The 288358-nt window shown below is 44.4% G+C and overlaps 3 protein-coding genes across 7 annotated transcripts in view; 2 read left to right on the top strand and 1 right to left on the bottom strand.

Annotated features, from left to right (window-relative positions):
• Positions 1–85304, top strand: part of CYFIP2 (cytoplasmic FMR1 interacting protein 2) — a 110086-nt gene extending 24782 nt beyond the window's left edge. For 2 of the 4 annotated variants that reach the window (XM_053293952.1, XM_053293953.1), the window contains exons 3-31: positions 215–304; positions 413–490; positions 4153–4254; positions 5880–6061; positions 6375–6471; positions 7457–7585; positions 9240–9344; positions 15890–15981; positions 20753–20870; positions 24466–24585; positions 25773–25898; positions 27412–27578; positions 27974–28121; positions 29113–29266; positions 29587–29743; positions 31110–31206; positions 31322–31398; positions 32927–33035; positions 34073–34192; positions 35529–35728; positions 42563–42650; positions 54257–54400; positions 56170–56260; positions 58278–58408; positions 62233–62305; positions 62723–62817; positions 75700–75938; positions 76399–76546; positions 78307–85304. In XM_053293952.1, coding sequence (XP_053149927.1) covers positions 215–304; positions 413–490; positions 4153–4254; positions 5880–6061; positions 6375–6471; positions 7457–7585; positions 9240–9344; positions 15890–15981; positions 20753–20870; positions 24466–24585; positions 25773–25898; positions 27412–27578; positions 27974–28121; positions 29113–29266; positions 29587–29743; positions 31110–31206; positions 31322–31398; positions 32927–33035; positions 34073–34192; positions 35529–35728; positions 42563–42650; positions 54257–54400; positions 56170–56260; positions 58278–58408; positions 62233–62305; positions 62723–62817; positions 75700–75938; positions 76399–76546; positions 78307–78474 — 3645 coding nt within the window. In that variant the 3' untranslated portion in view covers positions 78475–85304. The remainder of the gene's footprint in view (positions 1–214; positions 305–412; positions 491–4152; positions 4255–5879; positions 6062–6374; positions 6472–7456; positions 7586–9239; positions 9345–15889; positions 15982–20752; positions 20871–24465; positions 24586–25772; positions 25899–27411; positions 27579–27973; positions 28122–29112; positions 29267–29586; positions 29744–31109; positions 31207–31321; positions 31399–32926; positions 33036–34072; positions 34193–35528; positions 35729–42562; positions 42651–54256; positions 54401–56169; positions 56261–58277; positions 58409–62232; positions 62306–62722; positions 62818–75699; positions 75939–76398; positions 76547–78306) is intronic. The other 2 variants (XM_053293954.1, XM_053293955.1) reach the window with 2 other exon arrangements.
• A 27432-nt stretch (positions 85305–112736) lies between these two features.
• NIPAL4 (NIPA like domain containing 4) lies at positions 112737–135259 on the top strand. Its single transcript, XM_053289219.1, has 6 exons — positions 112737–113309; positions 123825–124073; positions 128556–128612; positions 132283–132373; positions 132927–133087; positions 134092–135259. Exons 1-6 carry the CDS (start codon positions 113264–113266, stop codon positions 134694–134696), a joined length of 1209 nt encoding a protein of 402 aa, XP_053145194.1. The 5' UTR covers positions 112737–113263; the 3' UTR covers positions 134697–135259.
• Positions 135260–140944: 5685 nt separating this feature from the next.
• Positions 140945–233308, bottom strand: ADAM19 (ADAM metallopeptidase domain 19). Of its 2 annotated transcripts, XM_053299085.1 has the most exons (23): positions 233054–233308; positions 230641–230726; positions 223174–223244; positions 202655–202733; positions 199215–199291; positions 193520–193715; positions 192720–192785; positions 187826–187897; positions 186549–186715; positions 180631–180715; positions 176770–176909; positions 175922–176099; positions 173917–174006; positions 166753–166948; positions 164808–164916; positions 162557–162758; positions 159633–159710; positions 158113–158221; positions 157671–157809; positions 157112–157193; positions 156080–156292; positions 146486–146623; positions 140945–146077 (listed from the first exon to the last, which is right to left on the bottom strand). In XM_053299085.1, the coding sequence occupies exons 1-23, from the start codon at positions 233142–233144 to the stop codon at positions 146039–146041; spliced, it is 2703 nt and encodes a 900-aa protein (XP_053155060.1). In that variant the 5' UTR covers positions 233145–233308; the 3' UTR covers positions 140945–146038. The 2 variants fall into 2 exon arrangements, 1 of the variants encoding a protein (XP_053155060.1); XR_008316798.1 differs by lacking the exons at positions 140945–146077; positions 146486–146623; positions 156080–156292; positions 158113–158221 and having other exon boundaries at positions 157113–157193.
• Positions 233309–288358: the final 55050 nt, after the last annotated feature.

Raw genomic sequence — 288358 nt, 5'->3', positions numbered from 1 at the left:
TCAGTGTTGTCTACAATGGCAGTCCAAAGTTTCAGGCATCCGTCTTTCCCAGTCCTTCCGGGAGATGTCAGGGAGTGAATCTGGGACCTTCCGCAAGCCGAGTAGATGCTATGCCATGGCCCCATCCCCAAGCTATCAAATGATTTCCATGTGTGAAATTGCTCTAGTTCTGAATGGCACCACTGTTAACTTTTGTCTATTTATTTGTCCTCAGGCCAACTTTGACACCAATTTTGAAGACAGAAATGCCTTTGTTACTGGCATTGCCAGATATATTGAACAAGCCACTGTACACTCAAGCATGGTAAGTGTTGTAGGTGATGCAAAACCACCTTCATGGAAGGGGACTCAGTGTACTGTTTTCTGTGCTGACCAGCACTGTCATTCTTCCACCAATGTGTCTGTCTTTCAGAATGAAATGCTAGAAGAAGGACATGAATATGCAGTGATGCTTTACACCTGGAGGAGTTGTTCCAGGGCCATTCCCCAGGTAAGATGTTCGGCTGGATTCTACCCTAGCCCCCCTGACAGAAAATTCAGCCTGGTAAGAAAAAGAGATGGAAATACCTAATAGGATCAAAATGAGCTAAGGCCTTGCAATTGGTACTGTGACTTGGGTTCTGCTGGGGATTGGGAACTGCTGGGGATGCTACAGACGTCTGTTTGTTGAGTCTGCATGGAGCTTTTGTTGAGTCTGCATGGAGAAGGTGTTGGCAACAATCCTTGGTTTGTGTATGTCAGAGTTGACGTGATATAGGGCTGTGTTATTGATCTTGAGTTTATGACCATGTCTTCCTTGGAATCTAAAATGCATCTCAAGGTGTCTAGTGTTGTTATAACAAAATTACTGATACTAAATATGAGTCAGGAATATGAGACTGTTCAACATAAGGCTGTCATTCAGAAGCATCCAAGCAGCGTACAGGTTCAGGGAATAGAGTTGGCATTCATTCAGCAGTATGTAGACCTCTTCTGGGCTCTTTGTGACTCACTTTCAATGACCAGTTGTTTAAAAGGAACAATTGTCAAATGAGGAGCAACAAGGATGATAAAAGACTTGCCATGTACATTGCATGTATGAATATGTTTATTCAAGTGAAACAGAAAATTCACTGGTGCCTTCAAGTATATGAAAAGCAGCCTCAGTTATGAGACAATTGAGAGAGGACAAGAAGCAATGAGGTTGAGTTATAGTAGCATAAGTATATGTTGACTTGCAGCAGAATCTCCTTAAGCAAAATTGTGATGGTGGGAGAAACAAGACGTTTAGAGAAGTTGTGGAATCTCCATTACTGGAACAAGCAGGGGAGGGCCTATAATGAGATGGGATGAGACAGTCATCTCAAGTGGTGCATTTCTAGCGGGGTGATGAGAACAGGCACCTTGCCCTCTCCATTGTTATGGGTCCAACTCCCAACTGCCTTCTGCCAGACCATTGCCACTGCCCCCATCTCTCTGCTGCGGACGCCTCTCTTCCCTGCTCTTTCCTCTCTCCTCCCTCTCACAAGGCTTCTCACTTCACCAGCACCCCTGAATTTACTCTGGCCCAGAGCCTCTTCCCCCTCTCCCATGCTTTCTACTCTCTTCCCAGGGAACTCTGCCCACCTCACCTCACTTCTATTGTCTATTGTCACACTTCATCAGAGATAGCTGATCTGCCCACCGTTCCTTGCCACCACTGCTGCTCCTGTAGCAGCAACAGGTGACATTCATGGTCTTACCTCAAATGGTCACATACCTTGTGCTGCCACTGAAACAAGTTTACAGTAATGGCAGAATGCTGTATAGGAGATAGGGGGACAGTAGTGATTTTCACCGATCTTCCCTTCCCTCTAATGCCCACTCAGGGGCGGAGCCACCTGAAATCAGCCCGCTCTGCATTGGGGTGACTCTCCCTGCCTTTTAAAGGGGCCGTGAGGCCCTGTTTGGGAGGCAGATTGGACCGTGCTGCGTTGGCAGCGCAGCCAGAGAGGCTCTGCCTGCCTTTAAAGGAGGGAGACCACACCCCAGTGTCTTCCCATGTTTGGGAGGGAGACCACGCCCCCACATCTAACATTAGATGCAGGGGGATGACCTTCTGACTCCTGCATCTGACATCAGACATGGGGGCGTGGCCAGGGGGCTGCGGCGGCAGCCAAACATGGGCCACTGACAGCCTCCCTCTGCCACTGTGCCCACTATGCCTCCTGAAAATATGTCCCTGAGGGTTTTGCATAGTTTTGGGAGCCACATGGGCTTCAGAGGGAAGAGGAGATAAACAAAACTGCCTCTCCCCTTAGTGCCAGTGCCATGTTATTCTGGATGTCAGTCAATGTATATATCTTCCTAAATGGTCAGAGCTCTTCACATACTTTGTTTTACTAATTTTTGCATCGGTCCTGTAAAGACGACCAGTAATATTATCATCATACTGCAGTTGGGATATTGAGACTGAGTGATAGTGCCCTAAGGCAACCCAGTGAGTTGATGGTTGAGCTGAGATTTGGATCATGGATTTCCTGGCTTCCGGTTCATGCTCTTAAGCTCTATAGCAACCTTACATCCAAAAGCCCCAGTGTTCAGTTCCAGCTCTTTGTTTCTGTTGATTCAGCAGAGTATTGATTCCACAAGAATTACCAATTCCTCCATAGCCCTTCTGACATCCAGTATATATTATTCATTCTATATTTTATGTTTTCTACTCAAATGATCCTTCTGCTCTGACTTTTGCTGCCTTGATTTGTTGGTTATAGATAAATCTCCCAGAATTATTTTTAAAGAACGCAGACTTTTCCACACATAGGCAATGCCTCATTTTAATAGAAGGCACGGAATCCTTGTGCCTCTTTTGAGTGAATGAAATATGATTTAATATTGACACCAAGTTTTTTCTCTGTGCAGTCACAGAAACTTTGTAATCCAACAGACAGTGCTGATATTAGTGCCTTTATAGACTCAATACTTGCTCAAACTGCAGTTCCCCTTGGGTTATATTTTGCTATTAGTTTCATGTCTCTCTAGCTTCTTGGCCTTTATACTCCCAGCTGAATATTTGCTTGTTTCCCATGAATTTTTGATCTTGTGCTCTAGTTTCTTCCTTTGATCACTGAAGCATGCTGCAGGGAAATTTTAATGGGAGACCCAAGTAAAATACTGCTGCAATATGCTATGACACAAAAGTTTTTGTTGTGCACAGATTCTTGAGCTCCTAGAATATGGTTTTGTTCATCTTTCTAACTAGCATATGTTAATCTTCCAAATCTACTTTGTTGGAATGCACATGTGTATGTAGTTGAATTTGCATAATATACTGGAAAATCCATCTATTCATCTATTTGTATAGTATATGCAAACCGGTAGAAAATACTCCTTTGCCTAGGGTTTTTTTTTTAAACTTGGTATTTTCTTCTTCTTTTAAGAGGAAAATAATTATGAAACAATACTACTCTTTCATATAACTTGCAAGAGAAGGAGGCTCTCCACACGAGCAGCGTGGAGAGCTGAGGAGGGTTTGGTGGGGAGAGTGGGCTCCCCACACACAAGCACCCTGCCCTCCCTGGGCAGCCGGATCGGCTGCCCACACGATTACCAGCTCCGTCACAGAGTCAATTGGGGCGATGGGGATCAGGGGCCGCTTGCCCCGCAGAAGTCCCAGCATGCCCCACGCAAGTGCATGAGGCATTCTGGGGGGACCCCTGACACCGGGAGGCTTATTGTAGGGGGTCTACTTGTGTGTTGCCATGGCGCGAAGCTGTGCTGCAGCAGCACATGAGCACCAAAATGGGGTTAGCAGAGCACTCAGTCTGCTAACATAGTTTTAGGAGAGGGGTATTTAGGTGGGCTAGCCGCTGCTGAATCATCAGGCTCGCCCATGAGCCCAGTGGTTCTCATGACTGCTGAAAGGTCCCTTTCCAGCAGTTGTGAGAATAGCCTCAAGGTGTTAATGCAGGGGCAATAGGATATGTTTGTATACTCAAATAAGAAACAAAAAATGAAGCAAAAATAAACGTGTTGTATCTACCAGCAGCATAGATCTGAAGATGAATTGTCTAGAAAATAACCACAAATATATCTGGCTGTGACCCTCTTTATCATGGATCTTCTTGATCATATTAATCTTTAAACAAATGTCTGACCATTAGAAGCTAACAAACATGGGTTCACATTCTTCAGGTAAAGTGCAATGAACAGCCAAATCGAGTTGAGATATATGAGAAGACTGTGGAAGTGTTGGAGCCAGAGGTCACCAAACTCATGAAGTTCATGTATTTTCAGGTAGGCACTGGACACTCACTGCCTAGAGATTTATATATCAGGCTGTTTAAAAATATGATAGACAGATCGATAGACAGATTGATAGACAGATCGATAGATGAAATAAGCAAACAAATTTCCTGTGTTTCATTAAGATCCTCATTTTGGCCAAACTTGATGCTTCAGAGTAAAGTTGAAAATGCCTCTGGTAATGTAGATTATTTCACTTTATCTTGGTTTTTTGCTAATGTATGTTCATTCTTTTAGTTGTCCTATTTTAGTTTTGCTTAGATTCTTAACTGACCTCATTTAACTTTAGTGGCAGACGCAAACATAATATCGTGAACGTTATTATGGGCAGACTTTTCTATCCCTCACCCTATCTCAAGTTTATTTTTAGCGTCTGTGTGTTTTCAAGGATACTTATCTGCAGAGTAAAACATAGTGCAAACCAGCAAGCCAGAGGACATGACCTCAGATGATGAGAGCCTTCTGAGGCAGAAGATACTCCCCTTCCAGTATGATTGAAAGTGACTAAGCTCAGTGTGACAATAGAAAGACTTTAAATTTAACAGACATCGTATCTATGTTCTGACCAAAGTACATAAACAACCGTTTAAAGAATCTCAAACAGAGCAGTTATACTGTGGTTAACTTGGACAGGTTTTTTGAGTTCTAAGTAGTTCATATGTAACCTTGGGCACCAAGAATCAGATTTATTAGTTTTTCCCCTAACTTGAGACTCCTAATATTTCAGCATTTCTGAAAATTTGTTTGAAGATTGTAAATTCTGCCAATAAAGTTGCAAGGCTTAATAACAGAAGAGAATACTGATTTTAAACAGTACCTTGACATTCTGTTTTCTTGTAAAGCACAACCCTCTCCTCTGAAACACAGTTTTAGCAACTGAAAGCACAGCTGTGCCTTCTAAATAGACAGACACAGACTCTGTTAATCAGGTTTTACTACAAGAGTTTCCCAAAGGGAGAAACCAGAAATATCGTTTGAGATACATCTTTTAATCTCCACTGACTATTGTGTAGGCTAGAAACATGGTAATGTGGAAGGCTGAGACTAGTCAGTGAAGCCCTTCTCACGATCAGTGAAAAGGGCTACCCTGTTTTGTGGGGAGGGAGCCCAAAAGTGCTTACTTCCCCGCAGACAATCACAGGGACGTCACTGGGCAGGCAGATCATTGTCCCAGCCCCTAGACAGCCCCTAGACAGCCCTCTCCTGTGGACTGCCCGTGCCTTGCTTGGCCGCTCCGGGGGTCGGGCACAGGAAAGCACCACTGTGCGGAGTCCCGCCCCCTAGAGCCACGTGAGTGTGCAGTGCATTATTGGGTGCCCCCTGCCCCAAGTGTGCCAGCCGCAGCTGACACATGATCAAAAAATGAGGGTAATGGAGCGCTCGCTCCCTGAATCTCGTTTAAGAGGGTGGCTATTTAGGTGGGCTTGCTGCCGTGGAGCCACTTGGCTCGCCCTCGTGCAAAACCGGGCTGGTCTCCCTAAGCCCGGTTTTGCACGCTTGTGAGAATAGCCTCCTTATAATCTAAAGACCCTAATAAGAATTGTTTCCAGAAACTGCTTGCTAAATTCCCCCCTGTTACCTCTCTTCTGAATTACCAATCTGTTGCTATATTTCAGCGAAAGGCCATTGAACGATTCTGTAGTGAGGTTAAGCGTTTATGCCATGCAGAGAGAAGGAAAGACTTTGTTTCTGAAGCATATCTTCTGACCCTGGGCAAGTTCATCAACATGTTTGCTGTCCTGGATGAACTAAAGAACATGAAATGCAGTGTCAAAAATGACCACTCTGCTTACAAAAGGTGAGATTGGTAAATGTCAGCATACTTTCAGTTCTGTCATTATGAGGAACAGTATTACAGTGATACGTAGAATTGCAGCTTGTGTGTTTCATGGAATCCATAGTTAGCAATGGAACAGAAATGTTTGAATATCTGAGAATAGAAATGTTTCTATTCTCTATAAACCTATTAACAACAAAGCAAAGATAGTAAAAATTGCATTTTTGTGTTAGTTTTGTAAGACAGACTCCTTATATAGGCCTGGATTACCTAGCCACAAACAAACATAATGCAGAGAGCTTCCTTTGACAAGAAAGCTTCTGTTGTCTTTCAGAGCAGCACAGTTTTTGCGGAAAATGGCTGACCCCCAGTCTATTCAGGAATCACAGAACCTCTCCATGTTCCTAGCAAACCATAATAGGATCACACAGGTAGGTTTCCCCCATCTCTTCACTGTTACTGTTTCCCCCGCTTTTTGCTGTAGTAAAGTTACTACCAATTTGCTGTGCTCTGTTGTATAACTTCCAATGGCTGCTTTTAGATGTAAACCTCTGCACATCATTAGAACTGTGTAGCAGTTCTGTTTTGATGCCTTGAGGCCTCTGGTCTTCCTGAAATACAAGCTGAGGTCATACTCACAACCAGGTGGTTGGGGGTGGGGGGGAAGGCTGCAGAAGCCTATCTTCCCCGCAGACGATCACCAAGGACTGTCTGGGCATGCATACCCAGATGGTCCCCCGCTGCCCCAGGGAGCATGCAGGCCGGGACACATTGTCCCAGCCCCCAGAAATCCCACAATGCACAGTGCAAGTACATGGTATATTGTGGGGATCCCCCCAGTGACAGATGGGCACCCGTCGGTGCTTCAGCACTGGCTGCAAGCAGCTGCACTGGCAGATGTTCAGGGGAATGTTGTTAAGGAAGTGCTCACTGCCTTAATTTTGTTTATAAACAGGCTCCCTAGGCAGGTTTTACCACCGAGGCACCAGCTGGAGCTTTTCAGCTCCCAGCGGTTCTTACGGGCAGTCAAGCCCGGGCTAGGCTTCCTTAGCCTGGTCTTGGCTGCTCGTGAGAACAGCCTCACTGTCTTATCTCGGATTGTTGCCAGCTTGACAGTTCATAGTGCTATGAAATTGGTGCCTCACACAACTACCTTCCACACAGCCAATGAACATGTCAATACCAATGAACATGTTAGGTTAGGAATCACGTTTTCCCAGCAACTAATGTGACTTGACTGGGAAATTACAATATCTTTGCAAATTACTTCAGAAGTAAAAGAGTGATGTTTCAGTTATGTGCAGCAATAGATGAGTTAACAACTACATGTACTGGCTACTGGAAAAGACCCTAAGCAATTTAATCTAAATTTGAGGGTCTTTGTGTGTGTTTCTGTTTCTGTTTTTGTTTTTTAAGTGCCTGCATCAGCAGCTGGAAGTCATACCTGGATATGAGGAGCTGTTGGCAGATATTGTCAATATCTGTGTGGATTACTATGAAAACAAAATGTACTTGACACCCAGTGAGAAGCACATGCTCTTAAAGGTAATATTCCAATTTCTCCATGACTACATGTTGAGGCTATTCCCATATGTATGCAAAACCAAGCTAAGGGAGCCCAGCCTGGTTTTTCACGTGCGTGTGAACCTCTGGGATCCAGCCCAATCTTGGCTTCACTGCAGCAGCAAACCTGCTTGTGCAGCCTTCCTCCAAAACGAGGTTAGGAGAGCGAGCGCTCTCTTAATCCAGTTTTTGTGATTGTCTGTCAGCTGTGGCTACAAGCAACCGCAGCTAGCAGAATCAGGCGGGAGGGATCTCCAATTGCCTGGTGCATGATTGGGACTCCGGGGGGTGGGCCGATGCGGTGTGACATGTCCCAACACCCCAACCCTTGGAGCAACTGGTAGCAGCCACTGATTGTCTGGCTGGGCATCCCGCCCGCCCAGAGGCAAGGACCTGCTCATCTGTGGGGAGGGAAGCTTTTCAAAGCTTCCTCCCCTCGCCCTGTCAGAGCCCTTTCTCTGCTCACGAGAAAGGACTCTATTTCAGTCTTCCCCTCTCTGACTGTGATTCCTTTCTTGGTAACTTCTGAATGGGTTTTCCTTTCCGGGTTAATGTTTTTTGTTTGTACCTTTTATCTTTAAATCATTTAAAATTCATTGTATTGGATTTATGCTCTATTCAGTGGTGCTCTTAGCCCTGGACTTTCAGGGCCGAAGTCCAGGGCCTCCACATCCCCTGGGGGCCTCCAAATCTTCTTTGGTCTGGCCTGGGTGGTGTGGTTGTCCCTGGCCCACACTGAGCCTGGCAGCCAAGTGTGCTTTAGAGACAGAGCAGGGGAGTAGGGCAAGAAATATGTGTGATGAAAATAGGATGATAATGCTTAACTTGCAGTGGAAGCGGAGGGGCTCCAACAAGGGTGGGCCCAAAGCCTTTAGGTCCTGGCTCCAAAATTACCTTGGTGCACCTCTGGCTCTACTTCTCCATGAAGAGAGAGTTACTTATTTGCAAAAAGGGCTTCCAAAAGGAAAATGTGGCAAAAGGTCTGCAGAGTCAGCTTGATCTATTATCATTCCACATATCCTCTGAATATTTTATGCCACTGCAAAAAGGAAGGTTCCTTCTTCATATTCTCCATCTGCCTGAGTTCCGTCTCCATCTTTTCAGCTGAGCAGGAGTGGTTACCCTTTCTTTGGCTGTTAGACACCAGGTTTAGAGACTGACCCTGTTGAGGATGTTCTCCTTTTCCTTATGGGAAAAATACTTAGATGTGACTGTCTTATTTATTTTGGAAAATAAAATATAATAATCATCAATAAATCTATTCACATGTGTTTATCCTGTGTTTATAGTGAATATGTTATAACTCAATGAATGGAATCACCAAGATGGGGTAATTGCAGCATTTTGCTGCAGACCCTTATTTCTTGCAGACCCTCATTTCTTGCTGGTAATTTGTGGTTCAGAGAACTGTCTGAACACCACCATAAACTGCCTCTGAGAAATAGTCTTCATAACAGACACCAGACCTAACTTTAAGGAAACAAAAAAAGATGTGAATTGATGCCATAAAGTAAACATAGCCCTGGCTATGATGTTTGAATCTAATAGTTTCTTCTTGTAATATTCCTAGAAATATTTATATTGTATTTTTTTTAAACCCTCTGCAACCTCTTTGTTCATCTCATTTTTCTTCTAGGTGATGGGTTTTGGTCTGTATCTGATGGATGGAAATGTCAGTAACATTTACAAACTAGATGCCAAGAAGAGAATCAATCTCAGTAAAATTGATAAATTCTTCAAGGTCAGTGTCTGGTGTTGCTTTGGCTTGGGATTATTTCTAAAAGAATCTTTGACCACTGTGCTTGGGTGTCTACATAGAGATGAAGCAAAGTCGGTATCTGAAGAATTGGTATGTTGGAATCAAAATTGTAAAGGAAATCCTCAGTATTTGACATTGCAGTAAGCTGAATAGCTGTGTGTTTGTGTGGGTAATATTTTTTTGATATTGATAAACACTTGCTAAAGTTACAGTCTTTTCCTGCCATTTCCATCTCTTTTCATTTAGCAACATGATAATTATACTGGTATTCTAATGTCTGTTTGTAGCGGCCTTTCTGAATGTTTGTGGACATGCTTGATTTTTACGGTATGACTATAGCATAAAAGTAGGGCCATGCCTTTCCTGTGTTATAATACAGGTAGTCCGTCGTGGCACTCTGGTAGATTATTTCTCTAGATTTCATCATTTACCCTCCCAAGGACTCACTGCAGCTTCCTAAAAAGAGACTCCTGAGGGTTGGGGGACTAGGGATGAGCATTAGCCTGTTCTGCACTTCCTTTTTCAAATGCCAGCATTCGGGCCAGCTTGATGGGTGGAGAGAGGTACCTTTTAAGATGCACATAAGGAGCTCCTTAGCCTCTTTTTCCCTGCTGGCGCTCGTTTTGGAAACAGTTGTGCAGGGCTGCAGCACTGCTTCTTGCAGCCCTGTGCAGCGTCATTATGCACATGGCTGGTGCATGTGCGCACCGACCATCTGTGTGCCGACACCGCATGGGGCTTCAGGAATCAGCGCTGCAGCCCTGCACAACTGTTTCCACAATGATTGCTGGTGGTGGGGCAAGGGCAAGCCGCTAAGGAGCTTCTTATTTGCATCTTTGTTATTTCTTATTTGTTACTTATTTGTTATTTTTCTGTGTGAACCGCCCTGAGCCATTTTTGGAAGGGTGGTATAGAAAATCAATCTGTCTATCTATCTTAAAGGTACCCCTTCCCACCCCACAAGGGAGGGCACAAACAGCTCATGTACATACCTTTAGGGGATCATTGGGAACAGTGTAGGGTGTGATGTGGGAAGTTGCATAGGATGGGGGAAATCCCCAGTATCCACCCGTAAGCACCTTCTGCAAGCAGCTTTCTGCTCGTGGAAGTTGCTTCTACCTAGTGTGGGGGAATTCCCCCACCTCCTGCAGCTGCATGTACCACATCCTGCACTGTTCCTGAGAGTCCCCAGACTTTCTCACCATGTAGTATATAGTAATACATTTATTCAAATCTGGTGTCATGCAAGCTGCAGGGTGAATGATCTTGTTTTATTTTGAGATATTTTTCAGTTCAATAAAAATATGCATTTTGAAAATCTTGTAAGCTACTTTGGTGGCAGGCTAAAGCAGGATAACAATATAACAATAAAATGAATAGATTAACCTGTTAGCATGATCCATAGGAAATGCAACTAGCCAGGCCTTTTTTCTTTTTTAAATTGAAACCTGTGCCAACACTGAGGTTGGAACAGTTTCTCTCAAAGTGCTCAAATGTATTCTTTTAGAAACACTTTACTCTTGTAGCACTGTGTAAAATTAGTTAATTCTCTCACCTTGGCTTTAGGTGGAGTAGACTTAATGTAATAGGAGTTAATTCTGTATGAAGTCACAGGTTTTTACCAGGGGCCAGTCCACCAATGTGTTTTTAAAAATACTTTTCTGGTGCTAGAACCACTATATGCTGGTCTGGTGATTCCATTTTGCTACTGATAGACCTGTTCTGTCTACCTCAGAGTTTGCATAAACACTAGCTCTGAATTGTATTATGAATCACTTCACTGGTAGCTCAGCTAAGCTGAAAAGCAATCTGATATAAAGTGATGCTAGTGATACTAGCAATTGCTAATTGCTTTAAGATGAGATAATCAGTTTACACATGTAGCAGAGGCCCCAGATCTCCTACATCTGGACATGCTTGTGCTCACACTTGCTCAAATGTGCATAAAGCATGTAGTGTGCAAATCAAAGGTACATATCTACATCCTACATACAATGCCTGGGCTCTAGGCAGATTAGGATTGGCAATGGTAGCTGTGCTTTCCACAGCAATTTGATCTGCAGCAATTATGTGGTGGTCATGTTTAGCTCCATGCTGTCAAAAGCTTCACCTGCTGATTTCTGGATATTCTCTTTGCTAAGGGCAGGCGCAAACCTGGATGGTTTTTTTCTAGTTGCTTTGCAACCTTCATTGAGCATTGACAAATGAGAGTCCAAGGATTTCCCCAGCTAGGGCACTTAATAGCCCTATTCAGACATTATGTTGTACATGCATTCAGGTGTCTGTACATGTTTTTGTCTGAATGACTGCATACTTGCATTCATTTTAAAAGTAAACTTGGGTACATGTCCCTCAAATAGTACAGATATGAAGTGTACTATTGTACATGTGTTCAACATAATGTGTGAAAAACTTGTATGTGTGTATGGATACGTATATGTGTACACTATACACAGATCCTATGTGTGTTGAACTTAATGTGTGAATGGGGCTAATGGTACTGCCAGATGTGTGCACCGGCTTGTGACCCATTTATTTCTTGCTGCTACTAGCTAATTAAGAAACGTATTTTCCACTATGAAGTGTAATTGAAGAACTACAGTTCATTTTCGCTTCATTGCATCCCTTTGCCAGCATTCCATCTGTTGCTGTTGAGATGTGGCAGTATAACTATCAGCTGGAGGAAGTAACCTGATCTCCTTGTAGTTTCTGCTTCTCAATCTAGCCTCCCTCCCACCAACTGGGTTTTTTCAGATCTTGCCACCCTCCAAAGCTATAGGCTGGTTTATATTTATCAAGCAATAACTTGGGTTATAATCTGCTGGCTTGATTGTGTGTAAAGACCATGCCTCATTAGCTACCAAAACCAGGGCTTTTTAAAAAAAAAATCAGTGGGTGTAAACTGGACAAGTGAAAAGCTATTCACTTCATAACTACTTTGATTGTGAGGATTTACCACTGATAGGAAATATTCAGGACATTTGCTTGATTGTGATAGTCTATTAAAACAGCCATTTCATGTGTTTAAATTAGCTGTATAGCAATTGAGAACATGAAATAGTTAATAATTTATGCACTATTCCTCATGACATTATTTTGTGTTACTTAAAAGAAAAGAAACAACCAGTCAGGAGTTGCTATGAGACTCCAAAATCTCTCAGCAATTTTACCGTTTCTGAGAGCCAGTGGGGACAGATGTCGCAGTCATTGTTGTGTGTTCTGACTAGAAGTCCCCCAGGAGACATGTGCCTCATTTCTTCACCTTTTGTCCCTGAATTACTTGGGAAGGTGGCCCCTGGGGAATTTGTATCTCTGGCACCAGCTTCACGTCCTGAAAGTCTGTCTGGAATAAATGACTATCCAAGTCACATTGGAAAGTCTGGCTGGAATAAACCTGGACCATCGGATATGGATGTTATGACAGATTCTGGCTTATTCTAGCCAGGATTGGAAGTAGAATCATATTTTCTTGCATGCACAAAGGGGTGAGGGAGGGTGTACACTCGCTAGGGAACATTGTATGAAACCATGATTCAGTCCTGGCTCTTTGTGACATTTGAATTGGGCCTTAGAAGACTTCTGCCTCCCTGTTTTATCCTGGCTGGCTCACAGGTGATTTATTCCTTGGCCAAGATCTCACTTTGCCCCTCCCCCCAACCCCCACAGCATGTTGCATCTTTCTCAGACAGAGAAGGACATCCACTAATGGGTGACTCCTTCCATCCTCCAGTTGGAAGCAGATCATGTAGCGACCTCAAATTTCCATTGTGGTGAGTTGTATACCCAGTTTTTGTCCTGTGTTTACTGAATGGGCAGGGCTGCTTGAGTCTCCTGCAATCTTGGAACTAGACAAGTTCAAATTAGAAACAAAAGAAGCTAATCTCTCTTTTCTCTAGCTCCTTCCTCACTGGTTTAGCTAGTCATGGCTGTTTTATTTTTCTGTTATTGGCATAAAATGTGTTCTCTTAGGCTGTGAGCAGAAACAGGGTTCATAGCCTGGTGCTCTCCAGTTGATAGGGAGACAGTTCATCAGTGGAAGAGCCCTGTTTTAGCCAGCAGCCTATTAAATGGATGTGAGCCTTACAGAAGGGGTGGGAGGGCTCATTGCTAGGCGTTCACTGCTCAAGATCAATGGCTGAATGGGAAAGCTTCTCTCATATCAGCTCCTGGAACTGTGACTCTATTAACTGATTGAGCTTACCAACTACAAATTTCCCTCCCCATCTACAGGTATTGTTTCTTTCATTTTCAGAGTTCTGTCTGATAGCAAAAAATGTGATGATGTAACTGCTTAGTGGCTAGTTGATTGGAGATAAAGGTTGCCGGTTCAAGCCCAGCTGCTGTCAGGGTGTGGTGGCTATACCTTTTAAAAAAAGTGGAAAGGGACCATAGTTCAGTGGTGGAGCACCCGATCTGCATGCAGAAGCTCTAGATATTAATTCCAGGCATCTCTGAAGGATCTCTAAAGACCCCTATGTAAAATTCTGGAGTTGTTGCCAGTGAAAGGCAATACTGAGCCAGATGGACCAGAGATCTGATAAGGCAGATTCATATGTTCAAGAAGAAGAAAGCTCCAAACCAAACATTAGGGAAAAAATGACAACAGCAAGCCTCTGCAGGGCATTCACATACATCATCAGTGAGGGGAGCAGGAAGCACAAAGGGAACTTCCATGCTAAAGAAATATTTCCTGCTGCAGAGGTTTAGGGCTATTATGTCTATTTTGGTATGGCACTACTTTATCTCTGGTTGTCATCTTAGTAGTCTACTGGAACATGGTTACTCCCCCACAATATGTGGTTTATGGGTGATTGGCACTGTCATTTAGATTGCTGGTTTCTCCCATGCATTTGGGAGAAGCACCCCAAGAGCGAATTCTTATACTAATTTTTGACTGGTAGTTATCATGACGTTTTACTGATTATCTCTTGTCACATCATGGGCATTTCTTCATTAGCCTGCTCCTGTTAGGTGAGATCTGAGAGTTATCATGTACTGGAATACTTAGTTTTCAGATGTTCCCCAGGCCACAGTAACATTTCCCCACATGCAAACATATTCAGAAGAAATGCTCACTGCACAAATGCCACAGTAGCATTTCCCCACATGGGAACATATTCAGAAGAAATGCTCACTGCACAAAAATGATTATTAAAGTAAACAAGTGGTTATTTTACCATGTCAAGAATTAATATGTGAATGCAGTGGCAGCTGCTGCCATCTGCAACTGAGGGGGCAAGGCTGCTGGTTGCAAAAATCATGTAGTGAATATTACACATGGGTAGGCTCATTATTTGCAGTGGGCATACTCATAGGTAACAGACACTGAGTAATTTGAGCCACTCAAATACAGCAGCAGCCAGTAACCCCCACCCCACCCCCACCCCCACATAAAAGAAAACAGCCCATGGTTGGTAAGAGATACCTTATAGTGTCCATCCAGACAGGGGAGAAAAGAGGTAGCCAGTCTGCTGGAAGGCTGGGAATTTCCTGCTTCCTCCTGTGATGGCTGCAGCTCCCTCCCCTGCTCTGCCACTGGAGAGAATAGCCTGCTAATCAAGACTATTCACTCACTCATCTTGTTGTTTTGGGTGTCCTGCATTGTTACCTCCCCAGATTAGACATAAAAGGGCAAAAGCCCCTTCTAACTGGGCATAGAGGCACCTTTTAAAAGTGTTGGTTCTCTTTATTTAGCAGGAGGAGAGTAACTGGCCCTATCCATGCCCAGCACAATACCTCTCCAGTGACTGTTGTTGGTGTCTCTGTTTCTTTTTTAGATTGTGAGTCCTTTGGGGACAAGGAGGCATCTTACTTACTTATTTATTTATTTATTTATTTTTCTCTATGTAAACCGCTTTGGAAACTTTTGTTGAAAAGTTATAAATATATAACTTATATAAATATTATATATACATACAGAGAGAGAGAGAGAAGTGCATATGTGACTCTTGCCCTTTTTTCCTAATCCGGGGAAGTAGTGATGCGGAGCGCCCAAAACAATGAGTTGAGGGAATAGCCTTGATTAGCAGGCTATTCCCTCCTGTAGCAAAGTGGGGGAGGGAGCTGCAGCAGCCATCGTAGGAGGAAGCAAGAAGCTCCCTGCCTCCCAGCAGATTGATGGCTTCTTTTCTCCCCAGGGCTGGCTGGACACTGTAAGTTGTCTCTTTTTTAAACTATCCACAGTGATTTCTTTTTCAGTTCCCTACTTTTTGGGGTGGTGGTGGTGGTGGTGGTGGTGCACAGCCCACCCTGCCCTTACTGACTGGCCGCCACTGCATGAATGTGGTTTGAGCATCATATTACCTCTTTCTGCATTATCCCCCTTAATTACCCAGCTCATTTTGAAAACTTGCAATATTATTTGCTCTTGTAGGAAGTTGCTCAAATATTTCATTCTCCTCCGGTCAATTAATTCCTTTGGTAAATGAATACCTTAAATGCCCTTTCTCCCCATCTCTTGTATTGCTCTCTCAGACCAAAGGGGGCCTCTCTGCCTTATTTAAACCGTCTTTTGTTTTTTCTTCCAGCAGCTGCAGGTGGTTCCTTTATTCGGCGATATGCAGATAGAACTGGCCAGATACATTAAGACCAGTGCTCACTATGAGGAGAACAAATCCAAGTGAGTGCCTGCCATAATGTCTCTTGGCTTTGGTGTGTCCTGGTCAAGAGGGGAAGTTGCCAAGACACTTGCAACTCTCCTACTCTTGTGTGTGAGGTCTGTGCATGAGTGCCTGTGTGGGAGTGTGGCTAGATGGTTAAGTTATTGGGTGTGACTTCATATGAGTGAGTGCTTAGTTGTGGCTTGTGCGTGGGTTCTCTCTTCTTTTCTTACTGTACTTTTAATGAAAATGGCCAAACTGTTTGATCCTACACAGGGTTAGGTGTGCCTAAGCCCACTGAAATAAATGGACTACAGCACACCTAACTCTTCATGTGACAGGGTTGAAAGTGGTCACAGCTGTTCTCTGCTGTCATTGGTCTCGGCCTTCAATAATCCCAGCAAAATAGGCTGCAGAGAGTCTGTTCACCTCCTCTGGCAGGACACTTCTGGCCTCTGGTTGACCTATGTAAGGAGAAATCTCTATCAACATTCATACCTGGTTATTACTATCATCTTTGAAATCATTTGCTCAACAGAGTGCTCCTTTGCTAGTCTGTTCCTGTTTTTACCCAGACATCCCAGAAACCTCAGACACTGGTTTTGAGATGGAAGAGGCTGCCTCAAAAGCCCCAAGTTATTCAACTTGCCCAAGGAGCAATCCAAGGGAGAATAACTCAGGAGATGCCCTAAAGAGAACATGACTGCCGGGACTACCTGTGGTCAGCAACCCGAAGGTCTCTCAGGCATGACACTTGGGCCCTCTTCCATGCCCACCATTTTAAAGCCTTTCACTTCCTTGCAATGGGTGTTCCTTGCACATACACCTTGCAGGGAATCGCAGAATGTATTCCCTGCAAGCTGCTGCCTCTGAGATGGCTGCTCAGAATGTCAGAGAGTGGGACATCAAGCCCAGGCTCTGCTGCCCCTTTAATCTTTCCACCTGAAAGCTCAGGATCACATCTTAGGCTCAGTGAAGCTCTGGCTGTCATTGGAGTGACATCTGTACTCCCTGGGGCCTCTCCCACATCCAGCTGAGTCTGCCTCCTTGCCTCATGTTTTCTACTTCCTGTTTCCTGCTACCTTTCCCCACATTGCTCAGAATCTCACTCGACCTTTTGTGCAGTTTTCAGGTGCACTGGTACGATACTCTGTTTGCCCCAAGTAAAGATCCCACCCTGCTTGAATCTGCATCCTGTTTTCTAAGCCTGCGCTAGCCTTTTGCCTGGACCCAGTCCTATTGGCTACCTGCCCACACTTAATCCTGCAAAAACCTTTTTAATCAGATAGACTTGCTGATTCTCTTTCTAACAGAATAAACTGTTCATGTTAGCCCTGTTCATATGTTTAGTGCATGTACAGTCTGTGTACAGTATACGTACATCCAGAGCTGTATGTACATAAAGATATTCCCACATTATGTTCAAAGTACATACATGAGTACATTTCTTTTCTGTACCCTGTAACTGAGTGGACCTGTACCCAGGTTCACTTTGAAGATGAACTCATGTACAGTCCTTCACACAAAAACACGTTCATGTTTACAATTCCTGTATGCACATACAGCTTCTGTTGTCTGTCTGATGTTGTACATGCATACATAGGATGTCTGAATAGGGCTGTAGGATAAACCTGAAGATATATGTCTTTCCAGATACAGAGAGATGGCTGCAGGTATAGGTTTACATTATGTAAGTGGTTTGTGCTGAGGAAGCAGATTTATGTATTAATGCCAATATCTGTGAGGATGCATATACTTCTAAGAGTGTATGACTGGCTGGGGGTGTTTGACAGTGGGAGCAAGTGAATGGTTGGGTAGCTGTGAGTGTGTGCATATGGAGTGTACTTATGTGACTGCAAAAAGGTGTTTCAGTGTATATATGTATGATTGCATATGATGTGTATATTTGCGATTGTTACGTCCAGTGTCTATACTCACATGTGCATTGTCTGTCTTGTATGCTATTCTGCTCGGTGGTTATGAATGTAGGTATGAATGTTCATGCTGTGAATGAGGTGTACCTGCTCTGGGTAGTTTTTATCCACATTTTTCATCAGAGGATATAAAATCCTCCAGAGCATGGACACAGTGCTTTCTCTATCCAGTACCCAGGCTGCTTTTTCCAGGGAAGATAGGTAAGGGAGAACATTATAATGCAGACACTTCTAAATGGAGGTGGAGGGCTGGGCTTCAAGTGGGACAGGAGGGACAGAGATCCACTGTTTCTAATTAGAATCTCTTTCATAGAGTTGATAATATGAAAAATAATTTGAACACTGAGTTCCATAGTATCCATGCTACAACATGGCCCTGTCGCCTTAGAGAACTTTGTCAATCACTGCTAGAAAAAAATCTGTTTAAATAGATATTATGTTAAATGTTAAAATAAGGATTCATTTGAAGAATTCTCAGGTTCAGTTCACACATGCAAGCAGACGTGTGGGTAGCTTCTTGAAGCAGAACTACATGGTTTCCATACAGTTGTGTTCCAAGCAGCCATTCATAAAGCTACTTATGTATGTGAATAATAAAAGTTTCTATAAAATATGTTGCAGATATGAGTTTTGATGTTACTCTAAAAATCCCTAAACCTGGTTTATTATAATATTCTCTTAACTAAAACTCTATTAAAATACTGGTCCAGTTCTCTCAGCTGGTATGTATTGGATAGCACCATCAGTTTCCTTTACACTGTGTAAGCTGATGGTGTTTTCATGACTTCTGTGGAGTGACCATGGATTTTTACAGTACAAACCAAGTATGTGGAATTTGTTTTATGCTGCTTCTTGGATTAAAATTAAGACAATGCCTCAGGAAGTCAAAGTCAGAGGGCCATTAGTCTTATGATCATAGAAATTTAGGTTTAGAGATCACAGCAGGAAAAGAGCATACAGTGTCCCTGCAGCGCACATAAACTGAATATTTTAATTTTTGTGATGGGTATAAAGTACTTCATTAATGGTTTCCCTCACCAGCATGTATGTCTGCTTCCTCACTAATCATCCTAACCCTTTCCCTCCATACTGCCAAACTCTGTTGGATTCTAACCTGAGGTAAATCATGGTCTTTATGAAAGCTCTTCTGTTTATGGAAGCTGTCTAACAATTTCTAATATCTCCAATTACATCCAAGTGGGCAACATGTGAAATATTTCTTCCAACTGTTCCTCACTTACTAACAATTCCTTTCTCATTCAGTTTCCAACCAGAGCAACGTGAGCCTTGGGACTCTCTCCTTCCCTGGAGAAGAGATTTTGGACACTAGATGGTTGAACAAGCGTATTCCTGTCTTCCTGCACTTTCATGCCCTTTTATTTTCTCTCCCTTATGTTTTCCACCTTTGTGTAGAAATGCAATTAACTATGTTTTTCTTGCATGGTATTTTAATTCTGCATTATGAATTAGATTATATATGACAGGCTGGGCTAGCGCAGCAAAGTATCTGATCATCCCTGTTAACCTGCCGATTCCTTTGAAGGAAGCAGGACACTGAAAGGGTAAGAGTGAAGTACTGGGATGTGGGACTTCTGAAGATGCTATTGGACATGATCATCCATAGGCCAACATGGTTAAAAGAACTGCATCCACCACAGTGTCAGCAAAGTCCACTTCCAATTCCAGCAAGGGAATAAAAACAATTTATCCTGTGTCTTCATATAGCCAATAAACCAAAACAAATGGCAGATATTTATTTATTTGAATAATGAAAGAGCATGGCAAAAAGCCAGCATAAATGCCAGTGGCTGAAGGTTGATTTTCCTTTTTTTTTAAAAAGTGTGATCATTTCAGCTTTTGAATCTGCGAATAATTCTTAATTTCACTTGGAAGGAAAGGAGGAATGAATGATTCAGTTCAGATATCTCACAAAGCCATAGTTAAGCTTAGTAATGATTTGGTGTGATGTCTGAACTGACAAACCATCTTGTACAGTTAGCCAGAAAACCATAGTTGGAAAACATAGATCAAAGTAGATTTGGGAACCATGTGCTAGCCAAGGTTTGTATGTTCTGAAGTGACTTACCTTAGTTACAGCTATTTACTCTCCTGTGGAGGCCCCTGCACCATAGAATTGTGTGTGCTAAGTAGATGGAAAAAGAATTCAAACAAGTCCCTTTAAATCATAGTTTACTTGTACATTTGAACACTCAGACCATAGTTTGGGTTATGAACTATAGTCAGTACAAAGCCTGGTTTGGTGAGATGTTTAAATTAGTCTGGGTCCTATTTAGAGAGAGATTGCTTATACCACTCTGGCAGGATCTGGTGGGTGTAATAAATGTTTTCTGCAAATTACCTACTTTTAATTTGTAGCATAGGCTTCTTGGGGTTTTTTTGAGCACGTGAGCAAGTACTGAAATAGCATATTAAGGAGACCTTTCCCCCTGCTTTTTGTTCTAGGCACATTTTATTTATATGATAGGCACTGAAGACCAGTCTTCCAGCTTCCTCATGCATTCACTGAGGAGCGATCAGATGACCATATAGTTTACTGCCTAAGGCTTTGCTGGTAGTCCAGTTTTCCCCATGGCTGCAAATTAAGTGCACCTTGAGTAGCTGCATGGAAGTATGAATAATGAAGATGCCAAAGGGCTGCCTTCAATAAATGACTGGCTGTGTAACGCCATGTTCCCAAACACAGTTCCTGGTAGATGTCTGTGACTGGCACAGCAACAGCTAAAGCAAACTGGGTATGGTGATATGCTTGAAGAATGGAAAGATGTCCAAGCAGTAACTGTTGTTTTGCAGTAATAAATATTGCCCCATCACTTAAAGGCAATGATTTTCTGCCCAGGTGGACATGCACTCAGACCAGCATCAGTCCCCAGTACAACATCTGTGAGCAGATGGTACAGATCCGAGATGACCATATCCGTTTTATCTCTGAACTCGCTCGCTACAGCAACAGTGAGGTAAGCTCAGGTGGTAACCATGGAGGAAAGCAGATCCCAGTGCAATACATGGGAGGAAAGAGGATATGCTAGATGTGAACTTGGGAACATCTCAGATTGAACATGAACGCAGTGAGCAACAATGGAGAAATTATTGCCTTGTTGCAGCTTCAGTTCTCCAGCTGTTACACTAGGATGTGAATACTCTTCCCCATCAGAGTTGTTCTGAGGAGTAATGTAATTGCTGTGGCATTTTGGAAATTGAAACCTCGATTTGATACGTTTGCAGCGGCATTAGATGCTTACAGTGTTGCTAGCATGCTATATTTTATGATGCTGCCTTGTGTGACTGTGATTCATTCCATCCTAAGTACTTATCCAAGTTGAACAATATTCATGAATAATAATATTAAAAATTCCAAAGATCTCCATGTCAGATTTCTGCAAAACAGTCCAGAAAAAATGCATTTTAGTTTTCAACAAACCAGAAAAAACTATTAATCACATTCTCATTGGACTTCTGATAGACAGCTCTGAGTAGAGCTTTTTAGAATTGATTGTACCATTTGTAAAAGAGAAATGCTGTGTTCCTAATAATGGTGTTTCTCTTTTAAAAATCCTACCTATGAGTGGTTGTGAAAAGTGTGTAAACTTTAGTTAACAGGGTATCCCATTTTTATTTATTTATTGTGAGATTGATCACGCTAGTGACTTGACTGATAATGTGAAAAACCCTCTCTTCAATATTACTGATTCTTTGCTTTCTTTTCATTTTTTTGAATAGGCTATAGCAAAATCTAATAGATTTTCTATGCATCCGAAAATACCACCTTTTTCTGTTGTCTTCTTCTGCTAAAAGACTTTGATTCTTTCTCACCTTGATTGCCGTAGGCCTAACTTGAAATGATAGTGGCAACATTCCATGTGTTAAAATGATGAAAGTATTATACAGGTATATAATGGAGTGGGACGAAGACAGGGCTGAACTCTTTCCCTGCTGTGCTTTCCCCTTGAAACCACCTTCCCCCAACTACCTTTTGCCTTGCGGGGCTTAATTCTGGTCTCAGACTCCACCTGGGAGAAAAGCAGCTGAAATGAGAAGATTGTGGAGGGAAACTGGCCAGGGGAAGAGTTTAGCAACCACCTGTGCCTCTTCTGTGTAGGAAATCTTTCCCCTGCTCCCCAACATCCACACATACACTGTAAGGAAATTCACATGGTCAAAATTTGTGTAGGACAAGTGCCCTACCCAGCTTCATGAGCTGTGCACATTCTGTTTTCAATCATGTGTGAGCAAACAACTAGGTAGGAAGGGCAGGGTGTGATTGCGTGTGAGAGAGGAGTTTGGCAGAATAGCGCCGCCTTACCCAGCTCTTGTATCCAGCATTTTAACAAGGTGGGAGGAATACAAATACAACGAAATTTATATACTGTTTTACTGCTTTTCAACCAAAGTTCCCAAAGTGGTTTACATAGAAATAAATAAATAGATTGGCTCCCTGTCCCCAAAGGGCTCACAATCTAAAAAAGAAACATAAGATAGATATCAGCAACAGCCACTGGAGGGATGTGGTGCTGGGGATGGATAGGGCCAGTTGCTCTCCCCCTGCTCAATAAAGAGAATCACCACTTTTTAAGTGCCTCTTTGCTCAACAGCAGGGGGAAAGCCATCCTACCCAGCAATTCCTTATATTTACATATAAAATAGCTTTTTGGTGTAAGATGAAAGTTTTCACGTGTACTCCTAAATACATGGGAATTGCTAGTTCAGATGATCATCATAACTTCCAAGTAGTGTAAGGAGTAAAGATTTTGAACAGCTTCATATATTTCAGTGGTATTACAAATTTTAAACATCAGCAGCTGCTGAGGCACCCAGAAAGCATCCTCTGTCTTCTCTTTCTGCATTGGAAGTCAAGGAAATATAATGCAACAGAGGGCCCAAAGCCAGGAAGTGTTGTAACTGATGAGCCTTCTTTCATTTTCCATTCAGGCTGATAGCCAACCAAAGCCTTGCATTGCCCTGTCTGAATGAGGGGGAGGTAGAGAAAGGTTATCTGGAGAAGTGATAGGTGAAGCTGCTGCACATGTTGAATTTCTCTCCACTATATTGGCATTTTTGGGAAAGCATTGTGCCTTGCAGAACTGCATTAGGCAGAAATCCATCAGATGCATCTCTAGCAAGTCATTAGGAAAGCTACCTCGATGCATTCCTTCCCAACCCATTGTCAGGCTGAAAGACCAAGGCAAAGTGTGGAAGCACATGGAGCCTCATTTGTAAAAGACTGTATAATAAGCTTCAAGGCAATGTAGCAGAAATACAATGAGTGGCATTATGCGTAGCCCACTGCCTCCATAATGTTCCACCCAAGGGCTGTTGTAGACTTTAAAGGCAGCCCCGATATTGTTTTGATGCAGTGCTTGCAGAAGCTGTGTTGTCACAAATGGAATTGCAGCTTCTGGAATCTCAGCTTTTGCAGTCACAACTTCAAAACAGCATTAGGGCTGCCACAGAAGCCTGCAACAGCCCCTGGGTGGACTATTACAGAGACAGTATGTAGTGCATCACATCAGCAAATATGTCGCCATTGCACAACAACCTTGATTTTTTAAAAAAAGAATTTGTTTTTAAGTTTCTATGAGATAAGTTTTCAAACTGCTGGATCTCAAAGCATTTCTGCACCCAAGTTGGACTAGTGGTGGAGCTTGTGATCTAGTTTTACTCTAAAACAGATTTCAAGATGATAGGATTGTTTCAATGTTATGACCACTAGAGTATATAGCACTGGCAGCCTCCTCCTCATTTGGCTGGATAGGAGGTATTTTGTTTTTGTTTTGCACAGATTCAATCATAGAATCATCAAGTCCCTCTTCTGCCATTTGCTGCAATTTGTCAGGATATCAGCAACCATCTTTATCCTCAACTGTACAGTAGCGATGTGTGAACCAGCTCAACTTCAAGCCAGTTTGTCATCGAACTGGTCCAGCTCGAGGTTGAGCTGAACCCACCTGGGCCGGCTCGGGGGTTCTACAGTTTAATTTTTTTTTTAAACTGTAGAAGCCCTGATTCAGCTCGAAGCCGAGCTGGGGGTGGTGTCTGATTTTGGGGGGGGGGCGGTGAGGGGGGAACCAAACATGCCCAGTTTGGTTTGAGTATAGTTCGGACTTGAACCTAACCGGGCAAACTGGTTTTGTGCACACCCCTACTATACAGGCTCCCATGCATGAATGATTTGTTCCACAGTGTCCCTTGTTCTAAAGCACCTCCTCCCACAGTCTAAAGTAATACAGTCCATTCTGCTACTTCAGGACTCTACCACCTCGTTGTGTTCCATATGTAGTCTAGACTTTTGGCCTTCCAGTTTCTCATTGCTTATTTCTCTTTGCATCTTACTGATCATTTATTTCAACTATGTATCAGCTCTCCTGGCTCCTCTTCATTGGTTCCCCTTTTCTCAATGCTTCATTTTATTTTTGTCATCATGTTTACATTATTACCTACCTTCCATTTGACTTCCAGTAAAAGGGTATAGTAGCATTAGTTAAGAGATGATTTTACGATATTCAGCTACTACACTAATGCATACGAGGCAGATAGTTGTCTGATGTTCTCCAGGTTGTGACTGGTTCCGGACTAGACAGTCAGAAGTCAGATGAAGAATACAGGGAGCTTTTTGACCTGGCTTTACGGGGACTGCAACTTCTGTCCAAGTGGAGTGCACATGTTATGGAAGTGGTAAGTTCTGGCACATAGCCGTAGGGAACCAAGTTAAGACTGGCTTTCAGCCTGATGGATGGCCATAATCAAAGAGTGTTGTATCAAAAAATGCTTGTGTAAGTATTGATAGACAGGACACAAAAATTAACATAAAGAAAGCAGTGGCTGACATCCACAGTAGCAGTGCACTGTTACAATTGTGCTGACTCCCACACACCTGAGTGGGGAGGGGCAATTCCAGCTGATCTCCCCTTTCCTCGGAAGCTGATCTTATTTATTTATTTATTTATCATATTTTTATACCGCCTGATATAGAAATCTCTAGGCAGTGTACAAATTTTAATATTAAAAATCACAGGTTAAAACACAATAAAAAACATATAAAACAAATTTTTAAAATTCTAATTAAAAACTTGTGAGAACAGGAAAGTCTTGAGGGTCTTCCTGAAAACAAACAGAGAAGGAGATGCTCTTATTTCAGCAGGGAGCATATTCCAAAGCCCTGGGACAGCCACAGAGAAAGCCCAGTCCCAGGTTGCCACCAAACGAGCCGGTGGCAACTGTAACCAGACCTCTCCAGAAGATCATAACAGGCAGCAGGGATTATGACAAAGGAGGCGCTCTCTCAAATAGCCAAGCTGTTAAGGGCTTTGAGCTTCTCTAGAAAATGGAATCTTATCTTCTCTAAGGGCTGTGGGGACAGAAATATATTTTGTGGAGGCACATTGGGCTTCAGAGAGAATGGGAAATCAGTGAAAATTGTCCCTCCTCCCTCAGGTTACGGCACAGCATTAGCATGCAAGTCAGCACTGTTGCACCATCACAATACTACAGGAGAGGAGAGCTGATCTTGTGGTAGCAAGCAGATAGAGCCTCTTTGGGAAGAGCAGAAGGTTCCAAGTTCCCTCCCTGGCATCTCCAGGATAGGGCTGAGATAGAGTCCTGCCTGCAACCTTGGAGAAGCTGCTGCCGGTCTGTGTAGACAATACTGAGCTAGATGGACCAATGGTCTGACTCAGTATATGGTTGGACCAATGGTCTGACTCAGTTTCTTATGTTCCTGTGTGTTTGTCAGCCAGAAACTCTGCATACTATGGATGAATAGTGAGATCTTGAAACGATTCTACAATAGTTTTTCCGAAATAGCAGAACTGGTGGCTGTGTTTTTTTGTACTTCAGATTCTTGCTTTTGTTTTCTCTGTCAGTACTCATGGAAGCTGGTCCATCCCACTGATAAGTTCTGTAACAAAGATTGCCCAGGCACTGCTGAGGAGTATGAGAGAGCCACGCGGTACAATTATACCAGTGAGGAAAAGTTTGCTTTTGTTGAGGTGTGTGGTTGCAATTAACTCATTTTGTTCTGTGCAGCAGGTGTTTCTTTAAATGGTTGGTTGAAGGATATTGATGTGATTTTATTCTCTGATTTATTGCATTTTAATCTCACTCTTCATCAAAGTGCTTAGGGCAAACACATGGATCTATCTCACACACACACACACACACACACACACACACACACACACACACACACCCCATCCCAATTTTATCATCACAGCAACCCAATGAAGTAGGTAAAAATGAGAAATGGGAACTGGTCCAAATGGGGATTCATAATAACCAGATGGAGTTTTGAACCAGGGTTTTTTCAGTCCTAGTTCAGTACACTAGCCACTATCTCACACTGTCTTTCTAAGACCTAGTAAAAGGTAAAACAATAGAACTAGTGCGACTGAACATCAGCATTTGATTGCATATTTTCTCTGTTTATAGTTGCTGTTATCAGTGGTATACCAACAGTAATGCCTGTGATCTGTCAGAAACGCTTTCATCTCTGCATTAAACAGTGTACTGAGAGGAAGGTTCCCTGTACTTCTAGACACTAGGGAGCTAGTGTGTGGTTAGGGTAAAGAAGCAATGTCTCTTTTTCTTCCCAATGTATTTATTCCTTCCGTAATGAAAGGTGAGAATCTAATGAATTCAAAAACTCTGCCGATTTCCTATGGATCTCCAGGCTCAGTATCTAAAGAAATAAGATAAACAAAGCAATCTAAAGAACTGTAAAATTAGTCCCATGAGCCCAAGGGACCTTTAGAATTGTTTTTCTTCAATCAGGAGCCCTCGCTGCATGTGGAAAACCACTTCTAGAACTGAGAGGAGTTTCAAAAGTTTGTGATATGGCATGGGCTTGTCAAAGAAAAACAGTAAAAAAAAAAACTGTGGGACTAGTATAGATTTGGGGCCGCTTAGGGACAGGAACAATTTTTTAAAAAAATTTATTTTGGTACAGAAACCACTTGGAGACTCTGTTGGCAAGTGGTATATAAATGTTCAGAATAATAATACTAAAACTTAATCCCGAAGGACATTGTGGCTGGAGATGATGGGAGTTGTAGCCCAACAACACCTGGATATCCAAGACTGGAAACCCCTGACTTAAACATTTTTGATCTTGCACTACATGTAGAATCGCAAAAAATACGCTATCTTCTTTATAAAACAATATGAAATAACAACAATTTGTTTTCACCAGTTTTACAACAGAAACAATTTTCTGCATTTACCTAATTTGAGAAGCAGGATGTACCAGGCAATTTTGATATGGCTATCATTGTATTATGTGATAGCCATAAAATATAATTATATTATATTAATTTATTATATTAATATAATTATATTAATATAATTATATTATATTAATCTTTCCTCCCTCCAGTGGAATTCTCTTGTGCTGACAAAGCCTGATTAGTGTGATTGTCAGGCAACAGATGGAAAATAAAGAGAAGGTGCTGTCTTCTTTGCTACAGGAAGGCATAGAAATGTCCCTTTTTGTTTTTAATTATTCAGGTGATTGCAATGATCAAAGGTCTGCAAGTGCTCATGGGCCGCATGGAAAGTGTCTTCAACCAGGCCATCAGGAATACTATATATGCAGCTCTGCAGGATTTTGCTCAGGTGACACTAAGAGAACCACTAAGACAGGCTGTCAGGAAGAAGAAGAATGTCCTGATCAGGTGAGGCTGGCCCTTCCAGACCAAATGCCATTGTACAGTCAACACTAGGCTGCTGTCAACAATGGTAGCCCCTTGTCAAGGTCCGTCTCCCCTCCCACACACACACACACCGCCCACAGCACTGCAACTGCTATGCTCACAGTTTAGGCGCAAGTACTGCAGGAACCAATGATGTGGAGCATGTAGGGGAAATGCATTACAGCACAACCCTATCATATTTGTATTGCACCTTTTCACTGAAGAGGTCAGGGCAGCATATGTGGTGTTGTCCTGTTTCAACCTTACAGCAACCCTGTGAGGACAGCTAGGCTGGGAGACAGTGAGTTTCCCTGTTCTGTGCAGAGAGCTTCATGGCAGAGTGGAGATCTGAACCAAATGTGTTTCATCCTTTCCAGTGTCCTTCAGGCAATTAGAAAAACAATTTGTGACTGGGAGGGCGGCCGGGAGCCTCCCAATGACCCCTGTCTGAGAGGAGAGAAGGACCCCAAAGGTGGCTTTGATATCAAGGTCCCACGGCGAGCAGTAGGACCATCAAGCACCCAGGTATGTACGTCGTCTGCCTGGGCAGAGCAGTTTGGGACACACCTTTGTTGCCAGTGGAAGTCTCTGCTCCTGGAACAGCTTTGTATTTTCCTTCATGCCAGTTTTTACTATAAAACAAGCAGAGATAGGACACAGTAATTGACAATAATGTTTGCTGTGCCACATATGCAGGTGGCTTGTGGTTCAGTCCTCAACATATTGGCCCTGATGGAAAGAGCCTCTTCAGTGCAGCAGACTGCTTCCCTAGTGCTACATGTGGTTATCCTTACTCCTGCTGCCACTTCAGATATCAGCACTGTCAGTTCAGACAGTGCTGCTCACATTAGGTGATCTTGGCTGTGTGGCTAGACCTCTTCAGCTAATAGGGGATCAACACTGTTGGAACTGACAGCACTGAACATCTGTAAGGTGGGACAGGTCATGGTAGAGCATTGAATGATATCATGGGGACTAGATCTTTAAAATTCTTTAGAGTTCTTTGTGAGTGGAGGATCAGATCAACTGGACCATAGGTCATGCACAGGATCTTTTGTTCCGTAGGGCTGTTGCTTGGAATTAAATTCCACTGAGAGTTATGCTTGTGCATAATGTCTAGGAATTGGGTATTCACTGCATGACTGGTACTAGGGATCAATCTGGTGGAACACTTGGCTGAAGCACATTGTATCTGACCATGCTATTGTCCCCTGCGAAGGTAGAAAAAGTGCATCCTGGTCACTTATGCTGCTTACCCCTGAATGCTTTGCACTGTCACAAAGGAATCTAGGATTTGATTGGATTTCCATTCCTTTTAGCCAGAGTAAATGGCATCGGGGGAAATATCCCCAAATCCTTTAATTTGGCATTGAGGGGGTAGGGTGGAGTGATGGTAGTGTCCATGCCTTTTGTTTAATAAAGTACAGATTAATTCTCTCTTGAGCAGCTCTAGCCATGAGCTGTAGGAGACGGTGCATTTGTAAAGACTAAACTGACAATCATGGACATCTTGCAGCTTTACATGGTGAGAACCATGCTGGAGTCCCTCATAGCAGACAAGAGTGGCTCAAAGAAGACTCTCAGGAGCAGCCTGGATGGGCCAATAGTTCTAGCCATTGAGGAGTTCCACAAGCAGTCCTTCTTCTTCACCCATCTTCTCAACATTAGTGGTATGTAGCAATGACAGGTTTTGTCATGTTTTATATGCATACTGGTTGCAGGGAAGCAATGCCAGGGTCGCTGGTCTTCATTTCCTGCTTGTGAATTTCGCAGAGGCATCTGGTGGGTCACTATGGGAAACAACATGCTGGACTAAATAGGTCTTCGGTCCTGCAAGGCTTTCTTATGTTCTTATCTTGTGCCTAATCCAGCAAGACTCTTCTTATGTCCTCCAAGAATGGTGGAACCTGCTGTTCTGCACATCAGGCTTCTTCATAAGCAATAAATCTTCCTCCCTCCTCATGCTGGGAATACATTGTATGTTTTCCAGAAGCCCTCCAACAGTGCTGTGACCTCTCCCAGCTTTGGTTCCGAGAGTTTTTTCTGGAGTTGACCATGGGGCGTCGAATTCAGTTCCCTATTGAGATGTCTATGCCTTGGATTCTAACAGATCACATCCTGGAAACCAAAGAACCTTCTATGATGGAGTAAGAAACCAAGGATGATGTGGAGCATATTTGTAGAAATGAATGAGTATGAGTACTTTTCAGAATGAGTATCAGCCTGAGGAAATTTGGTTTTATTTAAAGTCAGCATTCTAGCATTTGAAAGGAAATGATATCTGTGTCCAGGATCAAAGACTACTGCCCTCTCATAAAATACTGCCTCTGTACAAGGTAGCTTGTTCCATTCGGGGTAGATGGTCCACTTGTGCCATCAGATGATATCTGAAGACTGTCTAGAATGGCAAGAGGAATCCTCAGTTGATGATTAGTTCTTGTCTGTCCCTCTAACCTTTTCAGTGCATGTGAAACAAGTGGGTTTTCACGGCACAGTGTGAAGCCTGTTCCATTCTAGTAGCTCCCATTACTCTGTGTCAAATTCCCAGGTCCAGTTTATGTGTAGAAAGATGTAGGTTGTCTAGTTTATGTATAGGAGGAAATTGTTTAATAGAGTTAAAGGTGTAATAAAATGCATTAGTGGTTGTGAGTTAATATTTATTTTTAATGTGCAAATATTTTACAGAGGTGCAAACATGGAGTCTTGGGTATACATGGAGTCTTGGGTATACAGGGCGCTTTCCCGACTAGACCCTACAACGGGTTTGGGATGTATCTTGGAAGTGTGCTTCCACACTTCCTGCATCATGACACTGCAGTCCCTACACGGACAGCAGGGTGCCGTTCACATTTCCAATGCCTTGTTTCGAATTTAATTGCTGTGAAATAGAGCTAGGACGTCGTATATCTGGTGTGAAAAAGTTGCTGTTTTTTCGGGTTGTTAGTTGTGAGGCTGCCCCCCCCCGCCCTGTTTACATTTTGAATTCGATTTGCCCAAATGGAGACATTTTGCTGCTGATGAGCAGCTAGTCTAGAAAGTACCCAGATGCAGGTCATGGGCCGCTTTTCTGTAGTGCATCTTTCAGTTCCCCCATTTCCTGCTGTCACTATCTCCTACTTGTAGCCCTTTCTGCTTTCCTCATTCCTTACCCAGAGTTCACCTGTGCCCTCTCCCTTCTTCCTTGTACATAAATGGTCTTCTGGGACACTCTTTTGCATGCATATGGGGTTGTATCCAAAAAACAAAGGACAATCCTGGTTAATTCAATTGAAATGAATGATACATAAGTTAGTCACAGCTCATTTATATCAGTAGTGCATAGTCAGGATAGACCTCTTTTGGATACAACCATTTAAATGAGAAACAGCAGTAAACTATTCAAAAAACATTTGTGTGGCAAAAAAGTTTCATGGTGATATCCCACCCTGGAAATGGTGTCTTATGCTCACCTCAAAACTGTTGTGAACACTGAAATTGTGTTTGAATGACATTTACCTGTTTCCTTCATTGCAGGTATGTACTCTATCCATTGGACCTCTACAATGACAGTGCATATTATGCTTTGACTAAGTTTAAGAAGCAGTTTCTCTATGATGAAATTGAAGCTGAAGTGAGTATCTTTCCTTCTTTTTCTATTAATACTTGTTTCAAAAAGTTCATAAACAATTATTTATTTTTATGCATATTTGTTTCAAAGTCTGTTTCTTTTACCCTTCTTCTATCAGGTGAACTTGTGTTTTGATCAGTTTGTGTACAAATTGGCAGACCAAATCTTTGCATACTATAAAGCGATGGCTGGCAGGTATGAGACTTCTGTTGGGCTTTGGTAGTGCTGTGAAAACTTGACTCATCAGTCATGCTTAAGGCTCTGATGCATTAAGTGTTGGGTGGTTTTATAAAGAGGAACGAGTTCTTGACCTGAAAATCATGTGGTCCTTGCAGGAGATGAAACCACAACAAGTAGACATTGCTGAAAAACGAGGACAGTGGGTTGAATCCAAGCTTGTTAGAATTGAATGATGGGATCGTTCCTGTAACTCACAAGGGATCTTTCCTGTAACTCCTCACGGTCCATCCTACCCACTTCCAAATTGTCTTCTCTCTCAGGAGGGACTTTTCCTGGGCTTGGGGCTATTGTGGAGAGGAGATGAAAGATCCCTTTTGTAAGTAGCATTCTGCACACTTAAGTCTCAGCCCAAACCATTGTTAGCACTGATTCAAAAGTGACTGCCGTTATTTATAGCAGTTTAAGCACATAGAATTATAATATTATATGTTGATTTCAGGCAGCATTGTAATGACTGCAAATCAATTTCCTTTGTGCAGAGAAAGTCTAGGAAGGGGATTTTTAATGTGGATCTTTAAAGCCTGATTTAGCATGCATTTTGTGGAAGCACTGCGTACGATTGGCTTCCAGTTGTTATTTATTATGGCCCACATTGTCTGCAATGTTCCAAGGGCAAAGCAAGAGCTCTGATCTCACAGGGAGCCAGGACACTAGCTGTACTGAAGGCTTGCCACACAGTTTAGTACTTGGGGAGTGGGGAGCAATTTTTGTTTCTCCCTCTCCCCCATGTTCCATAAAATAAATATATTCCTGAGAGCTGCACAGCCCTTTCTGACAGTGAAAAGGGCTTTTATGGTGTGTTCTTGTTTTGCCCTCATAACAATAAGGAGAATGTGGGCCTCCCTGTGCTTGCAGTGTGTGTGGGTTGAGAGGAAAGGAAGTATATAGAAATCCTTAAACCATTTTTTCCCCTTTGCAAAGCAGTTCACAAAACTTGAGGAGTAGAAGCAGGGATCTACTGCAGTCCATTGCCTCTGTATAGGTTTCTTGAGGAGCCTCTAGTCCTCCTCCTTTTTGCCCTCTTGCTTCTCTTGTTTATCTCCTAGTGCAGGTGCAAACACTTCTGCTCATGCAGGGATGAGGACTTCAGAGGTGCCAGTGTGCAACAGCTGTGCAAATCTGAGAAGCTTAAACGCTGTATTTGTGTAAAGTGCTTGGGGTAGAGAGGAGCACACATGTGACATGCCTCCGTTTCCTAATGCAGCTCAGTTTTCAAAAACAGAGTTGTGACCACTGTTATCTTGGTACTCATAGCCGTCGTAATAGATCACCCTGCTTGATCTACAGTGGAATGCTCTGTTGCTGGTAGATGGGTTAGGGCTGGCTACAGAAAGCAAAAAAAGAAACCAGATAGATTTGTTCACCAGCAACGTTATCTCCTACCTCACAGGTATCCTCTTACATGAAATGCGGTTAATAAAAAAACATGTAAATGGTAAAAATGTATTCAGGGAAATGTACTGACAGTATTTTCTATTTACAGTGTCTTATTGGATAAACGTTTCCGGGCTGAATGTAAGAATTATGGAGTGATTATCCCTTACCCACCATCCAACCGCTATGAGACGCTGCTCAAACAGAGACATGTCCAGGTATAAATCGCAACAGGATGCCCAGTCTTTTATACAGCCTGCCAGTTAGAGTGGATTCTCACACCAGCAGAAAGTATCCTGGCCAGGGGCGTAACAAGGCTGGAGTGGGCCCAGAGACAAAATTTTAAAATGGGCCCCTCGCTGATACACACACACTTCACAATATATAATGCACTCACACTCACATTTCCATTATGCCAGCTTCTCTAGAAAACTCCACTCCCTCGCTTTCACCCCGTCCCTCCACCCTCCCATGGGGAAGAGCGCTCCCGGCTCAGAGTTGCTTCTGCAGACAAGGACTTTGCTGCATGCATGCCGCCTTTGCTCCGAACTTGGGGTTGGCTTTTCCACGGCACCAAAGCTCTGTGGGTGTTGGGGAGTCATGTGACTTGCCTCTGGGGGGCCCCTCGAGGTGTGGGGCCCCCCAGGCAGCCGCCTCCCCTTGCCTAATTGTAGTTACGCCCCTGATCCTGGCAGTTGCTTCTGTGTATAACTCACTCCTTATATGGAGCGAGACCATTGAGCCATCTAAACAGGATGCTCTCTAAACTGACTGGCAGTGGCTCTTCAGGGCTTTAGTCAGGGTTCCCCCCGCCCCCCGCCCCCAGCTGTAGCTTCCTTCATTCACAATGGCTGCCCCGTTTATTACCGTGGAGGAAGCAGATCATCCTGCAAATACCTTTCAAACCATAAATCTGTCCCCTCTTTTGAACTGCCTATATGCACATTGCCTATATGCATTGGGGTGCTTATATGATCAGAATAAAAACTGCCTATTTTTAAAGATATGCAGTTCATAAAATAAGCAGATAATTGAGTCGAGCCAAGTTATCATAACAATGGTTCTGTTCATTTAGGACCTGATATGTAGAGAATGTTAATTTGCATCTGAAATCCTTGTCTTCTTTTCAGTAAAGATAGACTCTAGTTTAAAAAATGGGATCTAGTATATCTCTTCTTCTATATTTTGTCCTTGGGTTTGCACCCACTTTATAATCCTCTTTTCATTTGCTGCCTGTCTCTTGTGTCTTCCTTAGCTGCTCGGCAGGTCAATTGACCTAAATAGGCTTATCACCCAGCGTATCTCAGCAGCAATGTACAAATCATTAGACCAGGCCATTAGCCGCTTTGAGAGCGAGGATCTGACGTCCATTGTGGTAAGTGTGGCCTTAAAGAGGGGAAAACAGGATTGCTTGGACAGAGTGTCACTATCACATCTCTAACCATTTATTTTGTTTTTCCCTATTATCCCTTGAAGATAAGTTATTACCATTGTGCCCATTGATTGTAGATTCAGTTCTGCTCATCTATATATTATAGATAGCCATAAGGGAATGCTGGCAGTCTTGCATATACCAGTTGACAACCACAATTTGGTGATTGTCTACATTCAGTGGCCTTAGAAAGGCTCCAGTCTCTCAGCCTCAGTCCATTTCCCAAATCTGCAATATGGGAATGATAACAAGTGTTAGGATAATTGAGATAATGAGATCATTCACACAATCAAAAACTGTGTTCTCCCAATTTTCGGTTATGTGGAAGCAAGGTAGGAGGAAGCCTGGGTAGCTTTTCCTCCTACCGTGCTTCCACACAATCAAGTCTACCCAGGTTTCCCTCCTACCTTGCTTCCACATAACCAAAAATTGGGAGCACACAGTTTTTGATTGTGTGAATGATCTCATTATCTCAATTATCCTAACACTTGTTATCATTCCCATATTGCAGATTTGGGAGATGGAATGAGGCTGAGAGACTGGAGCCTTTCTAAGGCCACAGTTTCCACACAATCACTTCTGTATTGTGAACTGCTCAGGGACTTTTTTGTATAGGGCAGTATATAATGTATTAAATGAAATAAATAAATAAATAAATAAAAACCCATGTTTTCTTCTTACCTTGCTTCCACACAACCGAAAATTGGGAGCACACAGCTTCCAAACCTAGGTAGAACACAGTTTTTGATTGTGTGGATGACCTCAATGTCTGCAAACACTCTAAAATGCTAAAGAAATGTGAACCATTAAGTTGTTATTATTATTAAATATAATTTGTTGTCTTTCTCATTCCTCCTCTTGCATCTGTTCTTGTATGGTGTGCATAGAAAAAAGTCCTCTGTGTGGTGTACATAGAAACATCAACTTCTTAGGAAGTGTCTGGAATCAAACAGTGTAAAATGTCAAATAACACTTAACTGATATTCTGACGTAAAAGCTTGTATCCTGAAATGGTCATGCTTAGAGGGTAATTTAATTTAATATCTACACCTGAAGATACAGAAATGACAAGCAAAATCCTCCCTCCCAAGTTAATATGCCACTTACCTGGAGTGAAATGGATGTGTAAATAACACTTGTCTGTGTTCTACATGCCACACATCTAATGTACTTGCTAATGTAATGAGATCTTTCTGTTGTGATTTGATATAACAAGGCCTTTTTCTTGTGATCTTGATAACACACACGTTCTGCTTTCTGTTCCTTGCTCTGGGTGCAGGAACTCGAATGGCTTCTGGAGATAAACCGCCTGACCCATAGACTCCTTTGCAAGCATATGACCTTAGACAGTTTCGATGCCATGTTCCGAGAAGCCAATCACAATGTGTCAGCTCCTTATGGGCGCATCACCCTGCATGTCTTCTGGGAGCTCAACTTTGACTTTTTGCCTAATTACTGCTATAACGGATCTACTAACAGGTAAGAAGAAAATGCTAAAGTAGAATGCCTTTTGTTCCATTAAAAATTGGATGTAGCCCACTAATGCCACACAAACGTTGCAGAATCATACCTTTTCGGTTGGTGCTATCAAGGCATCTCATGAAGATGGGTTATCCCTGTCACGTGCTCCTAGGCAGGACTATGCAAATTAGTTTAGAAAGGCAGTCCTATATAGCTCTGACGGGGATAACCCCGCCCCAGTTCTTCTAGTCCTGTTGCTCCTGGCAGGCTGTGTTCCTCGGCTCGTCCAGTTCAGGCCTGTATTGCTTCTGCTTCTTACCTTTTCCCCGTGGTTCCTATTGTTTCGTGTACTTTTTTCACTCCAGATATATATATATATATATATATATATATATATATATATATATATATATATATATATATATATATAAAAAAAAGCCCCGTCAGTACTTTTCGGCGCTTTTCACTCCAATCTTGGTTTGTTGGCTCCCCCGGTTAGCCCCTTCCCCTCCTCCCCCCTCTCCTCTTTCAATTAGACAGCTTTTTATGGGAGATCCCTCCAGGGGCTCAGAAAGTAGGAGGAGGGTATTGCATGTGCTAGTGCCCGCTGGGCGTCCGTCTGAGCGTTTCCCGGGGCACACTAGAAAACTTGGCGATCCAGCATCCCAACCCAGCCCAATCGCCACAGTTCAGTGCACAATTGTCCTCCCTGCCCCGGCCCCGGCTGACTCTGTTCTGTCCGGGCAGGCAGTGGGAGCATTCCTGCGTTCGATCGCCCCTTCGGGAGGCGAGTCCTCAGGAAGAACGGAGGGCGGAGAGAGCTTAAATCGCCCGAGGTGCTTTACGCGTAGCTCGGCCCTCGCAGGCGACTTTAATCTAGTTGAGCCTACGTTCAGCGCATTAAACGAGGCCATCAGGGCGGGAAGGGTTAGACCGATCTCCAACACCCCCCCCCCCACACACAAGCAGAGATCCGCGCCTTGTGCTCTCTACCTAAAATGGCCGCCTCCACTAGCGACGCTCTACAGCCACTAGATGGCGCCGCACTAGAAATGGCGGGAACGGCTTCAGCTGCTCCCTCTACATCCTCAGCTAGTATTACAGCGAGAGTGTCCCGATCGGAGGGGTGGGAGGGTTCCCCCCTATCGGAATCTGTAGCTAATCTGCCAATGCCTTCCCAAATGCCCACGGAATGGCAAAATTGGTTTAAATCAACAATGAAAGAGTTCCTGGGTCTGCTGAGGGATTTAGGCTGGTTTGTATACTTTTCTATCAGGTGTTGTAACACTAATACTTGGTCTATGGTAGAGCGACCATTCCTAAAACCTGCTTGTTCTTCAGCCATTGTATTTTCTTTTTCTAGCCAATCTAGTAGTTTTCCATAAAGATATCTGGCATTCAGTTTGCTTAGCACACTTAGTGAACTGATTGGTCAATAATTAGTGGGATCGTACTTGTTTCCTTTTTTGCATATAAGTATTATTATGGTGTATTCTTTTGGAATACAAGCCGTATTATCAATGTATGGGAAGAGTGAGGCTAGAATTGGGATCCACCAATCCCTGTTCGCCTTAATCATTTCCAGAGGAATAAAATCATAACCTGGGGCTTTGCCCTTTTTGAGCTGATCTATTAAACTGCTTATTTCAGTGACCGATACTACTGGTCATTTTGGCAAATGCTTTGGCATTACTTCAAAAGGGTGTGAAGGAACTTCTTGCGAGGCATAAAGATCCTGAAAGTGGCTCGACTGGTATATGGCATTCAGGTCTAGACATAGTAGAGCGTATGTCTCCCGTGATCATATGCCAGAACAAAGTCAGGTTTTTTTACTTGGCTGCTAGAACCAACTGGTACCATTTCTCTTTTTACATTTCGCTCTTTTTGGCCTTGAGTAGTGACTTCTTTTTTTTTTTTCTTAGTCAGTAAGTCACTCAAGGTGTCAAATGTGGGATATAATTTATATATTATTTATGCCTTATTATGATTAGCGAGATCTATCTTGGCTTCAGTACAGTTATTCTCAAGGCATAGAGAATATTTCTTGCCATAGCCCTCCTCCTCCAGGCTTCTTGGGGTCGCTGTGGTAGTCTCTCTCCGGAGGCCTCCACCACTCACTCTCCAACTGCCCCTCATCACTGGCCAAGCTTCCCTTAAATCCCTCCTGACAACTGATGCATCCCACGCACCCACTAATTGGACCTCTGCCCTGCCATATCAGGCTGCTCTCCCCCATATCCTCCTCAGCTGTGCCTCTGTCTGCTGCTGCCTCCTCCCTCCCTCGACCCTGCCCTTCTCCCAGGCCCTCTAGCCCGGCTCCTTGATCTTGCAGCGTCTCGGCTGGCCTCTTATCAGGCTGTTCAGCCTGGCTGCCCACCCTGCCTGGTGCCTCTCTGGCCTTGTCTGCTGAATGAATGCCAGAGCCGGTAAGGCTGGCACGGGCCCCTGCCGGACACTGCCCTTCTGCTGGACTCAGTTTCAATAAAACAACCATTAGGAAGTGATCGCTTTCGGGGTGGAATTCTATCTCAAACTTATCGACAAGTTTTGCAGTGTCTCAGGAGATTATTGTGTAAGCAACGGTGCTAATCCCACCCCCCAACTCCAATAGCACTCCCCGGGCTGTTCACTTTCTACCGCACCATTTAACAAGCTTAGAACTAAGCAGTTTATCAGTTTGTACCTGGCAAAGGCCTGCAAAATTACACATCTTATCTTTAAAACAGCTCTGTAGTAAAAACATATTCTTAGCCCTATCAGGTGGATAGTCCTGATACCGTCCATAGATATATCTGTCATTAGCGCCTAATCTAGCATCAAGGTCTCCACATTAAATTATGTGGTCCTTAAGATTCCTATCTTAAGGATTTGAGTTATAAATTCCTCCAGTTCCTTCCATGTAGCTCTTATGCAAGTGTGCTGAGGAGGGACATATACATTAAGGCATGTTGTTTAAATTTAATAATTACTGCCAAGGCCAGCTAGCCACAGGATGGCAACTTAATTACCTTGGTCTGTGAAAGGTGCAAATAAAGACCTCAAGCCCCACTTGGTCTGCCCACCACCACCTTGTACTTGGTATCAGCCAACCAGCCACATTCCAAGAGACAAAACTTTTAACGGGCTATCATCAAGTGCATAATGCCAATCATCATTTCTGGGGGGAGTTTCTGGCTTCAGCTGGCCTTGCTCCAACTTGTTGCTGGTGGAACACTGCATATTAGGTTGTGTAAAAAGCCTGTTGTGGGTAAAAAAGCAATCTTGAAACCCCACCTCCTTTGTTGGCAACCCTACTGACAGTTCCTCTGATGGTCATAACCACACACTAAGGCTATTCTCAGAACCAGCTAAAAACGGGCTAGGAGAGCCTAGCCCGATTTTTGCTGCTCGTGTAAACCACTGGGCTCGCAGGCGAGCCCGTTGGTTTACAAGCAGCTAACCCACTTGAGAAGCCCTCCCCTTAGCCCAGGTTAGTGAAGCGAGTGCTCCGCTAACCGGGGTTAATGGATTGTGTGCTGCCATGGCGCAACTCCGCACCGCAGCAACTCACAAGGAGACCCCCGACCAGGAGGCTAAAAAGCAGCCTCCCGGCTTGGGGGTCTCTCCAGCATGGTCTGCACGCTCACTAGGGCATGCTGGAACCTCCAGGGGCCGCGCAGCCCCCAAACTCCCAAGCCCCTGCCGTCTCGGCGGCCAATCCGGCCACCCAGGCAGGGCTTGCTGATCATCTGCGGGGAGAGCTGGCTTAGCCCGCTCTCCCTGAAAACCCTTCCAAACCCTTCCAAAGTGGGTCTCAATTATCGTGAGACCCGTCTCACTATATTCTAGGTTTACTTGGGCAAATTGTGTCATTGTCATGCAGCATTCTTCTTGGGGCCAGCAGCCAGGGTTCTCTATGACAGCAGATAAATTCCAAAGAGAATCAATATTCCTCTGTGCCACATGGGAATCCAAATGGGAGGAGTTTACCACCTGGAGGGTCAGGTAGCAACAACAGGTTTTCCATCTCCATTATCATCTGGGATGTATCCTGAACACAGTCATTTAAATCAGTATTCTCCAACAGTAGGGCTTGGAGTCTTGTAAGGAATCTTGTAGGTGTGGTACTGTTTTAACTTGATGCGTTTCCCCCTGCTTGGTCTCCTTTTGGTATCATTTATAACATTAGTATACCCTGGGAGCTAGGCTGTCAGCAGCTTGGCTGCACCCTGAGCCATTATCAAGGAGTCTTTAATAACCTTGAAAGCTGCTAAAACTTCATGTAAATTTTTCAGATCTTGTATATGAAGGCAGTCATTTACATTTGGTTATTTTATCAGAGAGTCTAAAACCTTCTGCTTAGCTTCTAAAGGCTTGGAGCTGACGCTTTCTTTGGCCACTTGCCCATACAGACAAGTGTCTCCCTTTGTCTCGGGAGACTTATCTTCTCGGGAGACTTATCTTCAAGTTCATAATAGTTTATCTCTTACGTGGTTAGATTGGATCAGTTCCAGTTTGTTACTCCTAAGGATGTGGATAAGCTGATTGGAATGGTGCAGCCCACCACCTGTCCTCTTGCCCCTTGCCCCACATGGCTTATACTATCTGGCAGGGTGGTTATTGTAGAAGGCCTGGTAGAGATTATAAATGCATCTCTGAGGGAAGGTAGGATGCCTTCTAGTCTTAAGGAGGCAATTATTAGACCGCTTCTGAAGAAGCCTACCTTGGATCCCTCAGAGCTAAGTAACTATAGGCCTGTCTCCAATCTTCTGTGGCTTGGCAAGGTAATTGAGAGGGTGGTGGCCTCCTAGCTCCAGACAGTCTTGGAGGAAACTGATTATCTTGACCCATTTCAAACTGAAACAGATGCAATATGGGCAGAAAATAATCGCTTCTTTGCCGCACTTATCGCCTGAGCATAGGTCTTTAAATGAGCTCTATGTTGCAATCTGTCGGATTCAAGCCGAGTCTTTTTCCACCTGCGCTCCAGTTGTCTATCTCACCGCTTCAGCCCCTATAGTTCATAGTTCCCCATACCAAGAGGCCAGTTTTGAAGCGGGTTGGAGAGGACACTTAGGAGTGATCATGTCTACCGCCCCTGTGAGTTTGCTGTTCCAATTCTCCACCAGGGCATCCACAGGATCACTGGCAGAGCCAACACTGAATCCCTCTAAGGCTTCTTGAAATCCTATGGGATCCAAAAACTTTCTCAGGCAGACCATCGTAATAGGTCCCTCGCCCCTGCGAAGGTGGAGTGTGACTGTGTGTCCAACCAGATGGTGTTCCGTCCATGACAATGGAGAAATCACAGGAGTCCCCAACCATGAAACACCACCCTGATCAGAGTGAAAGACCAAATCATGTCAATAAAGAGTGCCACCTCTTTGCTTTGCAGGCTCTGTGAGTTGTATGAGCTCTTCGATCTGTTCCTTTAGCAGGCATTTCTCAGAGTCTCACTTAGTTTGGCTGGCTCTATTTGCTTTACAGGCTTATCTGTATTGAAACCCTTTCCTTGCTGAAAATTCAAAACTCTTTCTTATTGGTTGAAATTAACCACAAAAACATCAAATGTTTTCCTTAGTCCATCCAGTTTCCCCTCAATTTCATGGAGTTTTTGGAACAAATTCAAGACAGTTTCAGCAGTGAGGAGTGTCTGTTCAGCTAGAATCTCCATGGAAAAGGCAGAGGAACCCGCCATTTTCTGCACATCACCCTGAGAGGGAAAAACCTCTTCTTGTTAACAATCAGTTGGCAAGTCTGTTTGTTGCCTCTGTTCTTTAATTGGGAATAGTGATTCAGATTCTAGCACTGAATATCTTTTATTTGTAGGAAATGTTGCAGTAACACTCTCCAATTCTTTTCCCATTAAAAGTTGAACTATTCTTAACTGTTTCCCTGCTTTGGGCCACTCCCTGGTTGTGGGATGTGCACAATCTCTTTTTTGAGCCCATGTTGCCCTTTTATTAATTAATTTACTTATCATTCTAGATGACTTTAAAGCAGGGTTTCTCAACGTGTAGGTCCTCAGATGTTATTGAACTTCAACTCCCATAATCCCCAGCCCCAGTGGCCTTTGGTTGGGAAACATGGGGATTGAAGTCCAATTGCATCTGGGGACCCACACGTTGAGAATCCCTGCTTTAAAGGACTCACAAATCAAGCAGACCAAGTACCACAGACAAAAGTGGCTTCTTTAAAATTGTCTAGAACACTCGATTAATTAGTAAACAGGCAATGGGCTCAAAGGAGATATTATGCACTTCCAGACTTCAGAATTCAAAATACTTCCAAGTTCCAATATTTGTGTGTTCTCACAGTTCAAGCTAAAACAATTTCAGTTAAACATACTATAAAAAAAAACCCACCAAAGAAAACCCTAAAATGTTCCTCAAAAATAGCTTCAGTCTAGAGAACTCTTAATACAAGTTGCTACTGCATTGCCATCTTGGACTCACACACCCCTGTAAATAAACATAGGCAGCCTTGTTAAAGATAGTTTTTTAAGACTATAGGGGAAATCTAGTTGTGACAAAACTATTTTCAATAACATTTGTCAGAGAAAATAATGGAAAAAATAGTAACATTTGATACTGATTATTTGAGAAGTTTATGTTAGCAAGTAAAATGTTTCATTATTCATCAAATCTTGTGACTAGAAATAGTTTTAAAAATTGGAAAATATTGTTTCAGACTGAAAATGTTAGTTATAAACATATCCAGTTTATTTTTTAAATCAAAGAAAGAACTGACCAGCTATTTTAGCTAATTATGTATATGAAGTAGTAACAAGGTTTTTATTCAGAAAGCATACCACAGGTGTTCTAAAATAAAATTATGCTAAATCATTTTCTCTCTCATTTTCATATATTCTAGGTTTGTACGGACAGCAATTCCATTCACACAAGAACCCCAGAGAGACAAACCAGCCAATGTCCAGCCATACTATCTGTATGGCTCTAAGGTAAGTCAAGAAACAGATCTGTTATTCCCATATATAAGCCTGGGAGAAGTTTGTTTAAGAAAGAATGTATGGGGATATCAAGAAAAAAAGAGGGATCATATATCAGAAATGATATGCCTAGTAAAGGAAAGTTATCAAAACAGAATTGGGGGGGGCATGTTCTGCACAGTGAGCAAGTGATGTTAGCAAGCAAATCAGTTCATTAGCTTCCTGTAATATGGAACCTGACAATCCAACTTATGCATGTTTACTTGAGCCGTTCTCATGCATTCATATGAAAGTGTGGGAAAGGGAGCATAATTGCATATGCTGGGCCTGACATGCACATTCAGCTGATGGTCCGAAAGGGGCTTCTGTGTGCATATAACTTTACTCATGTAAGCTCTTCTTGTTATGAGGAACCCTAAACAGTGCCATTTAGCACTATTTAGCTCCAGTTTCCTAGATGTAGATGCCCTGAAAATGGACCATCTGTTTGTTCTTCTGCCTAATTTAGCAAATTTTTCCATGTGTGTACTGAGGAGTGACAGGCATAGCTGAATACGTGAATCTTCATTGCACATGTGGAGCGACCTTCAGTACTGCTGTGAATGAGAGAGTAGGGATGTGCGAACAGATCCGGCAGAATTTAAAGTACCTTTAGCCCCTTCGAGGGGCTTCCTGTATTCCTGTTTATGGCCGCCGCGCATGCACAAATGACCTCTGCGAGGCCCTGGGTTATGCCAGGGCTCACAGGGGTCATTTATGCATACGTGGCGGTGGCCAAAATGGCCTCTGCCATGCACTAGAGGCCCGAATGGGCCGGAAATGATCAATTTCCTGGGCCGCGGTGGTGACTTCAGAGGCCGGCAGCGGGGAGGGGGAACCTTCATGAACCCCTGCCCTGCGGCATACAGGAAGCCCCCCAAAGGGGCTAAAGGTACTTTAAATTCATTTAAAATTTTCTTTTAAAAAAAATCATGAACGTGTCCGGATAGGACTGGGGAGGTGTTCGATGGGGGCTGGACCAGACTTGGCCAGTCAGGTTCGGGTCCGGTCTGGACTCAAACCAAACCGGGCCAGCCAGTTCCGTGCACATCCCTGTGAGAGAGCACTAAAAAGTTACATTAACAGGGTATTTTGTTCTGTATTTTGATGGTGCATGAGACCTGGTCTACACTTGTTAAAAGGAGACAAGCTGAAAAAATATGTAATGTGTAGTGATACCTGCTACATTGATCTAGTGCATGAAAGTCTCAATGCCACATCACACAGCCCTGGCATGGAGATTTTTTTACATAGAATTAGTTCATAAACCATTCTTCATATTATACCTGTAGTATGGAGAAGCTGTCATTTGGGTCCAATTTGCACCTGCTTCAGCATGGGGGACATAGTGAATAAATCATGTCTTAAACCTTCCCATTCTGTACAATGAAGAATTTTGAGTGGCTCAGAAATTTGCATATTCCTCCACCAGCAGGAGCAGATTCAATAAAATATATAGTAAGACTAGACTGCTATCCCTACCCCACCCCCATGAAAGTATGGTTACCTTCTCCTAGTTATTGTTTAGGGTGGGTTAGAAGCTGAAAAATGAATGAATTCCTTTCAGTGTAGGTATGAGCTGCTATCGAGCTGCTATGTGTGGTTTTATAAAATAAAACAAAACCACACAAACAAAAAACACCTTCTAAAAATAAAACCAGTGCCCTATAGAAATCAGTACCAAGAATAACTGCTTTCCATCAGTTTAATTTAATAAGCATTTTTATTACTCAGCTGGCTAGCATATATGCCAGGCTTCATTATAGAGCACATGTTTACATAATAGGTAATGTCAGGCTTGGACTGGCCCACAGGGCAACAGGGTATATTCCCGGTGCGCCCCAGCCACATGGCGCTCCTGCGCCCCAACTCCCACCCTTAATTACCTATTCTGCTCAAAGCTCGGCGCCCTCCCCACATAGATTCCAACACCCTCTCAGTGCCCCCAGTCCGGCCCTGGGTAGCGTATTAATAAGAAGCTAAAGGTGACCTATTAACAGCATATGAACATAATGATTCTAGTATTAAGAAAGTAGCACTGCTAAGACAAATGTAAGTTGTTAAGCATTTCCCCCTTGCTCTACTTGCTCTACTGTTTCAGTTACTTCACCCCATGTTGTTGTAAGATTCCTTTTTGTCATTGCTGCTTTTGGGGATGGGGAGCAGTGAGGAAACCTATATGGACCATACCAGAATTCTTAAATAGAGTATGGATGTCACGGGAACTTCTAGCAGCTCTTCCATTAGCCTGCTACTCAGAGATACCTTGGCTGAGCTGGTTTGTTCCCTTGCTTCTTCCTCTGGGTGTTTTCTTCTTTGCTGTTGGTGGCATTTCTAAGACCAGAACTGAAAGTATTTGTAAACTAAGAAAGCCATAAAGCATAAGAGCAAAAGGCTGCTCACCATCCATATGGAGGAGGAAGATTCCTTCTTTGAACCACTAAAGATGAATGGGGACTTTTCTTGGGTGTGAAATGTTGTGCAGTGGTTACTGGATGAGTGTGAATTTTTGCATGTGACACACAGCATATAGAGAGTGGAAGAAATAAATATGTGGAGGATAAGAGAGCTGAGGGAGTGTGATACCCTCTCTTCATAGTGGACCCTCTCTTCATAGTGGACATTTGATAGTGATACCCATAGTGATACCCTCTCTTCATAGTGGACATTTTGATGCAGGTACCCTGTAAACACACTGTTCCAGTTTTGTCTGTTCATGACATGGTAATAGTTCTCAGGGTAAACGTGGTTAGTGGACCATGAGATGGTAGCACTTGTACGGGAGATTCTGCAAACTTTGATATTCATTGTGCCTCTGAAAAGAGAAACAAGAACATTTTTCATATATATTCTTAAATTGGAGTTAGTTGTAAGCTTACTGGACTATTTGCAAATCCTTCAAACTCCCTCCTTTTCCATATTCTTGTTCTTAGTAATGTACCTATTGTCTAGCAATTATGCAGACATTTGTCTGCATAAATAGTCCTCCTTTATTTAAATATAACATTTAAAAAATTTAAAAACCCAATTTCAAACATTGTGTCATCTCTAAGGTTGAAGCTACACATTATAGGAGACCACTGGAAATGATATCCCTGGGGTGAGTTCTCCCTAACCTCCTCCTTAACAAGCAGTATCACTTAGCCCATCTCATGACATCATGACGATGTTTGTTTCCCAAGCCCCAGCAGAAATATCTAATGATGCCAATGGTGGCAGGGAAAGGCACTATATGATAGTGACCTCATGACATGGAATAAATGGCACTAGGGATGTGCAAAAATTTTGAATGAACTTATTTGAATTCGAATCAAAGTCGAATTGATTCGACTCAAAACTACTTGCACATAATGGGATTCACACAAATCGATTCAAATTTGAGTGAATTCAAATTGAACAAGTGAATTTGATTCAAGTCCAGGCAAATTCAAATTGATTCAAAAGAAACCCATTCTGTGCCAGCGGTTTTGAGTCAAATTGATCAATTCGAATTTGATTCAATTCATTCAAATTTTTTGCACATCCTTAATGAGGACAGGTAGAAAATTTGGCATGGAACTGCTCTGTTTGATGATAGCCCCATATCTTCTATAATATGTACAGTCATCCCTCACCAACCGCAAGGGTTCATTTCCTGGAAATCCTTGCAGTTGGCAAATTCATGGTTGACAAGCAGTAGGAATGGATTGAAAACAGGGGGTTAGGGGAATCATGGTCGCTAAAGGACTGTATATACAATAAATAGTAGGGGGGGAATTATTTTTATTTATTTATTTATTTGATTTGTATACCGCCCTTCCAAAATGGCTCAGGGCTCAATTAAATCAATTTTAAAAATCACCCCCTTGACCCCCAGAAATGGCCCCCTGGCCCCTGAAATCCCACTCCAAATTGCCCTCAAATCTCACCAAACTGCAGATACTCAGTTATCTGGTAAGACCAGTCACAATTTTCCAGTCCTGGATACTCAAATCCATGATTGGAAAACCCGTGGTTGGCGAGGTATGGCTGTACTTCAATCCTAATATTTTTTTATAAAAGAGTAGAGCTGCATGTGTATCACATTAGTGCGTCACTGTATATATTCTGTCATAGGGCCTGAAAATCAAAAGTCTGCCTCTTATAACACAGACCGAATGTTTGCATGAGAGCCATAACAAAACCTAGCTGGATACAATCTTGGCTCTTGAGAAGCTCACAGCCATTGGCTTTGGATCAAGGAAATCAAGTTTGATGCAATCAGATTCAGAATTGTACCCCATGCTCCAAAGGACTTCCTATGCTCAAAGGTCTCCAAAGGATGATAATAAAAAACAAACACCACATAGAAAAGTATTTGTTTATGAAGCTTGAATAACACATCTTGAACCCCTGCTGGGTTCTCCAAAACATTTTTAATTTTAAATATGGTTATATTTATTTTTAAAACAATTCTGAAAATTCGGGGAACTTGGATACCTAATTAAATTTGTTGTAAGAAGAAATTCCAGTCTGTGGTTTTTCAAAGATAGAGATCTGCTTTCCACATATTTTCATTTTTAAACCCTCAATTCATTTTGAATTCTTAATTTGTTTTTTATACCACCCACATTTTAGTCACAGTTGTTCTTATGAGTAAAGCAGTTCCGATGCACAGAGCTCACAGGCCTATGTGGGTTTTGCAGTTTGTTGTGTGTGAAGGCTGGAGGAAGCAGATCTAAGTGTTACCTGGGAGGCCCCCAGTTACCACAAACCAGACGAACAAAGGATGATTGAAGGAAGCAAAATCACCATTTATTGAAAACCAGCGCTGGTGACGCTCCCAGTACCTAACGGTAAAACCTGAGAGATGTGCCCAGCTGCCTGGGTCACAAGTTTTTATAATTTGGCATTACTACACAATTAGGCGTCAACATTCAGCCCCAAAGAACCAATCAGTTCATTACATTCGTACATATGCTTGCATAGAGGCTGGACTTTGCTCTCTAAGTTTCTATTTCACAGCAGAGAGATAATTAATTAATAGAAGAAGCCTTCACATTCCTAGAACAATACAGTTACTATTCAGGGGAGCCTATCTCTCCCCGCTGCTGCAAACCCCCACTTATTCTGCTCTGGGCAGATAGCTGACTTAACACTTCCTTTTGGTCTGTACTTTTCCATCCCACAGAGGCACTGACTTGCAAACACACTTTCTACAAAGCAATTACAAAGCAGCTTTCTGAAAAGGCATTTTCCATTCTACATAAGGGCATATTGCTTTGAACTTCTAGGCTTGGCACCTACATTGAAATAAATTGGATAGCCTATATACACAAGAGCATTTGACATTATATGTGGGTCCCTTGAGTGGGGCAACTGTAAATTTAAGCATTACACTGGAGATTCCTCTTCGCTATATTAGGAATCACTTCTTCAGCTGAATAAATTGTCTAATGTGATGGTTGAATCTTCTCCTTCCTTGGAGATTTCAGGAGAAGACTGAATGGGGGAACTGTTTGATACACTTTAGATATAAATTATGCCTCTTGGGGCTCAGTGTTTAGCTCAGTGCCATCATTCCATTTCTGTACATTTTATAGACCACTAATAAATATACATATATACACTTACAGTGTTCTCCATGTAACTAACATTTTTTTAAATGGACAGAAAAACAGGGAAAAGAGAGGAAAGTGAAGATAGGGGATAAGTGGAATAAACAGGGAGAATACGAACAGAAAAGATGCTTTACCCAGAAAACAAATGATCAAATATCCGTGTAGTTGGAAGGAGAAGGCTTAACGCTTTTCTGATATGTAAACTCAGGAACATAGGAAGCTGCCATATACTGAGTCAGACCATAGGTCCATCTAGCTCAGTATTGTCTACACAGACTGGCAGCAGTTTCTCCAAGGTTACAGGCAGGAATCTCTGTGTGGTTATATGCAAAAAGACAAGTGTATCTCTTCTAAACAGCAATGGGACAAATTATGGAAATGGACGTTGGACGTAAACACCCACCCACCCCCCGATTACCTGAGGTGCCTTGTAATCCCCCATCCCCGAGTTACAGTACTGCCTGCATACACTTTATAACCCTGTTGGTTTCCAAATCCTTGTGTGTAAATCTTTGTAGATATATGATGTACAAACAACCACTTTGTATATAATTGTGCTTTGGCAACATACTGTATGCTTTGGTAGTTTGTTGGTTCAATTTAAAAAAAAAAATCTTGTCCTATCTTGGAGATGTCAGGGAGGGAACTTGGAACCTTCTGCTCTTCCCAGAGCAGCTCCATCCTCTAAGGAGAATACCTTACAGTGCTCACACATCAAGATTCCCATTCATATGCAACCAGGGCAGACCCTGCTTACCTAAGGGTACAAGTCATGCTTGCTACCACAAGACCAGCTCTCCTCTTAATACAGTAAAATTTCTCCCCTTCATGCAATAAGATTATGATTGTGTGTGTGTATACACACAGACACACACACACATTTATATTTATATACAGATATAAATTTACACATTTACACACACACATACACACGCATCTCTCTCTCTCTCTCTCTCTCTCACTTGGCACTTGTCTTGAACTGTGTCTAGTTAATATTCGTATAGGCTGCTGATACGCCTCTTTTCTCTCTGCAGCCAGAGGCTCATTATCTTATTACCTGCTGTTTAAATCAATCCTCACTCCACAGTTATTGTATTATATGTGTCTCTGCTTATGTCACTTGCCTTAGCAACCAATAGGAATCTGTGGTCAAGGATTGTTGAACAAAATAGCAAGTGGTGCCCTTAAAAGCTTTTACTGTGACTTAAAAGCTTTTTACTATTGCTGTATAATTGAAATTAAACAGATATTGTACATTTTGGCTTCTTTGATTCCCCCCCCCTTTTAAATTTAAAAGCTTAATCTAAGAGTTTAATTTCAAAGCAGAACATTTGGAAGAAGAATGAATAAAAGGATGAAATAACTGATTGCCTACAGGAATGCACAATATAGCATCTTTTGCATAGGAGCTATGATAATTACAAGGAAGTCAAAGAAAATGATTAATTTTCTTAGAGATAGGATTAAAACAAGAAATATATGCACATAGGAAAGCAATAGTCACATGCTGTCTGGTTTCATTCATCTGTGTTTTGCTATTAGTATTCACAAAAAATAGTATTATTAGTATTCACGCAAATACACAAAATTCACCATCAGTTCTGTTCTCAACAGTTTTCCAAAATGAGAATAAGGAATGGTTTCCTATACAGTTGGTTTTTGTTTTTTTGTTGTTTTTGTTTTTTAAAATTAAGGACTCTGTGTCTTTTTTTATGCCACTCTCACTTTGCTGTTAGGTTTGGGGCTGATGCCAAGCCTCTCTAGAATTATCCGCGTTCAGGTATTTCAGGGTGGAATATGCTTCAAGATGCAACTATAAAATATCATATCACCATGAGTTAGTAACATATTGTCATTCAATGTTCATTGATGTTACAACCATGGTGTCAAATTCGCTTATAACATCCAAGTGACTCTGAATCTCTAACAATACTGTAAAATGTGATTGAATTGTTTTGGGTCATGGGCACACATCCTTGACCACAGTGCAGAAATGGGGGTTTCCTGCCTTCTCCAATACTGCTTGGAACTTGATAGGAGACAAGCTTTGCTGCTTCTTAGCCATAGCATTCACCAACAATGTGCTTATCTGTGCACCAAATGTGCATCCCAAATAGGAGTTGTCTACAAGTGATGGTGTTCCAACCATTATTAGAATTCCTGTTCATATTAGTTTATGCATTAAAAACATAAAGTGATTACATGTGATTCAGCCAACCAATTAAAAATGGACTTTTAAAAACCCCTCATAATTATTAACCAGTCTTCAAGAGTTGTTCATGTAATGAGGTTATAAAATTGTTGGAAAACATTACACCATCTCCTGTGTTTGAACAAAATCTGAAAAATCTGTTTTCAGAATTTGTATACAGGCAAACCTCGTTACTTGCGGGAGTTCTGTTCCTCGCCTACTACCACAAGTAATGAAACCACAAGTAATGCATTATGTCTATGGAAAAGGAGAGGGTTAGGTTCCAGATGGGAAAAGTGGGGTTATGGGCCTATGGGAAAGGAAGGGGGCTTAGGACCAAAAATGTGGGGGAAAGCATGAAAATCATTGGAAACTGTTTACTAAACTGTGCTCCCATATGCTTAGGAATGCCCCCCCCCCATCTGTGGAATGTCACCTACACTGCAAAAAATCACAGGAAAAATGCTTGTTTTTTTGAGCCCCTGGTGGCACAGTGGTAAAACTGCCGCCCTGTAACCAGAAGGTTACAAGTTCGATCCTGACCAGGGGCTCAAGGTTGACTCAGTCTTCCATCCTTCCGAGTTCGGTAAAATGAGTACCCAGAATGTTGGGGGCAATATGCTAAAATCATTGTAAACTGCTTAGAGAGCTTCCAGCTATAGGGTGGTATATAAATGTAAGTGCTATTGCTATTGCTATATTTTTAAGAAATGACCCACAAAATGGCTCCTTCTGGGCTTCTCCTGACAAAATGATGGCTGGAAGTGACCTCCATGGTCACTTCTGGCCCTCTAGGAACCACAGATACAGTGGTCCCTCGACTTACGAACTTAATCCGTTCCGAATGCACATTCGTAGGTCGAAAAGTTCGTAAGTCGAAAAGCGGTTTCCCATAGGAATGCATTGGAAACGGATTAATTCGTTCCGGAGCCTAGGAAAAAGACCCAGACACCCAGTTTTTTGTGCAAAACTCGAGTAGTTTGTAAGTCAAGGGACCACTCGAGTAGTTTGTAAGTCAAGGGACCACTGTATGTGAGTTTTAACCCTTTTGTATCCACGGATTATGAAGCCGGATGTCAATTAGCTATGTACAAATACATGAAACTGCAGATACAGAGTCTGCAAATAATGTACGTTTGCCTGTACTTCTGTTTGGAATTTAATGGAATTTATATTCTATGGAATTTATCTTCTATGTTCCTTTTAAAAAGAGGACTTCTCCCCCTCCCCATGACTATAACGTAACCATTAGGACTGAATTAGTATTATCTGTTACACTGTTTACACAGATGGATTCAGGCAGAGGCAAGGAGCTGCCAAAACTCCTGCGCAGAACGTGGAGATTTGTAACCATTGTGCTCTTTCTGATCATTAAATACAGCTTGTGTTTGTCTGTGCGGGGGGGTGTGTGTGTGGGAGATTTGAAATTGCTGGGTGGAAAATGCAAAATATGTTTAAAATACTTCTGAAGAGAACACAAAAACATGTAGATGTGTATAGATAACTGTATGCACCTATAGTGTAATGTCTGAATAGTAGTTGTGGGGGTCCCCATTGAGAGTGTATCTAGTGGGGGAGTGTATCCAAGCTGGGTTTCTCCTCCCACCTGCTCCAAGACAGGGCCAATCAGAAAGGAACATAACACAAGCCACATGAGAGAAGCTACCCTCTCGGCCTCCAGTTTTCACCGTGTCTCCATTCCAGAACAGATGTACCTTTTAGGCTCATTGTCTCAGAATTAGTTAATCGTTTCTTCCATTTGCGCCTCTCCTCAAGTAGATTAGTGTGAGTCAGGGGGGAAGGGAGATGGAATTGCAATTGAACAGTGCCTCTCGGCACTGGGAAGCCATGTCCCTATAACATGGCCACACTCTCCTCTCCCACTTGGCCACTCCCCATGGCCACTTGCTCCTCAACAGGTCTCTCCCCCTCTCTCAGAGAACTCCACCATTGCCTCTGTCTGATGGGTGGAGTAGTTGGCAGCAACAGATCCCACCATTGAAGCCCTCCCCAAGAAAACCAAGGAGGTGAGAATGGCCTGCAAGGCCGTCAACAAATCAAAATCCACATGGACACGGTCCCTCAGCCCCAATTCCGCTGATCACACAGACGGCAAATTTGGCCATCAAGGCTGGAAGGGGCCCAGTAGACCAAGAGCAGTGTCTTGGGCAGGAAGCAACATCAGATTTCTCCTCCCCCCCTGCCCCAGCGGGCTAGCCAAGTGTAGCAGTCAGACACCTCTCACTGTGGCAATTGTCATCAGGCAATTCCCCAGTGTGGGAGAAGAGGAGAGTCCAGACATTACTCAGATGGCTGGTGGAAGAACTTTGCAATGGGCTCCCTTCTCTAGTTCCTGCCAGTTCCACCCAGGGCCTATCCAACCTAGCACAGCATCCCTCCAGTGGCTGTTGCTGGTATCTGCCTTATGTTTCTTTTTAGATTGTGACGTGAGCCCTTTGGGGACAGGGGACTATCTTATTTATATATTATTATTTTTTTAATATAAACTGCTTTGAGAACTTTGGTTGAAGAGCAGTATATAAATAGTAGTAGCAGCAGCAGCAGCAGCAGCAGCCGCCGCCGTAGCCACAAGGTCTCGCCATTATTGCCTGGCACCGCAGATCCTGATGTGGTAGGCAATAACAAGCGGAGACACCCTAGCACTAGAACATGTTCTGTCCACTCTTCCAGCAGTTCTGGCTCTCCAGTTACTCGCAATCTGCCCAGCCTTCCCAAGCCAGGAACTGGACCAACTGGACCACCCGCCCTTTCACCTCATGGTTCTTCTACTCCAAAAGGACCAGTTCCTGTGGAGATTCAGAATGCATTTGAAAAAGGGGACCAGTCTGATCCCTCTGTTTCAGATCAAGAGGAAAGTGAACTTTTAGAGGACAAGGCTGGACCTTCCCAGGCCAAGTCCTATCGCCTCTTTCCTCAACTGGATTTTCCAGTCCTCCTACAGGACCTACTTGAAGGGTACCTGGAGGTGCTTTGCTTAGCACAGGTACCCAAAGTAGTTATGCCAGGCCCTAAATTATTTTTGAACATTATTCAGTCTGAATGGGACAACTCTACAGAGAGCAAAGATTCGCCTCAACAAGTGAGGCTCTTTTACACATTGCCTAGTCCAGTCATGGACAAATTCAAAGTTCCCCCAATTGATGCTGAGGTGGGCTCTCTTGTCACAGGAGCAATCTTGGCAAAAGATGGGGATGTTGTGCTAAAGAACCAGAATGACAAAAATGTGCAATGCCACCCTGTATATCCCATGAGGCCACAGGCCTGTCCATGCAGGCATCCATGGCCAATTTCAACTTTGACCAGGTCTCCATTCTATGGGTCAAGGCCCCAGGACTTCCCCAGACTTCACCAGGGGCATATCAAGCTGGGGAAAGCAACAGTTTTCATGGCTGATTCTTCACTGGACACCACACAGCTATCTACTAGGACCCTAGCATCCGATGTGGCAGTTCACTGATTATTATGGTTAAAGAACTGGATGGTGGATCAGAAATCTCGCATTAATTTAGCAAACTTGTCTTTCAAGGGTGGGAAGCTATTCGGTGAGGTCCTGGATCTAGTCGTGATAGAAACCAAAGACAAAAAGAAGGCTCTTCTTTATCTAGGGAGGATCTCAGGGTGAACAGGCCTTCCACTTCTCAGTTCAAGGGGTCCAAACTGGTTTTCATTTTCGTTTTTCTTAAAAATGCTTGAACCTCAGTTCTGGAACATCCCTATCCTCATGATGTTCTTTTTAAAATGACTGACCTTTTATCCCAGTAACCATTTCCCCCCACTGTTTTTCCCAGCCACTCAACATTGCCTACAGCCACATCTATAGCTCCTATCGGAACTTTGTGGGGCCTCCTCATTTCAAGACAATCTGCAGGCTCCTTGGATACCAAGGTATCGCTGTGGTAATGGAGGAATTGCTGAAGATCGTCAAGAGCCTGGTAATGGTGAAATTTAAAGCGGAGACTGTGAGACTCAGGCTAGCAAATCAAACAAATCTGTAGCTGGAATAGGATTTTTTTAAATGTATATTGTTTAAAAACATTTTAGAAGGATTCCTAACTAATTGCTGTTCAGTAGTGGAATAGCCTCCCTCCCTCCAGAGGTTTTCAAATAGAGGCCTAAATGACCATCCATCAGGGATGTAGTAGCAGTGAAGGTCCATTCCAGCTTCTATTTTTGTATAATTCTAACATTTACATTAGATCTGATTTAGAATATGATTTCCATTATATGTGGAATATTTTTGGCTGGAAAGGCATCTCCATTGAAAATATTCCATTCTGGACATAGTTATTGCATTGTCTTGCTCCTGCAAGTAAAGCAAAATCCACGAAGAATCTGAATTCTTAACTTCAAATGTATATCACTTTTATATTAGTTTAACTAACATGATTTCCAAAGAATCTTCAAAATTGTCACTTGGTGAATATGGTGAGAATTCTGTTAGAGATTCCCTAGCTCAGCTCACAGAACTACAGTTCCCAGAATTCCCTGAGACTGTGTTCAGACCCTCAGATTAAGAATCAAATTGTCACTGTTGTAGAGCATTTTATGAGCTCATCTGTTGGTTGTATGTATCCATTTCTTTACAGTAAGAAAGCAAAAATGCTTCCCATTTAAACAGATGCTGTGATTAAGCCATTTAACAGGGCTAGGGGTAGAGATGTGCCCAAACCAGTTCGGTGCCTCCTTAGGGAAGTGGCGAACCAGTTTGGGCACCAGCATTCGAACTGGTTTGGCAAAGTTCTTTTAAAAAGCAGGTAAGCAGCAGGACCTTGCATGCTCCTCCAAGCATAGCACTCGCTCTACCAAAGGCCGCACACAGCTGAGGCACTGTTCCTTGCAGCCTGCATGTCAATGCTGCGCACAGGCTGCTGGGAGCAGCGTTGCAGCCGTGTGTGGCCTTTTGAACAGCGAGTGCCACACCCAGAAAAGTGGGGTGGTGGAGGAGCAGTTAAGGTCCTGCTTACCTGCTTTTTAAAGGAACTGACCCCCGCCCTCAGCTCCACAGGCCGTCTGTGCACATCCCTAGCTAGGGGGTAAGTTTCCAACTCTCTGCTAAACACTATACATCTTATACAGGAAACCCATACACCCCCATGTGCCATACAGACTGTTTTTGAAAGGGGAATTTCAACTGTAGTTTGCAATGGAAGTCTGCTTTTGAAATAATTAAAGATTAACAATCCATTTGGATGTGCTTAAGCCCTTTAGTGAGCTTCAAGTAGTTCTTTAGAGCTTATTTGGAAGGCACCATTTCCAGAGGTCCACAGATACATTCACAGGTGCTTCCAGAGCTTGATGAGCACCTCATACTCAGCTTCAGGATGCCTCCAAGGCTGATTGGAACTGCAGGTATGAGCCCCTGCCCCAGACTCAGCTTCAGAAGGACTCAGAAACAGCAGGGAATCTGAGTGTCTCTAAAAGTCCAGCACAAGGACAAGTCCACACAACCGCCTTCCAAGCCTTGGACATAGAGGAAGAATGGGAAATGACTGCGTCTGTGCCTCCAAAACACAATTTTATACCATAGATAAGATCCAGCTCCTGAGTTCAGGGAAGGTCAGGTTCCATGGCAATCACAGATTTTGGCTGGCTACCAAAGCCAGTCAACATCTGTGGGCTCTTGGCCACTTTGTAAAACTTAATAAGCTTTCAACTATCAGGCTACCTTTTAGAGCTGACTCTCTCCCACTGCTTCTGGTAGTTGCAAGGAACCATCCTTCAGTATGTGAAAACCTTGATAGAGGTGATGCCGAAGATATGCCGCCTGCCTAGGCATGAGTATGGATCTCCAGGTTGGTACCTAGATTATGATGTCTATAAATGTGAATGCTTCACTATGAGCATCTGTATTTGTGTATGAAGTTTGTGTTCTACCATTTCTCCTAAGTGGAGGGTTTACATAGGGTTCATGTGTGGAAAAGACTCCTTAAAAAAGCAAAGACATGGGAGAGCCATTGCTAAGATCACATCATGTAGATATCATGGTTTATACACAGGAAAGCAGTGTAGGCTGAGGAGACTTGATGAACTCATGCCACAGTGCATACACCTGTTCTTGGCTGCCTCTGTGGAGCAGCAGTCAAGGAGGTAAGGAGGGTCTCTGTTCCAGTAGACTTCACTGGGAGGCAAACCAAAGTGTGTAGGTGAGGGGGGCAGATGGGAATGAGCACTAGCACTCCCATTTGACTCAGTAGAGGACTCCAGAAGCATATGCTGGTTGATAAAACCAGACTGCACTGGGCAAATTTTCTGTGTCACTGCCACCATAACCTTGTTAGGAATATAGGAAGCTGCCATATACTGAGTCAGACCATTGGTCTATCTAGCTCAATATTGTCTTCACAGACTGGCAGAGGCTTCTCCAAGGTTGCAGGCAGGAATCTCTCTTTCAGCCCTGTCTTGGAGATGCCAGGGAGGGAACTTGGAACCTTCTGCTCTTCCCAGAGCGGCTCCATCCCCTGAGGGGAATCTCTTACAGTGCTCACACTTCTAGTCTCCCATTCATATGCAACCAGGGTGGACCCTGCTTAGCTAAGGGGAAAAGTCATGCTTGCTACCACAAGACCAGCTCTCCTCTCCAAGTTGAGCCCATTACAGAGTACATAGGAAGCTGCCATCTACTGAATCAGACCCTTGGTCCATCTAGCTCAGTATTGTCTACACAGACTGGCAGCGGCTTATCCAAGGCTGCAGGCAGGAGTCTCTCTCAGCCCTATCCTGGAGATGTTGCCAGGGAGGGAACTTGAGACCTAGATGCTCTTCCCAGAACAGGTTCCATCCCCTGAGGGGAATATCTTATAGCGGTCACACTTCTAGTCTCCCATTCATATGCAACCAGGGCAGACCCTGCTTAGCTAAGGGGACAAGTCATGCTTGCTACCACCAGACCAGCTCTCCTCTCCCTCTCCTCTCCTGTTGTCCTCCTGGTGGTGAGAACACCCCCCTCCCTCACCCTTGTCCAGCTGCTGTAACTAGTGCTGTACAGAGGTGCTCTTACCCCTGTACTTCGGGGCCGAAGTCCAGGGCCTCCACACCCCCTGGGGCCCCCCAAATTATCTTTAGTCTGTCCTGGGTGATGTGGTTTGTGCCCTCAAGAACCTATATGTTAAAAAATTGTGCTTAACTTGTAGCGGAGTGTGTGTGTGTGTCTCCAAACGCTTTTAGGTCCAGGCTCCAAAATTACCTAGGTGCACCTCTGGTGCTGTACAACATCATTCATATGGCCTGATGTTGATCAGATCATTCACTAAAACGTCTTTGCTGACTTTCTAAGAGACTTTCTATTTTAACAGGATTTGGGATAGTAATTTGAAATGTTTCGCACCCCCCACTTGCTGTATGTATTGTAGTTATAAATTGATTTGAAATACTTCTTTTAAAAATGGTTTTGTTCCGGGTTTGTCGTTGCTTAGTGGTGTTTTATTCCTATAGGCTTTCTTGTGGGCCTATTCATGTGGAAGAGACCTTGGTAATAAGTAAATACCAATTTACAGTATGCATTTAATGCATGCACACAGCTGTATCGCAGTTGGTTTTTGAGAACTGGATTAGTGCTCTAGGGATCAGCAAAAATGGTCAGCACTTTCATGCCACATCATTCATGTTTAGCTAAAAGCATTTTTTTGTGCTGAAGCAGGAGTACAATAGCCCAGCAACACACCTAGCAGTAAACTCCAAGGAAGGTTAGAATGAATGCAGTTGCCCAGGATCACAGCTAGTTCCAAAGCATGCCAACTTGCTTTTTATGGTTAGTATCCATTTTTGCTACCTTACCCATCCCTGATATCCCTCTTTCTTGCCTCTCCTAAGGAATCCTGGAGTTTTTCCATCACCAGCTGAAGGACATAATTGAGTATGCAGAACTAAAGACTGATGTGTTCCAGAGTTTGAGGGAAGTGGGTAATGCCATTCTTTTCTGCCTTCTCATAGAGCAGGCCCTGGTGAGTGAACATGAATTCTTTTGAACTGGCAAGCAGAAACGTATTTTAAATAAATAAGCAACAAAATATCTTGGTTCAATAGGGTGTTAATATAATGAGTACCACTGAAATGTGTGATGGAAAGGATTCAACCTGAGCTGTAAAGCCGTGTGAAGAACATAGTTTAGATGGTAACTCACTGAAATCAGAATAAAAACAGCTGTACATTGGAATTGTTTTAATTTAAAAGTAATGTGGATTATGGGTTGGTTCCAAACCAGGTTTGGAAGGAATCACAGCAGTTCATCATGAGGTTTGCTTGAGGACTGAGATGTATTACATACTATATATGGACAGTGTGGAGTTCCTGTAGTGCATGGAGATTTGAGGCTCATTTGCATGCTAGGTTTGATGTAGGATGGATATGCATCCTGTGTGGAGCTGGTCCCAGCAGCCCACGTGTGCCCATGACTTCATCCCTTGCTGTCCCTTCCTTGTCCCTACCCACTTCACTCCAAGTGTGGCAGCAACAGCAGGATCAATGCAGATTGTGTACTGTGCATGACATTGGCATTTGAACCTGCAAAAGCAGTTCCTGGTTTTTCAAGGTACCCACTCTATCCTACTCCCTATACATCTGGTTTAGCAAACAGGCTGAAATCTAATAGTGTGGGAAGCTGCTGTTTGGATATCTCTTTAGTGTTCACTCTGGTCCTCTGGTACTTCCCACCTTTCATTAAGATGAAAGGTATGTTTGCCTAGGATACTAAAGCTTTCATCATTCTTGGAGTAGTGCCTTCTCCCATTGTCGGTTCTTCTGATCTGCGTAATGTCAAACCTGTGCTTGAATGTGCACATCACCATTTTTCCTCTTACTGAAAGCTTAATGCACTTAACCACTTCTCATAATAATGATAAATCATTACAAGTTTAGAGAGCTAATACGATGTTGCCATAGGAACAGGATGCCAATGGCAGCATGGAGGTAAGAACAGCTACATCTGTACAGAAGAAACAAGCAGATAATCCTGTGGTATTCTGGAAAGGATAATAAGCAAAACTCATATTGATTATATGTGTAGAAAGGTTATCTAATTTTTTTGTCAGTTCTAAGTTCTTCAGTGAGAGTTTTGATTCTGCATGCTAAATGATAAATTTCTTTGGACTTTCTGAAGATCATAAAATATGCAATACAAACAAATTTAGTTACTGAATATTATTGTGCTGTGGATTGATTCACTGATTCCACCCCCACCCCCCTTCTATTTCTCTTCTGCTTGAGACTGGAGAACATTTTAACAGAAACTTATTTTTCCTTCTTAACTTCACTGCTTCAAAACAACAAATATTCTCAATCAGAATTTTAGAGCTCTAGTTTTTACCAGTAAAGGTTACCTAAAACCTACTCCTGGCGGGTTGGTCTTTTGACAAAGACCTTTTGAATTCACGATTTCCTGAACATCATAACGTTTCTCAAAATTTTAATATGCTTTTAAAGACACGTGCCTAGTTTCCAAGGACAAACTAATTTGTTAGTTTACTAATCTATTAACTTAATCAGATGCACACATCTGATTCTTACAGAATTGTCCTTTCAGTTGTCATGTGATAAAACACAAAATATGTGGTGTGCACAAGCAAGGCTTCGTCATTGCCCCATATGGAAGGGGAAAGTGCCTCACTAGCTCATAGAGGGCCTCTTGTCATAGCTAGCAACAAAAGCCTCCCCTCTGTGTTGGACATTCTAGGTATGAGATGAGATTGAGCATAATTCCCAAAATATTAGAACACCTTTCTTATAATAAAGTAGGAAGCAGTTTCACCTCATGATACAATTCACTACTTATAAATATCCAAGGAGGCTAAAATGAGTAATCTAGCACCCAACCTTTGAGCTATTCATTAATTTACTTTTTGTAAATATTGATGTTTGGATCAGGGACTGTGCATATATATTTGACACAATAAGGCATGGCTGGAGATTGGAGAATTGATCACAGTGTTCCAAATGTGTCCTAGCACAGAGGTACATTGATCCCTCCTCCTTTTGCAGTGTTTTGCCTCTTTGCATGCAGCCTGCAACCATCGTGGTTTACTTTGTTGCTGTACCGCCCTGTAAACTCATGCAGAATTTGCTGCCAACCATTACTCAAGTCTCCTCCAGCATTATTGCTTCCCAGGTCTCGCCTCTTTGTGTGTCTGCAGTTTGGATTAACTTTGGATATTTGTATGTGTTTTCAAGTTGCTTATCATCCTGTGGTTCCTCTTTAGGCCTCTTCCAACCCAGTCCTAAGCATGGTTGCTTGGAGGTACCTCCCCCTAAGATTAATAGGGCTTATTCCCAAAAAAGTATGCTTAGGATTGAATTTGTGAAACTAATTTCTCTCTCCTCATTGACAGTTGTAGGTCTTCCTTTCTATTAGCATCAAAGAGTAATTTCTTTGCTAGAGTGACATAAACCAAACAGGTATACAGTATTTTGTAAGATTTTTCATTCATACATATATGCCTTACAGCCACAAAGCTATAGAATCTCTCCCAAGAACCTAAACATGATTCTGTTGTGAGCTAGAAACACTTGTAGTGAAGTTGACAGATTGTCCTTGACACCAGTGAGGCTTGCTTCTAAGTAAGTGTATTTAGAAATGTGGTGCCAGACAGATATTTACAATCCTTTTGTTGTCCATATACCATCGAGTGAACCACAAGCCAGCTATATGTGGCCTGCTGAGCCTTTTTTAAAAAAACAAACAAACCTTGGAAGGATATCTAAACTTATTTTAGGTTTAACCTGTAAAGACACATCAGAATTTTCATCCACTGTAAGTGACAAACCATCATATATGTCTGTACCAGCTTTTTTCCTCAGGAAAAGATCAGAAACATAAACACAACTGCTCTGCTTCTTGTTGCTGATTAGGATTCCTCTTTTGCATTTTGCACTGGGGATATCTGAATGCTTTGTCCAGATATGTGAGGGACATTGGGTGCATTTAAGTTTATCATTCCAAGCAGCAAGCAGGAGCATCCTATATAGTCAAGTAGTCACCTCAGCCTGCCATTTAAAAATAAATAAATAAATCTGCACATTAGTCTCTTGTCCTTCATTATTCCCGCACTGATTATTCCACACTTAGTGCATATGAACTGCAAAAGTGCAACAATTTGCATAGCAATTGCCAGAAGCTCAACTCTGGGCAAAGTGAAACAAAATTAAGTGATAGACTCCAGACCTGGTGAATTCAGGAGCCCTGAGACCTCCTGGAGAGAAGGACCTGGCTCAGGGTCAGAATGTGAGTAGTCACTATCTGGAAGCCAACTCACCATATTGTAACCAGCAGTCCAGGAGCCAGGTTACAATATTGTGGTGGCATGTACACCTTGGTAAGTTTACGTGTGATGACCATGTGTAAATGGTTATCTGCAACGAGCCAGCTTTTGCTGGTAGAGACACTCCCATATTCCTTTGCAGTACAAGATATCAGAGTAGAAGGAGCTTATGTTAATAGTGAGCAGCACTTGCATGGATTCAAGTGTCCACCCCTCCACAACAGGGTGTGAACAGCCAATTGGACAAGTTTTCCAGCTCTGCCTTAGATTCTGTAATTGGATGAGGTAAAGAGCCACTACAGAGCTCCAGATTTTATAGAAAACAAATTACCTTGAAACTTACTTTAGATTCAAAAGGCATTTTCTTCCATTTCTGTTATCCCTGAGATTATATTTGAATAATCTCCTCAGGACAGATGGAGATCCCCATACTCTCTTCCCAAGCCTTCAGACAGCTGAACAACCAGTCCCTAGGGAATTTTTAACACCTTTTATCTTTCTTCCTCCTGCCTCAGTCCCAGGAAGAAGTGTGTGATTTGCTGCATGCTGCTCCCTTCCAAAATATTTTGCCCAGGGTCTACATCAAAGGTAAGGAGTGAAGAGGTGAAAAGATAACCAGTCATTATTCCCAGAGATGTGTAACGCCTATGAAGTTGCAGATATATATTCTCAGTTGATAAGTTCCAGAGAAGCTTGTTTAGAATCTTAGGGCCAGTCTGCATTCATTGACTTCAGTTTACCTGTGGGCCCCACTGAGCAATCCACATGGAAAGAAAATTTCACAACCTTCTCGGCAAAAGCAAGATGCTTGCTTTTCAGCCAAGATCCATTTGCGAGTGTGCTAGTGTCACGGCTGTAGTCACACTCCCTTCTTCACAATGCCTTACTCTGTTTTTGTTCTGTCACATCTGTCCCAGAATTGGATAATGGTTGGGAGGTGACTCTGAAATGCTAGACTTTTTTTTTTTTGCTTTCTCATTTCACTGTTTGCTGCTCGCTTAACAGAAGGAGAACGCTTGGAGGTACGCATGAAGCGTCTCGAAGCCAAATATGCCCCACTTCACCTGGTTCCCTTAATAGAGAGACTGGGAACACCTCAGGTAAGGAAGAGATTGAAACCCACATTGAGTGGGTGACCCCAAATTTCCTTTCAGCGCCCGCCCTGCCCCTTATTGCCTCTGAGCTCAAGGAAGTCTTTCCAGTTGTTGCCTGGGTTTCAATCCTGCATTGTGTAGTTTATCCGTAGATATTCCACCGTGACCAAGCAAAGTCAGATTGTCCTTAGTGGGGCTTTGTGTGTTGTATGTGCAATAGTGATTCCTGACATCACTCAGTAGCTAACCCAAGCAAGATCAGAGGGAATCAGTTGTCCTGATATCCAAGTATGTGATCTGCATTTTTACCCAAAGAAGTTGAGCTATGGCACTTGTTCACATTTACAGGCTTTCCCTTTCGTATCTACCTCATTTCAAAGCTGCCACATAATCGCAAATGTGGCAGCTGCAAGAAAGATCCTCTCGTTTATTTCAGTGATCCCATGGAATAAGACCCAGGCTACCCATTACAGCACCTAGTAGTAAATTTTCCACCCAAACGTAACGCATAGCAGGATCATCACATTATGGGTTCTTCAGACTCCTAAGATAATGTATAACCCAGGTCTAAGATATGTCAGAGTGTGTACTTATTCCTTTTGTATGTTAGGCCTGAGTGCCTTCTTTCATGACAGCAAACCTGGATTTGCTGTTGAATGCACACTCAAAAAAGAGCTGTGGCCAGTCGTAGTTCTCTGACGAGATACCTTTTATGATACACAAATTTCCAAATGCATGTTCATATCACTCATGTATAACATTTGTAGTTGTATGCTTAAAATAGCATACATTTACATGTTAAAAATGGTGTGTTGACCTGAGTGATAACCAGATCAAAGGACAGAAAGGATTTCCCCCAAAGCCAAATTGGTAGAGGTATGCTTTTCCTTTGCAGCCTGTGGCTTGGCTCACTTGCATAAGTCATCTCAAGCTATTTGCTATGCAAGACCCTTTGAACAGCACATCTGCTCTCTGCTTGTGGTCTGAATGTTGGATGAACAGTCTTGCCTTGCAGCAGACAGCTGGACTACATGGTCTTTTAGTTCTTGACAACTCTGTGATTTCTAAACCAGTGTAGTGGTGGCATACAATACATCATTCAAAAGACAGAATGCCAGTGTAGAAGTGATAGTGTGTCTGTCTAGAGAGTCAGCCCCTGTAATTGACATCATTATCATAATTGACATCATTCCAGGTATTGCCCCTTCTCACAAGAGAAAGCATTCATGAAATTTCATAGAAAGGGATAATGATGAATAGGACTGCAGTTTTGCAGCCATTTACATGCACTTGATTTCCGAGAAATTAAGACCTGTTCCACATGAGCAGCATAGTGGTGTGGTGGAATGTGGTACCACTTAAGATAACAGGTTGGGGGCAATGCTTGCTCCTGAACATAAAAACATTGGAAATATCCATAGAAAAGTAACAGAGCAGGGAGAAAGAGCCTAGCCCTACTCATTGTCAGTTGTGTAGGGTTTTGCCTGCAAAGAGGCTTTACCCATGAGGAGCAGTAAACAATGGTAATTCCTACCTGCAGGAACAGGAGGTCTGCTATGCGACAGGGCTTGTGCGCCTGTTGCTTGGTCCTGGTATCCAAAGCACTACCAGCTGAGCAGTGGACAAACCAATACCTTATTACTATCACTATTATATATCGTTTTTCAACAAAGTTATATAGAAAAATAATCAATCAATAAGATGATTTCCTGTCTCCAAACGGCTCACCATCTAAAAAGAAACACAAGGTAGATGCTAGCAATAGCCATTGGAGGGATGTTGTGCCGGGGTTGGATAGGGCTAGTTGATTTCACTCCTCCTCCTGCTAAATACAATGGAATCGCCACTTTAAAAGGTGCCTCTTTGCTCAGTCCTTATCCCTGTTCCTGAGCATGGACAAGAGACAAGCAGGGAGCTTGCTTGGTCACTGCTTGGCTGTGGCATTTGGCGCCTAGCAACAGCCCCCAAACTAGCACCCAGCCTCAGCATGCCTGCAGGAATGGGAGGCATGTAAGGACAGGGTGTCAGGTAGGCTGCTGCTTGGCTGTGGCACTCTGGAACATCACCACTGAGCAATACACAAGCCAGCAAGACAGACAGACAGACAGACACACACACACACACACACACACACCAGCACCTCCTGTGTCCAATCTTAAGTAAGACTAGGAGGTAAGGGAGGAGTCTAGGAGCTGGAGAAGTGGTGGTCACCTCATAACTGTTAGGATTATCTGGCTGGCTTCTGCTCCAGTGCTGGAAGGAGCATTCTGCTCCAATGCTGCTCCTTGTGCTCGCCAGCTGGGGGTGCCACAGTCCCTATGACAAGCATGGCAAGCAAAATCATGGGAGCCTGCTACCACCTCATTCCACTGCTCATGTAGATTGGGCCTAAGAAGCGCACATAACTGAGGTGCAGATAGCAGCCGAAGGATTTACTTTCAAAGAGCATGTTTTTTTCCAAACATGTTTTTTCTAGGCAGGCTTGGAATGCACATGCATACCTTTTGTTTAAGTATCATTTGTAAGTGCTTTACTGAAAAGATATTTTGCTTGACTGGGGTCTTAATTTTTTTTTTAAAGTATTTGGTATTAAAGCCTACACTGGATTCTGAAATTGGATTTACATATATAAACAAAATATCACTTTCACAAAATGAAATTTTGGTTACACTGATGGAACCTAAATGCCTTTACTTGGAAGAAGCCCTACTCGGTTCAGTGGGAGTTACTTCCAGATGAGTGCAGTTAGGATTGTTGCCAGAGTCTCAAAAAATAAAATCACTTACTTAGTTACTCAGCAGTTTCTTATAAATGGTGCAGTGTAGGAAAGAAATATAAGAATCATATAGGAGCAAAAAAATTAACTTTCAGTTTTCCTACCAAATAATTTTAATGATCTAATATCATTTTCAGTTTTATTGTTGGAGGGACAATATAAGGCAAGGGGGCTCAAAGTTCAGGAGAAGATCCTGATATGATTATTTAAAGGTGATTCTTTCATCAAGTTCCTATCAAGACTGTTGTGATAATATTCATCTATGCGCTTGTGTGTTTTTGTGTATGTAATGCTTAGCTATCTGTTTGTCTAACAATTTCTCCATATTCCTGAGCCTGTTATTTGTAATAAAATCTGTTGATCTCTAATCTGTTTTCTTTATCAAGATCTTAGACAATAGAGAGACAACCCAGAAAAATTAAAGCATTTTCGGTGCTCCCATTCATTTCAGTGGGAGACATTTAAGCATGTGCTTAACTCTCCAATTGAAGCCAGTGAGACAAGAATACTTAACTTGGAATCAAACTAGACATGATGTAGGAGAGCTATAATCAGTAGCTCCTGCAGTTTAAAAAAAAAACCTTATTAGCAGCCCCACACATCTATTTTGAAGACTAGTGAGCTAGGATGGGTGGGTGAGTTAACCATGCTGGTTCTCAGATCTAAATCCCTCCCCAACCCCAAAGCTACTATTAGTGCTGCAAGGGAAAATACAATGGGATGTAATAACTGTGTGTTCCTCCCTGCAGAGCTAATAGAAACTCTCCTGCTTCCCAAGCAACATTTCCTTGATCTTCAAAGCACCTGTGCAGGGCTGCAAATTAGTTTTTAAAAAGAAGAGCAGGTTATCCTGAACACAGATTTTCCTCAGCATGTCTAGATTGGCTTTTTAGACCAGATCATTGTTCACCTGCAATTTATTGTATCCTATTTATTACATTTATCCCTTGCTCTTCCTTTGAAATGTAATGTGTGAGGTGGCACTCCACTCAGAGGTCCATATTTTGTTCAATTCTCTCCTTGCAGTGTGTGTGTGTGTGTGTGTGTGTGTGTGTGTGTGTGTGTGTGTGTGTGGACTCCGCAGTCTGTGCCTCCAGATCGAGCGCTTTCCTCACATGTTATCTGCACAAGGGTCTCCCATTTATTCACCAGGAAGAAACTGGTTCACACTGAACCAGCCCAAAGCGAGAGATGCACATACATGCTTTCTCTTGTCCATAGGCACATGAGTCTTGGAGCTTGTTGCGCTGAATCAATTTACTCCGGATTAATAGGAGGATAATAATAGTTGTAATGGGCCAATTGTTGAAATTTGGAGGGGACATTATCTTTCTAGGTAGTTGGCCTATTGAAGCAATGTCTCACCAGTGGTTTTCATGGTAGGGCAGACATATGTGTGAGGGACAGATGCACCCCTAAACACTTGGGCATTTACACAATGGGAAGCCATGACTGATTACAACTCCCTGCAACATGTCCATAGAGTATATTTACATTTTACAAGTTTTCTGTGGGAAACCCCAGTGGCACCTGCAGTGATGTGCACATCATTGGCAATGGGAAGCAACATGATTGTAAAGCTTCTATCGCTTATTGTTAAGGTTACGCACTAGAAAACCGCCCTGAGCCTTTCTGGAAGGGTGGTATAAAAATTGAATAAATAAAAAATAAAATAATTCTATCGCTTATCGCTAAGGTTACGCACTAGAAAACTGCCCTGAGCCTTTCTGCAAGGGCGGTATAAAAATTGAATAAATAAAAAATAAAACAAAAGAGGCCATCCTGCAAAAACAGACTTTAGTTGCATTGGCTGACATCCTAACAATGTGCTTGTGCAAGCAAAGGAAGCATGTGTGCAGCACTAGCATCTAGGTTTGCATAGCCCCCACAGACCGACTTCCAGGTCACACAGAGAACTTCTGAGAGAAGGGGGGAGTCAATGAGCACCTATGTCAGTGAGCACCCCTATGTGAACACCTGTCCTTCAGAAACCTGGGTTCTAGCACTGAGCATGTTCTGTCTTTTTTGTACAGGATGTCAGCCATTAATTTTAGTCAATATTGCAACTTCCCAAACCTTCCATCTCTCAAGTTTCTGTTTAGTAATCTGATTTCCTTCCCTCTGTATTTTATCTCAGCTAAATACTAATTCTCATTTCTCCATCAGAATGTCCTTGTAACTACTGTATACCTCAAATAACAATGATAGAATTCTTAATCTCTGCTGAAAGAGAGATTTGGTTCCAGTAAAGCCAGGTTAGGTCCTTGAAACCTTCTAGAAAGTTTTGGAATATGCAAACACTAGACACTGGTAGTGCCTTTGTTTTAAGTAATGAGGGAAAGTATGCAGCAGAAAAGAAGAGTCACATTTCTGGGTATGATTTTTCAGATGAAAAGAAATACGGTGATATGTAATTTATGTGCAGCAAAATAAAACAGGATTGGCTTTCATATCCATTCACTTCAGGACAGGCTTTCCACATTAACCAGAAGGGAAGGCCTTGTTTTAAGGAATGACACTCCATAATCCAGGTGGACTCTTGTTACTTATGTGGGACTCGACTGTAGGCAGAGGCTTCCTATTGACTTAAATGCTGAGGAGAACATTGTGAACAAATCCCCACTGCATATGTACAAAGCTGCCCTCAACAATAAATGGGAAAGTCCTTGCTCACGTGGGAGGTCTGTATTTTATTTATTCATTTAAAATATTTTTAGGCTATTCTTCAGAGAAACCTCAGGGCGGCATACATTCAAGATTAAAACAATAAATACAATATATAACAGAATAAAACAGATAGCAAAAATAAGCTGTAGCACAGTCACTACAAATGCATTTATCATTTTGATGATAAAAAATTGATACATAAAAACACATCAATCAGTGGATATTATAACCAGTTTAAATTACATTGTTGTGGCAAATGAAAACCTCTTTGCCAGATGCCAGAAAGAAAAATGGTTGGTGTAAACACTCCTTCGGAAAGGATTCCAGAATTGGGGAAGTTGGGACTTACACTGTGAAAACCACCAAAGTGTCTTCTTTGGGGTGGAGATGACGGGGCAGTAAGGAGAAAGAGCCACCTCATGTCTCTCTCGTGTGCCGATGCTGAAACAGTTTATTATTATTTGATTTGATTTGATTTGATTCCAAAATGGCTCAGGGCGGTTTACAGTTAAAACACACCACTAAAACAGTAAAGAGCTAAAACAAATTTAAAAACAATATAACTATTAACAATTTAAAAACATTTTAAAACAACAATTAAACAATTACAGAGATTAAAAACCCCACAATTTAGGAAGCTGAGAAAGCTTGGGTGAAAAGAAGGGTTTTCAGGTGTTTTTTGAAAATTGTCAGAGATGGGGAGGATCGCATCCCAGCAGGGAACGCATTCCACAATCTCGGGGCAGCGACCGAGAAGACCCGTCTCTGTGTCACCACCAAACGAGTTGGAGGTAACTGGAGACGGACCTCCTCAGATGACTTCAGTGGGCGGTGGGGCTCATAACGAAGAAGGCGCTCTCTTAGGTACCCAGGGCCTAAGCCGTTTAGGGCTTTGTGAGTTATAACTAGCACTTTGTTTTTTGTACGGAAACCTATTGGCAGCCAGAGTAACTCCATCAGTAAAGGAGTAACATGTTCTCTCCGAAATGACCCAGAGACCAACCTGGCTGCCGCGTTCTGAACCAACTGAAGTTTCCGGACTACGTACAAAAGCAGCCCCACGTAGAGCACATTACAAAAGTCAAGTCTGGAGATGTACCACAGTTTTGAGGTCATTGATCTCGAGAAACGGGCGCAGCTGGCGTATCAGCCGGAGCTGATAGAAAGCACCCATGGCCACCGCCTCAACCTGAGAAACCAGGGAGAGGTGTGAATCTAGAAGTACTCCCAGACTGTGAACCTGTTCCTTTTGGGGAAGTGTGACCCCATCTAGAACAGGTAGATCAAAATTGTCTCTAGAGTTCTGACCTCGCACAATAAGTACCTCCGTCTTATCTGGATTCAGCTTCAGTTTATTCTCCCTCATCCAGCCCATGACTGCTTCCAGACAGGCATTTAGGGAGGATATGCCAGCTCCTGAAGAAGTTGACATGGAGAAGTAGATCTAGGTGTCATCAGTGTACTGGTAACACCCAGCTCCAAATCGCCTGATGATCTCTCCCAGCGGTTTCATGTAGATGTTAAAAAGCATTGGAGAAAGTACAGCGCCTTGAGGGACACCATTCTTAATCTCAGATTTTGAAGAGCAACAGTCTCCAATCAACACCATCTGGAATCTATCCGAGAGGTAGGAGCGGAACCACTGTAAAACAGTGCCTCTCACCCCCAACACTCTCAGACATTCCAAAAGGATACTATGGTCGATAGTATCGAAAGCCGCCGAGAGATCCAAAAGGACCAACAGAGTCACACTTCCTCTGTCAAAGAGGAAAGCCAAAGAATAGCCTCTCTCTCCAGATAAATTCAGCCTTCAGAAGCTGAATGCCAACTTTGACATGCTTCCACTTTAGGAGTATTGCTCTCATGTGGACATCACTGAGAGTAAAATGAGACCACACAGTAATTCCATTATTGGGGCCTGAGAATTAGTTTTTTTTAATATGAGTAGCAGCCATGTGAAGCCCCAGTCTGGTCCAGAACTGCACCAGGAGCAGGAGGGTTAACGCTTTCTCTTTGCTGTGGTCCTGATCGGAATTGGAGGTCTCCATGACTTCCATTTGCCTCAGGAAGAAAGGTCTCACTAACACCAGGAGGCAGTGGGAGGGACAAACTACCATCTCCTTGTTATCCTGCATTTACTAGAACCCCTGACAGGATTCAATCAGTTCACCCATGGGAAGAAGAATTCCACCCACTTCTTTTGATTTGAAATTATCCACTCCCTTGTAAGTCTTTTTCTTGGTGGAGGTGCTTTGACAAGCTAGCTGTTTATTCATTCATTCATTCATTCATTCATTCATTCATTTATTTGTCATATTTTTGTACTGCCTGATATGTGCATCTCTAGGCAGTGTACAACTCCCAACATTAAAATCACAAGTTAAAATAAATAGAACACGATAAAACAATATAAAACAAATTATTAAAATTCTAATTAAAAGCTTGCAAGAACAGGAAAGTCTTGAGGGTCTTCCTGAAAACAAACAGAGGAGGAGATGCTCTTAGTTCAGCAGTTAGCATATTCCAAAGCCCTGGGGCAGCCACAGAGAAAGCCTGGTCCTGAGTCTCCACTAGACAAGCTGGTGGCAACCCCAACCGGACCTCTCCAGATCGTAAAGGTATCTTAAATAGCCTGGTCCCAAGCTGTTAAGGGCTTTATAGGTAATAACCAGCACTTTGTATTTCACCTGGAAACATATCAGCAACCAGTGCAGTTCTTTCAAAACTGGTGTAATATGCTCCCTATGTGTTGTCCCAGAAACCAATCTGGCTGCTTCATTCTGTACCAGTTGTAGTTTCTGGACTACATACAAAGGCAGCCCCACATAGAGAGCATTACAGTAGTCAAGTCTGGAGGTTACCAGCATATGTACCACTGTTTTAAGGTCATTCACCTCTAGAAATGGACGTAGCTGACGAATCAGCCAAAGCTGATAAAAAGTGTTCCTGGCCACCGCCTCAGCATGAAAAACCAGGGAGAGCTTTGGGTCCAGGAGCACTCCCAGGCTACATACCTGATCTTTCAGGGGGAGTGTAACCCCACCCAGAACAGGCAGATCTAAACCATCTCTGAGGTGCCAACCCCCCAGAGTCAGTACTTCCATCTTATTTGGATTCAGCTTCAGTTTTTTATCCCTCATCCAGCCCATTACTGCCTCCAAGCAGGCATTTAGGGAAGATATGCCATTTCCTGAGGAGGTTGACATGGAAAAGTAAATCTGCTTGTCATCAGCATATTGATAACACCCAGCACCAAATCTCCTGATGATCTCTCCCAGCAGTTTCATGTAGATGTTGAAGAGCATTGGAGACAGTATGGAGCCTTGTGGAACTCCATACTTCAGTTCTCATGTTGCAGAGCAACAGTCTCCAAGCAATACCATCTGGAATCTACCAGAGAGGTAGTAGTAGAACCACTGTAAAGCAGTGCCACCCAATCCCAACCCTCTCAGGCGATCCAGAAGGATATGATGGTCGATGGTATCGAAAGATGCAGAGAGATCCAAGAAGATCAGCAGAGTCACACTCCCTCTGTCGATAGCCAATTGGAAATTATCCATCAGACCGACCAAGGCAGTTTCAGCCCCATAGCCCACATGAAAGCCTGTTTGAAATGGGTCTAGATAATCTCCATCATCCAAAACTGCCTCGAGCTGAGTGGCCACCACCCGCTCAATCACCTTGCCCAACCATGGAAGGTTAGAAACAGGTCTGTAATTAGCCAACTCTGAGGGATCCAGTGTAGGTTTTTTCAAAAGTGGTCAGATGATATCCTCCTTAAGACAAGGAGTTATCCTGCCCTCCCTCAGAGTTTGTTAGGCAAGAAAGGATACATCTGATTATCCTAGACCATGAAGCTCTCCAGACAAGCAGGGTGGAGAGCCTAACTGCACTCTCCCCACAGACGAGTAGGGAGCTGTCCCTCTGTGGCCAGATCGGCTGCCCACACGATTACTGGCTCCGTGATGGAGGCGGTAGGGGCCGCGGGGATCGGGGGCTGCCCGGCCCCCAGAAGTCCCAGGATGCCCTATGCATTGTTTTAGCCTCCAGTCTTCTCATGAGTCACCATGGCGCAGAGCTGCACTGCAGCGTCTCATGATCGGGTAAACAGGGTTAGTGGAGAGCGTGGTCTGCTAACCTCGTTTAAGGGGAGGGGTATTTTTGGAGGCTTGCTGCCGGGAGCCACACGGCTCCTGTTGTAGCACACAACCAGGAGAAACTAGGCTAGGCTCCCTTGGCCCAATTTCTCCTGGTCGTGGGAATAGCCTCCATGTTTTTCATTTGCCCTGAACTGGCATATGGGAATGATGATTTAATGAGGTTTTTTAACAAAACTTTTAAAGAAAATTCTAAAGTAGCAGCCAAGTAGCAGTGTTAATATCTGAAGCTGAAATGTGTCTAATTTCACTTTAGGGTTTGTGTAAAAGGCAATTATTAGAAATTGAAATATAGATATAGAAATGGTCCTGTGTTCAAAAACTGTTTTGCAGGACTGTTTAACTTCATAGTTGTACAAAATTAATTTAAAATGTCATGTCCGTTAGCCTTGATGGAGTCTTTTGGCCTTGATCTAGTTACACTGTGGACCCCATTTGATTTTACAGCCATCTGCTGCCTGATCCTGTTCATAGTTCTCCAGAATAAGTCCCAGTGAGTTCAACAATATTTACTACTATATGTTGACTCTCAAGAAAGTGTGCATAGGATTTCAGCCTAAGAATCCTTTGATTCTTAAAAAATGTATACCCTGCCCTTCAACAAAATACTCTCAGGGCAGCTTCATTTCAGTAAAATATATTAAAAAAATAAAGCATACAAGATCACAGAAGATAAAACAGCAACAGCAGAAAACTTCAGCAATAAGGCCAGGCTTAAACTATTCAACAGATGTTTTAAAGCCCTGGGGAAATGGAAAAAATGGTCTTTACCTGATACTGGAAGGCATCAGAATTGGCGCCAGGCAAATCTTCATGGGGATGACATTCCACAGACAGGATGCTACAGCCTCAAGGCTCCTCTCAGCAATTGACACCTGCCTAACTTCAAAAGGTGAGGGCTGTTGTCAAAAGGCCTCCAATGAAGTTCTGAATACACAAGCAGGAGTATGTGGGGAAATGCCCACATACATACTCAGGATGCTGCAGTGCAAGGAGTCTCAGAGATACATTGAGTCAATCATTTTTTCAAGTCCATCAATAGCTTCCATTATGAGACTGATCAGCAAGTAGTGGTTTACTCCTGGGAAAAGGTTCTCCAAAATTACAGTGGCTGACATGATGGGCAGCCCTCAGTCGATGTTGGGGATCCACTGGGGCTGCTGCACAACTTAAAAGGCAGCCCCGATGGTACCAATGAGGCTGCTGTGGAATGACAAAAAGCAGCTTCTGGGCAGTAGCCCAGTCCTCCTTCCATTGTTCCAGTGGAAAGGGGGCTGTGTGCTTCCCAGATGTAGTTTAAATTATTCTGCAGCAACCCCATCACTACACCGTCGGGGCTGCCTTTTGAATTTGCACAGCTGACCCAGCGGGTCCCTACTGTTGACAAAGGGCTGCCCGTCCCGTTGGCCAGTTTTCTTTAATTTCTTCTAATGTTACTAGGTTAAGGTGCATACAAAAAAGATCAATCCATGTATACTAGTCTATGCCAAGAAGTCAGGACTGAAGCAATTCCACCTTAAATATTAGACTTTCTGATTTAGTTCAGTCCTAAATAAATATCTCCTTGATGGGAGTAATGACACTTTGATAGTAAGGATTTGGTAGTAATCTCTGATAGTGAGAATGGTGCAGAATGGCTTGTGCCAGTTTTGCAGCACAGCATCTTCTGCAAAGTGAATGGGTAAAGTCCAAACTGCTATCTTCTCAACCATATATTATAAAAGACTACTATTATATCCCAGGTGCATAAGGGATGGCATAGCTCTATGGTGGCTAAAATCCTTTTGGTGTTGCCAGTGCTGCCCCATCTCATTCTGCCACACTGCCCCCCCCCCACCATTTCTGTGCTGCGTATTTATGTTATCTTCATCTTACAGTTCTATGTCAAACAAAAGCTTATGACTTATGAGTGCAATGCTCCAGGCAGTGATCTTGTGCAACCCTCATTCATTTCAATGTACAAAAGAGCCATTCTCTAAACACTAAGTGTTTTGTAAAATAATGTGAATTTTCCTAGCTCTGAGTACTACAAAAATGGAACCCCAAGCATTTTAATGCTCCTGTTACAGAGGACAGAACTCCAGAAAATGGCGGGGGGGATAATTTTTCCTCATTTCTAGCCAACCCTATGTTTCAAATAAGTCAACCTAAAATTACCTAAAATTAGGGATGTGCACAAACCTCGGTCCATGCGTAGGTTCAAATACAAACTGGTTCATGGTTCTGCCAACTGGTTTGTGCCAATTTGGCCCAACCACAAACCAGTTCAGTGGTTCGAGGGTGGTGCCAGGAGGGGCAGTCAGCGGCACATTTAAAAGTGTGTAGAGCAGGTCCTTACCTGAATGTTGCCGGTTTGCAGAACCTGTGCACAGACCAAGATTTGTGCCCTACTTAAAATCACCAAATATGCAGCTAAAATGCAGACCAAAAATGTGACTAGAACACTACTAAATTTTTCACTCAGACTTTTGAAATGTTTGATTTTACACTTTTCATGTATTTCTCTTTAGCCTATGTCTGATTTTAAGGAACGCATAGAACTTTGCATTCCTGATTATCCGTGTTAGATGTCCACATTTGACCATATATCTTAGGGCTGCAGTCCTGTGCACGGTTAGTTGGAAGTAAGGCCCACTGAACTTAGTGGGACCTTCTTCTGAGTAAACATGCATAAGATTGCACTGTGAGTGTCATACTAAACAGCAGCCAAATACCTAGCAAATGAATATGCTAGCCAAATACCTAGCATGAATATGCAGATTTGGTTTCGTAATTTGCAATAACCAACTACTATTAACATCATTCTAATAAATGGTATGTAAAGGAAATGATCCTATGTAAATCACCATGCATGGCCGTACAACCTTTACTGCAAACCCTGCAATAAGAAACAGCACTGTGCCGTAGTACTTCACAGGCAGGATTAAATCCAGAGCAACAATGCAATGTGCAGGAAATCTTGATGATTTTAAAAAGGAAACACATGATCCTGATAGAGACATACATCTCAGCTTCCCTCTTCCAGCAGGGTGTTATTTTCCCCAAGGGTATCCTTAAAGTAATGAATATTTGGTCAAAGTCAAGACTGCTTTAGCCAATTTTACTTCCATCTAAATAACACAGCAGCTTAGTGTTCTCGGGCACAAGTTTAGTGGGATATCACGGTGGGCAAGGGTGTGTTTCCTACCTGAAATCTATTGCCAGGTTCAAAACACAGCTGTGGCAAGCTCAGCATGAACATTCTCGAAGGAAGTGATATGTGATTGTTGGGTTTCTCTTCCTCCTCAGCAAATAGCCATAGCACGAGAAGGAGACTTGCTGACTAAGGAGCGGTTGTGCTGTGGCCTGTCCATGTTTGAGGTTATCCTGACCCGCATTCGGAGCTACCTCCAGGACCCCATCTGGCGTGGGCCTCCCCCAACCAATGGTGTCATGCACGTTGATGAGTGCGTAGAGTTCCACCGGCTCTGGAGCGCCATGCAGTTTGTGTACTGCATTCCTGTGGGAACAAATGAATTCACTGCTGAGTGAGTAGGCCTGTGCTACACAGCACTTAATTCTCATTGGCCTATGTTAAAGGATCTTCTCTACAGCCCTGAAAACTAGAGCAGATTTGTGAATACTTCCTGACTTGACATTTGGTTATACATGGGTGAATGTGGGCCCCTTTGCCAGTGACTGGGCCCTCTAGTGCCAGCTCTGTATCTGGGGGGTTAACTGATATGCTATGAATAGAATCCAGGATTCCCTGACAGTAGTCAAGTGCTTTATCCTCTGAACACCTGTGGCCTGTTTGCACCAAGAGTGGAAGTTGGCATTACTGCCTTTCATCATACAGGGTTCTGAGCTCATTTACTCATAGATACATATTTGCCACAACTTAAGTATAAGATCAAGCAACCAGTACTTCAGAGAACACACAAGTGAATAGCCACATGTGGGCCAGCCGTTCTGCACATAACCTCTACATGTTTCTTTTCCCTCTAGGCAATGTTTCGGAGATGGTTTGAACTGGGCTGGTTGCTCAGTCATAGTTCTCTTGGGTCAGCAACGTCGCTTTGATCTTTTTGACTTCTGTTACCACCTGTTAAAGGTGCAGAGGCAAGATGGGAAAGATGAAATTATAAAGAATGTGGTAAGTTTTGTCACTGCCTAACAATGGAAGGAAAAAAGACACATTTCAATTAGAGCATGGTTCAACAGAATATGGTCTACAATAGTTATGGATACAATTTCTTTACTACTGAAAAATGATACCGATCAAAACCTAAGTGCATTCTACTATGCTAGGTGGGAACCCTCCTGGAAATATATAGACGAGAGTAAGGACCCAATGCATGACCCTAACCCTTCAAACTACATAGGTGAAAGTCGAGGTTCATTTGTAGGAACCAGCTGATTCTATTCTGTATGTTCAAAACTGGTTATTTAATTGAATGATGCAGAGGGGATTGATGTTATAAATATGTGTCATTTTTATTTCATAATATGATACCTACCTGTCATTGTATTTTGAAGGGGGAACTTCTAATAAACTTTTAATTAAAAAGACAAAAAATGTGGTAAGTCTGGGGGTAAACACCATCCCTGGTTTTCACTAAAGACAGCTGGCTTTCTGAACAATTAGAGATTCACATTTTGAGTTTCTGGGATTTTGTGCTGCTGTAATTGAGGATGCATAGAACTGTGAAAATTTGAGCAGTGACTGAACAGTGAAATTTGGCTCCACTGTAGCCAAAGAGAGCAGGATTGTGCCTGATTTGAAGCTTTTATTGGAATGTGGCTGCTGGGAACTCTCTCAAGATGGTGTGGGCGTGCTCCAGCCCAGGCATCTCAAGAGACTCTAGGTACCAGGGAGAAATGGTGCGGACCTTTTAGGATGTGCTGGGAAGGCCCAACTGAGAAATTAACCCTACATGCCCAGCCCCAGTGCCTGAGATGGCATGACAAGCTGCCACCACCATAGGGTGTGAAGTGCACCACACACACACAACCCTGATCTTCCAGCCCCCATCCCACAGTATTTCCTTACCTACTGACAGCAGCTGCTTTTGCTGCTGCTGCTGCTCCTGAGCTCATCCAGTGCCCTGCCTTTTGAAAAGGCAGAAGATGGAGAACAGAGCAATAAGTATGCTGGGTAGGGGTCAGGCAGCCTGGTGAGATGACCAGGGACAGGGTGCTGCCTCTGCCAGTCTACTACCTGAGGTTGCCGCCTCACCACACCTCATTTGTCAGCCAGCCCTGAGGCTCTATGTCTCTGGGTGTTTGAAACTAAGGCTGTTGAGGGGAGAAGCGAGGGAGGATTTGGGTGAGGAGACAATAGGCTGCATACTTTGAGATTTGGGGGTGAGGTAACTGTTGCTGACAGACTAGGAAAGAAAAGGAGGTAAGAAGATGTCACTGTGTCCTGAAGGCCACAGGAAGTAAGGGACATGCATTCCAAGACTCAGTAGTTGTAGCATTGCTTGTGATTAAAATCAGTGTGGCAGTATGCTGGCATGTTACTCACTTTGAACCTGTTAATTTGTCAAGTCAGAGTGGTCCCTTTCTCAAGCTTCTATGTGGATATGTAGAGACTGATGCTATAGCCATGCTTCCGTTACACTGGCACTGCCAATAGATACATGCATGGTTTGGTTTGGTTTTTTAAGGTCAGTTATATTAGACTGCTAAAGCACTAAGTTATCCAGGCTAGTAAACATCTGTGAACATATATGTCACCATATGAGAAAGTGATGGACTCATTTCTCTCTGTGAGAAGCTAGGAGGAACTATACCAAGCATTCATTTCTCCAGCTGTCTTCATTACTTTTTCCAGAAGCAAAGAAGCTGTAGAAATGGAGGTCACTTGTTACATATCTCTTTGCCTTGCTTATCTTCTCATTTCATTTTCAGCCACTTAAGAAAATGGCTGACAGGATCAGAAAGTACCAGATTCTGAACAATGAGATTTTTGCCATCCTGAACAAGTACATGAAGTCAGTGGAAACAGACAGCTCTACGGTTGAGCACGTGCGTTGCTTCCAGCCCCCGATCCACCAGTCCTTGGCCACCACCTGCTAAATGGCCACTGCTGGACATGCAGTGTTTGTATCATTGTCTCTCCATCTGAAATTGGTGAGGGAGAAGAGACTGGACCCCAGCGAAGACCTGGAAGGGAAAACCTGAGAACGCAGATCTGGCAACAATGCAGACTTGGATGCACCCAATATACAAGGATGCATTTTCCTAGAAGGCCCTGTTTAAATGCATGTTCTCCTATTGTCTGGTTGGTTTTACCCTTAGCTTTGAAAATGTGGTGAGAAGGAGCAGAATGTGGTTGTCCTCCTGTGGTATTTCCTTTTGTGATGGCCCCAAACTACTCACTCAAGCACAAAATGACACGGTCTTTAAATAGTCATTGTTTCGGGGTTCCAGTTAAAGCAGCCAGTGTTGCAAGTCTTCCGCTTAGTGCACAACAGGACAGAACAGAATTCCTGCTTGGTAGAAAACCATGTTTTCATGACAGTCTGTTCAGTCAGATAAAATAATTTTTTTCCAGTGGAAGGTGATGAGGAGGAGCTGGTTGCTTAACCTAAGGGGGGAAAATCATGTTCTTTCATATTCTGAATATCATAGACTATCTAGAATTAGAGGGCTTTGTCATTGACATGTTAATACCTTCTGCCTTTCCAGAATTATTTATTCTTGCTAAGTCAAATTCACAATGTCTGGCTTTACTTAAGCAGTGGAGTGTTGAAAAAAAGAGTCCTCTCAGATTTCGTCTTGAAGTGTCATTGTTGTGGTCCAAAGAACTGGTTATTCTTTGTTTAGTAAAGGGGAATTAGACTATTTTACTAATCAGAATAACCTAATTCCTCTTCTTGAACTAATTCTTGCAACTGTGCTGTGTGTTTCTCAGGTTTTAGCATTTTAAACAACCAGGAAACAAAACAAAAAAGATTCTCCTGGCCAGACCCTTCATGAAGTTATCAGATCAAGAAACCAGCATGTTCTTTTAGAACTGTGATTAATGCATTTAGCTCAGTATCTTGCTCTTTGGAATACATTCAGTAGAATAATGAGAGCAAGCAATACTCTTACCTGTTCCAGGAAAGTCTAAGAAACTGGTAATTAGCTTAAAGTTATATATACAAGATTTGGTAATGAAGTGGAAACAAGGAATACACTCAGCATGACATTTGGCCTTTGTTTTATAACAGGCCAAAATGGCTTGCTTGCTTGGTTTCCACTAATATGTATGGTTCCCCAGATATGATGAATGTTCAGACATTAATGATCTCCCAGGCATAACCCTTTAGAAAAAGAGGTAAACATAACATTAGCTGCATGAACAAATCTTATAATTTTATATTCAGGAGGGGCTCAGAGGTCATCCTCATGCTGTTCCCCACACCACAGTAGACTTCCTGCCAACCCGTGCAGCTAAGGAATTGGCATGTATAATTTTAAGAAGAGTGTTCCACCCACAGGAAACAGGAATAAGCAAGGTACTCCCTACAAGTAATGTATGCAGGACAAGAAACAAGCTCAGAAAGATAAACCCAGATACTTCGAAGAAGTCATGTAACAATGGTGCAAAGAATGGGCACTAATAAACTAGTCACTACCCAATGCAGCCTGGTGGGAGATTCTTTCCAACTCTAAAGAAGATGATCTAGATTTTGAGAGTGAAAGTCACATCTGTTCACTGATCCTCTCCACAAGGAAATTTCATACTGTTTAGCACAAGTTTTCCCCCACCTCATACCATAAAGGAAAAAGGAAGATCATTGAAGTCTTAAGGAAAGGATTATTCCTGAGTCTGTCAGACCACTGTAAGATGTTAGAGAAAATTCATCATGTACGTCCCCACCCTGCACTACCTACAGTGACTATTGGTGGAGAATGGTGTTACTGAAGAATTCAAACCTAATATTTGGCTGGTTCTGACTTTATTTTCCACAAGGAAAAGGGAAAGGGTTGTATCCTAAGTTCCTTCATGAATATTGTTCCTTGAAAATGAAAGGCACTCCATTTTCACGAGGGGTGGTTTTTCACTGGTCTCCCTTCTTTCTGCATTCCACTGTGTATTCCAAAAATCTGCTCCTGAGGATTGGGGGGGCTCCAAAACAGGATGACACGTGGCTTGTGGCAGGGGGGAGTACAGCTTGAAAGGAAGATCTGCAAACATTGCTCTCCTCCCTTGAATGAACAGAAGTGCCTTCCATTTGCACAACTTAGAATTTTGGTTTTCTTCTGTTTGCCCTACAGCTTCCAAAATTAAGAACATGGAAGCATTTACAACCCAATAATCTTTCCTCATTAGATATTAATGACAAAAGGCAGAATGCACAGGAAGTTCTCCTGTGCAAAACTTCAATAAAATGAATTGGAGAAATGCAGGAGTATTGCATTCATTTCATTGGAGGTTATGCAGAAGACCTGTGCTGTAGACTAGGGATGTGCCCGAGCCAGTTTGATGCCTCCTCTAGGAAGCGCTGAACCACTTGGGTACTGGCACTCTTGACTGGGTGGGGAGTGGTTCCCTTAAGGAACCAGTAAGGAGCTCCATACCTGCTCCTCCCTGCCCCGCCGCTTTCCTGGGTGCAGCGCCTGGTCCCCAACTGGCCTGTTCCCAGCGGCCTCTGTGTGGCATCAGCATGCATATGGCCAACACTGCGCAGAGGTTTCAGTGTGCAGTGTAGAGCTCTGTGTGGCCATTAGTCCTGTGCGGCCGGTTGGGGAATGGACACCGCAGAAAAGCAGCAGGGAGGAGCAGGTAAGGAGCGCCTTACCGGCTCCTTAAAGAAACTGCTTCCCATCCCACCAGCCCATGCACAAGCCATTCATGCGCATCTTTACCATAGACTATGCCCAATAACATCATTGGGCAAATTGATACTGTGTTAAAAGTGAAGACCAGCTTGACAGTTGGTGTGCTACCCTTATTTTCACCTTATTAAAAATGTAGTCGGGCTCCTATCAAGAGAGTCAGAACAGATCACAGAACACCCAGCAACTATTTCACCTTGCTCCAGACTTGGTATTCCTTAGTCTCACTTTGGCCAAGGATGATCTCCACCCTTTTAGATTTCAGATATTTTAGTCTGTGAGCTGGTTCAGATATGAATTGGAACTGGGATGAAATCCTTGAGCAGTGAGAGTTAGAAGTAGAATACTTCTGATTCTTCTTAGGAATAAGCCAGGATTGCTCGTTTCATCCAAACTGTACAATCTTGGTTCATTCTAGCCAAAGTTCTAAAACAAATCAAGGTCTGATTCTGAGATTAATTTGGCACTCTGGTTAGAATAAACCAGAATTGCTGAGTTCAGATGAAATGAGTGATCTTGGCTTGTTTCTTAGCAAAAACAGAAACAATATACTTCTGAAGCATGCGGGTAGGGGAGGGGGAGCACATGCTCCCAAGGACTGGGAACACAGCATGAGGCCAGGATGTAATCGAGCTCCACGTGGTGTCCGTACAAGCCCACTTCATCTCTTTACATTTCATTGCACCATAAAATAGACTCCTTTAATTACTGATTAATCACTGCACATTTGTGGCTGGAATTGTGAATCTAGAGAGTGCAACGTTTTCCCCCCCTCTGAGAGCACATGAAGTGGAAACATCTTAATGCTCTGTCTCTGATGCAGCAAGAACATTCTGCTTCAAGGAACAGCAGGAGGATACAATTATTAACACAAGATACATTTATTTTGGCAAATGCCTTTGTTCCTTTAGAGACTTACATCTGTTTCCCCAGTAACTAATAAATATTCCCCACAGAATTTGGTGAGCATATTGACCACTTATGATTACTACGGCTGCTTTTTAAACTACAGGATACTTCTTGTACACTGCAATATGTAATTAAGGCAAGGCTTAGAGAAGACTCTGGCAGGAACAATGGGTACTTGCTGGAACTCTGACAGCAACAAATGAGCAAAGGGGCATCAAGGGTGAAAAATTTCCTTCTATCATATCCCAACTAAATGTCTGTTAGAACAATTGGATTTTTTCTAGGGAGCAAGTGTTGCTGGTGTAATTTAACTTATTTATGCACCTTAGTAGCCATTGATTTCAGACTTGCAAACCTGAACCAAACGCAAGTCTTTAAGGATTTCAGGGTTAGGGTATCTGAACCTATCTAATGAGTTAAGACAGCACCTGTTGCTCTTAATTTATTTTCATTTTTACAGAACTTCTGAAATAAAGTGAACATTTTTAACACTGGGGATGATTAAGCACCAGGGTTGCTGCGCATGGGGAGAACAAGACCTCCTATACTGGGCCTGAAGGCAGCAGGGAGCCCCACAGGGAGGCACCACCCCACCTGCCTGGGTGACGAGTCAGGGTAGCAAGCTCCAGCAGCATTGGGCTCATCCTGTGTACCATGGCCAAAGGAGACACCTTCATCTTCAGACTCAGAGGGCCCCTTCTGAGGACCGCCGCCATGCGGGGTTGCCAGATTTGGCTTTTTAAAAGCCAAATTCTGGGTTACGGCCCATTTGACCCACGAGTATACCCCTTAGGTTCTGGCAGCTCCCCAGCCTTGTCAGAAATAGCACCTACAAAATTGAGCATTGCCCCTTTAAGATATGGCAGCTCCTGTGGGTGGGGGAGCAACGCTAGATAGGAGCTGGAGAACAGAGCTCTTTGAAGGCTCAGTTGAGACCCAACCTCTGCTGAAGCAACATCCTCCCATCTCCTGGTTTGTGCCCTTCAAGCAGCCCTTGGAACTCTCCAAAGTCCTGATCTTACCCTGGAAGCCAGCCTTAGTCTTGTCGTGTCCCCCACCCCACCCCCACTGGCCATTTGCTTGCCCTGATTTGCTCTCATTCTGCTTCTAGAATCCAGTGACCTTCCTGCCTAGAGCAGGAGACTTTGTCACATATGCATGGTGCAACATGGTGGTGCTGATCCCTGCTGCTCAGTGTGCTTTGTATGCCAAGAGGAAGATCAGCAACCCACAGCACAGTTGCCAATAATTTGTAGCAGGGGGCCCAATCTGCATACAGTAGGCTGGGCCAGAAAATCCTGTTTGCACCCCATTAACCGTCATCAACTGCAATATGTTACAGCCTGTGATTTGTAGAGGTAATAACTGTGATGACTAGCTAGATGGTCATTACTCCATTGTTTCAAAATCTATGAAATGGAATTGTTGAGGTGTGCTCACATTTCACATCCTCACATTGTTAGGAGAGGCTTCCATTTACTTCCTAGTGATATCAACAGTATTTATAGAGAAACTTTAAATGTTGTTTGTAAAAAAGCAAGAAGGAAAACAGGATTGACGACAGGGTAATAATTCTAGTAATCACATGTAGGGGATACCCAGGGTAAGTTGAACTCCAGGGTAAATTTCCTGGTGTTTTAAAACTACCTGAGCAAAACATCTGCCCCTGTTATTTTTATCTGAGATTTCTGACCTCTAAACCCTTTGCTGCCTGTACATCCTGGTTGATTTCATAAGATATTCTTCCTGGAATAGTTTCAGCTACTTACTGCTGCAAGCCACCCAGGCAAATTGTTGTTGGGATAAACTAAGGGAATGTGGTTTCTCCTGCACCATGCCAAACAAAAACCCAAGAAATAGAAGTTCTAAGTAATGTGCCAGCCCAGGACACACTCGTGTCCCATAAGAAAACACTGTGCATGAGAAATAGAATAATTCAAAATAGAACAATTCAATACTTCTAGGGGCCCAAACCTTGTATCTTCAGAGGAGGCTTCCTGCTCTGTTTGATTCACTACTTTGACGTGACCTGACCTCCTTCCAGTCAGCATCCAGTGGAAATAGATCTTTCTTCCACTTTGCATCAGGTGTGATTTGATTGTTTCATCATTCCCGATGCAGCCCACATATCTGTCTTGGGAGAAGACGACATGGCAATAACTGACTCATGCAGAAATGTAGGGGTGCAGCTCCTCTGAAGGCAGTTAATCCTTATTCTTGCACACTTTCAAAGTATGTCTTTGGGGTGTAAGGGCAAGTTGCACCTCCAGTTTTTATTCAGGGAACAAAAGGTGTTGCTCAATTGTCTAAAGTTTGGAAGAAGCAGGTCAAATTACTAAGCCTAGATCAGCGACTTGTACAGCTTGGGGATAATGGCAAAAATGGCAAAAAGTGCAAGGGTGGAGGGACTCCTCCCCTCACCACAACTCTTCTGCTCTGAAATACAACCCATTTGGCTGCTTTTCAGTAGGGGGGAAGTCAGGAGGAAGGAAATAGATTTGTGTAATATAGAGCTCAGATATAACTATTTTACAAGTAGGAATATAAGGATAAAGCAGGCCTGAGTGCAAATGGTCCAGACTTTTTCAGCAGTGATACTGAACAGCCACAGTTCATTCTGGCTTATAGACAGTCCACTGCCACAGCTTTTGATGACTTAACATAAAGAATGAACAAACAGTGCTCCCTTTCCCAATAGCACTCATCAGGAATATCAATGGTCATATAAATTCCTCTGCTCTTCTGGTTTTAATTGGTATTTGTCTATTTGAGAACATGAGCAAGATGTTGTTTTTTTAAAAACTGTTAAAAGACGACTTTGCATAATTCTGTCAAAATGTACCATATTTGTATGAAGAATTGTCCAGGACTTTTGTACAACGAATTTACATTTATTTATGGTGAGGTATATTTACAGTAGTGATCAATTAAGGTGTTTGAATTCTTGAATCATATTTGCTATGCAGCCGAAATGGATATATATTGTTTTGTATCTTTTGTTCCTTCATCATTGGTCAGCAGAAGTTTTTCATTTCCATTCAAAATGCTTCTGTAATGATAAAACACCTTGTGTGTGGTGACATGATGACCTGTATTGCAACTTCCAACAATATGTACAGCAAAGCTGGGATGAATCCTGTTAACAAGGGGAAAATAAAAATTGAAGCATACATTGTTGTGGTTAAAATATGTATATATTGCCTTTGGCCGAGGCGGGGGGATCATTCGATGTACAGAGCTAAAGGTATGAGAAAATGGTTCCCTGTCTAAAAAGGCTCACAATCTTTAACAAAAAAAAAGACAGACACAAAGGAGACACCAGCAACAGCCACAGAGGAGGCACTGCACTGAGCTGAATAAGGGCAGTTGCTCTCCCCCTGCTAAATGTAATATAATTTTTAGCCTATTCCTTAAGGAAAGTAAGCTTATGAGATTACCCAGCGCACTCTCTCGCGCACTGTGTGTGTGTGTCCCTCTCAACTTCTCAATGCCTGGACCAGTTTCAACCAAATTTGGTACAGTTGCAGGGACACCGCTATGGCATAGCTTGAGATGATGTCATCCACCCCAATTCAAGATGGTGGACACATGCATGTTTAAGGCGCAAATGGGAACCGATTTGAACCAAATTGAGTACAATTGTAGAGATAAATGGGGACACCTCAACAGTGTAGTTTGTGATGATGTCATCCATCCCAGTTCAAGATGGTAGATGCATGGAACATTTGAGGTGGAAGTGGGCTCACTTGTGAAGATGGTAATTATCAATTAAGATTATTTCTGAAAGGAAAATAGGCAAATTAGTTCTTACTAGAACTTCTTGTTAAAAGTATCTCTTTGCCTATGGTATGGACTGTGAGACAGATTGAAAGGCTGAAGAACTGGATATAGTGCATGTACATAATGTGGCTTGGAGAAGACTTGAATCATCTTGAGGCAGGCAGTTGGCTACCTTTTATGCCTGCTGCGCAAGCCACCACAGCTGGTGGCAGTGGCAGCACCTGGCTACAGTTACTACTAGTATTAAAACATCATGGGATCTGAAACTAACTGGTACTGGCAAGGTATGTGCTCTCCAATTTGTTACTGTTAGGAAATGAAAAGCTGCCTTTTGTTCCTGCTACAGCCCCATGACCTAGATCATTGCACAAACTGAAATGACAAAAGCATGGATGACAGTTGCTAGATTTCTGCTTTCCAGGAAGTGGCACAATAGGCACACCCAATATAACTGATTTAAAAAGTCATTCCTGGGTACTGCTGTGAGCTCCTTCTGTTAGAGAGCTTAGAGGGGAGATTTGATTATCCCAGCTGCAGCAGAAGTGCACAAGTGAGAGCACAGCTAATCTATATTGTCTGGAGACATGGAGTTAAAGTTCTAAATAAAGTAGTTTATATAGGGAATCCATCAGGGAGCTAGATTAAGTCTACATGCTTAGCAGCTTGCTAAACACAGGAAGAGGGGAAGGGAGAAGTAGGAAGTCTCTCCAGGTGAGGGGATGAAACCTGAGACTATCAGTCCAACAAAGGGGAATCAGAGTAGAGAAAGCATGGTGAGAGGGGAAGTGCCCTTACTGGCTGGCTCTACCCTTAATGCCCCTATTGGTCAATAGGGTTGTTGGAGCTAAGAGTCAATGCCATCAGGAGCTGCATCTCCAACACCTTCTTCACAAACAGAGCTGGACACAGGAGTCTAAGAACCTGATCCTTCAGGACAAAAGAAAAGCCAGCTCAAAGGGGTCAGGATCATATGGACCACCCACCACCAGCATGTAGCCTCATGAAGAAGTGCTGGTGTCATGCGCAGACTGCTGGAGGAGAGTGCCGCCAGCATGTGCTGGTAGCTGCGGGGGAGTGCTGCGGGGGAGTGCTGCCAGTACAGAAGTGGCTGCAAGCGGAGGAGGACTTGCTCTCCTCTGCTTTAAAGGGACTGCTATGATTCAGAAGCCGAATCACCTTTTAGCACATCCCTACTGCCATGCCCCAGTGTCATCTTAGAAGGTACACAGGGGCTGCTGAGAAGTGTATTCCTTCCCAGTGCTCCATGTGCCCCTTCCAAGATTTCCCCCCTCCTTGTAATTACAATAAGGCTACAACTGTGCATATAACATAATCAATGATAGCAATTACAGTGGTCCCTCGACTTACGAACTACTCGACATAAGTATTTTTCGAGTTACAAACGGCAGTTTTAGATCCGGTTTTAGATGCGGTTTTTTCGACTTACAAATTTTTAGATGGGGTTTCCTCGACTTACGAATTTTACATGCAGTTTCCTTGACTTGCCTGCCTGTTTACTGCCTGTTTATTCTTGAAAAGAAATGTTCCTGTGCAGTTTGCAAGCCTTACTGGGGGTCTGGGTCTTTTTTCTAGGCTCCGGAACGCATTAATCCGTTCCCAATGCATTCCTATGGGAAACTGCTTTTCGACTTACGAACTTTTCGACTTACAAATGTGCATTCGGAACGGATTAATTTCGTAAGTAGAGGGACCACTGTATATATGAAGATACAGCCTACCTAGGAAAAAAGAAGGGAAGGTGGAAAAACAACAAAACACCATCTTCTAAGGATATATATCTTATTTGTTTGTTTTTGTTTGTTTGTTCATTTGTTTATTCATTCATTCAATTCAATTCAATTTTTATACCGCCCTTCCACAATGACTCAGGGTGGTTTACAATTAAAACAGAAACCGTTAAAAGCAATAACAATTAAAAGAGAAATATAAAGATAAACATCAATTAACAATTAAAACATCATTAAAAACAAACAATCAAAACAATTAAAACCCTAAAAACCAGGTTACAGTATTAAAACAATTAAAACTAATTAAAAACCCTGGAAGGCCAGGCCAAACAGATAGGTTTTAAGGGCTCTCCTGAAGGACAATAAAGAGTTAAGACTGTGGATTTCTGCTGGGAGTGCATTCCACAGCCCAGGAGCAGCTACAGAGAAGGCCCGCCTCTGAGTCACCACCAGATGAACCAGTGGTAACTGGAGACGGACCTCCTCAGATGACCTTAACGTGCGGTGGGGATCATGTAGAAGAAGGTGCTCTCTGAGATAACTCAGACCCAAGCCGTTCAGGGCTTTAAAGGTAATAACCAACACTTTGTATTTTGCCCAGAAATATATCGGCAGCCAGTGTAACTGTTTCAAAACAGGAAAAATGTGGTCTCTCCAGGTTACCCCAGAGACCAATCTGGCTGCCGCATTCTGAACTGAAGTTTCCGGACTACGTACAAAGGCAGCCCCACGTAGAGTGCATTGCAATAGTCAAGTCGGGAGGTTACCAGCTGATGCACCACTGTTTTGAGGTCATCCTCTTCAAGGAATGGGCACAGCTGTCAAATCAGCCGAAGCTGAAAGAAAGCACTCCTGGCCATAGCCTCCACCTGAGATACCAGGGTGAGGCCTGGGTCCAAGAGTACTCCCAAGCTGCACACCTGCTCCTTCTGGGGGAATGTAACCCCATCCAGCACAGGAAGATCTAACACACCCCTCAGATTCTGGGCCCCCACAATGAGCACCTCCATCTTGCTTGGATTCAGCTTCAATTTGTTATCCCTCATCCAGCCCATTACTGCTTGTAGGCAGGCATTTAGAGAAGGAGTGCCATTTCCTGAAGATGAAAAGGAGAAGTAGATTTGGGTGTCGTCAGCATACTGATAACACCCAGCACCAAACCACCTGATGACCTCACCCAGCGATTTCATGTAGATATTAAAAAGCATTGGTGACAGAATGGAGCCCTGAAGGACTCCATATAACAGCTCCCGTTTTGAGGAGCAACTGTCACCAAGCTCCCCCATCTGGAATCTACCTGAGAGATAGGAGCGGAACCACTGCAAAGCAGTGCCCCCTATCCCCAACTCCCTCAGGCGATCCAGAAGGATACCATGGTCGATAGTATCAAACACCACAGAGAGATCCAGAAGAACCAGCAGAGTCACACTCTCTCTGTCGATTCCCTGGTAAGGGTCATCCATCAGGCCGACCAAAGCTGTCTCAACCCCATAGCCAGCAATAAAGCCAGTTTGAAATAGGTCTAGATAATCAGTTTCCTCTAAGACTGCCTGGAGCTGATGGGCCACCACCCTCTCAATCACCTTGCCCAACCAAGGGAGATTGGAGATTGACCTGTAATTATCCATTGCTAAGGGGTCCAGGGAAGAGTGGTCTGACTATTGCCTCCTTCAGACAAGGAGGCACAAAGTGACTGGCCCAGAGTCACCCAGCAAGTATCATGGCTGAATTTGAACTCGGGTCTCCCCAGTCCTAGTCCAGCACTCTAACCACTACACCACGCTGACTCACAATAAACAATTTGACAGGAAGCTGCTGCCACTGGTGCTCCTGACCCTTGCAATTAAGAACACGGTTCAATGGTGATGCCTTGATCGCCCCACTACCCTCTATATATTATTTTTAAAATAACATAGGTTCATATATCACAATTGCTCCCCAATAAGCTGTTTTCTAATTAGTGAAAATAAGCTATTTTCAAATTAGCCACCGTAAACTCCATTTCTTACATTCTGCCGACACATCTGCCTGTAACGTTTCCTATGACATAACCAACTTTTGGACAACTGACCTAGGAAATGTCCTGTAGTGGGGGCGGGGGGGATGAGAAACTTTAAAGAGTTTACTAATTAGAGCCAGCATGGTGTAGTGGCTAGAGTGCTGGACTAGGACCGGGGAGACCCGAGTTCAAATCTCCATTCAGCCATGATACTAGCTGGGTGACTCTGAGCCAGTCACTTCTCTCTCAGCCTAACCTACTTCACAGGGTTGTCGTGAGGAGAAACTTAAGTATGTAGTACCCCGCTCTGGGCTCCTTGGAGGAAGAGCGGGATAGATAGATAGATAGATAGATAGATAGATAGATAGATAGATAGAATAATTGCATCATCATGAATAATGACAGTGGCTGATCTACTGCATAGTGCACCGTCTGTTGAAGAGGGATGTGGGCGTGCACTCACTGCTTCCAAGCCAGCCAAAAGCCCATCCTCACTGCTTGAAGGGGTGGGAGCTGCTCTGTGCCTCCTAAGCTGTGTGAAATCGCCATTGAAAGCTACTTGCATTGGGAATGATACAAATAGGTCACAGAAGCAATTTTGCCCAGCTTAGGAAGCATTGAGCAGCCCTCGCCTCCGTTAGCAGCGAGTTCAGACTTCTGGCTGGCTCAAAGCAGCTCGTACACATCTATGGACAGCATGTGACACTGTATATCAGCCAAGTATTATTATTATTATTGCTATTTTAAAATTGTTGTTCCATCGGTCTATAACATTGTTCTATTCAAAGCAGATGACAAATCCCAAACAATGCGCTAACACAGCACAATATAAATCAATAAAAACATAAATACAAAACACACAATAAAAATCACAGCCAGGTAGTTAAAGTTCTCTATACTGCAGAGTGGTGAAGAGGGTTCATCAGTCATGAGGCCCCAAATATTGTATTTCCCTGGCCGCCCCTCCCATCTTAATGTGTCACTAGCCTTCAGCTAAGGTGGTTGCACCACTGCCAACCAGAGCTCTATGCCAATCAGGTTTTTTTCGCACTCAACTGCAGTTGCCCTAGAAGTTCCCATTCTGGTCTGTTCTTTGCAACTAATGATATAAGTTAATATGATAATGATAGTATTATGAATGTTGTTGGACCAACTTAGGTTCATGTGGATTCAGATAATAAGTATGCAAGTTTGCATGCAAGACGTTGCCCAGGTCCAATCTTTGGCATCTCTGGGCTGGGAAAGACCCCTGCCTGAAACCCTAGCAAGCTGCTGCCAGTCAGTATAGACAATACTGAGCTAGATGGCCCAAAGGTCAGACTCCGTATAAGGAAACGTCTTACTTTCAGTCATTTCTCCCTGCCCCTTCTCAAGCAGGCTGAAGTTATTGGCTAGTGATTGCAGAGAAACATTCCCTTTCGGAACACAAAGGAGAGCAACAGGCATAACCACCTCCTTTCTTCAAGGAAGGGGTATGATTCTCTTTCTCTTCCGGGAGATATGATTCTTCTGTCTATGCCTGAGAGGATTCAAGAAAAACTTGATGCAGCTGGGGAAAGTTGCTTGAGCAACTTAAAAAGCTCGATACTTGCATGGGTCTGAATTGCACAAAGCCTCTTTTCTCTCTCTCTGTGTGTGTGTGTGTGTGTGTGTGTGTACTAACTACACACTGCTGCAGAACCTGATTTTTATGCAGCAATGAGCCATAGGCACCTAGAAAATTAGCCCATATTTGGCTACAAGCCAGTTGTCCCACACTGTGGGCGGATTCAGATAACAAGGCAGCACGTCTGGTGTTGCCAACCTCCGGTTCCCAGCGAACGGGTGCTCCCAGCATGAGCTGCTAGGTACCCTCCTTCTGTGTCAGGAGAACCTGGAAATGTTGGGGGGGGGGGCAAGCAGCACTCTCCTTCCCCACCCAACATCTGTAACCAAGCCATGAAGTGGCAGTGAAGAGAAGTGTTCTTTGACAACCTGACATTCCTGGATTCCCATGACATAGGAGATGGAGAACAAACAGCTTGGTTGGCAGCACCAGACTTGCTGCCATGTCATCTGAATATCCATCCTGTGTCGCTAGCTCCAAAGTGCTGTAGCAAACTGAGTGCTGTAGCAAACTGCTAAGCCAGGCCCCAATGCTAGTGGTACACCATATGGAATGCCGCTAACCCCTTTTCTGAGTTGCAATGAAGAATTCAAGTCTGGGTGGACAGCAAGCTGCACCACCATCCCCTGTCCTCAGTACTACAGTGTTGTTTGAGAGAGTTCCTTCCCCCACTCCCGGTTGAAGGGGGAGTGAGCTACTCAAGGAGTTACTCAGGTCTTCAAAATTGCAATGGACTTAGTGAACCGTAAGTCTCCTCTCCGTTATTTTATGTTTATATATTTATATTTTCAACGATATATTATATAAATACATATAGTCGATCAAGCAAACAAGACCTCATTTCTCCAAAACAAGCAGCATAAAATGCTTCTCTGTAGTAGTGGTTTCTGTTTCTGAAACTCTCTGGTTACATCTATCCAATTCATATTTCAACAATGGCTTCTAATGGGATTTCCAGATACATGTCAAAGAGCATAGTACGGAGACCAGATCTCAGTGCTAATATTACATGTTTGATACTCATGCACTCTATTCACATGTCCTGTTGAATATATGTACAATATCTGCGAATGGAGTATGCTACAGATTGGAACATCGTTATTCAAACGTGAAGGTTATTCACACAACCTTAGCTGCTAGGGCTGGGGAGGGCTGGAGGGAAGGCAGGAGCTTACCTATCCCCTCCCAACCCTCACCACTCCTGGCCCTTGCCCACACAACCAGCATGCGGGTATGCCTGGAATGGCAAAGAGATCAGGGGAAACCCGGCTGCGTCCTCCGGGAGATCCCACAATGCACCATGCAAGGAACGTGATACATTGGGGGATTCCATCCGGCTGCTTCTTCCACCCGGGTCTATGGAAACGGACTTTCACACAACCGGGCAGTGAGGTAGGAGGGTGTGCATGTGCCCTTCAGCCTCCCTTTTAGCATGAGTACAAAACCTGGGATACCCAGCAGAGGAGCGCCAGGATTGATCCTGATCCCGGCAGTTCTCATGACTAGCATTGCCTGGGTTAGAGCTAGAATGACCTCACAATGCTCAAGGCACATACAAGTGTATGCTTCCTATCTGGATCAAGGCTCACTATTAAAATGACATGGACAGTCCTTTTCACAAAAACGTACATATGTACAGACACCTGTACACACACACACACACACACACACACACACAAAATGTAATATCTGAATACAGCTACTGTCATTCCTTTATGTCTCCCATACAGCCAAAGAACGTAACAGAAAGCAGATTTCGAACATAAACTGGGTTAACCTACACTCCAGATTCTTGCAGTTACTCAGCCTAAAAGTACAGCGTTTGCAAACCAGTATTTCAAGTGGGCCTGCATTGTTAAGAGACCAATGGTCTGTAGAGAAATTTCAGTGAGAGGAGTGGGGATGGGTGGGTCTTTTTTTTTTAAAAAAAGGAGTCATTTGAGAAACAGCTAGGAGACTCAAATATCTCTAGCCCCATTTCACTTGGGTTTAACTGCACCTTTGAAGGGTTCACACAGGCCCATTCTATTTGAAAGTGTCAGAGGGTGGGGGGAAGGCCATTGCTTGTTAGGACTGGCTTTAAATGACGGCACCCACAAATTGCCTGAACTCACCAATGACAGATAGCCTAGGCAAACCACATAATATAGAACGGAAATCATACCAAATGCTATTGTCCACTAGCATTTGGGGGGACATGTCCACTGACTATGGGGGGGCTATTGTGGTGGTGGGGAATAGAAGAAGTAAAGGTGGCAGGTTAGCGCATCGTTACAGGGGAAGGGAAGTCAGAAATCTATTAGCTGTTTCCTCTTCCAGCTGCCCTGCCAGCTCTTTGACCTTGGGGAGCACTGCCAACCTCCCACAGACCCTCACCTTGCTCCTCTGCAATGCCAGGTCTGTCCAGAATAAGTCTGAAATCATTCGTGATTTGATTCTGGATGAAGGGGCAGACCCGGTATGTATTACAGAGACTTGGTTAGGGGAGGCTAGTGGCCCAGTCTGGTCCCAGCTTCTCCCTCCAGGGTACTCTGTTGAGGATCAGGTGCGGGGACATGGGTGGAGTGGCTGTAGTCTATAAGAATAACCTCTCCCTGACCAGGATCCCTGTTGATGTGTCTGACCATATTTAATGTGTGTACCTAAGTTTAGGGACCAGGGATAGACTGAGACTTCTGTTGGTGTACCGATCACCCTGCTGTCCAATGGAGTCCCTAACTGAGCTGACAGACTTGGTCTCTGGTTTGGCTTTGGAGTCCCCCAGGATTGTAGTGCTGGGGGACTTCAATGTACACTTCGGGACCAATTTGTCCAGGGAGGCTCAAGAGTTCATAGTGGCCATGTCAACTATGGACCTATCCCAAGGGGTCTCAGGACCGACACATATTGCTGGTCACACACTTGATCTCATCTTTCACTCTGATCAGGGTGGTGTTCTGTGGGTGGAGACTCCTGTGATTTCCCCATTGTCATGGATGGATCACCATCTGGTTAAGGTTGGACTCAGAGTCACACCCCACCTTTGAAGGGGTGAGGGGCCCATTAGAATGGTCCTTCCGAGAAGGTTGTTGGATCGAGTAGGGTTCCAAGAAGCCTTGGAAACATTTCATGTTGGCTCTGTAGGTGATCCTGTTGATGCCCTGGTGGACAATTGGAACAGCAAACTCACTAGGGCAGCAGACATGAGCGCTCCTACGCGTCCTCTCCGATCCACTTCAAAATTGGCCTCTTGATATACAGAAGAACTAAGGGGGCTGAAGTGTGTGATTAATGATTTTTTTGTGGATAAAATCTCTCATATTTGGGACGGCTTGGATTTAGACTCCATAATTACTGCAGTATCTGAATCGGAGGTGTCCAGAGACCAATCTTATGCAGTTAGGCTGGATAAGTTCCAGTTTGTGACTCATGAGGATGTGGACAAGCTGCTTGGAACAATGCAGCCTACCACCTATTCTCTTGACCTTTGCCTGAAATGGCAGGGACGTTGTTGTAGAAGACCTAGTAGAGATCATAAATGCTTCTTTCGGGGAGGGCAGGATATCTCCTTGCCTTAAGGAGGCAATTATTAGACTTCTTTTGAAGAAGCCTGCATTGGATCCCTCAGAGTTAAGTAACTATAGGCCTCTCTCCAACCTTCTGTGGTTGGGCACAGTAATTGAGAGGGTGGTGGCCTCCCAACTCCAGGCAGTCTTGGATGAAACTGATTATCTAGACCCAATTCAGACTGGCTTTCAGGTGGACTATAATGGCGCAGCAGGGAAGTAACTTGCCTAGGGAGCAAGAGGTTACTGGTTCGAATCCACATTGGTATGTTTCCCGGACTATGGGAAACACCTATATTGGGCAGCAGTGATATAGGAAGATGCTGAAAGGCATCGTCTCATACTGCGTGGGAGATGACAATGGTAAACCCCTCCTGTATTCTACCAAAGAAAACCACATGGCTCTATGGGTGCCAGGAGTCAACACCGACTTGACAGCACAACTTTACTTTATTTTATGGGGTGGAGACTGCCTTGGTCAGCCTAATGGATGATCTCCAATGGGAAATTGACAGAGGGAGTGTGACTCTGTAGGTCCTTTTGGCTCTCTTGGCGGCTTTCAATACTATCAACCATAGTATTCTTCTGGAGCATCTAAGGGGGTGAAGGGTTGGAGCATCTGAAGGGGAACTGCTTTGCAGAGGTTCCACTCCTACCTCTCAGGCAGATTCCAGATGGTGTCCCTTGGGGACTGCTGTTCTTCAAAATCTGAACTTCGGTATGCTGTTCCTTAGGGCTCCATAATGTCTCTGATGTTGTTTAACATCTACATGAAACTGCTGGGAGGGATAATCAGGAGATTTGGTGCAGGGTGTTATTAGTATACTGATGACACCCAAATCTTTTTCTCCATGTTGAAGTCCAAACTGGGCCCAAACTTGGCCAGGCCAGTTCAGTCTGGAACCCTTCAGAACCCACCCACTCCCATATTGGTCTGGGGGAGTTTGCAATTTTTTTTTTTAATCACTCACCCCCTCCGGGGGAGTTGTTTGAGGGGGGGGCATCCGCAGAGGTTCCTCCTCACCCCGCCAGCCTCCTTTAAGCCATAATTTCTGTCACGCAGAGGCGGAGCCCAGAGCCCACCACGCAGTGCAGAGTTCATTACACAGGTGTGGTGGCCTTCAAAATGGCCACCGCACCAAGGTGGGAAGGCTGACAAGCGGCCGAATTATGGCTAAAGAGAGCCCGGCGGAGGGAGTGGGAACCTCTGTGGACCCCCTCCCCCGTGTACCTCAAACAACTCCCCCGGAGGGATAAGTGGGGAAAAATAAAACAAAATAACCTTGTGGATCCCCAGGGTGGTCTGGTCTGGGGTGGTCAAAACAAACCAGATTCAACATTTATCAGCTTCAGCATTGAACTTGTTTGCCCATCCCTAGTTCTGGATGGGGTCACACTTCCTCAGAAGTACACAGTCTGGGGTTGCTTCTGGATACAAACCTCTCCCTGGTGTCCCTTTTATCAGCTTTTTATCAGCTTCAGCTGATACGCCAGCTGTGTCCATTTCTTGAGATGAATGACCTCAGAACAGCGGTACATCTGCTGGTCACCTCCAGACTTGATTACTGCAATGCGCTCTATGTGGGGCTGCCTTTGTACATAGTCCCGAAACTGCATTTGGTCCAGAATGCGGCAGCCAGGTTGGTCTCTGGATCATCTTGGAGAGACCATATCACTATTATCTTAAAAGATCTATACTGGCTTCTGATAAGTTTCCAGGCAAAATACAAGGTATTGGTTATAACCTATAAAGCCCTAAACAGCTTGGGCCCTGGTTATTTAAGAGAGCATCTTCTTTGCTATGAACCACACCGCCCATTGAGATCATCAGGAGAGGTTTGTCTGCAGTTGCCACCGGATTGTCTGGTGGCTGCTCAGGGACGGGCCTTCTCCGTTGCTGCCCCAAGGTTTTGGAATGCGCTCCCTGCTTTAATAAGAGCCTCCCCATCTCTGACAACTTTTAAAAAGGCAGTCAAGACACATCTGTTCACCCAGGCTTTTAAGTAGATACTGTTTTAATAGTTTGATTATTTTCAATAGTTTTAATGTTTAAAATTTTAAATTGTTGTAATGTTTTAACCTTTTTATTTGTTGTTTTTAATGTTTTGTCATAAACCGCCCAGAGACTTGCATTTTGGGTGGTATACAAATATGTTAAATGAAATAAAATAAACATTGTTTCCCACTGGCTGTGTAATACTAAATATTTATTACCTGTTGCAACTTGTGAGAGGGGAGCTAAGTAGGGGGAAAGCTCTAATTCTGTGGGAGAGATTTGACCCCTAATATCTTCAGTGAAGGGATATGAGTTATTACAGGGCAGTTTCATATGTTCATCATTCCTAATAACTATTTAGGCATAGCAATCTTTAATATCACCAGTGTAGTGACATAAGAATTTGTCACTCAGACCACTTAAGGATGACCATGGTTTAGTTAAAGCATTGTGGAATTTAGGCAATGTTTGCCTTAACTCTAAATATATATTTACCTCAGTTTAAGTTCCATTGCTTTCCCTAGAACTTATTTCCAGTCTATAGCTTGCAATATTAAACATCCTAGTAGGAAAGAAAGTCCCACTGAAATCAGTGGGACTTCTGAGTCAACAGGTTTAGTACTGGACTCTAAAACTCACTGGGCTCTTCAGGACAAATCAGCCTAACTCCCTACTTTATCTAAATAGGGCTGTGGATCAGACTATCTGCCATCCTTAAATCTGGAGGATATAGTTGCCATGCACTGATGTCATTTGAGATAATAATATCTGCCACTTTCCTTTAATGGTGGATACCTCTTTGTTAACAAGGGCGGCTGGGGGTGGGGCGTGACCCTCAGAAAAATATCCCCCGCCAGCTTCTCCTCCATTTCTGTTTCAGAAATCCAACATGTGAAACACAACTCACTCACCCAGAAATGCACTTTGCCCCTCCTGTGCCCCTCTTCATTTTTTTCCTGATGCCACTACTGCATGTGACCACATGATAAACAACGCATGTATATGTTCTGACAGAACATATCAGTGGTGTCCTGTTCTAATTGTTACTTGAGTACAGACATGGAAACTTGGATAGTTGTTAAAATAACAATATTGCACATCTATGGCTAACATTTTGACTAATGCTATATTCATGCAGTCAAAAGCAGCATACATGCAGTGGATGTGCTCCCACTTCGGAAGTGTAAAGAGGGAAACAGTATTTTCACCAATCTCTCCTTCCCTGGAAGTGCTCTGTGCAATGCGCAAATGTGTCCCAGGGTGTGTGTTGCTCAGAGTGCTTCTTGTAGAAGGGAAGATTGGTGGAAATCATACTCACACTTCAGGATCTTTTGCGCACATGCTTCTTTTGGTTGTATACGCACAGGATTAGTCAGAAAAATGGCCTCTGTACATGGAACTTTACAGTGCTTAATACATCTTCTGCAATATACTCACTTCTACCTTTGGATCAGGGATATCAGACTCAGTTTGCAGTCTGTAAAATGGAATTAATAATGAGGCACCACATAATTGTAAAGGTAACTACAAAACATACTGTAGATAATTATGCAAATTAGAAGTGTAATGGATAATTAAAGCTTTCCTGGGTATCTGTGCATATTTTAAGAACATAAGAACAGCCCTGCTGGATCAGGCCCAAGGCCCATCTAGTCCAGCATCCCGTTTCATACAGTGGCCCACCAGATGCTGCTGGAAGCCACAGACAGGAGTTGAGGGCATGCCCTCTCTCCTGCTGTTACTCCCCCGCAACTTGTACCCAGAAGCACCCCGCCCCCAAGGCTCGAGGTGGCCTAGAGCCCGCCAACTAGTAGCTGTCAATAGACCTCTCCTGAATGAAATTATCCACACCCTTCTTAAAGCCATCCAGGTTGTTGGCTGTTACCACATCTCCTGGCAGAGAATTCCACAAGTTGATTATGCATTGTGTGAAAAAGTACTTCCATTTGCTGGTCCTAGATTTCCTGGCAATCAGTTTCATGGGATGACCCCTGGTTCTAGTGTTATGGGAGAGGGAGAAGAATTTCTCTCTATCCACTTTCTCCACCCCATGTATGATTTTATAGACCTCTATCATGTCTCCCTGCAGTCATCTTTTTTCTAAACTAAATAGCCCCAGGTGTTGTAGCCTAGCCTCATAAGAAAGGTGCTCTAGGCCCTTGATCATCTTGGTTGCCCTCTTCTGCACCTTTTCCAGGTCTACAATGTCCTTTTTTAGATGTGGTGAACAGAATTGTACACAGTACTCCAAGTGTGGCCGCACCATAGTTTTGTATAAGAGCATTATAATATTAGCCGTTTTATTTTTAATCCCCTTTCTAATGATCCTTAGCATGGAATTGGCCTTTTTAACAGCTGCCGCACATTGAGTCGACACTTTCAATGAGCTGTCCACTATGACCCCAAGACCCCTCTCCTGATCAGTCACCGACAGCTCAGATCCCATCAGCATATACTTGAAGTTGGGGTTCTTCGTCCCAATGTGCATCACTTTACACTTGCCAACACTGAACCGCATTTGCCACTTTGTCGCCCACTCCCCCAGTTTGGACAGATCCTTTTGGAGCTCTTCACAATCAGTTATGGATTTCACTACCCAAAAGAGTTTGGTATCATCTGCAGATTTGGCCACCTCGCTGCTTACCCCTACTTCTAGATCATTGATGAGTAAATTAAAAAGCACCGGTCCCAATACAGATCCCTGGGGGACCCCACTTCTTACTTCCCTCCATTGCAAAAACTCTCTATTTATACCTACCCTCTGTTTCCTGACTTTCAACCAGTTAGCAATCCACACATGTACTTGTCCCCTTATCCCATGACTGCTAAGTTTCCTCAGGAGTCATCGATGAGGAACTTTGTCAAAAGCTTTTTGGAAGTCCAGGTATACGATATCAACTGGATCACCTTGATCCACACACTTGTTGACACTCTCAAAGAACTCCAAAAGGTTGGTGAGGCAAGATTTACCTTTGTGGAAGCCATGCTGGTTCACTCCCAGCAGGGCCTGTTCTTCTATGTGCTTTACAATTTTATCCTTGAGGATGCCTTCCATAAATTTGCCTGGAACAGATGCTAAGCTAACTGGCCTGTGATTTCCTGGATCACCCCTGGATCCTTTCTTGAAAATCGGTGTTACATTTGCTACTCTCCAGTCCTCTGGTATAGAACCTGATTGCAGGGATAAGTTATATATTTTAGCAAGGATGTCGGCAATTTCACATTTGAGTTCATTGAGGACTCTTGGATGGATGCCATCCGGCCTTGGCGATTTGTTAGTTTTCAGTTTTTCCAGACAGTTTAGAACATCATCTCTCGTCACTTCTGTCAGTTCTTTAGCCGCCATCCCTGAAAAGCCTGGTTCAGAAACAGGTATATGCTCAGTATCCTCTGTCGTGAAGACGGACACAAAGAACTCATTGAGCTTCTCTGCAACCTCCATATCCTCCTTAATAATCCCTTTCACTCCCTCATTGTCTAATGGTCCAACTGCCTCCCTGGCAGGTTTCCTGCTTCTGATGTATTTAAATAAGTTTTAGTTATTCCCCTTGATGCTTTTAGCTAAATGTTCCTCAAACTCTCTTTTCGCCTCCTTTATTGTTGCCTTGCATTTCTTTTGCCAGAGTTTGTGTTCCTTTCTGTTCTCTTCATTTGGACAGGCCTTCCAATTTCAGAAGGAAGTCTTCTTCCCTTTTATGGCTTCCTTGACAGTACACGTTAGCCATGTTGGCTTCTTCCTGGACCTAGTGGCACCTTTCCTCTTTTTGGGTATACAATCTAACTGGGATTCTAGTATTGTGGTTTTGAGTAAACTCCATGCACTTTGGAGCGAAATGACTCACCTGATTTTCCCTTTCAGCTTCCTTTTCACCATACTCCTCATTTTGGAGAAGTTTCCTCTTCTGAAATTCAAAATGTCTGTGTTAGACTTCTGTCAAAATATATCACTGTGAGATGTTGTTGTGTGTATAGCTTTAAGTAATAAGTGCAAGTCACTGTGGTTGCAGTAAGTGGCGACTGGCAACATGTGAGGCCAATTGACAGGTGATGAGGGCTCAAGTACTGACCTAGAGTGATTGGCCAAAGCCAGTATAAGAACAAGGCTCAAAGAAGAGCTAACTGTCCACAGTGGTAAATACTGCACCACTGTGGTCCACCTGGCTGCTATACCTATGCTGTATCTATGTGCCTGATGTATATATATGTCTACGTGTAATTGGACTTACTGAGCTGATATATCATGTAAGTGTTCTCTACCACAATATATTATTCAGTTTGAAAGTTACCTGTGTTGGGGTGTTTTTTTGCTAAGCCTAGTGGGGTACAAGTCATTAACTCTGCAATTGAGGCACAGCACCAACAACTTCCTTGGTGATTCTCTCCCCACATGTATGCTGAATTGGATGGCACTATGGTCACTGTTCCCTAAAGGGTCAATGACACTGACATCATGCACCAGGTCCTGGGTGCCACTCAGAATTAAGTCCAAGGTTGCCTTCTCTCTGGTCAGTTCCAAGACCAGCTGTTCTAGTGCAAAGTCATTTAGTGTATCTAGAAATTTGACCTCTTTGTCATGACCTGACTGTGGATTTACCCAGTCTATGTGTGGGTAATTGAAGTCACCCATGATTACAGGCCTGCCTCTCCTTGACAACTCCCTGATTTCCTGCTGCAACTCCCAGTCACTGTCAGCGTTTTGATCAGGAGGGCAATAGCACATTCCCTTTCAGGCCTTGTACTGTCACCCACAGGGTTTCTGTGGAGGACTCCAGTCCACCTAGATTTTCTAGCTTGTTAGATTCTATGCCTTCTTTAACATACAGTGCTACTCCACCTCCAAGGCGCCCCTCCCTGTCCTTTCTATATAGTTTATATCCAGGGATAACAGTGTCCCACTGGTTCTCACTGTTCCACCATGTTTCTGTTATGCCCACTATAACTATTTCTGCATTAGCCACCAAGCACTCCAGCTCACCCATTTTGGCTTGGAGGCTTCTGGCATTGGCATATAAGCACCTATACGCTGAATCTCTCCCCTGATGTACGCTATCTTTCTTTTGACTCTTTGACCAGCTGGCACAGTCTCCCGTCTGCTCTTTATGCGGTACTGCTCTGTCCCCTTCTGTTTTATCTGAATCCTTTGCACCTTCTCACTTTAAAGGATGGCCATTGCCGAACGGGATACTGCCCAGCTCCCATCAGCTGTTGCCCAGGCGTCATTTTAAAAGCTGCTCTGCAACCTTTTTGATTGTAAGCACCAGCAGTCTGGTTCCATCTTGGTTCAAGTGCAGCCCATCCCTTTTGTACAGGCCTTGCTTACCCCAAAATGTATCCCAGTTCCTAACAAATCTAAATCCCTTTTCCCGGCACCAATGTCTCATCCTCCGCTCTGCCTGTCTCACTGTACCTGCGTGTGGAACAGGCAGCATTTCTGAGAATGCTACCTTGTGGTTCCTGGACTTCAATACGCTACCTATCAGCCTAAATTTGGCTTCTAGGACCTCTCAACTACATTTCCCCACATTGTTGGTGCCGACATGCACCACGACAGCTGTCTCCTCCCCAGCACTGCCTAAGAGCCTATCTAGACGCTGTGTGATGTCCGCAGTCTTCGCACCAGGCAGGCAAGTCACCATGAGGTCAATACGCGGGTCACAAACCCATCTCTCTATGCCTCGAATGATCGAATCACCCACTACAAGGCGGCCCCCACCCCCAGAGAAATATCCTGGGGTATTTCTCATCATCATCATCCATGGTATGGGCTCATCATCCACGGAAGGGGTCCCTTCTAAAGGAGCATTTCTCTCTTCCTTAGACCGATGTCCTCCTTGCCCGAGACCTTCATTTTCCCTGACAGCAGAGGAGCTATCAGCCTTGGAGTGGGATGTCTCTACCACGTTCCTGAAGGTCTCGTCCACATGCCTCTCTGTATCTCTGAGCTTCTCCAGATCTGCCACCTTGGTCTTGAGGGAATGAACTTGTTCTGGGAGAGCCAGGAGCTCCTTGCACCGAGCACACAACCATGACTTCTGCCCATGGGGCAAATAGTCATACATGTGGCACTCTGTGCAATACACTGGGAAGTGCCCCCTCCCCTGCTGGCCTTCTACCTTCATACTGTTTTTGTTGGCTGTTTACAGTATTTAGAGATAGCTTATTAGAAGGATAGGTCTCAGCTGTAATGGTCAGATATTTACTGTCCAAGCAGCCTTTCCCAAGTATCTACAGTATATTTCAATAGATGCATACTGATTGTTCTTTTTAAAATGTTGTCATGCTGATTCATTATTAAGAAAGAGTACACCAAAATATCAGAATAAATTCAGTGGAATGTATTAAAGAAAAAATAAACTTCTATGAAAAAAGAATCTAAATTTCTACAAGCAAAAATCATGTACTTTGCAAACATGGAAGTCAACTTTACGAAGTATTATATAAGTATAAAATCCCAATGTTCATAAATATTTCTATTTATATGGCTCTGACCATCAACACATATTCATTCTCTAAGCTCCCCATCAACAAGATGTCAACCACACAGGATAAAATATGCAACTTTAATCCCATGAACCTATTGCTTGCACAGCATCTGTGTTTATTTTTAAATTGATCAGTGGCTAAAACATCTGGAGTGAGAACGTTCTCCCCCTTCCTTACAGTGGCAGCCCATACACAATACTGTGTGTACAAGGATCATGCTCCACTGCTGCTGTGCACAGTTATGAAACTACAAGCAAACTGAGCTTTTAGACCTCTTCCAACTATAGCTGTGTACCACAAATGCCTCATGTTTTTGGCCAGGATATATATTAATTTAAATTCACTACTGAAGGTAGTGAATAATTTGAGAATGCAAAAAGCAAGCAAGCAAGGAGCAGAATAAAAGGACTACTACGTAGTATATGCCACAGATGTCACATAGTATATCGAATTTATTTATTATTACTTCTTGTTTACACAGTCAGACAGGTGTTATTGACTGGTTTGTTTTATCCAGACATCGAGTCCTTCCCAAGGACCTGGGATGGCTGAATTTTATTGTCAGTTGTTATAGATATCGTCGCAGAATATAGGCTGTTCCCAGTAAAGCTGCTTTTTGTAATTGGCTGATGGTGATTTCTGTGGCCCCTATGGTGCTGAGGTGCTCTTCAAGGTCTTTTGGAACTGCACCCAGGGCGCCAATTACCACTGGGATTATTTTGGTCTTTTTCTGCCACAGCCTTTCAATTTCAATTTGTAGATCTTTGTATTTGGTGATTTTTTCTATTTTTCTTCTATTCTGCTATCCCCTGGTATTGCTATGTTGATTATTTTGACATGTTTTTCTTTCTTCTCGACTACAGTTATATCTGGTGTATTGTGTGGCAGACGTTTGTCTGTTTGTAGTCGGAAGTCCCATCATATTTTTACATCTTGATTTTCTTCAACTTTTTCAATTTTATGGTCCCACCAATGTTTGGCTACAGGTAGCTTGTATTTTTTGCAGATGTTCCAGTGTATCATCCCTGCTACTTTGTCATGCCTTTGTTTGTAGTCAGTCTGTGCAATCTTTTTACAACAGCTGTTTAGGTGGTCCACTGTTTCATCTGCTTCTTTACAAAGGCAGCACTTGCTGTTTGTTGTTGACTTTTCTACTTTTGCTCTTATTGCATTTGTTCTTAGTGCCTGTTCTTGTGCAGCCAGTATTAAACCCTCTGTTTCTTTCTTCAAGTTGCCATTCTTAAGCCATTGCCGGGTCTTGGTGATGTCTGATTTTCCACTTATATTGTGCAAATATTGACCATGCAGGGGCTTATTTTTCCATTTTTCTGCTCGGTTCTTGACTTGTTCGTTCTTGTAGGCCTGCTTTCTTTCATTGGTGTTGAATAGTTTCGCGTTATTGACCATTTGAAGTGCATCTTCTTCACTGTCCTTGATATATTCTTCAAGGCCTCTTTTCTCCTCCTCTACTGTTTGATGGACTTGCAGAATTCCTCTTCCACCTGAGCTGCGAGGGAGGTAGAGCCTATCTACATCACTGCGGGGGTGCAGAGCATGATTGATTGTCATGATTTTCCTGGTCTTACGATCCAGCGTCTCTAGCTCTGCCTGGGTCCAGTCTATTATTCCTGCAGTGTATCTGATAACAGGTATAGCCCAGGTGTTTATGGCTTGTATGGTGTTCCCGCCATTGAGTTTGGACTTGAGGATTTTTCTAACTCTCCTGATGTATTCACTTCCAATTTTTCTTTTAACTTCAGTGTGTGCAATGTTATCAGCCTGGAGAATGCCCAAGTATTTGTAATGTTCTTTCTCTTCCAGGTTCTTGATCTTGCTTCCATTGGGCCGTTCTATTCCTTCTGTTTTTCTTATTTTCCCTCTGTTCATTATTAATGCAGCACACTTGTCTAGTCCAAACTCCATTGCTATATCGCTACTGAATATACGGACAGTGCTTAGCAGTGATTCGATTTCTGACTGGGACTTTCCATACAACTTCAGATCATCCATGTACAGCAGATGGTTGATTTGACTTGATGTTTTAGATGTTTGGTATCCGAGGCCTGTTTTGTTTAGTATTTGTGAAAGTGGGGTCATGGCGATTACAAACAACAGAGGGGATAGTGAGTCCCCTTGGAAAATGCCTCTTCTAATGCTAACCTGTCCAAGTGTCTTGCCACTGATTGTTAACTGTGTACTCCACATGCTCATTGCTTTTTTTATAAATATCTGAATGTTTTTGCTGACACCAGTTGTTTCTAAACATTTTAGTATCCATGTGTGAGGCAATGAATCAAAGTCTTTCTTGTAGTCAATCCATACAACACTTAGATTTGTTTTTCTTCTTTTGCAATTTTCTAAAACCATTTTGTCAATCAGCAGCTGGTCTTTTGTGCCTCTGGTGTTCGGGCAATTTCCTTTCTGTTCAACTGGAAGCTGTTTGTTAGTTAATAAGTGTTGCATGACTTCATCTGCTATTATTCCAGTTAATAATTTGAACATGGTTGGCAGGCAGGTTATCGGTCTATAATTACTTGGGACTGCACCTTTTGCTGGGTCTTTCATGATGAGATGAGTTTTCCCAGTTGTTAGCCATTGTTCAATATCACCTCCTTGCAAAATGTGATTGAACTGTTTTGATAGTTGTTTATGAAGGCTTGTTAAGTGTTTAAGCCAAAAGCCATGCAGTTCATCGTCGCCTGGCGCAGTCCAATTTTTAATTTTCTTTGCTCTTTCACTTATTAATTCTGGTGTTATTATTAGATCTTGCATTTATTGGTGACATTTTTTTGACCTCTTTCATCCAGCCTGCTTTTTTATTATAATCTATTGGATTGTCCCATAATTTCCCCCAGAATTGCACTGTTTCTTCTTTATTTGGTGTTTCTAGGTTTCTTGCAGTTTTTCCTTCTATGCTTTGGTAGAAACGTCTCTGATTCTTCTGGAATTGGAGACATAGGCGTAACTGGGGGGGCACATGCCCCAGGCGCCATTGAGGTGGGGCCGCCATAACAGTCCCTGCCACCCCCACCCCATTGCCCACCTGCCCAGCCCCAGGGCCCCTCAGCCACTTGCCTCCTAAGATCGGCAACGAGGCCTAGGATGAGAGCAGCCTGCAAACTGCAGAGCTCTTCTCTCCCCACCTCTCAGCTGAGCGGCGGGTGGGCGGGGCTTCCAGAGAGGCCTCAGAGTAGGCCTCCCTGAAGCCTGAACTCGAGTTGGCCCCAAGCAAGGAAGGAAGGAAGGAGGAAGCATGCAGCAGACCCTCTGCCCAGACCAGACCATCCAGAACAGCTATTGCTAGGTAGGCTGTGAATTCCTCTTTGTGGTTACCCCCATATATAGGGATCTGCTTGCCATAGGGCTTTGATATGGGGGTGGGGTGAGACTGAGAAGTCTCTGAATATTTAATTTAAAACAGACTGGAAAATGTGCTGGCTTTAAAAACAAAAACTATCTAAAAAGGCCTATAAGTGGCTTGTTTCATGTCAGAAAATTACAAACACTTCTGGAACAAATATTTATTTTATTTATTCATTCATTCATTCATAAATGCACTTATGTTCAAGTTGTTTTGCAACCCAGAAGGTCTGAGTGACAACTGTGAAGCATGTGTTGTGATTTTTATTTTATTTTATTTTATTTTTCTTGTGTGTGAACTGCTCCCCAATAACTTGCATGGACTTCAGGGTAAATCTGGCCAACATGTGAATGCAGCACCTCTATTCCAGAGGAGACGTGTGTTAAAGGGCTTTAAAAGCCTGGTGTGAAAAGACTCCTGGAATCAAACTTTACTGAATTTGTTCAGAATTCTGAGAAAACAAACATAGGCTCACCCTGCATGGTTGAAAGTATCATTTGCTAATCTGCAGCAAGGGGTCCATTTTAATAATTAGCATTGCTAGTGTGTTCTAGGCATTAAAAGTAGCACAAATATATAGTACTCAATGTATATCACTATATACTGTGAAGTGTGTAGTCAGTGAAATGTATTTCCAGGTAGCATACTTATTTTGAAATATCAGACTTAAATCCTTGGGGGCCTGGGGTGTGTGGAGGCCCTGGACTTTGAGGGTCTGGGGGCCCATTTTGAAATCCTGTCTCTGGACCCATTCCAACCTTGCTATGCCCCTGGCGGAATAGTTACATATGTATTGATCACTACACATGGGTTTCTGCACGGCACCTGCACAGAAGAAACTTCCATTTAGAAAATGTGTCTCTTGTAAATTGACCCTGAATTTTCCATCCATGACTGGGATATCTGAGAGTTAGAGTCAATAATAAAAGAACAGCACACTGCTTGTGACAGGAAGGGGCAAATTACAATGATTTCTTAGTTTGGCAGGGGCTGGTTTTGGCCCTGGCAGAACTTGGCTATCTGCTCCTGTTGCAAATTCCTCTGTCTAGTGTGGCAAACTAATGTATCCTCCTCCCTCTTGGTGTCAAAGTAAGCACTAGTGTGGTGAATGCACATATACCCCATCATGAGCCAACAGTCATCATAAGACAAAGGCTGGCAGGAATCATTCACTGGTTTATAGACACACACACACCACCACCACCTTCTTCTCCTATTTTGCTAGTGGCTATTTGGGCAGGTGATCCTCTAGGACAAAGTCATGTTTTTTAAAGAATGAGAGGAGACAGAGAAAATGGCACTTGGAATCCTCGCATAACTCCTGACTGTTGTTCTAAGTCTTTTACAGAGATGGCTCATGTTTTCAGGTTTTGATCAACAACCATGTCTAGATGGTACAGTGTTCCTTTTAATGGGGATTTCCAGATATTGCTGACTACAAGTCCCATAATTCCTGCTTGGACAGTGGCGCAATTTCAGTGCTTGCCCTAGGCGCCATTTTCCCTAGTTACGCCTCTGATTGGAGATTCTGCCTGTGTTGTGTAATTCTGGCTTCATACCTGCTAATCTTCTTTGACACTGCTGTTATTTGCTGCTTTATTATTTCCAGGACTTCTCTAATCTTCCTTGAATCTAGGTGGTATTTTTGGATCAGATACTGTTTGGTGTTTTCATTCTTCAGCTTCTTATCTTTCATATCTTTCAATTTACTAGCATCTGATCTAAGCCTGGTGATTTTATTTTCTAATCTAATCTTCCATTTAGGTGATGTACAACTTTCTTTTTTTACTGGTCCACTGATCTTATATCTGAGCTCTTGTGGTGTTATTGTTGCTGCACTGTACATTAGTTGGTTTGTTTCTTGCAAATTATTGGTTATTTCTGCAAGTGCAGCATTGACATCTTTTAATGCCTGAGCGAGTTGTTTTTTGGCAACTGTTTTTAGAGCTGGAAGTCGAACCCTGGTGGTTGTTTGGTTCATGTGCTCAGTTATTTTTTGCTTTAGTTCTTGTTGCTTTTCTGTTAAACGGCATTTGGGTTTTTGAGGTGAAGGCAAAGGGATGGTTGCCTGGTTTTGATTTTGAAACAGTTCAGTAACAGTGGCATCCTCGATTTCCAACACCTCCTCCAACTTCTTCAATTGGTGGTAATTCTTCTTCCATATCTTGAGCCTGTGTTGCTCTTTCCAGTTCTTCCAGCTCAACTCCTGTGAATACTTTATTTCTTATTATGTATCTTCTCTGGTCGGCTAGCCTTTGTTCTGTGATTTCTGTATCTGGATGCTTCTCTTTCCAAATTTGGTACATTCTTTTTAAATAACCTCTTCTAGTTGGACTAGACTTGTAATAGCAGATCATTATTTCCTTGTTGGCATTTTTCGTATATTTTTTTCGGTTAAGCGACGTTTCTTCCAGTAACTTTGCTGTCTTCAGCCCTGGTTGCTCAACTGAAGATCCTGAGTCCTGTTGCCCACTTGCCACCAGATGTCCAGGGACTATAGCACCTGGCGCGGTCCTTGTTGACCTGGGTGATGACCGATCCAGTATAGATTTATTAAAGTTACGTCTCACCATATTGCTGATGGGAGAGGCACTCTTTGTCTGGCTCCTCTGGTGAGACGTGTCCAGTATGGTTGGACCTCTGGCATAGCTCTCACCTTCCTCAGAGCACACAAGCCCCACAACCACGCCAAGGTAGTGCCCAGGGGCGTAACTATAATAGGGCAAGGGGAGACAGTTGTCTGGGGGGCCCCCAGAGGCAAGTCACATGACTGACTCCCCCAGCCGCGCACACGCCCAGGCTTCCTTCAGTTGTATTCATCCTCCGAAATTGATGTGTTAAGACCTGGAGCTACAAGAACAGCGTTCTCTAGTGCCATTAAATGACTTGCATCGTCCACAATTTACAAAACCTTTTCAAAAATAATTTAGGATGCTGTTCTATTGTGGCACATAGGTGTTATATATATAAATATAAATATATATATGTAAATTTTGCTATGTTTTTTGTTACCACTATTCAGCCTCCTTTAAGATTTCTTTACTTCATCAGCTGAGCTTCAGTGAGTGGGGGGCATTTTCAAATCTTGTCTCTGGGCCCACTTCAACCTTGCTACGCCCCTGGTAGTGCCTCACTGGGGGTGGTATTATTATTATTATTATTATTATTATTATTATTATTATTATTATTATTTATTATTATTATAATATAGGTATCTAGACACACAAACAGGATTCGTATGGATAAGCGTATCCATACGTGGATTAGATAATGCATACACGCACTCATTGCATTATCTAAGAATTCTATTAATACAGACTTCTTGTTTGCTTTTAATTTCTGCTCCAGGCATTCTGTGTAGGGTGTGGGAATAAAGTTCAGCACTGACATTTATCTCACTGTTGATTCTGTGTATTTTTCCCCCCTAACTGTAAACAGTCTCTGATCCTGATCAGGACTGTGGCAAGGGCAAAAGGTAAAAGCCTCCCACACTGCAGTCCCAATTGGGTGAGCCTGAGCTTCTATTTAGACAAACAAACTTCATGAATTAACTTACAATGAGGCAATTCTAACGATCAGTGGAAAGTGGGCTAAGGGTAACCTGCTTAAATACCTCTCCCCTTAGCCCAGGTTAGCGGAGCGAGCGATCTGCTAACCCGGGTTTTCCAATCATGTATTGCCATGGCGCGGCTCCACGCCGTGGCAACACACAATGAGACCCCCAACCGGGAGGCTGCAAGCAGCCTCCCAGGCTCGGGGGTCTCTCCACGATGCCCCACACACGCAGGGCATCCTGGCACTTCCGGGAGCCGTGCATCCCCTGCCAGCTCCGTGACAAACCAGCAGTCGTGTGGGCCCAGGGCTGCAGCCTTGATCGTCTGTGAGGAGAGCAGGCAAAGCCCACTCTCCCCACAAACCCCCTTATGACGGGTCTCACCAATCGCGAGATTCGCCTCAATGAGTGTAGCCATGCATTTAGTACAAATATATATGAAAATGTTAATCATATTAATGATGTGTCTATTTTTATGAGCACATGATGTAGTACAACAGATATTTGCACAATCTTCTCCACATGTGACAGCATACACATTTTGTACACACCTTTTCCCTACATGAAAGGATGGTTCCAATATGCATGTCATCACTTGAGTACCATATTTACCCAAATATAAGATTACCCTGAATTTAAGATGAACCCTTTAAAAAACAGAGGTTAAATACAGGCTATAGCTATATTTACCCCAAAGGAAGAGGACTCTGAATTCAAGACAACCCCCTTATTTCTAATGACAACTTGGGGGGTGGGGGACTAGTCTTGGACTCAGGTACATACATTAACTGAATGTCTAGATTACTCTTAAGTCAAATGTGTGAGCTATCTCAATTGAAATAATTGTGTTTGAGTTGAAAGGTAATATGAACATGCTGACTGTGATGGCTATTTATGGCTTTTAGCCTACTTTCCAGTAGGCTTATGAGATCACCAGGCATTCTGTGTGTGTCCATCTGTGTGTGTGCGCCCCCCCCCCGGCCATCAACCCCACAATGCCTGGACCAATATGAACCAAATCGGGTACAATTGTACAATTGTAGGAACACTTAATGGCATAGTTTGTGATGCTGTCATCCACACCCAGTCCAAAATGGCGGACGCGTAAACTTGTGAGGTGCAAGTGGGTTAACTTGTGTGCCGCCTAACTGATTTGAACCAAATTTGCTACAGCTGTAGGGACAAATAGGGACACTTAAATGGGGTAGTTTGTAATGATGTCATCTACCCCAATCCAAGATGGTGGACACGAGGACGTTTGTGGTGCAAGTGGGCTAACTTGTGGACTGTCTGATTTGAATCAAGTTAGGTACCACTGTAGTGAGTGACACACAGAGACACCTCAGTGGTGTAGTTTGCAATGATGTCATCCACCCTGATTCAAGATGGCAGAACCATAAACTTTTGAGGTGCAAGGGAGCTAACTTGTGAACCGCTTAACTGATTTGAACCAAATTTGCAACAGCTGTAAGGACACTGGAATACCTCAGCAGCATAGATTGGATGATGTCATGCACCCCAGTTCAAGATGGCAGACACGTAAACCTTTTGAGGCACAAGTGCACTAACTTGTGGGCAGTCTAACCGATTTGAACCAAATTTGCTACAGCTGTATGGACACACAGGGACACCTCAATGGTGTAGTTTGTAATGATGTCATCCACCCCAATCCAAGATGGTGGACCCATGAACATTTGAGGTGCAAGAGATCTAACTTGTGGACCTCGATTTGAACCAAATATAGTCCAGTTGTAGAGACAGTGAAAGGAGAGTAGGCTGATTAGTTCTTACTACAACTTGTTTACATTTGTTTACATTTATTTATTTTTACATTTTTATGAGTACCCAGAATGTTGGGGGCAATATGCTAAATCATTGTAAACCGCTTAGAGAGCTCTGGCTATAAAGCGGTATAAAAATGTAAGTGCTATTGCTATAGTGCTATCTCCTGCTCTTCCTACAAGGAGCCCAGACTGGTGGACCTATATTTATCCTCAAAACCCCGAGGTACGTTAGGTTGAGAAATGAATGATTAGCCAAGATAAATTCAATGTGTTTCATGGCTGAACAGGGATTTTAACTTGAGTCTCTCATGTCCTAATCAAATACTAATCACTACTCTCTGGATGGCTCATTCCCATGTGTTAAGTTATCACTTGAGGTTGCAATCGGTAAACAATGCCTACATGTGTGAATCTGCCCCGTGGTTATATCCGTGCAAACGGTTGTAGGAAAACGTGTCAAACCAGCCCTTATTTAAGACCACTGTACATTAATTTGCCGGCGGCCTGACTGATGTCTCTGCATATTCTACCGCAGATATCAGGCCTGTCCAGCTCACCGTTAGAAAAGTCTCAACCCCACACATGTGGAGTTAGGAACAAGGAGGACATTCGGAAGGGAAGAAGGGTAGGATATACATTTAAGTAAGCTGATTTCCAGGTAGCCTTGAGCTCTATTCTGGCACCTCACGCATTTAAAACTGAGGTCGTGCCCCGTAAAATGCGGACATCCGCCCCTTGGCCGTCAAGCTACGGGCTTTCTAGTCACATGCAACAAGATGTGCGTGCGTGTCCGGGGAAGGCGAAGGCGCGCTTTCGAAACACACAGGTCTCTGCTGCACGTACACACCAGGGAGCACGCGTGGGGCAGGCTGGGCTTGGCTTCTCTGACCGGTTCGTGGTAGCTCGTCAACTTGGGATTGCTCGAGAGTTAGCCGGGTGGCAAGAACGACGGCGAAGAGGAGGAGCTTGGGGCTAAGTATCCGGCTGCTGCAGGTGTGTGAGCCTCGGCTTGCCGGGGGCAACTTTCCAGCTTACCACAGTTGGGGCGAGGCGAGGCTGGGTTTTCTGCCGTCACTGGCGAAGGAGGAGCAGCAGTAGCAACAGCAGCGGCCGGTGGCGACAGTATTAGCCGAGGATCCGGGCGCCACGCTGCAGACACACTCGTCCCCTCCTTCCTGCCCTTCCTCCGGCTCCGACAGCAGCCTTCGCTTTGTATCTGCTGCCCGGGATGCGCTGAATTCTCTGGGACTTTGGGAGGAGGAAGGGGCGAGCACATGGAGCCGTCGGAGCCGCTGAGGCTGAACAGCAGCTGCGCCAACGGTGAGGGACGCGCTCGCTGGCTTTGCTCTCTCCCTCGGCCGGGTTACAAATTCAGGGGTGTAGTGGGGCGCGGGGGGGGGCATGCCGGGACGAAGCGCCGGTGCTTCTCGGGCTATGGGATGGGCCTGGCCATGAGGGCTGTCATGGAGAGCGCCTGTGCACTTCTGAATTCGCAACTACTGCTACATCACTGGCTACAATGGAGGGGCAGGAGTCGGGGGCGACAGCGGCGGCACAGAGACTCCGCTGCTCTCCGCAGACTTCATAGGAACATAAGAAGCTGCCTTAAATTGAGCCAGACAGGCCATTGGTCCCCCGAGCTCAGTATTGTCTTCACAGACTGGCAGAGGCATCTCCAAGGTTGCAGGCAGGAGTCTCTCTCAGCCCTCTATCCTGGAGCTGCCAGGGAAGGAACTTGGAACCTTCTGCAGGCAAGTATGCAAGTGCTCTGCTCTTCCCAGAGCGCCTCATGCCCTAAGGGGAATATCTTACAGTGCTCACTCATGTAGTCTCCCATTCAAATGCAAACCAGGGTGAACGCTGCTTAGCAATGGGGACAATTAATTCTTGCTTCCGCAAGACCAGCTCTCCTGATATCTCCAGATATAGCGCGATTTTCCTACGGCCTGAAGAGAGGCCAGGAGTGCAGTCTGGTCTATGGTTCCAGAAACTGCCCCGGGCTGCCTAAACTGATGACTCATCAAAATCACCGATTCCATTCATATCACCTCTTGTCTTTGGAATTGAGTTGCCAGCCCTGCAGGATTGGCGGCAATCTCTAGCTGGTTTTTGATGCATTCTGAATTTTTATGGCTTGATGTTGTGGTGGGTGGAGAGGGGAATAGTTTCAGTCGAACTTGACAACCTATTTTGGGACGCTTTTGCTGGGAAACATGATCGACTTTTTAGGGGTGGTGATCGATCAGAAGTAAGTAATGCTCTGAGAGCCTCTTACTACTTCTTCCTGCCTCCCAGACTCTCATGATTTGTGGGTTTAACAAGCCGAGGCCGCATTGCATAAGGAGAGCTTTTGTTCCGGGGCTTTCAGAAGCAGGTTCTGTTGCCTCCCCAGATTGCATCTTATCCTCCTCCTCTCCTCCCTCAGGGTGACCCTGCTGCCAAAAGAAAAAAGAAAAAAAAGTGATTGTGCAAGGTTTGCATGGAGAGAGGTGCTGCTGAAATCAAAAGGGGAAAGCTCATTTTGTAAGAGCAAAGTGATTCTTCTTATCCTTGTACTCAGAGGCGTAACTATAGGGGGGGCAGGGGGGGCACGTGCCCCGGGCGCCATATTTTCTGGTCACGTGGGGGGCACCGCCATGACAATTTTTTTTTTAATTTTTTGTTAATACAAATGTTTCCTGCTCAGTGCAGCAGCGCTGCAGCAGTCAAGGGAGCGCGTTGGCGCCCCCTCCCCCACGAGCGGTCCCTTCTGTGCCGCGCGCGCCCCCCCATTGCTTTGCTGGCGCCTGGCGGCCAGTCAGTGGCCTGGCTTGGCGGCGGCAGCGGGCGCTTGTGAGGAAAAACCTAAGTATAATGTAGTATGTTGGGGGGGCGGGGCGCCATTTCAGTGCTTGCCCCGGGCGCCGTTTTCCCTAGTTATGCCTCTGCTTGTACTTGGCTGTTATGACAAGGTAGTAAGAGGGTGGTTTGCATTGAAGGGGGTGCCAAGTCAGGTAGGAGTGAGCAACAAACTCAGAAATGTGTTAAGCTTCCATTATTGGTTTCTCTTATTGTAAATTGTTTCTCTGATTGTAACCCCTGCTAACTAAGCAAAGAGGCATCTTTCAAAGTGGTGACTCTCTTGATATTTAGCAAGGGGAGAGCAACTGGCCCTGTCCAACCCCAGCACGGCATCCCTCCAGTGGCTGTTGCTGGTATCTGCCTTATGTTTCTTTTTAGATTGTGAGCCCTCTGGGGACAGGGGACCATCTCCTTGATGTATTATTTATTTTTCTGTGTAAACCACTTTGAGAACTTTGGTTGACAAGCGGTATATAAATGTTGTAGTAATAGTAAAGACACGATTTTGCCCTTGAAACTGTATTTTCAAGGCTATATTTTCAGTTTCAAATTGGAAATGGTTCAAAACTTTTGCTCCTATATGCACTGTATGGCTGTTCTTGGTGAGGTATTGTGCACTCAGGCAAGACGGTCCAGGTATGAGCGGTCCCTTGGCAAAACGCCATCTGTGGACCCCCTCCTACCTGAGTGGGTCTCCAAGGATCCTGGTGGGTCTTACCTTAGCATTGCCGGGGGCTTCCCCAGGTGTCCCCCATCTCCAGATGGGAGCTTTCCTTCAGAGAGATCATCAGTGAAAGCAGGGTGAAAGCTCCCATTTGTGGATGGGATGGAAAGGATGGAGTGGCTGCCTAGCTGAGAGTTGTTCCATTATTGCTGCTGCTGCACAAAGACAATGGGCACATACTGCTGCTTGCTTGTATGCAGCTCTGTTTTTGCCATTGCACTTCATAATTAATACCCCTAAAACCTACCTGAGGAGCAATGTGAGAGAAGACATACAATCAATTAATGAGGAAATGTAACAAAATACAGATATGTATCTTAGCTCAAGCCCAATGGCACAACGGGGAAATGACTTGACTAGCAAGCCAGAGGTTGCTGGTTCGAATCCCTGCTGGTATGTTTCCCAGACTATGGGAAACGCCTGTATTGGGCAGCACTGATATAGGAAGATGCTGAAAGGCATCATCTCATACTGTGCGGGAGATGGCAATGGTAAACCTCTCCTGTATTTTACCAAAGACAACCACAGGGCTCTGTGGTTGCCGGGAGTCGGCACCAACTCAACGGCACACTTTCCCTAATGCCTGATACTTACAATTCACCAGTGCTCTGAATGGGGGACATTCCTCCCTTTCTCCATTGATTGTTGACCTCTCACCTTTAATTGTGGAAGGGACAGAGTGATCGAGGTATGCTCCTAATTTATTTTATTTATTTAAAATATTTATACCTCACCCCTCCAGTACACTACTGATTGGGGCAGCTCACAACATGTAAAATAAAAGACTAATACAGTTTTTAAAAAAAACAGGCTAAAATGACATCTAAAACTGCATTTTTTTAAAAATTAAAAGTTATTTTAAAAGCTAAAAACTGAGAACAAATCCCTTTTTCACAATAGGTAACTGGTCCAGACTAGGTCTACCTTTAATCATGTAATATCAGGCCCATTAAGTAGGAGGGATGTCCAGTTTGGAGGGAAAATCTTAAATCCAGATTGTCTTAAAATCAGAGTAGGACATCCCTATAAAAATAGGAAGAAAGAATCCAACCAGTGTTCACTGTTTTCCATTTTTTTTAAAAAAACCAGGCATCCCAAGGTAGACGCTGTAGAAATTAATGCTCTCTCAGCTAAGGACCTGCCTAACTGCTGAACTCTCGGGCAGAGCTCAGTGCTAGGTACTGTTCGTAATTTCTGTGTGTATTTCTTTACTCCTATTTTCCCCAATTCATTATTTCTGTGTGCAGCTCTTATTTTCTTAATAAATTGCATATAAGGAGTGGCTTCAGTTTCGTTTTAAAAGGTTCTGGAGGTTTAATTAGTCGTCATATTTTGTGATGTGCTGTATATCATAATTTCTAAGTAAGCTCCACATTTGCATGTTTGGCTTTATTTTATTTTTATTTTAGCCGAAGTGATTTTTATTACTCCAACCTGGAAATTGCAAGACTTGCCTGCCACCTCTTCCAGTCTTACATCACAAGGGCTTTAAAATTTTTCATGCTTACTTTTCTTTGAAGCTATCTTCACAAAATATTGGCAGAACTGGAATGAACAAATAATTGTGAACATATCTGGATTCCACCCTCACCCTTCTCCTTTCTTATTACAGGATCCTTGCTTTTGAGGATGTTGGTTTTATTGTCAATCTTTCAAGAAGGAAAAGGCTACATGACATTAGAGCATTGTGCATAGGGTGGAGATAAGAATTCACTTTTTGTTTCAGGCTCACAAAGACCGGTCTGTATCAGGCAAAGTGCCAGTGTCTAAACACCACGCCACATTTGCATTACTGTATTTGCAGTGTTGCTTCAACCCCACCCACCCCCACCTTCTTTATCTGGTCTTAGGTAGAGTTGATCTTGTTTTCTCAGAAAATCTGATCTTCAGGTCTTTCTCATTCTAAATTTAAACAGTGCTAGCAATGAGGCATGCGACATTTGTTTTGGGAATAGGGTTGCTAGTGTTTTTTAATGGCAGGGCTCCTATGCTTATAAGGATCATATTTTATGTATTTATTAAAAGTAAATAAACTGCAAAACTCCCTCAGTAGCTTACAATAAACTGCGAGATACACATACACACACACGCACGCACGCGCGATAATTAATTAATTAAATTTATTTATGTATCAAATTTGTAGACCACCCCAAACTTCTGTGTCTGGGTGGAAACCCTTTGAATTAAAAATGTTTTCACCTGCTTCTTGAGAGCAAGTATAGGGGACACTAAGTGAACACCATCCCCAGGAAGGTTCTAGATCTAGAACAGTGATCTTCACTATTTTTCAAGTGAGGGCTTGAGTGTGAGAGGCATTTCCCACTGTGCTGACCTCTGCAAGTGCTATGCTTTTCTCAGTGCTGGGGGGAGGGTGCCTTTAAGAGAAACAGAGCTTTGTCAAGCTCCGGCGCCTTTAAAAGGTGCACATGGACTGCTGGGGAAAGTACGGCCCTGCATGGTGCTGGGCAGCTGTGTGGAGTATATTACTTTGGCCAAAACTTTGCACAGACCTAATAAATAATTAGTCGGGGAGCTGCCCTTTGGGCTGACTCCCAGGTTTTACAGAACACTGATTTAGAAAGCTCAATTCGCCATAGAATCTTCTGTGACAAGAGAATGCAAGATAATATTTTGTCAGATGGGGCCCAGCCCCATGGCTCCTCTTGTGGAGAAAGTGCCACAAGATTTATCTTCCACAAGAGTGAAAAGGGTAGGCGGATGATCAAGGAGAGGCAGCTTGAGCTCAGCCTACCTGAACATTTGATCCCTCAGGATGTTCTTACTCAATGGAACACCACCCTTCTCTTGCTTCAGTGCCTGCAGGAGGAAGAGGTGGCCAAGGAGGTGTGGCCTGGAAGTGTGCAACCTGAGCTGACTGGGTGCTGCTTTCTGAGATTGTCTTGGCACCCGAGCCATTCTGTGTTGCTGCGAATAGTTTGTGTGCCCAGACAGCAACAATGAGCCAGGCTTTTCCCACTGCTCTTCTCCTTGAGAAGACAATGGGTGAGCTCCAGACCACTCTGACCACTGAGGAAGGAATCACCTTGGTAGGTCAACTGAAGACTGGAGTGGTGGATCGGCTCACAGCATCTTTGAGTTCATCGGCAGCACATGGTTTTTTTCCTGCCTATGGGACCCAAAGATGAAAGGCGAAGTGGTCACCCCAACCAGTAGCCCAGGTGGTGCGACCTCCTGGTTGCAGAGGTTAGGTGAGCAGAGGAGAGATGGCTGAGGCTCAACCAGGAGGAGAGTGCTGGAGCTTCCACTGCTAGTGCACATTCCACTCCTAGCAGCAGCACTCTGATCAGTGATGGTTCCAGGTCCAGCAGCGTGGTGTCCATGGCAGGGCCATGTGAGCTGCCAGCAGCTCCACCTCCACATTCCACCTGGTGGTTCATGGAGGGGTTCCTTGGCACCTTGCTGGGGGTACGAGAGGAGCCCACTGAGCCCTGCAGCAGTGCTGAGCAATGTGTGTTCCAATACCTGCAGGAGCTGGTAGCAGGCCATGAGGTGGAACTGATCCAGTTTGGGGAAATGTGTTGCCAAGTCTGGCTGGACTGGGCGATAGTTGCCAGATGGTTCCTCTCACGTCCACCAACCAGCATACAGAGTGAGGGGGTATTCTCCATGGCCAGGGACATGGTGACACCCCATCACACATGCAGGGATGCTGACATGGTGGAGTAGCTGGTTTTCCTGAAGGCCAGCCTCCCCCTGTTCCCCCTCCCCAAGCTGGCCATGGAGGGTGAGTGAATCATGGTCGCCCCTACCCACTGTAATATCACTGTCCGATCTGACTTGTGCGTCACTCAGTGCATTCTGCATTGCAAGGTGTACTCACTCAGTCAAAATGTGGCTGAAGAGGTTGTTGTAGTTGGGCTTAGTTGCTGGCTGTTAAGGGTGTTGCTGAGGCAGCTGGTGTAAGGAGCCATATTTCTGTGAGAGAGAGCAATTTGTGATGTTACTGTAGCAAAAGGCAGGCACACTGTGGCTGTCTGGCAATGAATTCTGGGTCAGTGATTATTTTTTGGCCATCTTTGGACTGTGTGTTTGGTGGCAAAATGTAATGTTCTGTGTTGGGAGCGACTGGGTGTGCTCCTGTTCTGCAGGGTTTCAAAATGTGTGCTTCTTTCACCCATAGGGAACAATGGGAAACTTGAATCTCCCCGTTCAACACAGACACACATGTATGTCACTGGCACCATCATGGCCGATTATGAGATATGGACTGGTGTCCCTGACCAGTGAATCAGGCTGCCAGCTAGGGCCCAACACCAATCTGAGGTCATGGTGTTATCCAAGACACAAAACACAACCTAACAAATCCAATGATACAACTGGAAAAAGGGACATAAGGAATGAATATATAAATGTATAAAGTATATTGTAAATTATAAAGAGTTATAAAAATAGTGATAATGATGGATTATGCGAGGCAGAAATGCTAGAAAAACATAAAGTACACTAAACGACAATGGATCAAAAAGGAGAATTATGTAGTCTGTAATAGATATTATGACATTAGCACCCCAGTGATAAGCTGTTTCGATCTACTTAGTCAGCCTGATGGATGATCTCCAATTGGGAATTGACAGTGGAAGTGTGACTCTGTTCGTCCTTTTGGACCTCTCAGCAGCTTTTGGTACTATCAATCATAGTATCCTTCTGGAGCGTCTAAGCGGGTGGGAGGCACTGATTTTCAGTGGTTCCACTCTTACCTCTCGGGCAGATTACAGATGGTATCCCTCGGGGACTGTTCGTCAAAACCTGAACTTTGTTATGGTGTCCCTCAGGGCTCCATATTGTCTCTGATGTTGTTTAACATCTGCATGAAACTGCTGGGAGAGATAATCAGGAGATCTGGTGCAGGGTGTTATCAGTATGCTGATGACACCCAAATCTTTTTCTCCATGTCTACATCATCAGGAGAAGGCATAACCTCCCTAAATGCCTTCCTGGAGGTGGTGATGGGCTGGATGAGAGATAACAAATTGAGACTGAATCTCGATAAAACGAAGGTACTTACTATGTGGGGTCAGAACTCGGGAGATGATTCTGATCTGCCAATTCTGGATGGGGTCACACTTCCCCAGAAGGAACAGGTACACAGTCTGGGGGTGTTTCTAGACACAAAACTCTCCCTGGTGTCCCAGGTTGAGGCAGTGGCCAGAAGTGCCTTCTATCAGCTTCGGTTGATATGCCAGCTGTGTCCATTTCTTGAGATAAATGACCTCAGAACAGTAGTACATCTGCTGATCACCTCCAGACTTGATTACTGCAATGTGCTCTATGTGGAGCTGCCTTTCTATGTAGCCCGGAAACTACAGTTTGTCCAGAATGCAGCACCCATCTTGGTCTCTGGGTAATCTTGGAGAGAACATATCACTCCATCTTAAAAGATCTGCACTGGTTACCAATAAGTTTATGGGCAAAATACAAGGTTTTGGTTATAACCTATAAAGCCCTAAACAGCTTAGGCCCTGGGTATTTAAAATAACATCTTCTTCACTATGAGCCACACTGTCTATTGAGATCATCAGGAGAGGTTCATTTGCAGTTGCCACCAGCTCATCATCAGGGATAGACCTTCTCCGCTGCTGCCCCGAGGCTTTGGAACGTTCTCCCTGCTGAAATAAGAGCCTCCCCATCTCTTAGCACTTTTTAAAAGGCAGTCAAGACACCTTTGTTCACCCAGGCTTTTAATTAGACACTGTTTAAATACAGTGGTCCCTCTACTTACGAAATTAATCCGTTCCGAATGCACATTTGTAAGTCGAAAAATTCGTAAGTCGAAAAGCGGTTTCCCATAGGAATGCATTGGGAACGGATTAATGCGTTCCGGAGCCTAGAAAAAAGACCCAGACCCCCAGTAAGGCTTGCAAACTGCACAGGAACATTTCTTTTCAAGAATAAACAGGCAGTAAACAGGCAGGCAAGTCGAGGAAACCCCATCTAAAAATTTGTAAGTCGAGGAAACCCCATCTAAAAATTTGTAAGTCGAGGAAACCCCATCTAAAACCGGATCTAAAACTGCCGTTTGTAACTCGAAAAATACTTATGTCGAGTAGTTTGTAAGTCGAGGGACCACTGTAGTTTGATGGTTTTTAATAGTTTTAATGTTTTAAGTTTTAAATTATTGTAATGTTTTAACCTTTTAACTTGTTTTTATTGTTTTGTTGTTAACTGCCCAGAGACTTGCATTTTGGGCGGTATACAAATAAGTTAGATAAATAAATAATAAATAAGTTTCCATATGAGTTCATATTGTCTCCCATGAATATCAACCAAATCTTCATTGAAACTTCAAAGCCAGGTTGAAAAATACATTTGTAGGTATGAAAAAAATCTTCTTCTTCTTCTTCTTAAGGAACCTCAAATCTTCTCCTGTGATGTGACACTTCCAAATTCTTTGGCAACCTTACTCTCTGAGATACAAATTTACACTATATTTTACATTTATATATTCATTTCTTATGTCCTTTTCCCCAATTGTATCATTGGATCTGTTGTGTTGTGTTTTGGATTCTTAGTTTCAGATCCTTTTACACTATTTGTGTGGTGCTTGTTATCTGGACTCTGGCTGGCAGCACTGCCTGCCTTCCTTCCTTGAGTTGTGGTTTGGTCTGCTTGTGAGATGGTGTTGTTGAAGGCAGTGAGAAATGACAGCTCAGCTCGCATGGTGTGTTTGTGTGTAATATCTTCTTGGTGATTGCTGTGAGATGAATTCCATGTCTGACCTTGAGTAACTTGTGCTACACTCACTTCTCTGGTCTGCTCTGCAGTATGCCTTGCAAGGTGTACTCAGTTAAAATGTAGCTGAAGACACATAGCTGAAGTTAAGCTTATGTCTATGCTTGCTGACTGCTAAGGCTGCTGCTCTGTTGTGGCAACTGCTGCAAGTGAGGATGGAGTCATAATTGTGTGTGAGAGAGCAACTTCTGCCGGTGATGCTACTATAGCACAGGCACTGTGCATGGCGTGGATTCTGGACCACTGATTATTTTTTGGCAGGTGTGTTTTTGGCAAAATCTGGTGTTCTGTTCTGTGTTGGGAGGGACTGTGTGTGCTTCCATTTTATAGGTCCCCAACCCCTGCAGAGTGGTATAGCCACTGAAACTCTTAACCTCAAAAAGAAAAGAAACCATGACAATGGCACAGCTTTCAAATCACCATCCTCCTGTCCATTAAAAAAAAAAAAAGATCCAGAGTGTGCCCCAGTTCGTATTGGTAGAGCCCCATGGTTTTCATGGCAACCATGAAGTCCTGAGCTGCCCCAGACAAAGCAGTCTTAGCATGGATTTTGGTCACCCAGAACAATTATTCTGGGAGTCCTCAACACCAAATCTGAGACCACCTCTGTGAGCTCAGGTAGGGAGATGGGTACACCAACAGAATCCCCACTTTGTCCCAAGAGTTCAACACCAGGTAGGTGTTGGACAGTTCAGAGTGCCACTCTGAATTGGCACTCACTTGGTCAGGGAACCTAAAGAGGAAAATAGAGTTTTTATAAATTACAGTGACACTCCCCCCACTCCCTAGCCCTCCATCCTATGCTGATGCTGCACTAAATACCCAGGTGGATACAGCTAGGAAAGACAAATCTCTCCCAGCTCCCACACCCAGGCATCCACAATACAAAAGAGGTCAGCTCCTTTCTTCATAATTACATTGTTGATTATGGACCAGCCTGGCATTAAGCAGCAGCACCAGCAGGCTGGTAAGGCAGCCAGGAACCTTCCTTTTATGGGAACAGCCAGAAGAAGGGATAGGAATGAGATGTTGAGCCACTTTTCCCCTCTCCTGGTGTAAACGAGGCCCCATGCCATACCTTCCCTTACCTGTAACCATTCTAACTGAAGCACCCCACGCTCTCCCCAAGTTCACATTCTCACTCAGGCACATAATTAAACAGCTAAAACTGTACTCCCAGCAGGCAGAGTAGAGCCTAGAGATGTGCAAAACATTTCAAGCTCAAAATGGGCCGTTTCGCATGTTCTGAGCTCGAAACAAAACACCCTTCAAATGAAGGGCCTGTTTCGAATTTGAAACAAAATGTTTCTAGGTATCATCATTTTTCACATTCTGAAACTTAGAAAGGTTTGAATCGTATGGTTGTAAACATATACTTGAATATGACTTCTTTAAGATGCCAAAACAGAAAGCAAGAAACAAAGGAGTTGGATATTTTGAGAGGTAGCATGTTAAATAGAGGTACACAAAGTATTTTCCATTAATTTCAATTCCTTTTATTTTCCTTCTTGTCTTCCAAGGTTCTTTGTTGACCCTGACCTGCCTGTCTCATCAGGCTGTCTGCCAGATCATTGGGAATGTCAGCTCAGCAGTCTCATCCCATGAGAATCTCACGCTAGACACAGACTGGACGGTGGTGGTAGAAGACAAATATGGGTTCTACATTGGCTTGGCCCTGGCCATCTTCTCCAGCTTCCTCATTGGCAGCAGTGTCATCCTCAAGAAGAAAGGACTGCGACGGCTGGTGGAGAAAGGAGGCACCAGGGCAGGTATGATGAAGTTGGCTTGGAAGGTTGGGATTAAAGGCATTTTCTGAAAGAACTATGGTGGTATTCAAATTTAAAAGGACTGGCATTTGAGTCTCAGTGTGTTCTGGGATCTGTGGGCCATTTGTGATTGTGTGGGAGATTGGAGCTGGGTAGGACAGCTTTTTCTCCTACCTTGGTTAAATGCTGGGTATGAAAACTAGGTAGGATTATTCTCTCCTACCCAGCTCCTGTCTCCCACACGATCACTTCTTGCTCCTCCTACCTAGTTCTTTGCTCCAACACAACTGAGAATTGGGAGTGTACACAGTTCCCACACGTGGGTAGGACACTTGCCTTACCCAGTTCTCAGATGTGTGAACAGCCTCATTGTATTATAAATGAACAGGTGGGCTGATTTAATTGAAAAGCATTGGTTCAAATCAGTTCAGGATGTGAAAGTCCTGCCTCTGGCATTTGATTTGGGAGCTGGTTCACACACCCACGGCACCACTTCCTTGTGGTTTATTAAATTATAAGCTGCTTTGGGAGCCAGGCGTGGCTGAAAAGTAGAGTATTCATAAAGATTAAATAATCAAGTGAGGAACAAGCATCTGAGAGTCGGCTCTGCATTGTGCCTAAATGGTACCTCAGTCCTCCCTACTTAGCACACACAGGAATGTTTTCAATCCAGGCTAAATGGAATGAAGCTTCTAGAACATGTGCAGGTGATGCAGCTCTTAACAGGGTCACAGAATTGCAGATCAAGACTGTTCTGTTCTCTCTTCCTCTGTATACCTACCCATCTAATCTCTCCATCTAGGCATTCAGACCTGATTCATTGCCATGGTACCTTGGAGCCTCCCTCTTTCTTACATGATAACATTCCTGTGAGTCACACGTGGTGTTTGGTGGTGCTTCAGGCTCTGATACCATGTTTTGCACTATGTATTCTGCTTCCAATAAAACACTTTATTTATTTAATTTTATTTAAAATATTTATACCCTACCCTTCCAGTACACTCCTGCTCAAGGTGACTCACAACATTAATTAAATAGATACAATATAAAATAAAAGATTAATAAAGTTAAACAAGTTAAAAGACCAGGCTAAAACCACATTTAAAGTAACGTTTTATTTTGTTTTTTGGTAATTGTTTTTACTGAATGGAATCAGGACTTTGAAGTGTGGAGGATGATTCTCTCTCTGTTTTCCACACCACTGTGTTTTTTAAAATTTTCCTTATATTATGAGGAATACATGATAAAGCAGTTTCAGCTAGCTATCAGTTAATGTGGAAGGAGTCAATAAGTATATTGACAGCTGGTTTAGCTCTACATCACTCATGGCAAACCACACTATATTTCTAAACAAATAATACTAAACAAGTCAGAAGTGTAGCTTACCTCACAGACAACCCTTATTGCTTCAAAATCTACAGCAGGACTAGCTCCAGTTTTCAGGTGCCCTCAGTACATTGTCCACTGAGTGGGCCCCAAGAGAGTCCTTCCACCACATGAAGGCTATGCTCACAGGGGTGTGGTCAAGAATCAACAGGAGTTTCAAGGATTTCAAGAATCAACCTCTCTGAGGGCCCTGAGCTTGCAGAATCTGTGCAATGAAAAGAAATAACCTCAATTGACAGTCTCATTGAAGGACATGTAGTAGTTTGAAAAAAGGATCACTTGCGCTATTAATTATCTGAAGTATCATCATTTCTGAGACAACTGGAGTGTCTATGTGGTGTTGGTGTTGTTGTTTCAAAGCCATAAGTTTTACAGCAACCATATAACATAATTCTACCCCTCTTCAAAACCTGAAAGATCTTTTTCTGGAACATTCCTGAAGCACTGGACAAGATAAGACAAAAGTAAATATTTATAAAATTGCTCTTTCTTAAAACGGATGAGTTCTTTCAAGATTTCATTGTTCCTCCTCCTTTCATTTCATTGTCATTTCCTTTCCACACCACACATTGTCACCCCAGTTAGTTTTTCAACAGAGATACTAAAGCTTGCACTGAAGGACTTTCATGGTGGTTCTCAGATCCAATATGGGGCTGTCAGGTCTGATAAAAGGCAGTCATCCATGAAGTGAGATGAGATGGTTGCCTCAGACAGTAGATTATTGGGGTACCAGGAAGATACTCTTCTGCCCTCTGCTTTTAAAAAAAAGTGGGGAGGAGGGTGCACAGAAGAGAGACAGTGTGTGACACCCTGCCTTGGATGCAGAGGCCTTGGGCCATCACTGGGTCCGGTTGTGAAATGTCCCCAAGCTACTTGTTGCATTTCTCTGCATGAGCAACAGCCAGTCTATATTTGCACTGAAAGTCATTCTGTATGGAAGGTACTTCCTTTTAGGCATTATTATGAAACCTGAATCACAGGGTCACAGTTGCATATGTGGGCTGGATCACTCCATGCACACATGCTGGAGTTAGCACAGTGTACATTGCATGTCAATGAAGCAAAATCTCACATATATGATTATCATGTATTGCAGTTAACACACAAAGTTCCACATTATTCCATACACAGAAATGCCTTTCATGTAGAAATGCTGTGATGTATGATGTGGCTCTTGAGCTGGAAGCATCAAAAACGGGCAAGGTATAACCTGGTGGTAGTGCATGTACTTCGAGCTTCTGCCTTAAATCGTGGAGACTTGCAGCTAGTCAGTGTAAACAGCACTGAGCTAAAGAGACCAAAGACTCAGCTCATTACGCCAGCTTTCTGAACCCTAAGCTTGTGAACAGCAATAATACCTCCCTTTCCTAGCATGTTATTCTTTTCCAGTCTCAAGCAAAACAAAGCAACATACAGATCTGGCTCAGACAATATTTCCCTGTCGCACACAATTAAGAGGGGGACACGCCAAGCACATGTCCCTCATGACATGTTTCACGGATGTCCCAATGCTATCCCCGTGTGTCCCTGTAACTTATGGGTAACTGTTTGTCCAGATGGCACTTTAAACTAGTATTTGGAGCATAAGTAGAGTAGCCATTTGGACAAACACACAATAAAGTGACGCACTGGGAGGGCACTGGGATTGTGCAAGATGGACATGCGCTTAGCATATCCTCTCCTTTAATCATTTGGGCTGTGGAAGTATTGTCCAGACTGGCACAGAGAGAACAGAATACAGTAGTACAATCACAATTAATGGGCCCAACCAGCAACCAAATGATTGCTGAGCATTAATATCCTGGTCCTAGACAAGAAGGTAAACTGTGGGTGGAGGCATAATGAGAGGGAGCAATATTCTCAAGGATGTTTTTATCAAGAGAGAATTGCAGCCTGGAGCAATTTACATGCAAGTTCTTGGAGCATGATTATGTAGTATTTCTTGGAAGGCATAGTCAAACCATATTTCTTCCCCATCAGAGCAAAAACATCTGCAATCTGTTGCTGCAATCCTATAGTGTGTGTGTGACTTAACCCCTGGGCAAGGAACCCAATTTTAAAGTGGTGACTGTCTTATATTTTGCAGGGGGAAAGCAACTGTCTCTATTCAGCACAGCATCGTTCTGTAGAATTGTTTGTTTTGGTGCAGAAAGATCCAGTTAGTTCCCTATTTAAACTGATCATAGTTGAAACCTCTTTTGCCATGAAAACCTCTTTTAGTGGAGAGGCTTCTATTTGGGTGCACTAGAAAGGGATATACAGTATGTAAAGGTAAAGTGTGCCATCGAGTCAGTGTTGACTCCTGGCAACCACAGAGCTCTGTGGTCATCTTTGGTAGACTATAGGAGGGGTTTACCATTGGCATCTCCCATGCAGTATGAGATGATGCCTTTCAGCATCTTCAATTGTTAAAAATGCAACATGTGAAGTACTCTGATTTGCCAATCATCTTCTTGCTTCTGTGTCCAGGTACTGCATTGGTTACTCTTAAAAGTCCTTCTCTTGCTACAATGAGCACAAGTTCTGGCTCTTCTCTACTATATGACAAAGGGACTATGTTGCTTACTGAATGCTCTCACCCACCAGTGAGAGACAGATTATTGCTCTTCAAGGCTGCAGATCCTCCCCATAGCATTTGAGGCATTCCTCCGTCATATTAGTGAACTCCCCCTCCTGCCAAACCTAATAACCCATATCTCTCCCCAAAACTTTTAAGTGAGGTTTTGCTCTTCATACTTTCCCTCTGTCTGCACCCCTACTGCTCTTAGGAGAATGGAGCAATGTTTTGAGTGTGTGATGAGAATGTTTTCTATGGTTCTCTTGGTTTGGTAATTCTTCCTTTTCATTCTGGCAAGGAATTTAAAAACTGCCTCCTCCATACTACCTACCCTGACTGTAAATACTTTTGTTATTGCTTATAATTTAATTATTGTTGCTCCTAACGAGGGTTTCATATTTATGTTGGCTTCATATTTCTAGCTTATTTTCAGCCATTTATGTGAACTAGCTAGTTATTTGCTGGTTTTTAAATTTTATTTTAGACTATATACCTTTTTAGCAGTCTTTATGTATGTGTCTTTTTCTTTCTTTCTTTCTCAGGGGATGGAGGCCATGGCTACTTAAAGGACTGGCTGTGGTGGGCTGGGTTGCTCACCAGTAAGTATGACTCTTTGCACTAGCCTGTATTTGTGACTGCTTAAGTGTTTTACCTTGATGATCAATGAAGACATTGTGTGAGAAATGGTAAATCTACTGTTTAAATGAAAGAAGAGCCCAACAACATCTTATCTGGATTTTTAGAAGGAGTGAATATTAGTCATGAGTTTGACTCCCAGTTAGAGAGTGAACATGCTTTATTGAATAAATTGCCAAGCGGTAGAAAAATGCATTAAAATATAATTTAAGCAACCCTGCTCTAACTAGATCCCAAACAAGACAAATGCTCAGACCCCAACAGCCAGCTAGGAATGCTGAGATTCAGGTCTGCGCTCTTCCCTATCCATGGGATCACCGGTGCTCGGGTGAAAAGAAGACCCTGATTAAAGGCTACCTACCTACTACCTACTTTCATAACTCTCTGAGAGTTTATATTGGTCACTACCCTTTCTTTCCCTTTCCCCAGGATGTTCTGTGCAGCATCCTACCAATCCAAGAGCAGGATGCATGCACTGGTTTTGTACAGCCCATCAACTCTACCCAGGAGTGCATCCTTACTGTGGTGAAAAGTGTCACTACAGCGATGATGCAATCCATAATAGCCACAGGGCCTCTCCACCTTCACTAGCAGCAAGGACCAGCTGTTGGGTCATATGGAACCAGCGTGCATGTCCTCTCTTGGATTTGGTGGGGTGTTGTGTAGAATATAAGACAAGGTGTTTTGCTACCTTGTAATATTACATTTAAAAATCTGTATTTTGAGGCCGTTCTCAAAAATGGACAGTATTCTCTGCTCATTTCTCACTTCCTTGAGGGTCATGATTAAATTCCCTTTTCCTGTTATCTCTTTCTCTTCATTCCGTATTGTTACTGGCATCCGTTCTGCCAACTGAATTTAGCTCTCTTCCTCATTTCTGTGGTTTCTACATTGATTGCAAATCTTCCTTTTGAACCTTTTGCTCAAACAAGACTACAGCTTCATCCAGGTTCATGCTAACATCGTCTCTTCTATAAGATTGACTTCTCTCAGTTCTGTTGATGCGCAGCCGTATGGCAATGGAAGAAAGGTGGTGGCTCCACAGGAAGCCTTCAGGGTCCCTGCACTGAAGGCTTCTTATGCAGCAGATTGGGCATGGAGTGGAGTGACTTTTGCATCCCTCCCTTCTCTCCCCAAACCCTGTCCACTTGTATACATGTGTCCCTTAGGGCTGTATGACCTTCAGGGACAGATTTATAGCAGTGGGGAAAGTGTCTGGAGGTAGGGGAGGGATGTGAAAATGCCCAATCCCCTGGCATAAGCCTCCAGGGATGCTGGCCTGACCTGCAGCCATATGGTGACAGGCTGCAGATCACGCCGGTGCTATTTCCTTTTAAGCTGTTACTAACCCCTTCAGCTGTTACTAACCCCTTTCTATCCATTCTCCTATGCTCTTAATCCACCACTGCCGTAATGGAGGCAAGAGAGAATTGTGTCCATTTGGTGGTGCTTCTCACACTGATTGTCATGATGGAGAATCACTTTCCTTAGTGATACGAAGTCTATGAGGCTATTCACATGTGTGCGCAAAACCAGGCTAAGGGTGCCCAGCCCGGTTTGGCATGCATGTGTAAACCACCAGGACCAGGCCGATCACAACAGCAGCACAGTGGCAAACCTACCTAAGTAGCCTGCCCTTAAAATGGGGTTAGACGAGCGAGTGGTCTTCTAACCCCATTTTTTAAAATCGTCGGGCAGCCATAGCTGCCACACTGTGAAGAGCCCAGGGAGGGGAGGGGGATCCTCATATTGTACCATGCACCCACACAGTGCAGTATGGTATTTCCGGGGGCCAGGACGACACATCCCGGACCCAGAACCTCCCCACTGCCTAGGTGCACAAGGAATTGTCTGGGCACATGGGGAACACTCCCAGCACAGGAGTGGTTGTCTGTGGGGAGGCTAAGTCTCACCTGCCTTGCCCACAGCCCACTCTGCAGCCTTCTCACCAGTCATGAGAAGAGGCTCTGTGTGTGATTTGGCATGAAATATGTGGGAAATGTCTTTCAGTTGTTAGCTGAGCAAAGATGGTGGTTTCTGTGCTGCCATTACACTATAGTCTGACTTGCTTATACATCGGGTGCAGTTTCTTGTGTAAGATTTCATCACCATCTGGTTTGCCACTCATAGGAATGGACTGGGATTCTGATCCATCACAAAACAGAGATATTTCGTGTTGCCTTTTTTGTTAGAGCTTATTGATTCTTATCTACCCCAGGGATGTGCACAAACCCCGCTAGGCCTGTTTGGTTTGAATTTGAACTTGCTTGGAACCAGGGTGGGTAGATTTGGTTTTGGTTTTGCTTGAAACCCCACCCCCCCATTCAAACCGGTTCTAAAAGGTTCTACATAGGGTATAATGGGAACTCAAACTGACCCATTATTCCCTATGTGAAGCATCTAGGGGCACAAAACCGGGGTGGGTGGTAGGCACCCAGGGAACCCTACCATCCACCAAACCCCAAAGCAATTGTTTGCTTTGATTATTGATGATGATTATTGATTATTAATGAATGTTTGAAGATTTTTTTCAGTTTTTGCAGTTCTCCCATAAGGAATAATGGGGATTTGAGGATGCCCCATTCCGTCCATTAGGGGGGTGCCTGGGCACCCCAAATTGGGTCTGGGGCACAGCAGGTTGTGCCAGAACTCCCTCCAGGCAGCCCCAAGTCAGTGGGGTTTCCAGGATTTTCTTCAGGAATTTTTTCGTTCTGGCCTCTCTTAACAGTCTATGTTAACGCTATGTTAACTCTGTCTATGTTAATATACCGGAGTGGGCGGTATATTAAATGCTTCGAATACATAAATAAACTCTGAGTTCAGAGTTCACAGCAATTAGGGTCACTCTCACAGTTCTACTTATATGAATGGGGAGAGACTCTTATGCATTGCAATGAAAGAAAGAAAGAAATTTAAAAAGAACAATAAATCCTACAATCTTGGGGCTGCCTGGGGGGAGTTGAGGCCAGACCTGCCGTATCCCCAGACCCACTTTGGGGTGCCCTGGCACCCCCCAAAGGTGGGGAATGAGGCTTCCTCAGTTCCTCATTATTTCCTATGGGATAAATGCAAAAATTGAGAAAATCTTCAGATTTTCAGAGAAACTCCTGGGTGCCTACCACCCACCCTGGTTTTGTGGCCCTAGGTACTCCACATAAGGAATAATGTGCTGGTTCATGTCCCCATTATACCCTATGAGAAAAATATTTTTCCCCAAAAAAATCATTAAAAATTGTAGGAGTGTCCAATTGCTTTGGGGTTTGGGTGGTAGTTGGCACCCATGGGTGCCTACCACCCAACCCAGTTTTGGAGGCTCAAACCACTTCAAATTATTTCTAATAGAAACAGGCTTTGTTGGGTTCGAACTCAGAGTGGCATTGCCAATTCAATGCCCTGTTTGGTTTGAGTTCGAACTGGTTCAAATTCGAACCTGTTTGCACATCCCTATCTACCACATAAGAAGAGTTAATTCGTAAAGAGAATAATGAATGCAAAATCTCTTTCTGGCTACAGTTCCTAGGCTGCAGTAGGTCAGACTTCATAGAGTGAAATGGAAATAAAACTAGCAAGGAGACTAAGTAGTACTTATTGTAATGCACTTGTTCATTCTTTATCCTTGGTCTGTTTGCTCAGTGGGAGGAGGAGAAGCTGCCAACTTTGCCGCGTATGCCTTTGCACCTGCAACAATTGTTACTCCGCTTGGAGCACTGAGTGTGCTTATAAGGTGATTTCCTCTCATTTCTGCTCTGACCTCCCATGTTTGTTTTCATTTCCCAAAGCTCCAGGTGTTAGTAATACGATTTGTTACACAAGCATAAAACATGGCTTAATAATGTTCTCCTGGTATACAGATAGCCAAATGTTTGCTTCAGTCCTGCATTTTTCACAAAGCAGACTTTGCTGTGATCCTTTTTGACATTGGGGTGCATTGCCATCCAGTATTAATTCAAAGACACACATGTTGATTTTCTCTCACTCTCAAGTAGTGGTAGCACTCTCTTCACTGGAATATACCATCCTCAAAATGTAGCAGATCCTATCATTGGGATTTATTTGGAGGCTGAAGACTACACAGTGGCAGTTAGATGGTTCATTCCTATCTGAAGTATTCAGCTGTGGTGTATACCTCCTGAAATCCTGTCCTCCTGCCTCCAAAAGGAGTTTCTAAAGTTCTATAAATCTATTATTAAGGGGACAGCTCTGTCATTCTGCCTCTTAGGTAGTTTCTGTAAATGCATTCTCCCAAAGCAACTTTCCCCCCTTTCTGTTCCACACAGTGCCATCTTGTCATCTTATCTGCTTGGAGAACGACTTAATCTGCTGGGCAAACTAGGCTGCATGTTGAGCATTGTGGGTAGCACAGTTCTTGTGATTCATGCTCCTGAGGAAGAAGTAGTCACCACTCTGGATGAAATGGCCTCTAAACTGAAAGAGCCAGGTAACTATCAGACAAGGCAGCAGCGGTTTGGAGGTGTTGCCATTTAGTTGAAATAACTTGCAGCTGAGGCAGAGACCCAGTTCTCAGCCTGTTTCATCTGGTTAAACCAGACTGGTTTAGCAAGACATGTCTCAACGCTAGTGCTGCACTTCCCTGGGAGGTAAGTGCCTCCTTAGAAAGATCCCATCATGCTCCATCACCAAACTCCTATTTGAACTCAGCAAAGTTTAAATAGCAGTTTGGGAAGTTCAGGAGGTAGGAAAGGCTTTCAGTATGGAAACTCTGAGACAAGCATCAATTGCATGCATAGATGCCACCACCCCACCCACCCCGAATCATGCTTACTTTTTTCCTGCTAACTGAACAAAAGAGACACCTTTTAAAGTGGCGATTCTCTTTATTTAGCAGGGGGAGAGTAACGGGCCCTATCCATCCCCAGCACAGCATCTCTCTAGTGGCTGTTGCTGGTATCTGTCCTCCTTTTCTTTTTTAGATTATGAGCCCTTTGGGGACAGGGAGCCTGCCTGCCTGCCTTCCTTCGTAATCCAGTTTGGGGACTTTTGTTGAAAAGCGGTATATAAATATGTCGTATTCATTGTACTTTCTGTTCTTTGCATTAGCCCTTCTGGCAGACTAAAATCATATTGTTCCATTAATTTAGGTGGAATGATGTCAATTTCTAGAATCCTGTTACTGCTGGAGCAGTAATAAGGAGCCCTGCTGATCAGGCCCAAGGCCTATCTAATCCAGCATCCTGTGTCCCACATTGTCCCACCAGATGCCTCTGAGGAGCCCACAGGCAAGAGGTGAGGGCATGCCCTCTCCTGCTGTTGCTCCCCTGCAACTGGTATTTAGAGGCCTACACCTGTCTGTATAAGGCATTATTGTCTACTCCAGTCAGCAAACTGAGTATTAACTGCACACGTGTAAATTGCATTCTACATTTCATGAAACTGCCACAAATAGTCACTTTCTGTTGCCTTTCGTTGTTGTTAACATTCCAGGTTTCCTTATCTATGCTGGCATTCTTCTGCTAGTGTGCCTGATTCTGACTGCCTTCCTAGCCCCACGTTATGGCCAAACAAATATCCTCATCTACCTTACCATCTGTTCAGTGATTGGGGCCTTTTCAGTCTCTTCAGTCAAAGGACTGGGCATTGCCATCAAGGGCTTTTTCGCTCACCAGCCTGTTCTGCAACACCCGCTGACCTGGATTCTTGTCCTCACATTAGTGGCCTCTATCACCACCCAAATCAACTACCTCAATAAGGCTCTGGACATTTTCAACACCTCCATGGTTTTCCCCATCTACTATGTGCTATTTACCACCATTGTTATCACTACTTCAGTCATCCTCTTCAAAGAGTGGGTCACCATGTCTGCTGTAGACATTATTGGGACCGTATGTGGGTTCCTTACCATAATTTTAGGTGTGTTTTTACTCCATGCTTTCAAAGATATGGACATCAGTTTGAGGAATCTTCCACAAACACTTCAGAATACTGATGAGGTTCCAGTAATCAAGGATGATAAGAACAACCTGATAGGGCTGGATATTTCTGACACAGTGGCTGATGGCAAAGCCAAAGTATTCATGATCTGCAATTGAAACCTGAAATAAACAATCCTGCACCTGCAGGGACGTGGACCAGACTGTACATATGTGAATGCAAGAGTTTGCAATAAGTGAAACTTCACCATATATGCCTTCTACAAACAGCAACTTCTTTGAACTGAATGAACAAGCTGTTCTGCCACACTTCTGTATCGTGATCTCTTCTGCCCCTTTCATCTTTTGGAATTCTGCTGCACATTCTGCACTCTGCATGGACTCATCAAGGTTGACATGCCTGTGCCAGTCTCAAATAAGCAGGTCTTTCACTGAATATCTGAAGGAGTGTGGTTCCATCCCAATGACTGAAGTTTCTTCTGAAGTGATAGAAATTATTTCTTCAGACATTTTACATGATCCACCCCCAGGAGCATGTGATTTTTTAAAAAGCTGTTTTGCAGACTACATCTGGACTTTGTTAGGCTAAGGAGAACATTAACCTTTGAAAGTCAGTGATGCTGTTGTGCCACCTTCAATCCTGTGTACTAAAAGTGTTATGGAAGAGAAATTGTATTTTTAGCCTGTTTTGCAGTAGTCTTATGAGATCACCCGGCATTCTTCGTATGTGTCTCTTCTTCACCCCACCCTCTGCCATCAATTTCACAATGCTTTGACCAGTATGAACCAAATTGGGTACAGTTGTAGGGATACAAAGGGACACCTCAATGGCATCATCTGTGATGATGTCATCCACCCCAATTCAAGATGGTGGTCACGTGAACATTTGAAGCATGCTAGGGCTAGCTTGTGAACTACCTAACTGATCTGAGAGCCAGCATGGTGTAGTGCTTAGAGTGCTGGACTAGGACCGGGGAGACCTGAGTTCAAATCCCCATTCAGCCATGAGACTTGCTGGGTAACTCTGGGCCAGTCACTTCTCTCTCAGCCTAACCTACTTCACAGGGTTGTTGTGAGGAGAAACCAAAGTATGTAGTACACCGCTCTGGGCTCCTTGGAGGAAGAGCGGGATATAAAATGTAAAATAATAATAATAATCAAATTTGCTACAGATGTAGGGACACATAAGGATGGTTCAAGGGCATAATCTGTAATGAAACCATCCACCTGTTTCAAGATGGCAGACACATGAACGTTTGAGGTGCAAGTGGGCCAACTTGTGAACTGCCTAACCGATTTGGACCAAATTTAGTCCAGGTGTAGAGATAGTGAAAGGAAAGTAGACAGATTAGTTCATACTTCTTGTTTCTGTGAAGATAACTACATCAGGGATAAGCCTATGTTGGAACTCTCCTCCATGGCTTTTTATTATTGCCTAAGAGTCCTTGGTATGGGGCGCATTCAGACATGTGATCCCCTCTTGAATTCTGAGGTGATACAGTCCCAATAGGATTGCACCATGTGCTTTTTCGACAGTGTTCTGTATACATCCACATCATAGTCCTTCTGGTCTTCCACTGTAGTTGCTTAAAATTGCTGGAGTTAACACACTAGCAGTGCTGTTTGTTGCTGCTCTTATACTGCAGCAGCAGGCCTCCAGTGCCAGCCAATGAATAGCAAAAAACAAAACGGATAGTGGTTGGATTTCAGAACACCTGTGAAACAATCTCTTGCAAGACATACATAGTTACGCCTATGCAAAATTAGGCAATACATGCCATCTCTGCAATTACTTATGAGACAACTATTGTTTCATCTGGTAGTATGGGAAGGAGTGGTGCTGCTGTCGCTCCCACACCTCCAAAGTAATGTAAGAACAGAACCTTGGTGACTAGTCCTCATAAAGTACCAGAACAGCACTGGCTCCCCAAGAGTTCCATTTGGGGTCCATGTTCTGCCACATTTTTAGGGACTAACCTTAATATACAAGAAGGCCTCTTCTCAATAAGATATGGAATTTGGAACAGTGACTTGTTTCTCACACACACACACACACACACACACACACACACACACACACACACCCATCTTCTTTAAGCAGAAGGTGGGATAATGCTTCCTTAGACTAAAAGAACTGCATTTTCTATAGAAGAGTGGTGTCTAGTAGACCCAAGTATCTTTCTGCACGGCTCAGTCCCAGTTATGATCACAGTAGTGTAAACTGGGATTAAGGTTGTCAGGGTCTGTGAGATTTATGGTGTGATGACAGATGAATGACTGCCTTCCATGGCAGTCACAAGCTTCCCAAACACTTGATATCTTTTCTTGGTCAATGAAAGTATTTTCTATAGTCTGGATGACCAAGAAGTTGCAAAGGCCAACATCTTTGACTGTGGGAAATCACATTCGATGAACAAAGCAGCCTTATGAGCTAGATTTTTAAAAATCATGACACTGTCATGAAAATAAGTGTTTGTTTTCTATTGTCTTCTAAAATGTGATTTCTAATTTTAAAATTAAAATATAATTTATTTATTTTTTAAAAATGTATTTTACAATGTGATTTCTAGTTAATCAGTCTTTGGGAGACAGAGTAGATGGGCCCTGTTGACTTCAGGGACATGAAAACATGGTATTTGAGGCCTAATGGCTGGTCAATGACCTAATTGTGTGAGGTGGTTTTCTTAGATCCTAGTTTAGCATGAGGTGATAAGAAAACATGTGGAGGAGGGAGTAGGACTGTGCATGTTGGCCCCACTTCTGACAGCACACCTCCTGCTCTGCCCTGACGTCTGTACATTCAACGTAACATCTGAAAGGGAAGGCTATACACATATGAGCTCCCCTTTGAGACATTGAGCTGAATATGCGGACAAGTTTGGGGCCAGGGGTATGCTGATAGGGGGATGGGGTGAAAGTCCTGCAGCCTCACACCAGCAGTATGGCAAACTAAGGCACAGCAGCTGGCTAAAGTGTTGGTATTTCCTCCCAGTAGCTGTCTTGGCACATAGACGCATAGGAAGTTGCCATATACTGAGTCAGACCATTGGTCCATCTAGCTCAGTACTGTCTCCTCTGCTAACTTGGCAAAGAGGCACCTTTTAACGAGGTGATTCTCTTTATTGAGCAGGGGGAGAATAACTGGCCCTATCCACCCCCAGCACAGTACCTCCAGTGACTGTTGCTGGTGTCTATCTGATGTTTCTTTTTGGATTGTGAGCCCTTTGGGGACAAGGATCCATCTTATTTTTTTATTTGTTTAAACTGCCCTGAGCCATTTTTGGAAGGGCAGTATAGAAATTGAATTATTAATAATAATAATACACTGACTGGAAGTCGCTCTCCAAGATCCCAGGCATTGAACCTGGGATCTTTTGCATGCAAAGCAAACTCTCTACCACTGAGCTACGGACCAATCTCTGTGTGTCATAGAGATGCCATAGAGACTGGTGCAACCAAACCTAGTGGAAAGGAAGGGAAAGGGTGGTTTTTCTGGGAAGTAAGGCAGGGTGCAACCATATGTGATGGGCATACATTTGACTTCAGTTGTAGCAATCCAGTAGGGCTGTGCAGACAGTTCTGATAGTACCACTATCAATAAATTGACACTATTTTCACCGAGCGCTATTATATCAGAACTGATTCTCTATTGTGTCAGATCTATGGTGGAATTGTCAAAGATTCTTTTACTGCACTTCTTAAGGCTGTTTCTGCCATGATTTTTAAAAATTCATTAAAAACCTACAGGTAGATAGATCTTCTTAAAAGTCCACACATCATTCACTGTGTGAATTTTGAGAACCATCTGCCCAACTATTCCAGAATTATCACATGGTACAAAAAAAAGATACCCTTTTTCTATGAGGGCAAGGGAAAGTTTCCTCCAAATAAGGCTTGAATGATGATCAGAGTGGGGGCTAATTACTGCACTTTTTGTAACTTTTAACCAGTTTTTAAAAGTTTATAAAAATATAATTAAAAATTATCACATTCAAATTGAACAGAGATAGTACTGTCATCAATCATGTCCTACCACTGTGTGAAATTTTAAAGCTTTCTGCCCTGCCATTCCAGAGTTATTACTTTTGGGTGAGTTTTTCCCCCAATTGATGGGTAGGAAATTCCAGTTTAAGAATTTAACTGAAACTCTGTCCCAACTATATGATAAAAATGAGTCCCAATTCTCATTTCTATATCAGATCTGATTGTGGTGGATCAGATATGATTTTTGTGGGGAGTGCACAGGCTTACAATCCAGGTCACACTTTACTGTGCTCAAGGTATCTGTATAAAGATTTGCTTTTGGTAGGGAGGAAGGGAAGGTTGGTGTGTATTTTTCTGAAAAGCACTATGCAGATGGTAATAGAGCTGTCACTATGCATGATGACAGCTCTATTAAAATTTTAAATCTTTAAATCTATCCAAGCTCAACTAACAAATATTTGGGACCATTCAAATATCATTGGAAAGCCGAGCTTTGAACTTTAGCATTTAAGCCATTTTATAGCTAACACAAATATTTTGCTTGGATACTGGGGGTGGGGGTGGGGGGGGGAAGGATGAAAAAGCAAGTAGAAGTTACCATCTCAGTTGAGAGAGCATCTTCCAAAACCCAATATGCAACAGTTGCTTCTCTGTGACACAAAATCTGTGACTGCCATTGTTTCCAACTCCTGGGATATTTGTTCCTAATGAATGTGTTAAACAAGATCACAGTAAGCTTTGTGAAGTTTTAATGCACAACTGGGATTTGTCCTTGCGCTTGATTATATGACATTTCTACACTGCTCATTTGTACTTGGAAAGGGAGGATAAAGATCTTTTTATTAAAAAAAATATTTAAACGTGGAGATCTGCTTTGCTTAAATTGTTTGCTGCTTTGTATACATGTGTGCTCTCATCAGCTATCAAAAGCTAGAAATATATAATCCTCCAGCACCCTCTGCTGGTAATTAGAAATAATACCAAGAATGATATTGCTTCATATGTTTTGGGGGAGAAACTTGCAACAGAGCTATAGTTCTTCCGCACAGCTGAGAAAGATCTAAGGCAAAGCTGGAGGTGTGAGCTAGCCCCACCCCACCCGGGGCAGTTTGCATGTTGGTTGGGATAGCAGGCTGAAGGTTAAGCATTATCAGTCTGACCTGCTCTTTCATTAAAAGAAAAGTATGTGTTTGTTTTACCACCCCACCACTTTTGAAGAAGCTTATTTATTATTTATTTACCATATTTTTATACCACCCAAAACTTACATCTCAAATTTTTATTGAAAAATCCCACCCATTTCTCACGTGCCTATTTTATCCTCACAATAACCAAGTGAGAGTGGCTGACATACTATGCAATATTCTGTCTGCATTTAAAAAAAAAAAACATTTGTGCAGTTGCACAAGAGTGCTTTTGTGCAAATATGTGATTGCACGGGGGTGGTGTGCAATGGATGACCACTGGAAATAATGGCCATCCACTATGCAACTGCATTTGTGCAGTCATGCTCAACAGCATACACATTCTGCAAAAATGGTGACGGAATGCTGCATAGTCAACCATTGACAGTAGGTGACTGGCTCAAATTTATCTGGTGAATCGTGGCTTTATGACCGAGTGGAGATATGAAGATGAATTTTTCAGTCCTAGTTCTACACACTCTCCTCTGTACCACACTGGCTCTGCAATTTATTGTTAAAGCAGTAATTCTCAAGAGCCATGCCCCTGTTCACTGTGCAAAGAGGCATAACTGAAGATGGAGGTTCTCTTATATTTGGCATAGAGAGAGCAACTGTCTGCATCCAACTATCCCAGTCTTCTGCAAAGATACGTAGGGCGACTCCTCTGTGGGCTTGTCTCCTTGGGATGTCAGGGGGCCTCCCAAGTCTTCTCAGACTCCTTTCTGTGAGTTTTCTCAAGCCAAGGTAGTGCAGTGGTTGAAGTTCTGGACTAGGAGCATAGAGACACAAATTCAAATCCCTACTCATAGTGTTTAGTGTTTACTGGGTGATCTTGGGGCAATCGCTCTCACTCACATTATCTCATAGAACTGTTGTGGGAATAAGATGGTGAGGGAGGAGAGAATCCTGTACAGTGTATACACGGTAATCAGTCTACAAAGAATGGATAACTACTAATGAGCACAATCTGCCCTGGTTGCATAAGAATGGAAGAATGGAAGTGTGAGCACTGTAAGATACTCCCCTCAGGGGATGGAGCTACTCTGGGAGGAGCAGAGGGTTCCAAGTTCCTTCCCTGGCTTCTTCAAGATAGGGCTGAAGAGATTCCTGCCTGCAACCTTGGAGAAGCCGCTGCCAGTCTGTGAAGACAATACTGAGCTAGATAGACCAATGGTCTGACTCAGTAGATGGCAGCTTCCTATGTTCTCCCTTCAATAATTTGATACATGATGACTGTAATAATAATCACACCATTTATTAAACATAACTAGGCAAAAGGCACAACCAACTGCATTATTCAAGTATTTGCATAGAGATCATATTGTAAACCTGTGAGACATAAGAAAAAAGGTGACATCTGGTGCATTGGTTCTCCCAAAGTAATAAAAAATGAAAGTCACACATGTAATTTTTGTTCTCCCAACCCATTGTTTCAAACACACACAAGAAAATACAAAATTATTTGTGAAGCATTTACTTATCAGTGACAAGGCTGGATGCCCATTCCATCCCCAAAAGGACTCCCTTTAGACACTCTGTGTTTAGCCACTAAGAGCTGTTTGGCCATGGGGACCTTTTCACCCATCATTTGTTACACACACACAGCCTTCCGCTTACTACCACAGCAGGTAGAGCTACACAACCATATTTCTACAATCTTGGAGGGCTGCTGATATTTTTGTGTTTGAGCATTTTTAAAAGTCCCATTGAAGCTGACAAACTGGTTAAGAAGTTGCCCTTTCAGTTCTGTTTTCCTTGGAAGTGTATCCAGTTGTTCTTCCAGCATGTTTTGCTCTTTCAAGTATTCTGAGATGGCTCAAACCAAGGCTTAATGAAACCAATGGCAAAACTCAATATTTACAGGAGGAACTAACTTAAGAACAGAACTGGTTTGTTGCAAATATGTTCTGTCTTCACAGGTTCCCAAGCAGACTACATGTTACATTAAAGGCATAGTTTGGCCCTGCATATGTGTTTTTCCTAATTTGAATGATTGACATGGTGATGGGGAGGAATAATGATTGGGATTGGGACTGTAGAGGGGGGCTTTCACCCTTCACTCTGATGCAGTTCTGATCAGTGCTAATGGGAGCTTCCCTCCCAGGGAAAACAGAACCTGATCCAGAGTAGGACCATGGTAGGGCCAAAAGTCTCCCTACCCCCAAACTATGGTCTAGATCTTGATCACCCTCCCTGCAGAAAGGCTATTTAGGTTCAGGGGTGGGGGGAACCAAACAACATGAAGGATTACTGTTCCCCTGATGTGGACTGTGCCTGAGATTCAACCTGAAAGAGCAAAGACCAGCCAAGATGGCTGCTAATTTATTGGGAGACATGTTTTCTCTCGAAGTACATGACTCCTGGTGTGGGGATTGTTTTTTAAACACCCTCAGAGTATTTTAAATTAAAAGGGGTTACAAAATACTTGTACACCATTACATGTAAAATAACTGCTTTATGCAGCTTTGAGAACGAGCAGTGGGACTGTTAGGAAGCAAACACAACCTTAGAATCAGAAAGAATGTGCCATGCCCCCAAACACCTCCCAGGGGTTAAAAACAGTAGACAACATAAACCACTTACTTTGTAACATGAGAGCAATGCAGGTACATTGTCAAGATACTACTTGGTATGTTACACAAGGTTATCTAACACTGAGCTGATGCACAACATGGGAACAAGTCTCTAAGGCCATTGGTTGGTTGTTCGCTTGTTGAAGTGTAATTGCTGGCAATTGGTTTAGACTAGATGACAGCCAAGCCTAAAGTTATCAAAAGCAATTCTTCATTGTTTAGAGCAGGGATTCTCAACGTTGGGTCCCCAGATGTTCTTGGGACTTCAACTCCCATAATCCCCAGCCCCAGTAGCCTTTGGTTGGGGATTATGGGAGTTGAAGTCCAATAACATCTGGGGACCCAACATTGAGAATTCCTGGTTTAGGGAACCCTGTTAAACAATTATCTTGGATAAATTTTTAAAAGGAACCCCCCTCCCCCCCTCTCCCAAACAACAGTTCAGACTGCAGCCAAGAAAACAACATGTCTCTCATTAATAGCACCTAGAGAGGTTTTCTAAGACTGACCATCAAGTCTCCTTTATATCCAAAATCATAAAGAAAGCAGCTCCTCATCTATAGCACCAGGATATTGAAAAGCAAACAGAAAAATCACAATGCAAACAAAGCACCCCAAAGACTTTAAAAACCTGAGATAATGTACATTAAGCCTCAGATTAGTGACAATGTTGCAACTGCATTCTTGGAACCTCCAGGTTGTTTAAAGTGCATAAAGGCAGCTTGCACCATGGCAGTGTCCAGTTATAGGACTCAGATTTCATCAGCTGCCCGCTGGGTACAGCACCATGAGTTGAGTTACACTTCGCAGTGAGCCACCTGAGCTAGGCATCTATCTAGTTTGATGTACCCAGAAGTGATTTGGAATATGCAGCTTAAGGGAAGCAGACAGCCTGTGGACGTTTGTTGAATAAGGTGGCTTACAGCAAAACACAATGGTGATAGGACAACATATAATTCCGTTCAGTACTGGGATTCTGGAGTTTGCAAGTAGTACCTTCTCCAAGGGCTTTTTAACGTAATAAATTCTCCATAGCTAAGAATTATGCCAGGGTCAAATCAGATAAATGCAAATAGAATGTAAATTACATTGAGATTGAATGAAGGGCGATCCCCAAATTACTCAAAGTTAAATTTGGATTAACTCTGGATTAGGGCTAAGGTATTCGGCACTGTGCGGCAGCTATAAACCGAGGTGCCTACCTTAGTTTAAGAGTGCCAAGTGTAAATTCCAAACCAGGATTATTAATGTTGTCCTAGGTTAAAATAAGCACAGTAAATTTCCTGAGTCAACAAGCCCAGCCAAAATGAAAGATAAATAATACAAAAGCTAAGCTGATTATATAGACAAGGTGGTGCATGATAGAACTAACAATTAAATGCAAACCTAGAAAGATTTAAAGGGGTTTTGCTAATACTTGCTTAATTGGCAGGGTATATCTCCACTTCTGGAAAATTTCAAGGAAATCATAACAGTTGTTCACACAACCACTTCAAGTGGGGCTGGAGTGGGTGGGAAAGAAGGTGGGATCGTCCCTACCTCCCCCATGACCTCTGTTTCCTTGCAAACCATGTCGCTCATGTGCCCACACAATCACCATTGCAGTGAACAGCACAGCAATATGGAGGCTGGGGGAATGAAGCCCAGCCTCCAGGAATCCCACAATGCATCACGCGAGAAGCATGGGGCATTGTAGAAATCCCTGAGGCTAGGTTGCTCTTGCCTCCAGCCTCTATGATCAAAATGACAGGAGGAGCTGTCAGCAGCCGAGTCACCCAAACAACCAGGGAGTGGGTAGGAGGGTGCATGTACACTCTCCTACCTCACATTTAGACTAGGTACAAAACCCAGACTACCTGATTGAGGCGTGCTGGGATTGGGACCAATCCCAGTGGTTCTAATGACCAGCTGTACCTGGCTAGGGCTGTGGTAGCCCAGGTAAATAAAGCTGGTCATGAGAATGACCTTATATAATCAGTTATTCAACCATAGAATCAATGGCTGACATGAAGAAAATTATTCAAAGTAGCTCCATTACTTGTCCTTTTAATTTCAACGGGACTACTTTGAGTAATTTTCCTTATGTCAGAAATCATTGATGCTATGATTTCCTGGAGATACTCCAGAACAGGTTAAACTAGGAAGAAGCCCTCAACTGGAGTTATATGGTGCCTGAATAATTTCTCTTTCTCCTTGTAGCTCAAGAAGTTAGAATCTAAAAATGGGGGCCACTTCATACAGGAAACATTTATACACTGAGATAATTTCCATGTAGGGGGAAACATGTATATACATTGTGTATTAAGTACGGCATGAAAGTTTAGTATGTAGATAGGACCAAATACTTGGAGCAAAATAAAAACTCTTGCACCATACATGATGGTTTTCAAACCCTTTTCTACATGGAGCTTATTTCAGAGCAGAAAAAAAGAGGTCATATATGGAGCATCTGTCAAGAGTGTGATTCTGTGATGAAGGAGACATCCTATTATATCTGATGAAGCATACACTTCACCTGTTACCTGCCAGAGTGGGTCATGGAAGAGGTAAACAGATGCAACTGCAAGCACAGTGGGAGGGTTCAATGGTTAGCAGGGGGGACAAAAACATCAGGTTCAAGGAGAGCCATATACTGTGATGAAGGAGACATCCTATTATATCTGATGAAGCATACACTTCACCTGTTACCTGCCAGAGTGGGTCATGGAAGAGGTAAACAGATGCAACTGCAAGCACAGTGGGAGGGTTCAATGGTTAGCAGGGGGGACAAAAACATCAGGTTCAAGGAGAGCCATATACCACCATACAAAATGCTTCCAGCATTCTCTGCAGCTGGACAGAACCAACAGGAAAGATACCAAATGCAAACAGAGTAGAACAGACTTCAGAGGACTATGGATTCTCAGTGAGTAGAGTAAATGTTGGCTGTACTTATACCACCAATGCTGGAAAGAAATGAAGAGAAAGACTTTGGGATGAAAAGCTGGTGGCACAGCAGACATCATGAGAGGTTGCTGTACATACAGGTTAGTACTGAAATCTTGAAGATTCCTTAACAGGGAATGGGGCCTCTTTTCCTATGGTAAACAGGGTGCTAGACTAGATGGGCCTTTGGTCAGATCCATGAGAATTCATCTTAGGTTCTTAGGAGCCAGTATATTTCTATTCCACATGATTGGGAAATTCCTCCATATGTGCTTTGGAGGAGATCGCTTTGGACAGGCAATCTCAAGGGCATCGTGGTACTATGTCCCATCGTTTATGGGACATAGTTTTAATGATGTAGGTCATTATGGTCTGGGTAGGTGTGAAGGATGCACTGGCTTGATAGATGTTGATTAAATCAGTTCATCTTCTGCTGGGATAATGAATTACTGGGAGAGAATCAAGGCCTCTCCCTATTTCATTTCAGCATATTGTATCTTGCACTATAACGTGTCGGTGCCATTTTAAATAAGTACATCCTGTAATGAAATAATAATAATAAAAAGACAAAGCAAGTCTCATTTCGCTTTGGCAGGTATTGGTGGAATTCCCTCTCTTTTCCAAGGCAGCTGTATCTACCTGTGCTAAGGATGGTAGACATTTTTGCTAAAGCCAGACTTGGAACTGGCCTCAGTTAGTCACATGAGACTGAGGAGGGCAATCTGAGAGTTATAAATGACCAGCATGTCTTCATCCTAGAAACAAGCCCCATGGTCAAACCAGAAATAATTGGTGTAGATTTCAGCAAAGCAAGGTAAACTTCAGTATCTAGACTTCAAGGTATTCGCTGTTCGTGCTTCTTGATAGCTGAATACTAGAAAAGAGAAAAGAAAAAGAAAGGATTATGTTTTTATGAAATGAATGCTAACTCAGGTAAGAAAGGTTTCTTAAAATTAGGTGAGCCAATGGATGAGAAAATCTCTCTTAAATGCAAATGTGTTAGTCATTGCTATCTTCACTCTACATACAGCCTGTTTATCAGAAGAAAGCCTCACTGAGTGCAGCAGGTGTGCACAGGACTGCAGCCAAAGTTTCTTGTTCTTCTTCTTGCTGGGGAGATATGTAGATAAGATAAGCCTGATGACTAGCACAGCATTCATGACACTGACTTTGTTTAATGTGTTGCTTCATGCTGCTCTTTCCATTATAAGGTCTTCTACTCTGTTAAGGTCTTCTACTTCCTATATATACCTCTTACAAGGTCTTTTACTGTTGTCAATACCTGGTTTACTCCTGTGTTCCTTGCAGCAGTATGTGGTGGTGCTATTGCTGTGCTCATACTGGCCAGCACAGTTCTTTTGCTTGGAGGAACTGGATTAGCAGGAAGAGCTTTCTGAGGGGGTCGTGGTCTGGAAGAATCCTAGGCAAGAAAGTGAAGGGTGGTTGAAATATCCTTCTTTGAACACATGTTTTGCTCACTTGAGGTACATCCCTATGAGCAACTCCTCCTCCTCCATTTAAAAACAACACCACTCCAGGTAACACTGGAGGTGACCTTGCTATAAAGAAATGTGGGGTAGCAAATTTTAAGTACTTACTAGTAACAGCTTTATTGTTCATTTAGATGAAGGGCAGGCAGTGTGAATTAGCTGCCAATCTGATTTTAGCAGTCAGAACGTTGCTGGCAAAGAAACACTGACTTTTTCGATATTTCTGTAACTGGTACAACAGCCAGCTAACATCAGGCACCCAAGACAGAGCCTGAGACTTTTGTTAATGTCCTTATTCAGCCATATTTTCTATACCTCATCATAATAACATGGATTCATTGCTTGAAGCATGGTTTCATGATGCTCTCCAAGCTATGGGTTGAAACCAGGGGATGATACAGGATGAAATTACAGGGAGTGCAACAGGAATACCCCCCGCCCCAATATAGAAAATATCGGGGATTGGATTTTCTCTTTCTTGCAAATGCACTATGCCAGGGGTGTCAAACTCAAATCTGGCGGTGGGCCAGACTGGATTCCAATGAATCTCTGTGGAGCCGCACATAGTATTACACCACCTTCTGCCACCTCGCGCCCACCTTGCACCACTTTCTGTCTTCCTCTTCCCCCACCTTCTCTCATTCCCTTTCTCCTCCGCCCCACCCCTTGCCCTGCCATTTCAATTGTTGGAGATGGAGTTCCAGTGCATCAACCTTTTGCACCAACTACCCTAATGACCACTAGGGGCACTGGGAACAGAGATAGTGAGTAAGGGTCTCCTTACCTGTCCCTGCTTGTCTCTACTCTATGACCCTTGATAGTACTCCTCAGACATTTCCTGTGAAAGTCAGATTCCCTTCCTTTCCTCTTAGAGTAGTTCTATAGATTAGGGTTAGGTCTTTCCTATCCAAAGTGTACTTCACTCATAAATCTACTTAGTATTCAGTTCTATAAGAATCTCCATGTGTCTTCTCTAAATAGCTGCAACAACTAAATTCTTCATTCTACTCTGTAACTGGAGTGGGTAGCTTCTGTAGTGCTCTGTAATTAATTGAGGTAAAAATTATAACCCCCAGCATAAATTAGCTGAATGCACTACTTTTTACACCCAAACACACTCAGAGGACTAGTGAATATTTAAAAATTATTTTTAGAAGAAATTCTGAACATACCTGCCAATACCAGATTTTGTATGCATAATCCTGCCACTCTATCCCTTACAGAGGTGTTGCTCGGTACTTAAAAGATCTAGGGTTTGAGCCCACAGGGCCTGCCCGGGGCCCACAGCCACCCCACATTTTGGTAATTAAACCCTTTCATGCTTTCTAAAGGTATCCAACATTCTCTTCCCCACTAGTTTATTTCACCTCTAAGAATTAATCTCCTTTTTCTCCTGCAGTCAATACACACACTGTTTAGAACCAGTGTGGGTGTAGTGATTAGAGTGTCAAGACTAGAATGGGGGATTTGCATTCCCCATTCAGTCATGAAACTCACTGTGGGACTTTAGCTAAGACACTCTCTCCCCCCTCCAAACCTGCCTCACAGGATTGTTGTGAGGATAAAAGTGGGGAGAAAGATCATGTACACTACCTGGACCTCTTTGGAGGAAGAACAGGATATGTAACATAATAAAATGTATGTGTCTATAACATATACATATTTATATCGACTTTTAGCAACATGTACTCCAATCCTCAACATGTAAACTCAGAAGCAAACTCAAACAGCTCTTTTACACCCATCACAGCAGCAAGCAGCCCAGTTTGCATTTTATTTAAACAAAAAGCATAAACTATAGTGTATGTTATAGACCACAGTGTATATACAGTGTATATAGTGTTTGTCCATACACTACAGAAGGAAAGGCCACCAATTTGATTTCAAACAGGACAGCAGAATGTCATATATGGTTACCCCAATTTCTTAGGATTTAAAGACAATCAAGCATTTCATTGGCAAGAGCTTTTAAAATGAGTTTCTTGTGATCTGATTTGCAAAGCCTTATTTTGAAGCAAGTAAATAAAAATAGACTTTTGGTGGTGGAGGAGGCTTAATGTTCATTTTAGCAATTTGTGAAGCTACTTTCAGAAAGTTGGGGTATTTTAGTCCATTACAAGCTTATTAAAAAGGCAATATGAGTTATTTATATATGAGCTACTGTTACTAGCACAAAGCAAAATAAAATAGTAATGATCGTAAAGGGAAACATGTTAAGAACCATTTTCTCATATTTTGCTATTTAAGCCATCTTTGTTGCTAAAAAGCAGCATATAAATATATTTAATGGGGTGTGGGGGGGGGTCGAAACCCACATACAGAGACCAGATTAGAGCTATAAGGAGTTTAGGATTTTCAGAAACAAAAAGTAGAAACAAAAACAGATGCATTTTGTTAGAGCATTTCTTCTTCTCATTCTTTAAAAAAATTTAAATACATTTGAACTGACTAATTTCCCACAAGAAGGTATATTGTTGGGATGGAGAGGGTTTTTCTTACAAGTTTGTATTAGAACGAAAAATGATTTTTTAAAAACTGTAAAACCCTCTCACACAAACACAAAGCAGCACATTCACAAAAATTGACATTACTTCTCTCCTGTGTGTGTGTGACACACGAGAGAAGTAATGTCAATTTTTGAAATTGACAAGTAATGTCAATGCACACAGGGGTGGGTGGGAAGAAGAATACAGTGGCTTAAGCAAGAGGTTGGTTGCTTAATCTCTCTCACTCTCACACACACCACAAACAGATAAGAGTTGGGGTTTTGTATGTTTTACTTTCCTGGGGGGAGACAAGCCCAACAGCCAGCAACTCCATTCTCCTCATAGCAAATTGCAGTACATTCAGAAGAAGGCCAGAGGAAGGGAGGAGCACAAGATCTCCAGGAGAACAAATCAGGCTGCTGCTGCTCCCCCTGCTGGAAAAGAGCTGGAATAGCAGCAGAAAGTTAAGTTAACCCTTTTTATGAAGCTGCTGCCGCCAAGGAACTGCCGATCTGGATCCAAATTCACAGGGGGTGCAAATGCACGCTTGCACCGCCCCCCCCACACACACACACTGGATCCACCCCTGGTTGAAACTGCAGGTCCAAATTTGTTTTTCTATAGAATGATACATTTAATAGGAATAATCTTTTTATTATTCCCAATTTCTTCTGAAATATGTTTGATTTGTTTTTTTTTTAGTCGTGTTTTAGATCACCAGTTGTGATCAGTTCTTTTGTGGATGCTGATAATGCTATTCACTTAGTGCATGAAATTCCATACAGAGAAGAATAAGAACAGGTGGGGAGCTTCTACAGCACAAAGGGACCATGGAGAAAATACACTTGTAGTGGGTAGTTTGGAGTTAACAGGGCCTGGACATCCACAGAAGCCCTGTGATTAGTAGCCGGGCCCAGCCTGAGACCAATCAAATTCCAAAGAGGTTTCCCTCTCTCTTTTTGGGAGGGGTGGCCAATAGTTCAGTTTGTTTTAGAGCTACTTTATTTCTGTTTTGGTGGTTCAGTCTGTTGGAAGCTGAAGAGAGAGAAGCTAGGAAAGGCTGGGGTCACACTCTCTTCCCCAGATCCACAGTAGGAGGCCTGGACTGATAAAGTGATAGGAAAAGCTACAGAAAAAGAAAACCTTGAAGGAGGAACTGCCACCTGAGAAAAACGATGGTAGGAAAAGTACTTAGTTAGACTTTGGAATGCACTCCCTGGAGGCTGTACCCACACAGGGCTTCTACCCCGAATCTCCTTCAGGAGAGAAGATGTGCGTTCACACACCAACCAAACTTACCCCGAGGTCCCTTCAAAATCCTTGGACCCACTCCACACACAAGTTGGGTTTTGTCTTGTGAATTCTAGCTTATCTCAAAGTAGTTCCAGGCTTTTAAAATGCAGGTTTTAGGCTACTTTTTCTGAAAATGCCGGAGTAATTAGGGAGAGGTACTGATGTAGAATCATTAGCATGATAAGAAGTACAGTGGTCCCTCGACTTACGAAGATAATCCGTTCCGAACGCACGTTTGTAGGTCGGAATTTTCGTAAGTCGAAAAGCGCATCCACGGAGGTCCGGAAACATTCGTAGGTTGAGGAAACCGCATCTAAAAATTCGTAGGTCGAGGAAGCCGCATCTAAACTGGCAACGACTTCCGGTATTTTTTGTCGTTCGTATGTCGAAATCTTCGGATGTCGAGTACTTCGTAAGTCGAGGGACCACTGTATACTCTCTTTACAAATGCAGCTGTAGCTCTTTAGTACTCCCCCAACCCCCACTGACTAGAAGGAAAACACAGAGGAAAACCTGTGAACTTGCATCAAAAGCAAACCGAGAGCAGAGCAGGAGGGGCTGCTTCTTTTCTCAATGCCACGAGTGTACTTCGAAGTGCCTTCGTTCAACATTTACCCCGCGGCATGAAGCCATGTGCGAATAACTCCCTGCTGAAATAAAAGCCTCCCCATCTCTGGCAATTTTAAAAAAATCTTTAAAAACATATCTGTACATCCAGGCTTTTAATCAAATACTGTTTTAATAGTTTTAACATTGTTTTAAAACATTGTTTTAAAATTTTAAATTGTTGTAATGTGTTTACTTTTTCTGCTGTCATTTATTTTAACTAATGTTTTTTAAAAATTTGGTTATTTGTTTTAACTAATGTTTTAACTCTTCTGTTGTGATTTATTTTGCTTTGTTGTAAAACGCTCAGAGACGCAGGTTTTGGGTGGAATAAAAATATGTAAATAAATAAATAAATAAATAGTGTTAGGTTGTTTCTTCTTTTTTTAGTGTGCCAATGAATCCTACAGACTGTTTTGTTGTTCCTATTTTCTCAACAATCCAGTGCTTCAGAGAATAAAACCCCCTCTTTCTTTTATATAAGACTGGTTTGGAATGCTTTGTGGGAAAGGGGAGGAAAGTTCCCTAGCGCCACATTAACAAGCCTTGGAGCCCAAGGCCACCAGTTACACCAATCCTGTGAGGGTTCTTTATTGATTCCAGTTGGATGGTGGGTGGTCTGGGTCTCCTACTCTACGCAGTAGGCTTGTGCATTTCAATTCGGGTACAGAACGTTTTGTGCCCGAAAATGGCAATTTCAGAGATTTTGTAACCAAAACAAAATCAAGAATTAAAAAACAGATATTTTTGTTTCCAAATTGAAATGACTGCAGAATGCTTTGTTCTTTAGAAAAGCATTGCAATTGAAATTGACTTCTCTGACTCTCTCCACTCCAGCTGAGGTACTGAGTGATTAGCAGAAGATAAGATATGCAAAAAGCTATTCAATTTGATTGAGATGCAAACTGACCTTGCAAAGGGATTTGGAAGACAGCATTTTGAGACAGAAATACCCAAATATCTTTGGGAGCTCAATGCAATTCCAAAGCTCTTGCTAAAAGCCATGGTATAAAATGTGTGGAGAAGCTTTTCAAGAAGCTGGTTATGAAAGTTCTGAAATTACACAGGTTTTTCTTTCCAAAGGTTTAGAAAGAATCTCTTGACTTGTTCAGGGGTCTTTCGAAAAGCTATTTTGTTTTTCTTCTGATTTTTATGAGTTATAGTGGTGTCTAAGTTTTGTTGCCCAAGTTGAGCAATCTAATGCAATTTAGGCCACAATGTAATTTGGTGGGACATGATGGCTAAGCCAGGGGTTCACAACTTTTGCCACTGCAGAGACAGGTCATCCACATGGGACTACAGGAGACAAAAGGAGTGGGGTGGGGAATACCCCTGTCAATCTGTTGACATCCCCAGGAATCTTAGTTGCTTCTCTCTTTCTTGTAACCATGATCCATGGTTTTGCACTTTCTTAAATGCAGTGATGATAAATCTCAACAATTCTGAATAGTAGGCTGATTTGTTTGGGTTACAGCTCACACCACTTCAGTTAAATGAACATTTGAAGCTGTTCCATAGTACCAAGGCAGTTCATTGGTCTATCTTGCTATCTCAAATGACCAGTGGTCACTGTTCCATGGGGAGGGAGTGGTTTTATTGAAAGATTGCTTGAATCCACAAATGGGTTGTGCTGCTGTGCTAGTGCCACTGGGACAGGCTCACACCCGCTGCAAAATTCGCAAATAACTGTGCCAAAAAATTAAGTGTCGTTGTTGTTCATCATTCTCTTCACTCTTTCAACTTGTTTATGTGGGGCTTCAGGGACAAAACAGTGGGTTGGGTGGCAGTGCCCCAAGGGTGGTGCACCCAGATTCCAAATAGGGCAAAGGGCTGATTTCTTAGGAATTTTTGAGGTTTATGTGTCTTTAAGATTTTCCCCATAGGGAATAATGGAGGTTTCAGCAGCCCCATAAATCCACCTGGGGGGCACTGGGATGGCCCAAAGCGGGTAGTGGTGTAGTGCACAGAGGGTACCAACCACCCCCTGGATTGCTAACCCATTGGGGTACTGGGCTTTGTTGTTTCTGAGGTGCTGAGTTTAGATTCTCTGGTAGCAAATGAGATTTTTTAATGAAAAACCATGAATCCACTCTCATATGCTATTAGAGAATCTACTCTCAGAACACCTCTAGAACAACAAAATCCTATACTTCATGGGTTGGCACCCTATGTGCACTACACCTCCACTTGCTCTGGGCCACCCCAGTGCCTCTCAAGTGGAGTTATGGGACTGCAGGAACCTCCATTATACCCTACAAGGAAAATCTGAGAGACATGTAACTTTATTAGTTCTTTTAAAATCAGCCCTTTGTCAAATTCCTCTGAAAAAAATATGGTAGTTCCTTGTACCAACTGGGCACTACCACCAACCACACTCCACTCTGGGCCAGCTCTCCGCCCCCCTCCATCGCGTGAAGCTATACTTTTCTTGAAACCTCCATCATACCCTATGGGGAAAATCTGGAAAGATGTGCAAACTTCAAAAACTCACCAAAAATCAGCAGCTTGCCCAATTCCTTTGAAATTTTTGTGGTAGCTTCCACTCACTGGGCACTATAACCCCCACCCACTCTTTTGACCATGTGACCCATTTTTAACCTGGATTAATTCGGATTCAGATTAATTCGGATACAAAACAAAACTGGGGTGATTCGGAAGGCTTAATTTTGGACAAAATACAAAATGGGGTTGATTCAGATTTGGTACAAATCAAAACAGAAAAAATACAAAACGTGCAACCCTACTACGCTGTCCAGGATATCCAAAGGGAAGGGGAGTAAGCGCCCTATCCTAAAGGAGAGTAAGTGGTGGCAGGAAGCATTATCCACCTGGAGGACCAGTCCCTTTAGTGGGAGTCAGTGCTCCAGTCACTCTGTAACCAGGGAGGGGTCTACTCAGTGAGTCTGGGGGGCACCATGCTACAACACTAAAGTGCATTAAAGGTAAAGTGTGCCATCAAGCTGATTTTGACTCCTGGTGCCCTATGGTTTTCTTTGGTAGTATACAGGAGGGGTTCACCATTGCCTCCTCCTGCACAGTATGAGATGATGCCTTTCAGCATCTTCCTATATCACTGCTGCCCAATATAGTACCAGTGGGGATTCAAACCGGCAACCTTTGCTTGCATTACTTTGCTTTTAATGAGCCTAAGTTGTCTAAAGACACACTAGACGCTGTGAATTCCACACCACTAGGGATGTGCACGGAACCACAGAAGCGTGGTCCAGCACTGGGGGAAGTGTGTCTTTAAGGGGGGCGGTAGTACTCCCCCCCGCCACTCTTCCCCCTCCGGCGCTGGAGTTGGCAAAAACGTTCTTGGGGCGGCAGTGTTCCTCCCTGCCGCCCCTGCCCCCATCGTTGTCTCTGTAAGGGTTAAACTAGAAAGAGCTGGCGGCGCGCATGTGCCCTTCACGGCGCGCGCTTGTCTTCGCCGCTGGCATGAAACAACTTTGGGTTTGCAGTAAAGCCTCACAGAAAACTCACAGTAGAGCCTGCTGTTTGAAGAACTCCCAATGCATGTTAAATGTACAGTTTGGGTTTCTTCTTCTTCTAATACTACTACTATTTATATACAGCTTTTCAGCAAAAATTATTACAGATGGTTCCCCACCCCAAAAGTCTCATAATCTAAAAAGAAACATAAGGTAGACCCCAGCAAAAACCACCAAAGGGATTTTGTGCTGGGGTTGGATAGGGACAATTGCTCTCCCCCTGCTAAATATAAGACAATCATCAGTACACATATACATAACACATACACACACACACACACTCACTCACTTACAAAGAGCTGGACCTGGAACCAGGTTAACAATGGTGCTCATTGGGTGGCTTGAGGCAATTAATTATTTCTAAGAGGCTCTTACCTCACAGGGTTGCTGTGAGGACTAAAGGAGATAACTCTTCATTCTATACATTGTCTGAAGTCCTTAGAAGAAGGGAGGGATACAAATGTGAACATAATGAACACTAAGGCTGGTGCTTCACCCATATACTGCTGGATGTGTCTGAGGGATTCCAGGGGGCAATGTGAAACACAGAAATGAGAAGATGACTGGGGAAAGAAAGTGATCTGCATAAATACTGCATTAATTCCAGGTTGATCCTGCTGTTCCAGCCTGGTTATCATATAGTGTTCTGCAAATACTACTACAGGAGGTTTAATAGACAGGGCTTTCCTCCCAATCCAATCCTGATTGGAGTGTGCCAGTTCACATGTTCACTGGATTTAATCCAACTTCCCTGCAGGCTATCAGGGACCAGGACAGACAGGACTTTGATTCTCCCCAAATGGAGGCTGCGAATTCTGGCTTATCCCGAGTTATGTCCAGGGTAAAAAAAATCCTCTATTTCTAGCAGCTTTCGGGGGTAAAATTCCGGGGCTCCGAAGGCATCTAATCCCTCAAACTATAATGCCTCAAATCTGCTGCGAAACAGATTCGCTCTTCAGATACCCCGAGGCACAGAGCCATGTGTGAAAAACCTCCTGGCTCTTTGCATAGGGTTGAAGTCAATATTTAACTTGGGAAAGTGACACAAGGTCTCCCCCTGCAGAGAAAGTAATGCCAATGCAAGGTCTCCTTGCACTAGCAATGTATGTCAATATGAATATATGACAAGACAGACCATGCCTTTATTAGGGCCAACTAAGATATACGAAGTACCCAGCAAGCATTCTCTAGATTAGATGCTGGGTGTCGGGCAAAACAAACAAAAAAAATGGGGAGGTGAGACATTTAGACAAGATGGAAGAATCCTAAGGTTTGCATTCTGTAACAGTTTTATTTCATTGCTGAGGTGCATGGCAGATGGGGCAGGAATACTTGGGCTGCTTCAAGTGTTGACTGTGAACCAAGCAGAACCATAGCAAAGTTGCATTTGCACACATTTACTCCCATCGACTTCCAGAAGCAGCTCTTGGGCATCTGGAATTCACATTTTCACTCCAATTAGGCGACCAGATGTGATGCAGAGCATATCTACCTATATAAAACCCCTTACCTGTGCAATGATAACTTTTGGAGCAGGAGGTGCTGGCCTGCTTGGTGGGATTCGTTTCACAACATTCCTCGCCTCCGACTGATGTTCTATAACTGGAGGTTTCCTTACATTCGCTGGGAGGACAGGGGGTGGCTGTGCCTGGATCTTGAGCTCCGGAACTGCCTGACAGTAAAGAGCTTCAGGGTTTGGAGGAATGTTCTGTATACCAATAGCCTACATACGAATCACACAAAAAGAAGGTAATCTTTCAAAAAACAAAAAACACTGTTGTTTTAAATAGATCCCCAAGTTGGCTTCCAACAATCAGACCATATACAACAGGCATCCCCAAACTGCGGCCCTCCAGATGTTGCTGAACTACAACTTCCAGCATACCCAGCCACAAAACATTGTGTCTAGGGATGCTGGGAGTTCCAGTTCAGCAACATCTGGAGGGCCGCAGTTTGAGGATGCCTGATATACAAGATCAATACAAATACAGCACAATACAAGCTAAACTCCAAAATATGGGAGCAGGGGGGAAACCACTACATACAGCAGCAGCTAAAAATGCCACCAGGGTCCTTTCATGGCCCAAAAGCTTGAATAAAGAAAGTAGCCTTCAGCTGCTTATCAATGGCTGTGAGGGAGGTGAGAGCAGGGCTCCACAGAGAGGGTGTGCCAGCAACTGGGAAGGCCCTGCCCTGCATTGAAATGGTCATGAAAAGAGACAGGAAAATAAGCTCTAGCCAGGAGCTGGCACTGCAAACATCATGCAAGGATGCTGCTCCCCATCTGGCTAGAGCACTGAGACTTGCAAGGAGGGACCACAGGTTTTCTCACAACCTGATACAGGCATCTGGAGCCCATGAGAGAGCCCATCCTTAAGTAAGGTGGAAGCTTTCAAAGCTACAGAATAAATCATCATCTGGAAAAGCCCTCTGTGAAGTTGCACAACTTCTGTAAACATCATCTGGACATACAGCCCACTGAAATTTGTAATGAAGCCCATGGAATAAATTGCCATGTGAATAGGATCCTGGCTTCAGGTACCTTTCTCTGTTCCTGTGGGGTTTTCAACTTAAAGGCTGGGTTGGCGTGGCCATTCACACCAATCTGGATGGGAGCAGGAGTGCTGTTTGAGAACAAAGAGAAGCAACCATTAGAAATCATTTCTATGATCAGAGCAGTGTAAACACATATTTTTAATGGTTCCCTAACTAGACAAGAAAGGGAAAGGGCCATATCACACCTATGGCTAATATTTTTGCAAGAGAGCAGAACACTGAATAACTGGGAAGAGATAATTCAGGCAAATTTATAAACACCAAGTACAGATACAATGCTTCAGCAGAGAAAGTCTCTGTAATGTGTGACAAGCATAGAGTAAACTGAATTATAGGAGAGGGAAGTAACTGGAATTTTATGTAAGATAAAGGTATTTGTTATAGCCTCTTCCCTTTCCAGTGCCCAAATGTCTGTAGTTACAGATGCAAGGATGAAATGTGCGTGTATCTGCCTTTCCACCAAGGAACTTGTAAAATCCAGGCTCAAGCCTAATTAGCTTTACAAATGAAACTATTTCCGGTTCTGTCATGCCATAAATATTCACCTGAATGGTTGCATTTTCTTCGGAGAGATGATAGTCTGCTTGAGAGGTAAAAGCCTGGCTCTCCATTTATAGCAGCAAAAAGCAAATAGAATCAAAAGCAAGACACAAAACAGGACTCCTATTATGATTCCAACAGGACCTGAAAAGAAAGATAGCAAAACCAAAAATGTTCATCTCTCCACAAATTTCTTCCTCACCAGATACAATAGTCTTCAACTAGAGGACTGGATTCCTGCATTTTGAATGAGCTGAGTGGAAGATGGAATTTCAGCAAATGCTGCTTATTATATTACAATACTGCAGGGATGAGAAAAACCTCATCTGCCAAATTCCCTATCAGTTTTCAAGGTGGCCCAGAGTCTCTGTACTCTTCTATCTGGTCACCCTGCCCTAAACACCTCCCTCCAGACACATTTCCACAAAAAATAGGAGTGACACCCACTCTCTTGAGGCATGGGCCCACTATCCAAGCTTCCTCCATTCCCAACTTTGTTGCAAAATGGAGGTGCCCATCCACTGGAACAATGGCAGTTCTGGTTGTTATTACACACCTGTAGAGAGAAGGAATGCAACATCAGCTTTTCATAGCTAATAAAAACCTTAAACATTAGTTTTCCATGATTGTTTCAATCCAAAATCTCTGACGCTTGTATCTGCAAGTCAAGCACTTGCATCTTCCACTGACATCTGTTAGAGCTCAACACTTCTGAAAATCTAGCTCCACGTGAAGAATGTTCCACCTGATAATCAGTGCTCATACCAACCAGCCTTCCTGAGAAATGTAGGGTTTGGAAATTCTTTTCATTTCTTCCATCTGAGTTCCAAAGGATGTATTTCCATCCTTCAAAATCTCTTGGGGTGTATACACATTCCTCAAGTGGGACTGAAATGACTCCCCACTATTTTTAAACTCCAGGCAGATATTCTCTGTAACATTGTCTGGCCATGACAGATGGGGATAGCTCCTTCTCAAACACAACGCAGCAGCTTTAGAAAAGCCAGCACATTCAGCATTTGGTATTTAAGACCTACATGGCATCCTATAGTGCTTCCTTCTGCTCCTTTCAAATCCCTAAATACTTCCAAGTCAACTTCTATTTTAGATTGGGGGCTTGCAACACAGAGCCTTAAAAGCTATTTCCACCCCCAAAGTCTGTAAAGTGCTTAGATTTTTGAAGCACTGTATAAACAGTAACAAGAACACATACTACTTGACATCACTCAGTTTCACCTCTGAAACAGGATTCTGCATTTTTTAATGGAATTTTAAAAATCTGTCTTGGACCAACATTGTTAAGACTTCATTTGCTACTAACAGGTACAATGATGATGAAGAGTTATGACCAGAAGAACAGCCTTTCATGAGTGTAGCTTAGTCAGAAATGACCTGTGAGATGCATCTGGATCAGGGTCAAGACATCATAGCTGACATCCTGACTGAGGTAGCAGCAGCGCACCAGGAAGACATGTCCGTGCTGCGGACAGCTTTTGTAGCTCTGCAGCACAGAGTGCATGGGGTGATTTTTGCCACTCTCTGCTTCCCCCAGAAATGCCCCGCACCCTTCAAAGTTATGTCCCCAAGGACTGTGCCGCTTGAGGAGGGCTCAGGGCACTTCCAGGGGAAGAAGAGGGCAGTGAAAATTTTGTCCCCACACTGCACACTTTGCACTGCAGAGCACTGGAAACTTTCTGCAGCACAGGCATATCTTCTTGGCATGCCTGCTGCTGCTGCTGCTGCCACAACAGTGAGGACTGAATTCATTTAAAAAGTGAACCCGGGAATAGATTCCTCCAATAAAGGGTACAGATAGGAAGTGTATTACTATACTTGCATTCAGCACAATGTGTGAATATTTGTACCTGTGAACACTGTACAGGGATTGTACAAGTGCTCGACCTAATGTCTGAATAGGGTTATAGTGTCTGATTAAGAATCCAGAAGCCACAATAGAAGATACCTACTCCATGGCCATTGCACTTCTTCCCACAGTTTCCAGTATCAAAGAAGGAGGTGTTCCGACAGTGCCCCTCAAAGCAAATCTGTAAGCAAAAGACATGCTTTCAAGACAACATTGATTTTAAGATCTGCTTCAGAGGTCCTCTTCCAGGTACCACCTCCTCCATAGGTTAAGCTGTATGAACATTACTGCTTGCAGTTGAAGGCCTATGCAAGTGGCAGGGGCGGGGTCCAGAACATCCAATACATAGGAAAAACAGATGCGTCCCCAACACATTAAAAACAAATAAAATGAATGTTTACAAATATATATAATGTATACCTGGTAAAGACAGCTCAAGGCAGCTTACAGCAAAGGTTGAAACCAGCAACATCTATAATATAACACTGCTTGGGCCTCACTGACTGACTGACTAACATGAAACTCCTAGACCAAACCAAAGAAGATAGAAACATGCCATTTTGCAGGTAAGTTCCAGAACTTGCCCAAAAAATCCTTGGAAAATGCATTACTTTCCCAGAAAATATCTCCCTTTGGATAGCATAGGAAATGAGACGTCATAGAGCAAGGAAAAGACTAGAGTCACAGCAGGATAAGACATTAAGATGCTTGCAAACTGCAAGCCCTCACTGACTCACTGATTGACATGAAGCTTCTAGACCAAACCACGAAAGACAGAAACATGCTGTTTTTGCAGGTAGGTTCAAGACCTTGCCCAGGTTACCAAAAAGAATCTAAAACCCAGGAAAAATGCATTAACACCCAGAAAATGCAGGAAAACTCTTCCATTGGACAGCACGGGTTACAAGAGTCAGGGAAATTCTAGAGCCACAGCAACATAAGACGTTAAGATGCTTGCAAACTGCAAGACATTTCACTAGTGTTCAAATTTTTAAAAAGCAGAAAAACTCTCACACATTAGTAAAACTAAAGTGTGAGAGGGGTGCAAGACGCACTTGGGGCTGAGGGATAATCACTGTTGTATGCCACAACACTGCCCCTGGCTGAGAAGGCCCAGCCTCCCCTGCTAATTCTAGCAGGACCCCTCTCCCTGCTGGTGGTCATATTGCTGCTCCTGGAAGTAGCTTATAGTTGCAGCTGTGGAGCTCACGGAAGTCAATAAGCAGTGGAGGAACGGCAACGGCTAATTATTCTTCTGGTTCCCCCAGCCCCTTCCTTTGCTCTTTTGCTAGCATGACTGTGAACATGAGTTTCCCATACTTCACACAGGTCTGTGGAACCACACCCAACAAGTGATGATGGAAGGGGAAATGAAACCAGTCTGAAGTCTCGCAGCTATCCCCTTACTACATATGGGAGCAGCTCTATCAGCCTGAGAGAAGTTTGGAACAAATGAGAGATGTTTGGGGCTGGGGCCTCCTCTGTGACACAGAGCTGTTTTCAAGCAATATAGGCTGCTCATTTACTCTGAAGGGAGCTCCAGTTGCTTCAAGTACTGTAGTATAGCACCACTGAAAAAATGATAATGCTATAAGCAAACTTAGTTCTCTAGATAAGATTGCAGGGTTGTAGGGAAGAGATTTCAATGATCCTAATTATAACAGAGCAAGCGTATGTGAGAAGAACCAAGCCCATTAAGAGTATCTTGACTATTTCAGTGGCAACATCTAGAGGTGTGCACAGAACCAAAATGGGCAGTTCGAACCAAGCCACTTGGTACACAAGCTGGTTTGCTAGAACCAGTGGCAGTTCAGTTTGAGCTGTTGAACCGGTTCCACTGCCCTGCTTGCAGACAAAGGCAGCTGGAGTGTGTGTGTCCCTATCTAAAACTGGGTTGGGGAGTGGGCAAGAGGGCATCTTACCAGCTCATGCAGCAGTAGAGGCTCCCTGCCTCTAGCGGGGAGCTGGTGCATTGCAGTCTGGAGGGTGGCCTGGTTCCGGCCTCCACACATACATTAATGGGGGCTGCTACAATAAATTGTAGCTGGGGGTGATGGAAGTTGTAGTTCAGCGACATTTGGAGGACCCCAGGTTGGTAACCATTGCTCTGATGTGTCCCATGCTGGGCTTGTTCTCATGCCATAATTCACATGGCATTGCTTCTGTAGCCTTGGTTGGCAGCCTGTTCTGCAGGTAGGTGGCACTTATGACTGCTTCTCCCCAGAACTTGCTTGGAAATCCTGCATCTTGAAACATGCATCTCTGCATCTCCATTACGGAACAATTCTTCCTCTCTGCCACACCGTACTGCTCTGGGGTGTAAGGCATTGTTGTCTGATGCTTGATGCTTTTCGCCCTCAGATACCTTGCCATGTCATTCACTATACACTCACCTCCAATATCCAAATGTAGGGTCTGAGGCTTTCTCCCAAATTTGTCACTGACTACTGCAACATACTCTTTGAATTTCTCCAGTACTTGGCTTTTCTCACTGATCAGGTAAGTAAATATCTATCTAGAGAAACCATCAATGAATATCAATAGATATTTGTTCCTTCCTGGGGTTTTTAGTGATCCCAATTACAACAGAGGAAGTGTGTGAGAAGCATCAAGTTCATTAAGAGTATCCAGAGACAGACATTTAAGGTCCAAATACTTGTAAAGGTTTATTAATTTATTAAGGATTTATTAAAGGTGCATACTTGGATAGAAAGCCTGTGTCTCTGAGCTTTATGTCTTCATAGTGTGGAAACAGAACAAGGAAGGAGGAAAGGTAAAAATGCAACAAGCAGTTACGACAAGGAGACGGAGACCTGAGAATATGTCTACTAATCAGAACCCAGAGCAGAGAGAGAGACAAGTGTGGGGACACAAAGAGGAAAACTATTGCTTACTATCTCTATTCCCAATACCCCTAGTGGTCAATAGGATAGAAAGTGTAAAGCGTTGATGCTCCTGGAGCTGTATCTCCAATATGCAGTAGGCAACCTGCAGCAGTACTGCAACAATATACAGTAGGCAACTTACATGGCTGTCACCACACTTTGTTCCTGCCATCACAAGTCCTGGGTCTAACATATCTCCTTCCTCTTCATCTTGGTACACGTGGGTCCCACGACAGCGGATCTCCCTTCCACCTAATGTGATTGTTGTGTCAATTGCAACGGCATTGGACTCCAAAGGCTTGGAAGCTGAGCTTTGACACTGGATCTTTCCACACTTAGCATCTCTGGAAAGAGAAAAATTAATCTGAGTGTTCTGGTTAAAGGGATTAATCATTAATCAGTAAACATTAATCTGAGCGTTCTGGCTTTCCTCACATGAAGTATACTGCTGATTTACATCATATCTACATGCCAATTTACATCATATTGAATTAGGAGATATGAGGGCCCCATTCCTATTCTGATCAGGAATGACAACCGTCACTCATGCTTCTTAACCAAGGCTAATTTACTGTAATATGTTTTTGAACTACAACTCCCATAATCTCCAGACACTGTGGCCAATACCCAGGGATTATGGGAATTGTAGACCAACATATACTGGAAGGCAGAAGTTGAGCAGCCCTGGATTAGATTATCAATCAATATCTTAGACTAGTGCTCCACTCTTGGGTTTAGTTGATCTCATGAAAGAGAATCTATTCAAAATCCAAGCCTTTTCAGCTGTCCTCAGCTAGCAGATTTATTTCAGTTCATCATCAGGTGCACTTTTGCTGGTTTGGAATGAATCCACTCAAAACAGCAGATCCACTCATGTGCAGATATCCTAGATTGCCAGTTCAATATCAAGTAAGGTGCCTACCCACAAGTCATTATGCTGCTATTCTTCCCAGAGGAATATCCTGAGAAAAAAGACTAGTGGAAATACAAGGCTTATCTTCCGCTTAAGAGAGCTGCATTTCTTTAGCTTTTAATAGTATTTAAATACAGATGGACTTCATCATCCGCAGTCCCATCACCTGTGGTTTTGTGTAACCACAGTCAGGCTATGGAGACCTGACCTCGTTATTTGTGTATACGAAAGAGTTTACATTAGCCTATCCTGGGTGGCCAGAAATTACCTCTGAGGTAATTTCCAGACACTGTTTCCAGGAACCTAGCCCTCCAATTCCCATGGACTTCAGGTCTCATTATCTGTGGAAATTGACGGGAATGGATCCCCCAAAGATAACGAGATTCACCTGTAGTTTTAAATAATTTTTAATAAGTTTAATGTTACAATTTAAACGTCTGTTTTAATTTTGATTGTGAAGCCCTCTGAGCTAGGAATGTGCCTGTTTCAAAGCATGGTTCAAGCACAGTTCGGAAGTGGCGTGTGGGAGGTTTAAGAAAGCGGAGAGCAGGTCCTTATCTGCTCTCCAACGCCCCATGCAGATTCCTGATGAAGCAGCACTCGGCCCAAGAATCACTGCATGGCTCCAGCATGCACATGGCATCTGTACATGTACATGCACATGTGCCACTTGTGTGGTCAGCAACACCGTGCTGGTGCTGCATAGGGATACTTGGGCTGAGTGCCATCCCAGCAGGAAGCTGCATGGGTTGGTAGAGAGAAGGTAAGGGCCTGCTCTCCTCTTCCTTAAAGCGCCCCCATGCCACTTCCAGACTGTGCTTGAACCGTGCTTCAGGCACATCCCTATTCTGAGTAGGGATGTAGAGCAGGTTCAGAACTAAACCGGTTCGAAGTAGAACCGGTTGTTTGAAGGCTCGGGATTGAGCCACACCACCCCCGGCTTGGATCTAACCCGGATCAGACACACACACCCAGCCCGTTCGGGGGGTTCACGGACCTTTTACTATTTTTTTTTAAACTTACTCCCTCCAGGGGGCTTCTCCAAGGTGTTGGGGTGGTGGTGGTGAAGAGGTTCCCCCTCCCTCTGCCAGCCTTCCTTCAAAAATGACCCATTTGGGCATTCTTCGGCCCATTTGAGCCTTTCCCCTGGTGTTGTGGCCATTTTGGAGGCTGCAGCACCTGCGCAATGGGCTTCTGCGTGACCTCCAAGGAGGGGGTATGTTTTTTTAATTTTAAAAAATTGTTTAGTAAAGGGTCCACAAAACCCCCTGGTCCTGGGGCGGTTGAGGGGATGCCGAACCGAACTGGCCCGGTCCGGGTCTGGTTCGTACTCAAACCAAAGCAGGCCAGCTGGTCCCATGCACACCCCTAATTCTGAGCCATGGATTAGGCGGTAAACAAATGACAGACAGACAGACAGATAGGAATCTGCACCGGGCTTCTTTTTCCTCCCATACAGAAGATTTGATCTCCATTCTACCTGGTATCACACTTCCTGTATCTGCCATTGATATCCTTTCCACAGTTCCCATAGGAATCTCCAGCAGCATTAACTTTCTCAAAGCAGAGATCAGGTGCCTGCCTTGCTCCTGTGTGGAAGAAATTCAGGTGACCAACTGCTGTGGAAGATGGCAATTTACTCAAATCTATCACCCACCCCCTTTCATCCAAGGCACTGAATGTGGACCTACTGTTATTTTCTTCAAATGAAAAAAAAGGGGGGGGCCTCTCCCACTAAAGTTCAAACTATCTGGAATAAGCAATCCATATTGCTCTTCCTATGACATGACAAGCAATTAACTGACAGAAAAAGTGGAATTACAGCATATACATCTTGTAGTCCACATACGGTTCATCAGGCAACTCGTCCCACCATGGACATTTTTTTAAAACCACAAAATATTATTTCATATTTTTTTGAAGGTTCTAGCCCTTGAGGATGTGAAGAAAAACTCAAAAGTGATTACCTTCTCTCAAAACTTCAGAGACAAAAAAGTGAGGAAGAACAACCTCAGATTATCTTGTCTGTTAAAACCACATGTATAAAGCAATTTCATAATAGTCATGGACCTGGAAACTCAATAGATGATAGTTTGACGTAAATTCACAGGTGAAGCAGACTGACTGAATGAAAGAATGATTTCTCACCCCACTTTTTTGGACTTCCAGTCAACTGACTCCAAGGAGTTGAAGGGCCCTCCCTATGGCAATCATATGCAAAAGAAGACAGGGCACCTATACTTAAAACAGCTGTTCATACTTTCAGCCCATGCCATTTTTTCTTAACCCTATAGCACTGTGACATGTCAAAGCGCATCCTCATTTGCTTTCATACTAGCCATTTAGACTGGAATTGCTACATATTGTTCACTTTTTATGTGGAATCCAGACATCATCATTGCCAAACCATTGCATCACAATGTTTCTTGGATTGTCCTCCTGTCCGCCCCCCCCCCCCCCCGGACTGATTTTTTGTGTGTCATAAAACACAATGGAAGTCCCACCTCTCCACTGTGGACCAGCAAAGCACTGCTAGGGCTTTTCAGAACTACTATAGCTTTAACTAGAAATTTTCCACTTGAGATTCCTGCCCCTAAAACAGTGGTTCCCAATTTATTGTGGCTGGGAATGCTGGGAGTTGTAGTTCAGAAACATCTGGAGGAACTTTGGTTGGGAACCACTACCCTAAAATTTAGTTCCTTTCTGTTCACTTGCCTGAGCCTCCCTGAATGGCCCTTAATTAGTCAGATCTAGTCAGGAGAACAGGATCTATTTTATTGCGGATATCCTCTTTGCAGCCAAAACAACTATTCATTCAAATATTTTATATTATTGCAATTGCAAACTTTCACTAATAAAAATATTAGTAAAAATGAATAATTGTTCATTGCTACAAAGGGGATACAAGTAACTAAATTAAACAAAAAAAAACCCCTCTTCCCAAACACCCAGGAAACAGAAACGGATTAAGAGCAAGACTGCTGTGGGCCTGAAGGTAAAACAAGAAAGAACTAATTAAAGGGGCAGAAGCTGCAAGAAGGATGCTTCTGAATAAAGGTATAGTTGCCGGAGACATTTGCTGAAGATCCCTGCGACCTCTATATTGGTTACTTCTGAGTACGCAAAAAAGAAGGGTGGAGGCACCACCAAGGAGACAAAAAATGGGGGGGCTTAGATGCCTCACTGTTGTCTTTAACAGGCACAACACATTTCAGATAAAAATTCTTTGTCAAGGATTTGACAAATTCATAAGGATGCTAAATTACCAACAGGCTCACCATAACTCAGCGAAGTCCCCCCTCATTTTTTGTCTAGTTCTAAGTAAACAATATAGCCGTATCTTGCCCTGGTGGATAATATAGCACTAGACTCCACAATGCAAAACCAATTAGGTCACACTGCTTTCTCTGAGAAGCCTTCCTTACCATAACCCCAGAGCTGCAAGCACTGCTGTTCATACGTCAGGCACATTCCACTGTAGCAATATGCTCTCCCATCTGCACACGGAGTCCCATCCATTTGGTAGAAGTTTGCAGGGCAGAATGGTGATTTGCCTGTACAATATTCTGGCAGATCACATGGTCTAGACTGTTCCCGGCAAAGAGTTCCTGGAGCAATCATCTAAAGAAGGGGGGAAAGAATTAGAGCAGTTATTTCAGACTGGAACTCCGATGAAGACATCTGGGGGATTAGGTTAACAGGCAAGTCTTTGGGACTCTTTGTTACCCCAACTGCTTAAAAGGGGGAGTGTGTGTCTCAGGTAGCACGGCTGGGAAAGACACTCTGGAGGGCTGCTGCCACTAGACTGGACTGGGATACATGGACAGGGCAGGAGCCAGTTTAGTTCTATATTTTGCACAATGCTTGGTATACTGCAGGCACTTCCTAAACCTTCAATAGTAGTTTTCAGAGCCTTTGGAATCACAAGCATGCCTTTCAGTACTGCCCAAGCATTGCTCCAGCACCAGACCAACCTATTTCAGTAGAAGAGTCTTCCACACATTTATTTATAGGCATTTTCCTTGTTCAATGCAACATAAAGAAAGGGAAATAATTTATTTCCACAAAATCACAAAGAATCAAGCATGCAAAATTCAATCATCCCTTTCATTCCTTTGACTTACATCCTGTGTCAGTTGGAAGACTACTCTCTACATAAGAGGTTTAGGGCCGAGAACGTAGCGAACAGAGCATAGCGAACAGGAATAGCAAACAGGACATAGGAGTTTTGAAGGAGTTTAGCAGGAAGTGTGCGGGGGAGCCTGGAACAAGCCCCTGTGATCACAAGGAGATCACAAGGTGATCTGGTGGAGAAAGGTACGTAAGTGCAAATCCCTTCCTCCTATTCTTGGGAAAGGCTGCTTGGACAGTAAATATCTGACCATTACAGCTGAGACCTATCCTTCTAATAAGCTATCAATAAAGACTCTAAACAGCCAACAAAAACAGTATGAAGATAGAAGGCCAGCAGGGGAGGGGGAACTTCCCAGTGTATTGCACAGAGTGCCACATGTATGACTATTTGCCCCATGGGCAGAAGTCATGGGTGTGTGCTCAGTGCAAGGAGCTCCTGGCTCTCCCGGAACAAGTTCGTTGCCTTGAGACCAAGGTGGCAGATCTGGAGAAGCTCAGAGATACAGAGAGGCATGTGGACAAGACCGTCAGGAATGTGATAGAGACATCCCACTCCAGGGCTGATAGCTCCTCTGTTGTCAGGGAAAATGAAGGTCTCGGGCAAGGAGGACATTGGTCTAAGGAAGAGGGAAATGCTCCTTTAGAAGGGACCCCTTCCATGGATGATGAGCCCATATCCTCTCGCACAGGGAATATTCCTCTGGGGGGTGGAGGCCTCCTTGTAGTAGGTGATTCAATCATTTGAGGTATAGAGAGATGGGTTTGTGACCTGCGTGTTGACCGCACGGTAACTTGCCTGCCTGGTGCGAAGGTTGCGGACATCACGCAGCGTCTAGATAGGCTCTTAGGCAGTGCTGGGGAGGAGACAGCTGTCGTGGTGCATGTCGGCACCAACGATGTGGGGAAATGTAGTTGAGAGGTCCTGGAAGCCAAATTTAGGCTGATAGGTAGCGTATTGAAGTCCAGGACCCACAAGGTAGCATTCTCAGAAATGCTACCTGTTCCACACGCAGGTACAGTGAGACAGGCAGAGCGGAGGGGTTTCAATGCGTGGATGAGACGTTGGTGCCAAGAGGAAGGGTTTAAATTTGTTAGAAACTGGGATACATTTTGGGGCAAGCAAGGCCTGTACAAAAGGGACGGGCTGCACTTGAACCAAGATGGAACCAGACTGCTGGTGCTTAAAATCAAAAAGGTTGCAGAGCAGCTTTTAAAATGACGCCTGGGGAACAGCCAATGGGAGCTGGGCAGAATCCCACTCAGCAGAAGCCATCCTTTAAAGTGCGAGGTTGCAAAGGATTCAGATAAAACAGAAGGGGACAGAGCAGAACCGCATAAAGAGCAGACGGGAGACTGTGCCAGCTGGTCAAAGAGTCAAAAGATAGATAGCGTACATCAGGTGGGAGATTCAGCGTATAGGTGCTTATATGCCAATGCCAGAAGCCTCCAAGCCAAAATGGGTGAGCTGGAGTGCTTGGTGGCTAACACAGGGGCATAACAGAAACATGGTGGAACAGTGAGAACCAGTGGGACACTGTTATCCCTGGATATAAACTCTATAGAAAGGACAGGGACGGGCGCCTTGGAGGTGGAGTAGTACTGTTAAAGAAGGCATAGAATCTAACAAGCTAGAAAACCTAGGTGGACTGGAGTCCTCCACAGAAACCCTGTGGGTGACAGTACAAGGCCTGAAAGGGAACGTGCTACTGGGGACGTGCTATCGCCCTCCGGATCAAAACACTGACAGTGACTGGGAGTTGCAGCAGGAAATCAGGGAGGCATCAAGGAGAGGCAGGGCTGTAATCATAGGTGACTTCAATTACCCACACATAGACTGGGTAAATTCACAGTCAGATTATGACAAAGAAGTCAAATTTCTAGATACGCTAAATGACTGTGCCCTAGAACAGCTGGTCTTGGAACCGACCAAAGAGAAGGCAACCTTGGACTTAATTCTGAGTGGCACCCAGGACCTGGTGCGTGATGTCAGTGTCATCGACCCTTTAGGGAACAGTGACCATAGTGCCATCCAATTCAGCATACATGGGGGGAGAGAATCACCAAGGAAGTCTAACACGGACATTTTGAATTTCAGAAGAGGAAACTTCTCCAAAATGAGGAGTATGGTGAAAAGAAAGCTGAAAGGGAAATCCAGGAGAGTCACTTCGCTCCAAAGTGCATGGAGTTTACTCAAAACCACAATACTAGAATCCCAGTTAGATTGTATACCCAAAAAGAGGAAAGGTGCCACTAGGTCCAGGAAGATGCCAGCATGGCTAACGGGTACTGTCAAGGAAGCCATAAAAGGTAAGAAGACTTCCTTCTGAAATTGGAAGGCCTGTCCAAATGAAGAGAACAGAAAGGAACACAAACTCTGGCAAAAGAAATGCAAGGCAACAATAAAGGAGGCGAAAAGAGGGTTTGAGGAACATTTAGCTAAAAGCATCAAGGGGAATAACAAAAACTTATTTAAATACATCAGAAGCAGGAAACCTGCCAGGGAGGCAGTTGGACCATTAGACAATGAGGGAGTGAAAAAGATTATTAAGGAGGATATGGAGGTTGCAGAGAAGCTCAATGAGTTCTTTGTGTCCGTCTTCACGACAGAGGATACTGAGCATATACCTGTTCCTGAACCAGGCTTTTCGGGGATCGCAGCTAAAGAACTGAGCCAGATAGAAGTGACGAGAGATGATGTTCTAAACTGTCTGGAAAAACTGAAAACTAACAAATCACCAGGGCCGGATGGCATCCATCCAAGAGTCCTCAAAGAACTCAAATGTGAAATTGCCAACATCCTTGCTAAAATATATAACTTATCCCTGCAATCAGGTTCTGTACCAGAGGACTGGAGAGTAGCAAATGTAAAACCTATTTTCAAGAAGGGATCCAGATGTGATCCAGGAAATTACAGGCCAGTTAGCTTAACATCAGTTCCAGGCAAATTGATGGAAAGCATCCACAAGGATAAAATTGTAAAGCACATAGAAGAACGGGCCCTGCTGGGAGTGAACCAGCATGGCTTCCACAAAGGTAAATCTTGCCTCACCAACCTTTTGGAGTTCTTTCAGAGTGTCAACAAGTGTGTGGATCAAGGTGATCCAGTTGACATCGTATACCTGGACTTCCAAAAAGCTTTTGACAAAGTTCCTCATCAACGACTCCTGAGGAAACTTAGCAGTCATGGGATAAGGGGACAAGTACATGTGTGGATTGCTAACTGGTTGAAAGACAAGAAACAGAGGGTAGGTATAAATACAGAGTTTTTGCAATGGAGGGAAGTAAGAAGTGGGGTCCCCCAGGGATCTATACAGGGACCGGTGCTTTTTAATTTATTCATCAATGATCTAGAAGTAGGGGTAAGCAGCGAGGTGGCCAAATTTGCAGATGATACCAAACTCTTTCGGGTACTGAAATCCATAACTGATTGTGAAGAGCTCCAAAAAGATCTCTCCAAACTGGGTGAGTGGGCGACAAAGTGGCAAATGCAGTCGAATGTTGGCAAGTGTAAAGTGATGCACATTGGGACGAAGAACCCCAACTTCAAGTATATGCTGATGGGATCTGAGCTGTCGGTGACTGACCAGGAGATGGATCTTGGGGTTGTGGTGGACAGCTCGTTGAAAGTGTCGACTCAATGTGCGGCAGCTGTGAAAAAGGCCAATTCCATGCTAGGGATCATTAGGAAGGGGATTGAAAATAAAACTGCTAATATTATAATGCCCTTATACAAAACTATGGTGCGGCCACACTTGGAGTACTGCATACAATTCTGGTCACCACATCTAAAAAAGGACATTGTAGACCTGGAAAAGGTCCAGAAGAGGGCAACCAAGATGATCAAGGGCCTAGAGCACTTTTCTTATGAGGCAAGGCTACAACGCCTGGGGCTATTTAGTTTAGAAAAAAGACGACGGCAGGGAGACATGATAGAGGTCTATAAAATCATACATGGGGTGGAGAAAGTGGAGAGAGAGAAATTCTTCTCCCTCTCCCATAACACTAGAACCAGGGGTCATCCCATGAAACTGATTGCCAGGAAATCTAGGACCAGCAAACGGAAGTACTTTTTCACACAACACATAATCAACTTGTGGAATTCTCTGCCAGGAGATGTGGTAACAGCCAACAACCTGTATGGCTTTAAGAGGGGTTTGGATAATTTCATGGAGGAGAGGTCTATTGATGGCTACTAGTCGGAGTGCTCTAGGCCACCTCGAGCCTTGGGGGCAGGGTGCCTCTGGGTACCAGTTGCAGGGGAGTAACAGCAGGAGAGAGGGCATGCCCTCAACTCCTGCCTGTGGCTTCCAGCGGCATCTGGTGGGCCACTGTGCGAAACGGGATGCTGGACTAGATGGGCCTTGGGCCTGATCCAGCAGGGCTTTTCTTATGTTCTTAATCGTATGGAAAGCCATTTCTCACAATCATTGGACATGTGGTGGCTGTATACCTGTATCTAGCCAGTTATATGCAGCACCGCCATGCAGAGGATTATAATGTTGTATGCCACCATAAGCACTCAAAACAATAGGCTGGCAGTCGTGCGTATAAAGCTTAGTGGAATAACTGATTGGCTACAAGCATACAGTCTACATCTGCAGTCAGGTAAACCACCAAGAATCCTCCACAACAACCACAGACATCCTCCTCGTGTGTGTGTGTACACACACACACACACACACAAACACACATACTGTGTGTGTGTGTGTGTGTGTACACACACACACACACACACGAGGAGGATGTCTGTGTCTCACTTTACATCTCAGCTTTCCTAAGAAAATGCAGTTAAAATAGTCTTAGTATGTTACTATGTTCAGCACTTCTCTCTGATGGCCGATTCTCATAATAATTTGATTATTATCAAATTATAATAATCATTGATGATGTCAGCTGGCTGTTAAAGGAATCTGTACAGCAGAACAGAAAGCTATTAGTTAAGGTATAAGACAGTTTAATGCTCAAGGAGAAAGCTTCCTTTCCAGCATCTCTCTGGAAAGATGCTGAGGCACAGACAGAATGACCAATAAATTGATCACACAAACAGGCAGCCTCCCCTGCTTGATGGTATGACCAGTTGCCTTCTTTGAAAGATGAGCTTGCCACTTGAAGTTGTTAACCCCCATAATCACAGAGCGGCACCAGTATAAGTCAAAACAGCTGGTGTGGGGCCTCCCCAGAGGATACAGAAGAGGGCAAAAAGGAAGCTCTCTCACTGTCTAGACAAAGCATATCAACACTTGTATGTTTCACTCTATAGAATGTCATAAAACATGTGGTAATGAACCACATTTAACGCAAAAACTGGCCCCGTTTTAACAGCTAAGGAGTTATACTTAAATATCATGAATCTGCTGGATGCAGGGATATATTAAATTTTTACATGGAAAAATACATTCCCAAATAGAATAAACTTTCAACAGTATTTGATTTATACGTTTAAGTTAAATTTTATTTCCCGAAGAGGTAGAGGACCATTGTTTTCATTGCAAGGTGACTTTCTGGTGTCATATCACAGACAAGCACCAAATACAGCCCAATCGTCATTTGGAAGTCTCAGTTTTTATTAACTTATCCTTCCTTCAGATTTCTCTTTCTCAGTTCATTTTTTACTCTGCACATTTCCTTCAGCTTCTGGACTCCCTGCTCAGTTTTGCCCTGTGTGAAGCAGATGGAGCAGCCAGGCAGAAAATACCAGCCTAAACAGAACATTTTTAATTCTCTCACAAGAATTGGTCTGTAAACTGTTTCCAACTCTTCAGCCAATCAGTCATGGACTTCTCAAACAAGCACAATGAAATACAGATAAAGGCACTTGATTGGAAAGTATAGGTACAAGAATTCATTTTAAGAAGGGTTTCTCTTGTATGTTATAGTATGACTCTGCAGAAGTCCCTCATATATCTTCACACACATCATGTGTCCTCTTGGTAACACATGGGTCTTATGGACAAGTAGAACCACTCCAGTTCTCCCCCAACTAGTGTCTTTTGCCTCCATTGGGTTTGCATCTCCTCACATCTTAGAGTCAAGTGCCAAGAGTTCCCAGATTTAAATGGGCAAAATACACATTTGGTATTTTCAAATGTGAATGGTGCTTGGTGCATGCAAGTTAAATAACCAGATTTCCTTGCAGTAAATGTCAAGGGAAGACCTCAAGCATTTTTGGATCACTATTTTCTGTGTTGATTGTAGGGAAGCCTAGCTATTTTAGCACATATGTTCTGTCCACAACTGATAGTGCTACACATGTACATTTCCATTTAAACTTAAGTACATTATACCCATGTGTCCAAAGTGATATGTAAAAGATAAGCTTTCATGCCCACAAAAGCCGTCATTCAAATTAGGCCCAGGTCATTGTCCTTCCCTTTCCTTCTCAGTGATTGCCCTGTAAACAGAAAAGCAGATTTTTCTTCTCTTATGTTGTATGCCAGGGATGCAAGAAATCCCACCTTGCACTGGTGACAGCAGGTTCCATGAGCACACTCAGCACCAGGCTTCAGAGAGCAATTAGAAGCATCACAACAAGGATTACTGCATTCCTGAGGGAGAGATGGGAGAAACAAGATACATGCTGTGTTTACAAGAACAGGTATTCTAAAATTGACATGCAGATAGCAGAAAGCATTTGCCTGTTTTTCAGAATGCTTTGCGACTGCACATGCTGCCTATCTTCATTCCAAGAACAGAGAGCTTGGAATATGCCCCCAAACACATGTTCTAGTATTCACATCTTTTCCACCACAATGTGTTGCATGCCACCACAATTATTCAGCTGCAGCAAATCTTAAACAAATTTGGATCACAATACTACTATCAACTGAGAGTTTCTTATACACCAACAGCTGCAACTTTATGACAGAGCTGCCGATCCCTATTGTGAGTCTAAAACCTACCCTCAGCTTACTCCTTCCAGTAGGACTAAATAAAACTGAATGGTGGGAAATCTGGATGGTGGTGGGAAGAGAATAATTCCCTTTATGCCCAGACCAGATAGGCACCAGGGAGAACATGGCCCCCGAGCCCACTGCTGCTTTAAAGTAAAGTTGTGGCGTTGAGTCGGTGTCGACTCCTGGCAACCACAGAGCCCGGTGGTTTTCTTTGGTAGAATACAGGAGGGGTTTACCATTGCCTCCTCCCACGGAGTATGAGATGATGCCTTTCAGCACCTTCCTATATCGCTGCTGCCTAATATAGGTGTTTCCCACATACCAGCAGGGATTTGAACCAGCAATCTCTTGCTCGCTAGGCCAGTCATTTCCCCACTGCACCATCAGGTGTCTACAAATTTCTGCTGGCAAAACTTTGGATGGATTTTGTCTAAAGAGCCTCAGTTTCCTATTAGGGATGTGCACAAATGGTTTGTGCAGGCGCGGGCTGGGCGGGATGCGGATCCCTTAGAAGCAGGTAAGCAGGTCCTTACCTGATCCGCTGCCGCCCCTCCACTTTTCTGGGCATGGCACTCACTCTAGCAAAGGCCACATGTGGTGGCAGTACTGTTCAGTGCAAACTGTGGCCACATGTGTGCCCACACTGCATGTACAGTCTGCAGAGAACAGTGCCACAGCCCCACATGGCCTTTGCTAGAGTGAGTGCCATGCCCAGAAAAGCAGAAGAGCAGCAGCAGAGCAGGTAAGGACCTGCTTCTTAAGGGAACTGCTGCCCGACCCACTAAACCAGTTTGGCTGTGGGCACCTGAGCCGGTTCGGCGCTTCCCAAAGGAGGCACCAAACCCGTTCATGCACATTCCTATTTCCTATAAAGGAATTCTTAAAGAAATTACAACTTATGTTCAGCCTCTGAAAAAGCAAGTGGCATCTTCTAAGTACCTTTAAAATAACAAACCACTATGGTTAGTTGGAAGATTAGTTGGCCATACATGTGGATGAAAGGAATGTGTCAAGTAATCAAAAGCAGACTTGAGGGCAGGAAGAGACACACTCACTATGAGTGTTTCTAATTATCATGTTAAGGAATCCAAAAAAGCAGACCTCCGGCAGAAGAAATAAAATTTGGCAGGTTGAGGAGCGTTTCCTCAAGTGGATCTTAAAATATTATTATTTTATTAAAATTAAATATTTTATTAAAAGGTGTCCCAACTTAGTAGGGTGCAGGAAAACAATTTCAAGGCCTTGAATAAGGCTTTATATCATTCTATTTTGCACCCTCCTACTCTCTGCCTATACTGCAGCGTGTATTTTAGTTTTTCATCTCAGTTATTTAGAATAATCAGGGATTCTCAACGTTGGGTCCTCAGATGTTATTGGACTTCAACTCCCATAATCCCCAATCACAGTGGCCTTTGGTTGGGAATTATGGGAGGTGAAGTCCAATAACACCTGGGGACCCAACGTTGAGAATCCCTGAGTTAGATCATATGCAGACAGGAAAAATACGATCTAGTGATGTCCTTTGACTGTGAAGTCTAGGAAATAAAACACGCCATACAAGAGTTACCTCCACTTCTCCACAATCGCACTCTTCCCCTTCTTCCAGATAACCATTTCCACATTTCTGTCCTCCATATAAGGTATTAGTATCTGGCATATTATATAGACACATTCCTCCACCAGACTGCAGGTACCGGTTCAATTCCTTTGTATTGCACTTGTTGAACACTTTGGGGAATGGGTCCCTGTAGGCCAGGAAAGGATTACACAATATTTGAATTGACCCCTGCTAACTGAGCAAAAAGGTGCCTTGAAAATGGGAGGTTGGGGAGTAACTGTACCTATTCCGCCCCTGCATGGCATCCCTCCAGTGGTTGTTACTGGTATCTACCTGGAGTCCCTTTTTAGATTGTGAGCCTTTTGGGGTCAGAGAACCACCTCATTTATTCATTCATTTATTATTATTTATGTAAACCACTTAAAAAACTTTTGTTGGAAAGTGGTATATACATATTTCTAATCGCAGTAATATATTATCAAATGACACTTATCAAAGTCAAGAGAATATTCTGGTAGCAGAAACTACCAAAGAATAATGTTCCCTTTCTTTGTAAATATGCTGTTCCTATGCCCAGTAAAGGGAAGGGTCATTAGGGTTATACTACTTTTTTGTTAAAATGGAACACATCCTAGACTGAATACAGTTGGCTGTGTTTGATTAATTTTAGTCTTGACAGTTGTAATTAAACCACTGTCTGATCATTTAACCATTCCTGATCTTTGAGAAGCTGGTGGGTAAACAAATCAAGTTATAATTCAGATCAACTTTGCCCCCTCAGATTGGTCTTCAGTTATGTCATAACAATACAGTTCAGCTTTCATCACCTTAAAGAATAACATGGAATACCAGCTTACCCTGTTGCAGCAGCCATGATGCATCCACCATCTTTCGCACTGGCAGTACAGCAGCCAGCTGAATCGTGACTCATGCCAAAATTATGTCCGATTTCATGGGCCATGGTGGCAGCAACTCCAATGGCATTTTCAGAGTGATCCTGACCAAAGAATCAGTTGTGAAAGTCAGCATGTCTCATAGCATTGTATGAATTTAAGTATCTATTCACCTGCTCAAAAGATGGGCCTATCATTTAGAATACTCAACATAATGATGCAATTGAGATGCAGATATAAACTTCGTACTCCATCTTTTGCAGGCATCAGTAGCAGCAAGCCTTGGAATTGGTTCTCCCTTCCCAAATGGGCAAAATCCCAAGGGAGGAGCTACCATCAGTGTTCTCAGCTTAGTTGAACAGTTCGAGAAATCCATAATGATCATGTGATTTGCTCACACGTTATCTCAATGTGGCTGCAAAAGTAATTCATTTCCCAATTCTAAGTGGATGGTTCATCATCCATAGCTGGTATACAGGAGAACCCCGTTATTAACGGGGGTTCCACTCTGTGGAATAGCAAATCTGCAAATAACGGGACATTAGGTCTAAGGGAATCGGGGGTAGGTTCCCAGACTGCTCAAAATGGCCAAAAATAGTAGGTTTTGCCCCCATTTGCCCCCCAAATTACCCCCAAAAGTGCCCTATCAGGCTGCAGTGTTGTTCACGGCATCCAGGGGGCCAAAAATCAGCTAAAAATCAGCCAAAAATTGTCATTTTTGTCCTGTTTTTTTTCAATTAAATGAGCCATAAAATGGCTCCCAAACACAAAATGCCAGCCAGAAATGACCTCTGAAGTCATTTCCGGCCACCCTGACCCGCGGATATGTGGGTTTAACCTCCCCTCAATTTTTTACATATATACCACGGTTGGGTTCTAACTAGCTGACTGTGGATTTGCGAAACCGCAAGTTCTGGACCAGTGAATAACGAGGTCCTCCTGTATTGTCAACAGCATTAGAAAATATGGAATGTACGCTTATCTCTCTTGCATCCTTGGAACACTTAGGCCGAATTCAGGCATAACACAAAACTGGAGTTAAACGGGGCAGAGGTTAGAACTCCATTACATCTTAATTTGTACAACCGTGCTTTTGAGCCAAAAGCGACCAGTGGTTTGGCTTGCCAGACTCTAATTTGAGCCTTCAGTTTGCACAAAGGTTTGCCTCTGGGACCTTTGGTATGGCTGCCGAAGCATTACGTCCAAATCCGGATGCCACCATAACCACGGTTTTGTTCTTTTTGAAACTGAAATCATAGCGATGATGGCGCAAACCCACCCAGGATCATGCCTCCTCCATGCCTGCAGCGCTTTTTGCTGGCCGCCTCTCTGAGCACCAGCACCACCCCTCCTGTCACCTATCCAGCAATGTAGTTGCCAGGCAACAGGGATGCCACCATGGCCCATCCCAAGCTGTCAAGCAGCAAAGTCACACAAAGGCATCCCCCTACACACACACACTCTGTCCCTTGCTCCCCCATCCTGGCAAGCAGGAGGGAATGGGGACAGGATGACAGGGTGGACATCAAAGTGCTCCACTCCTTTACAATAAAGCAACAATGATGTATGTCCAGAGCTCAAACACTCCAGGTGGCAACATAAGCAGGGCACCCCGTCACAGCACCGGGAGGGGAACATACAGCTGGGGGTGGGGAGGGTGCCTGTGGTTGAGTTTAAAAGGCAGCACAAACCATGGTTTCTTGATCAGCCAATTTCTGCTTTTTTTTTAAATAGAAAGGTTGGGAAGGGGGAGCAGACCCTTCCCCTTTGGAGATGTTTGCACTCCCTAGGCTTACTCATGAGCAGAGCCAGGCAGCATGATCAGCATTGCACCAGTGAAATCAGCGATTCCTGATATATGATGAGGATGGAGGCTGACCCATGGCAGATTGCTCTCGCTCAAGAGAGAGCCAGGACATAGGGACAGCCCGTCATACCCCATCAGAAGAACCATCTGCAGGAACCAGCATGTCAGGTAAAATCCCTAATGATGCCTGCTGAGAAAACAACCCTGTTCTCCCACAGATAGCTTTCAGGCCACTGGGGCTTTATATCAAGCCAGGTTGCTCTATGCAGGAAAGCCTAGAAGGACAGGGACCCCAGCAACTTCTCTCCCTGTCAGCGACTGCCGCCAAGTAACTGTCAAAGGATGGCCCCTGCCTTTCCTGGGGTTGCTTGAAAGTGGGGCTTTCCTCCCTCACAGTTCTTCATATACATTTCTCCTCCTAGGGACTCTTCATTTCCCCTTCCCTTTCCTGAGGGAAATAGTGCCCCCCCATCCCCGAAATTGTGCTTGTGTGGGACTTTCTGGTGCAGGGCTTTCTGGTGGAGGGCAATGGTGCCCCTGCAGTCAGAAGCAGCACTGGTATGGCATGGCATTTAAAGAGATTTAAATGCTCTTTCCATGTCTAGGATGGGCAGACCGCTCCGAAAATTCATGATTAAGCTGGTGTGTCCCCTTCAAGATAGTGGCCAATCGTGGCTGCTCTGCTGACATGCTGATGCTTTGACCACAGTCTTGCTGTGGAGCTTGCTGGGATTGGCCTCAGTGGCTGAGCAGCCGGGAGGGGTCTCCTCTCCTTTAACTAGAGGTTTCCGGACTGCAGTTGAACAAATGTCTGCAATGCGATTTACAGTTTAAAACTGAAACCATGGGTTCACCAACCTCTGGTTTCAAGTTACGTGTGAATGCAGCCTGAGGGTTTCTCATGGCTGCTTAGCATGAAGTTCACTTCCTTTTCTCTAAAGAAACAGGTGCTGGTTGCAACAGGCAACGAGAAGCTAGATTTAATGGACCTGATCTGGCAATACTTTTGTAGCTCAGAAGCAAGATTGGAATGGCGCTTCATCTATATATTTTTAGTAAATGCTAAAGGTGAGGATTTCCTCCATCATCAAAACATTTTCCCTTAAGGTGATATATTTTTATTAATGAAGGTTTATGGTTCCTTGTTTTAGGGATCATATTTTATTAAGAACAAGAGCTGGCTTGATGGATCAGATCTCTGGTTCATTTAGTCCAGCATCCTTTTTCCAGCAGCCAGATGTTTCTAGTAAGCCCACAAGTTATGAAGGCAATAGCTCGCCGCCAGCATCTAGTACCCAGAGGAAACACTGCCTCTGCACCCTGAGGTTCCATTTAGCAATTGTGGCCCACACCCACCAATAGACAATCTCTATGGGCAGATTCACCTTGCTGTAGCCGTGTACAGCAGGGTGAAGGGAGAGGAAATCCCGCCCGAACCATGTCACTCATGTGCATGCCCCACTGCTCATGGTTACAACGGGCATGCCTGAACAAGGCAGAGCCCTCCCCATGATGATGCGTGCTCCCCTGATTGCAAGACTGGATCCAGTTTCACAATCACAGGAGTGCCTGCCATCATGGAGAGGGCTCTGCCCTCTTCAGACCAGCCCTGTTGTAACCATGAGTGGTGGGTCACGCACACAAGTGACATGATGGGACTTCATCTCCCTTCACCCTGCTGTACACATCTACAGCGGGGTGAAATTATAACATCTGAAGAGGGTTTATGAATTTGAATGAACTCCTTTTAAAGAAATCTCAGCCACTGGCCATCACACCTTCTGGCAGGAAATTCCATGTGTTCATGTTGTCCTTCCTGAATCTACTGCCAGTCATTTTCACTGGGTGAGCCCAAGTTCAATTGATTGTCACTGTAGCTTGTGCAAAGTACTTGGGACACAATCCAGTGGACATGTAGCCTGCCACAACCTTGCAGTACTCTCATTCATGCCAATGGACCTTGCACACGGCAGCTTCCAATGGGCTGCATTCATTTCTAGTTCACTGAAAAAACTTACCATGTTTACTCCTCCAGACTGATAGACTGAACACATGGCCATCAAAGGGGCCAAGCCAATAGTAGTACCATGGAAGGACATCCCACTGAAATACATTTAGAGAGGAAATGAAGTTGCAGTAATGGGTTTATTTTACAAAGTGCTGAACATTAAAGGATCATACAGACCAGAGCCTTTTGTATCTACCTATACATTCACTTATACTGTAAATGTCAATGTGAACATAAAGCCTGAGATTGATACTTGCATTGCCTTCCCTTAAACCTACATGCAAAAAAGAATGTGCTATAAGAGACATAAGCTTGAAACTCATGTTTCATATAAGTTAACATGAAAGCTTGAAACTCATTTTTAAAACATGCGTTGCATTGCTGTTTATATAAAATGTCAGAAAGAGCTGATTCTCAAGACCATCATGACAAAATCTTCCCTTCACATGCAGATTCTTTGCAATAGTTAATTCAACAAAGACAAAAGACGTAGAAAGTCAAGAGGTAGAAAGCTCTTGTGGGATGGTTTAGTAGTGTAGACTATGTGTTTGCACTAGGGATGAGCAAAACATGTTGAGCTTTGAGTGTTTTTGAGTGTTTCGAGCTCAAAACAAATCACCTTTAGAATAAAGGGCCTGTTTTGAGCTTGAAACAAAACAGCCCCATTTCGAATCAAAATGTTTCGAGTATTTCGAGCAGCATTGTGGAGGCCTGTTTTCCCCTTTCTGATTAGTTTTCTGACACTGACTTCCCATTGGTTTGTGATCTCCTTGCTTCTTGGTTGGCTTGTTATCATTCAAATCAAGTGCTGTCATGGGCATCTGTGCCCCCATTAGCTGGGGGGAGGGAGGAGGGAAGGGGGAGCCAAATGAGGGATTTTGAAACTGTATTTAAGGGACTGGGAGACCAGAGAGTTCCCTCTTTTAGTGTGTCTTTCAGAGGAAGAAGGATCAGCACTAGAGCACAGAGTGAGACTGGTGGACTAGGGCCTGCCTATGTGTGGAGAGAGAGACAAAGAGGCGATTTTCACGATTGCCCAAAAGTGGGCTAAGGGAGCCTAGCCCACTTTTGGGCGATCGTGCTACAGCGGGAGCTGTGCAGCTCCCGGCAGCTAGCCACCCTAAATACCCCTCCTCTTAGTCAAGATTTACGGAGCGAGCATTAACCTCGACTTTTTGCATGTGTGTTGCCACAGTGTGTGGTGACACATGAGGAGACTCCCGAGCGGGAGGCTGCAAGCAGCCTCCCAGGCATGGGGGTCTCTCCAGGATGCCCCGCACATTCGCGTGGGGCATCCTGGAACGTCCTGAAACTGCCTAGGGTTGCCTTCCGATCGTCTGCAGGGAGAGCGGGCCAGTAGCTTGAACTGAGTGCTGCAGAGGTTTTTTGTCTTCCTTGTGTGAATTTGTATTCTTCTCTTTTATTCTTTTTCCGCAGTAATCCCCATTCTCTTCCCTTCCCTTAAACTTACCCCATTGTTGCTCGCTCGCCTTCAAAAAGCCCCCTCCCAAAGCCTACTTCTTTGTTTGAGGGGATTTAATTTTTTTTAATTTTTATAGTTTCTGTGTGTACACTACAGTGCTAAAGGTAACACTGTGTATGGCACACACAGCATAAATATTCCACCCCTGACCCCACACCCCTTTTTAAAATACCCACCTTAACGCCATTTCTCTCCCTCCCCCCCATCAGAATTAGGGCTTGAATTTTTTTAATTATTTTTTTTAAAGATGTCTAGGAGGATTTGAGACCGAGCCAGGAGCAGATTGGCAGGCAGAGTGAGGGGTTGTGGGCTATGGTGGTTGTAGATGCTGGTTGTGGGCGATGGTGAGAGGGGCCTACTCCCCAAGTCGTCACCATTGTTTGCAGGCTCTCTTTTCAGGAGGAGGATGGTCCTGCAGTGCTGCCACAGCCGCTGGTGGTGGCAGAGGTAGAATTAGCGGGGAGGTTCTCCCCTGTCAGGGAAGAAGATCTTCCTGTGTTAGCAGAGGAGGTGGTGATTATGTCAGCTGCAAGATCAATCTCACCATCCTCTCCAATCCCCTTTGGCTGTGGGGACACACACACACACACACACACACAGACAGAGTTTGAGACTGAGGACCAGGAGGAAGTCATTCTGCTTCCTGTTCCTGAACCTTCTCAGCCCTGGACCAAGGTCAGTAGTGATGGTGGTGTCCCCCAGAAGAAATCAGCAGCCCCAGTACCACCACCACCACTGAAACAGGGCTGGACCAGTTCTGAAGCAGCATGGTGTGGGACCACTTTGAGCTCCTCTAAGGTGGCTCAACCCATGCTGTCTGCATCCACTGCAGGGCACAGATAAGCAGAGGGAAGGATCCTTAGCATCTTTTGATACTGGGGATGCTGCTGCACCTGCGACAGCATTACCTGGGGGGCCCTGCACCTGATGGCAGCAATAGGCCTGGCATGCCTTCTACTAGCAGCAGCAAGGCAGCTGCTCCTGCTCCCAAGCAGCGGAAGTTGCCTTCATGGTGGGTGCAGTTGGTGGGCAAGCAGTCTGATCACCCAGAGCCCCATCTCAACCGAGATGATGACTTTGGATGACCAGCCATGCCATGTGGTGGTGAATGCCAGCTTCCATCGGCTGTTCCTACTCCTTGCCCCCAACTATACAATCCCCTCACACACCACCTTCAGCAGGTGGATGGTGTCCACCCCCAACCCATCATGCAGGGAGGCCATGACAGGGCTGTTGAGCACAGAAGTGCCTGACAGCAGTGTGCACTTCACTACAGATCTGTGGACCAGCTGCAATGGACCACACACTGCTTTTCTGTCCCTCACGGCATACTGGTGGGGGCAGGAGAGAGAGAGAACATCTGGTACTGGTGGCAACCCTTTCCATGCAGTAAAGCACAGGTGCACTCTGCTGCATGTGAAGGTTGTGGACACTGACCACACAACAGTTGTCAGTGATCATTGATCACCAGGTGGAGGGATGGATGTCCAGGCTGCCAAACCTTCACCGCGGGTTCATGGTGACTGACAATGGTCTTAACATAGTTAATGCAGCTGAGTGGCTTCGGTTTGTGTCCATCCGTTGTGTGACACACACTTTGAATCTGGTAGCGCAGAATGTGCTGGGCCTTTCTGGGGCTAAGGCCAGGTGAGGTATTCCCGCTGGTGGCACTGAGCACCAGCCTGCTGTTGTCATGGCTGCTCTTGTGGAGAAGTGCTGCAAGACAGTAGCTTTCTTCCACCTGAACGAAAAGGATAGGCAGATGTTCAAGGAGAGGCAGCTTGAGCTCGGCCTACCTGAACACCTGATCCCCCAGGATGTTCTGACTTGGTAAAACTCCACCTTCCTCTTGCTCCAGCACCTGCAAGAGTAAGAGGCGGCCATCCATGGCTTGGCAAGCAGGCGTGGCTTGGAAGTGTGTGACCTATCCAACCAGGACTGGGCATTCATTTCTGAGATTGTCTTGGAACTCAAACCATTCTTTGTTGCCACAAACAGCATGTGTGCCAAGACAGCAACACTGAGCCAGGCTTTTCCTGCTGCTATTGTCCTCAAGAAGATGGTGGGTGAGCTCTCGTCCACACTGACTACTGAGGAAGCAATTGCCTTGGCAGGTTGGCTGAGGAGTGGAATGCTTGTTTGGCTCAACACACACTAGGGTGCATTGGCCAAGGATGAAGGACAAAGCTGCTGTGACCTCCTGGTTGAAGTTAGGCAAGCTGAGGAGAGGAGGCTGGGGCACGACCAGGAGGAGGGTGCTAGAGTGCCTACTGCTAGTATGCAGTCCATCCCTAGCAGCAGCATTACCACTGCTTCCCTGTCCAATAGCATGGTGTCCCTGGCAAGGCCAAGGGAGCTGGTAGTTCCGCCTCAGCGTTCCACCCAGTGATTCACAGAGGGCTACCTTGGTGCCGTGCCAGGGGGACAGGAGGAGCCCACAGAGTCCTGAGCAGTGTGTCCTGCAATACCTGCAGGAGCCAGTGGCAGGCTGGAAGATGGAGCTGATCCAATTTTGGGTGACATGCTGCCAAGTCTGGCCAGATTTGGTAACAGTTGCCAGATGGTTTCTCTCATGCCCAACCAGCATCCAGAGCAAGAGGGTGTTTTCCATTATCAAAAAACATGGTGACACCCCATTGCTCATACTTCGATGTTGACTTGGTAGAGTGGCTGGTCCTCCTGAAGGCCAGTCTCCTGCTGCTGGGTTATCCAGAGCTGACCATAGCAGGTGAGTGACTCATGGTTACCCCCACCCACTGCAACAATGCTGGCAGCTTGCTCCACCCTGGCCAACCCCAAAACCAGATGTGTCACAGTCTGCCTGTAATTTCTGTTGATACACACAGACATGCATGCACGCACTCCACTGCCATGGCCAATGATGAGATTATGGACTAGTGCCCTAACCCATGTGTCAGGCTGTAAGCCAGGGCCCAGCACCAATCTGAAGCCATAATGTTTTTCAGACACAGGCAGGCAATAGTGTCATGGCGTGGGATATACATATGCTGGAGAAGAAGAGAAGGAAGAAGAGTTCTTCTCATGGTAAGAGTCAGCTTTTGGTTTCGTCTTGTCAGACCACTGGATTGGTCCATCTATCTCAGTATTGTCTACAGTACTCTGTCCTCCTGTCTCTCTGTGGCAGGCATGGAAGGAAGGAAGGTTTGATTTTGTGGTTTTCTTGTCATCACTACTGAGTATAATAATCTGTGCTATTGTTCCTATAACTATCTAGTTTTGCTGGCTCTCAGATTGACAAAACCAGAACTTGGAAACCTGCCTTCCTTGAGTTGCAGTTTGTTTTGTTTGTGAGATAGTGTTGTGGTGAGAAATGGACAGTGGCAGCTGTGTGTGTGTATTTAATATTTTTTGGTGGTTGCTGTGACAAGCTCCATGACATGTCTGGCCTTGAGACTAACTTGTGCTTTATTCACTGCTCTGGTTTGCTCTGCAATCCGCATTGCAAGGTGTAGTGTACTCAGTCAAAATGTGGCTAAGTTGCTCTAGGAACATAGGAGATTGCCTTCTATTGAGGCAGACCATTCTATTGAGGCAGACTAGCTCAGTATTGCCTACACAGACTGACAGTGGCTTCTCCAAGGTTGCCGAGAGGAGTCTCTCTCAGCCCTATCTGGAGATGCTAAGGAGGGAACCTAGAACCTTCTGCATGCAAATGCTCTTCCCAGAGCAGCCCCATCCCTGAAGGGAATATCTTACAGTGCTCACATGTCTCCCATTCAAATGCAAACCAGAGCAGACTCTGATTAGCAAAGGGGACAATTCATGCTTGTTACCACAAGAACTTGAAACACTCATTGTTCCCCACGAGTGATTCCTAGGGACACCAAAGTGGGTTGGCTGGTACAGCATGATGGGTGCTACCTACCATCCAATCCACAAAAGAAATGGGAAAGTAGACAAAACAAACAAAAACAAAGGTTAAAAACAAAGGTTAAAAACAAATTTTTAACCTTTCCCCATAGGATTCTATGGGATTTTGGGGAAAGGTTAATTTTTTTAAAAAATCGCCCACTTTCCCATTTCTTTTGTGGGTTGGGTGGTAGGTAGCACCCATCATGCCCTACCATCCAACCCATGGAGCTACCCATGGGGACTAATCGGGTGTTTCAAGTTCCCCATTCTTCTCTATGGCCAAAACATTCAAAACATTTTGAGTTTGTTTCATCAAAACAGCTGGCTTGGCCGCTGTTTCAGCTAAATGTTTTGAGTATTTTGCATTTCATTTAGAGTTCGAAACGAAATGCAAAATCCATTTTGTGCACACCCCTAGTTTGGACTACTACTGTGTCATATGAATCAGAGTCAGAGAAAAGCATAAAATGTAGTTTCTACTTGGTCAGTTTCCAACACCATATGTTCTCTCTATACAGACTACTAAGAGAGGCACATAGAGATTGATCCTTTTGCTTATAAATGCAACTTACGTAATCAGCTGGGCATTGTCATGCTTTTTATGTTTTAGTAGTTTGCGCCTCCATGCAAGAAAAGACCACAGAGTTGAATGTGGATTCTCAGAGATGTCACACTTATTGTGGTCATTCCAGATCTCAAGCCCCACCAGAGCAATCCGTATGTTCAAGGATTTGTAAAACTAACAGGTCAGAGAAAAGAAGAGCTGGAGTCAATCAACTGGCTGATCTAAATTTTAGCATCCAATTTTAGCTCAGATCTGAGCTACATTTTAAAGAACATGTTCAACATGCATTATGTCCCTCTTCACTCAGTTTTCCCTGGGAAAGACATTTATATTTCTATAACTCTGTTGTATCCATCTTTGTGATGCTTATAGCTTATTTAGACAGTGCATGCAAATGCCTGTAACTCATCCCTGACTGCCCTTTTATTTGAAGGAGGGGAAAAGCAGCCTTGGAATGAAAGTGCGGGATGTGAAGCACAGAAAGAGCACAAAGATGGGTGCTTAACCCTTTTCCTGCCTACCACTGCTCTCCTAATCCCCCACTTGTCAGTTTTAATCATGCAACATGCTTGCCCTTGGAAATATGTATTGTAAGAATGTGAACTTCTCCTGAGCTTCTGGAGAACCATATTTAGACAACCTTATTATTCTGGAGAAGCTCGGGAGGAACTACATGCCTCAGACAACCCTGTGTCTCCCAGCTGCTCCGTACGAGTGCCCAGCTTCCCCTTCGGCACTCCCTGCCTGCCCTCTGTACGTTTCTCAGAAGCGCTATGACTGCCCAGCTCTCCCCACACCAGTGCTGGGTGGTATTTAAAGAGCCCCCTCTCCCCCTCATACCCTGAGGCAATTGCCCCATGAGGCACTGCCTTCTTTTGGAAACTTTTTTCAAACTTTTACCAATATGCAGAGTCCATTTGGAACCCCATGGGGGAAATTGGCTTTGGAGACCATTTGGACTGGTGAGAGGGGAAATATCATCTGAATGTACTGTTTATTTTGTGTTATGTTGCATAATAAGTTGATATTGCTGTATTAACTGTTATCTTGTTATTAACTACTCCTTTGGAAGAGAAAAGTGTGTTATAAATATGAAATGAAAGGTTATGTGGACGCCCCTCTCATTGCCACTCCACTTGAAGCCCCCTTCCCATACCTGCTTTTCCTTAGATAAAAGGGGGGATATTTATATGTGACATGCCCTTAAAGCTTTTCCTTCAAAATTAAAAAAAAAAATTGAGTGCCAGTTTTCTTGTATTGTAAAACTTGCACATTTGGCCTTACCTTATCTACATAATTGGCAGCCTCCACTAACTTATTCTTGGTTGCCTGAAGATCGTACTTATGTTTTTGAAACTGAAATGGGAGGAAAGCAAGTCAGAACCATGCTGCAAAAGATCACTGCCATTCCCAACTGTGTGAGATTTATTCCTGTGGAATTCTGGTTTGATTCACTCCTGATGCTGCTCCAGCCCATTGGTACTGGCCAGGTAACAGGAGGATTTGGATCAGAAGTTTCAGTTAATCCCATGGAAATTTATAAGTCAAGAGTTTGGGTCTACAAACAACATCTAACAAATCTGCCCCTTCTTGGTCTCTGCCTTAGAACATAAGAACAGCCCTGCTGGATCAGGTCCAAGGCCCATCGAGTCCAGCATCCTGTTTAGCACAGTGGCCCATCAGATGCCGCTGGAAGCCTACAGCAGGAGTTGAGGGCATGCCCTCTCTCCTGCTGTTACTCCCCTGCAACTGGTACTCAGAGGCATCCTGCCTTTGAGGCTGGAAGTGGCCTATAGCCCTCCAACTAGTAGCTGATGACAGACTTATCCTTCATGAAGTTATCCAAACCCCTCTTAAAGCCATCCAGGTTGTTGGCTGTCACCACATCTTGTGGCAGAGAATTCCACAAGTTGATTATGCGTTGTGTGAAAAAATACTTCCGTTTGTTGGTCCTAGATTTCCTGGCAGTGCTTTCCATCCCATGCTTCAAGTAAACACTTGAAATTAATTAACCATAAAACAGAACACATGATTCATAGCAAAGATGTGCACATTTTCTTGATCTGCAGATTTTATTATCTCATTATCCCCCGTTCCTGAAAGTTTAGGACATCTTTTACATAATCAGGTTTTTTTTAATAGAGACCAAAACAAAAGATGCTGAATAAGGCATCTTTGTAATAATCCATTTATTTACAAATTTTGTACAACAGTGAGCACACAGGCAGAGTCAACATCAGTACATCATCCCAAACTCTAAAATTAGCTCTTTGCACAACAGATTTGAGACTGCTTCTTCCCAACCCTCTCAGCTGCTCTGCTTGACCATGCAAAATTGGCTTCATAGCTCATTCCTGTCAGGTTGGTGGGCCTCAAGCTGTAGTCCAGATGGCTTACAAGTTAAGGGTTTCTTGCTGCAGCCAGCTACCCACTAATCTGCCTTGATTATCCCCTCTACTTCAGGCAATACAAAATGATAGAAAGAAGGCCTTCTCTCCATTCTTGTATTATTGCTCTGAACAGAGAGTCCAGATGTTTTTGGCAGATATTTTGGATGCGCCTCAGGCACCCAGCATGCATCAGTTTTGTAATCCTCTCCCTTATGCTCAGCTGGTTGCATCACCCCACATGATCCTCAGGGGTACCTCATCCTGTCCAGATGTTTGCATACCAATCTAAGTAATTTGCCATGATGGCCATAATTCAAGACTATAACAAGTGCAGATGTAGCTCCTAAGGGCAGCAATACAAAACAAACACTACCGAAAAAAATTGGTGATTGTGCACGTCCCTTACAGTGCACCTTCTACTACTACTGCAGCTGCAGCTGTGGCTGCTACTGTTAATAAGGTATCTGTTACCCATGCACATATTGCTTGACTCCAGCAACTACAACTAGTGAATCTGTGTACTTTTTACAACCTCCTCCACAAAAACAAAACACCCCCCCCAACATGGACAAATATTGATATTTACTTTTCCTGTTGGGGTTAGATTGGAAAAATGGGTTCCCCATTTCACTTTGATGTCCCTAAATATATTTCCATATTTCATTTGTAGGTAGGTAGGTAGGTAGGTAGGTAGGTAGGTAGGTAGGTAGGTAGGAAGGAAGGAAGGAAGGAAGGAAGGAAGGAAGGAAGGAAGGAAGGTCTGGAAACCCCTAGATTTCCTGAATTATCCTCACCCCATATTCTCTCAGTACTTAGAGAGACAGAGAAACGCAATGCATGGAGGAATGCATCTCCACTCTAGTTCATAAATTATAGACAGTGGCCTAGGAAAGACTGCACAGTTTTCGTATGAGGCTGTAAAATATGAATGGCACTGGCTGGCCACTTTATGATAATTAAATGATCTGAAGTTGTTAGGTATGATATTAAACATATTATGCAAGCAGAATTTGATTTAAAAGACTATAGCATCTTTGAAGTCAGACTGCATGTGCTGATGGTGGTGAGAATATGCACTTCACATCCATTTCAGAACGACAAGTGGGAAAACAGCAGACATGTAGGAATCCAAGAGAGAGGATCAAGTTAGCCTGAGAAATTATATGAGTTGCAGCCACGTCTTTGGAGATGAGTGTGCCAGGAAAAAACCCATTAAAACAAAAGATGCATGGATGACCTAATGCTCTTGGGAGTGGTTAATGAGAAATGGGTCCAACTTGCTCCAGGTCACTGATTAGAAACAGATTTCATGTATATGTGGACAGGATGTTTTTACATCTCTGTCAGTTGCTAACATGGATTATATGAAATAAATAAGAGTGGTCTTTCAACGCAGTGAGTCTGTTTTTGCGTCCATAGATTCCTGGGTAGGAGAGGGTTAACCCAGGAACCTCTGGTTGTTTGGGGCAGTGGGAATCCTCCCGACCCAGCAGTTCCAAACCTGGGTGGCTCAGATCCGCAACCCAGGTTAAAAGAGAGGTAGGACAGGCTCCATTTTCATCCTACCTTTTGTTTTGGTTCTTTGTGGAGCCAGCATGTTTTAAGCTGTTCCGAGGCCATGTTAACCACAGAGTCAGGTGGAAAGTGTGGCCAGAGAAAGCAGAACTGTTGCTGTATTAAGGGCTGCCTCTTCACTGCTCGTGCAATGCATTGTGGGCTACTAGCGGACCCAGCTTGAGTTTTATTTCCCTCCCAAAGCATGTGGCAGCCTGATTATGTGCAGCTGGATAAGTAAACCCATCTGGGAAGCACAGGGTAGGGATGTGATTCCCCTTCAGCCCATGCCCTTATGGTTGCGAGAATGGGCTGTGCCATCCTTTTCTAGATATCTCAATAGATAAGCTTATAATTGGAAGAGCAAGCAAAGGAAATTATGATATGAGGTTTGGACAGCAGGGCTGTTCACAAACTGGTCCTTTCCAGACCGCTAACCAGTTCGGAGGTCTGGCATTTAGCTGGTTCCTTAAAGGGGGGTTTACCTTTAAGCAGCAGGGAGACCGGGCACTTCTGGTCTGACATGCACCAGAGCGGCAGGGAGGTACGCTGCCACCCCGTGGGACCGTTTTAAAAGACATCACTGGTAGGGAAAACATGGCGGGTGGTGGTGGTGGTAAGAGCACACTCCCTACTAAAGATAACCCCCACCACCACTGAACCGGCCAAGCCGCCAGTCCATCAAACCGGTTCAGAGGTCCGTAACGGGGCCTCCAAACCGGTTCATGCACATCCCTAGTGGGGGGGGTTGCCTTTAAGGAGCAGGGAGGGTGCTCTTATGCACCTCCACCATGTTCCCCCTGCTGGTGCTGTAGCCCTGCACCAGCAGACCTCCTTGCCATCCCAGTCAGTTTCATACTGGAAGTGGCCAGTGCACGTGTGCACATCACCATGGCTTGTAACCAGCTTACTGGGCCTAGCTAGCCTTAGAACGTAGATTCCATCCCCAGTCTTTCCTAAAATCTTTACCTGAAGCCTCTCAGATACTCGGAGCATCCCAGACCTAGTGTCGTCCAAAGGGATGAGTGGTAAGGGAAAGGTCTGAGATGTAAAGTAACCAGAAATGCCAGGGACCCCAAAACAGTGGGGGGTCCTAGTTTAGATGGAATCTCAAAAAACGCATGAGGGGGAAAGTCCATAGGAGAGTTGAAAGGACTCCATGTCTGAAGGGACCCTTCCCTTATGGATTTACCCTCTCATGAGAGTGATGATCCTCCAAGCCAGCAAGCCAGACAGGCCAAAAATGAGTGGTACTTCCCGGTTCTCAGCCCAGGTCTGGCTGCCTGAAGTCATCCCTAGTTACGGTGGACCATCATTGCCACAGATCTGAACCCATCCAGGATCTTTTGCCCATCTTTTTTTACACATTCCCACCTTAGAAGGCTGAACACAGGCCTTACCATAAGAGGTTTTCCCTGACCTCTCCTAAATCTGCTGCCTAAAACACTTCAGGTAGCTTAACTCCCACAACCTGCCTGGTTCCTCCACTTCCATTTAAATTACTGTCAAAGAATCTACACATTAGTTCACATTAGAGAGTCTACTCTCCCCTCTGATGTAAGAATCCACATAGAATCAATAGCAGTTATAATCTTTTATTAGCATCATGTGTAATTCATTATGAAATGTATAACTGACATGCTTGTACTGATGTCATGTGGGGATGCCCTGCATGATCCTTGTTTCTCTTGTTTTTATTATTTCAATAAATTCCTTATTATTGGATTACTGCTGTGTCTCTCCTTGTCTGGGAATGAAACTGCCTGCTTTACAACACCCCTTCTGATCCCAGAGGGGAGGAGTAGCACCCCAAATCCCCTCAAAACAACTGCAGACTGCCAAAATTTAGTCTGAGGGTGCACTGGAATAGGCAGGCATGGCAACACAGGAGATCTATGGCTGGATCTGCTGATGTTTTAATCCCCCCCTCCCCAAAAAGGTAGCTACTGAAGACTCCACATCTGATGAGAGATGGAGAAAGGTTACGCCTTTTCCCTCACAGTGGTTGACACCCTACTAAGAAAGCACACATGCTTTGAGGGTCTGTGGGCACACCGTGGACATGTTTCCAATCTTACACAGAACACTTTCAGAGCACGGGCAGTGCTCAGAAGCATTAGGGATCTGGCACACCGCAGGCATGCTAGATGACGACGAGAGTTGCACAAGGGCTTCCGCTGTGGGCGGTTCAGTCATGGATCTTCATGATGCATAGTTTACCCCTGGTCTCTTACCTCCGCATAATCAGCCACTAGTAGAAGCTCCACATATTTCGTAGACTGTTGATCATCCCTCTTCACCTGTGGCAGAAGTACAGAAATGGATGTTCCCAACTGTTTCATAAGCTTTTTAAAATGTAAAGAGCACTCTTTTTAAAATGTCAGATCAGAGATATATTGCAATAGAGAGAAGTTTTAAGGCAAATGATTGCAACGTGTGAACAGTTCTTCATAAGAGATATAATAATAAAAGAACAACAATTTATGGACAAAGATATATAATTTAAAAACGTATTAAGTCCACATGATTTATACCAAGTTGCGTGGGCTTAATACACTTTAAATTATATCATTTTCCAGAAATAATTGTCCTTTTATTAACCAAAGAAATTTCCAGGCATTCAACAGGAAATTCATAAGGCATTCATTAGGCATGCATAAAAGTGTAGGGGAAGTCTCCCCCTCCCGCGGATCTACTACACAGTGAAAAGAGCCTCTGTGTATTTGCATGGAGCTGCCTCCACAGATTTTAATCGATGTTCAGTACATGAGTCAGGGAGGTGTCAGAAACGGCTTCCATGATTCACTTACATTTCCTTGTGTAAACAGCACACATGGAGGGCACTAATCTGGATCAACATCACAGTCAGGATAAGGTTAAATCCCCCTACTGTTCCATGATCCCAATCTGGATCACTCCCAGTGTGCTATTCACACACAAAAAGCAAGTACACGAGGGCTAATGAGATGACTAATCAAGTCCAGCCGTAGTAAGTTATACATTGCATGCAACAGAGTCATTCAGAAGTACTTACCCTGTGAGAGCCTAGCTGTACCCTGTGAGAGCCTAGCTCAGTAAGCCAATCCATGGCATCTGACCCTGAATGATGGTTTCCACAGGTGCCCCTGGGAACTTTGAGATGTTCGGACCTGTAGATCAAGTGTTGCTCCTGGCTATGAAAAAGTGGCTCCAATATATAACTGAGATTGTTATGGAGTACTATAAGGCCACTGAAAAAACAAACAAACAAACAAACAAACAAATAGGCAGGCTGTGAAAGACATGAGTTGTTCTTAATTTTTTTTCTAATTTCCCAATTGTTAATCAATAACCACTTTGCTCTGTACGTATTTTGCATGTATGCTGATTTGGGTCCAATTGCTTGAGAAGTTAATGTAGATTAAGAGGGAAAGTTTCAGATAATGCACGATCAGACTTCTGGAGTCACCTGTCTCCAACAGTAGTTCTGTGTCCTGAACGTCTACCAACACCATTATCTATCTATCCATCCATCTCTCCATCATATTTATATACTGCCTGATCTATATATAGAGATCATAGATCTATATATATAGAGAGAGTACACAATCCAAGTTACAATATAAAAATATAAAAATAAAATAAACAATAGTCATGTGCATGGACTGGTTTGGAGGCCATTCTAAAGGCCTCCAGACCGGTCCGGACACGGGGTGGTTTTGGTTCGGGAGGATGGGATGGGGGGTTCCAATAAGGAATAGGGGGGGCGTTACTCACCCCGGAGACAACCATGCCGTATTTCATTGAGCACTCGGGCGGCAGGATATCTCCCTGCCGCCCGCTTCATTTCCCGCTCGGCGCCGCGGCTCCTCTTTTTGAATTCAGAATCGGGCGGCAGGACATCTCCCAGTCCCTGCCGCCCCCTTCAAAGCCCCGCTCGGCTGGAGGCCACCCCCTTCAAACCCCCTGCAGCCCCCAAGAAGACCCCTGCCGCCCCTTCCCCTTCCAAGAGATCGGCACTCGGCAGGAGAACTCCCTGCCGTCCCTCCCTTCCCCTTCCCCTTCCCCGGCTGGGCTGCAAATGGCTTCACCGTATCTTAAGAAGGATATTATAGAACTGGAAAAGGTGCAGAAGAGGGCAACCAAAATGATCAGGGGCCTGGAGCACCTTCCTTATGAGAATAGGCTAAAGCATCTGGGGCCTTTTACCTTGGAGAAGAGGAAACTAAGGGGAGACATGATCGAAGTGTATAAAATTATGCATGGATTGGAGAGGGTAGATAGAGAGAAATTTGTCTCCCTTTCTCACAACCCTAGAACCAGGGTCACCCCATGAAAATGTGTTGTGTTGTGTTGTGTTGTGTTGTGTTATGCTTTACTCAGACATTTCTCTGCATTTTCAATAACTAGGTTCCATAACAGTTCTATGACATAGGCCTCTTTTGTAGGATGTTGAACAGATTGCTTTTAGGAGGGTGTCCATAGAACCATTTTTGGCGATTCGGTTCAAATTCAGAACCGAACTGCTGGTCTGTGAACCAGTTCAGTCGAATCAACCGGCAGTTTGGTCCATTCAATCGAACTGGGTCGAACCGGTTCAACCCAGTTTGACGGTCCGAGGAGCTATGCTTGTAAAGGGTAATCCGGTGAGGATTCTCCTTTACAAGCAAAGGGTTGGGGAAATCCTTTAAAAGTCTTCTAAGGGCGGCCAGGGGGATGGTGAGAGGACACCTTACTGGCAGTGGTGGCTCCTCTAAGCCCCGGTACACCCCCTCAGAAATGCAGCCTGCACATGGTGGTGCGGTTCCAGCCTCTGTGCATGCACAGAGATAATTTGCGTGGTAACACATATTCGCATTGTGTGATCATGCAAATGGCCTCCACGCATGCAAATTGCCTCTGCACATGCACAGAGGCTGTTACTGCATCACTGCCGTGTGAGCCACAGTGCTGGGAGGGGACTGACAGGGTTTAGTTTATTTATTTATCTATCTATCACATTTATATACCGCCCAAACGTTTAGAGGAGCTGGTGGCAGTAAGGTGCCCTCTCGCTGCTCCCCGGCTGCCCTTAAAAGAATTTTAAAGAATTCCCCACCTTTGCTTGTCAAGGAGAATCCTCACTGGATTCCCTTTTGCAAGCATAGCTCCTCAAACTGTCAAACTGGGTCGAACTGGTCCATAAGGGACCAAGCCCGATTTAGTTCGAACTCAGACCAGCTGCCTTTTTTTTGAGGCTGGTTCGAACCAGTCAAACCATGCTGGTTCTAATCGAACTTGGTTCTGTTCAAACCAGTTCTTCACACTCCTAGGTTTCAGAGCATCTCCCCCACTGAGTAAATGGTTTGCAGTGATAAAAAGAAGTCTTTCAACATTTTCATCAAAACCAATAGCCTGAAATATTTGGGCGCCTCAAGCAGGATTTAGAAAGCATTAAAATGTTATAGTCACTCCATCACATAATACACACATTATCTACGGGTTGCAGTGGAACGCTCTGGGGGAAAATTGGACAACTCTGAGTGGCCCCACTTTTGACCCCTTGGGTGGGATTGTGCACAGTCAGCAACTAGTGATTGCTGGCTGGCACACTTCCCTCCTCTTACCATGCCTTTTGCCTTGGGCATGGGTTTCTTGCATTCTTGGTGGACCAGTAGCAACATCAACATTCTAGTTAGTGGTGGCTGCTTTCCATTTTATTTTCCTCACATTTCCCCATGTCATGACAGTACTGTCATGATTGGCTTGTGGGATTCCACATGGTTCGGTTTTGCGCCCCATGCTGTTTAACATCTACATGAAACCGCTGGGAGAGATCATCCGGGGACTGTCTTGGACTGAATTGTCAGCAATATGCAGATGTCACTCTGTTCTATCTCTCCTTATCACCTGATCCTAGAGAGGCAGTGGATGACCTGAATTGGGAGCTGGAGGCTGTAATGGGTTGGATGTGGGCTAGTAAACTAAGATTGAATCCAGACAAGATGGAAGTGCTGTTGGTCAGTAGGAGAGCCAATCAGGATGAAGGGATTCAACCAGTTCTGGGTGGGGTTGAACTTCCATTGAAAAAGCAAGTGAGCAGCTTGGGAGTACTACTGGACCTGGCTCTGCTTTTGGATGCTCGGGTGAAGGTGATGGCCAGAGGTGCCTTTGCACAGCTTCAGCTAGTGCACCTTTCTTGAGAAGGCAGATCTGACCAGAGTTACCCATGCTTTAGTCATACAGCTGGATTACTGTAATGCGCTCTACGTGGGGCTGACCTTGAAGAATATTTGGAAACTGCAGCTAGTGAAAAATGCAGCAACTAGGATTTTATCTGGAGCTGCCTGTTGGGATCATATTACACCCATTCTGAAAGAGCTGCACTAGATACGAATTTGTTTCTGGGTCCAATTCAAGGTGCTGGTTTTGACCTTCAAAGCTGGTCCGTCTCCAGTTACCACCGGTATGTCTCTGTAGCTGCTCCTGTCCTATGGAATGCACTCCCAGCGGATATCCGCAATTTAGGCTGGCTGTTGGTCTTTAAGAGAGCCCTAAAAACTTACTTGTTTGGCCTGGCCTTCCAAGGTTTTTAAATTGTTTTTAAGTGTTTTAATTGGTTTTAAATGATTTTCAATTGTTTTTCAATTGTTTTTATATTGTTCTAAGCAGTGTGTTTTAAATGGTATTTGTTTTTATGTATTTTAAAACTTATTGTGCACCGCCAAGAGCTTTGGATGGTCTCTAAATGTAATAAATATAATAAAATAAATGAATGAATGAATGTATGAAGGTTTGGGCCCTGGATATCTGAAGGACTGCCTGCTCCCGAGGGTTTCTGCTTGCTTGAGAAGATCATCAGAGGGGACTCTACCCCACGTGCCAACGGTAATGCTCAGCTGTCATGCACACAGGATAGTAATTGCCCCCAGGCTTTGGAATGCTCTCCCGGCAATCACCTATTCCTCAGCTTCCAGAGAACAAGCAAAAAAGTGGCTCTTCACCCAGGCTTTTATATGAGAGTACAGTTTTTACTGCTGCTCCTGCTTTGTGTTTTTTTGTGTTACTGTTTTATATAGGTTTTTAAACTTTTAAATAGAGATATAGTGTTTTTTTATTTAATACCTGTACTTCTTGTATTTTAATTGTGCATTGTTTTAATTATATTCTAAAGCACTTTGGGGGTGATTTTAATGAAAAGCGGTATAGAAATCAAATAAATAAATAAATAAAAGGGGCATTGTGTGAAGAAAAACATGGCAGGCAGTAGCTAAGGGTCTGTCACACTGTGAAAGTTCTCTGTAAACCAGGAGCTGCTTCTGCTATCCATACTTCTATGAGGACAAAGCCCTGAATGCAGTGAGATTATGTCTGAGCTGGAAAACCAGGAAGGGAGGGAAGGATGAAAGTGGGTCAAGTTGCACCTGCGATGCCTCCTGTTTTCTGTGGGCTGTGCACTGTGTCAGCCATAAGTGGTCAAGGTTTACTTTGTTTACACCACCAGACAGTCTGTGTACATTAACATGACTTCCGTTTGTTGAAGGATTAAAATTTTGTGTGTGCGCATAATTTCTTTCCTGGCTGAACTAAAGCCAAGCAGTCCAGCTTTCAAATAGCTTTTGGTGAAGGTGATCAAACCACACCCTGTTTATAACACTGATCATTTTTAACTGCTCATTTTTGGAGATCAGATCCTCATATGGAGTAAATGTGTACAGATCTGCATGACAGATGAATAGCCAAACAGGAAGGCTATGGAATTCTGTGGTCATGAGGGATAAACGGCAAAAAACAGCTTTGTGGGGAAAATATTAAGACAGCTGTAAATGTTGACACAGCAGGGAAAATTCAGGATATTGTTCTGAGAGCAAGGGGTGAGGCAGAAAGGCAACCACGGGTGAAAACTGAAGTGAGATGGTTCTATTAATAGTAAGACCTTTAATTGAAAGTGTAACCCAAAGAAATAAGATTTGTCAGTACGTGATGAACATATCCCCTTGTGATATTTGGAAATAAAAATAATGGTGCAGATAACTTTATTTGAGATGGAAAAGTCTGAGGATCCTCACAGTCTCAAATATTAGAAAGATAAGAACTGGCTTGATGAATTTGATCAAGGGTTAATCTAATTCAGCATCCATTTCCAACACAGCCAGACCTGATGCCTCTGGAAGACCACAACAGATCATGAAGGTGATGGCTAATAGCTGTCATGACTACTAGTTACTGATACGAATACGGCGAATATTTATACACCACTTTTCAACAAAAGTTCCCAAAGTGGTTTACATAGATATAAATATATATAAATATATATATAAATATATATATAAATATATATATAAATATAAATATATATATAAATATATATATAAATATAAATATATATATATATATATATATATATATATATATATATATATATATATATATAAAATGGCTCCCTGTCCCCAAAGGGCTCATTACCTTAAAAAAGAAACATAGACACTAGAGGGATGCTGTGCTGGGGATGGATAGGGCCAGTTGCTCTCACCCTGCTCAATAATCACTACTTTAAAAAGTTGCCTCTTTGCTCAGTTAGCAGTTCAAGGTAGCAGTGTCTCCTTTAACCACCAAAATCTGCATGATAGACCTATCCTCCATAAAAAGCCATATATGCTAGTGGCAATCATCATATCTTGTGACAATGGGACATGAGAACCTAAGAATGTTGTTGTGAATCAGAGAACTGATTTAATGCAAGATTCTGTAAGGGGGAAATTGAACCTTACCGTAGACCATTACATGCACTGAGTGCCACACTGGAGTCTTCTATCCCCCTTACTATGCCATGGTAAAAGCAATGATCCTGGGAGGACAAATTAGAGATTGTCAAATGAAGATGCCATTCTGTAAATTCATTCTTGTACCTGCTCTCTGGTTAAGATCTAATTCATCTGTTTGCTGAAAGAGGATAGCAAAGCTCATGACCTTCCCAATTGTTCAGGAATACTGTACAAAACTCTTTCAGGATCTCCATATTGCTTCAAGACTCACTCACTCACTCTCATGATTTATTCCAACATATGAGAAGTGAAGCCATGGTATCCAATTCATATGCATTTTATTTATGCTTTAAAAAAAAACCCTAGGGTGCTTAGAGACCCTACAAATAAATCTTGAGATGCAATCAAGGCACTATATTCCCTAAATTTTGAGGGGTAAATCCCTGATCATTTGCATGTGTTGATGGCACATTTCTACCTTTTTTTAAAAAAAAGTCTACTGTAAGCAACTAGACATTTAAGGCTCTTTTTCTTTGAGTTTTTCTTTGAGTGAAAAGCCGCCTATATTGTCCTGTTTCCAAAGTATCACCAATGAAGACCAAGTAGTTAGACAGAAATGACCCAGAAGGAATTCATATCCTGCAACTTCACAGTCAAAGAAAACATAAAACCTTAAACAACCATGCTTCTAGCTACTCATTTTGGCATAGTAATGCCAAGTTCAAAAGGGCTGGCATGATTGCTTTGAATATCACTATGGAAGGACCTGATCTTTGGAAGTCTTATTGATTTCCACAGTGAAGTCAATAAGAACCACCTTCCCTTTGAATATACATAGTTTCAGGAGCATTATCACTTATCAGTTCTCCAAGAAAACCAGATATTCTGCAATTCCCATCATTACAAATGAGATATTCTGCAATTCCCATCATTACAAGCAAGTGGGTTTTATGACCCAGCCAGCCCAGTCATTTTTCATAGTAAACTTTATGCTGGAGGAAATGAAGAGGAAACTATATTAATAAGAATGATCTCATGTTTTTAGTCTTTATTTTGATATTGTATAATTTGCAATGGGCTGAGAATATAACAAGCATTCAGATCCCACTTAACAGAGGACAGGAACAAAAGCATAGATATGGACTACTCATGGATATTCAATTTTAGATTACCCTTCACTCATACTAATCAACAGCCAGATTGGAACCCCAGTGAATAGAGACCATGGCAAAGGGGAAGAGCGTTAACCCTCTGGTTCTAATCTGGATCTCTTCCCACCATCCCCTGTCTCTGGCTATTATTTATCCTGGAAGAAAGTGCCCATGGTCAGGACAGAGGGATAAACATCCTCTCCCCACACCAATATACTGATCCTGAGGAAGACAATACTGCTGCTCTTATTAAATAAAAACACTAGCCCAAGCACATACTGAAGGTAACATCTAGGTTGTCCCCTTGAGGGAGTATGTGCCCTTACAAGGTGGAACAAGAGCCATTCCAGTCAGCACCCAAAATGCATCAGAGTTAAAGCTCAGGATCTTTATGAAGGAAAACTTTAGTTTGAAAAACTGGGCTAGAGAGATTACAGTGGATGGCTTCAGCTTTATCACTGAAGGAGGAGGCAAGGTCCTATGTCGAAAGGGCATATGTTCACTTTTTCCTCTGTGAAAAGTGGAAGGACATATAGTAGGACAGTCTTAGCAAAGCACTGAAGGGGGTGGGGGAGTGGGGAGGCCCAAGGACTGTTAAAATGAGCATGGATCCAGGTGGTTAAACTTGGTACAGTTCAACATTACATGGAGAATTCACTAATGTTAAATGACTATATGAAATATGTGTCTGGAGTATTGTTGGCATCAGAGTATTACATGGCTTTCCATTTTAAGTAAAAAGTTACAGATTCTCGATAAGAAGCAATTTCTTGTAGCACCAGTTCAGTCTCAAAGCACTTTTGCTGCTTTATAAGGGTGAACATATTTATCAGAATTATTTCTTAGGAATAAGTCACGTACACAGCATGATGGTTTTAACCAATGTTCACTTTTGGCACACTAAGGATAGATATGTGCACAGAACCAGCTGGCCCAGTTCAGTTTGAGTCCAGACCGGATTCCCCTTTACAAGCATAGTCAGGCTGAACTACTTTGACCCAGTTCAATCACACAAACTGAATCGTCAAGCAGTTCTAACAAACCAGTTTGCAGTCCAGAAGTTCAGTTCAAATTCAGTTCAAATTTGAACTGAACCACCGAGAATGGTTCTGTCCACACCCCTAGCTGCTGCAGCCTCTCTCTGATCCTTCTCTCCTGTGGCACAAATGGCTCTCTGTCTCTCTGCCTCCAAGCAGCCCCGTAAATACATTTTGAAAAAGCCTCCTTTGGCCTCCCGCTCCTTGCTCCCTTCCCCCAGCCAATGGGGGCACAGTTGCCCATGAAAACACTTGATTTGAATGATAACAAGCTATCCAAGAAGCAAGGAGACCTCAAGCCAATCAGAAGCCAGTGCCAGAAACCCAATCAGCAGGGGAGGGAAAACAGGACTCAAAATGGTGCTCGAATCACTTGGAAATTGCTCTCCCTGTACCAATCGTGTACTCAGATCAGGGTTAATTCAAACTCAGATAAGGCCTTTTATTCAAGGGCAATTCAATTTGAGTTTGAATCACTAAAATCACCCCGATTTGAGCTCAAAGTGATTTGACTCAAATCGATTTGAACATCTCTAGTATTTATTTGTGATATGGTGCAGGTGGAATGTTTCTATGGGAAAGCACTTTACCCATGACTCCCATCACATCATTCTCAGCTCTATCTCAACCCATTTTCAGAGAAAATGGAAGTAACACTACTTTTTTTCGATCTCAGGTATTCATACAAGCCCTTTGTGAAGCATGCTACAATCCCCCAAGGGGCAAAGACAATTTATTATTTGTCCACAGATGATAATGGAGATAATAAAAAGTAAAACAGGCCAGTTCTAGAGGGTTCTGCAGAGTTCCATGCAAGCACTTCCGAATACTTAAAAATCCTTATTCTATGGCACGGTTCAGGTCCTCCATGTGAGAGGACTGGGAGGGGAGGGGCAATGGCAGGCTTGCAGTCCAGCAAGGGCTGTGCAAAAACATCAACTGAATGAAATACAAATGGCTGCTGTGATTTGTGCTGTTGTGGCAGCTTGAGTAAAGGCAACTGTTCCAGCACGCACATAATTTATTTATTTATTTATTATTATTATTATTAATTTTTTCAATTTATATACCGCCCTTCCAAAGTGGCAAATCTGCACAAAGAGGTGCCAGTTCATACAATAATCATTTTTATACAGTCCTAAACAGGCTACACACACATATGGCAACACCTCTCACACACCACTACTGACATTTATGGGTGAAGGGCCGCTATGGAACTCCTTTGTGCATTCAAGAGAAGCTACATGGAAATACTTACTGTATTATTCAAAGTGATAGTGTGGGGAGTTCCACTCTCTGTATAGTGAGTTTCAGTGTAGCCTGGTGCAAAGAGATGCCTATCAGCAACAAAGACAAATGAGAGAGAGGAAGAGATAATTCTGTTTTGCACATCTTTATCTAAACTATCAATCTGTTTCTACAGTATCTTGTCGTACCTTACAGTAACTCTCTAACAATGGAAACATTTTTTTAAAAAAATAGCATGCATCCTCCCAACTTATATGGAATTTGGGTTGGGCCTCCCTAAGGTTATATCAACAAATGATGTATTTTTGATGGTTTGCACAGTATATTGCTTACAATATGTGCCATAATACTGGATAAGTGTCAACAAATACAGTAAGTGAAGGATGGACTTTTTGAGGCTAGGTAAGAGGTCTGATCACTGTTAAATGAACCTTGACACTTCAAAATGACTCATGCTGCACTATGAGAGAGAAAGAAAAGCATCTCTCTATTCACCTCTTTGTACTGGCTGGCATGCTGTGCAATGGAACACTGATGTAAATGACCCATTAGAACTGCTGCACATGTGAAAGACAGCCCAAAGTTGTTGTAGGTCATTGCAGAACTGCCCACCCCCACAACACCGCTGGAGTTGGCTTTCATGTGTGCAGTGGCCTGGCGGTCAGACACGCTGACACTCCATCGTGCAGCATGTTGGCCACGGTTTGTAATGTCATAAGTTGAAAAGCACCAGTCCCATCCAGATACTTGGGGGACCCCAATCCTTTATTCCCTCCACTGTGAACATTCTTCATTTATTCCTACTCTTTGCTTCCAATGACCAATCTATAAAAGGACCTGTCCTCTTATCCCATGACTGCTATGTTTACTTGAGAGCCTTTAGTGAGGGGGTTTGTCACTTCCCTCTTCTGAGATCGTTTTCAAAGCATAAAAAGCCATAAAGCTCAGCCTAACAAAGCATGGTAAAGCACTTTGTACAATGAATGCAAAAACTGACATACTTGTTTTAATGTAGAAACCGAAGTGAAAAAAAAGAGCAAGTCACAATTTACACACCTTGCCTAGTTGATACAAGCTGAGGACTTGAGCATAGCATGAATGCTTGTCCTAATAGACAAGGAGCCAGGTCTCACGATCCGTGAGACCAGGTTTGGGGCAGTGAGCGAGGAAAGTGGGCTAAGCCCGCTCTCCCTGCACACGAGCGGGGAGGGAGGCCTGGACGGCCAGATCGGCCACCCACACGATTACTGGCTCTGTGACGGAGCCGGCGGGGACTGGGGGAGCGGGGGCCAATCGGCCCCTGGAAGGTCCAGCATGCCCTGCGTGAGCACACAGGGCATGCTGGCGAGACCCCCGGAGCCAGGAGGTGGCTTTTCGCCTCCCCTCCGGGGGTCTCCTCATGAGTAGCCACGGTGTGAAGCCACACTGCGGCTACTCACAATCTTCAAAACCAGGTTTGCGGAGCGCTCGCTCCGCAAACCTGATTTTAGTGCAGGGGTTCTTGAGTGGGTTACCCGCTCTAGAACCACCAGGCTCGCAGCCGAGCCCGGTGGTTCTCACGATCGAATAAAATCGGGCTAGCGGAGGCTAGCCCGATTTTCTTTGATCGTGAGAATAGCCCCAAGGAATTGTGTCAGGGACTAAGCAGTGGAGTGGGGACATTCATGTGATGACTACAAAAACATTGCTCTCTAATGCTTTACCATACACAGTAGATTATACTTCATCCAAATCTCCATTTCCTGATTATTCTTTGTCATCTCTATGCATGCATGCACACACCCAATATATTTTCTAATTTGAACTTCAATTTATCTTAATATCTTTGATCCATACCAACCCAGGGCAGCTGATTAAAACCAGCTGACTAAATAACAGCTGAGTTGTGATTTACACCTGGGCAAATGAACAATGCCATTAATGGTACTATATACTTGGTGAATATTGTTTATATATTCCCTTAATTGTCTGTCTCTCACTCCATTTCCCCTTATTGTTTCCCAGCCTATGATGCCATTCTCTAGACCATAAAAAACAGGAAACATTGAAATTATACACGGTAGATTAAAAGGAACAAACGAACTCCCACAATCTGATTCTTACTATACTAACACAAACTTAACACATATTTTGACCTATATCTAAGAAGCAATGGATGAAGTTAGAAAATATCATACTTAGCATTTGTTCAGTTATGATTCCACTTGTTAGTGGCAAAAGTCCCAGCTCTCAATCTCAGACAGAGTTGGGCATGCTCAAATGCATTGATTTCAATGGGTTGAAAATATCGGTTGTTTTGAGGTCATGTTGTTTTTAGTAGCTGTGGACTGCAGCTATTATACTCAACAGCTAGGGGTGTAGCTATAATTGAACAAAGGTGGGGGGGATGCCCCAGAGCCCCTGAGGGAGAAGGGGCCTACCAGCTGAGCAACTCTTCCACCTCTCCAAAGATGAAGGTGGGAAAGGGGATAGAGGCTTGCTTATTCCACTTTTTGTCCCATGGTCCATGCCAGGGATTCTCAAAGTTGGGTCCTCGGATGTTATTGGACTTCAACTCCCATATTCCCCAGCCCCAGTAACCTTGGTCGGGGATTCTGGGAATTGAAGTCCAATAACACCTGGGGACTCAACGTTGAGAATCCCTGGTCCACGCCAACCTTGCTATGCACCTGTCAACACTTTTGTTTCATTAACTCAGGTTTATGAGCCTAGAGATCACTAAAGTCTGCAACTTTATTTTCCCCAAATTCCCACTCTTTCCAATTGTTTAGATCATGAACCAGACAAAACACTTTTATGATTATTAAAATCCCACTTAGCATTTGAATAAATAGTAATAAAATGTTCAGGGTGAGGGGAAGCATTTAAAGAAATATTGATCAGACAAAAAAATCCCTGAAAAACATAAAAATTAAGCAGAGTCAGAAAGGTTATATCCTATTTCCCAAGTGCTACCAGGAAAATAATAAGCAAAAGTTATGATTGTCACAGGCCAGATGAAAATCTCCAAATAAGTAGACAGAAATGTAAGACAGCTACTGAAATCAGAAAAATTAAACATGCCAAAATCAAAACCTTTTAATTCCCATTAATGATCAAATTGTAACTGATGTATGCCTAATAATCCTAACAAGACTGTGAAGTAGTCATAATACTGTATTAACCTGAAACCAGTGCCCCCGCCACAGTTTTTTAATGTTAGAAATAAGGAAGCGATCTTAAATTCATAGACTTGTTCCTTTCAAGTAAATGCAGGTATAACCTGTATTTAATCTCTACTTTTAAGGGGATTGTCTTAAATTCAAAGTCATCTTTGGTTTGTGTAAATACAGTGCAGATAATTCTGTGGTTTCTTCTAACACATTAATTGTCTTATTGGCACCCCACCACAAGAATGCTGGTAAACATAAAAAGTTTTGGAGAAGCGTGGGCAAGGTGTGAAAAACTTGAATATGTCATGGCCTAGATGTGACAAAAATAAGCAATTATGGGGAAAGGATGAATCACTCTTCTAATATTTTCTTGGAACATGTAAGACCTACAGCAGGCCCTAATAAGGCTGCTGTTAACAGTAGGATGCAGAGGATTCTGGGCTGGTTCGGATGATGCAATCTGATCAGCCTGCCCAAACATGCAGTGAGATACATCTGCATGCACATCATGCAAGTCCCACCCATAGTGTGCTGTCTCACTGCCATGGAATCATGTGGGAGGGCAGAACATTCAAACTGCCCTTTGTCACACAATTTGTGAGGAGCATTTGGATGCCCCCATAGAATTATACAGTAGTGGTTGGGAAATGTACACACACTCTCCTCCCCATTTGATTCAGGGGAACAGTTGGATGGTATAATCTACCCTGGCCCCCTGAAAAGGATTTGCATGTGCTCTCCATCATCATAAATCTAAACACCACCATGCAAATGGCTGCCACACATGCACAGAGGCCAGAAGAGCACCATTTTGGAATCCAAAATGGCACTCGGAACACTCGGAACATTCTGACTTGAAATGGGAAGTTCCATTCTGAGCTTGGAACAGGCCCTTCATTTGAAGGGTGTTCTGAGTGCAGAACTCTCGAAATGGCCCATTTTGAGTCGGAATGTTCCAAGTGCAGAAGATTCTATGCACCCCTACTGTGAACCATACATAGTAATTTGGCATCCAACAATCTTCATTTTGAAAAAAGGTCTTTGTGTTGAGTATTTTTCAATTAAAAATGTATTATCAAGATCATCATAAATCATCGTAACAAGCAAGAATACAATAATTTAATGACTATGAACCACAGGTTTGGACTCCATACACATAATATCACAAAAATTTAGGATAATATCATACTATCCTCAAAACTGAGGATAATTTAATAATATCACAACTGAATAGGACATTAACAAATCTCTGTCTTATGAACTTCTCTATACTGAGTCAGCTTTATATACATCAGTATTGTCTACTCTGACTGGCAGCAGCTCTCTAAAGTTTCAGATTGGGTTCCTCCAAGCCCTACTTGGAGATGCCAGGGATTGCACCTGGCACCTGCTGCGGGCAAAACATGTGCTCTACCACTGAGCTGCATGTCTCCCAAACAACTGGGGACCAACAAAAAAGACAAGATAAGAAAAACTATATAGGCAATAACATATGACCAACAATAACATTCTAATGTTGTTTGGCCAAAAGCCACTTTAAGTGGGGCAGCGGGGAAATTAACAAGCAGGCCAGTTCGAATCCCCGCTGCTACTATAATGGGCGGCAGCAATATAGAAAGGTGCTGAAAGGCATCATTTCACACTGCGCGGGAGGAGGCAATGGTAAACCCCTCCTGTATTCTACCAAAAGAAAACCACAGGGCTCTATGGGTGCCAGGAGTCGAAATCAACTTGACGGCACACTTTACCTTAGTGCAATAGAAACACCTTTTACATAAATCATTTGTTATTTGAAAGCAGTCTCATCCTTGTTCTCTGTCTCCATCTGTGTTAAGCATTTGATGAAATCTACTGAGGTAGGAGTTTACCTCTTTAAGAAGGGTAACTGTTTACCTCTGTAAGGAGAGTAAGAGTTTACCTCAGGGTAAGAGTTTGGCTCTCTGCTTTGAAAGAATTCAGATGCAACTAGCTGCTTGCAGTTTTTAATGTCCTCTTGTTAGGGTGTAGATGCTGGCTGGAAGTGGGCAGCTGTTGCCAGTTTTCATGAAGCTAAAAACCTCAGGAGCAGGGTCAGATCCAAAGAGTGAGCAAGGGCCTGGCCCACTGCCATAACGTACAGATGTCTTAAAGTCTTGTGTTTCCCCTTCAGTCCCATTCAGGGAGCTCTTGGCCCTGCTCCACTCTGTCAATGATATCATTGTTCCGAACAAAGCCCCATCTTAATGCCATGGGGCTGCTCACTGGAAGTGTCTGCAGTGAAGGGGTCTTCTATTTTGTGGTCTTAAGCCCCATCAGAGGGTGGGGGTGTCAAATACTTCATGGATGAGGCAGATGGAAATTTAGGTTAGAAGAGAGCATAATGTCATAAAATGGCAACATGGGAATAGAAACACACACAGCATAGCTCCCTTGGCACGTGGCTGTTCTGGATATTCCATCAATTCCTCCACAGCTGAAAACCCCATTTGAATGAATGCAGAAATCCATGCTTACCAATGTGTCTGCATGGCTAATGCCATCTCTTTTAGAGATGCTTTCCATTTTAAAGTTGTGAAGGCAAAGGAGTGTACTTTTACATTAATCCCATCCTTTAAAATGTTGTAATAATTCTAATGAAAGCAGAACTATAATGTAACTAGCTGAAAGAAGTGGAGACTAGATTTGCTATGTGAAATATGCTACTGATTTCTGTGCATATTAATATTAGCTCTACTTTGTGGCAACTGATCTTTTCCACATCAAACCCTCTCCCCACAACAGAGTTACAACAGGACAAATGGATGATATTCAGAACATCCTCAGTGAAAATGTGTTCAACAGTAATCTCATGGGTTAATCAAGAAGACAGTCCATGCTTGAAGAAGTCACCAGCATTCAGTCACCTTGGAGGACTGAACTCACATGTGGAATGGGCCAGGGCTCAGTGGCAGAGTCTTACTTTCTTTACATGCAGAAAGTTCCAGGTGCACTCCCTGGAGGCCGCTGATAGCCAGTGCTGAACTAATGTTCTGACTCGGTTTAAGGCAGCTTCATATGATCACATGGAGGCTATTCTCACATCTATCCATCCGGGCAGGTGAGTGGGACGGTAGGGCCCAACCTACCTTTCCCCCAGACAATCAAGGGAATGCTGAGGGGAGTGTGGCTTGTACTCCCACATGATCAGTGCTGCTCCAAGCAGCATGGATCTCCGGAGGATGAGATGATGCATCCCAGCCTCCAGATATCCCACAATGAACCACTCAATAAGTGCAGTAAATTAAGAGATACCCCTGTGAGATGTGCACTCTAGGTGTCTGTCTCTGTATATGCTCGGGCTGCATGCAACCTGAGCATACTCATGATCCCAGCACCAGGGTTAAGTGTGTGCTTGCACCCTTAACTCTGGCTAAAGGCCAGGGTTGAAAGTTGGGCTACTTGCAAGGGCAGTGCTGGGATTAGGCTTGACACCAGCGGCGCACACGGGCAGCCTAACCCAGACAGAGCTGCCCTAGCCTAAGTTAGGCTGCTCACGTGTATAGCCCTATGGAGTTATTTGTGATGATGAAATAGTAGTGACAGGAGTCAACACCGACTCGATGGCACAACTTTACCTTTAGGATCCCAGATCTAGTAAATAGTAATACAAGGTTGCCTAAGAAACAATTACACACGCTTTAGTCATGTCACGGCTGAATTACTGTAACACGCTCTACGTGGGGCTGCCCTTGAAGAATATTCGGAATATATTGCAAAATGCAGCACAATGCATCCCAATGCGGTCTCTCACCCACTCCCTCTCCCGCCTCCACACACACGTACAGATATCTGTCTGCAAATTCAGCATGTCTGAATAAGGTTAGTGGCCTATCAGTCAATGTGATATCATCTGGATTAATCAGGAAATATGCCCTTATACTTACATAAAATATATATCAACAAGCTGAGCATCTGTGCCCCTAGTTCTCCCTGTCTCCCCCCTCCTTCAGCCCCATTTTGTTCTCCCCCCCCCACTAGATCATTCTCCCTCTGCAGCCGGCCGCTGCTTCCCCTCCTCCGCTGCCTCCTTCCGCCCACCGCCGTTTTCTCCACCAGCCAGCCTCACAATTTCTTTCCCCTGGCTGCCGGCGCTGCTGCCATTTTCTCCCCCCGTCCCCATGGCTGATCGGCAGCTGCTCACTTACTCTCGCAAGAGCTGCCACACATGGGATTAGCCACTGGTACGCCTCAGAGAAATAAATATATAGATAGATGGGCACTTTGTAGGAAACCACCTAGGAACTCTTTGTACACTGGATGATATCCAGACTAACACTACATGTTATTAGTAGAACAACTACTAACTAGACAACTAACAACTAGACTAACACTATGAGGCAGGTCTCACGATCAAAGAGACCCGCCTGGGGAGGGTGAGTGGGGAGAGTGGGCTTAGCCTGCTCTCCCCGCAGACAACCAGCCAGTCTGCTCTGGGCGGCCGCCCACATGACTGCCGGCTCCATCACGGAGCTGGCCAGGGCTGGGGAGTTTGGGGGCCGTGCAGCTCCTGGAAGCTCCAGTATCTCTGGAGAGACCCCCGAGCCAGGAGGCTGCTTTTAAGCCTCCCAGCCATGGGTCTACTCATGAGTAGCCGCACCACGGCAACTCACGAGCAGAAACACTGGGTTTGCGGAGCACTCGCAATTCTGGGGGCCAGGCAACCCCTGATTCCCACCGCTCCTACCGGCTCCATGACGGAGCCAGTAATCGTATGGGCAGCTGATCCGGCTGCCCAGGGATGGCTCCCTCCTGTTGATTGTGTGTAGAACCTCCATAAGTCCTCCTAAAATTTACAGCATCAGCCTGGCCAACAGCTCAGTTGCAAAATAAAATCTGAGCCCTCTTCCATTTGATTGATTGCTGCCGTGAACACACACACCACACATACACACGAGCAAAATTTGTAACATGTATTGCATCATGTTCAGTTTAAAGTAAGCAATATGAAGAAACAAAAACATTCAAGCAATAATGAGAGACAGAATGCATAGTGCATGGGCTGACAGAAAAGCCAACCTATACGGCAGACACTTATGACAAGCAGCACACTAAAGTAGCATGAGTTAGCCAAGAGATGGTAGACCCTGATTCTTCATCATTTTTTATAACCCCATCCAAGAATCAAATATCATATTTAGTAATGTGTTTTATTCTCCATTATAATTGGCTTATCCAAACCAGGTAGTTCTTCCTTGTACTCATCCCATTTCATCCACCTCATATTATTTTATAAAAATCCATGCCGCTTTTCATGTAGATCCTTCCCCGGATGTCATCTTATGACTTAATCCACTTCTCGCTCCCCAATTATGACATATGTTCTTGTGGTCAAGTTGTTTGTTCTCTATTTCTTTTATTCATCCTGAGGCTTATCTCCTACTCTTGCTACACTTTGTTCTCTGTGGTTAGCTAGCTTGACCCAGCCAGTTATATGTGGAAGTTCTTCACCAGGGCAAGGGCAGGTCTAAGGCGTAGCTATACTTGCATATTGCTCGATTCCTTTCAACCCGTCATATCATATGAACATGTATACATTAAACTATGTGCAGATCTAATCCAATTTTTCTTCAATGTTACTTCAATAACAAAAACAAACACCAACAACAAAAAGCAGTTTATTGTGAGAAACCCAACTGCCCCACTCATGCATGCAATATTCAAAGTGTGATCTGGGTGGTGTGGTTATTATTCAAGTTTTAATTTCTATCATGTGGCAGCTGAAACCTTCAGCACATCTAAACAATTGAAACTTGATGTTCTCAGCAGGCTTATGATTCTTTGAAGATGTATATTACACTTTACAAAGCAAGTGTATCTCTCTTAAAATAGATAAGAGTAGGTTTTCCTACCAAGTCAGGTATAAGTGTCAACAATATTTTAACAAAGCTGTGCATGTGTGTCAGAACTACGGAGCACAGATGGCACAGTGGGTGAGGAAGTATTGCTTCCAAGTGTATCGCAATAGAAAGGGATTCCTTCTCCCTATTTCCAAACATAAATACAGCTACAAGCTCTTTAAAAAGCATTTTCAAGTGTGGCTTGAGATACTGACTGACTACACCATTCAAAAGGAAAGTTGTTTGATTTGGCCAGGAACCTTGAATATGTGCAACAAGGCCTTCAGTTAGCAGCTATAGTCCACATGAACTGATCACCAGACTATGACTTAGTTTTCACATACCTGATAACTTGTAGTAGCATTTATGAATCAGCTAGGTTAAAAAATATGGTATTTGACGTGATGTCAAATGATATGAAAAAGCTCTCAAGTGTTAGATCAACAATGGCTCTTTCATACAATGGGTCTTTCATACATCCTTTGACATTGCAGTCACTGAGCAATGAGCAAACAAATATGAATCAGAGTTATCTTTTCATAAAAGCACACTCTTTTAATACATCATTTTGCTTCACTGAAATTCTGATTGCTTCTGGACCACTGCCAGAAGATAATTTTTGACAGATTATTATTGAAAGCATCTTCCTAATACTCTGTTGTGTGTTGGTGCAGGGGAATGACTTTAATTAGTATACCTAGCCCCTCAAGATGGACTAGAACACAGGTGACTTGGACCACCAATTTCAGATGCAACTGTATCATGATTCCACTCATGTCAACTCCAACAATTTAAGTTCTGTGTATCTCACCACCTTACTGCCCCTGAAGAAATCAGCTGCTCTAGAAAAGATTTCCTGTCAGGGGCATTTTAAGCAGAACTAAACAGGTGCCCTCTTATGCTCCCTTGAAGATCACATAATGTAAATATGCAGAGTAAAACTCACTGTATAACCTTTTGCAAGATAAACAAGAGAGAAGGAAGGAAGTGTTTCTTCAGCTTGGGAAATTCTGCAATGTTTAGAGTCAAGGAAGAGATAACTTAGAGCGGCTAGCTTCCTATGACAATGAAATCATTATTCCAGGAGGAAAATTAGCTAAAATTATCCAGGTGCCAGGTCTGTTTTTCTGATCGTGCAGATGCTCTTTAGGAGACTTGCAAAAAAGGTCACAATTTTTTGGCATTTGTTTCCATTAGCATCCCTGTATGTAGGGAGAAAACTGATAACGTTCAGTCACTGTGCAGAAGAGCCATCCTTCCTACTAAGAGGTGAACTGGATGACAGCCTCCTGCTTTCTTCAATATCCTAAACAAACTTTGGAAAGGAAACAGATAAGGCAGGAAATGATAGACGGGAAGTGACTCTTTATCCAATAGTTCAGAACCTCAGGGGGGAAAGCACTTTCTTGTTAGCTCTGCCACAAGGAAATGGTACAGTGTGTTTGGCAGTGACACAGTTTTACTTTCTGATATACAGTAGTCTAGGATTAGATCTCTGAATTGGGCTGGGAACCAAGACATTTTCTGTATCTGCTGCCCTAGTCAAACTAGTCAATTACTGAACGTCTTGACAACCATCAGAAGGATTTTTTCTCTGGCTAAAGAACAAGTGGCCTTTTTAGACAAAGTTCTGTGCAGAAATATTGCCTCCATAGAAGGCCATGCCTTCTGTGTCAAGCAAAATGTTTAGCAGATTTGTTAAAGGCCAAATTACATGTTAAATGGGAGATCTACAACTGGATCTTGGACATTTTTGCTTTTGTGCTGAAATGCAGCTTCCAAGTTTGTTTGCTTTTTATATAGAAGTGGTAAGAGGGGAAGAGGTGCTTAACCCTTTCCCCTAACATTGTTTTCCTGATCAAAACTACAACACACACACTTGAGCTGCTTTTTTGTCCTATGGGAGGAAAATATAGCATGCACTGTTGCTCTGATCAAGTTGTTTAAAACAGAAATGTCAAGGTTACACAACATGCAGTTTGGCCCTTACAGCTGCAATTGCAACGTTTTTGTTTTGGACAATGGGAGGCTCAAAGTATATTGACCTGAATGAGTAGAAAATTTTAAGGAGGTGGTTTTGAGCAAAATGTGTGGCCCAGCGTGTTGGACTTGGATCTGCAAAATCTGGGCTCTAATCTGTGCCTTATCCTTTGTGGCTTACAAGAGTCTATCAGCATCCAGTCAAATCTTAAGTAAAGAAAGCATTTGGGAAATGGGTTAGATAGGTTGAGGACAGTTTTTATATTATCAACAATAACCTCCATTCCAGAGGAAGATTCTCTCTAGCAGTAAGATAATACTGAGTGATTTATCTTCAATACATCTTCCAGTCTCTAAGAGGAAAATAAAAATTTGTATCAATTGCACTGTGTGGATATCAGCCGTTCACCCAAAGGGATTATTTCTCATACACAGTTCTATTTTCATCACATCTTCAGGACATTCTAATATTGAGCTAAAGGCAACTTCTTTTTCCTTCTTCCTTTCAAAATGCATGTTTCTAAACAATGTGTTTACATCTGGGATTCTTTCTGTATTTTGGCCAATGTTATGCTTAGATACTACTCTCCATATATTTTGCTGTTTGTCTTGGGTTTTCTGTTCTGCAGCTGCAGAGATTAACCATCTCAACAGCTCATTTTATAAAAATAAATGGAACTGCACCAGGTGTTTGGGGATCTATTCAGGGATTAAATCTAACAGAGTAACTTCCTGTGGAATTAAGAATTGCAGCTCTTCAATACTTGCAACAACAACAAAAGGACAAACTAGTGTCAGTTCATAACCTAATGTATTCAGAAGTGCAAAATCAGAGTTCAAGTGTGTGCTACACTTATTGCAAAACAGTAAATTCAGACTGTTGACCATGTGAATCTAAACTGTTGCATTCTATAACTTGCACAAGAGTAAAGGAAGGTGTCATTTGAAAAACAACAAAGAGGCTACTCTCACGATCCTCAGAAACCCGATTAAAGGAGCCCAGCCCGGTTTCTGTGAGTCGTGTGCTGCAACAGGAGCTGCGTGGCTCCCGGCAGCAAGCCCACATAATTGCCCCCCCACAAATGATGTTAGTGGAGCACCCATTAACCTGATCGTGTGTTGCCACAGCGCGGCTCCGTGCCACGGCGACTCACAAGGAGACCCGACGGGGAGGCAACAAGCCTTCCGGCATCAGGGGGCTCCACAGAATGCCCCTTGCACTCTTGCAGGGCATTCTGGAACTTCTGGGGGCCAGGAGGCCCCCGATCCTCGCCGCCCCAACCAGCTCCATGACAGAGCTAGTAATCATGTGAGAGGCCGATCTGGCTGCCCAGGACTAGCCGCCTGATCGTCTGCGGGGAGAGCAAGTCAAGAGCTCTCTCCCCATGTAACCACTTACGGCTCTCCACACTGCTCGTGTGGAGAGCCTCAAAGAGTTCCCAAATAACATCTGGACATCTTTACTGTAATCTCACTTAAAACCTGATCCTTCCTAACCATGTGTAGTTGGAAGTTAAGTCCAGTTGACTTAGCTTTATGGTTACATCTTTAAGCCTCCTCTTACAACATTACATTACAACAGTAATGTTGACATCCCCAAATGGATGACACCACATTTCCCTCCCATGAGCATTTGTGGGGCAGGGTGTAGGTATCCCCTTGCCACACTTGTTCTTCAAGGCCTACAGATTTCATAAATAAGACCGTAAGTTGCTGTTTTCTGCGTTATCACAGAAGAAAAGTAGGATTCAAAGTTAAGTAAACCTGCCTGACAGCTACAAAAATGTATTGCTTTTTAACAGTGTAGCAAGGATAATCTTATAACTGCTTCTAGATGAGGTAGTGTTTTCCATTTCTCTAATAGTTTTATGAAATGGGATACTTGCTCAGCCACTCATAAGTTGACTCAAAGCCTATGCTACTTAGAAAGAATTCCATTCCATGGCCTGACATCCTGAGTAACAATGTGCTTGTGGGAGGATGTTGCACTTGCAGAAGAACGTTGTGCAGGAAAGTTCTGCTAAGTCTGGAACTTGCATTCCAAAGTAATGACGCGCTATCATGCTTGTGCAAGAGAATCTGTGGAAGCCTCATCTGTTTTAAAAGGAACTTTTGTACAAGAGCACTATATAGCACAATTCCACAGGTCCCTCTCTATTTTAAAACTCAGCTATGTAATCTTCTTGAAGTAGTACAACATTGTTCATTACACAAGCATTCATTAGTCAGGATGTTAGCCCTTGTCTTTGAAGGAGAAGAATATTGCTACTCAGGGCTGGACTGGGAGCACTGAGAGGGCGGTGGAATGTATGTGGGGAGGGTGCTGGATTTTGAGCAGAATGGGTACTGAGGGGTGGAAATATTCACTGCTGCCAAGTGCAGTGGGGCGCACTGGGAATATGCCTTGTGGGCCAGTCCAAGCCTGATGCTACTTTGCTTTGATCAAATATTTTTGCCAATTGTGGCCAAATCTGGGGTAGAACACAGCAACTGATGAAAAACACAAAACAATACAGCAGAGTTTTGTAAAAGAATTCTGTTCCTTTTAACTGAAATGAGTGGCATGTCTGCACAGGTGTGTTTTGTCAGGATTTGGATATCCTGAATTGGTATATCTGATCACTGCAACACACAAGACATGTATATTGATCTCTGCAAATTCAAGTCCACATAGCAAGCTGGGGAGGTTGCAGGGTCAGTGTGGGTGCTATTCTCTGTAGAAACCCCCACATACACAGTGCTTCCTTTTACTAGTTCAAGAATATTGTATAGGGGCTACTGCAAGATGCAAATCCATGTTTTGAATCCAATCATTTATTCCTTATACCTTAGAGATAAGGGGAATGTAGTGCACCTTCCTTAAGAGGCAAGGCTACAACACCTGGGGCTTTTTAGTTTAGGGGGGGAAAGACAAGTGCGGGAAGACATGACTGAGGTCTATAAAATCATGCATGGTATAGAGAAAGTGGATAGAGAGAAATTTTTCTCTCACACATAACACTAGAACCAGGGGTCATCCCATGAAATTGGTTGCCAAGAAATTTAGGTCTAACAAACAGAAGTACTTTTTCACACAACGCAGAAACAACTTGTGGAATTTTGGATGGTTTTAAGAGGGATTTGGATAACTTCATGGAGGAGAGGTCTATCAATGGCTACTAGTAGGAGGGCTGTAGGCCACCTCCTGCCTCAAAGGCAGGATGCCTCTGAATGCCAGTTGCAGGGGAGTAACAGCAGGAGAGAGGGCATGCCCTCAACTCCTGTCTGTGGCTTCGAGCGGCATCTGGTGGGCCACTGTGTGAAACAGGATGCTGGACTAGATGGGCCTTGGGCCTGATCCAGCAGGGCTGTTCTTATGTAGCTGCTGAACATGAGAGGATCAGTTTTATTACTGCTCTAATAAAATATAAGAAATCTGATATTTGTCAGATGTTAATATATCTCTGCATCTTTTGAAAAATTATGGGGTAGTGTTAAATGCTTTCAAAATGCTTTGCTATATACAGGATAAAGCTAAAATTAAACTGCAAAACAGGCCCTGTGAGAAAAGTATTCAGCAATCTGTTCCGCTTAGTTAGTTTGTGTCTCCATCCTAGTATAAACAAGACCATTGTCCACTTGTTCTTAAATGTACAGCTTTAAGAAAAAAACTTTGCAGAACATTAGAGGTAAGCTTATTAATGTTGCAACAAAATTGGCAGAGGCAGAGTCTTGAGCAAAATATTGGCAGTAGGTTAACTCTGAGCAGGATGACATAACCTCCAGGTGCCTCCTGGGAATTGTGCTGTACTATTTTAATCTGAGGCCTACTTCTAACATGCTAGGAGAACAGAACATTTTATTATTCATTCATTCTTTCAATTCAGTTTATATACTGCCCTTCCTAAAGTGGTTCATGGTGCACAAGATGAAACAATATAAAAAACAGACATTTAGAAAACTCATTAAAACTAAAACTAGATATCATTAAAAGCCAGGTTTAAAAGATGGGTCTTTAAGGCTCTCTTGAAGGTCTCCAAGGAAGACAGTCCTCTTATATCTATGGGGAGCATGTTCCACAACCTAGGGTGGCCACTGAGAAGGCCCGATCCCAGGCTGCCACCAGATGAGCCAGTGGCACCTGAAAATGGACCCCTCCTGATGATCTTAATGAGCATCTTGTAGAGAAAGGCACTCTCTCAGGTAACCCAGACCTAAGACATGCAGGGCTTTAAAGTTAACTAGCTTAACCCACACAGAGCATCTGTGCGCCAGTACTTGATTGCGCCCCTCACCCTGGCCAAGGCCCCCATCACCTCGGAGATCTCTCCACCCTCACCTGAGCCGCACTCCTGCTCCTCCTCCCTCCCCCTCTGCTTCCATCCCCCTCACCCCTCTTGGTCACTCCTCATCCCTTTACTCCACCCCCCTCACTCTTCTTGGTCACGGCTACAGCATTGCTAGCACCTATTGGCGAGGCTGTAGCTTCCTATCCCCAGAGACCTCCCCACCCTCACCCTGCTCCTGCTCCTCCTCACAGGAGCAGCAGCAGCAGCAATTGACTGGGCCCTTCCTTGCTGCTGCCACCGCCATGGCCACTCGCTCCCCATAGGCCACTGTCAGGCCCAGGCTCTTCCCTTGCCTACCTGCGTCCCTCCCTCCATCAATGGCCCAAAGAGCAGCAGTGGTTGACTCAGTAGCCACAAACAGCAGCAGTGGTTGGCTGGGCCCTTCCTTGCTGCTGCCACCATGGCCACACGTTCCCCTTAGGCCACTGAGAGGCTCAGGCCCATCCCTCACCCTTCCTTCTTTCTCTATTCCCCTCCCTTTCTCTCTCCTCCACTAGCTTGCCCCCTCTGTCTGTTCCCCTCCCTTCTTTTTTTTATTTCTTTCTCTTTCTTTGTTCCTTCCTGAGTTAACAGATCTTGTTCATCTTGTATCATCATCTAATTCACACAACGGCAGCCTCCTTCTCCTGAAGGGGCTCTTTCCTCCCTCATGACTCCTCTCATTGCGGACCCCTGCCCACTATCCTTTTAGATAGATAGATTCCTCTGCTCTACAATCAAGAACATCTTCCGACCAGTAACAGTTGCATTCCAACTGACCTTAACCATCAGAGGCTCTTCCTCCCTATATGCATATGGAATCCCCACTGCCTAATCAGATGCTTTTGCTCACAAATTCTCATGAGAGCTGCCATGCACAGGATTAGTCACGGGTATGCCTTAGAAAATTAAATATATAGATAAACAGCACTTTGTCTGGAAACATATTGGCAGCCAGTGCAACTGTTTAAGAACAGGCATAATACAGTCTCTCCAGGATACCCCAGAGACAAATCTTGGTACTGCATTTTGAACTAATTGAAATTTCCAAACTATGTACAAAGGCAGTCCGGCTTAGAGCACACTGCAGTAGTCCAACATGGAGGTTACCAATTCCATATTCTCAAGGAACAACTCCATATTCTCAAGTGTATTCTCAAGGAACAGGTGGAGTTGTCAAATCAATCGCAGCTGGTAAAAAGCGCTCAGGGCCACAACCTCAACCTGAGGCACCAGGTTGAGACCTGGATCCAAGAGCACTCCCAAGCTACAAACCTGCTCTTTCTGGGGAAGTGTAACCTCATCCAGAACAGAAAGTCATTTCCCATCTTGCAGATTACGAGCCCCAACAATGGGCTTGGATTCAACTTCAGTTTATTATCCCTCAACCAGCCCATTACTGCCTGTAGACAGGCATTTAAGGGGCTAACACGATTTCCTGATATCGATGGCAAAAGAGAAATAGATTTGGGTATCATCAGCATATTGGTAACACCCAGCACTAAATCCCCTGATGCCCTTGCCCAGTGGTTTCATGGAGATGTTAAAAAGCATTGTGAGACAGAATGGAGCCCTGAGGAGATCCATATAGTAGCTCCCATTTTGAAGAGGAACTGTCACCAGGTGCCACTGCCTGAAATTTACCAGAGGCCTAAGAGTAGAACCATTGTAAAGCAGTGCCTCCTATCCCCAGATCCCTCAGGTGACCCAGAAGGATACCATGGACGATGGTATTGAAAGCTGCTAAGAGATCCAAAAGAACCAGCAGAATCACACTCCCTCTATCAGTTCCCTGGCTAAGGTCATTATCAGGCTGACCAAGGCTGTCTCAACCCCATAAAGTAAAGAGTGTTGTCAAGTAGATTTTGATTCCTGGTGCTCACAGAGCCCTGTGGTTTTCTTTGGTAGAATACAGGAGGGGTTAACCATTGCCTCCTCCCACGCAGTATGAGATGATGCCTTTCAGCATCTTCCTATATTGCTGCTGCCCAATATAGGTGATTCCCATAGTCTGGGAAACGTGCCAGCAGGGATTCAAACTGGCAACCTTCTGCTTGTTAGTCAAGCATTTCTCCACTATGCCACTTAAGGTGTCTACAACCCCATAGCCTACCCTAAAGCCAGTTTGAAGTGGGTCTAGATAATCATTTTTATCCAAGACCACTTGGAGCTGGTCAGCCACCACCCTCTCAATCATCTTACCCATCCATGGGAGGTTGGAGACAGGCCTATAATTATCTATCAACAGAGGATGAGTGGGCTTCTTAAGTGGTCTAACCACTGCCACTTTGAAACAAGTGTCATCCTGCCCTCCCTCAGTGAGGTATTAATTATATCAGCTAGGCTAGCTTCAACAACCACCCTGCAAGATTAAATCAGCCATGATGGGCAAGGATCCAAAGAACAGGTGGTAGGCTGTACTTCTCCCAGCAGCTTGTCCACATCCTCAGGAGTCACAAACTGATTCAGCTCCCATAGCTCTTTCGTATGCCATTGAGCCAATTTTGAAGCGGATTGGGGAGAATGCTTAGGAGCTATCGTGTCTACTGCCCAGGTAAGTTCCCTGTTCCAGGTATCCACCAGGGCATCGACAGAATCACCAGCAGAACCAATTCCAAAACCCTCCAAGGCCCCTTGGAATCCTACTGGATCCAACAGTCTTCTCAGGAGGACCATTCTAATAGGTCCACCACCTCTACAAGTATTAGATGTGACTATGAGACCAACCTTAACAGGAAAGTGATCCATCCATGACAATGGGGAAACTACATGAGATTCCATCCACAGAACACGCCCCCCTCCCCCCGATCAGAGCAAAAGACCTAATCCAGCATGGGACCAGCAACATGCATAGGTCCTAGGACTAATTGGGATAGGCCCATAGTTGTCATGAGCAGCACCAGACCAGCCTGTCCCAAAGCAGACATTGAAATCACCCCAAACCAAAAGCCTCGGTGACTCAAACATCAACTCAGCGGCCAGCTCTGTCAGCTCAGTTCAGGAGTCTGTTAGGCAGCAGGGTGGACGGTAAACTAACAGAATCCTCAATCTATCCCGAGTCCCCAACCTAAGGTAAGGTAAAGTGTGCTGTTGAGTCAATTTCAATTCCTGGTGCCCACAGAGCCCTGTGGTTTTCTTTGGTAGAATACAGGAGGGGGTTAACATTGCCATTTCCCACACAGTATGAGATGATGCCTTTCAGCAGCTTCCTATATCGCTGCTGCCCAGTATAGGTGTTTCCCATAGCCTGCAAAACATACCAGCGGGAATTCGAACTGGCAACCTTCTGCTTGTTAGTCAAGTCATTTCCCTGCTGCGCCATTAGGTACACACGCTCAATATAAGTCAATTCTCTCTCAGGGATCCTGGTAAGGGAGATGTTATTCTTATGGACCACGGCCACTCCACCCCACAGCCACCACCTAACTTGCCCCGCAACAGAGAACCCTGCGGGAAGAGGTTGGGCCCACACAGGACCACTAGTTCCCCCCCTCCGCAACCAAGTCTGTTACAAAAACCAGGTCAGCCTGGTGAGGTACTGACTCTTCTAATGTAGTGCCATGGCAAATACTGTCATACCAAATACTGCCACAATGCCAGATACCATCCCCTTCTCCAGCAACATGTGCCACAAACACATGCCCCCTTTCTCTCCCTAGTGTCCTTGTACTCCTACTTCATTTTAAACCTTGGCAGCTGATCAGGACTACCCAGGGAAGATCTCGGAGTGGTGGGAAGGAGTACCCAGGGAAGGAGTGACGGGATTGGGGGCATTCCCAGGGTCCCAGATTACCATTCCTGCCTGAGTTAGCCCTGTACTACCCAGGTAGGGCTGGTCATGAGAATGGTTTCATGTACTTTTCATTAAAACAAGAACATTCCAGCCTTCATGGTTTCAGAAAAACTAAACTATTGTTACCAGGTTTGCTCTGTAGTGTGGTAGTAACCACCCTGTGTGACTATGCTTTGCTTGAAGTGAGGGAAATTAGCTCAGTTGGTGCAAACAGCATTGTTGTAACTTTAAGGTACTGGGATAGTTGATCACGGTGTGGATAAGCTGGAACTTAGTGTAGGCTAAAGTGAAGAAACACAGACATGTGCCTTGAAAACCAAGAGTTGCTTTACTGAGGGCTAGAAAGTGAGTTATGGAATGAGAAAAGTGGTGATCAAGCAAAGATTAGAGCCCAGCAGAGGTGCTGACAATTATCCAAAGACACATTCATAGCTACCTGTCTTCTGGTCAGATCCTTCTCTCTACATGTGGGTGTCTGTGCAGCAATAAGAATTGGGAGAACGAGAGCCTGAGAAAGCCTCATGGGAAGGAAGGATCTTATAGTTCAAACCATAGCCTAAAGGCATGATTTGGTAAAGGAGGTTATCAGTTCTGTTTTGATCATCTATCCTGTGGGCTATTGCTAGGATACCCTCAAACAAAAGTGTTTCTCATGGGAGGGAAGGATCTTATAGTTTAAAACATAGCCTGCATTTCATTATCTTTTGTCTCCATTGTGAGCTCTTAGACTGGTCTGCTGCACTCTCTATGCATACCTAGATGCAATAAGAATGGAATCTCCGAGTCACATTTCAGCCACTCTAATGACCTGAGATCACCTGGAAATGCCTAATCAAAACAATCTGTACTCTCAGGAATGCAGCAGGCTAAGACTTCATTTTCAAGATGACCAAACTGAAGATGCACAAAGACGGAAAACATTGGCAAGCTTGGCAACAGTACAAGTATTTCTTATACATATTATGATGATCTAGAATGCAGAACAGTCGAAAAGGGCATAAAATGTCCTTATATTTCCATCTCAAGTCAGTCATTTGTTTATTTTACATTTGGATTAGACATCACTAAAGCCCACTATTTCATTTAATTAGATAGCAGAGGGAGAGACCTAGCAATCTCAGCCACATGCAGCCAATTCATTCCCTCCTTTGTCTTGTGTTGCTTTCCCCCTGATTTGTGGGTGTAAGTGACCCTATTTCTAACATTTGAGGACAGGACCAAGCTGGGGTTTTTGAAGGGGGTACATAGGCTGCCAAACCTCTAAGTGGAGTCCTATGCCTTTAATAGCTATACAGCTGGAGAAATGTATTCAGCTCTATGATCAAAACTGCCATACCACTAGCATTGAGTTGGTTGGTTCAAATCTCAAATAACTAGGAATCGTTGCTTAATTCACACAGCAGACTTCTTTATACCCCAAGATTTCAAGGCAGTTTACTTACTCATTCTTCTCAACATCCAAGATGAGGTTTCTTCCTTCAGCTGTTATGTTTACTTCTGCTCTGGGCACATGCTACATGAAACATAAATTATTATACATGTTTTGTTTAGATCTCTTATCAGTGTCAATATAATAAAAAAGAAGGTTTGCCCAATATTGAACTTCTCAAGTATTTTATAAAGATCGGGCCATTCAACCCTGTCAAATGCTTTTTCTACAATCAAAAATAAAGCACCAGATTTTTCGATGTCAGGTATTCTGTTAATTATTTTACAAATTTAGAACTACATATTTTTCTAATGTAGAACTACATATCTATTTTGAAAACATTGCCAAAAAAAAGCCCTCTTGTAATCAGCTTTTCTTCTATTGTCCAGAGAAAGATGGCTCCCTTGCGTTTTTAATGGAGATATTCCTAGAATTAATATATGCTTAAATCAGTGGTTCCCAACATGCGGACCTCCAAATGTTGCTGAACTACAATTCCCATCAGCCCCAGCTACAATTTATTGTGGCTGGGTGTGATGGGAGTTGTAGTTCAGCAACATCTGGAGGTGCCCAGGTTGAGAACTTCTGCCTTAAATTAAGCAGCACCCTGGATAACATCTCTTCTAGGAATCCAAGAAGATATTAGAATTCTAACACATTAATTCTCAACTTTTCATAATAAATGCAGGAAGTTCAATATATGGGATTCATAAAGACCACAACCTGTGAACAAGTTGTGATACTTACTGAAAACCTTTTCCAAGGAAGGAGAAAACAGCAATCTTGCAACAACTAAGGATATTGCAAGATTTTTACTAAGAAAGTGATGTTGCCTAATGAGAAAGATCCTTTGTGCTGGCTTATGGAGGCCATAGACTTGTGATGGGTAGCTATTAGCTGGTGAACTAACTGAGGGCAGAGCACAGGGGCAAAGCTACAAGCCACTTTCCCCTTCCTTTGCCCATCCTTACCTCTACAATGAATATTAAGGGGAAAAACACCATGTTCCACTAACAGAAAGCAAGATGACCAGTGTGAACAAAATTGCACCTGTATTAAAACATGTACTCCCATGATCAACATAGTGCACAAGCAAGTTTCATTCTGGGAAATCTTTTGTGACAGACTGCAATGAGCAACCAGCTGCTCAGCCACAGTAGACTGCAACTTCTGGTGACCCCCTTCCCCAGATGTTGGTGATGACACATGGGGAATACCACCATGCTATTCATAGTGGCAGATTTCCCTCTACTAACTCATCACCTTAATAAATCAATTTCAAATGCTTTAAATGCACTAAAAGGATTCCCCGTGGCAGCAGGATAGATAAAAATACAAGTACTTACAAAAACCGACTATCCACCCCTCCCCTGAGATCACACCTGTCAAGACACGGATATGCATTATCTAAAAACACAGATAAATGAATGCTCTTTGCTTATGAATTATGGTTTTTACTCATTTGCAAAATTAATTGGCTCTTATAACTAACCCACTAAAACTGAAATTCTGTGTATACATACTTGGGGGGAAATGACTGACCTGCTACTGGTAAAAATGCATGGGGTTGGGCTGTAAAATTGCTAAGATGACAGCCCTATTTTTTAGAGTTGGTACATGAGACAAATTTGCAGCTAGTGTAAAAGACAGAGAGGATATGTGGGTTCCGTTCTCAGCTTAATAATTCCCTGTGTCATATCTCTGTTGAGCAATCTATTTAATCACTTGGTGACTTAAAATAAAATGAAGTAGTAATAACCGCCCTGTGTCCTGTGAGGCCACCACATCCTTCCTAATCCACTCTGCAAGGGGTATGATAATGCAGACCTTCATGCTGGGCTCTTTCCACATCTTTGATCAAAGGCACATGTGCATGGCCACACAGATTGCAATGGAGAAAAGCTTTGCTGAAATATTGCCTTCTGCCTTCCACCCATCTGGTACTTCTACATAAAGGGAAAGTTATAACACAGAAGGACAAGAACATCTGTATTATGTCCTCAGACAACTGTGCTGCACACTTATGGCATTTATTTCAATGCAGGAAATAACTGTGTTGGAGTAACTCCCAACATTTAGCCTAAGGACTGGAACACATGGAAGACTTACAGAGCTGTTGATTGTACTAACAGCTATTTCATATGATCCGATTCTTCTTACTTCAAGCAACTATGGCACCATGGCCATGTAGGAAAGCATAAGTGAGAATTGGCTTATTCACTGAAACCAGCTGGCAGAATTTATCTGATCAAGACTGAACTTTTTTCAGCTGCTGCAAATCAAGAATCACTGTCTGTGTACAGGCTGGTTCACATAAATATTTCCTCATATGATCACAGGCCTTGATATGGACAAGAAAGGGCTGTGGTGCTCAAGTCTGGGAAATAATATTTATGTATTGAATTTCTATACCTTGATGAGAGCCAGCGTGGTGTAGTGGTTAGAGTGCTGGACTAGGCCTGGGGAGACCCGAGTTCAAATCCCCGTTCAGCCATAAAACTAGCTGGGTGACTCTGGGCCAGTCACTTCTCTCTCAGCCTAACCTACTTCACAGGGTTGTTGTGAAAGAGAAACTCAAGTATGTAGTGCACCGCTCTGGGCTACTTGGAGGAAGAGCGGGATATAAATGTAAATAATAATAATAAATAATATACCACCTAATATAGAAGTCTCTAGGCAGTGAACTGCCACAATGCTTTCAAGAACATGTGAGCTTCTAGATGGTGAGGCACAGTGATGTAGCCACTGTTGGACAAGAAGGGACAGAAGTCCCTGGGCCACCAGGGTGCCCCTTGCCTCCCCTCCACCCCAAGCTGGCAAATGAAGTGCTTTCTGGCAGTGGGGAAACTGCCATGTGGCCCCTTGCCCTTTCCCAGCCAGCCAGCCAGGCTCTTTGTTCACCAGAAGGGTGCTTGCTTCCTTCCTCTTCCTCACTCAGAGCAAGGGAGAGGGGGAAAGCATCCAGCTGGGGAACAAAGCATTGGCTGGCTGGGAAAAGGTGAGAGGCCACACATCCATGCTCCCATGTTGGTGTGCTTCTGGCACAAGGGGTGTAGCAGATGCACAGTGTGTGGGTGCCTCTAGGCTCCCTGCACCCCTGGGGACACATGAATTTGAATTCATGGAAGCTCTAGAAGGCCTTGTATCAACTGTATACTCTTGCTTATTCATCTGTACAATATGAATAAGCCTAGCCTACCCCAAAGGGCGAGAAATCTGAACACGATGATATCATAATGAATACTTATTTTTTTAAACAGCAACTACTTCTATGGCCCTTGGCTCCATATCAAATACACTTCTTCACCTGACACACCAAATGAAATTAGCATCTGCCATCTCCTGCGCAGTATGAGATGATGCCTTTCAGCATCTTCCTATATTGCTGCTGCCCGATATAGGTGCTTCATACCAATGGGGATTTGAACCAGCAACCTCTGGCTTGCTAATCAAGTCATTTTCCTGCTACACCATTAGGTGAGTGTTCTATTAAGACTGTGCTAATAGGATGACCTATTACAACCCCCCAAGTCCTGCTACGCTGCCTCATCGTGGCAGAGGTGTGTGTGTGTGTTCCTGGGAGGGATGAGCAAAATACGCCGGGAGGTATACTCCCAGTAGGGTCATCCAAAGCGTGAAGGTCATCCCAGCTGCCTAGCTAAAGCAAGCAGGCACCTATATTGGGCAGCAGCGATACAGTAAGGTGCTGGAGGCGGATGATCACTTCAGTGACAATGACAAAGGCATCATTCATACTGTGTGGGAGAAGGCAATGGTAAAAAAAACCACTCCTGTATTTTTCAAAGAAAACCACATGGATAGACAAAATAGAATGATTGTCGATGTAGTGCCGGATGATGGGCCCCTCAGGTTAGATAGTATTTAAGAGAACATCTTTTTCATTATGAGCCCCACTGCCCATTGAGGTTGTCTGGAGAGATCCATCTCCAGTTGCTGCCAGCTCAGCTGGTGGCTACACGGGGATGGACCTTCTCCGTTGCTGCCCCAAGACTGTGGAATGCGCTCCCTAGTAAGATACAATCCTCCCCATCTCTGACAATTTTAAAAAGCATTTGAAAACCCACCTCTTCACCCAAGCTTTTTAAAATTTTAGGTTTCAATCTGTAGTTGATTGTTAAATTGTTAAATTGTTAAATTGTTAAATTGTTAAATTGTTAAATTGTTAAATTGTTTAAAGTTTTTGTATATGTTTTTAACTTGTTTTATGCTATTGTTAACCGCCCAGAGATGAAAGTTTGGGGCAGTGTACAAATTTGATAGATAGATAGATAGATAGATAGATGCTACTGAGGAAGAGCTGAGGATCTCTTAGAGTACCGATGGTTTTTATGACGCGGTTAGTCTAAAGCCTTTTGGACGTCTAGCAGCTGATGTTGCCGTGCGGGAAAAGAAAATCCAAAGCTGCAAAGATGGAATTACAGTGGGAATGTGAACCGTAAGAAGCATGAATATGGGAAAGCTCGACACAGTGAAAGATGAAATGAATTGACTAGAGATTGACATCTTGGGCATCAGTGAATTAAAATGGACTGGAATGTGACACTCTCAGTCAGAAAACCATACCGTTTACTACTCAGGACACAAAAACCAAAGAAGGAATGGTGTTGCTTTCATAGTCAGGAAGGATATAGCAATGACAGTACTTGGGTACAATGCGGTCAGTGACTGACTAATATCAATTAGATTTTGTGGAAAGCCTTTAACATGAAAGTTCTTCAAGTCTATGCCCCAACAACTGATGCAGAAGAAGAGGAAGTTGATGAGTTTTATGCTCAAGTCCAGTCTGAAATTGACAGAACATGCAAGCAAGATGTGATGCTGGTGGTTGGAGACTGGAACGCCAAAGTTGGAAAAGGTAAGGAGAAAAACACAGTCGGCCTATATGGCTTAGCACAGAGAAACTAAGGAGAATGACTTATTAGTTTCTGCCAAGCCAATGATCTCTTCAGTGCTAACACATTCTTCAAACAACCAAAGCAGCATCTATACACATGGACAACACAAGATGGAGTACATAGAAATCAAATTGATTACATTATTGGTGCAAAAAGGTGGAGGAGCTCAGTTAAAACAGCAAAGATGTGGCCGGGGGCCGATTGTGGAACAGATCACAAACTGCTCATGTGCAATGTGAAAAGAGACTGCCAAAGACCAAGAAACAGAAGAAAGCAAAATGGATGTCAGAACAGACAGTGGAAATTGCAAAGAAGAGGAGAGAAGCCAAAGTCAAGAAAGATAAAGGCCTAAGGAAGTAACTTAATAGGGAATTCCAGAAAGATGTTAGAAGAGACAAGGAGCAGTATTACAATGACATCTGTAAAGACCATGAGGATGGAAATAGACACAGAAAAACAAGGCAAGCTTTCCAAAAGATCTCTGAACTCAGAGGGAGGTTCCAACAGCGAATTGGAATGTTAAGGGATGCCAAAGGACAGATAGTGACTGATTCAAAGAAGATCAAACAGAGATGAAAAGAGTATACTGAAAATCTGTACAGCAGGGACGTCAACATCCAAGATATCATAGAAGATACTCCCTACTTGCAAGAACCTCTAGTACGGGAAGATGAAGTTAGATCAGCACTCCAGTCATTGCCAAGTTGGAAGGCTACAGGAATTGATGGAATAGCTACAGAAATATGGCAGGCAACAGAAGAAGAAACAGTCAAGGCTCTAATCAAACTATGCCAGCAAATCTGGAGAACAACACAGTGGCCAACAGATTGGAAGAGATCAGTCTACATTCCCATATCAAAGAAAGGAGACTTAACAGATTGTGCAAACCATCACACAATATCCTTAATTTCACATGCTAGGAAAATAATGTTCAGGTTCATCCAACGCAGATTAGAGTCATATGTGGAAAGGAAAATGCTGGATGTTCAAGCTGGTTTCAGAAAAGGCCGGGGAACAAGAGTCATCATTGCTGATGCACGCTGGATAATTGAGAAAGCCAAAGAATACCAAAAAGAAGTCAATATGTGCTCTTTTGATTATCAAAAAGCCTTCGATTGTGTTGACCATGTCAAGTTGTGGAATATCCTTAGGAAAACGGGCATCCCAGAACACCTCATTGTTCTCATGAGAAACCGATACACAGGACAGGAAACCACAGTCCAGACAGAACATGGTGAAACAGACTGGTTCCAGATCGACAAAGGAGTAAGACAAGGCTGTATACTCTCTCCTTCTTTATTCAATTTATATGCTGAACATATACTAAGAGAAGCTGGATTGGAAGGAGATGAGCGTGGTTTTAAAGTTGGAAGAAGAAACATAAATAACCTGCATTACGCTGATGACACCACTCTGATAGCTGAGAATGCGGATGATCTGCAAGCTCTAGTAATAAAAGACAAAGAGCACAGTGAAAACATTGGACTACGACTAAATGTCAAGAAGACTAAACTAATGACAACAGGTACAGCAACCAGTCTCAGAATTGACAATGAAGACATTGAAGTGGTGGATAACTTCTGCCTTTTAGGGTCGACCATCAACAGTAAAGGATCCAGCAGTCAAGAAATACACTGCAGACTAGCACTTGGTAGAGTTGAAATGAAGGCCTTGGGAAGGATATTTAGATGCTGTGACATGTCTACACCTACAAAGATTTGAATCATTCGGACAAGAGTTTTTCCTGTGACACTCTATGGATGCGAAAGTTGGACTTTGAAGAAGCAAGATAGAAAAAAACATTTATGCTTTGAACTGGTGCTGGAGAGGACTTGACGATAGCATGGACAGCCAGAAAAAACAACAAATGGATCATAGAATAAATCAATCCAGAATTTTCACTCGAGGCACAAATAACCAGGCTCAAACTATCATACTTTGGACACATTATGCAAAGACCCAGCTCCCTTGAGAAGTCCATAATGCTTGGGAAAGCTGAAGAAAAGAGAAGAAGAGGACAACCAGCAGCAAGGTGGAGGGACTCAATTATGACAGTAATGAATGCACCACTGAGAGACCTTAAAGGCCAAGTTGAAGACAGATCATCCTGGAGAGAATCTATCTATGTGGTCACTAAGAGTCAACACCAACTTGACAGCATTTAATCAATCAATCAATAGGACAACATGCTCATGTCCCCAGCAGAACCAATCAAATTAGTTTCTATATCACTTCACTTACTGCAAAGCACAAGGGAGAGGGCAGGGGGATACCACCAGAACCCCCAAATACCATACTAAGCTGGACTTCTCAGTTTTAATGCTCCTTTCAGATGTAGATGCAAAAGGCTACAGAGCATCTTCACAACACCACTCTTACTTTGACCATAGATATGTGTGTTTATTAATCATGGCCTTCACTGTATCCAGGCAGGACTGAAAAGGTACGACTTATCTGCAAGCCCAGAAACCACTGAACATTTTCAGCGATCAGGTCAGAATAATAATTGCCTGAAAGGGACTGGAAAGCAACACTTTCCCTGTCATTGTGGCTATGCAACCTACCTTATCCTTGCCAGAGCTTCCATATGGTCTCCACTGAGGTATTATGATTTCGTGGTGCACCTGGAAGTGGCCTGCATTCCTTGTCCCTGGGGAAACACAAGCAGCTGCTTAGAGCTCCAAGAAAAACTTCTAAAGGCCATAAGAGAACACACAAAAACCAACAACATTTGATCCATTTAGCCATCAGGTCTTTAAGCACTCTGATACTTCTCATTGCCCAGCAGCAGTCTTTGTTTCAGAAGTAGAATAGTCAATGCTTCAGATTCAGTTTTGTAAATACAACCATCAAAATGATTTTGTCTGTGTTGAAGCATTCAGCCATTGCCAGAACAAACAAACTTACATAAACTACAACTAGGGACATTAAAAATAATATATACAGTGTCCACAGAAGACCTCAAAAGAACAAACACATGGAGACTGTATTATAAATAAATAAATCAAGGAATACAATATCAGTTATGCATGGATTGGATTATTATTCAAATAATCAGGGAGATTAAGTTTTATTTAGATACCTTTGTCATCTTCCAGGCATACAGTATTAGTACAGTATTAACAGGAAGAGGAATAAGAATAGCTGTAGTAATTACAGTTTTCTTCAAATCTGTTTTAAAGTTTATTTGGCAACAGCAGAGACTGCATATGCCCCTACTGGCTAACCTCATAATGACATTATTGTTCAGTTCTTCTGCAGCTACTGAACTGAGCACTTACTCTATTGTACCTTTACCTACTACCCTGTCAGCCCTTTAAAGTGAGGAGGCTGCCATTTTTTTGAAAGCAGGTGGAAGATGGGGGCTCCTGTTTCTAAACTGGATTCTCTCTGTGTCTGCCCTGCCACTGGTAGCTGCCCTCCCAAAGCAAATAATAGCCAGGGGCACTTTGATCAGGGTAAGTTTTTTAAAATATTTCACTCTTGCCAAGTTCCCAATTGGGCCTCTGCACAGCTGCAATTACCACTTAAAAGACACAAATATACTAAGGCCAATAATACGATTAACATCATATCTAGTTTGGTTCTCACAAGCAGCAGGTGTAGGAACTGAACAACAATTTCATAATGGTGCCATGCCGGGGGGGGGGGTGTTGTGATTTTCAATATCTTTTAGAATGCAGTTTTCAACCAGTTTTAAAGTATTTTTACTTGAAAACTATTGCAGTGACAGCAATTCTTGTTTCTATAGCTATTGATTAAGAGCCAAAGTACACATTCAGACACACAATGTTAAGAGGCATGCTAAAAACAAAAAAATGTGTCTCTTATTAAGCAAAAACCTGCAAAGGTTCATCTGTCAATCACACGGGACAGGGCCTTCTTAGTGATTGCCTGCAAGCTGTGGGACTTGCTTGTGGCTGAGATGCAGATGGCTTCCTCTCTTCCAGCCTTTAGGAGGAAACTGAGTACAGCCCTTTTTATCCAGACTTCTGGCCAATGAGTTGCCATGTGGCAGATCATTTGTTTCATTTTCAGGTTGTTTTTATTGAAATTTAGGCTTGTCCCTCCCCCTGTTGTTAAACACCTGGAATCTTAGGACAAAGGGTGGTATAAAAATATAAACAAATAAAGGTAGCTGTGGAAGACCCAATCTTGACTGTGACCATGGCATGCAAAGATAGCTAGATTAACAATATTAGCTACTTCCCCAGGCATCATTTTTTATTGCCGTAAATTGTGCCTCTCCAAAGTGGCTATTTTCTTCTTGCTGCAACAAACCATAGTCTATCCACATATATTGAGGACTATAGGGCAAGATTTCCAGGACAGATAGCACAGCTTGAGCCCCAGCACATCTTGTTCTAGGAGGTGAGCCCACTTGCATTATAACGGAAAAGGTTTCAGTCATTATGATTAACCAGTAATGAAAAACTCCTGTGGTAAATTCAATTCTAGGGCTGCCCTTCTAATCATAACTGCTATCTTGTCCTCCTCCCTACTGCTCCCAACAGTGTTGTGCGTGTTGATCAGGGACAAGGAAAACCTATCATTTTATTTCTAACTCCGCTGTTGAACATCCTCTCACAAACAAGTGTGTTGCTTCTATATTAAGGCTTTGCACCCATCAGAACATAATTAGAGTGAGAGAGATAACAACTGTGATGCTTTTTCTTATACCTGTTTTTTTTAATGTTCCCAATCCATGTGTTTACAAAAACTGTTATTCTTGTCAAAGATGCGAAGAGCTCAAGATTCTGCTGCAAAAGACAAGCTCTCTGTTCATCAGGTAACAGAAATATACTAGAATACCTAGGTAAATATGTTGTGTTAAAGGCTCAAAACAGCTCCACTCATGTGCCCAGTTGCTGTAGTCTGATGAATCATGCATTACACACAGCTGTAATTTTTATCTTTACAAATTGTTGCCTTTTTATTCCGCCTCTTCCCTCTCCAATGCAGACAGTAAGCACTTACCTTCCAGTGACTCCTCAGCTGGAAACTGCCCCAGCCAAAGCAAGACGATAGACAAAGGATAAATCACGCCTCGTTGGGTAGCAGCGGGCATGATCCCTCCCGTGGTCTGCTAAGAAGAGATATCATTACATAGAGATGGAACCTTCATATTCCATCCATCCGGCAGGGCCGGATTGAGCGGGGGGGCGGGTGCTCTATAGGCACTACCCCCGCCCTCAATTCACAAGGCGCTTCCTCGCCGCCCAGTGGCTCTGAAGCGCGGTGCACACATTGCTCTCGGAGCCCCTCCGCTTGCTTCATTCCCATCTGCAAACGGTAATTGCTCCTATTGCCATGCGCGTTTGGGGAAAGCGGTGCGCGCCTTTTACTTGTCGATTGGAGTAGGGCGGGCACGCAGACTGCTGCTAGCTCTGGATGCAGTTGAGTTGACGGTGTTTTCTTAGCCAGCCCGCTGCTTTGGGGGCTGGTGGGTGGGAGGGAGGCTGCGAGGCAGGCTGACGGGAACGAGCCGACGCGAGTAGAGAGGAGGAAGACCTATAAGTGAGGCTGCCTGCCTCCCTTGGGGTGGCTGGCTCGCTGGGGAAGGGACTACTCAGAATCAGAAAGCCAGCCACGGCTCAGTGCGCCTTTCCTGCCTTCTGCTGCTTGTTGCCCTGCCCTTCTGCTGCCCATCTCCTGTTTCTTACCGAGGAAATTCCTCCCTCAGAGTATAGGAAAGCGGGCGGGGCGGGGGAGTTAAAGTATCAGCCTCAGTCATTTCTCCATGGTTTAAAATGGGGTGGGGTGATTTAATTTTCAGGGGGTGTCAGGCGAGAACTGATGCCCCCCCCCCAAGTCCACCTCAAGTGGCAAACATTCTCCTGGACTGCACCACGTAAATGCCTCCCCATCTAAAAACATTCCTGCACACAGAAAAGTACAGTGTAAGAGAGAGAGAGAAGACTGCAGGAAGGTCCCCCGTCTTGTTCCCCAGGCAGCCCAATTAAAACCCATCCGGTGCGGCTTCATAGATACTGATGATGGTTCACACATTTCTGGCTATTGCCTTTAGCCTGATTGCACCAGCTTCAGTGTTGATTTTCACGGGAAATGTTGCTGTCCATGAAAATGATGTTCATGTCATTCTGCACTTTTCTGCCGCGTATAGCCCTCAAATCTATGGAAAAGTTAGAATTTAAAAAAGGAGTTTTTGTGAATGTTAGATTGCAGCATATCAATGGATTGCAACTTTGTCAATGGATTTCCATGGGAGTCGAAGGGGGGCCATTACCTTCTCTGGGCACCGAGGGGTGGGTTTGATGAGGAATGGATACATTTCCTTCATCCCTGCTCACACCTTTCCACCTTTTTTGGTCATTACTTTGGTCAGATAGGCGTGATGGTTCTGTTATTTTTCTGAGGTATTCTGAGTGTGGATTCTATGATAGCTAATGAGATTTCCAATGAGACACCATGAATCCACTCTCATTTGCTATCACAGAATCCACACTCACTCAGAACACCTCAGAAACAACAGAACCATCATTCCTATCTCTCCGGGGATTGCTGGGAGGGACTGAGGGCATTTTTGCCATGGCCCCGGACCCACTATGGGGTTGCTGCCACCCAACAGAGGTGGGTCTGGGGCAGCCCCAAGCCCCCATTCTAGCCAATGGAAAAAAAATTTTTCTTCAAAAATTCACCAATAATACTAGGAGCAACCCAACAATTGCCACCCCGTCTTTTTGCCCCTCTCTCTGGGCGCCCTAACATGTAACACCTAGTCAGTCCACCTTAATGCCTACCTACTACCACCACTCCTATCCAAGCAAGTAAGAGGAGGACACTCAGAGAGACAACACCCACTCTCTGATCTAACAAAAAGGCCACTGCTGTGCTGCCTGCCAGCAGAGCAGCAGCAGCGGAGCAGCACACTAAGCACAGGAGCAAACACACAGAGAAGAAGCAGGAGGCGGAGCAGCAGACCTGCCGCTCTGCATGATGGGTGATGTGATGCCCAAAGAAACCACCGCCTCACTCAGTGCCTGCCACTGACTAGGTCCGACAGACAGAAGCCAGCCAACCTGCTCTGCTCTGCTCTGATGCTCCCCATGGATGATGCACACACACCCTACATCTGCATCCAAATTACCAGACCAGACCAAGTGCGCAGAGTCAGCACAGGCCAGCAGCCACCAGCCCAGCAACAACAACAACTACTGCTACCACCACAACCAGTGCTGCTGCTACACTAACATTCCCATTCCAGTCACGCGCGCCACAGCCTGAGCCTAGCACACAGCCAACAGCTGCTGCCAGCCAGTGCCTAGCAAGCCCAGCCAACATGAGGAGGAGAGAGCTAAGTAGACGGCGCACGCACATCACCAACCCATCACGACGGCGCAACTGCAAGGGGAGAGGGCACAATTACAGGCAGGAGGAGGAGGAGGAGGCGAGGCAATCCTTGCACAGATTTGAAAGTTTAAAATCCACCAGGACATCTTCTAGAATCTAGACTTCTGTTTTTTCTACCACCAGCTGTAGTGTCTAGTTAGTCAGTGCTGTGCAGCTGAGCTGAGCTGCGTGTGAGGAAGGATGATAGTAGCTAGTTCTTTAGTTTCAGCAGACTGAGCATTGAGCATGGGCAGTGGCCTTGGGAAGCAACACAATTACACGACACTCACCTGCTGCTGCTGGTTCTAGAAGTTGCCTCCTCTTCTCGTCTTTTCACCTCTTCTTCGTGTGTGTGCGTGTGTGTGTGCAGTGAGTGCATGCCTTTTGCCTTGCTGGAAAGAAATGCTTCTCTGGTCCACCACCACATATTTGCTCAAGGACACAGAGGCCCAAGGCAGAGGTGGTGGCACCAGTGTGAGTGCATGTGTGCTGGTGGTGTTTGCCACCACAGGTGTTTTGTGTATGTGTATGTGTGCGCTGCTAGCTAGGAGGGGGGAGGGAGGGAGGGAGGGAGGGAGGGAGGCAGGGAGGCAGGGGGGAGGAAAGGGGAGGGGGAGAGGGATGTAGAGGGGATTGAAGGGGGGGAGGGTCCGGCTCAGAGTTTGTCAGCCACATATTTGTGCACACACGTGCTCACGTGTGTGCTTTGGTGGGAGAGACCAGACTCTCATCATCTGCCAGACCGGGGTTGGGGGCAGGTGAGGCGGTGGTGGGCTGGAAGGGAGGGAGGATGGAGGGTGGTGAAGAGGAAGGGGGGAGGATGAGAGGGGAGGGATGGAGGAAGGCATGGGGGGGAGGGAGTTGGAGGGGGGGGGAAACATGTAGACAGACACACAGCACACTACACACAGAAAGCATCCACACACAGAGACAGTGCTAGGCATCCATTCACACAGACAGACAGACACACAACAGGAAGAGACAGACTGAGCCTGCACCCCCCCACACACACACACAGACCCAATTCCCCCCCTGCACAGTTATCAATCAATATGTTGTGTTGGCAGCCAGTTCATTGCTATTCTGATGGTTTTGGGTTTTTTGCCATCAGCCAACATCAACAGTGAGACCACAATCAAGATGAACATAAAATGATAATAATTCATTCGTTTCATTACAAAAAATCATCCAATTACTTTCTCCATGTAAACCAAGCCCCCCACACATGATTTCTGGTAACATGTCATTTTCAATAAAATCAATTCATTTAGCATTCATGGTTTTGTCATCCCTTTGTCACCTTTTTTTCTTTTGCATAATTTTGAGGCTTGATTTTAACATGGGGTTTTAAAAGAAAAATTTATTTACATTTTTATTTACATACAGTATTTACATATTTACACTGCATTTTAGAACGTATACCCGCCGCTGCCGCTAAGTCTAGTACTCTGTGGGCTGTGCTACTTTGGGGGGGGGGTGCCGTGCCCACGCCAGGTCCCCAAATGCTGACAGGTGGATAGATAAAGGGCCTGTGCTGGTCAGCATTGGGTTTCTTTTTAGGTGGGCGTGGGCATTGTAAACATCTGGCCAGTCGCAGCACTACAACTACTACTACAACTGCATCTCTGTGTGGGCACACTACACGCTGCGACTGGCTGGCATGGCTCAGCATCTGTCACGTCAGCTCAGCTAGAGGTGGAAGGGGGGAGGGTAGGGATAAGCACAGAGGTCGAGCCAGGCAGGTGACCAACCATGGGGCAACCCACGGTAATCACTCGGCCGGCTCAAACTCCAGCTTGGGGTAGCCCAACAGGGGGAGGTTCACCTTAAGGAAGACCAGCTGCTCCACCAGACCAGGGTCCAAGCGGGAGCGAGAGGGTATCACCACGTCCCCGGCACATGAAAACACCCGCTCGCTCTGGACACTGGTTGGGGGGCAGGAGAGGAGGCGCACAGCCACCACCGCCAGGTCCGGCCAGACTTGGCGGCGGCTCGCCCAGAACTGTGCGCAGTCCACGCCATCTCCCTCCACAGGCTCCTCCAAGTACTGCGCAACGCATTGCTCAGCACTGGAGGGGGGCCTGGCAGGTCGAGCCTCCCGCATACCAGGCATGGCGCCATAGCAGAACTGCTGAAACCACTGGGCGGATCTCGAGTCGGTAGCAAGTGGCTGCTGCGATGGCGCCGCCTGGGATGCCGCGCTGCTGGACTGGGAAGAGGGAGGGGAAGGGGAAGCTGATGCCGGCTGGCCGCCCATGCTGCTGCTGGGTGCAGGTTGGGCCGCGAGGGCTGCCTGGTCTCTGCGGGCCCTAGAGGCCTCCTCCTCCCTAACCTTCTTGACCAGGATGCCCCTCCACCTGGGCAATTCGTTGGCACTCACGGCATTGCCCTTGAGGGCTGGGTGACAGAGACAAGTGAGGACATACTCCTCCCTGTCTCCCAGCACATCAACGAGCCGCTTGTCAACCCCAGACCTCAGCCTCCCAGCCAGAGCACGACCCTCTGGCGTGGTCAGAGAGATATGGAGTCCACCCATCAGCTTCTCGAGACCAACAGCTGTGGGCAGCGCCTGGCTCAAGGGAGTGGTGTTGCCACACAAGCCCTTCATGGCAAGCTGGAAGGGCTCAAGTGCCGACACCGCCTCGGACATCTGCTTCCACTCTGCGTTCGAGAAGTCGCAGACATCCAAGGACTCGTCCCTCGCCAGGGTGACAAGGGCTCTCTCCTGCTCCAACAGGCGCTGGAACAGGAGGAAGGTGGAGTTCCACCGCGTCTCCACATCCGTAGGGATGAGATGGCGAGGAAGCCCAAGGTCATCCTGCTTCTGGCGAAGCAGTCTCCTGGACTTCTCGCTGCGGTGGAAGTTGGCGGCCAGCTTGCGAGACTTATCCACAAGCGTGGCCGTGGCAGCAACAGCAGCTGGGATGGGGCGGGCCCCCTTCTCCTGGGACGCCTTCAGCTCCTTAAGGCCAAGGGTGTCCCTGACGGTCAGATTGAGTGTGTGTGCCATACACCGTATGTTCACACAGTCCATGACTGTCTCGACAGCGGCGGTAACGTTGGCTCCATTGTCGGTGACAATGAAGCCGCGGGAGAGGTGTGGACACCCGCCAATCCACTCCTCTATCTGGCGGTCGAGTACGGCCGCCACCTCCTCCGCGGTGTGCCTCGTGTCCATCATCTCCACGTGCAGGACGGCCCACCTGTGCCGTAGTGCAGCGGGAGCCGCGCCAGACCCAGAAGCATCACCCGCGGAGGTCCCCTCACTCTCCGGTCCCCACCAGTGGGCAGTGAGGGCCAGGAAAGAAGCGTGCATCCCACTGACACTGGTCCAGAGGTCAGTCGTGAAATGCACGCTTGTCCCGGCCGGAGCTGCACGCAGCTCGGCCAACACGAGCTCCCTGCACCGGCGGTACAGGGAGGGGACCACGTTCCGGCTGAACGTGGTCCTTGAGGGGATGACGTATTCGGGAGCCAGGTATTGGAGAATCTGGCGGAAGCCGTTGTTCTTGACCACCTGAAATGGCTGGTCATCGGTGGAAATCATCTCCCCTATGAGGCGGGTGAGGTGATGATGGTCCACGTGAACAATACGCTGGCTGCCCGAGGACTGCGTCCACCGCTGGACGGGCAGTGTAGCCTGCCTGCTGGCTGGCACACTGCCGCTGCCCGCCCTAGTGGCAGATGCACAAGGCGCACTAGCGCTGCCAGCCTGTCCCCTGAGACCTGGGTGGTGACGCTCTATGTGTCTCCACATAGGCGTCGTACCCAGGTGCGCAGGGTCCCTTCCACGGCTGACAAGCATCCTGCAGTGGACACAGCGGGCGTGGAATGGGGCATCTTGAGGGACCTCAAAATGCACCCATACACCACTGCCCTTGGCCTCCTGCGCCCTGGGCGCCGTCCTAGGCCGTTTCTCGCTGGGTGGCTGCAGTCCTGGGGGGGGGGCAGCCGCCGCTGCCTGCCCACTGCTGCCACCCAACCCACCCCCTCCGCCCTCCACAGCGGAGGAAGGGCCCGGCTCAACTGGCATCGGAGAGGCAGGCCTCTCCTCCACCACCTCGCCAGACCGCTCCCCACCAGAGTGTCGGGCTTCACGAGGGGGGGGCCCCACTGAGCGGCGAAAGGATAGGGGGAAGGGGCCCCAGGGGGAGGGAGAACCTGGCTGCATCGCTGCCAGCTGCACGGTCCTCACCGCCCTCTACCTGCTCTTCCAACTCCACAGTCTCCTCCACCACAACAACTGGCGGTACCTCAGCAGCACCTGGTGCCACCGGCGAGGAGGGACCCGCCACAGCCCTAACGATGCCTCTACCTCTGCCGCGATTGGCGGCAGCAGGCGGGGGGAACTGAGTCCTGCGCACCAAAGATGGGGCCGGAGCGAAGAATTCTCCAATGGGGAGAACCGGGGTGTCCTCAGGCTCCCCGCGTCCTCTCCCTCCCCGTGCCACAGGCACACCCCGCACCTGGCCTCTCCCACCTCTGCCTGCCAACCTTGAGCGAGCCCTGCCCGCCACACGGCGCTCAGACATGCTGCTAGGTCAGAAGGAGGGAGACTTTAGGAGGAAGGCCAGACAGGGTCAAAAAAATAATTTGGAGGGGCTTAGGGGCCAAAAAAAAGGCAGCTGATTTGGAGACGGCGGGGGGGGGGAGTTTGTTTTTAAAAAAGGAAGCCAATTGGGGGGAAAGGAAGACTTTTGGATATGGGGGGGAAGCCAATTGAAGTGAGGGGGAGGGTGTCCTTTTAGAATTTGGGAGTCAAACCAAGCAATTGGGGAGATGGGTCTGGGAGGGTTTTTTTAAAAAAAAAGGGGGTTAAAGGGTGGACCCCTGGTGTGGGTGGCACGGGCAGTTGGGTGGAGTAGTTGTGGTGTGGGTGGCAAGTTTTTAACTTTTTGGGGGGGGGAGTGGATGGGGGGAGGGCACAGCACCTACCGGGGGTGGGGGAGGGACGCAGTCAACGCTTGGGAACCTGCAGATCAAAGGAGGAAACCCTTATTTAGTGAACTGGAACACAAAGTGTGGATTCTGGGGGGTGGTTCTCAAGTAATGCTCCTGTGGGGGGAGCATCAAACTCAATGCAGCCTATTTAGTAACTCTAAATTGCACACAACCAAAACCAGAACCCAGTCGCACCTACACAGAGATTGAACCCACCCACTCTGTGACTCTGCCCGCCCAATGCCATGGCAAGCAAGCAGCAGCAAACACTTGATGGCAGCCTCATGGATTGAACATCATGATCATCAACATATGTGTGTATTGGCCCAGCATGGAGAGGCAGCATCGGAACCCAGGACCCCACTCAGACTGCCCCAGAGGCAAGGAAGCACTCTGGCATGGCATTGGCCCAGCATGGAGAGGCAGCATCGGAACCCAGGACCCCACTCAGACTGCCCCAGAGGCAAGGAAGCACTCTGGCATGGCATTGGCCCAGCATGGAGAGGCAGCATCAGAACTCAGGACCCCACTCAGACTGCCCCAGAGGCAAGGAAACACTCTGGAAGAAGGCACCTGTTCAAAAACCACCTGCAAGACGCATGCAATGCAACGCAACACACAGCAGCAATTTCTTTATTGGGCATGAAGACACAAGTTACAACCGTACATCTCCTCTCCCTCCTCCCCACACCCAAATGCATTTCAAGATAGGGGTGTCCCTATTTAAAACTGCCAGCTAGGGAGAGAAAGGGGGCAACAAAAGGTGCACAATTGCACACGCACTAACCCCTCTTCTTCCGGTCCTTCTCCTGCCGCTCACTGCTGGTCACGGATGCGCCGCCGCCAGCCAACCCCCTGGGCTGGGACACATCAGGGCGGCCGCACGAGGCACAGGCAACCGGGGTAGTTCAACGATGGAGGGGCAGAAGTGAGGAGACAACACTATTTATGTGTTGTTGCTCAACTCACCCCCAAGCAGAGACAAATGAAATAAAACAACTTTCAAAAGAAAAAAAACCGATGGCGGCGACCTCCAGGTGAGGTCGGAGGTAGGATACTGTGTGGCTGCAGCTGTGGGAGGAAGAAGAAGTGAAGGGATGAGAGAGAAAGAGAGAGAGAGAGAGAGGAAGAAGAGAGGAGGAGCTGTAATGTAGCAGCAGGGAGGGGGATTTGGGTGTTGGAGGAGGACAGCAGCAGCAGCGGTGACGGTCCCAAGAGGGGGAGAGACCAACAGAGGGTGTTTGGGGGGTGGAGTGTGTTTCAGGGGGTCTGGGATATGTAGCAGGGAGTCAGGGGGGCAAGAGGGGGAGAGACCAGAGGGTGTTTGGGAGGTGGAGTGTGTTTCAGGGGGTCTGGGGTATGTAGCAGGGAGTCAGGGGGGCAAGAGGGGGAGAGACCAACAGAGGGTGTTTGGGAGGTGGAGTGTGTTTCAGGGGGTCTGGGGTATGTAGCAGGGAGTCAGGGGGGCAAGAGGGGGAGAGACCAACAGAGGGTGTTTGGGAGGTGGAGTGTGTTTCAGGGGGTCTGGGGTATGTAGCAGGGAGTCAGGGGGGCAAGAGGGGGAGAGACCAACAGAGGGTGTTTGGGAGGTGGAGTGTGTTTCAGGGGGTCTGGGGTATGTAGCAGGGAGTCAGGGGGGCAAGAGGGGGAGAGACCAGAGGGCAGGGTGTGTTTTGGGGGGATTAGTATGCGTCAAGGGGGATGAATCTGGGTGGGAGGGGGCAGGCAGGGCAGGAGTGGAGGAGGAGGAGGTGGCAGTGGGGGGAGTGGGCTTCTGGAGGGGAGGGAGGGGGGAAGCTGGGAGCAGAGGGCCACACAGAGAGGGGAACAATCAATGAATCAATCAAAGCAAACCAAACAATATGAAAAAAAGTCCAAAAAAGAAAACCTGGGACCAATGGGCAAAAAGTCTGCGGCGGGGGGGGGAGGAACCAACAACAACCAGCAGGGAGGAATGGGACACACACACACACACAGAGCAAAACCAGAACCAAAAGAAGCTAATTTATTTCACACAAAAACCCAAAGTAACTAAGACAGGACTCAACAGGCAGCAGCAGCACCAGGGAGGATGGGGAACAACACTCAGTCTGGGTGGGAGGGGGCAGGCAGGGCAGGAGTGGAGGAGGAGGAGGTGGCAGTGGGGGGAGTGGCTTTCTGGAGGGGAGGGAGGGGGGAAGCTAGGAGCAGGACCACACAGGGGAACAATCAAATTTGAATCAAAACAATCTATGCACAAAGTTAAAAAAAGGAAACCAAAGGGCAGCCAGAAAGTCTAAGGGGGGGGGACACAACTACCAGGGGGAGGGACTGGGGGAGTGGGTGGGACACACACAGCGAGCAAAACCAAAACCAGAACCTAATTCCACAAAGAAATCCAAAGAATGCAAGACTCAACGGGCAGCAACACAGGAGGAAAACAATCTTATCTCGGTGGGAGGAAGGGAGGGAGGGGGGAAGCTAGGAGCAGGGCCAGAGGGGAACAAATTAACAATCAAAATCAGAACACAAGGAATCAAATTGCAGCAATAATATAAACTAAATCCTCAGAAACACAACTCAGACAGGCAGCCAGCAATAACAATAGCAGAAGTTATTAATTAAAAACCAAAATCAGCAAATATATAAATTTAAATAGAAGCAATAATTGAATGAAACTCAAAAAGTGGAACAAAAGTCAGGCAAGCCACAAAAACAGGAAAGCAATGCAGAAGATGGGTGGGTGGGGGGTGGGGGGGAGGAGGGCAAGCCAAAACTTTGGGAGAAGGGTTGAGAGAGAAAGGGTGAAGACTAGAGAACAGAAAACACAACAGGAAAAGTTGGAAAAAGTTGAGGGGAAAGTATTAAAGAGGTTTGGACAGAGACAGACAGAGGGCAGATGGACAAGGTGGCACACAACAACACACAGAGAGAGCAGAGAGACAGACACACACTAATGTGACACACAGTCAGGAACTCACAGCAGACACCAGCAGCAAAAGAGCAAGCAAGGTCTCAGAGATGATCCCACAACTGCAGCCAAGAGAAGTTTCCAGAGAAGAGGCTTGGGTTTATATAGGTTTGAAATTCCCTCCTTTGGGAGCCCCCACCTTTGCACTCCCCCCACGGCCAACAGGGTGCCAGCTCTCAACAGTGCAACAGCCAAGCAGCCTACCAGACCAAAGGACTCATTCTGGCCAATCAAGGATCAATAGCGCAGCCAATACAATGCCTGGAAATAGCATCACAAAATGGATGCAAAGAGGAGCAAAAGTTTCGGGAAGGAGACACAAAATGGAGGACACACTTGAAACTTTAAAGGGACACTCCAGACACTCAATCGCACTCCTGAACCGGTTCGGGAAACCCGAGCCGGTTCGGTACCGAACCGGATCGGATTCGGTCCGGATCGGTCCCAGAAGGGCCCGATTCGGTCCGGGATCGAACTGCCGGATCCGGACCGGTTCGGGACGAACCGGTCCGGATCCGGACCGAACTGCACATCACTACATTGGAAACCAAAGTATGGTTGGCAGCAATTAAACTTTGGTTTAGCATTTATGTGTTTCAAAACACTTCAGGGTTACTTTGCCATCTTGTTGAGGATTCTTTTATTAGCTCTTGGTTTGTTGGTTTGTTTATTTGAAATATTTCTATACGGGTCAAAACTTGCATCTCTGGGCGGTTTACAATTAAAATCATTTAAAATATCAAATCAACTAACAATTAAAATCCTTTAAAACATTGAAAACATTTAATACCCAATATTAAAAATATTAAAAATATAAATCTAATTAAAAGCCTGGGTGTATAAATGTGTCTCCAGTGCCTTTTAAAAAGTTGCCAGAGATGGGGAGGCTCTTATTTCAATAGGGAGCACATTCCAGGGGCAGCAATGGAGAAGGCTTGTTCCCGAGTAGCCGCCAAATGAGATGAACCTCTCCAGATGATCTTAACAGGTGGTGGGGTTTAAAGCTGTTCCCTGGAAAATTAGTCAAATTGGTCTGTCCCCTGACCATTTGTTTTTGATGGGACACACTTCAGACTTCTCTTTAATTAAACAAAGACTTTGGGGTATAACTTCTCAAGAGTTGCTTGGTAAAGTTAGCCCGTCCTGCTCTTTAGTCAATGTGGGTATTAATTACCACAATAATTGGCATATGGCTTCATACTTAATTAATCTTAATAATAGTTCTCATCAGATTGCTTTTGCAAAGGCCTGTTTAAATGCTTTTCCTTCACAGGTGTTGTTAGGGAGATTCCAGGGTAAAACACTCACACAAAGATTCTGTCTAGACAATAATTTAGAAATAGAGACTGTGGAGCATGTCTTTTTGGTCTGTGGGTTTTATGCTGATTTAAGACAAAATCGTATCTGCCCATTATTAATATCACAACTTGGTTGTTCAATCCAGGTATATGCAAAATTCCTCTTATTTGATTCCAGGTTTGAGGTAACCCTTGCTGTAGCTAAATTTTTAGCAGCTGTGATTAAATGCGGGAGGAAATTAAGAGCTTAAATTATTGTTTTGTTGATATCTAATGGTACATCAAATTGTTTCTTGTGTTGTTTGTTGTTCTTTATGCTGTATTTTGACTGTAATAAACTGTCTGACCTTCTGACTGAAGAAGGAAGCATCCCGCCAGCAAGAAGCACATTCTTTGCCTTGCAGAAGCCGAATTCAGATGTAACACAAAACCAGAGTTAAAAAGGGCAGAAGTTGGAACTCCATTACATCTGAATTCATGGAACCGTTTCGAGCTGAAAGCGCCCTGCGGTTTGCCTTGCCAAACTCCAATTTGAGCCTTCAGTTTGCACAAAGGTTTGCCACCAAGACCTCTGGTTTGGCTGCAGAAGTCTTACGTTCGAACCTAGATGCTGCTATAACTGTGGTTTTGTTCATAGAGACGGCGGGGCAGACCCTCCCAGGATTGCACCCACTCCATGCCTTCGGCGCTACTGGCTGCCCTCCTCTCTGAGCACCAGCCCCACTCCTCCAGTCCAGCAATGCATGAGCCTGCGACAGGAACGCTGTCACGTCCCATCCCAAGCTTGTCAGTCTGTCAAGTGGCAAAGTCACACAGGGGCATTCCCCCTTCCCACAATTTCCCTTGCTCCCCACACCTGGCAAGTAGGAGGGAATGGGGATGGGATGACAGGGCACATATTTAAAATGTTTCACTTCCCAACAATGTATTTCCACAAACACTCCAGGTGGCAACATAGGCAGGGCACCCCATCACAGCACCAGGATGGGAACAGATGGTGGTGGTAATGGGGACGATGACCCGTGACTGAGTTAAAAGGCAGCTCACACCAGGGATTTTTGAGCAGCCAATTCTTTTCCCTACCTCCTCCTTACCTCCCTCCATTGTGAAAACTGTCCATTTATTGTTTCCTGTCAAAGGAACATAGGAAGCTGCCAGGGGCATAACGATAGGGGGGGCAGGGGGGGCACATGCCCCGGGTGCCACCTCGGTGGGTCATGTGGGGGGCGCCAAAAAGTGGCTTCCCCCCACCCCACCCTGGATCGCCCCGAGTGGCGGCGTGCGTGCGGCGATGTGGCGGTGGTGAGCGGCGGGTCGCCCGCCGAGCGCGGCGGTGGCTGGCAGCGATGGGCTGCCTGTAGCGCAGCCCGAGCGGTGGCGGATTGCCCGCCGAGGAGTTCAGGAAGAGCGCCGCCGAGCCTGCCTTCTGGCCCGGCATCAATTCCCAACTGCGCAGGCCCCCTCCCTTCAGGAGACATGCTGCTGATGTTATCCTTGCATGCCTCCCCTATGGTCTTATCAGGTATCAGCTTCTCCTCCACTGGAGCTGAGTCCCTGCCCGTTGGCAGTCTTTCCTCTGTCTCTCCTCCCCGGCTGCCACCCATCCCTGTCACCTTGGACCCTCTCACCACTCTATCCTCGGAGGTAAGGACAGCCGGCCTCACCGGACATCCCTTTCACACCCTCATTATCTAAGGGTCCAAGTGCCTTCCTGACAGGTTTCTGCTTCTGATATATTTAAAGAAGTTTTTGTTATTCCCCTTGACACTTCTAACTATATGCTCCTCAGGCTCTCTTTTTGCATTCCATAACATATCCTTGCATTTCTTTTGCCAGAGTTATGTTCCTTTCTGTTCTCTTCATTTGGGCAGGACTTCTATTTTCTGAAGGAAGTCTTCTTCCCTTTTGTAGCTTCCCTGACTCTATTTGTTGGCCACACTGGGGTGCCCCTGAATTTGGTGGTACCTTTCCTCCTTCTTACATTCCAACTTGAGCTTCCATTATTGTGATTTTGAGTAAGTCCCATGCTTTCTGGAATGATTTGACCCTCCTGACTTTCCCTTTCAGCTTCCTTTTTACCAGTCCCCTCATTTTTGAGAAGTTTCCTCTTCTGAAGTCCAAAGCATCTGTGTTGGACTTCCTTGACAATGCTCCACTCGCATATAAGCTGAATTGGATCACACTATGGTCTTTGTTCCCCAATGGTTCTACAACCATTGCCATTCCCCAATGGTTCTGCAACAAGTGCCGACCGGGAAATAAATGATCTGGAGGTGGGGGAATTTGAGACTACTCCCTTGTCATGGACAGATCATCACCTGGTGGGGTTTAGTTTGACTGCTCTGTCTGCCCTCTGCAGGGGTGGTGGGCCGATTAAGATGGTCCACCCCCGGAGGCTTATGGATACGCTTGGATTTCAGACGGCCCTCGGGGAGTTTCCAGTGTCCAGAGCTGGTGACCCTGTCGAGGCCTTGGTTGATCTCTGGAATGGAGAGATGGCCCGGGCTGTTGACATGGTTGCCCCCAAACGCCCTCTCCGGCTTGGTGGAGCCTGTTCTGCTCCTTGGTTTTCCTCGAAGCTTAGGGCGATGAAGCAACTCGGACGACGGCTGGAACGACGCTGGAGGAAGAGTCGTCACGAATCCGACCGAACACGGGCTAGAGCCCATTTTAGGGACTATGCCGTGGCGGTGGGGGCGGCGAAGAAATGCCTTTTCTCCGCCTCCATTGCGTCTGCTCAGTGCAGACAAACAGAGCTGTTTTGTGTGGTGAAAACATTGCTCCACACATCCCCCCGGACAATGGGGGAGGAGTCATCTACAGCTTTTTGTGATCGGTTTGCCTGTCGCTTTACAGATAAAGTCGCTTGCATCCGTGCTGACCTGGACTCCAGAGTTTTGGCAGTTCCGGCAGACGTGCCTTTGGTACCATCTGGTCCCATTGTGTTGGATTCTTTTCGGTTGGTGCGGCCTGAGGATGTGGACAAGATCCTGGGCAGTGTGCAGGCGACTTCGTGCGCTCTTGACCCTTGCCCTTCATGGCTAATAAAAGCTGCCAGGGAGGGGACAGGCAGATGGCTGGAGGTGATCGTTAATGCTTCATTAAGGGAGGGCAAGATGCCATCGTGCCTCAAGGAGGCGGTGGTAAGACCTCTATTAAAAAAGCCCTCCCTTGATCCCTCCAACCTGGACAACTATAGACCTGTGTCTAACCTTCCCTTTTTGGGCAAGGTGATGGAGCGTGTGGTGGCGTCCCAGCTGCAGAGGGTCTTGGATGATAGGGATTATCTGGACCCTTTTCAATCTGGCTTCCGCCCCGGGTATGGGACTGAGACTGCCTTGGTCGCCTCTCGGCGGCGTTCGATACCATTGACCATGGTATCCTTCTGGGCTGCCTCTCGAGTATGGGAATCGGAGGCACTGCGTTGCAGTGGTTCCGGTCCTTTCTTGAGGGGAGGGTCCAGAAGGTAGTGCTGGGGGACTACTGCTCGGCCCCGTGGCCGTTGGCCTGTGGGGTCCCGCAGGGTTCGGTCTTGTCCCCCATGCTGTTTAACATCTACATGAAGCCGCTGGGAGAGGTCATCCGGAGATTTGGACTGAGTTGTCAGCAATATGCGGATGACACTCAGCTCTATCTCTCCTTGTCATCTGATCCTAGGGAGGCGGTGGATGTCCTGAATCGGGGGCTGGAGGCCGTGATGGGTTGGATGTGGGCTAACAAACTGAAATTGAATCCGGATAAGACGGAGGTACTGTTGGTCAGTAGGAGAGCCAATCGGGATGAGGAGATTTTACCGGTTCTGGATGGGGTTGCACTCCCCTTGAAGGAGCAAGTATGCAGCTTGGGGGTACTACTGGACCCGGCTCTGCTTTTGGAAGCTCAGGTGGAGGTGGTGGCCAGGGGTGCCTTTGCACGGCTTCGGCTGGTGCGCCAGCTGCGTCCCTTTCTCGAGAAGGCAGATCTGGCCACGGTTACCAACGCCTTAGTCACATCGCGGCTGGATTACTGTAACACGCTCTACGTGGGGCTGCCCTTGAAGAATATCCGGAAACTGCAGCTAGTGCAAAACGCGGCAGCGAGGGTTTTATCCGGAGCTGCCTGTTGGGAACATATCACCCCCATTTTGAAAGAGCTGCACTGGCTGCCGGTTCGTTTCCGGGTCCAATTCAAGGTGCTGGTTTTGACCTTTAAAGCCCTAAACGGTTTGGGCCCGGGGTATTTGAGGGACCGCCTGCTCCCAAGGGTTGCTGCCCGCTTGACGAGGACATCTGAGGGGGCCCTGCTCCGGGTGCCGACAATGAGAGAGGCCCAGCTGCCGTGCACTCGGGACAGGGCCTTCTCTGTTGCTGCCCCCAGACTCTGTAATGCTCTCCCAGTGGCCATTCATTCCTCGGACTCCATCACGGCTTTTAGAAAGCTTGTAAAGACTTGGCTTTTTACCCAGGCTTTTACATAATCGTTTTTACTGCTGCTTCTGTGTGTTTTTATCTGTTGTATTGTTTTATGCCTGTTTTTATATGTTTTTATACTTTTAGCATGATGTTTTTATTGTGTTTTTATTGTAAGTTTTTAACTTTTGTAAACCGCCTTGGGGCTATCTTTTTAACGAAAACGGTATAAAAATGCAAAAATAAATAAATAAATAAAATAAACTCTGTCATCTCACACCAAGTCCTGGGCACTACTCAGGATTAAGTCCAAGTTTGCCTTCTCTCTGTTTGGTTTCATGACCAACTATTCTAAGGCACAGACATTTAGAAATTTGGCTTCTCTGTCATTACCTGAACATGATATTGTCTTGTATCATTGATTTTTGTGGTTTTATTGTGATTTGTACTTTATTTTAAATTATATCCTTAATTGCTTTGAGCCCACAAGAGGGAAGGTAGCACACAAATTTAATCAATAAACACCTTCAAATATATACTTCAACTAATTATTGGCACTACCAGTTACTAAAATCACAAGCATTCACCAAAAATCCTTTTCAATGGGACAGGATGGTGAATTGTCCTTTCTGTGGGACAGGATAGTGAACATGGGAGATCTATATTCTAATTCATGACCAGCAATAAACTCACTGGTGATTCTGATGGGGCCATCGCTCTGTGGTAGAGCAGTTGAAGCCCCCCGAGTTCAATTCCTGGTGTTTCCAGGTAGGGCTGGGAAAGATTCCAGCCTGAAATCTTAGAGAGCTGCTATCAGTCAGTATAGACAATACTAAGCCAGATGGACCAGTGGTTAGGGGTGTGCACAAAACTGGGTTGCTTGGTTCGATTTGAGTCTGGATTGGACTTGAACCGGACCAGGCATATTCGGTTTTGTGCACTACTGATCACGCCCCTCGCCCAGTTCAGTTTGGGGGATTCACTCACTACTGCTGCTTTGGAATCTTGTCCATGGCTGCAGGGGAGGGTGTCTCCAGAGGTTCCCCCTCCCCCGCTGGCCTCTACTAAGTTCCAAATAGTCTATTCTGGGCCTCACCTCCATGGCAGCAGCTGTTTTGGAGGCCACTGCACATGCCCAATTGGCCCCTGCATGGTTGGGTCATGACCCAGGCCATGCAGAGGCCCATTGGGCATGTGCAGTGGCCTCCAAAATGGTCACCACCATGCAGGTGAAGCCCAGAACACCACCTAAACTGGGCTATTTGGAACTTAATCGAGGCCAGCGAGTGGAGGAGGACCCTCTGGAGACACACACACACCTCGTGACCACACAGAAGCCCCCAGATTGGGATGCGATGACTATATTTCTTTTTTTTAAGTTAAAAAAGGTGGTTTTAAAATAATAATAATAACCCATGAACCCAAACCGGGGTTTGCTTGATCCATGATCGGGCTGAATAGGGCCGGTTCAGTATCAAACATCGAACCAGCCCTGTTCGATGTCAAATGTGTTCGATACCAAACCCATTCGCATATCCCCACCAGTGGTCTGAACTGACTTTGTATAAGGCAAATAGATCCTGTAAATGGCAAATAGATTTCTATTGATCAGTGTTTCTCAGCAATTACTGGGGGGAGGGGGGCAATACAACTATTACCACCAGCAACTCAATTTTTCTTGCACTCTTTGCCCAGAATGGGACGTTAAGGCAAATGCCATTCCACTTCCTCAGGTAGACCTGAAATTATCCCCTTTCCTTTCTTTCCCCCCACCCCTTAGACCTCCTTAGTTACAATGAGCCTGGTCTAATTTGAAATGCTACCTTCCCACATTTTCCCTTTCCAGCTTTAAGGAATATTGTGCTTCCTCATTACCACTAATTACTCAAGGCTGAAATATGAATAACAGTGTTTGCTACAAAATTAGATTTTATCTATTTATAGAAATATGGGTATTTTTGAAATGAATAGTCATATTTGTTTCGTTCCAGACATGTGGTGACTTCTAATATTTATTTTATTTTATTATTTAACATATTTCTAAACCGCCCAAAACTCACGTCTCTGGGCGGTTTACAACCAATAAATAAAGGTGTAAATAAAGGTGTAAATGGTAAATAAATAAATAAATAAATAAATAAAGGTGTAAATGGCCAGCGCTGTATTAGTACTGTACACTTGGAGTTTATATTCCTGTTTCCATGTAATAGAAAGCCAATGCTAGTCTTCGTACCAGACAAAGGCCATGTTGCTAGATGATAAACATTGTATGAACAATGGAGCAGCATATTAGAACACATCCTGGGGATATGGGGACAAAACAACAATGGGAAAGGGTTTATTAAACTGGTGGGGCATTCATAATTGCAGAATAAGGTGGCAAATGAACTAGTAACATGGTTTCATAAAGACCAGCTTCTCAATAAGACAAGAGCTTGGACATTGTTTTTGATCCTACTCAACAGGGAGTACATTCCAAAGCTTTGGGGCAACTAATAAAATTTAATCTATTTAATACTGCTAATATAATTTTATTATTATTACTGGAGGCAGTGATGGGCTGGACGAGGGATAACAAAATGAGACTGAATCCAAATAGGATGGAGGTACTTATTGTGTGGGGTTGGAACTCAGGAGACAACTTTGATCTGCCTGTCTTGGATGGGGCTACATCCCCCCAGAAGGAACATGTACTTAGAAGGCATTTGACTGGTATTATTTATAACTAGCTTAACCTGTGCATAGCATCTGTGCGCTAGTACTTGATTGCTCCCTTCACCAGCAGCAGCGGTTGATCAGGCCCTTCCTCGCTGCCACAACCACCACCACCATGACCGCTCATTCCCCTCAGGCCGCTGACAGGCCCAGGCCCACCCTTGCCTGTCTGCCTCCCCTCACCAGTGGCCTCGGTAGCCCCAAACAGCAGCAGTGGTTGTCTGGGCCCTTCCTTGCTGCCAATAGGTGCCGCCATGGCCACTCATTCCCCTCAGGCCTCTGACAAGCTTGGGCCCATCCCTCGTCCTTCCTTATTTCTCTTCCCCTTCCTTCTTTTTCTCTCTTTCTCTCTCCTCCACTCGCTTTTGCCCTCAGTCAGTCTCTCTCTCTCCCCCTTCCTGAGTTAACAAATCTTGTTCATCTTATTTCCTCATCTAATCCACACAACGGCAGCCTCCTTCTCCTGAAGGGGCTCTTTCCTCCCTCACAACCCCTCTCTTTGAAGACCCCTGCCCACTCTCTCTCTCTCTCTCTCTCTCTATATATATATATATATATATATATATATAGAGAGAGAGAGAGAGAGAGAGAGAGAGAGAGAGAGATATTCCTCTCCTCTACAATCAAGAACATCTTCCGACCAGTAAAAGTTGCATTTCAACTGACTTTAACCATCACAGGCTCCTCTTCCCCAACTGCATATGGAATCCCCAATGCCCAATCACCATAGTGCCACAGGCTCCGCCTCCCTATCTGCATATGGAATCCCCACTGCCAAATCACCACGGTGCTTCTGCTTGTGAACTCTCATGAGAGCTGCCACACACGGGATTAGCCACAGGTACAGCATATATATATATATATATATATATATATATATATATATATATATAAAAATCCCCATAATAAATGAGGATGGGACCATAGTTCAGTGGTAGAGCATCTGCTTTGCATGCAGAAGGTCCCAGGTTCACTCCCAGAAATCTCCAGGTAGGGTTGGGAGAGATTCCTACCTGAAATCTTGGAGAGCTGCTCACAGTCAGTGTAGATAATACTGAACTAGAGGGACCAATGGTCTAACTTGGTATAAGGCAGCTTATACCTGATTCCATTTGAGCATGTGCGGTGGCCATTTTGTTTTCGGTGGCCATTTTTTTAAAAAAATATTTTTTTAAAATGGCTGCTGCACAGGCTCAAATGGTCACTGTGAAGCTCTAGGCCTTGCCAGGCCTTGCAGAGGCCATTTGAGCATGCGTGGTTGCCTCCAAAATGGCCACCACACCAATCTTTGCAGGCCCAAACAGGCCCAAAAATCAGCCCGGATGTATCAAATAACTGTAAAATACAAAAAGGAACTAGACAAGGTTGTCCACTTTCTCCATTACTTTTTATATTAGTTCTGGAAGTGCTTTGTAGAAACATTAGAGAAGATGACCAAATACAAGGCCCCAAAGTAGGGAAACAGGAGTATAAACTCAGAGCCTTCATAGATGATGTGGTGTTTTTTCTAGAAAATCCATTAGGAAAGGTTGGAAGGCTCTTGGAGAAAATAGAAGGATTTGGCCAATTGGCCGGGTTTTATATTAATAAGAGTAAAACGAAGGTGTTGGCAAAAAAGATGGACCAGAAATCAAATGATAGACTTTATGAGATAAGTGAAAGTGGAGAAGAAAATCAAATATTTGGGCATCTGTCTGACAAATAAAAACTCTTTGTTGTTTCAAATAATTTTATTAAAATATGGAATACAGTAAGAATTGGTTTGCAAAGATGGACTACAATGAACTTATCTTTAATGGGAAGAATTTCAGTTGTAAAGATGAATGTTTTACCTAAAATTTTGTTTCTTTTTCAAACTATTCCTATAATTAATATGCTAACCTGTTTCAAGCAATGGCAAGAGGATATAACTAAATTTGTTTGTCAAGGGAAAAGACCAAGAAATAAATTTTAAAATTTAACAAATGCTAAAGAAAGAGGTGGTCTTACCCTGCCTGATTTAAGGCTGTATTTTGATGCTGTTTGTTTGACGTGGTTGAAGAAATCCCAGAATACTTGATTTGGAAGGATTCGATAGAAGGTTTGGCTGGCACTCATATTTGTGGTATGATAAAAGCAAAGTACATAAAGACTTCCTTGATCACTATGTAAGAAGGAGTCTGATAGGAGTATGGGCAAAATATAAAAAATGGCTGGAGTGTAAAACTCCACTATGGGTATCCCCGACTGAGGCTTTGGCATGTAAAGAGACAAATATGCAATCTGAATGGGGATTTATTATGTTTTCAAGAGAAGGGCTGTAAATTAAAAAAATTAAATGAAGTACAAAATTTGGTTAGTAATTGGTTTCAGTATCATCAGCTAAATGAAATTTATAAAAAGGATCTTAAGGTTGGGTTTGTGGATCAAATGTCGAGATTTGAGAAGGAGCTGTGTGAAAATGATGAAAGATTAGTCTCTAAGATGTATAAGTTGTTGCTTTTGGAGGAGACAAGAGATGAAGTGGTTAAAACGACTATGATAAAGTGGGCTCAAGATGTGGGTCATAATATAGATATGGCTGCTTGGGAAAAATTATGGAAAACTGATTTAAAGTTCACTGCATGTTATACTTTAAAGGAAAATTATTATAAGATGATGATTATAATAATTATTATAATTATTATAAGATGAATTATTATTAGGTGGTACGCCTCTGCCTGTTCCTCTCATTGAACTTGTTTATTCCTACAGCACAATAAAAAAGTCTTTACCCTCATGGCTGCTCTCCTCTGAGCTCCCCTGACAGTGGTGGTGGTGATAACTACAGGCACCATCCAAAAAGCAGCTGAGATACTAGCACAAATGCCTCCCTCATTGGAGGGTAGTTGTACTTAGCTGGTTACTTATCAGAGTCCCTCAGCTCTCTGTGCTCTCCCAGCAACTTCAGTTTGTGAAATGTATTGGGAGACTATGACCATCAATAGCAGTACGGCTTGGAAAGACAAAAACTGCATTTGCATGTAACGCAAAACCGGAGGGTATGTATGTATGCATGCATGCATGCATGCATTCATTTGATTTATATGCCATCCTTCCAAAAATGACTCCGGGCAGTTTACATCAAAATAAAAACAAACAATTAAAATCAAAACGAAGTCAATTAAACAATTAAAATCATTTAAACATTAAAATCATTAAAATGATTTTATAAAAGGTTGACGAACCCATGTGAATTGCATTGCAGACATACATACAACTGTTTTCAGGGCTGGGTGCCCCCTCCCTTCTTCTTGGCCAACGAGGCTGTATCTCAGGCAGCAGGGCGCCGCTCACGTCACCAGACTGAGGGCAGGGTGTCAGCATGTTGTCCAGGCAGCCACTATTGGCAACGATCCCTAAGGGCACATGTCAGTCGTGCTTGGGCTGTTCTGGCTTTGCCAGTCCATGAAGCTCAGTATTGTCTACACAGACTGGCAGCGGCTTCTCCAAGGTTGCAGGTAAGAATCTCTCTTAAGTCCTATCTTGGAGATGCCAGGGAGGGAATCTGGAACCTAGATGCTCTTCCCAGAGCAGCTCCATCCCCTAAGGGGAATATCTTACAGTGCTCACACTTCTAGTCCCCCATTCATTTGTAACCAGGGTGGACCCTGCTTAACTAAGGGGATAAGTCATGCTTGCTACCACAAGACCAGCTCTCGTCATTCCATTCATCTGCATCCTCCGTAAACCTCCAGGTGCTGTCATACCCTGGCAGCACCCACCTCCTTTCCTCTGTCCAGTCTTCCTGCAGAATGTGGGAAACAGAGCTGAGGGCTGCTGCATGTCTCTGGACCGTTTTGACAGCTGCCTTGGAGAGCACAATCAGTTTGTTGAGTCTCCTAGAGACCACAAAACCCTTGTACAAATTATCATGTACAGCGGCTGCCTGTGAGGGCCTCAAACACCCCAGTGCCCTCAGCAAGTGCCTCCTTTGCTGGGCTCTGTGTCTTGCTTCCTCCTCCATGGTGCTCAGGACCATCTCCATCGCACTGTGGACTGCAAAGCTGGGTGCTGTGCCCATCATGGGAAAACTATCCCTTGCTTGCTGACAGGGAGGTCAGGTGATGATGCAAACCTGTGTGGGAGCTTTAATTGTGCGCATTCCATCCGCTGGGGGGCATCAAAGAGGTTAGTAGTGGGTGGGTGTGCCCACCCACCTACCTACCTCACACAGCAGCCAGAACAAGGGGGTGGTGTCCCTTAGTGGGAGGAGACTTCCATTCTTTGTGCCCTGTCCAGAGCATGGTTTTGGCCAGCTGTTTGTGGCACCGGGCCGCCCTCCCACTTCATGCCATGAGGCACATGGGCATGGCCCATTTATAGCCCGCTTCCTGCACACTTGCCTAGGTTCTTGGACAACTCCAACCCAGCTTTCCCCTGCTAACCGAACCAAGAAGCTTATCTTTATTGAGCAGGGGAGAGAAATTAGCCTTACTCAGCCCCAGCACAGCATCCCTCCAGTGGCTGTTGCTAGTGTCTATCTCATGTTTCTTTTTGGATTGTGAGTCCTTTGGGGACAGGGATCCATTATTATTTTTATTTCAGGACTGGGACAAGTATGATTTAGAAATTAACACTCAGTTGGCAGATCGGTCTACATATGTCCCCATTGATCATGATCCCACCTTAAAGGTTCAAAGACTTATCAAAATTGTAGTCAATGAAGCTCAAATGATGGGGGTTATTTCAGACAGATTAGCTAATTTTTTTTTAATTAATGCACATCCTAGGGTTCCTATCTTTTATACTCTTCCCAAGATGCATAAAAATTTGACCAATCCACCAGGCCGTCATATAGTATCTGGTTCTAATTTGGTTTTTGAGCCCATGTCATCCTACATAGAGCAATTTTTTAAACCTTCAGTTCTTCAAGTACAAGCATATATTAAAGATACTCAGGATTTTGTAGCTAAGGTAGAAGGGATGCTGGTTCCTAAAAACTCACTACTGGTGACTCTTGATGTTAATTCATTATATACCAACATACCTCTAGAAGAGGCACGTTTGGTTATCCAAGAGGATTTTGATAGATCAGATTTAAACCCTCCTTTTTATTATTTTCTAATGGAGCTTATAGGCATTATATTTGAGCACAGTTATTTTTGCTTCAAGACCCAATTTTATTTGCAAATAAAAGGGATAGCCATGGGCAACAAAACTACCCACAATTTGGCTAATTTATTTAAGTCAAACTTGGAAGACAGTACCATACTAAATCCCCTTCAGAATCCCTTTTTTGATGATTTTTTTTTCTTTAAAAGATATTTGGATGATATTTTTTTGATTTTTAAAAATCCGGACAATTTTTATAAGTTTAAGGAGTGGTTGAATACCATACATCCCACTATTAAATTCACCTGTCAAGTACATTGTAAATCCATATCATTTCTTGACACTATGGTAAATATTAGTGAATTTGACAGAATATACTTCATGTTGTATACTAAACCTACTGACAAAAATGGTTTTTTTACATTATTCTTCTTTTCATCCTTCACAATTGAAAAATTCTTTACCATATAGTCATTTTTTGTGACTTAAAAGAAATTATTCATATTCATGGGATTTTGAATCGGCAGTGGATAAATTGAGTTCTCAATTAAAAGCAAGGAGTTATCCTACTCAAGCAGGCTCGGATGGGCCTACAGGGCAACAGGGCATATTCCTGGTGTGCCCTACCCGCACGGTGCCCCTGCGCCCCAACTTCCACTATTAATAACCTATTATGCTCAAAACTCGGCGCCCTCCCCACACACATTCCACTGCCCTCTCAGTGCCCCCAGTCCAGCCCTGTACTCAAGTCATACAAAAAGCCAGACGTAGGTTACAGCATCATGATAGGCAGTCTTTACTAGGGACAACATCACCTGTCAACAAAAATAAATCTCGAGTGACATGGTCAATGCAGTTTTCATCTTTGAGCTATAAAATCAAAAACAGCATTAGACAACAATGAGTAGTCTCATTGGAGAGAGACTGCTATCAGGTTTACTGGGTCATAGTAATCCTCCTCTAATAGCCCTTCAAAAAAGTTCCAGCTTAAAAGATCTTCTCGTTAGAGCGGACAGCCTACCTGGGAGGGATGTTGTTGAAGCTAAAGGTTTCTTTAAGTGTGGTCATTGTGTAGCATGCCCCATGGCACTACAGACCACAGAATACAGAAACAACAATACGGGCAAAAGATATGCTTTGGACTATTTTACAAATTGTTCAACAAAAAAAATCATTTATATAATACAATGCCCATGTTCTCTTAGGAATGTTGGGATGTTGACCAGGACAGTTAGGGCTCATGTCTTGGAACATCACACCCGTATAAGGAACTGAAATTTGCAATGCCCTATGGTTAGCCATTTCACACAGGCTGGACATTCCCCTAGTGACTTTGAATTTTTTGTCATTTACAAATACAAATCTAAAGTATTCTCCTACTTGGATATTAAAACTGTTCTTCTGCAAAAGGAAGCTTTTTTCATATACCAACTTAAAACTTTAGAACCATTGGGTTTAAATCAGGTCAATGACCTGACCAGTTACTTGTAAGACAAACAACAAGTGGAGATAAATGTAGATGTGTTTTGGTGTTACTTAAGTTTGTAAATAATGGAACATTTACACATTTTGCAGATTCTTGTAGACTTCTGAACCTTTATCTGTAATAGAATAGGTAATGTCTTTTTTCTTGTGATGCTTTGATGTTAGTGTTCTCTTCACATGTGTGTTAGTACCTGCAATCTGAGGTATTTATATGACTGATTGGATAATGAATACTTAGTTGTTAATTAATGGAAATGTATAAGGCTGAGGGAGTTTGAAGGGTATATTAAGCAGCATTGCAGGAGTTGCTTTTTACAATGACCTTGTATCAGTAGAGTTCCAATGCGAAACTACTGGAAAAGAGCCAATAATGAAAGTTATCTAAAGTAAGGTGTAACAAAGTAAGCAAACCTTTTCTCTCTTTGAGTTTAGATAATAATTAAGTTGAAAGTATTTTAATAGCGAAGGGATCACTGTATTATTGTGGTTTTTTAATTCTTTGTAGAATGAGCCACTAAGACAAATTGCTAAAAACTTCTCCTGCTGAAGCCCTGCTTAGAGCAGGAGGAAACAGGCTCAAACTACCTAGATACCTGCTTGCCTAGGATACCTGTTGAGAGTTCACAACAAACAGCAAGAATGGATCTTTTGGAGCGGTAGCAAGACTGAGTAAATATAAGAACTGATCCTGTGATATACTACAGGAAACGTTTGATTCATTATACATCTGAATGGAACTTTTGATCACCTTCTGACTCTTCAGCTACACTCTTGGGACTCTTTCTTTGCCATTGTGTGCTTTTTCATTGTCAATATGTCCATACAATTGTCCATTATGAAAATTATCACAGATGTGTAAGAAATTTGTTTGTATGGCATTATTTTTTATACTATGGATTTTGTTTTTGTTTGTTTTTTGCAATATGATAATCTATGGTGTGTAACTTTTCTATAGATTATATACATGTCCCTATGTATATGGTTTCTTTCCTTCTTCATTGTGGCTAATATGGCTTTGGAACTTGGGGTTGCTCAGGCAGAAATCTATCAAAAAATCCCTTGAAACTGCCTGGCTCTCAAATGGTCATATAGGATGCTCATGTGAGTCTGAGGCAGGTGGAGACAGATTATAAGGGGTTCTTCTCCAAGACATTTGGATGTGCTTTAGTTGCTGTGTATATTCATTTGATGATTTGCCTTTAGTAAACAGGTTTTACATTGTATCATAAATTGGCTTGAACAGAAGTGACAGTGGGACAAAACAAGTATCTGCCACATCTTTTGAAGCAATACCTCTCTCAACACTTTCCACTCTTAAAAACCTATTTTTGAGTTCTGCTTTCAATCTCAAATAACTTGCTTATTGATGCATGCTGATAGGCCTGTACAACTCCACGTTTACTTTAGTTAGACAGGTGAGTCATTTCTCTGGTGGCAGAACACCAATCTAGCATGCTAAGACTAAGGAAATGGCTGCTGAACGCTGCAGGCTGTAACTGTGTTTACAACACAGGCCTTTCTCCATATGATCCTATGCCCATGAGGATTGCATGAGGTAAGTTTCCGCTTGAAATCATTGACCCCAAGTGAGAACACTATGAGCCTCTCTGTCTCAAAGCAGGAGCAAAGCGAGGTTAGAGTGGGTCCTGGGACAAAAGATGAAGATAGGCCGCTGCCCTTCACCTTCTTCTTCAGAGAGGTACAAGGGGGGGGGGCAAAGGCAAGCTCTCACCCAGTGGGTGGGACTCTCTCCCTCAGGGGGACAGGGACATTTGTCAACAGAACCACCAATTGCCCTTTAAGCAGCAGGAGGAGGAGGAGCCAGTACGGCCAAGGGTCACTATTGCTATTTCTGCCTGCCAACACCTCTCCAGGTGGCTTTACACACAGGGCTTCTACCCCAAATCTCCTTCGGGAGAGAGTGTGTGTATCCACTCACCAGCCAAACATAGTCCAGAGTCCCTTCGAGATCCTTGGACCCACTCCACACACAAGTCGGGCTTTATCTTGTGAATTCTAGCTTATCTTGAGGGATTTCCGGGTTTCTAAAATGCTGGTTTTAAGCTACTTTTTCTGAAAATGCCGGAGGGATACTCTTTACAAATGCAGATGTAGCTATTTAGTAATCTCCCCCCACCCCGCATTGGCTAGAAGGAAAACATGAACGACTGCCATGTGAACTTGCATCAAAAGCAAACCCGAGAGCAGAGGGGAGGGGCTGCTTCCCTCAGTGCTGCAAGTATGATTCGAAGTGGCTTCGCTCAACATTTACTCCGCAGCTTGAAGCCATGTGCAAATAACTCTCAGTTGAAACTAGGTCCCTCCTTTCCTCACAGGAGTCAATAAAACCAACAGCTGCTGATGGGATATTTTTATTTCTAACCACCATCTTGTTTCAAGTTTGTGACCACTCAAAGTATAAGCCCCATCCCTATAAACGTCATGTGTTGATGGTCCGACACAATCCAAATTCACAGCACTTGGTTAGGGGGCTAGGGTCTCTTCACCACAGGGGTCTCTTCATCACCATTCTCTGTCCTGAAAACACATGGCAGTTGTGCATATTATAATCATTGTTTTGTCCCACTGTCACTTCTTTGTTCAAGCAGATTTCTGAAACAATACAAAACCTGTTTACTGAAAGCAGAATGTGAGATTTCCAAGAATGGTAATAAAACACTATCAAATAGGTTTCATTCTAGGAACATAGGCTGCTGATTCAGACCAACTAGTTCAGTACTGTCTATGCTGACTGACAGCGTCTCTCCAGAGTTTCAGGCAGGAGTCTTTCTCAACCCTATATGGAGATGCAGTCAAGGATGGAACTTGGGACTCTCTGTAAGCAAAGCAGATGCTCTACAACTGAGCAACAATCCCATCCCCAAGCTGTGGCCCCATCTAGAACTACCATACAGAAAAAAGGACAGGTTTCCTGTACCTTTAAAAGATGTATAGAAGAGGAAACTCCAACAGTTGCAGCTTGTCATGCAGGGGGAAGGACATGCTGAAAGTCCCTCTTTTGTATATCTCTGAAAGGTACAGGAAACCTGTTCTCTTTTCCATATGGCAGCCCTAGCCTCATCCCCATGCTAAACCCTTAATGGGATTGGGATGTTGAAAGAAGCAGAAAGTAGGTTCTACTTAATTTGTTTTAAGCTGCGCACCTTAAGTAAATAGACAGACATTGCATTGGGCTCCACCCCTGGACATGCTAAAAAGTGCTGGGCTCCACACATACATCCCTGAACCAGCTGAGCACCATGCTTGGCTATTATAGAAATAGAAAGTGTGCTATAATTGCCTAGTTTATTTGGCAGTATTTTTGTCATTGGGTTCTGGTAATCTGAGCTATGCTCTTTCTTTCAGTGTCTCAGAAACCCCCTCTGCAAAATATGTGCTTTCACAGTCCAGTTGTGCATAGTTTATTCTATTTATAATATACAGTATCCTTCAAAGTGTTTAGGCAGTTTCACAGGGAGAGGCCAAGAGATTCTTAGCGGTTAGAGGTCTGGCTGGACTATCCTATCAATTTAAATCTCCTTGCCTCTACCAAAAATCTTTTGTTTACACCCTTTCTTTTTTTACAACCACCACCAATATCTCTTTAATTCAGGCAACTCTTCTTTATGGTGTTGCATAGGACCCATTTATAATACTACAGAGCAGCAGCTTCTTGTTTACAGGAGCTGACTCTCAAATACATCATCAATACACACTTTACCTCTGCTAACTGGGCAAAGAGACATCTTTTAAAGTGGTGGCTGTCTTATATTTAGCAAAGGGAGAGCAACTGTCCCTGTCCAGCCCTAGTTCAGCATTGTTCCAGTAGCTTTTGGTAGTGTTTTCTTTGTGGGTTTGTTTGTGCTGTTGGCTGGTGGTTTTTGTTTTTTGTTTTTTAATGGGCATTTTGGAGACAGGGAACCATTTTTACATTACTTTTGCTATTCACACCACTTTGAGAATCCTTTTTGCTGAAACTTGTATGATTAATTAATTAATAGCTGACATGCACAGCCTCTATGGGGATGGGAGCGACTTGCAGCATTGCTGCTGTGTACTGGAGTCAGTAGTGTCACTGTTGTGAACAATGGTTATACTTCAAAAGTTACTGCAGTGGGAAGAAATACGGTAATGCTTGTAGCGCAACCATGGTTCTCTACAGTGGCAGGGGCATAACTACAATAGGGCAAGGGGAGACAGTTGTCTGGGGACCCATTGCCTTGCCCCCCTCAAGGCAAGTGATATGACTGACTCCCCCAGCCGCGCACCCACCCGGGCTTCCTTCAGTTGTATTCATCCTCCAAAATTTTTATTTTATTTATTTATTAAAACATTTCTATACCGCCCAAAACTTATGTCTCTGGGTGGTTTACAACAGAATAAAAACAAAGTAAAACATCTGTTAAAACAAAAATGGGGGGGGGGACACCACACATTACAACAATTTAAAAATTTCAAAACAATACTTTAAAACAGCATTAAAAACATTAAAACATTAATAAAAAGCCTGGGTGAAGAAATGTGTGTTAAAAGACCTTTTAAAAGCTGTCAGAGATGGGGAGGCTCTTATTTCACTAGGGAGTGCATTCCAAAGCCTCGGGGCAGCAGTGGAGAAGGCCCGTCCCTGAGTGGCCACCAGATGAACCGGTTGCAGCTTCAGACGGACCTCTCCAGCAGATCTCAGTGGGTGGTGGGGTTCGTGCAGAAGAAGGCGTTCCCTTAAATACCCAGGGCCCAAACTGTTTAGGGCTTTATAGGTTATAACCAGCACCTTGTATTTTGCCCGGAAACATATTGGCAGCCAGTGTAGCTCCTTCAATACAGGAGTTATATGGTCTCTCCGAGATGACCCAGAGACCAGCCTGGTAGCCGCATTCTGGACCAGCTGTAGTTTCCGGACTATGTACAAGGGCAGCCTCACGTAGAGCGCATTACAGTAATCCAGTCTGGAGGTTACCAGCAGATGTACCACTGTTTTAAGGTCATTCACCTCAAGAAATAGACGCAGCTGGCGTATCAGCCGAAGCTGATAGAAGGCACTTCTGGCCACCACCTCAACCTGGGAGACCAGGGAGAGGCTCAGATCCAGAAGCACCCCCAGACTGCGTACCTGTTCCTTCTGAGGAAGTGTGACCCCATACAGAACAGACAGATCAAAATCATCTCTCGAGTTCCGACCCCGGACAATGAGTACCTCTGTCTTAGCCGGATTCAATCTCAGCTTGTTATCTCATCCAGCCCATCACTGGCTCCAGACAGGCATTTAGGGAGGTTATGCCCTCTCCCGATGATGCTGACATGGAGAAATAGATTTGGGTGTCATCAGCATACTGGTAACACCCTGCATCAAATCTCCTGATGATCTCTCCCAGCAGTTTCATATACATATTAAACAACATTGGAGACAATATGGAGCCCTGGGGAACACCATACAAAAATTCAGATTTTGAAGAACAACAGTCTCCAAGGGACACCATCTGGAACCTGCCCGAGAGGTAGGAGCGGAACCACTGAAAAGCTGTGCCTCCAACTCCCAACCCCCTCAGACACTACAGAAGGATACTATGGTCGATAGTATCGAAAGCCACCGAGAGATCCAAAAGGACCAACAGAGTCACACTTCCTCTGTCAATTGCCAATTGGAGATCATCCATCAGGCCAACCAAAGCAGTCTCCACCCCATAGCCAGCCCGAAAGCCAGTTTGAAATGGGTCAAGATAATCAGTTTTATCCAAGATTGTCTGGAGCTGGGAGGCCACCACCCTCTCAATTACCTTGCCCAGCCACGGAAGATTGGAGACAGGCCTGTAGTTGTTCAAGTCCGAGGGATCCATGGTAGGCTTCTTCAGAAGTGGTCTAATAATTGCCTCCTTAAGACAAGGAGGCATCCTACCTTCCCTCAGAGACGCATTTATAATCTCTACCAGGCCTTCTACAACAACCCCCCTGCCAGATAATATAAGCCATGTCAGACAAGGGTCAAGAGAACAGGTGGTAGGCTGCACCATTCCAATCAGCTTGTCCACATCCTCAGGAGTCACAAACTGGAACCAATCCAACTTAATCACACAAAAGGAGTCGCCGGACACCTCCACATCAGACACTGAGGTAACTGTGGAGACAGAGTCTAAGTCGGCCCGAATAGGAGAGATTTTTTCCACAAAGAATTCATTAAACACATCACAGCGGGTAATCAGTGGTTCCAGATTCTGATTCAAGGGAGGAGGGGCACTCATTAGCCCTCTCACAACCCTGAACAACTCCGCCGGACATGAACTTGCAGATGCAATACGGGCAGAAAAGAAGTGCTTCTTTGCTGCATGTATCGTCTGAGCATACTGTAGGTCTTCAAATGAGCTCTATGTTGCAATCTGTCGGATTCAAGCCGAGTCTTTCTCCACTTGCTCTCCAGTCATCTACCTCGCCGCTTCAGCCCCCATAGTTCTTCCGTATACCAAGGGGCCAATTTTGAAGCAGGTTGGAGAGGACGCTTAGGAGCAATCATGTCTACTGCCCCAGTGAGTTTGCTGTTCCAATTCTCCATCAGGGCATCAACAGGATCACCAGCAGAGCCAACACTAAATCCCTCCAAGGCTTCTTGAAATCCTATTGGATCCAATAACCTTCTCGGGTGGATCATCCTAATAGGTCCCTCGCCCCTGTGAAGGTGGGAAGCGATTGTGAGTCCGACCTTAACCAGATGGTGGTCGATCCATGACAATGGGGAAATCGCAGGATTCCCCACCCACGGAACACCACCCTGATCAGAGTGAAAGACCAAATCAAGCGTGTGACCAGCAATGTGTGTCGGCCCTGAGACCACTTGGGATAGGCCCATAGTCGTCATGGCTGCTATGAACTTCTGAGCTGCCCCAGACAAATTTGGTCTCAAAGTGAACATTGAAGTCCCCCAGCACCACAAGCCTGGGGGACTCCAGCATCAAGCCTGAGACCAAGTCCGTCAGCTCAGTTAGGGACCCTGTTGAGCAGCAGGGCGATTGGTACACCAACAGAAGTCCCAGTCTATCCCTGGTCCCCAGTCTTAAGTACGCACATTCGATATGGTCTGACACTCTAACAGGGATCCTGGTAAGGGAAAGGTTATTCTTATAGACCACAGCCACTCCACCTCCCCGCCCACGGCACCTCACCTGCTCCTCAACAGAGTTGCCTGGAGGAAGAAGCTGGGACCACACTGGGCCCCCAGCCTCCCCCAACCAGGTCTCTGTAATACATATCAGGTCGGCACCTTCATCCAGAATCAAATCATGGATGGTTTCTGATTTGTTCTGGACCAACCTGGTATTACAGAGGAGCAAGGTGAGGTTCCAAGGATGATCGGCACTGCTCCCCAAGGTCAAAGAGTTAACAGGACAGCCAGAAGGGGAAACAGCTATTAGATTTCCAAGTCCCCTTCCCCTGTAACGGCTCGCTGACCTGCCAATGTGACTTCTTCTGTTCCCCACCATGACCGGAATGGCTGTCCCACAGTCAGTGGACACGCCCCCTGTCTCCCCATCTCCAGTTAAGCCCAGACACATTCTAAGATTGTCTCACCCAGGACAAATTAAAACAGAAGCTCCACTATTAAATGCCCCCCCCCCAAATTGATGTGAATGTTAAGACTTGTAGCCACCAGAACAGCATGTCTTTCTCTAGTCCCATTAAATGACTTGCATTGTCCACAATTGAGCTTCAGGTCAGGGGGCATTTTAAAATCTTGTCTCTGGGCCCACTCCAATCTTGCTACGCCCCTGTACAGTGGCACTGCTGCTTCTGGGTCCACAGCTGTGGCCCCACAAGTTGCTCCTGTCCCCACAGAAGGCTGCACATTCTGTCAGTCAATAAACCACAATTTATTTTTGACTACGTGGAGGCTCTGCCTTCATGCCTCACTTAGTCTCACAGTGAATGGCCATCCTGTTTTGGTGGGGATGTGATTCACTAGATCTAGCAGATAAAAATATGAATACGTCAGATATTTATATACCTCTTTTTAACCTAAGTCCCCAAGCGGTTTACAGAGAGAGAGAGAGAGAGAGAGAAGCTCCCTGTCATCAAAGGGCTCACAATCTAAAAAAGAAACATAAGATAGATACCAGCAACAGCCATTGGAAGGATGCTGTGCTGGGGGTGTATAGGGCCAGTTGCTCTCTCCCTGCTAAATAAAGAGAATCACCACTTTAAAAGGGGTAATCATATCAGAGAGGACTGGTCACAACAAAGGCCACTTCATCCCTTGCTTCACTGTAAGCCACAGAAGTGGATATTAAGCTGCAGTATCCCAATTAGGATGAAATAGGCCCATTCCAAGCTACCATTCTGTCCGTTCTTTCCCACTTCTTTGTTCCATGGGTTCTTCTCCACTCCCTACCCCCACTGTGTCAACAGCACAGCTGGGATGGCTCAACTGCACCGCAGAAATGTCTTTTCCTGGCACAGTGTGGCTCCTGGTTTGCTGCGTTAGCACAATGCAATAGCTAGCCGCATTGTGCTGGCAGGAGTCTTGAGTGCAATCGTAGCCTGCTCACGTGACACTTAGCAAAGGATAAGACTGCACTGTAAAACTAGGTCCTTAACCACAGCAAACCCAGTCAGAGGGTTTGTATTTGTGAACTCTATTCAAAAAATGGCCAGCAGGGAGTGCGGGGGTGGAGGGGAGAGCTATATTCATTTTGTTCTAATAAAAGACAGGCTGACAAAGAGAATGGCTATTTAAGTAATAAACTGGTTCAGAAAATAGCTTGGATGTATATCAAACTGAATCCTCAGTAGTTTAGAAAAAGAAAATTTAATAATTCTTCAAAAATCCCTACCACATCTGGAGAACAAATGTGCCCATATATAACAGATTAAGGTTGTTCACATGACTCATATCCCTGGTGGGTAAGGAGGGCTTGGGCAGGGGGAGAGCAGTATACCTACCTTTCCCCACATGATCTCATGGATCCTTACACCACGCTGCTCAGCTGCGCACATGATTGCCACTGTGGCAAGCAGCATAGCATTCTGAAGGTGGGGGAAATGCACCCAGCCTCCAGATATCCCTCAATGGGGTATTTCCTCTCAAGCTGGGCACTCTAGGCACCTAGCTCTGTGTCTGGTCAGGCTACCTGCAGCCCAGGAAGACACACAACTGGGAACTGAGGGAGAACGACACACTTGCACCCTTCTACTTGGGTAAAAGCCTGGGGGCGAGGGACCTCAGGCTCCCTGGTGGGGCAGCGCTGGGATCACCTTAGATCCTGGCACTTCATACAAGTAGCTCTATGCTGGTGCACTGCTTTGGAAAATCTTTCCTGAAAAGTGGGATAAAAATATGTTTGAAATAAATAGATTATGTCACTGCATGATTGCAGAAACGTTCAGCCAGAGACTGGAGGATTCATTCAGTTTCATGTGATCATGTACCCGGGGGGATTTCATGGAGAGAGAGAGAAATAGTCATTGAAAAAAAATACCCACAAACAGCCTCACCTCTAAAGAAGGCGCTGGTTACTGCCAAACCATGTTATTAATATCCAGGTCTTTCTCAGAAATGACCTTTCTGTGGGCCATTTCACACCTTATACAGTGGCTTTGTCATTGAACCTACATTCAGCAAAGAGTTATAACCATTCCTATAACCTTCCTCACAGAAGGGCCCCAAGGTATGAACCAAGAATATATGATACAGCCACATGGCTGAAACGAGATAGAAACATTACAAATAATAAATAATGATAATGTGCATATAGTACATGAGCCAGCTGAGGTGGATGGTACCATCTTGGGGAATGAATGCTCATTGAGATTTTTAACAGGGTCTCCACTCCTAGAGATGGAAAAATAGATGATAGCATTGCAATACTTCCAGCTTCCATTGTGTTATGTGTTGGGAATTCTCTCTGGTAAGAGAGACCCTTCTATTACAGCGGAGTGCACAGAAGCAAAACACAGTAGAGTCTGCCCAGGCATGCTTGTTTGCTGAGAGCAAAAGAAACTTGGAGCGAGTTCATAGTTTCAAATCAATATAAGGAGTCTTTATTGGAGAACTCCATTCTAGATAGGAAAGTGGACAGATAGAATCTCTAATCTAGCTAGCTAGCTGGATGCAGAGAGATGCTGTCTGTATCTCTGCACACATGGTACAGAGAGAGAGGCGAGTGTGTGTGGTAGGGAGAAGAAGTAGGGAGGCAGGGAGGAAGGAAGGAAGGAAGTCCCTGACAGTAGCAATCTACATATCAAAGGGATAGTGTCAGAACAGTAGAGAGGAGGAATGACCAATGTCTTGACCACTCTAGCCCTCTGACTCACTAGTCTGTCCCCCTCTGTCATTGAGGCATGAGGAAGCACAGAGTCCTTCACTTCCAACATTATACTTTTATTGTCCTGACCATCAGGTGTGCAGTGGCCATATTTGTGTGCAGTTTGCCATATTTGCAATGATCTTTTAAAAGCTACTAAAAGTTTTAGAAATATAAAAACTACTATAAATTTGTATTAGTGTTGTCAGAGGAATGGACATGGAGATTGGCAGGAGTGTCCTCCAAATATTACTCCAGAGAGCTAGAGCTGTGAAGGCCTGGCGGGCGTGGGGACCTGGAAAAATCAGGTTTCCCCCCACCCTGGTTTTTTCTGATACTCCCTCCCCCGCCCCCGAAAAAGAGGGAAAAAATGGATTATGAAATATTTCTTTTTGAATTATAAATAAAATATTTAAGAAAAGGTGTTCAGATGTATTCGTATAAGAAAAAGTGTTCTGGCCTTTATTCTCCCAAGCTTCTTGCTTGCTTCAAATTCCTTTGTCTTCTGCAGCATGTAAAAGAAATTGCTCTATGTCTGAAAATACATCAGATCAAGAAATAAACTAACATGTGAATAGGTAGAGAAGCTTGTCTCAATCCAGGAAATTCAGTTTTCAGAAGTCATTAAGATAATAAAAATGACGGATCTGAAGCAACAGAAACTACGGATAGTGATAGCTCAGCAAGTGAGACTGATTAGACAAAGTTTCATAACATAAGAACAGCCCTGCTGGATCAGGCCCAAGGCCCATCTAGTCCAGCATCCTGTTTCACACAGTGGCCCACCAGATGCCGTTGGAAGCCACAGACAGGAGTTGAGGGCATGCCCTCTCTCCTGCTGTTACTCCCCTGCAACTGGCATTCAGAGGCATCCTGCCTTTGAGGCAGGAGGTGGCCTACAGCCCTCCTACTAGTAGCCATTGATAGACCTCTCCTCCATGAAGTTATCCAAATCCCTCTTAAAACCATCCAAAATTCCACAAGTTGTTTCTGTGTTGTGTGAAAAAGTACTTCTGTTTGTTAGACTTAAATTTCTTGGCAACCAATTTCATGGGATGACCCCTGGTTCTAGTGTTATGTGTGAGAGAGAAATTTCTCTCTATCCACTTTCTCTACACCATGCATGATTTTATAGACCTCGGTCATGTCTTCCCGCACTTGTCTTTCCCCCCTAAACTAAAAAGCCCCAGATGTTGCATCCTGCCTTTGAGGCTGGAGGTGGCCTATACCCCTCCTACTAGTAGCCATTGACAGACCTCTCCTCCATGAAGTCATCCAAACCTCTCTTAAAGCCATCCAGGTTGTTGGCTGTCACCACATCCTGTGGCAGAGAGTTCCACAAGTGGATCATGCGTTGTGTGAAAAAGTACTTCCGTTTGTTGGTCCTAGACCTCCTTGCAATCCATTTCATGGAGTGACCCCTGGTTCTAGTGTAGTGTGAGAGGGAAAAGAATTTCTCTCTATCCATTTTCTCCACACCACGCATGATTTTATAGACCTCTATCATGTTTCCCTGCAGTCGTCTTTTTTCTAAACTAAAAAGCCCCAGGTGTTGTAGCCTTGCCTCATAAGAAAGGTGCTCTAGGCCAGGGTTTCTCAACGTGTGGGTCCCCTGATGTAATTGGACTTCAGCTCCCATAATCCCCAGCTCCAGTGGCCTTTGTCTGGGAATTATGGGAGATGAAGTCCAATTACATCTGGGGACCCACACGTTGAGAATCCCTGCTCTAGGCCCCTGATCATCTTGGTTGCCCTCTTCTGTACCTTCTCCAGTTCAACAATGCCCTTTTTAAGATGTGGTGACCATAATTGTACACAGTACTCCAAGTGTGGTCGCACCATAGTTTTGTATAAGGGCATTATAATGTTAGCCATTTTATTTTCAATCCCCTTTCTAATGATCCCTAGCATGGAATTTGCCTTTTTCACAGCTGCCGCACATTAAGTTGACACTTTCAACGAGCTGTCCACCACAACCCCAAGATCCCTCTCCTGGGCAGTCACCGACAGCTCGGATCCCATCAGCATATACTTGAAGTTGAGGTTTTTCATCCCAATGTGCATCACTTTACACTTGCCAACATTGAAGCGCATTTGCCATTTTGTCGCCCACTCACCCAGTTTGGAGAGATCCTTTTGGAGCTGCTCACAATCTGTTTTGGATTTCACTACCAGGAAGAGTTTGGTATCAACTGCAAATTTGGCCACTTTGCTGCTTACCCCTGCTTCTAGATAATTTATGAATAAATTAAAAAGCACCGGTCCCAGTACAGATCCCTGGGGGACCCCACTTATCACTTCCCTCCATTGTGAAAACTCTCCATTTATACCTACCCTCTGTTTCCTGCCTTTCAACCAGTTAGCAATCCACACATGTACTTGTCCCCTTATCCCATGACCGCTAAGTTTCCTCAGGCGTCTTTGATGAGGAACTTTGTCAAAAAGCTTTTTGGAAGTCCAGGCAGACTATGTCAACTGGATCACCTTGATCCACACACTCGTTGACACTCGTTGACATGTGGCAAAACTATATTCAGTGAGGCTATTCTCATCACGCGAGCTGCCTGAGTTAGTCAAGGCAGTTCATGTTGTCTGGAGCACTGGAAGCCCTCCACTCTGAGCTGCTCCAGTCCAGTCCTGGGTAGCAGTAGCCCAACTTCTCTACCCAGGTAGAACAAACCAACGGTTTGTGCTATCTTGGCAGGCAGTCATGTGTGTGCAATTGCTGCCGGATAGCTGGGCTTTCCCCTGACCCATCCAGTTTTGGGCAGTGAGCTGGAAGGAAGGAGTGGCCGCACAGAGTGGAACAGCTCCTCTGCTTAAAGTAGTGGTGTACACTGCTCATGAGGTATACACGGGGATGCAGGAGGACTTGCATCAAGACTCAAGAGACTCTTGTCTCCTGCGTCAACTGTGTGAGTGCGCACAGCAGACTCCGCAACACCTGCCACTCATCGGGGGGGGGGAGGAGCAGGAGCTTACCTGCCTTCCCCCCAGCCCTCCCAAACTGGTATTTGCTTGACACTGGAGGAGACTAAGTCCAAAATCCATAACTAGCATTGTTTTACTGTAATGTTGATAGTGGCTTAGATACAGTTCAGCACCCTGATGATCCAAGAGTTGGGCACACACATTTGTTTTGTGCATCCCCAAACCATGTCCTCACTTCTACCACACTGGGCTCCTTGGAGGAAGAGCAGGATATAAATAAAGAGCAGGATATATAAGAAAGTAAGTAAATACCAAGCTCACACAGCTTCCATGGTTCCTAAGAATTGCAGTGGCAAGCTTCCCATTGGGGATAATGGGAGGCTTGTCACTGCAGTGATGACACAATTCTTAGTAGCAACAGAACCTCTGTGAGCTTGGTAGAAGCAAGGACATGGTTTGGGGATGCATGGGATGAACATGCTTGTCCTACCCTTTGATTGGCAACATGTTGCACTGTATGTAAGCCAGTTTCTTCTGTTTTCAACATTAACTTTTTGCCTGCTTCTAATAAAAACTATTTTTTTAAAAGTTTATGAGAAACAGGCAAAAAGTTAATTTTGAAAATAGAAGAAACTGGCTTATAGAGATGCTAGGTTCCTTGGAGTTCAGTAGAATGCAATCGATTTCTAACAAAAATTAAATAACATTTAAAAGTAAATTACTACATTTGTACTAAATGTCTATACTTCTAAATGTAACATACCAAATATGATCAATATTATGAGCAAAGCAACTTATTCAGAATAAATTTTATTCTCCTAAAGAAACAAAGTGACCATAGATCTGTAAAGGGTGCTAAAAAAATAAGTATTGCATATATTCCAATTTTCCCCCAATTCTCCCCTGTTTTTTCTGACAACCTCCCCCCCCCCCCCAGGGTTTTTTCATGGCTTCAAAATTTCTGGAAAATTTACATCTCTAGAGAGAACACAGCAATTTGTTCATTGTTACCCTAACCCTTTCCTCTGTGCAAAAATGACTGCAATTTCACCATAATTATTTTTTTGTGGGGGGGATAAAGAAGGGGTGAAAAAACACAGAATGCTGTAAGTGCAACAATGATATTACCTATTTTTCCATCCCTAGGGGGATTGACGTTGCCAAAAATTACTGTGAGCATTCATGTCCTGAGATGGTACCAATGGCCAAAATTTGTGGGCCTGGCTCCTGGACTAATGTGAATGATACACAAGTTTGTCTGGCATGCCCACTTGTTCACACTTTTCAAATATACACTTAAAATAGCAAAGGGGTGTGCTCCCAAAATATAATATGTGAATCAACATATTTAGTCAACACATTTTTTCATAGATAGGATTGATTTGTGTCAAATATCTGTAGTGTAAAAAGTGACCCAGGAATCCTTAACAGGTGGTGTTCCTTATAGATTCTTGTTTTCTTACTTGCATGCCAGATTTTATTCAACAATTTTAGTCTGAAACTCCATTAAATTGTTGGGAGGGAAGAGCCTGGAATTTTTGCTGAGAGTTGGCAATTGCTGATTTCAGTATTTTGGGCTGTGACAGCCTAGGAAGGCTCTACGAAGCCACAATGACCTGCTTTAGTTCAGGGTATTCCGCCCCCCCCCCCATCTCTGGCAAGAAATATGCAGGCATTTGAAGCAGCTGTTCTTTTCCAAAGGAAGGAAATGGGAGAAGCAGGAGACTTTTAAGAGAAAAATGATATATCACATTGCTAGTCAGCTGTTAACGTTCACCATTGCTATAGAACGATGGTTCCTTAAGGAAAGTAAGCTTATGAGATCACCCGGCATTCTGTGTTAATTTGTTTGTTTGTTTGCATGTATTCCTGTCAGCTTTGCAATGCCTGGACCAATATGAACCAAATTTCTTACAGTTGTAGTGAGTGACATATAGGGATACCTCAATGATGTCGTTTGTGATTACATCATTCACCCTGATTCAAGATGGTGGACATGTAAATGTGAGGCGCAAGTGGGCTAACGTGGACTGTCTAAACGATTTGAACCAAATTTGGTATAATTGCAATGAGTGACACATAGAGACACCTTAATGGTGTAGTTTGTAATGATTGCATCCACCCCAATTCAAAATGGTGGGTGCATGAAATTTGAGGTACACATGGGCTAACTTGTGGACCATCTAACTGATTTTGGACCAAATTTGGTGCAGCAGTTGTGAATGACACAAAGGGACACTTCAACAGTGTAATTTGTGATGATGTCATCCAACCCCAATTCAAGATAGTGGGTGCAAATATTTGAAGCACAAGTGGGAACCGATTTAGACCAAATCTGTTACAGCTGTAGGGACACATAGGGATACTTCAAAGGCATAGTTTGTGATGATGTCATCCACCCCAGTTCAAGATGGCAGACATGTGAATGTTTGAGGCACAAGTGTGCTAACTTGTGAACTGCCTAACTGATTTGGACCAAATTTGGTACAGTTGTAGAGATAATGTAAGGAAAGTAGGCAGATCTGTTCTTACCAGAACTTCTTGTTCTTTTTATCAAGTGCTGAGATTTGAATTCTACAAAAATTTAGGAATTATAAATTTAATGACAGACAGGTTTTCTGGGCTATGCAAATTTTTCTTTGGATCTGAATACAAGCAATTTGCACTAATGGGGCAGTTTCATCTGATTGCTGCCAAGGGTTGTGTCCGGGCACTGCAAGTGTGTTAGAAAGCCATCAACCAGGAGCTAAGAAGCCAGGAAGCAACCATCAGGGGCAAACTGATCCAGAGTTAATAACAAGCAGGTGGTTAAAGCCATGTAGTCAGTCCAAAAAGAGTGTGGCAAGCTAGAGTAAAACACAAGAAGTCAGAAGAATCAGGAGGTTAGTCTAACAGGAGCAAACTAAGCCTAAGTCAAAATAAGCAGGAGGTCAAAAGCCAGGAAATCAGAAGAGCCGGAACTAGGAGCAACCAGAGCGTGTCGTCATGAAATAAATGGAAAGGAGCCAGGACTGTGGCCCCATCTGGGCCAGGAATGCTTGAAGTCTTAAAGGGCCTGTGTCCTATTTCCCAGGAGCTGACTATGCAGTGGTGTCACAAGGGGGAAATAGACCCATGTTCACATAGTGAACATGGGCTGCCTCCTACCTCACGGTGGCACCCATGCATGCTCACACATGCACACCCCTCCACTTACTCACCTCAGTCCCCTCTGGAACATAGGAAGCTGCCATATACTGAGTCAGACTATAGGTCCATCTCGCTCAGTATTGTCTACACAAACTGGCAGCGGCTTCTCCAAGGTTGCAGGCAGGAATCTCTCTCAGCCCTGTCTTGGAGATGCTAGGGAAGGAACTTGGAGGCTAGATGCTCTTCCCAGAGCAGCTCCATCCCCTATGGCGAATATCTTACAGAGCTCACACTTCTAGTCTCCCTTTCGTATGCAACCAGGGCAGATCCTGCTTAGCTTAAGGGGACAAGTCATGCTTGCTACCACAAGACCAGCTCTCTTCCCAGCTCTGACCACGAGACCTGCTCTGCTGGCTAGCCAGCCAGCCTGCACTCCTGCTAACACTGCTGCTTCCCCTGCCTCTTACAGCTCCCCTCTCTCCAGCGCTCCCACCAGCGCCACTTGCTGGCTGCTAGGCCCATTCGCTTCCGTTGGGGCTGCTGGGAATAAGAACGCACATGCACCCTGTGTCTCCATGTGCTGACCACAGCAGCAGGAGTGCTGGGGTGGGGGGAGTGGGAGAGGCTCTGGGGGACAGTGAGCAGCTCCCAGAAGCTGGGCGATTGGCTTTTTGGAACCCGTCTGCCCAATTATAGCTCTGCCCCTGTGACTATGGTAGAACCTTGGAGAAGCCACTGCCAGTCTGGATAGACAATACTGAGCTAGATAGACCAATGGTCTGACTCAGTATATGGCAGCTTCCGAACTGGGTTGCTGCTGGCAAGGTTGGAGGTGCCTCTGAGTCCGAGGACAGGGCTAAAGGGATGCTGAGGGGAACAGGAGATAGGACTGTGAGGGGCAGAGGTGGAAGAGGAAATCTCTTCAGTCCAGCTTCCACCTGTGAATCTTCAGTGTCCAATACAGGTGCCAGAGAGTCAAGTTTGGGGTTGATGACAGCAAGTCAGTAAGACAGAAACTGGTGATTCTTGACTTACTGACCTGGTATTGATTGTGCGACCCTGCCCCTTGTAAGAAACTGTCATCTGGACTCCCTCATTGTTCATCTGTAACTATCAGAGCACTTTTTCTAAGACATTTAAATTGTACCTCCACAACTCGTTTCTTACATCTCCACAGTGATGTCCTATCAATCTGATTATGAATAAAAAATAGGTTCTGGTGGGTGCTGGTCCTGTCTAAATCCTTATCTTTGTCCATCTTGCCGAAACAAAATTTAAAAATTTTGTCTTTAAATTTGGGGTGGTGCAAGTGTTTTTAATTTTGGGGTAAAAGGGAAGTGGTTTGCTTTTTGAGGCATTGGTTGTGTTTCTTTTTTAAAGTGGATACAATCGCAGTGAGAATTTCCTGCATTTTAAAATTTTTGCTATATTTGTTGTTTTGAACTTTGCCAATGAATTTGTAAAAATGAATTCACTCAAGAATATGCCATGTGTTGTAAATATTGGTTTAATGGGTGTCTTAATAAGAGGCTTTAGGACTCAACTTTGCCTGGAAGTTATGCATGCCCCGTCACATAGAAATTGCTCTATGATGTGTAGCTAAGAGTGGGATGTTTCTCAGTGGGGAGACCAGTGACATGTATACATCTTTAAAGACACAGGCTGACATACTGCACAATGCTCCACATGTTTAGCACAATGTGGATACTGCTGCGTCTTTCTAAAGCAAGTTGTGAAAGCACACATTTGTGGAAATGCCAAAAATGCACAAGGAACTGGCATGATTGCATGACCACTATTTCCAATGGCTGTGCAATCCTGCAAGTCCCCTTGTACAACTTCAGTGTTTGAACTTAGAAGCACAGCAGTAACCTGCATTGCGCTAAATGCAGAGCATCATGTGCTATATGCATGCAGAGCACTGTGTGATATGTCAGCCAGTGGCTAACATGATGTGCAGCCTACCATTTCCGTAACACTCTGCTCCTGGGCTGCTGTGAACTCTTAAGCAGCCCTGACGCTGCTCGGAACAAGCAACAGTGGAAGTAGCACTACCATATTTAGAGAGCCAGCGTGGTGTAGTGGTTAGAGTGCTGGACTAGGACCGGGGAGACCCGAGTTCAAATCCCCATTCAGCCATGGTACTAGCTGGGTGACTCTGGGCCAGTCACGTATCTTTCAGCCTAAACTACTTCACAGGGTTGTTGTGAGGAGAAACTCAAGTATGTAGTACACCACTCTGGGCTCCTTGGAGGAAGAGTGGGATATAAAATAAAAATAATAATGAAATGAAAATGAATCGTTGGCACTTACCTGAAAGGTCATTTTCCTCAGAGGTATGGGTTGTATCCGCAACTGCTGGGTTGTCTCGACCTCCTGCTCCAAGACAGGGCCAATCAAGAGCTTCGACTCATCCCAGGAGGGCAGGGCAACCCCCTGGAACTCCAGTTCGTAGCCAGCTCTGAGAAAATGCTCCAAAGGACTAAGAAAAAGGAACTAGAGAACAGGCAAGCAAAGAACAAGTGTGCCATAGGGATGTGCGAAACGTTTCGGATACAAAACTTTTTGTACCCAAAACAGCCTTTTTCAGGTGTTTTGTGGACAAAACAAAACACCAGTTTTCCAGATCCAAAAGTTTTGTATACAAAACAAAACGTCCCTGTTTCGGCTACAAAACGTTTTGTTGTTTCGGACCTCCATTTTGTACTGATCTCTGAGTTAGTCTCCATTTTGTGTTTGACATCTCTTTGAATTTCCCAGCCTTCTGATCAGTGACCTAAATCATGGGCTGACCTGCTGACAATTCCCTCCTTGTTCCCCATTGGCTCTTTTGCTTCTTCCCACTCTTTACTGACCCCACATTGGCCAGGGGAAGCGTTGCTAACCCATGGGGTGCTGGGTTCTGCTCTTTCTGTGGTGTTCTGAGTGTAGATTCTCTGGTAGCATATGAGAGTGGATTCTTGTTTTTCACTGAAAATCTCATATGCTACCAGAGAATCTACAATGAACACCTCAGAAATAACAAAACCCAGTACCCCACAGGCTTGTGGGTATCGGGGTGGTTGGCACCCTATGTGCACTACACAACCCCTCGCTATGGGCAACTCCAGTGCCCCCCAAGTGGAATTATGGGGCTGCTGAAGCCTCCATTATTCCCTATGGGATAAATCTTAAAGACACGTAAACTTCAACAAATCACAAAAGATCAGCCCTTTGCCTAATTCCTTTGAAATAATTCTGGAAGTTTCCCTGCCCCCATTGGGCACTACACCCACCACACTCTGCTCTGGGTCACCCCTTTCCCCTTGATTTGAAGCGATACATTTGCTGGAATCCCCATTATTCCCTATGGGAAAATTCTTAAAGATGTGTAAACTTAAAAAAAAAATCCAAAAAAAAAAATCAGCCCTTTGCCTAATTCCTTTGAAATTTGGGTAGTAGCTTCCACCCATTGGACACTACCTCTACCACCCACTCTTTTTGCCCTGGGACCTTTTTAAAAATACAAATCGATTCGGATTCGGAAAATTTGGCTACAAAACAAAACGGGGATGTTTCGATTCGGATACAAATCGAAACAAGAAAATTCCAAAATGCACACCCCTAGTGTGCCATAACCAACAGGAAAAATTCGGCACAAACAACAGTTCCAGTAAGAACACTGACTAACTAAGACTGCTACTCTCTCAGTGAGAATGAAAATCCCCCCCCCTCACTGGAGGGAAGCCACCCCACATGAATATAGGAGACAGAGGGGTGAAGGATTGCAGGACAGAAGAAAATTAAGAGCCGGACAACCAAGCGGGTGGGGGCGGATACAAGCCATACCTCTGAGGAAAATGACTTTTCAGGTAAGTGCCAACGATTCATTTTCCCTCAGAGGAGGGTTGTATCTGCAACTGCTGGGACCTATCAGAGCCGCTATGACCCACAGGGAGGGAGCCGTGAAGTCCGGCCTCAGGCAGAAACCACCTGCTGCAGGATCTTCCTTCCAAAGGAAGCGTCCGCCTAAGTCCAATCATGGATTTTATAATGCCTCACAAAGGTGGAGAGTGAGGACCACATGGCGGCTCAGCGGATATCCACCAAGGGGGCCAAGGTGACAAGAGCCGCAGAAGAAGCCGCACACCTGGTAGAGTGGGCTGTAATCCCCTCGGGCGCCGGGGACTTTGAAGCTGCGTAGGCTATTCAGATGCATTGACAGATCCAACGAGAGAGAGTAGATGATAAAACCTTCTTCCCCAAAGAGCAGTCCCGAAAGGAAATGAATAGGGACTCCGAGACCCTATAAGCTTTAGAGCGCTTTAGGTAAATCTTTATTTCCTGGGCTCTATGGAAAAGAGAGTTAACTTTGGGAAGGAAGGTAGGATCAGTGCGCAGCAAGACATAGTCTGGGTAAACCAAACATAATTCCTTCCGCACAGACAAGGCGCGCAGATCTGAAACCCGCCTGGCGGAAGTGATGGCAACCAGAAATAAGACCTTAAATGAAAGTAAACGTAAAGGTACGGACCTCAAGGGCTCGAAAGGAGGTTTGGTGAGAGCCCGAAGAACCAAATTAAGATCCCAAGTCAGGAATCTGTGTACGGTAGAAGGCCTGAGGACAGATGCCCCCTTGAGGAATCTCTGAACGTGCGGATGTTAGGACACAGAAGACCCTGACCATTGCAAGATGGAAGAGATTGCGAAAACCTGCCGTTGCAGCGTATTAGGTCGGAGCCCTTTATCCAGGCCGTCCTGGAGGAACCCCAGCACATGGGCCACGGATGCGGAGAGCGGTTCCACCGCCTTAGAGCTGCACCAGGACACAAAGGACTTCCAGGTCGATTGATAAACCCTGACCATAGAAGGCTGGCGGGAAGCCAAAATCGTGTCCTGGACAGAGCTAGGGTAGCCACAAGATGCTAAGGAGCCCCGCTCAATCTCCAGGCAAAGAGATTGAGCCACTCTGGATCCGGATGGAATATCGGCCCCTGTTGCAGAAGGTGACTGCAAGACCCCAGGTGAAGTGGCGGCTGGCTCGACAACACCACCAGGTCCAAAAACCATGGCCTGCGGTGCCAGTGTGGGGCCACCAAAATGATCTCTGCCCTCAACAGGCGGAGGCGACGGATGGTCTGCGGAATTATGGCGAATGGATGAAAGGCGTATAGCAGGCCCGGAGGCCACGGAAACGAGAGGTCATCCACTCCCTCTGCCCCGGGAGAGTGATACCTGGATAGAAACCGTCCTAACTTGGCATTTTCCGGGGTTGCGAAGAGATCCAAGACCGGCCGTCCAAACCGTAGAAGAATCTGATGGAAGGCTTGAGGATCCAGAGACCACTCCACCGGGTCTATCTGCGACCGACTTAGCCAGTCCGTGACGGTGTTTAGCACCCCGCTGACATGGTCGGCCTCTAAGGACAGAAGATGTTGTTCCGCCCAATCCAGCAGAAGAGTGGTCTCATCCATCAGGGCTCTGTACCTCGACCCCCCCTGCCGATTGACATGGGCCTTGGCGGTGGCGTTGTCCGTGCGCACGAGGACGTGACACCCCTGGATCACTGGCAGAAACTCCAGTAGGGACAACCGAATGGCTCTCCGCTCTAGCCAATTGATGGAATTGGTTTGTTCAGTCTTTGTCCAGCGACCCTGAGCCACCATACGAAGGCAGTGACCTCCCCAGCCGAGAAGGCTGGCATCTGTGGTGACCTGAATCCAGTCCACTGGGAGGAACCGAGTCTCCTGCATCGTGGCGGGTGACACCCACCAGTGCAGGGACCGCCCCACCCAGGGTGGCAGCTTGACGCGCCTTCTGGACCTGCACATCACCTGGTCCTGATACTTGGAGAGGAACCATTGGAGCAGGCGGGAATGGAAACGACTCCAGGGGACTATGCCCAGGGTGGATACCATGCGACCCTGCAGCTGAGACAGGGACAGGACATCGGACCTGGGGCGGGAGATCAGGGCCCGACAGCAAGCTACCAGGGATTCTCTGCGCTCCTGGGACAAGCTCATCGTCCCCTGCACCGTGTTGATTACCGCACCGAGATGAAGAACCTCAGTTCGTGGAATAAGAGCGCTCTTGGGAGCGTTCACAATGAATCTGTGGGTCTGCAAGACTGAAAGGGTCATCCGGACATCCTTTTGACCTCTGAGGGGGGAGGGCGACCTTATCAGCAGGTCGTCCAAATATGGGTAAAGATGGACGCCCTTGGTCCTCAAGTGCACCACAAGTGCCACCATGAGTTTGGTAAACACCCGAGGCACAGTTAAGAGACCGAAGGGAAGCACCCTGTACTGGAAGTGGAGGGACCAGTAAGCAAACCGTAGGAAATGTCGGTCCTGCCTGTGGATGGGCACGTGGAGATAGGCCTCCTTCAAATCCACAGATGCCAGGAAGTCCCCCTGTTGGAGAGCCATCAAGATAGAACGAAGGGTTTCCATTCGGAACCTCCTCCTCCAGAGGTACTTGTTTACAAACTTGAGATCTAGGATAGCCCTCCACTGCCGGTTCTTCTTGGGGACTAGGAACAGGATGGAGTAAACCGCCTTTCCCTGTTCCTCCAGAGGAACAGGCTCGATGGCCTGAATGGAAAGAAGGTGATGAATGGCCTCCAACATCAAGTGGTGTTTGGACTCCCTGCGGGATTTCGGGGATGGCAGAAAATGGCCCGGGGTTTGCACTGCGAACTCCAGGGAGTACCCGGACGCGACCGTCTGAAGGATCCAAGAGTCGGTACAGGTCTGAGCCCAGACCCCTGCAAATTCCCCCAGCCTGCCCCCCACCGGAACAAGGGCCGGACTCTGGAGGGCCGGGGCTTGGGACCCGTCATTGGATCTGGTTGCATTTAAAACCGGGCTTGGTGGACTGGTTGGCCTGTTGGTTTCTCTGAAAGGAATTGTCCCGGAAAGAGGGCTGATTCCTAGCCCAGTTTGACTTGTCAGGCTTATTCTGGCGGGAGTGAAAGGAAGATTTATATCCCCTAAAACCTGAGGTTGTCGAAACAAACGACCGTCTACCCTGGCGCTGAGATGCCCCGGCTGATGGCATAGCCTTCTTATTATCCTTCGTCTGAACCAGTATGGGTTCTAGCACTTCACCGAAAAGCTTGTCCCCCTTGAACGCTGAATTAGCGAGATTGGACCGAGACTTGTGGTCGACCTTCTAGTTTTTCAACCACAAGTGACGCCTCACCGTGACGTCTGACGCTAGAGCCCTAGCAGACAGTTGGGCGGCATCAAGGGAAGAGTCCACCATGAACCTGACAGCCTTCCCCAGTTTGTTGAGGCCCTGCCGGAGACTGGTCAGCTCCGGGGGAACCAGGGGGGTGAGATCCCTAACCGAAAGCACTGCAGCCCTGGCAAAAACTGAAGTGGCATTAGATGCCCTGAGAGAGAGCGCTGTTGCCTCGTGCGACCTGCGGAGGGCAGAGTCACACTTCTTATCCTCTACATTCTTCAAGGTATCCTCCCCCTCCTTAGGAAGCACCGCTCCCATGACCAAGGTAGCCACCTCGGCATCTACCAGAGGCACCTTCAATTTATTCATAAGCGCAGGGCTGGAGCAGTACATGCGTCACACTGCGGGAGGGGGTCCCTTGCCCTCAGTAGGCCTATCCCATTTGCTTTGAAAAAGATCCATAAACAATTGGGGGCAGGGAACGGCAACCTCCTGAGAATGCAAGGAGGAAAGGACATCTGGATCTCAGTGCCTTCAGGCACAGCCTGGGACACCCGCTCCAGACGCAAAGTCTTCCTGACCTTGTGCAGGAGTACTGGAAAGTCTGCCTGTGGAAACAGGCAATAGTTGGACTGCTGGGAAGACACAGGCTCCCCCTCGTCCCCAGATAGCTCCCCCTCCTCGCGATCCGACTCAGAGGCTTCCAAAGGGGAGGGAAGCTCCCTGCGGGGAGGGCGAAGCATCCCCACAGCGGCTAGCGATTGCCCCGGGGGACACGGAGGCGAGGCAAGAAGACCGCCATCGTGACTGGGAGCGGGCTGAGGGGCCGCGCGATTCATGCCAGGAGCCTCTCTCAAAATGGTGGGTGGCTGAGAAGAGGCGGGAAACTGTGGGGCAGCAAGCAGAGCGGGTGCTGGCAGAGGCGGCCATGGGAGCTTTTGGAACTCCTCGGCCACCACGCGCCGCAGTAGCGCTGCAAACTTCGGGGGAATATCGTCCGCCTCCTCGTCCCCACCCGCAACAGAAGTGGAAGCGGCAGCGGCCGCCGCAGTGCACAAGCGCTTGGTGGGAGGGGCCGATTGGAAATCCCCCATGCTCAGCGAGCCCCCTGAAAACGCCAACGGCTCACCTGCCAAGGCCCCGAGTTCCATCAACTCCTGCTGCAGGACCGGAGGAGCAGTCTCAGCAGCAGCTTCACCTCCACCACCCTGGAGGAGCTCTCCTAGGGCGGAGCCATGGGGCGCAGCCGGCCCGTCGGGCGACCGGGGCACGGCAAGCTGTTTCGCGCGCTTCTTGGCCTTCTGCGCGGCTTTGGTGGCTTTGTGGGCCCACGAAGTGGGTGTGGGAGCGGAGGCCGCAACCCACTGGGCCTGGCACACCGAGTGTGCCACAGAGTCCTCGGAGAGAGAGGGAGAGACCTCTCTCTTGCAACGCTGCGTCTCCGCAGCCATCAGGAAGCCTCCTCGGAGCTGCGTTTGAGGACGAGAGCTCTCTCTCTGTTCTTTCCTTTTTCTTTTCTTTTTTATAACTCACACTCTGCTATCCTTGCCTAGTGCCAAGGAAGAAAGAAAAGCAGACAGGAGCTCAAATAAAACAGAAATAGAAGGAGCAACAGTAAAGACAGCCCTTCTGGAGTGAGACAGGGCGAAGAACTGGAGCTCCAGGGGGTTGCCCCGCCCTCCTGGGATGAGCCGAAGCTCTTGATTGGCCCTGTCTTGGAGCAGGAGGTTGAGACAACCCAGCAGTTGTGGATACAACCCTCCTCTGAGGGAAAATAATATTTGTTCCTATTGAGGCAAATAGGGAAGACTGAGGTAACAGTGCATCGTTCTGAACGGTTCTAGGGGATGCTTACGAGTCAGTCAAACTACATAGTACAGGAAGGTGTGTAGCACTTCTGGGCTCTTTTTTTCTTTACAGTATGTATTAGGTAGATCGAGACCACACTGAAGAGTAGAAAAGTTAATATTACTCCAACCACAGTTCCACTCCAGAGTAGCCTCCTTATGGTTGCCCTTTTTAAAGGGGAAAGCTCTAAATGGTATCAACTGAGTCCCACCCCCGTCCTTGACGAATAGCAGCAATGGGAAAGGATCTGGACTGGGACCATAAAGGGTAAGGATGAAGGCCTCTCCTTCCCTGCTGCAGACTTGATCTGGCAGCTCTTTACTGTAAAAAACCAAGCAAGGAAGCACTATACATATGCTTCTTGTAGAACATAGTTCGACTTAATTTTTGGTGAAAGATTCTGCCCCCAACCTTGTGGGAAAGCTCCAGGATTACCACGGATCTCCTCCGGGAGGCAGGCTGTGTTCTCACTACAGCCAGATTCCCACTGAGATCAGTTCAATGTCTATGGAAGCAAACCAAGCAACCCACACACAAATCGGGCTTTTCTTGCTGGATTTCAGGTCATCCTGGTTTATTTCCGAGTTTTAAAAATGCTGGTTTTCAGTAAAGTTTCTTGGAAAATCCAATGCAAAGTGCTGACATCAGACTTTACATTTACATAAGAGCAAGTCACACCTATTGGATGCAAAAAGAAAGCTGCCTAGCAGCCTTGCCTTCAACCGTGAGGCAAAGAGTTGAAAACCCAGTTTTCAGGTTTTTGGAGGGGGCAGATCTCAGAGGAGAATTTGCAGTCTTTTGCAGAGATGAGCATTTCCTTGCATGCCATCCAAGCTGGGATGGGGCTACAAAAGCAGAGGCGATCCTGCAGGAGGGCTGACACATGCTGGGGACGTCTGTGTGTATGCGTGTGTATGTGTTGGGGTCGTAGCGGGAGAAGGTGGGGCAGAGTAGAAAGCCAAGGCTGATGGCTAACCGGCAGTCTGATCCACAAACCAATTAAGCAGAAGTGTGTGTGTGGACTTCAACAAAGTCAGAGCACAATAAAGCAGTGCCATTGAGTCGGTGTCGACTCCTGGTGACCATAGAGCCACGTGGTTTTCTTTGGTAGAATACAAGAGGGGTTTTCCATGGTCATCTCCCGTGCAGTATAAGATGATTTCCTATATTGCTGCTGCTTGATATAGGTGTTTCCCATAGTCTGGGAAACATACCAGCAGGGATTCGAACCAGCAACCTCTTGCTCCCTAGGCAAGTTACTTTAATTACTAAACTCTTGGGGGAAAGGGAAGCGTGGCATCCTGCCTCCCCTAGGAAGCCATTAGCCTCAAGGAAAACACAGAAGCGAGCTGTGTGTGAACCCGCACAAAAGAAAACTCACAGTAGAAAGGGGAGGTGGGGCTGCTTCCCTAATGCTGCGAGTTTCATTCAAAGTGGCTTCCCTTATTGGATACTCGGAGAACTGGAAGTCCTGTGTGGGAAAGCTCCTGGAAAATTCCTTAAACATTTTCATACCTTGCATCTGAAATGCTTCAAAGCCTTAAATATGCCCACAGATGAAATACTTAGAATGCATCCTAAAGTGAAGGAAAGCATTCAGACCTAATCCAGACATTAGCCTCCAAAGTACATACAGTACTGAGCATTTTTGTGATTGAGCTTCACTGTTTGCCACAATGGAGAAGGCTTCTCAGTAGATTGCCATCTTGTTTCCTGGCCTCATTCTAGTAACTTCAGTAGTAACCTGATGCAGACATTTAGCAGGTGAAACTTTTCTTTTCACTGGCTAGAGACAGAAAATAGTTATTTAAGAAAGCTGAAAGTGTTTGTAGGAAGCTTATACTGTGTGCACTTGCTATTACTATCTCTGATAAATGGATTTTGCTAGGTTTTGTTTTGCATCAAAACACAGCAAAGATCCTGTTTTGCCAGAGGCATCAATGGAGCAAAATATATTTGTACGTTACATATGATATTTTCATTGTACTTTTAACTATCTTTAAAACTGTCTAATATGGATCTCTGAGTAATAAGGCTGAATCTGCTAGATGTTTATATGTCAGGCTGCTATTAAAGGCACAAGGGCAGGGCCACTGAAAACTTGATAACCCTAGCATGGAAGTTCCTACTCACATTACGGGATAATAATGAGTTTAAGATAATAAGGAGACAAGAGAAATCTGTTCCTCACGAGGAACACAGCATATGAATCACAAACGCTAACAGGAGCAGGAAATATTCAGGGACTACTCAGTAGGACTGAATTCCAAGACTTAAAATGGCCAGTAGCAATTGCATAAGGCATTTAATACCATTTGGCCAAGAGAGTATGCAAATAACCCCTTCTCAGCATGGTTCAGACATAATATCAAATCTTGGCTTGGTATTATGTGACTTTGTCTTGTATGCTCTTTGCTCCTCCTCCATTCCTCCCTTGGACGTAGTAATTCCCTCTTGCCTTACATGGTTTGAGGCAAACCATAGTTCACCCAGCAAACTATGGTTTACACTTGTCTTGGGGGACTGGGCGACAAAATGGCAAATGTGGTTCAATGTAAGCAAGTGTAAAGTGACGCACACTGGGGCAAAAACACCAACTTCACATATAAGCTGATGAGATCTGAGCTGTCGGTGACCAACCAGGAGAGAGATCTTGGGGTCATGGGGAACAGCTCATTGAAAGTGTCATCGCAGTGCACGGCAGCCGTGAAAAAAGCTAATTCCATGTTAGGAATCATTAGGAAGGGGAGTGTAAATAAAAATGCTAATATTATAATGCCCTTATACAAATCTATGGTGCAGCCACATCTGGAGTACTGCGTACAGCTTTGGTCACCGTATCTTAAGAAGGATATTGTAGATACTGGAAAAGGTGCAGAAGAGGGCAACCAAGATGATCAGGGGCCTGGAGAATCTTCTTTATGAGGCTAGGCTACAGCATCTGAGGCTCTTTACCTTGGAAAAGAGGCAACTAAGGGGAGACATGATTGAAGTGTATAAAATTATGCATGGAGTGGAAAGGGTAGACAGAGAGAAATATTTCTCCCTCTCTCACAACACTACAACCAGAGGTCACCCCATGAAACTGAAGGTTGGGAAATTTAGGACCAACAAGAGGAAGTACTTTTTCACACAGCTCATAATTAATCTATGGAATTCCTTGCCATGGGATGTGGTTCAGGGGCTTAGAAAGATTCATGGAGTATAGTTCTATCAATGACTACTAGTCCGATGGCTGTGGGCCATCTCCAGCCTCAGAGGCATGATGCCTCTCAATACCAGTTGCAGGGGAGCAACAGCAGGAGAGAGAGCATGCCCTTACCTCTTGCCTGTGGGCTCCCCAGAGACATCTGGTGGGCCACTGTGTGAAACAGGATGCTGAACTAGATGGGTCTTGTACCTGATCCAGCAGGGCTGTTCTTATGTCTTGGAAACCAGGACTGCAAGCCAGGATCATGGTTTCAAATCCTTGTTGGCAGGGAAAGCACAAAATATAGTTTCCTGGGCAAACTATCGGCCAGTTGGACCATCTAAACAGTAGGAAAGGATCATGAGCATGCAGGTTTCCCCTCAGTGGCAGAGCATGCTAATCCCTCAGCAATGCTCTACCACCCAATTAAATTCTACTTTGCAGTGGCAGCTCAAGACCTCTGTGCACCTGAGGCAGGGTGCCAAACAATGCCTCTCTTGTGTGAGTACCCTCTTTCCCTACTTACTCTTTAAAAGCAAGAGGGCACCTTCCTACCTTACTGGCAGCCGAATAAACTGCTGCCTGAGGCAATCACCTCACTTTGCCTCTGCTACTTGGTGTATTTAGGGGTGATTCAAATGAGATGCCCTTGTGTGATTAGATGGTAGAACAACCACCACCAAATATTTATACACCGCTTTTCAACAAACGTTTTGAAAGCGGTTTACATAGAGAAATAACGAACAAACAAGATGGATCCCTGACCTGTCTTCAAAGAGCTCATAATCTAAAAGGAAACACAAGATAAGTCACCAGCAACTGTCACTGGAGGTACTGTGTGGGGGATGGATAGGGCCAGTTACTCTCCCCTAATAAATAAAGAGAATCCCCATGTTAAAAGGTGCCTCTTTGCCAAGTTAGCAGGGGTTAGAACTGTGTGCTAGGTGTGGGGAGATGTGCTCACACACACTCCTCCTTCCATGTATTTAGGATGAGCTGTCGGAACTGTCCCAGTGGTTTGTTTCAAACCAGGAAAGAAGGAAATCAATACATGCAAGGGGAGGGAGGAAAGAGCATGGGAGCCCAAGGGTCCAGCCAGCCTCATTCACGTGACGCTAAAGCATAGTTCAGTGTTACGTCTGGACTTAATAAAACTGCAGTCAACCAACATACTGTTGTCTGTTTTTGCTAAGTAGTACTGCAGTGTGTAAAAAGAAGTTAGGCAGGACAGATGGAAAAAGTCAGATGGAGGGAACAAACTGACAGCTGTTTTATACTTTAGAGCCGTCGTTATGTAGGAAATAGCACATTTGCCCACAAGAATTATTGGAGATCAGCTTTCAGCAAGAAACCTGTTTAGAAGCTAAGGCATATTTTTGGCTATTAATAAGACCTTCCACCATTGACATAGCAGACACAATGGAAACAGAGGGTCTGGTTGCAGTTTTTAGTGTAGATAGGCCTCAACCATCTTAACTATGATCTAAGCTAAAACAAAGTCTTAGAAATGCTAGGTCCTAGGTTTATATTA

The sequence above is a fragment of the Hemicordylus capensis genome, chromosome 2 (assembly GCF_027244095.1).
Source record: "Hemicordylus capensis ecotype Gifberg chromosome 2, rHemCap1.1.pri, whole genome shotgun sequence".
In the NCBI taxonomy this organism is placed as follows: domain Eukaryota; kingdom Metazoa; phylum Chordata; class Lepidosauria; order Squamata; family Cordylidae; genus Hemicordylus; species Hemicordylus capensis.
The sequence above is the reverse complement of the archived record's forward strand: the minus strand, read 5'-3'. Positions and strand labels throughout refer to the sequence as shown.

Bases quoted from the DNA above. Each gene is read 5' to 3' on its own strand.
- NIPAL4 (XM_053289219.1), top strand. From the start codon at position 113,264: ATGGAGCCGTCGGAGCCGCTGAGGCTGAACAGCAGCTGCGCCAACG. The intron at 113,310-123,824 runs GTGAGGGACGCG...TTGTCTTCCAAG, and splicing joins GAACAGCAGCTGCGCCAACG to GTTCTTTGTTGACCCTGACC. The intron at 124,074-128,555 runs GTATGATGAAGT...TTTCTTTCTCAG, and splicing joins GAAAGGAGGCACCAGGGCAG to GGGATGGAGGCCATGGCTAC.
- ADAM19 (XM_053299085.1), bottom strand. From the start codon at position 233,144: ATGCCCGCTGCTACCCAACGAGGCGTGATTTATCCTTTGTCTATCGTC. The intron at 180,716-186,548 runs GTAAGTTGCATT...AATGTATTTCAG, and splicing joins GACAATGCCCAGCTGATTAC to TGGGATGTCCTTCCATGGTA. The intron at 158,222-159,632 runs GTAGGTATCTTC...TTCTCTCTACAG, and splicing joins AGAAGTGCAATGGCCATGGA to GTGTGTAATAACAACCAGAA.